At 43.5% G+C, this 246,172-nt stretch overlaps 3 protein-coding genes, 2 long non-coding RNA genes, 1 other non-coding gene and 2 pseudogenes across 11 annotated transcripts; 3 read left to right on the forward strand and 5 right to left on the reverse strand.

The window, feature by feature from the left end:
- Positions 1 to 2,570: 2,570 nt before the first annotated feature.
- Positions 2,571 to 3,414, reverse strand: LOC121826284 (large ribosomal subunit protein eL15 pseudogene; annotated as a pseudogene).
- Positions 3,415 to 10,614: 7,200 nt separating this feature from the next.
- On the forward strand, positions 10,615 to 174,743 carry Gab2 (GRB2 associated binding protein 2). Of its 5 annotated transcripts, XM_076547434.1 has the most exons (11): positions 11,433 to 11,596; positions 23,931 to 24,156; positions 118,912 to 119,212; positions 147,045 to 147,288; positions 164,140 to 164,714; positions 165,726 to 165,793; positions 166,695 to 166,959; positions 167,964 to 168,054; positions 168,588 to 168,690; positions 169,863 to 169,988; positions 170,630 to 174,743. In XM_076547434.1, the coding sequence occupies exons 2-11, from the start codon at positions 24,133 to 24,135 to the stop codon at positions 170,771 to 170,773; spliced, it is 1,941 nt and encodes a 646-aa protein (XP_076403549.1). In that variant the 5' UTR covers positions 11,433 to 11,596; positions 23,931 to 24,132; the 3' UTR covers positions 170,774 to 174,743. The 5 variants fall into 5 exon arrangements, with proteins under 5 accessions (XP_076403546.1, XP_076403559.1, XP_076403549.1 ...); XM_076547431.1 differs by lacking the exons at positions 11,433 to 11,596; positions 23,931 to 24,156 and adding an exon at positions 10,615 to 10,799; XM_076547444.1 differs by lacking the exons at positions 11,433 to 11,596; positions 23,931 to 24,156 and adding an exon at positions 11,005 to 11,162.
- Positions 69,468 to 116,366, reverse strand: LOC143267786 (uncharacterized). Its single transcript, XR_013043271.1, has 3 exons — positions 116,282 to 116,366; positions 73,136 to 73,212; positions 69,468 to 69,913 (listed from the first exon to the last, which is right to left on the reverse strand). It is a non-coding gene; the product is annotated as an uncharacterized LOC143267786 (long non-coding RNA).
- Positions 152,841 to 153,348, reverse strand: LOC121824856 (cilia- and flagella-associated protein 68 pseudogene; annotated as a pseudogene).
- A 413-nt stretch (positions 174,744 to 175,156) lies between the features above and the next one.
- Positions 175,157 to 198,650, reverse strand: Usp35 (ubiquitin specific peptidase 35). The gene is made up of 11 exons (XM_076547427.1): positions 198,366 to 198,650; positions 191,287 to 192,068; positions 190,050 to 190,182; positions 187,938 to 188,067; positions 187,427 to 187,528; positions 185,943 to 186,101; positions 181,197 to 181,390; positions 179,626 to 179,719; positions 178,741 to 178,847; positions 177,033 to 178,296; positions 175,157 to 176,197 (listed from the first exon to the last, which is right to left on the reverse strand). Exons 2-11 carry the CDS (start codon positions 191,957 to 191,959, stop codon positions 176,036 to 176,038), a joined length of 3,018 nt encoding a protein of 1,005 aa, XP_076403542.1. The 5' UTR covers positions 191,960 to 192,068; positions 198,366 to 198,650; the 3' UTR covers positions 175,157 to 176,035.
- A 191-nt stretch (positions 198,651 to 198,841) lies between these two features.
- On the forward strand, positions 198,842 to 219,067 carry Kctd21 (potassium channel tetramerization domain containing 21). 2 transcript variants are annotated; one of them, XM_006979896.4, is made up of 2 exons: positions 198,842 to 198,909; positions 216,077 to 219,067. In XM_006979896.4, the coding sequence occupies exon 2, from the start codon at positions 216,106 to 216,108 to the stop codon at positions 216,886 to 216,888; it is 783 nt and encodes a 260-aa protein (XP_006979958.1). In that variant the 5' UTR covers positions 198,842 to 198,909; positions 216,077 to 216,105; the 3' UTR covers positions 216,889 to 219,067. The 2 variants fall into 2 exon arrangements, with proteins under 2 accessions (XP_006979958.1, XP_076403568.1); XM_076547453.1 differs by lacking the exon at positions 198,842 to 198,909 and adding an exon at positions 210,525 to 213,012.
- Positions 219,068 to 226,805: 7,738 nt separating this feature from the next.
- LOC121830479 (uncharacterized) lies at positions 226,806 to 242,013 on the forward strand. Its single transcript, XR_006073694.2, has 3 exons — positions 226,806 to 227,947; positions 228,527 to 228,682; positions 239,562 to 242,013. It is a non-coding gene; the product is annotated as an uncharacterized LOC121830479 (long non-coding RNA).
- Positions 242,014 to 243,034: 1,021 nt separating this feature from the next.
- Trnaa-agc (transfer RNA alanine (anticodon AGC)) lies at positions 243,035 to 243,116 on the reverse strand. Its single transcript has one exon. It is a non-coding gene; the product is annotated as a tRNA-Ala (tRNA).
- Between the last annotated feature and the right edge of the window lie 3,056 nt (positions 243,117 to 246,172).

Below are 246,172 nucleotides of genomic sequence, written 5' to 3' on the forward strand. Positions count from 1 at the left end.
TAATAAGATGCTGTAACAGGGTAAGTGTCTTCTTTGCTTTTTAGGATTCTTAATAACCTGAGTCACAAGAAATAAAACAACAAAAACAGAACAAGTACACGAGGCTTACTTACAGAGGAGGTTGGACAGGAATCAGGTATTCTGGAACTATCCATTGGATGAAAGAGGTCTTTAAGAACCAGGATGTTGTACAGATTTCCAAAGCATCTATCTTTAAATATTCTACCTTCAGGAAATATATATATATATATTTATGGTTTTTTCAAGACAGAGTTTCTCTGTGTAGTTTTGGTGCCTGTCCTGGATCTCTCTCTGTAGACCAGGCTGGCTTCGAATTCACAGAGATCTGCCTGCCTCTGCCTCCTGAGTGCTGGGATTAAAGGCATGTGCCACCGCCGCCCAACCTTCAGGAACTGTATTATGAGTTCCCTTGCGATAGGCCTTGCCTATGTATCAAGCTAGTCTAAACTAAAAACTGGAAGAGACTTAAACAAGTGTGTGTGCCTAGAGCAGCCCGGGATATGCTATTGACCTCATCATGAGCAATGATGACCAGGCCTACGAAAGTAAGAGAACAACCTCAGTCTTCAGAAACAAAGCCCAATGTTTTGTACACACATTTATCATCATCAGACAAGGTCTTGACATGTTGTCTTGGCCTGGAACTCACAGAAATCCACCTGCCCCTGCCGACTGAGTGCTAGGGTTAAAGCCATGTGCCATCACACTCTTTCAACCCTGGTGTGTGTGTGCCAGAGCATGCCCTCTCAAGCATTTTTAAAAACAATCATGGAAAACAGGAATTGTTAACTGCTAAGTTCATTGATTGGATCAGAGAAATTTCAGAGGAAAATCTTTGAGGTTTTTTTTCCCTAGAACATTATGAAAATATTACATTACAATTGCTGCCAACATATTTCTAACCACTCTAGGAAAAGAAAACAACAAATGAATTTCCAACTCTTGAGATATATAGACCCTAGATATGCTTGCATGTCATTGGACTTCAACTGCTTTCCTTTTTTAGTCAATTGTGTTTAATATGCTTTATATGTCTAATCCCCGTGGAGCTGTCGTTTAGAAGGGGGCTGAGCCGGAAGCTGTTTTAATTCTGGCTTTTGTTTCAGCCACTAAATGTAATGCTGCATGATTGTTGACCCAACAATAATCCAGTTTGAAAAAAAAAAGTCTCCAGGGTTACTATATCATCAAAATTAACCCTGATTACATCAAATTATGTCGAAACAGACCACAGATGTTTGCCCTGTTGCAGCAACTGCCTGAGGGCTCATCCAGAAGATGCATCTGGGTGTCAGGAAGATATGTTTGGGGTTTATTTTTGCTCCACAATACAAATGTGCGAGAGAAAACACACTGTTCTCTCTCCAACACACTGTTCTCTCTCCAATGCTTGGCGGGAGCTGAAAACTTTGTGGCTTGTCCAGAAGTTAAAAATCATCTCCATTCCCAAAGAGAAGGGACCCAAGACCTTTTTTTATTTTTTTAGAGATTTTATTTATTTATTTATTTATTTAATTTTATTTTTCAGAGCTGAGGACCGAACCCAGGGCCTTGCACTTGCTAGGCAAGTAAGTGCTCTACCACTGAGCTAAATCCCCAACCCCTATTTATTTATTTTATGTATATGAGTGCTCTATCTGCATGTGCACCTTTATGGTGGAAGAGGACATCAGATCCCACTATAGATGGTTGTGAGCCACCATGTGGTTGCTGGGAATTGAACTCAGGACCTCTGGAAGAGCAGCCAGTGCTCTCAACTGCTGAGCCATCTCTCTAGCCCCGACCCAAGACCTTTGATCTAATTTTCTGTAAGGGGAAAATTAGCATAAGAAGGAAAGTCAAACCCATTGAACACGCTCTTGTGAACAAAGACCTGACTAGAGAAAAGGTGGGGTTTTCCTTAGGTTGCAATCGGTGGTGTGCTAGAGCTGGCTCGGGCCAGGTGATGAGAATGGATTGTTCAGTCGTAGACTGTCTTATAAGCTGGTAGTTAAATAATATTTAAATTGCCGTAAAAAATGAAAAGTAAGTATTGGAGAAGATGTGGACAGGTTGGAACCCTGCTCATACATTGCAGGTAGGTATAGCTGCTATGGAAAATAATCCGGCAGTGCTTAAATAGTTGGACAGGGCACTGGAGAGAAAGCTCAGCAGATCAGAGCGCGTGCTTCTCTTACAGAGCATTGGGGTCTGTTTCCCAGCACCCACATGGTGACTCACAAAAGTTGTAACTTCAGTTCCAGGGGTCTGACACCATCTCTGGGCTCTGTAGGCTCCTGTGCACATACACTCATTCAAGAAAACAGTCATACATATAAAATATGAAAATAAATACTTTTTAAAAGTTGAAAAGACCAGATCCGCTGGGGCTACTATTATGGTTTGGATTTGAACTGTCCCTTACAGGCTCGGGTTCTGAATGCTTATTTCCCAGCTGGTGATGGTATTTGGAAGGCTGTGGAACCTTTAAGGGGTGGGGCCTAGCTGACAGAAGTAGGTCCTTAGGGCCAGGAGTTTGAAGACTATACCTGCCCCCATCCCCACCCCATTCCAGTTCTACTCTCCCTTCCTGGTTCTGTGCTGTGAAGAGTTTCTGCCACATGCTCTCACTGCCATCAACTTGCAATGCATGCCAGGTATGCTGGTGCATACCTTCAACCTCAGCAGTTGGCAGGCAGATCTCTCAGGAATTTGAGACTAGAATGCATAGCACCAAGCCAGTCAGGGCTACATAGTGAGACTCTGTCTTTCTCCCCCCCCCTCTTTTTTTCTGTCCTAAATTGTTTATTGGATATGAATTTTACAAACATTGTGTGTATTAGCGGTAATGGTGGAGCTGGGTAGTATTTCGCCTTCTGCAGGATGCAAGGCAGCCACCAATAGTGTAGTGGAACTTGCAGCACTTTTCTGAGGCCACGGTTCTTGCAGTCCACGGATGTCAGCCCACGCATCTCTCCGTGCTTGTGGGACAGGGTGTCAGGGTTCCTTGTATTACTTTTATGGAATGAATCAATGAGGATCACCTACAAGAATTTATATATGGAATTTTCACAAACCCAATTTCAGGACTCTCCAAGTGTCCAGCTCCAGCTCTCTCTTCAGCAACAGACTGATGGCTTCCAGCAAACCTGAGCTGGGTAACACTATGATGGAGAGGCTTGCCATAAGTTGCACCCTTAAAACTGGGCATTTGCAGCCACCACCTGGACACAAATCCTGTATATGACATGAACTTGTTTGGCCTTATATCCCAGCCTATGCACTTTATCTGGTCAGGCGGGGCTGTGAGGAACAGAGAGCGGGAGGTGTTGCCAGGGCAAACCCTCAGGAGGAAGCGCATCATGTCGAACTGCTTTACTTCCATAGCTCCTAGATGTATTTGTATGCACCCATGTTGGCTCACCTAATGGCTGCCACCATCATGGAAAGGAGACCCCGTCTTTAAAAAAAAAAAAAAACGGTAGTGGGGGAGTGGGGGAGGCTGGAAAGATTGCTCAGGAACTAAGAGTACTTACTCCTCTTTCAGAGGACCAGAGGACCAGAACTTAGTCCCTAGACCCCTCGTGGGGGCTCAAAACCATTCATTACTCCAGCTCTAGAAGATCCAATGCCCTCTCCTCTATGGGCACCAGACACATGTGATTCACACATATACATGCAGGCAAAACACACACACACATACATACACAAAATCTTTAAAAACATTTTTTAAAGCTCGAAAATACATGTTCATCACAGCTTTCATAATAGCCTAAAATACAAACAACTAAAGTATCTATCAGCTGATGAACAAGTAAGTAAAATTTGGTATATCCACTTAGTGGAATATAGTTCATCTGTTAAAAAAAAAAGAATGAAATTCTGAAAAGTGTTACAACAGTGAATGTGCCTTGGACACATACAAAGTGGTCAGGCATGGTGACAAATGCTTTTAATTCCAGCACTTGGGTAGCAGAGGCAGACAAATATCCTCGTGTTTAAGATGATAGAGCTACAGGGCCAGGGCTACATAAAGAGACCCTATCTCAAAAAGAAAACTTGTTTCTTTAAGAAATGGAGTCTCGAGCCAGGCGGTGGTGGCGCACGCCTTTAATCCCAGCACTCGGGACGCAGAGCCAGGCGGATCGCTGTGAGTTCGAGGCCAGCCTGGGCTACCAAGTGAGCTCCAAGAAAGGCGCAAAACTATACAGAGAAACCCTGTCTCGAAAAACCAAAAAAAAAAAAAGAAATGGAGTCTCAAAACACTGAGTTATATATGTCTGCTGTAGTGGGTAGCCATTCCAGCTTGGATCTGGAAGTTCCAACCCCCATTGAGACTCTGGCAACTGTCACGCCTACGAGGCGTAACTCACAAATTAAGTAATGGGTAGGTCGCAGGGTCTGGGGAAGGTGTAACGCAGTCCAGCGGTGTTCTCCGGAGCTCTGCACAGTCCACCTTTCACCGTTCAGCATTCAGCGTCCCGGCACTGAGAGAGCGCACAAAGAGAGCGCACACAGAGAGCGCTGGCCCATCCAGCTCTCCGGTCCCCAGGCCCCTCCCCTCGCCCCGCATGACAGTTGCCAGAGTCTCAATGGGGGTTGGAACTTCCAGATCCAAGCTGGAATGGCTACCCACTACATCTGCAATTAAATAATCTTAATAACAAATGGAATATTCTGGACAGGGTGGTAAACACATTTGTAATTCCAGCAGTGGAGGAAGGAGGTGCTGGAGACCAAGGTTATCCTCAACTAGAGTTCAAGGCCTTGGGTACATGACACCATGTATTTTATTTTATTTTTTATTTTTATTTATTTATTTATTTTGGTTTTTTGAGACAGGGTTTCTCTGTGTAGCTTTGCGCCTTTCCTGGAACTCACTTGGTAGCCCAGGCTGGCCTCGAACTCACAGAGATCCACCCAGCTACACCAGGTATTTTAATAAAGAGGCAGCAGAAGGATACATAATCCCTAAACCATCATTTGGATGTAGTGATATTTATGTTACATATCTTTATGCTGGAAATACTAAATAATGGTGTGTTAGTGTGCATCTCTTGACATTAAATTGATAGCCTGAAATGGTCCATAGGTGGGCAGGGGAGGAGTGTTTATTGGCAGATACTACAAAGCTATTTCCTCCCTACTGGAGAGTCAGTTTCTAAAACATTCCACAGCTCCTCATAAGGTTTGGACCAGTCATCTTGGGGACCTGGGAAGACATACCTGAGGCCTTTGAACCTCCTACAAAACCAAAGAGCAAATCTCCAACGTGCAGACCCACATCGTATGCAATGCAGCTTGGAAGGGCAAGTGGTTGTTTCCTTTGTAGGAGTAGGCAGAGGACTCCATAGTCCAGGCCAGCCTGGAATTTCTGCGTAAGTTAGGCCTCCAACCACAGCAGTCTTCTTCCCTTTGCTTCTTGAGTGCTGGGATTACAAGAATTGTCAACCCTCATGCCTAGCGGAAGGATTTCTGCTCATAGTCAATGGACCCACTTAGAATCAGGATGTGATTTCTCCTGCTTTTCTAGTGTTGTATGGGGAGAGAAGTGTAGTGCTAGAACTGCAGGACTGTCAGTCAAGCCAGAATCAAGATAACCAGAAAGATTCAGTGCTTAGTCCCAGAGAGGAAGAAATCAGGCGTCGACCAGACTGGCTGGATGTGGAAACCAAAGGTGAACAGAGTCAGCTCCCTGGAGCCTCAGGGTAGAAATCAAAAGGTCAAAGGAACCGAAGATTTCGAAATTCCCCAAGAGTTGCAGCTGTTAACTAGGCAAGCTCTCCAGCCCTAAGTAAGCGACACTCCCAACTCTATAGCCATCTTCAGGTGGACAACTTCAGGATTCCCTGAATCTGCCCAGCCTTTTGGCCTGGCCGGTGGCTGAGGTGGGATGACCCTTCTCTGGTGTTCTGGGTGTTCCAGTAGTCCACAGTTCTATTTGTCATTCTTTTAAGGATGGATTCTTTTGATCTCACAACAAATATAGAATGCCCATATATTGTGTATCTGACCTCAAAAAGTAAGATAGACTCCTGCCCTCAAGGAACTCGCAGCTCTGGCTAAGTATTTGCAGTAAAGAAAGTGTGGTAAGCTCTAGGGAAATGGGTCTTGACATGTATTAAAGGTCTAATTTGAGCTACTTCTCTGTGGAGTAGGTAAGGAGCTGCTCCTTGTTCATAGTACTCAGTATTTTCTAGGAGATGGTGACAACTGGATTTTCAGCAGGATCTGTGGAACAGAGAGATGTTGCTTTGACCACCATGGCAAGAGAAAGGATATCTAAAGAAACACAGATGTGTATCCCTTCCTCCAGCTATCAGACTACTAAAAAATGAAGAACACACACACACACACACACACACACACACACACACACACACACACACACACATTTTCTCCAGAGTTTTCATGCTGGAGGAAGGAGAAGGCTGAAGCCCTGTGCTAGTCAGAGAAAGGACTTGCTTCCTAGGAAGAGATTGCATACAGTTCTGACAATTCAGGGGACCAACTTCCAGGACAGACTGGAGCTAGGACAATGATGGGTCAGTGATAGACAGGACCACACCTTGACCAGAACTGCTGAGTTATGTATGTCTCTTGCCCTCTATTTAAGCCTAAGCCTTAAGTCAGCATTCCCCACACACAAGGATGAACTGGGGTCAGGGGCATGGGTCACTGACACTTTTTATTTCTCACTATGGCCACATTGGATAAATTTTCTTTCTCAGCTTTTCACTATTAAGTGTCTCTTTATTGGTATATAAGGACAGGTGACTGTAGCCTGCTGGGGTTGCCAGGGACTAGATCTTCAGCTTACGACTCTAGTAACATTGTCACGCCCACCACTATTGATGCCATGTCCTATGAGGCTAACTGTCACAGAACATATAGCACTAGTCTGTTGTTTGTGGTTTGTTTGGTTTTTGAGACAGGGGCTCACTATGTAGCTCTGGCTATCTTGGAACGCACTGTATAGACCAGGCTGGCTTTGAACTCACAGAGATCTGCCTGCCTCTGCCTCTCAGAGTGCTGATATTAAAGGCATGTACCACCATGTCTGGTTGGTTCTGGTTATTAACAAAGGTGAAATTGGAAAACTGTACTAGCTTAAACTTTTCAAAGAAGTTTATCAAACATCAATAGAGAGGAAGTCCAATTAGGTCTTAGTTACAGCCCAAGCCCTGAATCCTCAGCCTTAGGTAAGTAAGAGAGTAATTTAATGTGGGTAATAAAGTTGGCTCAAAGCAACCAGGAGCACATAATGTCCCCCAAAGGTGCGTGTCCTGAAAGTCGCCAGCTGAGACGGCTCATCTGCTCACACTGACTTTTTCACAGCAGCACTCAGCTCTGAAATTAACCTGTCATCTAAATTGAAGGGGAGAAAAGGCAGAAGGTCTAGGACACAATCATCCAACCCGACTAGCGGGCCAGTCACTGACGTCAGGCCCGAAGAGAATGATATTAATCATTCTAGCCTGGTGTGCAGTTGAGGACAGCTCTCTCCAGCTCTCCCAATCCATCCCGGGGGTCTTTCCACCAGCCATGCACCTGCTGCTGGCCACAAACCCTCAACTTTGAGACAGGCACGCATGCAGGCTGCCATCGATAGCATTTAAAGCCACACTGCACCCTTTAGTAGAGTCCAGGCTGTGTGGAGGAGAAAGGAAACAAGGCATAGGTAGTGTCTGGATCCCACCCCACCCCCACCCCCAAGATGTGTATGTCTTTAATCTCTGCAGGGTAATCTCCCCTAAAATGGTCATTTCCTGGGAACTTAATGAGAATATAGGATTAATGTCCCAAAGAGCTCTTGGGGCTGGCTATTAATTCCCCTTAGGAAATACCAGTGGTCTTTAATCAAAATTGCCTAAATTACAAGCTAGTGAAGCATGTCCTTACAGGGCTTAGGGGCAGCTGTTACACCAGCTATTTCCGATAGATGGCGCCCACTTTCATGTAAATAAATCATTCATATAATTTGTCTTCCTTTTTTTTCCCCACGGAGATGGTGGGCAGGGGACACCAGAGAGAGTGGAAAGGACTTAGTAAAGGTCCGGAAAGGACTTAGTAAAGGTCCAGACAGGAGCGTTCTGTCCAAGGGCTGGTTCCACACCTAACACACTTCTGAGACTCTGAAGACAGCCAGAGACCCCCCACACACAACAGTCCTGCTTGCTGTGTGCAGCTCATTCTGTGCAGCCAGTGATAAGAAAGGGAGGGTGAAAGTCAGGGCAGGAGAGCCGGAGCACTAGCCGGGCCCCTTTCTCTAAGCTTTGCGGAAGGATCCGGGTGTTCAGAAGACTTCCCAAAACCCATGCTCTGTAAGTGTTGTGTTTCAAGACCCTTCCTGCCTTTGATCACGAAACACCAGACTTCTGTTTGTTTCCATGAGGACTTACAAACAACAACCCAGGTCTTTGTTAAACAAAAGCAACCCAAACTAACAGCTGAAGAGTCTCCCAGCCTGTGTCTTGAATCCTATAATTCTCAGACAGGTATTCCTACACTCCTAGGAAAGGATCGGGCATATTTCTGCTTGACTTTCATCACAAACCCTGGAGGCAGCCAATCCTTGCAGATTTCTCAGGCTGCAATCCTGGAGACTTGGCACCATGACTCAGATAGGAATGGAGTCAGGGTTGCTCTATTTTGACTGGGAGACACTGCCTCCTGATTGATTTGGCAGACTAAGTATTTTGATATTTATGTCTCACAAAGAGTTTAAGGTCCTGGGAGTCAGAAGTTTAAAATGGCCATAATTCTACTGGTGTCTTAATCCCTAAATTAAAAAATCAAGGACGATATAGTCCCAGATATAGCCTAAGCATTCTGGCTTCATATTCCATCCAGCAGCACACTGGCTATTTGAAGGTCAGTGAAAAAATGAGAGCAAGGGGAGTGGTCTCTTCACTTCCCAGGGTGCCTAGCAAAGCTAAGCACATGGTAGGGACTAGTTTTCACAAACTGATTGAAATGGTTGAAGAATTCTCCAATCCAATCAAAATCTACTGGACTAAAGGATGTCCAACTATCTAAAACAACTAGCTTGGCTGCACCAAAACAGAGAATTGAACAAAATATCCAGACACTAAGGTTCTGCGAAGGCATTGCAAGATCCTGCTTCTCCAGCTCCTCCGTCAGCACTGATAAAGTGGGTTACTAAGCAACTTCCCAGAGAAACTAGAGTAGAGCCTACCTCTTAATGCTGTTTGTAAGGGTGCTTTGTGAGTTAAAAAAAGAACTCAAAGAGTTCTGGTTTGGGCTTTCTTTTTCCTACGCCTTCCCCCTGGAGCACTGGTGTTACTGTGTGCTTCCTTGTCCTTTATCTCAACACAAGGCGGTGAGAAAGAGATCGTTACGTTCATATTTATAAATGAGAGATCTCACTGCCTAAGCAAATGAGTAGAAACTCTGAAAGTTTGTTTTTTTTTTTTAATCGCAGTTTCTTATTCTTCTACACCGTCTTGCTTTCCAACTCACTATGAAATACATTGACTAATTTTTGCTTCCTCCATTCTGCAACTCTTAGAATTTCCTTTTACTGGATTCGGTTTTTCCAGAGGCAATATGGGAGAGAGCCACCTGGACTTTGTTTCCTAGCAATAAGCGCGCGCGCGCGCACACACACACACACACACACACACACACACACACACACACACACACCCTCCCCACGTCTGATCTGCAGACATTATAGCAAACTTATCACTCTGAAAAAACAGGTGAGACGATCGCCCTCCTGGCCTCCCAACACACCTGGATTAGAAATGGCTGCTTTGAGTCAGCTGTTGGACTTCAGGCTATCTGTAAAATGGGCATAATTACTGCCTACCCGATTTGTAGGTGAGTGACCACGATCACTGTGAACAACGAATGCAAAAGCTCCCAGCACACAGTAGGTCTGTTTCCTTCTCTGGCTTAGAACTGTGAGAGTTAACATGCAGGGAAGCAGGACGGACACTCCTTTCAGCCAGAATCAGACTTACTGAAACCTGAAACTGTGGGAATGGACAGGAAACTGCAGCAGCCCTTGGATCTCTTTCCCACACGACCCTAGGGGGGTGGGAGTGTGTGTGTGTGTGTGTGTGTGTGTGTGTGTGTGTGTGTGTGTGTGTGTGTGTGTGTGTGTGTTGCGGGGGGACAGGATCAGTGTTCCATCTAGGGTGGGCAGTCTCTATCCTTCCCTCGCCCTAGCACCAACACCAGCACCAGCCAGCAGCAGGTCTTCACGACCCCGCCTGCAGCTCGAGGCTTGGAGGGAAACAAAAAACAAAAAAAAAAACAGCTAAGATCCTGAGGGCGCACCGGCTGGCGACAGCTCTCACGTCCTCCCGGCCTTCATGCCCGTAGGGTCTGAAGCCTGGATGGGTGGCCCCTGCGCGGGCTGCCCTCAGGGACCCCGCGGGGCTGTGGGCGTGGCGAGCGCCCGCCTGCTGAGGCGCCCTGCTAGGGTTGGCCTTGTGTGTGTGTATGTGTGCGCGCGCGCGGGCGCGAGCGCGAGCGCGGTTGGTGGGGTGGGGTGGGGGGGCGACACCGAGCACGCGCAGGCAGCCGGGCCCGCGCGCCGCGCCGCCTCGTCCTCGCCCGGGGCTGCCCGGCCCCTCCCCTCCCCCGCGAGCTGCGCACCGGCAGCCGGCTGACCCAGCAGCCCGCGCCCGCGCCCTTGTCCGCGCGAGCCGGCGGCGGGCGGGCTCCACTCAGCCGGCGACATGAGCGGCGGCGGCGGCGGCGGCGACGACGTGGTGTGCACCGGCTGGCTGAGGAAATCGCCTCCCGAGAAGAAGTTGAGGCGCTATGTGAGTGAGGCGAGCAGCGGGCGCGGCCCGGCGGGCGGGCGGACGGGCGGACGAGGGGCGTCCCGCGCGGCCTCCGAGGTGGGGGGGGGTGCCGCTGAGAGAGGCCGGGCGCGGCGGGCCGGGGGCCCCCGCGGCCTCGGAGGGTGCGAGCGGCGGGGTGCGAGCGGGGCGCCGCACACCTGTCACAGGTGCGCCGCCGAGGGGCGGGGCGCAGGTCGGGGCTGCGGCTCCGCGGCTGCCGCTGCTCGGCGCGGGCCTCCCCGGGAACTCCAGGCTGTGCCGAAGTTTGTCGCGATTGTTCCGGGCGACCCGGAGAGTTGACGCCCCGGGGCTGAGGGGGGACGAGTCACCCCGAGCGGAAGGGTAGGCTGAGGGGGTGGGGGCGCGCGGCCCCCGGGGCCCACAAAGGGCGAGGCGCCGCGCCCCTCTCCGGGTCCCTTTCTCCGGCCGCCCCTCCCCGGTGGCTGGCGGCTTCCTTCCAGTCCGCGGCCGCTGCATCACCGGCAGCGTCAGCGGCATGTGCAGCGCTTGTATTAAGTGACTCATTTGTTTGTGTCCCCCCCCCTCCCCGTTCTTTCCCATTATTCCGTAGATCTCTCACAGCCCCCCCACCCCCACCCCCCAACTCCCCGCGCGGTCGTCCGCTCCACGGGGTGACACTGCAATTCGGTCCGCTATAACTGGCCCGAGTTATGTGTGGAGGTGTCTGGGGTCTGGAGAGATCATGGCTCTGACTTGCTAGGTGGTGCTGGCTGACAGTGTTTACTGAAATTGCTGGGACAAGCTGTCCCTTCTAGGTGAGAAACTGACAATTGGGGGGGAGGGAGGAAGCGCCCCCCTCCTCCTTGCCTAGCGAGGTCAAAGAACAAAGTGGTGCCGGGATCTGAGGCTGGGGTAGTCCGAGGAGTTTAGAAACGGAAAGTCCGTTAAAGGAGTGCAGGTTCTCCCGTCGTCGTCTCCCTCTTCCCCTTGCCAAGAACCGTCCTTGTTCCGCTGCCTGGGAGTGCTGGACTCGGAGCAATCACTCCCACAGCCTGGAAGCGAGCGAGCGGTTGCTTCCAGCTGCAGGGCATCAAGGGAGCTCCCAACAGACCCGGCCCTCTGTCAGCTGCACTAGTGGCTGGCCATGGGGGACAGAAGCTTACCAGAGTTTCCTGTCTCTGCTCCCCAGATCAGAATCAAGGGACTTCTGGCCTCTGGACTGAGGAAGTGACATTCTGTTTTTCAAAGGAAGTGTTGTTGTTGGGGAGTGCAAGTGTGTCAATGAAATCAGGCTCTGACTTAGGTCATTTGTGCGGGGGTGGGGGGAAATCTCAGGATTTAGTGCATAGCTTTTGAGCACGAACAAAGATTTGACGTATAGTAATATAATAGAGGCGTTTAAGCTTTAAAGCTCATATTGGGGGATTTTGATGTGGATAAAATATTTTAATTACTAAGAGGGAGTTTTGTTTTTGCTTGTTGCTGTAACCCAGGCCTGTAATTTCAGCACTTGCATTTGGGAGACAGGCACGGGGATCACAGGTTCAAAGCCCGCATAGTTCCAGCATTCTAGGCCAGCTTAAGCTATGTGAGATCCTGTCTCTCTTTCGAATACACATAACCCAGCCCCCCAACCCAACAAACAACACACACACACACACACACACACACACACACACACACGAACTCAAGATGGTTCAGTGGGTAAAAGTGCTTGTCCTTCAAGCGTGGTGACTTAAATTTGATCCCCTGGAAAGCATATAAAGATAGGTGAGTTCTGACTTCCATGTTCATGCTGTGGTGTGTACATACACTCACATACTCTCCCTCACATACACAATAATAATAATAATAAAGAGAATTAGGGAGGATTTCTTTTTTTGTCTTGGGGCGTGTGATTGTTCATGCCTATAATCCCAGCCCTTGGAAGGTAGAGGCAGGATAAAGAGTTCAAGACCATCCTTGACTGCATAGTGAGCTCAAGGCCAGTGGAATGCTACAAGACCAGCCAGTGGAATAGTGTCCTGTTTTTAAAAAAATGCAATTTTCTAATTAGAAGGGAATGTAACATAGTTGGTAGAATGCTTGCTTAGCATACAAGATGTCCTGGGTTTTTTCCCCCAGCACTGCATAAACAGGGCTGGGAGGCACAAGCCTGTAATACCAGCATTCCAAGGAGAAGGAAGGAGGATTAGAAGTCCAGGTCATCCTTGAATTGAAAGAAAAACAAAAACAATACTACTTTAGAAATCTTTGAAACTTTGTTTTTGAAACAGCTTGTAAAAAAGTTGATACTGTTGCACTTTGACTCATGGCTACATCAACCCTTACCATGTAGTCTCTTTATGACCTAGCTCTTGAGTGTTTTTTAGAACAGCTTTAGCTCAAAATAGCCAAGTTTGGAGGCTTGTGTCAACCCCAGGTTTTATCCATTTAAACTCCTCAGTGCTCTTGGCTTCTCTGATGACCTCAGCTTCCCCCTTCCACACATTCCCTTTGGCTCCAGCCCCCAAGGCATCTGACACAAGCTATAGCCTGGTGTGACTGGAAGCCTCTCCAGGGGTAGAAGTCCAATCCTCCTGCTTCCAGCCAATCTAAATAACCTATGCTTCCAGAGTGCAGCCTCCTTCATCCACTGAGTTTCTGGGAAAACATTTGGCTTTTACACACACATCCTCGTACTAGGGATTGAACTGAAGGTCTTGCCTGTGAACTCAAGGTCTTGCTGGTTCTGGGCAAATGGTCCATCACTGAATCCCCAACCCTTACATTTTACTTTTCCTTTTAAAATCTCTGCCAACTGTTTTAAGTTATAGCTCTGTTCTTGGTTTCTTAGAAGCTCAAATTAGTTAGACTCAAACTTAGAGATATTTCCCAGCCAGATTGCTGCATACATAACTCCTAAATAGTTGTTGTGACTGGTATACATAATAGTCATATTTGGTATTGTAGATTGACATGTCTCCATTTTAAGGGTGAATCAAGCATCGGAGATAAAGGAGAAAGTAGCATATTAAATACATGACGGTTTAAGGCTCTTTTGAAAACATAACTCCTGTGTGTGGGGAAAGGTAGGCAATAGGGAAAGAAGGGAAGAAGTTATGTTGTCAGAGATGTGTTGTGTTGTGTTGTTTTGTTTTGTGATAGGGTCTCATCCTCACACTGGCCTGAAACTCATTGTGTAACCCAGGCTAACCTTGAATTTGGGGTGGTCTCCTGGTTCTCTCAAGTGCTGGTATTGAAGGCATATACCAACACATCTGGCAATGGAGGTTTTGTTTTTAGAGAGTTTTTTTCCCTCATTGGGTTTTCTGATTGATTAACCATAAGAAAGAAGAAATGATCTAGAGCATTGGTTCTCAACATGTGGGTCGCTACACCTTTCACATTGGTCACATGTAAGATATCCTGCATATCAGACATTTACATTAGGATTCATAATTGTAGCAAAACTACAGTTATGAAGTAGCAACAAGACAATTTTATGTTTGGGGGTCACTGCAACATGTATTAAAGGGCTGCAGCATTAGGAAGGTTGCGAACCACTGAACTAGTGAGTATTTGTTGTGTGTCCTAAAGAAATTGGATGGGGAGGAGAAGGAATATACTGAGTGTTACTCCTGGTGCATCATGTGACAGCACCGAGGCTTGACAAAAGAAAGAGCATCATTCCCGTGTGTGGCTGAGTTCACACGTGCACGAGAATGCCGTTATATGTACTTAAATATCGAGCAGGATTTTGTGGAGGGAAAATTTACAACATTCAATGTATTATAGTCTGTTATAATTTCAAAGTGTTGCAGGATTTGAGGGAAAGAAGATTGGTCACAGCATTGCCCCCTGGTGGTTTATTTGAGGAAAGTTGTATTGTGTCTAATGAACAGCTGCAGGAAGCAAACAGTAACTATTTGTTCTTCTTTTATTATCGTTATTAAATATGTGTATTCCTGGCTTCGGATTAGTTGACTAACCCATCCCTTTAGTGTTTGCTGATGACCCTGCCTTCTCCTCTCAAAGAAGGTGGATCAGGGTATGGCCATCTGCACAAATCACAGTCAAATTTCCTAGTTTACTCAGTATTTACATGATTTCTTTCTTTTCTCCTCTTCTCAGAGTCCACGAGGCACCCCACTGTCAGAGCTAACTCTACTCCCCATGCTTCGGCTCATGTCCTCTCCTATCTCCTCAGACAATTCTTGCCCCTTTTGGCAATTTTTAATAGGTCTTTGAGAATTTTGTACAATGTATTTTGACCACAGTTATCCTTCCCCTAACTCTTCCCAGATCCAGTCCCTTCCTTACCCACCCAACTTTGTGTCCTCTTCTCACCCCAAACCCATCAAGTCTAATTTATGTTACCCATATGATGTGGGTGTGGCCTGGTACTGGAGCATGATCAACCCACCATGCGCCAGGATAAAGGGTGCCACCATGCCTACCTTATTGATAATTTTAAAGGACCAGTTGTTTATTTCACTGATTTTATCTATTGCTTTTCTGTTTAAAATTTCACTGGTTTCTGTTCTCTATTATAACCTTTTTTCTAGTAGCATTTGATTTATATTACTTTTCTAAGTTTTTATGTAATTTATTTTATTTAATTTCATGTGCACTGGTATGAGGTATTAGATCCCCTGGAATTGGAGCTATAGGCACTTGTGGGATGCCATGTGGGTGCTGGGAATTGAACCAGGATCCTCTGGGAGAGCAGCCAATGCTCCTAACCGCTGAGCCATCCCTCCAGCCCTAATGTGGGAGTTTAAATTACTGATTTGAGACTTTTCTTCTAGTACTAATATACACATTTAGTTCTATAAGTCCCCTTTGAAGATTGTGTTTGTTTATTCTAAAATTTTTCATAATTTGTATTTTCATTTAGCTCAGTTTTTTTTTTTACTTCTCTTGAGACTTACTTTGACTCATGGATTATTTAGATATATGTTGTTTAGTTTCCAAATGTTTAAAGATTTTCTTGTTATTTCTGTTTCCAATTCTTAGTCTGGCTCAATTGTGGGAATAAAATACATTCTGTATAATAACAATCATTTTAAGTTTGTTGAGATTTATTTTATGGCCCAAGATAAGATTGTTCTTCCTTTATGTTCCTTGACTACTTGAAATGATGTTTATTCTGCTATCATGAAGTAAGGTAGTCTACAAATGCCAATTAGACCAGGTGTGGTGGTACATGTGTGTAATAGCAGCACTTGAGGTGATAGGAGGGTTATGAGTTTGATAGCCAGAATTACATGGAGAGTTTGAGGTCAGCCTAGGGCTACATAGCAAGACTCTGTCTCCAAAATACAACAAAAATATCACTTCAAATCAGGACATTCTCCTGAGCTTCACATGTGTGTTTTGCATGCATGTTTGTATGTGTATCATGTGTGCCCTGGTGCCTGTGGAGGCCATCAGTGGGCATTGGATACCCTGGAACTGGAGTTACAGATGGTTGTAAACCACCATAAGAACTGGAAACAGAACCCAGGTCCTCTCTAGAAGAGCAACAGATTCTCTTACCTGCCAATTCATCTCTCCAGCCCCCTGAGTTTTACTATATTTTATTTTAGAGATAGGAGCTCATGTAGCCCATGATACTCTTGAATAACCTATGTAGTCCATGTTGAATCACCTTGAATCTCCTGAGCTTTTTTTCACTACTATTATATCCTATTTCCTCATGTAGAAGTAATTTACATGCTCATCAATGAATGAATGAATAAGAAAAATGTTATTTTTTGCATACAAAAGAATAGCCTTGCTGGGCAGTGGTGGCACACACCTTTAATCATAACACTCAGGAATAGAGGCAGGCAGATCTCTGTGAGTTCGAGGCCAGCCAGGTCTACCAAGTGATTTCCAGGGTAGTCACACTACACAAAGAAACCCTATCTTGTAAAAAACCAAAAAAAAAATAGCTTTAAAAAATGTTGACACATAGATATGTTATAAACTATATGAACTTTGATGATAGTATGATAAATAAGCTACTCACAAAGGACAAATAGTATATGACTATTTTCATAACTTATCTAGATTAGTGATGGAAAGAATGGTGATTTGGAAGGTCTGAGGATAGAAATTATAAGGAACTGTTTATTGTGCAGTGGATTCAAAGTTTCAGTGATACAAGTTGAAAGAGTTCTGAATAAGATGGTAATAATGGTGCCACAGCAATGTGAATGTCTTTAGTGCCAGCTCAGGGTATTTCGTTTACTTAAAAACAGTCAAGATGGTAGATTTTATATTTTGTGTACTTCACCACAATTAAAAATAAAACAACTTCTAGGGGGCTGGAGAGCTGGCTTCTGGGTTCAATTCCCAGGGACCACATGGTGGCTCACAACCATCTGTAAGTCCAGTTCCAAGGGATCTGATACCCTTTTCTGGCCTCTGTGGGCACCAGGTCATATACATGGTACATAACATACATGCAGACAAAACACCTGTATGCATACAATAATAAAATTTAATTTTAAAAAAATCTGCATTTGGTAGGGGTGAGGAATGTTGCTAGTGTTACTTTTCTTTATTGCTGATATTTCTAATTCAAGAAAAGACAAAAATGGACTCTCCATAGCCTTAACTCATCAACATCTGAGAACCAGAGGCAGTGGATGTACAAAGAGCTTGAAAGCACATCTGTTCGTTCACCAAATGAAACATCTCTGGCATTATTGTCTATCTCTGGCTGGTCTTTCTCTAGATCATGGGGAATAATGGAATATGATAACTTAGTGCTCCAGCAAAATGTGCAGAAGTGTAAAGCAGGCCTTTGCCAGCATCCAGAATAACTTTGACAACTGTAACTAGAGAATATATCACATTCTTTCCCTTCCTAAATGAATAAATCAGTACTTAACCATGCCTTCAAAGAATTTACAGACCAGGGAGACACATGAGAAGCAGAATGCTGGACTTATATGGATTTATATGATCCAGCAAAGGAACTGTAAAGGCAAGAGCTCTAGGTATAGAAGATAGCAGGAGTTTTGAGACAGAAGGGAACCTGAGTTGGACTCAGAAGTTTGTGGGCTAAAAAGGAGTATGATGTGTAGGATGACAGAGGCTGTGAATATGAGATTAGGAATCAGTAAATCCATCTAGAAAGAAGGAATCAAGTTCGTAGAAGAAAACCGAAAGAGTGTTGAGGAGGGATGTTCTCTAGAAGGCCCTCGATAGTAGAATGACATTTACTGGCGAAGAGCATCCCTCTTACTGAGTAAGTCTTTGCCTCACAGCTTGCTGTTTTTTTTCATTTGAAATGTTAGTGTGAGATGACAGTGTTTATCTTTAGAAGACCTGCCTCAGTGTTTGGGTTCTTGAGTGGATTAGTTCCTTCTCTGCTTCCTACTTTATTGCCTGTGAAACTGGAATGATGCTTCTTACTCCATGGAGTTTGAGAATTTGCCAGGATAATGTGGAAAAGAAATCTTGAGCACCATGTCTAGCATAGAGATGTGTGGAAGTATTTAGTATTGGAGGAAGTAGCAGAGTGGGACAATGCAAATTTATAATTATTAAACCTTTCGTAGGAAGTCTGACCATGAGCATGAGTGTCTTCACATCCATTTCACACTGGGGCCAGATTAGATGTGCAATGTAAGTGGAATTCTGAAGCTAGAATTGAGTGCTAAGGAGTTAGATTTTCCTGGAATGAACATCTCAAGGGTCTTCCAGTTTGGGGGTCTGGAAATTAAATTACAGTGATTTGCCTGAAGCTGTGACTTTGAGAAATGTGTGTGTACTGAGAGTGTAGAGATGCATGTGAGATTCTGGAACCCACAATTGAGAGTGGTCTAAAATTCATACACCTTCTAGGGAATGATATATTTGTTTTTGTTGCTCTGATAAAATATTATAACTAAAGGTAACTTAGAAAAGAAAGAGTTTGTTTTGGTCAATAGTTCCAGAGTATTTGAGTCCGTACTGGCAGGGAGGGTGCTGGAGCAGGAAGCTGGCTAATTGCATTTCATCTACACACCAGGAAACAGTGAACTGGGAGCTGACCCTCAGTGTCCTGCAAGGCGGTACCTCTTAAAGGCTCCATATCCTCCTCAAACAGCACCCACCAACTGGGAACTAAGTGTTCAAATATCGGAGTTTATGGGAGACATTTCTCATTCAAACTACTACCAGTAGTAATCCTTCAAACTTAACTCGGAGATCCTCTCCAAGTTTCTCCAAAGTGAGCCTTTTGCTGGACTTGTTTCTAAAATATGATTTTACCTCTAGCATTCTGATACTGGGCTAGATTCCTTTTGCACTTTACAGACAATGTAATGTCTCATTAAGCACAGGGTGTAAGTATGGTGCCGTTGTTGGACAACAGCTCAAAGCAAGGTACCGTCAGTCATTGTCATCAATGTATTGTAACTACTGTACTCTCAAGTTTATGCTTGCTGCTTTTACTGATTTACAAGTTGTTGGAATAATTTCCAACAACAATAAAGTACAGGGCTGGGAAGATATCTTAGTTAATAAAGCACTTTTCCACGAAAATGTGGTGGTCGGAGTTCAATCCCAGAACCCACACAAGGCCAGATGTGGTGGCACATGCTTGTTTTTCCAGTGCAGGGGAGGTAAAACAGGAAGATCTTTGGGGCTCCCTGGCCAATCAGCCTAACTTAATTTGTGAGCCCCAGGTTCCATATGATGCACCACGGGTAGATGGCTCCTGAGGAGTGACACCTGATATTGTCCTTTGGCCTCCATGAGCTCTTGTACACACATGCACAGAACACATAAGGAACAGTGAGCTGCTTCCATAATACCCCTCAAACAGATCAATTATGATATTTTTGAGATAGTATCTATATGTGTTACCAGGCTGATCTTGAACTTAGTATAAAGTCTTCCCACCCCAGCCTCCTGAGTAAATGGAACTACGGGCATACACTATAATCTGGCTCTCAGTGGTTTTTTTTATAATTATGGGCACACATACTTAAATATATTGAACATGCTGGGTGGTGGTGGTGCACACCTTTAATCCCAGCACTCAGGAGGCAGAGCCAGGCGAATCTCTATGATTTCGAGGCCAGCCTGGGCTACAGAGCGAGATCCAGGACAGAAACCAAAACTACATGGAGAAACCCTGTCTTGAAAAAACAACATATGTATGTATGTATGTATGTATAAAAACATATTTGGATCTATTATATTTGTTTTTGTTTCTGAAGTTCAGATTGTACTATCCTTAGCCTGTAGGACCCTATTCAACTTGGCTTCTGATATGATACTACTAGTTTAATGGTTTCTTTGCTACATGCTATGACAAGGTCTTCCAGGTTTATTTTGTACATATCTTAATCCAGATATGGAATTATCCAGTTCCTTAAAGGATCCTGATTCTTCATATGAAGAATGCTATATAGAAACTCACTATGGAAAGTAAAGAATGTTGTCATTATATTGGTTGCACAGTTGGTTTTTTACATGACAGTCAACTATCAGTGAGCTAGCATTTTGTATTCTGCTTCTCCCCATACACTGCAATTATGAATAGGTACATTTACTTTTGCATAATATTTGTCCAGTTTTGAATTATAAAAAATCTTGATTATATAGAAAAATAAAGCAAAATGTGAAAAGAATAAAGATTCATATGGTATTACATATTATCAAGACCACATTTGTTTCATCTATTCTTTTACAATTTCTTTTTTTTTTTTTAACTTATAGCACCTGGTATTCCCAGGTGGTTTCCCATCCAAATACTAACCAGGCCCATCCCTGCTTAGCTTCTGAGATCAGAAGAGGTTGGGTGTGGTCTCCTTTTAATATTTCTTTGCTTTAATATTATAAAATCCTAGAAGTGTATATAAATCTTAAAATTATCATCTTAGTAAAGATGCCATATATTACATATATATCTCCCCAGTTGGACATTCATGTTGTTTCCAGTTATTTACTATCATATGCAATGTATCTGTCATATAGGTGACACTCTTCTAAGAATTTCACTAAGCTCGTAACCATTGTTACACATATAGCATGTTATAACTACAATTCACATGGGAGATTTCCTGGAAAGAAAATCAGTATCTTTCCTTAGTCTGCCTTAAAAGAATGTGACAGTTGGAGCTCTGGTGGTTCGCACAGCCCAGTTCTTTGTTCTTTAAAGTTTTGAACAAACATTACATTAGGGTTGATGGCATTTCCTTGAATAAGAAAGAACTGGAGAGGGCTGGTGAGGTGACTGTATGGGCAAAAGCACTTGCTACCAAGCCTGATGTCTTGGGTGTGACCTCCAGAACCCACATGGTAGAAGGCAAGAGCCGACTCCCCCAAGTTACTCTTCACACATGGGCTGTGGCAGGCACATGTCCTCCTCCCCCTTGCACACAGGCAATTAACTGATTAATTAATTATGTTTTTAAAAAAGGAAACAACTCGAACAAGAACTGAGTTGAAAGCAACTATTTTAGCTACAGGTTTTGGAAACCTGCACAGGATACTGTTTTCATGCCATACATGGTGGCATATGCCTTCTAGTCCTAGTACTTGGCAGGCTGAGGTGGAACCCGGGCAACATAGTGAAATGCAATCTCAGAATCGAACAGGAGGAGGGACTCTCAAGGCCATCACTCCTCGCTGAGGGTCTGTAGGCAGTTAATGGTTGCTAGAGGAAGAGGGAACATTTTTTTCATCAGTGTAGCTGAAGATGCCCAGGTAAGATGCTCAGGCTTCTATTATCACCATGCTCCTGTAACCAGCTCTAATGAAATTCACTGGGACGGACACACACACACACACACACACACACACACACACACACACACACACACACACACACACACCGAAGTGAAAGGAGGTCTTCTTAGAAAGAGGAAGGAGATCAACAGGAATGGGATAGGGACAAGACAGGATAATAAGGGGAGTGAATATGGTCAAAATACATTGTAAACATGTATGAAAATGCATTTAAATCTATTTCATGTATAATATATGCTTAAAACATAAAAACAAAAATAGAATTTTAGTGACACTTGAATTTTACTTCTATAGTGTAGTTATTGTAAACACAGATAACAGAAAAGTAACAATATTAGCAGCACCTGCAACAAAGGGATACACAACATTTAAATGTATTTCTTTTGTCTATTTTTCCTTGTATTTGTATATTTGTACAGTTTACAAACTGTGAAAGACTGTTCACCCTGTGTATTACCTTAAGTTGGTATATTAAAAATATTCTGTGTCATAAAATAGTCTCCTAAGACATGGCTTGTTTGTTTGAGAGAGGGTTATATAGCCTTGGCTAGCACAGAACTCGCTATGTAGACTATGCTGGCCTCAAGCTCATAGAGATCCACCTGCCTCTGCCTCCTGATTGCTGTGTAATATTTGTTATATTTTGTAATATTTAATCCTGGGATTAAAGGTGTTCACCACCATACCTAGTAAGCTATGACTTTTTAATGACCATATAAGTAGAATGGCATTAACATGGAGCTTCTCAAGAAAGATCACTTTTATCCATTTCATGCTCCTTTTAAAAATGTGTATTTTTATTAATTTTTTGACAATTTTATATAACGTATTTTGATCATGTGTACCTCCCACGTAATTCCTACCTCCCTAACCCCTTGAACTTCTTGTCCTCTTTTGTCCTTTAAAAAACAAACCATGGAGTTCAGTTGTACTTTCCAATATACTCCTGGGTGAGAGGCCATCAGCTGGAGTATGGTTGACCTACTAGGAACAGCACGTTTATAGAAAACTGACTCTCCTTCCCCCAGAGCCATCACCCGTCCATACTTCTTTGGTTAAGGGTAGGGGCCTGTAAACCTTCCTCCTCCATGATAGAATGTTGACTGGCTTGATACAGGCATGCACAGCTACTTTGAGTTCATGAGTGCAACAGCATTTCATGTCCTTGGTGTTTACTTGTTTATTATAAACAATATATGTAACTGTAGATGTTTACCTGGATCTAGATTGCTGGGTATGACCCTTCTTCCACATGACCTTATGTTGGAGGTGCAGTGAAATGTTGATTTCTGTAACAGACACACTGGCTTTAATTGCTGTGGTCATATTAATTGCATACTGTCTCTCTTGTACTTTCTTTTTTTTTTTTTTTTTTTTTTTTTTTTTTTTGGTTTTTCGAGACAGGGTTTCTCTGTGTAGCTTTGTGCCTTTCCTGGAGCTTACTTGGTAGCCCAGGCTGGCCTCGAACTCACAGAGATCCGCCTGGCTCTGCCTCCCGAGTGCTGGGATTAAAGGTGTGCGCCACCAACGCCCGGCTCTCTTGTACTTTCTTATTAGGTTATTATTATTATTATTATTATTATTATTATTTAGGTTTTTGGAGACAGAGTTTCTATGTGTAACAGTTCTGGCTGTCCTGGAACTTGCTTTGTAGACCAGACTGGCCTCGACCTTACAGAGATCTACCTGCCTTTCTCTCACAAGTGCTGGGATTAAAGGCATGCACCGCCACCACCCAGCTTGAGGTTATTACTATATGAAAAGTGAAGAACTTAGCACTTTCTATCAGTTAAGTTTTAGAATGCTGTACTGGCTAGCAAGAAACAGCATTCATTGCTAAGATAATCATTCGACACTCAAGTCTATGCTTATATATTTTTAAAGTCACTCTTGAAATGAAAAATTCAAGACCAAAAAGCATTTATTGGTATATATTCTTCATACAGTGTTCAGTCTCATACAGACAATTTCTTTCAAGTATATCATATATACTGACCATGTTTACTCTTCCCCATTTCATCATTTTAGTTCCCCACTCTTTTTCTGTTTCCCAACTTGTCTTCTCCCTCCCATAATCTTTCTTATGCTTTCATGACATGAAATTATATTAAATGGTTTTATGTATCTATAAAAAATTCTAGGACCCTTAAAGAAAATGTGGCATTTGTTTTTCTGCATCTGACTTTTTCACTTAGTATAATAATCTCTTTTCATCTGTTTTTCAGCAAATATGATTTTATTATTATGTATGGCTGCGTATGAAAAAATTCAAGTGAATTTTCAGATGCCAAAGATACAATTACACAGATTCTATTTTGGGAAATCCTCAAATAACTGTAAAAAGCATGGTCTCTGAAGTTAGTCCTGGATTGAAGTCCAAACCTCCCATTGTTGTGTGGGATTGAGTAAATTTTTTTTTTTTTTGCCTTTCAGAGCTTTAATTTCCTATTCTGAGTGGGCCAGAAAGGAAACAAGACTGTCCTTGGGGAGTCTGTATAAAGGGAAGGATATCTAAAACACAGTCTTATTGTAGTATCTGAAGAGCTGCACACAGTGATGCCAGGTCTGGTGGGAAGACATTATCTCCTCCAGGAGAAAAAATCAAAGGGGGTGACATTTGAAATAGACCTCCAAAATGAATAGTCAAATGTCACATGAGGTAAGTCTACAGAGTCACAAATGGGAAGTCCTTAAAAGAGAACCACTAAATTAATGAGCACATCTGGTCAGATCACTCACTCATTCCTACTGAACTACAGGAAATTCTCTGCTCAAGTTATTTTTTCTCTTTTTGAGACAGGGCCATATGTATTCCAGATAGCTTTGAACTTGGTAAGTGTATGAGGATGGCTTTGAAATCCCAATCCTCCTTGTACCAACCATCTAAATGCTGAGATTATAAGCATGTGCTATCACATCTAGCTTCATGTTATTTTAAGTTTTCTTCTCTACAACACCCAAAGTCACTTCCTAACTACATTATCTATTTATATCAGAGTATCTAACATTTGAACAAGCAATTTCTTTAAAAATATGAGTTGATAATACATGAAAAGATATTCAAACTCAGTAGCAATCAAAGAAATCTAAATGAAATTGTCAAGAATTTAAAAAATTATGTCTACTATCAAAGATAAATCATGGAAACCAAAACTCTACCTATCCTTTCTGAAAGTCTATTTGTTACAGTGCATCCAAAAGCTTTATAAATAACTCTACCCTGTGAATTAGAAATTTCATTTATAGGAATTTATCCTAACTATAGACATCTTTGTTTTAAAGGGTCATAATATCATTTAAACTAGTCAAGATCTGGGAGGTATAAGTAGAGCATGTGCTTAGCATGAGTGAAGCCCTGGGTTCAATTTGTCAGCAAAACAAGCAAACATAATAGACCTTAGCCAAAAGACAAAGAAGCAATATAATAAATAGTAAAATACCTAGTGTCCAAGAACAGAAGAACCACATAAATTTATCACTGTATTAATTATGTTACTATTTATAGCACTTAAAATATTCCTGACATTATATTCAATATCTCAGCAACCTATAAAGTAACTGTATAAGAGAATGCCAAATAGGATTTTCTGTTACCATACAAATGGTAAATAGAATGCACAGCTGAACAGTGGAGGTAAGACCCCACAAGGGAGAGAGGGCAGTCAGTAAGCAGGGCAGACATAATTCTAAGACTTAAAGAAGTTATAGTGTGAGATATTCTAACCCAGTCATGGCGTGTGTCCCTGTACATCAACCTTTGCCACAATCCACAAGAGACTAGGGAGAAACTGTGGGCCCCCTGATCTAGTGGGTTCTAAGAGAAATCAACTACAGGAGTGAAGGGGAAAGAAAAGAAAAGGGGAGAGAGCCCATGCCTGGTGAATATTTGTTTAGGCAGGCACTTACATATCTGCCTGTTCCAATCCGGACAAAAAGGAAATGGAACGAATAGAGGCAGGAAGGTATCAACCCACCATTGGTATAGAGAGAAGTCTGATGGGTCTAGTGGGCTCATGGAAATTTCTGGTGTTAAGCCCACTCCATCCAAGAGGGCTCAGGGTAGTAGAGGAGAGCGGAGAATCATCTGACAGAGAATAATAGAGCTGAATACTGTTCTTTAGGTCTGAAGACCAAACAGTGAAGAAACTCATCCTCCAAATGCATATCTAGGCAATGCTGGTTAAACAACTGGGAACTCTGTTCAGGAGAATCCAAAGCAGCCAGCAGTCCTTGTTCCTTATTCCCATACCCATACCTCATAGCAGAACAAGTAGAGTCTAGAAGGGCACGGGGAAGAAATATCAGAGATTGTGCACCTTCTCCATAGTAAGAAACAGCAGAGTCGGGGGAAAAATACAACAAATCTACCATTCTCATCTGCAGAACCACTGGAGTAGCCAGAGGTAGACCAGATACATGGAAATTTTTCAGTGGTAGATTTTGAATAATCCAGCATGGCCAGAAAGTTGTATGGGCTCTGCATGAGGTTCATGAAGGAGAAATGATTTGATAAGGTTTAAAAATAGAAACACTGGAGCCAGCTGTGATGGTGCGTGTCTTTAATCCCAGTATTCAGGAGGTAGAAGCAGATCTCTGTGGCTTTGAGGCCACTCTGATCTACTTAAGTGAGTTTCAGGCCAGCCAGGGCTACATAGTGAAAGTCTGAAAAAACAAAAAATGTGTGCGCATGCACACATGCGCACACACACAGGTGAAGGTTCTTGCCACCAAGCCTAACAACCTGAATGCAATCCCTAGAACCCACATGATAGAAGAACTCACTTCCAGAAGTGGCATGTGCTCTGATCTCCACATGTATGTCATGGCATGCACACCCACCCCACAAACAAACAAAATCAAATAACTGTACTGTATTTTTGAGACAGGAGCTCACTATGTGTTGCTGACTGGCCTTGAACTCACAGAGCTCTACATGCTCCTGAGTGCTGATGTTTGACACTATACCCTACTGTAGTTAAAAAAAATTTTTTTTGAGATAGAGTCTCACTATGTAGCACTGGCTGACCTAGAACTCACTATGTAGACTCAGCTGGTCTTGAACTTACAGGGATCCACTTGCCTCTATTTCTTGAGTGCTGGGATTAAAGGTGTACATCACTATATCCAGCTATAAAAATTTTTAATAAAAATATAAATATTGATTTACTTTTATCATAAGTAAATCAGAGTCTGTAAGCGATAGAACTTGAGGTAAGTGTCATTCAAAAGTTCATAGGAATTTGCCTACCCACTGATTAAAAACCACACATAGAAAAAAAGGTACAAATGTCATGGTGTTCTGGAAATGAATCTTTTGGTGAGACTACCCAAGGTGGCTGTTAAGTTGGACTTGACTAATAGCACTGTTTACAGATTGCTGTTGTGGGCACTAATGTGTAAGATGTTTTCCAACTGCTTTTTAAACCAAGGAGAAAGATACTAAGCACTTCCTTATTTGTACGAACTTCCATCTCAAAGTTTTCTATTAACTGGAGTTGTGGTTGATGAGATTTATGCCAGAAAATATTATGCTTTTTTGTCACTATGTGTGTTGTATGTGTTGTTAATGCACAGTGTACCTCTAAAGATGCCTACCCTATAAACTGTTGAATTTGTGTGATAACAAGTACAACAGGGTTTAGAGCATCCTCAAAATTACAAAGCCAATATTAGTTAACAAATAACTAAAATGCCTGTCTGTACATGAAAGTAACAACACTAGTTTGCATTGTGAGAGATAAAAATATTCCATTGAGAAGTCACACTAAATTGGTAACAGTAAGGACTTAGAAGGGAGAGATGGCCAAACTTCAACTTTTTAGCCTTCTTCCCCATTTATGTTCAGGCTGACCCCAAACTCCTGGGCTTAAGGTGATCATTTTTGTGACTGAATAATATCCTATTATATATTAATCTGAATATCATGCTTTATTTATGTATTCTCATTAGTTGATGAGCAGTTTGGTTGTTTTTACTCCTTGCCTATTATGAATAATGCCATTATTGTGGGAGCCCGTTCCGGGGTTCCTCGTGGCTTTACCCAGCAGGTCCGAATAGAGGATGATCAGGACCACGGGCCTGAGTGCAGGTGTCTGAGATGGTCTGCACTTGGCTGTGCTGGGGGAGGAGGTCTTTTGCTCCACCCCTTGGCGTCTCTATAAAAACCCTGGACCAGAGACAGTCGGGGCCCGTTGGAATAGGTTCCAGGCCCTCTCGAGGCTATCCTTTATTTTCTATCTGTTTATCTCCGCAACATTCTCCGCTATAAATCCTTCTATCTAATATTTCCTGCTGCTCGCACTCAAGAAAACTCTGGGAAGCTGTGGGGGTGGTGGGTAAACGCCCCACAGAATGGCGCCGCGAACAGGGACTAAAGAAAAAAAGGGACTAAAGAAAAAAAGGGACTAAAAAAAGGGGGAAAAAGGGACTAAAGAAAGGGGAAAAAAGGGACTAAAGAAAAAAGGGACAAAAAAAGGGGGGACTAAAGACAAATGAACAGGGACTTAAGACAAAGTAATAGGGACTAAAGATAAAGGAAAATAATAGTTTTATTACAGAGTTTTTGGTGAAAGTGCTGAGTTAGCCCTGCCAGTGGAAAGGCATGCCGGTGTTATGGAATATATATATTTTTATATATATATATTTTTGGTGAGGCGGGGGTTTTATCCTCGAGAGAAAAGGAAAGCGGACTGGAAGGATGTCCGATGCTGCAGCGAAATTCTCTTCTGTCAAAATTTTCTATCTTCTATCCCTTTCTCAATTTCTATCTGTGATAAGTATAAGATATAGGGTAGTAATATAGTTAGGAAAAACTTAGAAGTGTAAGATTGTGTAGGAAAAAATAAGTAAGGCAACTAGACAGAAAAACTCAATTTTCTAACTTTGGGGGCTTTGAAAGCAAACTGGGGAAAAAAATCTTTCTTTGGGCTTTACGGGTAGTAAAAAAGCTCTTCTCTGAGCTTATGGGGAAGAAAAAGTTTCCTATGGAAGCTTTTGACCTGGGGACAGCTGAAATGCCAAATCCAAGCGGCAGGAGAAAGTAATTTCTCCCTGAGGCAAAAATGGGGGTGTAAGAAGTCAAAGTTTAAAGTTGGGAAGTTATGGGAAAAGTTGGTCTTTCTCCTGGGAAAAAAAAAATCTTTCTCTTAAACTCTAAAGCTTTTCTTGAAAAATTTGGGGGGAAAAAACTCCCTAAAAAGCCTTAATCTTAAAAGCTCTCTTAACTTAAAAACTAAATTTGTCCTTCTAGGAGATGACAAAAATTAGAGACAAAAATTAGAATCACCTGAAGATATTAGTAGGGGGACCACCTGTGATTAGCTCTAAGAAAACAACAAACCTCTTAAGACAGCAAAACCTCTAAGTTCTCTTTCAAGCTTTAAAAATCCTCCCTGCAATGCAGGAGGCAGGGACAAGTTTCTAAAAACCTCTTCTAAGCTCTGTCTCTTCAAGCTAGTAAAAGACAGTGGGTCAGAGTACCCTGAGGGAAATGCTTGGGGAGAGCAAGGGTGAACAGCTACAGAGAGCCCAAAAGGGCCAGAAACTTTACCTGAGAAAAGCAAAAAGCCAAGCTTTTCGGTTACAGCCGAGCTGAGGCAGCAAAGGTTCTGAGTGAGCGTTTCAGAATGAAAAGGTGCTCCTAATCGTCCTATGCAAAGATTCCCTGAAACTGTTAGCATTGTATCCTCGCTTCTGAGCAAAAACCCAGAGGCGACTGGCCAGCGTCTCTGAGTTGGGGTGCATTTCGGGGATACTAGGGTTCCTGCAGTTGTAAACTTCCTGGAGTGCACAGCTGAGGCAGGAAGGTGCAGGACCCAGGGGAAGATTGCTAATGAACAAACAAAGCTAAAGCCTGTGGGAACGGCACAGTTGTCCACTTTCCTACAAGTCCCGGGTTGATAGGTCCACAACTGCAAAAAGAAATCTGAGAAAAGCTTTCCTATCAGAGTAAGGACCTTTCTGGGAAAACAGTAAAGCTGAACTGTGTCTGAAGCAGTCGTGCTGCCGAGTCAGAACACTGTCTGGGGAAAGAGCCCAGCCAGGGCAGAACAGAACAGAACTATCCAGGAGTAAAGCTTTCTTTTCTATCAGAGAAAGCACCTCTTTGAGAAAAGCTTTGTGTCAACTGACTGCCTGAGATGAGGGAGTGTAGCCCTGAGGGGCGATTACCTCTGGCATAAGCTCTGTCCTTGAGCACCCAGACAAGCAAACACAACCCACTGGGGGACTGGGCCAGCTGAAGGCCTGATGATGCAAAGCACCTGTCCTAATGGGAGTTTAGAAATGGCAAAAACCTCCCTTGTTAAATTTTTTAGTCTGTACGCAAACCACACAGACCCTGAAAATAGAAACGGACAAAAGCCCCTACCTTTAATAGCAAGGAAAGCCGTCGCTCTAGTGTCGGAAACCGTTTCTGGGGTAGAGGGGATGAACTGAGACCAAACTGGAAACTGTCTGGGAGAAAGACTCAGAAGAAACAGAGGGGACAGATTCCTCCCCAGAAAATGCATGACCTAACAAAGCTGCTAGAATTTGAGGCAGATTCAGGGGGAGAAAAAGAAAGCCCCTACCTCCAAAGGCAGCTAGCAGAGGTACAGAGCCGCAGATAGCTGAAGCTCTGCATCTGGGGAAGGAAGGAGCAAGCAAAATGAGATAAATCAGTGGGAGAAAATCTCTGAAGGAGCTATGGAAAAGCTGTTGTAAATGATCTTGTTTTTCACTGACTGGCTAAGGCAAGCACAAGCCCCGAGGAAAGTTGCTATCAGAAATGCCAGCCTCAATGCATGCTAACGAGGCAGGTGTGGTTCTGATTGGGGCCAGTGTCAAATGAAGGAGAGACACCTGTTGAAGCCAGCTGAGGAGAATAGAAACCTCCCAATGTGCCATAGCTGAAAATGTAAAATGCTTGTTCAAATCTCCCGTTGCAAAAGCAAGAGACTTTGTTCAAACCTCCCGGGCAAGAATTTGTAAACAAGTCTGGTAAAAGAGAACCAGTTGACTCTCAAACCCAAAAAGAAATATGGGAAATGATATAAGGGACTGAAATAAGGGACTGATATGGGACTGATGTTATTATGGACTGATATAAGGGAAATGCATTCTGGGAAAGGTAGTTTTTCCGCTAAAGATGGTGACATTGCCCTGAAACACTTTTGTCAGCTCAAAAATACGTTCATGTAAACTTAAAATACAGCCTTTAAAAAGAATAAGGAGGAAAATCATCTAAGAGTTTAAGTGTCAGTTCCAATGAAAAATTGAAAGGATACGGAACTAGGCGCTTTGCGGTTTGGGGCTCCATTGGTAAAATGCGTTATTTACCCTAATAGCTGTGCAAAGTTTTTACGGTAGTTGGATGACAAAAAGCTACCTATAAGAGCAAACAAGTCACTTTAAAATCCTTAAAATACCACATAATAGCTGTGCAGTTTTTGGCGAAGAGCTTTACAGCAGCTAAATATGATAACTTTGCCCTCAGCGTCAAGTTTTTCAGTAGAACAAACCAAAAGTACTGCTGTGATAGAAACGTTTGTTTGAATTGAAGTTCTTAGGGGAGCTATTATGAATTTGGGTGAAGGGACAGCCTCTAGTTAAAAACCGTTTACCGCTGACAGTGCATCTCTGCCGGTTCGAAAAGGCCCACTCGCAACTTTGGGGTGTGGCTTCGTCCTGAGAATGTTACAATCCCCTAGCAACAAGTATCACAACTCTATAATGACAACACTCACTAAATCCCAGTGCTTTATAACAAAGCTAACTATAAACTGTAAACTTTAGAAATGATGTACGTACTTCCTGTCTAGTTAAGAGAATCTTTCTGATAGAGATGGTGATAATAATTAAGAGTAAGAAGTAGAGAGATGAATATAAGATATGTGAGTTTGTAAAATTCTGTCTTGTTAGATCTGTGTTAAGAAATCTTTAGGTGTTTGCTAAGTTAGATATATGCTAATGGTAGCCTATATAAGTTTGTAAAATAGATCAATAGAGTTCCTTTAAGAATATAAGCTTGTAAGAAGTATCTAAGGTAGTCTTAAGACATGTAGTAATAAGCTTGTAAGATGCTAGTTGTAAATGTAAGTTTAAATAAGAAATAAGATAAGTATATAAGAATTAATAGGAAATATATTTGCTAAAGTAGTTCTATAAAGTATAAATAAGTAGATGTTAATATGTTGTATGTGAGTTTGTAAAAACGTGTAAATGTTGAATGAGTCTAAATGCTTTGCAAGGCAAAAAAATGTTATATGTGAGTTTGTGAAAAAGTGTAAATGTTAAGTGTGAGTCTATTCTTAATGTATATGGTGAAAACACCTGAGACACAGGAGAATAGTGTCCTAGTAGACTGCAAAGTAGGCAGTCTGAATGGTTTCAAAAGCTCCAGAAGCCGCTAAGAAGCTAAGAATGGCGGACGCCAGAACCAGCACAAGGCATCCGCAGCTGAGATCCGTGGAATATCAATGCAGCACAGAAAAACCTGAGCTAACAGCAAAAATGGTGCGGTTTAAAATATTACTATACTAAAAAGGTCTGTCTTTGAGAACAAAAGTTGCAGAGACGCTTGTTTGAACAAAAATTAACTGCAAAAAGTTTTGGTTGAAAAACGTCTCTTCATATTTGGAAGTGAAAGCCTGATACCAGAATTTATTTCTTGTTTGAACTTTTTGAACTTAAAATGAGATAAAATTACAAAAACATTTTGGTTATGGATTTCTTCAAATTTGGAAGGCTAGTACCAATATTTATCATTTGAATTTTGGTACTTAAATGAAATGAACAATAGAGATTTCATTGCAATGGGACAATTTTGAGCTTACTTATAGTAATGACCTAGGAACAGTTTTCTGGAATTGGGTTACAAATGGAACTGTTTAAACAGAAAAGTTTGGGTTTTCTAACTAGGCTTGAGACTTTGTTTAAAAAATTATAAAGAAAAGGAGGAGTTATGAGATTGAATTATGTTCGCAGAAACCTATTGATATTAATGCACCCTGGTTTTGTGGAGTTAAGGAAATATTTAAGTTTGATGTGAATACATCGAAGTTTTTCCTATGTTCTGTTAACAAGAAAATTCAAATGATTGAGTTAAAGTTGTAAGACAGAGAAAATTGTTAACTAGATATAGTACCATATATGCTAATTCTAATGGTTCTGTTAAGAGTTTGTCTTGAGTTGTAAGATTGAGAGAATTGTGACTATGTATAGCAATATTTATGTTAACCTGTTAATGGTAATGATGAAGCTAAGGGATTCTTTAAGTTTGTAATCGCCTTAAGAGTTTTGGTTTAGAAAGGGCTTGAGGCAGCTAAGACTGCTGTAGTCACCTTGGACCTAATTCAAAAGAGAAATGCCATCTATATCATCCTCTACTCCCATACTGGGAGGTGTAACAGCTATGGAGATTGCTGTAAGCTACTAATAGTTATTTTTTTATATATTAAGAAGGGGGGACCTGTGGGAGCCCGTTCCGGGGTTCCTCGTGGCTTTACCCAGCAGGTCCGAATAGAGGATGATCAGGACCACGGGCCTGAGTGCAGGTGTCTGAGATGGTCTGCACTTGGCTGTGCTGGGGGAGGAGGTCTTTTGCTCCACCCCTTGGCGTCTCTATAAAAACCCTGGACCAGAGACAGTCGGGGCCCGTTGGAATAGGTTCCAGGCCCTCTCGAGGCTATCCTTTATTTTCTATCTGTTTATCTCCGCAACATTCTCCGCTATAAATCCTTCTATCTAATATTTCCTGCTGCTCGCACTCAAGAAAACTCTGGGAAGCTGTGGGGGTGGTGGGTAAACGCCCCACACATTATGACCATTCATGTGTTAGTTTTTGAATGGATATGTTTTTAGTTCTCTTGGTCATATACCTAAAAGAATTTTTTGGTCATATAGCATGTTTAACTCAGTAAGATCAAAACTGTTCTCAGAGTTGATCCTATTTGAGGTCCTTATTGTTCATAGACACAAATGAGTGTTTTCTATTCCCAAACTTTCAAGGAAATTATTGGAGTTGGGGGAACAGTATTTTTCAGTGTTTTGCGTGTTTAGGGAAATAGACTTTATTATGGCTAAGTCTAAAGGGCTTCTAATTGTAATTGGCTTTGAAAAAGAGAAACCAAACATTTTCCATGCATAGCGATTTAACTTTGTATTGAAGACTCTGCAATACACACAGACTTACATAATTGCTACTTTTTGGAAGGTTCATTAGATATAAATCTTCCCTTTTGAGAATCCAAAGAAGCTTTCTTTTGAAAAACTGTGGCCCAGAAGAGGAGCACTAAGAAAATACAGACTACTCATTGCAAGCAGGGTGCCTCTCTCTGAAGATGTCAATTATATGCTCTTTGGCCTTCAGAAGTCTAGAGTAGAATCAATTAATGGGTAACAGTCAGAGAACCACTGAGAACATGCTATAATGTTGACATAAAGTACTGTGAGAGCACAGAAGAAGGAGAGTTAATGGATAGGATGATCAGAGAAGGTTTTGATGAGATGTAATGTAAACTAGGTCTTAGAAGGACCAGTAAGAGTTGGGCTAGCAGAAGAGAAGAACTTCATAAGAGAATATACCTTATGAGACTGGCTGCAGCATGCTGAATGATTGGAATGAAGCTGACAAATGGGAGAAAAAGTGGGATTTGCAAGCTAAATATTAGATGTTTTGAGACTCTGTATGTACATAAGTACATTGAAGGCTCTTAAATGGTAAATCCATTTAATTTGCTTAATGTGGTCAAATGTATTCAAATACATGTCTTTTGCTTTTTAGTAGTATATTTATGGCCTATGAAAACAAGGAAAGGAAGAGGAGTGGGGGAACGTTTATAGGGAAATTAGACAAGAAGCTTGCTCACCAATCTGCCAATATAAGTCAGGGCTCAGGGATGTTTCTTAATCCCATAGGCAGCCCCTGTACTCCAGGTAAGGAAGTTGATGTTAATTGAACTTTGTGCCTTGGCCAGTTCACTACTTATTGAGACTCATCCTCAAGAAATAGACAGTACTGCTTGACCACAAGGTAGCTGGATTCTATGCTAAGAACAGCATGCATTTGCTCATTAAGTAACGTTTCAGAGATAAGAAAATTGAGGAATAGAAAGACTAAAGAAAATACTGAGGGTTACATTCTAGTAAATGAGATGGATGGGATGGAATATGTTCAGAAGAAATTAATTAAACGGACATAAATCTAATATTCAGGACACAAGAGGAAAGGGTAGGTATATATCAGGTTGTTGGAATGCTATGTTTTCTTTGTATTGTGTTCTGTAGCTACTAGGGAATCATCATCTAATTTTCAAATGAAACCTTAGAAATGTTCTCATTCAATGTTCATCAAATCTAGGATGAAATATATTTAAGCATACATCATTATTTTATGTACTACTACACAAGAAAAACCACAAAAAAGCCATTGTGGGGCTGGAAAGATGACTCAGTGGTTAAGGTCACTTACTGGTCTTGCAGAGGACCAACGTTTGGTTCTCAGCTACATCAGGCAGCTCACAACTGCCTATTATTACTATTATTACTCCAGTTCCATTTGGATCCAAAATGTCTGCTTCTTTGGATATCTGCACTCACATTTGCATACCTATGTGCTACAACACACATGTGCACACATAATTAAAATTTAAAAAAAAAAAACCTAAAAGAAAAACCATGGTTTCAGAATGTAGCCCAGACTGACCTGAAAATCACTCTATAGCCCTGACAGAACTCTTGAACCTTCTACCTCTTCCAGGTGCTGGGATTATAGGAATTTGTTGTCAAGTTCAGCTTTGAAAGAGCATTCTTAAACTTTACTGGACATAGATTTGTAGTCTGTCACATACGTACATTCACAATAAGGAAAAATACAAGTGAAAGCCTGGCTGCTAGACTTGGTAGCTCATATGTGTAAACCAGCAGTCAGTGGCTGAGGCAAGAGGACCATGAGTTGGAAACCAGCCTAGGCTACAGAGTGAAACCTGTTTCAAAACAAACTGGTAATACTGGTAATGTATTCCTAAAATGACTTCATATTCAATTCTGTCTCTCAATCACCTTTTGACTTATTGACCATATCCATCTATATAAATAACTGTCTTCTATGCTCTGAGGAGTATTGATTATATAACACTTCTTTAAAACATTTTGTGTATTTGTTTTGGGGCTGGGGAACATGCAGTAAGCATGTGGAAGTCAAAGAATAACTTGCAGGAGTTGGCTCTGTCCACTATTTGGGTTCTAGGGATCAAACTCAGGTTTTCAGGCTTTGCAGAGTTGTCTAACCAGGCAAAGTGACTCATGATAGTCTTCAAAAGTTTCCTCTAAGTTATTCACATATTCCACACATTTAATTGTATTTTAACACCTGTAGAGATTCATGCTTTCCCCCTGAAATGCCCTTAAATTATTTGTTCAGGGTTGTATTTGTGTAACTGCATTACCAGAAATGACAATCAATTATACCCATGTGCAGACAGTGACAGTTTGTATAACTGAAGCTTACGAGACACCATTGGCAGGAAGAAACATTCTAGTTTTGATATTAACTTTTCATTACTGAAATAGAGTATCCATTGGAGACCTCACAGTGGTGGGATTCTCAGGACCAGAACTTAAAAGTAAGGAATATAGATACTGGAACCAAACTGCTTACATTACATGCCCAGCTTTTTCATTTGTACGTTTTGTGACCTGGGGCAAGTTTCTTCACCTCTAGTTCCTCATCTGGAAGATTTGGATAATAGCACTTGTGTTATAGAATTGTTGAGAAGAATAACTACAAAGTGCTTACACTAGTTTCTGATACCTCTTAATGCTCTCTCCCCATCTTATCTATCTATCTATCTATCTATCTATCTATCTATCTATCTATCTATCTATCTATCTACCTACCTACATATATATATATATCTGTCTGTGTAGAATTACCATCTGTAGAGCATTTCAGTATATCTTCAGACCTATTGAATAGATAGTAACTTAGAACACAGAGATAATTCCCTCACAGCCTCATAGCTACTCCACAGCAGACCTGGAACGTGTGTGGCTTCCAGCTCTTTCCATTGTTTTATGTTGTCCCCACTTCTGCTGGTTCCGTCAGGAACATGGACAGAGGATTGTGGTTGCTGTTTCTTAGTGCTAGCCTACAGTTGGAATAAATACCGGTCTTCTCATTTTTGGCATGTCTTCATATTGGAGAGTGCTGGAATAATTCTGACCCTAGTACTGTCTATCAAAGATTGGACTTGATTTATGTTTTTTGACAATCACTAGTTTTCTGAACAGAGCTTAATATGCAGGCATTATTCACCTGAAGGGGGTGTTTTTACTCACTCATTTTAAAATATAGTAGGGAAGTTGTATGTAGTATTACCTATCAGACTGGGTAAACCCTGTGCACTGAAGTTTGGAGTATGACAAGGCCTGTCCCCTCTCTGAAAAAACCACTTCAACTTTCTCCTTGTCAAGCATGTCAAAACTCCTACATAACCTTTTCCCAGCTATGCCTCTAGCTGACTGTTCATATTTCTGCTTTCTTCCCCTGTAAGCAGAGTGGGGAGATGGAAGAGACCAGACTAACTTCCCTGGAGTGCAAGATATATATAAGAGGCCCTTTTCCCATTTTAACCCAGGCTCAGCTCTTGCAAGCTTTTCTGAATAAGTTGGGGTTTGTGACCATCTTCTCTTTCTTCTGTACCCTTGGAACACAGGGTATAATTAATTATCTGGGGTCATATCTCCCTTCATTTATTACACTCTTCATTGTCTCTTTTTATTAGAAGCCTTGCTAGAGAGATAGACGATACGTGCCAGCACAGGCACCAGGGCTCAACTGAGGCCCTGAAAGGAAACTTTCACAATGAACACATAGAACACGTAGACATGAGTCTAAAATAAAGATTCAGTTTCAGAGTTAAAAGGCCAGACAAAGATAAGAAGTAGACCAGAAACTCTGGCTTTGCTGGGACAAAGCCAACTACAGAGACAAGGTGGTCCTGTTTTGAGATCCCATAGCATATAACTTTTCTCTACAAACCACTTTCCTCAGTAAAATCTCTTAGACTCATAGGTGCAGTTTCTGTTTATAGCCAGATGTTTCGCTGACAAGATGATGGAGACTATTCTTGAACAAATGATTATATTTAGCTTGACTGGACATCTTCTGTGGTTGTAGCCAAAGCTTTTGGAGTCAGACACACCTGGTTTGAATTTGGTTGCTCTACAACTGTATTCTAGGCAAATATATTTAGTGTCTGTTTCTCTTTTCCTCTCCCCTTCTGTTCCCCACTTTCTTCCTTCAACCTCCCTTACTCCCCCCACTACCTTAGAACAATGTAATCCTATCAATGAAGCGGGAGAAAAATGTACTTCCAGATACCTCAGTATGTAAGAAATACTGAGAAATATTTCAGGTTCCTTAAATCTGGGATCTGTGGCTTTTGTACTGTGTGCCTAGCACAATATCATGTCGACCTGCATTTGTTTTTCTTTTAAGTGTTCCTTGCATACTTGCTAGATGTAAGACATGGTATCAAAGGTTTTATTTGAGTTACTTCATGTCCTCAGACATCTTAATACCATAGGCATGCTATTGTTCTATTGAGGAAATATTTATATTTGTCATACTGTGTTTATGTTCTACCTCTGTTTAGGATATTTTGTATATTGATATATATTTAGGATTATTGTCATATTGCATATTGTACTATGTATACATTTCTACCTCTGTTAAAGCTATTTTGTGTATTGTCACAATCTTGAAGTCATTGTCCTTATAAGGTACATCTGCTTACAGACTGTTTATCTTGTTATGTGAGTTCTTAGTCCTTAAGTTATTTTAGTAGAGAAGACTTACTGAGTTATAATAACTCACAATTGTCATTTCTATAGTTATGTAAGGTTCTTCAGACTTACAGAAACATATGTCAGATGGATTGGTAGTCTTCAAACACTTCATAGACCTAAAGAATATTGTATTTAAATGTTTTGATAATTTAGAATTCAGTTGACATGAGACATGATTGCTCCTGACATCATCAATCTGATCCCGAGAGAATGCTGGGCTTCTGAGACATTTCCATTTGGAAGTTTGTCTTCTTCTTGGCACAAAAAATGGTCTATTGGGCAAAGGACTGACCCTGCCTAGACCGTTGACAGTACAAATACTGTCCCTTTGGTATGAGCAGGACACAAGGAAAAACAGCTATTGAACTCTGCCAAGACAGGGTAGGATAATCTTTCAAAAAACCTGCTTCTAAAAATGGTCTGACAGATATTCTAGGCCTGTAGTCAATTTGAATGCACCAACAGTACTGAGAAATTCTAGGTGACTGTCCAGGCTGCCAGCTGTCTCTGTCTATTCTCACAAGACTCCTGAAAGTTGCTTGCATCCTTCTCCCATTTCTCAGGTATTATTATATTCCTTCTCGGGTCTTTGATGGTATTGGAGACTAACAGTTATAATTACAATCTCCTTATATCTTATCTAGAACATATTAAGTATTAGATTCAGGTTCTTCAATGTAGGACATCGTTTGTAATGATCTCTGTAACAGGTCATTTACCTATGTTCCAGATTCCTCTGGATTTTAGTATGTGTTTCTTGTTTGGTGGTGTTCTTGTTGGTATAGTTTCATCTTGTATAGGTCATTATTCCTTATTCCTCTGGGACAATATTTGGTAATTATCCCTATTGTAATAGTTTTGTATTAGGTTAGAATTTTCTTATTTAGACAAAATGGGGGAGATGTAGTGGGTAGCTGTTCCAGCTTTGACCTTGAAACACTGCGTCTAGAGTGACAGCAGGTAACTGGCACACCTGCCTATGACCTACCCCTGGGGCATGGCTGAGAGGGAGCCCTTTAAGACTCGAGGTGAGTATGTGTTTGACCCTTTTGGATACCTCGTGGTCCTGGAAGCTGGATGGGACATCAAGCCAGAGTTCCCCGCTGGATGGTACCTCATCTCTCCCAGACCTGTAACCAACCCCTATTGGCTGTAAATTATCCCAGAAATAAACCTCTCTTGATTACCAGATAAATTATGTGGAATTGCCTTATTAATTACAGTAATAGATTAGTACTGAGCTGTGTGCAACCCTTTCTAATTATCTTGATAAGCTTGCTCAGATTGACATGGTCAGGTACAAAGAAATTGGGTTTTTGTTTGGGATGATGTCTGCCTCTCACCCTGGTGTCATCCATTTTTGCCTATCACTGGAATGTTAGTGGAGTGAAGCCCTCTGAGACTCTTCTGCTCCTTCTGAGAAGGTGTGGTATTGCTCAAAGGTCTCAGCTCGTAGGTATGGGGTCAGTGGTTGCTGACTTCCCTTGTCTGTACTTCCCTGGTCTGTGCACTTCTATATAATGTTGGAATCACTAGAGGTTCTAACCAGAGTCAAAAGAAGTAAGGGTGAAGGAGGGAGGGAAAGAAGGAAGGCAGGCCATAGAAATAGTCTGTTCTAGTGAATACATGTGTGTATATAGTTCTTAGAACCCTTCTAGCTAAACATTTATCTAAAGCCTTTTATCATACAGTAAGTGTACCTCAGCTTTTTAAGAAGAGAAAAGACTTGTGTGATAATGTTTATACTACTGTTGTTTATAATACCCAAAACCTGGAAGCTCACTCAAATAGGTGCTATGTTCCACAATTGCACAATTCATAATCATTTCAGGTGTTCAAGTAATGCATGTGAATCACAGCCACCTTGTATTCAGTCTTTTTAAAAGTTTGTTTTATATTTTATTTATTCTCCATCTCTCTCTCTCTCTCTCTCTCTCTCTCTCTCTCTCTCTCTCTCTCTCTCTCTCTCTCTCTGTGTGTGTGTGAGTGTGTGTGAGTGTGTGTGTGTGTGTGTGTGTGTGTGTGTGTGTGTGTGTGTGTGTGTGGCAGCTGACAATTTGAAGGAATCAGTTCCCTCCTTCGCACCATGTAGATGTTAGGGATTGAACTCAGGTCATCAGATTTGGTGGCAAGTACCTTTACCACTGAGCAACCTTGCCAGTTCCTGTTTAATCTGCTTATCAGTCAGATGAGGTAGGTTATGGAACCCTTATTTTTATAAGTCAGGAAATGATGCTCATAGAAAGACCAGTCTTATTCAAGGTGAGAGGTTATCTATCACTACTCTGAAGGTAATGAGCAGCTGATGAATTGACAAACCAAGGTCTCCTGTGTCCTCATCCAGTGCTGGATAATGATATCATCCACTCATTGCAATAACAGAAGTCTCTATTTCAAAAAAAGAAAAAAGAAAACTCACTTGCTCAGTGTTAACAGTCCAACCAGAGAGAGAAATCTGTTGTGTTGGTGGTCAAAACCCTTTCCTAATGAGCTTTGCATTATTCTCCTGTGGTCTTGTGCTCACACTTAGTAAGGACAAAGCCAAGGCAAGGAGACAACAGGGACATTTTAATTAAGTCAAGGGGGGCTTGCTTTTAATCAGATCTTCATAGTTGCAGTTTCTAGAAAGTATCTTTAGATCTCTTGCTCTTGCCATATCAGCACTTCAGTTTGGTTCTCAGAATGAGTACTTAGAGAGTCAGTGATAAACTAGCTGACTTCCCTGTGGAGATACCTACTCCCTGGAGAACAATGGTCTTAAATTAGACTAAAGACATGCTAGCTTACAGCAGGAAGTGATGTGAACAGGAGGAGTTATTGATCAGATGATTCAGAAATCTAAACAGTCTGAAAAAATTGTTCATTCTAATTTTCCTCGTTGAATATGCAGTTAGCACTTACTGACTGCTTCCCCTGAAGTCATCCCTTTTTTCTCCTTGGTAGCACCTAGTTTCTCTTCAGCTGTCTGTGTGCTTCTTAAGAAACTGGCTACATCTACCCTGTATTTCAGTGTGGCTAGACAGCACATTCCATCCCCTGGCCTCCATAAGTATTCAACTAATTGTGCCCTAAGCAGGTACAGTCTTAATGTATTTTCATTGGTGGCATAGGTGGGTGTGAAGTCTGCATTCTGCTACCAATTTGGTTACTTTAAGAAGTGACAATCCTGAATTTGGGCTTACAGAGCAGTTCACATTGTTATGATATGCAGCATTGCCTTCCCATTAGGCCTGCTGTGAGGACTGAATAGGATCTTGATTATAAAGCACCTTACAGAAAGCCTAGCATAAAATGTAAATTTGGGTTTTATATATTTTTCTAAGCTACACAATGACAAAACCCAACTCAGAGAAACTTAAGAAAGAAAGAAATGTATTTGAGTGATAGTAAGGAAGCTTATAAAACTGGAAGAAGTATTTCAGATACCAGGGCAACTCTGATGGTCTTGGACATACAATCATACTTAGGTCTTCCAAAGTTCTTACTACATTTCTTACTGTTTGGTTATGGTTGGTTTGTTTTTTCTCTGTAGATGAGCTTTCCCCAGATGATAGGCAAGAAGTTTGCAATCAGCTCATGCTACCTCCTTCTCCCAGCTAGCCTATGTCTGAGACTCTTACAAAGTCTCTGTTCTTAGAACTCTAAATTGAAAGGCCTGGAATAGCCTAGGTCAGACTTCTACCTCTTGACTAATCACTGTGGCCAGGGATTGGAGAACCATGCCACTCAGCCCAGAGCCACATGTATTCCACCTGATTGCAATGATGGAGATGTCCTGTTTGTACTGTATACAGAGTAGTTTGCCCAAGGGAAATGGAATCATTGCTAATAATAAAGCCTATATCTACAGTTTGACTTTTTTGTCCTAAGTATGTTCATCCCTTTTATCTTTCTAATAGATTGGGGGAGGTGAAAGTTAAAAAGTGGGGGAGAATAAAATATATTATTGTGTGTTTATATGCAATAAGTAAATTCCATGCATTGTTTTACTATATTTATTTAATTTTTATTATTCTGTGAGGTAGATAATATACTCACTTCACCCAGAAACGAGCTCAAATTAAGGAACTTACCCCAGAGTGATAAAGTGATAAAGCCTAACACACTGGATCCACTTATCTCCAAAGCTTATTGGTCATTTCTGTACTGTGTTCTTCAAAATAAAGTGAGCTTGACATGCCCCACCATCTCTCTCGAATCTCAAACCCTGGTTAGAATTTGAAATGAGGGGTTGGAGAAATGGCTCAGGGGTTACAAGAACTGGCTCCTTTTTTGGAGGCCCTGTGTTCAATTCCCAAATGGCAATTTACAATCAGCTCTAAGTCCAGTTCCAGGGGATCTGACATCCTCTCCTGGCCTCTGAGGGCATTGCATGCATGTATGTGGTGCACACATGTAAGCAAAATACCCACATATAAAATAAAAATGAAATTTAAACATTTTAAAGAACTTGAAATGAAGGCTGGGGAGATGAATCAATCAAAGTACTTACCGCTTACAGGTGAGGACTTGAGCTTGTATCCCCAACACTGGCAAAGAAAGCCAGGAGCATCCTCGATGCGTTTATAATCCCAGTGCCAGCAAGAGAGGAACAGGAAGGCTCTGGAGCTCAATGACCAGCTAGCTTAGACACATAAGATGTAGAAGGCTAGAGAGATGGCTGGCTCAGCAGTTAAGAGCACTTGCTGCTCTTCCAGAGAGCTGGAGCTCACAGTTGCCTGTAACTCCAGTTTCAGAGGATCTAACACCCTCTTCCGGCCTCTTTGGGCACCTGCATGTATGTGCACGTACATATAACAAATAAAAATAAGTCATGTGAACACATGAACATGTACACACACATATACAACACACATTAATTAATTAATAGGAATAAATTGAATTGTAGGCTTTGCAGACATGTCATTCTTGTTCCATCCCACAGTAGAAAAAGGAAGTCTTCTTCTAAACAAAAATACTAGAATGGGGATATAGCTTAATGCTAGAGTGCTTGCTTGTCGTACACAAAGCCTCTGGTTCACTCCCCAGTACTGCAACAAAATTAAAACCAAACAAAAATTAAAAGGGAGTACTTTATATTATAATCATAAATTAAAAATGAAAAAATAATTTTAAAAAGGCCATGAATTTGAAAGAGAGCAAGGAGGGGTATATGGGAGGCTTTAGAGAGAGGAAAGGGAAGAAATGAATGCAATTATAATCTCAAAAATAAATGAAAAAAAGCAGTAGTACTGTGGTTGACCTCAACCTTGAGAACATATTTCTGAACATGGTCTTTTATTTTAAATGATGTTTAAAGTTATAACATGAGCAGGATTTCTGTATTTGAGCCCTACTGCTTACTAGGCAATGTATTCTGTGTCTTGGTTTACTCATCTTTAAAGTGAGGCTTGTGATAGAACTTAGCTCATTAGGCTTATTGTGAAATCTAGATGAGTCAATATATAAAATGCTGAGAACAGTGTCTAGTACACAACAAGTGTATATCAGCTGTCTCTATTGGGAGTATCATTGTTATTCATCATAATACCCTCCTCTGCTTAATGCAAAACAGATGGACCTTTGCTTAAGGAATCATTATTCTGCTACTTTGGTTCATGCCTGGGATATATGTGCTTAGCTCACAGAGGAACAAACCCACCTCACCATAATCTAAGGCAGAAATAAACTAATTGTTATCTGGATTGAACAGCACTAAGGGAGAAGCATTTTCCATGCCTTCTTGTCCTGTACATACATGTATATTCCTATCTGTATCACCTTATTATACTTACATACTGGTCTTTAAACAGGAAAGTTTAAATATTAAACTTCCTATGTCAGCCTATGGGGCATTTGATGAGTCTGATATGCAGAGTTACTGCCTTGCAGGCACTCAGGGTGATTTGACAGGATGGTATAAGAAGTATGATGGTCTGAGCTTATATGACAGAGGCCAGAAGCCATGGAAATTCCATGTATGTAGCATCTGAATGACTTGGAATGTGGCTTCCTTAGTAAGGACCTGGAACATTGTAGCTGAATTTCAGGATTGCAGAGGCTTCTCCAGCGAACCTGAGCATAATATATGATACACCAGCTGGTAAGGGTGTAGGAAATAGGAGATTTGTCACTATGTAAGCTTGATGAGTGTGCTAGTTGGGGTTCTCTACAAGAAAGAGAACTAATATAATGAACATACACACACAGAATTTATTATAGCAGCTTACAGTCGGTGGTCTGACTATTCCAACCAAAGCTGTCTCCCAACAGAAAGGCCAATAATTCAATAGCTGTTTGGTCTATGAGGCTTGATATCTCAGGTGGCCTTTTATATACACCAGAATCCTGAAGAAGTAGTCTCTAATGCAGAAATGAACTTGGCAGCAAGAGTGAGGGTAAGCAGGTAAATACCAAGAGTTTACTTCTTCCATGTCCTTTATATAGGCTGCCACTAGAAGGTGTGGTTCAGATTTAAGGTGATTCTTCCCACCTTGAAAGATCCAATCAAGAAAAAAATCCCTTATGGGTATACCCGGCAGCTTGGGTTTTAGCTAATTCCATATATAGTCAAGTTGGCAGCCAAGAACAGCCATCAGAATTATTATGGAGTGCTCTAGTTCTGTGCCTTTTTTTATACTTCTTCCTAGCTCAATCCAGATGAGGACCTGATGTTAAAATCTGAGCCTCATTAGTAGTTGACAAATCTCAAGATTTTTGCTTCTGCATCAATGGGCATATTGGAAACTATATCACTAAATATTAAGCTCTTTGGTAATTTCTGGTCTGATTATGGATCTGTTGGCACTGTAACCATATATTTGTTATACTGTTAAATTATTTTTCATATTAGACATTTTATAATGAATACTTCCATGAAGAAAACTATTTCAAGATGAAAGTGAGTTCTAGTCTTTGCTTTCAAAAATCTTGTAAAATGGACTGAGAATATTTTGTAGCAATAGGAGCTTAACTCAGTCACCTAAATATTGGAAAGTATGAAGTTTATAGTCATCCTTCTGTTGCAAGTTTTCATTACATGATGTAATTAAAAGAATATTTAAGCTATGTGTGATGATACACACATCTAACCCCAGCACTTAGCAGGTGGAGGCAAGAGTATCAGGAGCTTAAGGCCCTACTATATACCAGGTTTGAGGCCAATCTGGACTATGTGAAGCCCTGTCTTACTTCCTGCCCACCCCCCAAAACCCTCATATTATTTTAGTAAACTCTATGTTGTTAGTGATTGGAAATAACTAATTCTGATACTTGTTTTACTCTCCAGCCTCTGCCTTATTTTATACTTAGAATTAATAAATTACTAGCAGGTTCTCTCTTAATTCTTAGCTCCCTGGTGTATCTACCTACTAGAAAGAATAATGGATCTCACCTTTAAACTTTTTAGAACTCCGTGTATCCTTTTACTATAGTACTTCCCACACTTTATGCTTTCTAAGTCCAAAAGGATATCAGAACCTTTAGGATAGGGGTAGTTTTATTCACCTATGTATTTTTTAACATTCAATGTATTGCCTACTGCATAATAATTATTCAACAAATATTTGAGTGAGTCATTGAGACATTGAGAATCGATGATTAGTGCTGAGGGTATAGTAAAGTACTTGTCACACAAGTTTGAAGACCTGAGTTAATCCAAGACCCATTAAAGAAAGGAAGGAAGGGAGGGAGGGAGGAAGAGAGGGAGAGAGGGAGGGAGGGAGGGCGGGAGGAAGGAAAAGGAAACAGACATTTATACCTGCAATCCTAGCATTGAAGAAGTGGAGATAGGGAATTCCTGGGAGTCACTGCTAGCCAGCTTAGCCTTGGTACTCATTCAAGACCAGTAAGAAACCCTGTCTCAAAAAACAAAAACAGTAGACAGTGCAATGACACCTGAGGTTGTTGTCTGGCCTTCACACACACACACACACACACACACACACACACACACACACACACACACACACACACACATTCATACTTGTACACACAGACACATGTACACATACAAAATGATCAGTGAGGCAGAACAATTTGCCTAACTGTATCTAGGCAATAGCAGAATTAAGACTAGAGCCTAGGACTAGAAATATCTCTGTATTTCAGTGAAGTCTTCAATAGATACAGCGTTATATTTATAATGATTCCAGGTAAAGCATAGCAACCTGGGATAAATCCAAGATTATATGTATGCTGGGCCCTGGTGTGTGTGTGTGTGTGTGTGTGTGTGTGTGTGTCTGTGTGTGTGTGTGTGTCTGTGTGTGTCTGTGTGTGTGTGTCTGTGTGTAAGTCAGAGGCCAACACCAGACATCTTCTTCAATTACTCCCTTCCTTACATTTTGAGATTGAATTGTTCACTGAACCTGGATACTCCTGTCTCCACCTTCTTACTTCCTAGTGCTGGAATTAGGGGTGTGCACCACTGTGCTCAGATTTTTACATGGGTGCTAGGGTTCTGAACAGGGGTCTTCATGCTTGTATAGCAAGCACTTTTACCCTGGAGCCATCTCTCAGCTCTAGCCTGGATATTTTAAAGTTCTGCTTTTTCTTTGAGAGTTTCAGAGGAGGTCATAAGATTGGAGAGACACATGTAAGTAGTTAACTGCATGGGAAATGTTTATTGAGGAAGTGGTATTTTTGGAGTACAAAAATAAACCTTTATCAACTTGATTTTTTAAGGTGTTTATTGGAAGATGTGACTAGTTAGTCTGTTTATCGTGTATAATAATATGATGTAGGTTCAGGCAAATCTTCTGACTTGTCACATTCCTATGAAAAGTGAATCTCATGGAAGGTTAACCAGGACTTGGATTCTTTTAAATGTAGAAGTCTCAGGCCTTCAGAATAGAGCTGGAGGGACTTGTTTGCTTTTCAACAAGCTCTTGTCCATCGCAACCATATAACACTTCTCAGGGCAATGCTAGAGCAATCAAAAAAATTAAAAAAAAAAAAGCAAAAAGGTTCTGCTTCCCAGGAGAGTTATGAGGTAAACATTTCTTCCCAGATTTGAGTGAATTTTGGCATACATATGATATCTAATCACACAGAAGCTAAAAATGAAAAGAGTGTGGTCAGTAATAACAATTGCTATATCCACTCAGTACCAGGGCCAGGCAGTATAATAAGTATTTGATACATATTTTAGAACCTTGATCTTTTGTTTTGTGGTTTTTTGCTTATTTAATAAGAGGCATTGTAATCACCTGGTTTTGGAGCTGGCTATTTCTATATGTACATAACAGAGAAAGTGGAGATGGAGAGATGGCTCAATGGTTAAGAGTCCTTGCTGCTATCAGAGGACCCAAGTTCAGTTCCCAGATCCTACTTGGCAGCTTACAATCATCTGTAACTACATTTCCAGGGAATCAGAGCCCTCTTCCAACATCCATGAGCACCAGGCACACACATAGTACACATATATACATGCAGGCAAAACACTTATAAAACAAAAATAAATAGATCCTAAAAGCAAGAACAGAGAAAGCTAATTCACCTCATAATTGTATGTAGTTATTATTTGTATATAAATAATTTATATTAACAGTTCCCCTGTTTTTCAACCCTGGATTCTAAGGTGGAATGATTTTTTTCTATCCCTGCCCCCTAGTTGATCCCTTCTGTTCCCAATCCATCCACCCCCAGGCCACCCTCAAAATCTTTCTATTTCTCTTTACCAGGGAATCCTTGTTGTCCCGCGCCCCCCCCCCCCCCTTAAGCCCTCCTTGTTACTCAGCCTCTCTGGATCTGTGGACTGTAGCATGATTATCCTTTTTACAGCTAATATCCACTTATAAGTCAGTACATACCATGTTTATCTTTCTGGGTCTCTGGGTTACCTTACTCAGGATGATTTTTTTTTCAAGTTCCATCCATCTGAATGAATCTTGTTCTCTTCCAACACTCCACTTTTATATACTGGGCTGAAGAAAGTAAAAATACAAAGATCGAGAAGATACATGGTATTTCCATAAGGAAGAGTCAGCCGGGGGGCAGAGAGAGGGCTCAGTTGGTGAAGTGCACTGTAAGCATGGTGTTCTGAGTTCAGATTCCCAGAATCTGCGGAAAAAGCCAAGTGCAGCACCCCAAGCCAGCAGTCCATCCCAGTGTTGAGGAGGGAGAGCAGGTGGGTTCATGGAGCTTGCTGGGCAGCCAATCTAGTCAAATCATTGAGCTCTAGGTTTAGTGAGAGACCCCCATCTCAAAAAATAAGGTAGAGAATGACTAAGGAAGACACTGGAAGTCAATCTCTGGCTGCCATATGTACACTTTACATGTGAATATGCCCCACTTACACACACACACACACACACACACACACACACACACACACACACTCACACAGATGCATACACATAAGCATGCAAATCAGCCAACTATGGTGAGCAGGAGGAAGGAGCAGGAATAAGAACAGGACAGAGGGAAGAATTATTTTGAACCCTGGCACTTGTGAAGTCAGGAGGAGGAGGAGTTCAGGGCCATCCTCATCTGTATAGTTAGTCTGAGGCCCACCTTAGCTACATGAGAGCCTGTCTTGAAAAATTAGAATAAATAAAAATTTTAAACCCATGGGCGGATGTGAAATTACATTGCAAATCACAGAGGATGGAATTTTGAACATAGCCTGGTACAGAGCTGATAGCCAATGCAAATGTTTAGATGGGAAAAAAATGAGAGGTGGAGGAGAGAGAAGCAGATACCTCTGACTCATAACAGAAATCCTTCCTTTTTATTTTTCCCACCTTGGTCAATCTTAGTCAAGAGTTTGGTTTAGTGCCCTGCACCATGGATGGGATACTCAGAGGCAAGGCCAGGCCTGTCAGACCCCTGCCAGTTCTAATTTGTTTGTTTTTGAGACAGAGTTCCATTATGTAGCCCAGACTGGCCTTTAACTCACAGTGATTCTCCTGCCTCAGCCTCCTAAGTGCTAAGATTATTGTTGTCAGTTTTTAGCTTTTATTGTGTAATACTAGTCCCCAAAGCAGTGCTAAAAAACACACACCATTATTCCCATCTATGTTTAAAGTCCTTTATTAGTATTTTAGAGTTTATGTCACTTGATCAATTGTTACTGGGATTAACATACAAATCAGTCTTCAAAACCTTCGGTACCCCCCCCCCCCCCCCAGCACACACATCTGGTGTGCTGTCATACCACATCTAAGACATCTCATGAAGGGTAGACATAGTGGCTCAGACCTGTATTCTCAGCACTCAGGAGGATTTTAGACAGGAGGGTTGTCATAAAATTGAGGCCTGTCTGCTCTACATAATGAATTCCAGGCCAGCCAGCACTACAGAGTGAAACCCTGTCTCAAATTGAAGTCTCAAGAGTCCCTTGAGTGACTATAATGATCATATGACAAGTTGTCTCCTGAGTATTATTTGAAGTTCTCATTGCTTTCAGCAAACATGTTCAGCCTGAGCCATATGTGTGACTGTACTCTGCACCAAAGAATGCAATAATAATTCTCCACACATAGACCTCCCTGTATAGAGAGTACTCATAAATATAAATAATCCTGGGCAAAATAATGTTAGAAGTTGTTCTGGAAGAGCAGGGAGGAAAGACTGAATGAGGGAAGGGTCAGCATTTCTCATGAAAGAGACAGAGCCAGGCGTGTCTCTTCAGTCACCTTATTTCATTCAGACTTCATAGTAGTCATGATGTATTTTGATTATAGAGATGAGCAATGTACCCATAAAATTATTTTTGTTGCTACTTCATAACTGTAATTTTGTTAGTTATGAATCGTAATGTACCTGACTTGTAGGATATCTGATATGCAACCCCCTGTGGAAGGACTGTTTGATCCACCAAGGGGTGGAGATCCACTTCTCCAGCCCTGTTACACAGCTTATCATCTAGAAATACCATTCACGTTGTTCCCATCACTTTCACAGATATTTTTTAAAGTTTTTTTTTTTTGGCATCTCTGTAGTAATGTGTGAATAATTTGATTTAACCTGTATTCAAGTATCTTGGTGTGATTTTAGTGTTTCTGTAACATACCACCATATACTGTGTAACTCTTGAAGAAAATAAATTTATTTCTTATAATTCTAGAGACTGGGACATCCAAAGTCATGTAGCTGCCTCTAACAAAAGCCTTGTTATTAAGTGGTAAGAGGCATCAGCAGTGGTAGGAGAGAATCTCTTATAAAGCCACTAATCTCATTGTGGGGGCCCCCACTCTTATTACTTCACTTAACTCTAATTTCCTCAAAAAAACTTCTCACTTTCCAATACCATAAACATACAAGTTTAGGGTTTAAGTTTCCCAGCACTTGAACTTTGAACCTGGTCTAAATCATAATAATAAGCATTTACAATGTTTTCTTTATTTTTGAAATGCTGAAATGACTAACCTTATAAATGCCTTTGTGTTTCTGTAATTAGCTGGGAATGTATGTCTTGCTTTGAAAATTTTTATATAGATAATAGCATGTGTCAAATACAACTGTTTGCAGATGAAAGGCTCTGGACCAAGACAAAACTCAAACAAAATGATCTGCCCTGATATGACTTCTCTTTCAGAGTAAAGTAGAAACAGAAAGTAGAACAGAGATGCAAGTTTCACATCCTAGAGTTCAGTAACCAAAAGAAGCCATAGGCCACATAGCTGGTCAGAGGTTCATTTTTGAGGGACTCCATTACATTTTATGTATTATTTTGACTTTGACACAGTTTTATATAGTCCCACATGGCCTGTCACTTGATAAATAGTTGAGGATGACATTAACCTGATCCCTTTACTTAGGATTTTTTTTTTAAAGCAGAGTCTATCATGTAGTCCATGCTGGTCTTGGTCTTGAACTCATTGTTTATCTGAAGATAACTTTGAACTCCTGATCTTCTTTGCCTCCACCTCCCAAGGACTGGGATTATAGGCATACACTATCACCCATTACATTATAAATTTAGGTTTTGCTACCCTAAGTCATGGCTCAAATGTAGCAGAAGCACTGACTTAGGTTCAGTTCATAAACAATGAACTAACAGACTCATCTGGAGATCTCAAGGGATGAGGAATTTTCCTGACATTATGATTTACCTAAATTGGAAGATGTTTGCTCAGAGTCTGAGTTTGGAGGTTTAAACCTATACAATTTATTTTTGTCCCCTGTTCTTGAGCTTTGGATTATGCTATACAGTTATATAGATGATGTAGTCATTCACTGAAAGCCCACCCTTTTTATTAGAGTTCACTTTTCTTGTTATATATTAACTAGTGAAATTCTTGCTTTTTAGAGTATACTTTGTTTCAAGTTTTGTTACAGTATTTTTATTGTAACTATATAACAATTTCTGGAACTTTATTTCAAATTGTAGCTTGCTTCTTAATTGCCAGTGCTATATTTCAGTGACTTTGATGCAGACGTCATTTAGTTGCAGGAAATTTTTTGCTCAAAATAGTTTGGAAAATGTCCCTTCATTGAGAACTTGAGGTGACAGAACCTTCCTCAGAAATTTCCCAGATAGCAAGCCTATGACAGAGCAGATGGTAATTAATCACATTAATGAGCAGTGCTATCCTGTAAAACAGCCAGACAAACCGGCAAGACAGCTGCTTTAGTAGGATTGCTGTTTATAGACTTTTTGGTTGAGCAAAGTAGTTTTGTCATCCTTAGCAAGGTAGTCCCTAAGCAAGAAGTAGCACCACGGTGAGCCACAAGAATGATGAGAAATGAAAAAAATGAATAAAGAATTAGGAACTGGAAATGCTCTAAGATATGTTTTGTAGGAGGCTCAGGCTAAATGCCCTTGGCTGCTTGATGCTTATTCAATCCACCTCTGCTAGAAGTGGTGCCTCCTTGGCCGGGTAGTGGTGACACATGCCTTTAATCCCAGCACTTATGACTACACTTAACTCTAATTGCTTCAAAAAAAAAATCTCATCTTTGAATACCATCAACATACAAATTTGGGGATTAAGTTTCCCAGTGTGTGAACTTTGAACCAGGTCTAAATCATAACAATAAGCATAGCCATAAGCACAGTAGAGGCAGAAGGATCTCGGTGAGTTCAAGGCCAGCCTGGTCTACAAAACGAGTTCCAAGACAGCCAGGGCTAAACAGAGAAACCCTGTCTCAGAAAAACCAAACAAACAAACAAACAAGTGGTGCCTCCTCAAGTCAAGACACAGCACTGTGTCTACCAAGGACCTCTCTTGATCGTGTCCAAACCAGTGTCATGAAATATATTCTAACATGGCCTAAATGAACATCTTTAGCCACTATTCTACCCATGAAGTGTTTTTGCTTGGCCTGCAGAATTTTTTAAAGTTTTAATTTATTGTCAAGTATTAAAAACTGAGGTATTTGCATAAAATGTCTAGCTTCCAGATCTGAAAACATTGGACACCAATTTTTGCATAGCAACAGTTAGCTGACACTGGGTAGCAGCTGTCTGTTTTGGCCGTAACTTACTTTCCTGTAGGCTTGACTTCCTTCTCTCTCCCTCTCTCCCTCCCTCCCTTCCTCCCTCTCTCATCTCTCGTATATGTATACCTTTAGAACATAGACCATATGTCCCTTAAAGCAAGACTATTTTTTTTTTTTGGTTGTTTTTTGGGGATAGGGTTTCTCTGTGTAGCTTTGCGCCTTTCCTGGAACTCACTTGGTAGCCCAGGCTGGCCTCGAACTTACAGAGATCTGCCTGGCTCTGCCTCCCGAGTGCTGGGATTAAAGGCGTACACCACCACCGCCCGGCAAGACTGTCTATTTTGTTCATTGCTTTTCCTCATGACCAAAATATCTTCTGGCACATAATAGATGTGGTGGTGATGGGTGGTGGAGGAGGAGGTGGTGGTGGTGGTGGTGGTGGTGGTGATTAGTGATTAGTAAAAAAGAATGGATTTGTAACTTGGTTTAAGTTTGTGAGAGAGAGGAGGGATGAGATAGAACTTTTCAACTTTGATCCTTTCAGAGATGGGGTTTGGATTCTTCTTTACCCCCAAGAGGCTAATGTGACTTAGAATTATTTGTCTCTGTCTCTCTGTCTCTTCCTCTCTTTCTTGAGCTTGCGGACAATTTAATTAAAGTTAGAGAGAAAAATAACAGGGCAAGCAAACTGTTAATTCTGGCAGCCATGTGGGGGAGGGGGATATGGAGAGGAGAAAGAGAAAGTGTCATGCCTTTTCAGTTAGGTTGGCAGGGTAACAATGGAGGTCAGTAAGCAGCAGCAGAGCAGAATTCAGGTGAGGTGTCTTAGGGAACCAATGAGAAAGCTCAGAGTGCCTTGGAAAGAATGCTTCGGCTTTGGTCATTATCAGAGAGAAAATGAACGAAAGAAAGAAAGGAAAGAAAAAGTTATGTTCTTCTGAGAGACTCAAATAGGCAACCCATGCAGCAGAAGTACCTAGACCTTGCAAACGTCTGCCAGATTGTACTTTTCATATATGACGGTCTCAATTAGTAGATGGTAAATTTATTGGGTTCAGAGATCTGCTTGTTTGTTTGTTTTGTGTACGATATGTATGTTTGTTACTATGTGTGTAGAGGGGCAATGGTCATTGTCAAGTACGGCTTTCCTTGTATTTTTTGAGCCTGTAGCTTGCCCTTATGGCTAGACTGGCTGGCCATCAAATACCCCATACATACCACCAGATTGTGATCCACTTGCCTCTGCCCCCTAGTGCTGGGGTTATAGAAACACACCCAGCCTTTATGTGGATGCTAAGTTAGGTCTGGACTCAGGTTCTTATTCTTGTGCAACAAACACTTCACCCATGAGCCATCTCATCATCCCTCGACGGTCTGCTTTGTAATGTTTAGATGCTTAGTAATTCCTTGCACATAAAAGATGCTGCAATTTTTTCTTGAATGATTTCTCTTGAGGAAAACTTAAAAAGTCAAGAAGGCTCAATAGCAAAGAGCCCTTGCTACTCTTCCAGAGGAGCTGGGTTCTGTTGGTAACACCAACATAGTGGCTCACAACCATCCGTAATTCCAGGCCCATGGGATCCGATCACCTCTTCTGGCCTCCATGGGAACCAGGCATGATCATGGTACACATACATTCGTGTAGACAAAGTACTCATACACAGAAAATAAACCTTTTAAAAAAACTTGTAGGTGGAGGCAGGGAAATGTAAATCTATATGTTGTGGTGGGAGATCATAAAATGGCTCATATAGTTGTTTCCTCAACCATATTTTCCTTGTGTACACATTCTAATCATATTTGTTCATGGCAAGGCCATAGAAAGTTATCATCATCCCTACCCTTATTTTTCAGTAGCAGAGTAGATTAGCTCCTCCTCCTAAATTTTAGGCACCCTCTGTTTCAGTGCTCATTATATTATTTTGCAGTCTTATCTCCCAAACTTAGGCCATGATTGCCACATTAGTTACAACTGTATATGATTTGCTTTTTGTGTGTCTGAGAGCTAATATTTATGTTATATTCCATGCCAACTTTGTATAGGCACTCTTCTAGAGACTCAGTAATGGAATTTGATCAAGTTTGTATTTGGAGTTATGTTAAAGCTCTACACCATGTTGTTACTTATACAACATTTGTATAGTGATTGTTCATTGGATCTTGAAGTCCACTCTGAAGGCTGCAATTAGAAAGCCAAAATATAGAGAAAGTAGGCCAGAGTCACAGTGCAGGTGATTGAATGTCCACACTGAACTTCCACAGAACAGTGCTACCTATACAGAGAGCAACTGGAATACAGAGCGCTTGCCATTCTTGGCTGGGCAGTTTGGACTTGTATATATGAAAGCAAGAAGAGAAAGAGAAATTTTTTATGATGAGTTATTTTTGGATGGGGTTTTTCTTTTTTGCTGCCCAAGTCCTCATCCCTTCAATCAGGAGGACAATAGCATTCCTTAGGGGAGTGAGGATTGTGAGTAATATTTCACTTGTTTGCCTCACCCTGATTCCATTCCTACCTCCCAGAATTTCCTTGTTCCCACCCAGCTCTGCAACAACAATCAATCTGATCTGTGGCTGTACTTCCATTTCTTTTGGACCAAGTAATACCCCTCCTCTCTCTACTTCCTCCTTAGGGCCTTGAAAAGGAGCCCTTTAATTACTCTAGACTTAAAAAAAAAAATCTGAGACCAGCCCTTGCATACCAGGAATGCCAGTGGCTTTGTTAGCCTAGCAGGGCACTGAATTAGCACTGCCCCCTAAATCCCAGAGCAGGTGGAGGAAATCTAATTGGCATTCAGTATGCCAAGGTCCCTTGGGGGAATTTCTGATTTAAAATAAAAGGTCAGTGCAAAAGAAGGAACACTGATAGAAAGACTTCATTTTTTTTTCATGGTGGGAACTTCCTGAAATGGTCTGGGAATCAGATGAGCTGGCTTCTGGTCCCTGCTCTGCTCCACTCTGGCTCACTGACTACAAGTAAAAGCCATCTGCACAATTCAGATTTCCTTCTTTCTTGTCTGTGTCTAGGCCTTTGCTAGGCCCCACTTCCTAAAAAAATATTTGTTTTGTTAAGAGGGGAAGGGGCCTCAAATCACCCAAGCACTATCACCTGGTAAGCTTTTCCCAACATTCCCATGTCCAAGTCACACTTTGTACCTACTGAATCATAAGATCTATTCATTAGCTCTGTTGTAAATATGTAATTTGGAAAAGATTTTTCTGGGAAATTTTGATGAAATTCTCATGCTTTTAAAAGCTTAATTATAAAGCCGGGCGGTGGTGGCGCACACCTTTAATCCCAGCACTTGGGAGGCAGAGACAGGCGGATCTCTGTGAGTTCGAGGCCAGCCTGGGCTACCAAGTGAGTTCCAGGAAAGGCGCAAAGCTACACAGAGAAACCCTGTCTCAGAAAACCAAAAAAAATTAAAATAAAATAAAATAAAAAAATAAAAGCTTAATTATAGAGAGCTCAATAAAGCCTAACACCATGTTTGTTTGAACTGTTATGATTATTTAGTGTATGTGTGTGGTCTTTTCCTGAGTTAAGAAAGGACCTGGAGGGCCAAGAGAGATGGCTCAGTGCTTAAGAGCACTGGCTGCTCTGGCAGAAGACTCAGGTTTGATTCATAGCACCCACATGTCAGCTCACAACTATCTGTAACTCCAGTCCCAGGGGATATGATGCTCTCTTCTGGTCTCCTTGGGCATTAGACATACACACAGACATACATTCATGCAAAATATTCATATACACAAAATAAGTAAACTTATTAAAAGAAAAGACCTAGAGGTGAAATTCTAGCTGATTGTAACAATCACACAATAAATATTTTACACAGTGGGGCTTGAGAGTAATTAATAAGTAGTGAAGTCAATGGTAGTAAGTTGCTGCCATCCTTTTGATATCATCTGGGAATGCAGGAATGGGTTCTTTTTCTCTGTTGATTAAAAAATTATATTAGAATTTAAAAGAAAAAGGCCAGGACAGGTAAGCTGTAAGTTAATAACCAGCAGCTATCCAGAGGAGAGAAGGAGAAAAACCTATGCTACTGATGTTAATCTATCATGGAAGTCAGCCATGTAGTGACAGACAGCCACATGATGGGGAGTGGCTTTAGAGACAGTGAAGTCCAAAGTGGTAGGGAAGCAAGCATGCTTAGAAAAGAGGTAGAAAGAAGAGAAAGGTTATCACTTATGAATGCATGTCTGCTCTCTGTAAGAGACAAAAATCCTGGGAAGGAAAAGTACAGTATCTCATTATAGGGATAATTATTCTGCCTGTCTCTTCAGGATGGGTTAAGTGATCTGGCCTTTGTATGAGTGGTCTGTCTTCCAGAGGAGTGGTCTCTTGGCCCGGTGATTAACTAGTCCAACTGGATTAATTATGGAATAATTCATTTATATTTTGGGTATCTTGAAGTATTCGATCTCCACCCAGGTCAGAGATTTCATCCTCTTGACCAGAAGGAATTAGTTTTCCCTTAATAGGCCTTTGCTGTTGTCGTGTCAATTAAAAAAAAAAAAAATGAAGTAGATTTAAAATGGCATGCATTGTTTCCAACAAGGGTATTTGTAAAACTTTCAAGTTCAAGCTGGGCATAGTGGAACACTCCTTCAATCACAGCACTTGGGAGGCAGAGACAGATGGATCTATGAGTTTGAATCCAGCTTGGTCTACAGAGGGAGTTCCAGGACAGCCAGGGCTACATAAAGAGAGCCTGTCTCAATAATAAACAAACAAACTTTAAAGTTCCGTATGTTTCTAAATACTATGCTGCAATTTATATATCATTTGTTTAGTTTGTAGTCAATAGTCCTTGAGCTAAACAGGGCAAGTATTGAGTAAAGAGAGGTCTAGTAGGAAAAAGTGTTAATGGGCAATGTAGAGAAGATACTAGATGGTAAGTTGTGTTCTATGCCCAAGACTTTTGACTTTGAGCAATTACATTTTCTCCTAAGCCTTACATTCTTTCTTTTCACCTTGCATCTCCCCTGTGGACTTTACCTAACATATGCTTCTCAAGACTAACTTAAAGGCTTTAATAACTTCCTGATTCTGGCATTGATGGTACTTATTAAATGCATCATATACTTAGAACATTTCCTTCAAACATTCAGATCCTTTCTCTGAGCATCTTTACCTACTGCTCTGTTGATAGGTTGTGTTGTTTGGTGTTTTGTTTCGGGGGTTGCTTATTTTCTTCTACTTTAAAAACATTTGTTTTACTCCTAGATTATAAGCTTCTGGAGAGCAAACACCCTTATTCATCTGTATGTTCTCAGTACTTAATATCTAGTACAAGATAGGCACTTCAAAAGTTCTGGCATGAATATCTTTAAGGAGAGTACATAATGAATTAGTCAATAAAATGCTTGATGAACATTTACTGTGTATCGAGCATTGTGGTTGGTGTGGAGATAGGTCCAGATATGTATAAGAAAGCACTGTCATCTTCTGAGAACATTAAGAAGTGAAACCATAAGCACACAGGGTTGCTGACACAGACATCATGTTCACATGTAGCTGCCTGGTTGTTTATGCAGCTAATGTGTAAGTTCCCATTTCTGTTTTTGAATATTAGTCATTGGAACCAGACAGGAAGCATGTCTTTCCATCTTGATAAATTTTCTCAGGAATGTAGGAGCAAATCTTTTTTCTGACACAATGACTGAGCAGTTCTAAGAAAGGTTAATTGGAGGACAAAAGAGAAGTCTCACCCTTTTTATACCAAGTAGTAAGAGGTTTTGTAATATTTCCCATAATGATAATGTGATTGTTGGTTTCTACTTGCAGAGACAGCAGTTATTGCCTTAATATATTTTGTGGCTGTGCTTTTTAAGTGCACATACTTTTAGAATAATATATCTGGTTGGACTTTTAACCTTCTATCTTTGAAAATAAATCTCTTTACCTTTTAGCATTTTGCTGACTATTCACATAGGTATAGCAGCATTCTTTTGAAGAAATATATTATACGTAAGTTTTTCCTTCTCTTGGCTTTCAACCTTCATAGAGTGTTAAATTTTTATAGATACTTTTTGAAAACATTATACTAGTTACAAGATTGTGTTTTCATTTAGTCTGAGCCTCTCTTTTAACTTGTGAATTCACCTAATTCACATTTATTATGGTTAAGACAATAAGGTAATTGACTCTTAACTGAGTCTAACTGATCTACTCATTTGGACATTGTCTTCTGTGTACTTTATTAGTTTTCCTAGATATTTTATTATACATATTTGTTGTGGTTTGAAAGTGTATATCAAAGTTTCCTGTGTTGGAAACTTAATTCCTAGTGTAACAGTGTTGGTGAGTGGGACCTTTAAGAGGTGATTAAGTCATGGGTGCTCTGCTTTCCTGAAAGGATCAATGTTGCAATGAATATATGTTTGTTATATATGTGAGTTCAGCTCCTCCTTGCTTGTTTCTGCTTATCTTGCTCTTCTGCCTTCCATTAGAGGGTAATTCATTGAGAAGACCTTTGCCAGCTGCAAGCCCCTTGACCTTGAACTTTACCTGACTCAAGAACTGTAAAAACTAAATGACTTTATTCTTTATAAATTACTCATCTCAACATTGCTATTGCAGCCTGACATGTAAGAAAATGCTTACTAATTTTAAAAATTTTAATAGAAAATACATGCACATGGCTTAAACATAAATTACTTAAGAAATTACTCCCTTTGACCCTTCTGCCTCAATCTGCTCAATTCTAATCCTTTGGTAAACAAATCTATAATAATATATATTAACTTATACATTTTTTTTTGGTTTTTTTGAGACAGGGTTTCTCTGTGTAGCTTTGTGCCTTTTCTGGATCTTGCTCTGTAGACCAGGATGGCCTCGAACTCACAAAAATCTTCCTGCCTCTGCCTCCCAAGTACTGGGATTAAAGGCATGTGCCACCACCACCTGGCTTAACTTATACATTCTAATACAGATCACAATTATAAATACAAATATATACATATTCTGGTTAACTTATTTTTTGTGATACCACAAAGCACAACTTTATTTATGATTATTCACTTAACACATCTTAATTAATAGTCATTACATATTAATATGTTAAATTTTTCCTTCCCCATACTTTTCATTTAAGTATTTGAGTGTTATTACAAAAATTAGTGGAGTCATAACTAAATCTCAGTATCTATCTATCTTCCCCTTCCTACCCCTGACAGGGTCATTCAGAACTCCTGGACTCAAGAAATTTCGCTACCACAGCCTACTGAGTAACTGGGAATGTGATCCCTTGTCATGATGCCCATCCACTTAAATTTGTTTATAGACATTTCCATTGTTTTATATCTTATTTAAAAAAACTGTAAACTATGTGTATGTCATTTTATATACGTCCTTTCTCTAAGATTAATTTCTAGGAAGGAATTGCCTGATTAAAGAGAGAGAGAGAGAGAGAGAGAGAGAGAGAGAGAGAATGTGTGTGTGTGTGTGTATATATATATATATATGTATGTATGTATGTATGTATATATGTATATATAAGAAAAATACCTGCTTAGAGAATATATGCCCTATTATAATTCTGTTTGGCTTTATGTTACCCTCCAAAGAGATAATAGGACTTATTTTGGCAAAAGAATACCTGTTTTTCCACAGTCTTGCCAACATTATTGAGTTTCTGGATCTTTGCCTGTCTACTAGCAAAAGAGTATTTCAGAGTACTTTTAGTTTGCATTGCTTTGTAAGTGAGCACTGATTGTGTTTTCACTATGTTTAAATATCTGTCTATATCTTTGCTTATTTTTTATAGGTTTGCTGGTCTCATTGATAGTAGGTACTCTTTATATAAGAGATGAATCTTATATAACAGGAATTATGATGAACTAAGTGATCTTTAACAATTTGTAATTTGTTTATCTTGTAATTTGCTTAGACTTGTAAATTTTATAATCACTATTATGTTTTTTTGTTTGTTTGTTTGTATTTTGAGTCAGGGTTTTTCTGTGTAGTGCTGGATGTCCTGAAACTCACAGAGATCAGCTTGCCTCTACCTCCCGAGTGTTGGGATTAAAGGCATGAGCCACCACTGCCTGGCTATAATAATCTTTTTAATGGCTCTGGATATCAGATATAAGAAATATTTTCCCACTCTGTGCTTATAAAAAAATGTGCCACACTGTATTTTGTATGTCTTGTTTCTCCTTCCCTTCCTCCCTCTCTCTTGCTCCCTCTCTTCCTCCCTTTTCTCTCCTGTGTTACTCAGCAGCCTAGAATTTTCAGTCCTCCTACCTTAGATTCCAAATGTTGAGATCACAAGTGTGAGCCAGCATACCCAAATCTGTCCAGTCACTTGTATTTTGCATTACATTTAAATATCATCTCAAATCTTTTATTCATGGATCTGAGATCTCTACTCCTATCATAATCTAAGTATTGATGCATTAGTAACCATTAGTGGATTTAATTAAAATATTCAGTTCCATTGGTTGATCTATGTATATGGCAATCTACTTTGTTTTTATTAATAATACTTCAAGGTGTATTTTTTATCATGGTTGCAGTGGTCTCCCCTTTTAATGTTCTTGGGATTTTTTTCTATATAAACTTCAAAATTGCCTTCTAATTTTAATATATGTAAAATTAATAAATTATCTTGGAGAGTGTATTTGTTATTTTCTTGTGCTGTGATAAAACACCATGATTCAGGCAAGTTGTGGGAGGAAGAGTTTATTTGGGTTTACAGTTTCAGAGAGTCAGAGTCCATGATGGCAGAGCAGAGGCGGCAGCATCTGCAGGCATTAGCAACTGGAGCAGAAGCTAAAGACTCACTCACATCTTGAACCAAAAGCACACAGCAGAGGGAGCTAACTCAAAATGGCAGGAGTCTTTAAAACCTCTCAAAATCCATCTCCAGTGACATACTTTCTCTAACAAGGCCATTCTTCGTAAACTTCCCAAACAGCTCAATCAACTGGGGACCAAGTATTCAGATGTCAGAGAGTATGGGAGACATACACCATTCAAACCACCACAAAGAAAATGAGCACCTTACTAGTATATCTATTTTTTAATTTGGCATTAAGTAATACATTTACTCTCTGTTCTAATTTCCCATAGTTGCTGTAACAGGTTGCCATAAATGCCTTGGCTTAAGACAATGGAAATTTATTCTCTCACAGTTGCAGAAGTCTAAACTCCAAACTCAAGGTGCCCTAAGGCTAAGCTCCCCTATGCCTGTAGGGACAAATCACCTCCAGCTGTTGGTGGCTGCGGCATTCCAGTCTCTGCACCCATGGTTACGCTATTTCCTCCTCCTCTGTGTTTTCTCTGTGAATCTTTGTCTGTTCTTCCTGTCTCTTATGCCTCCTTCCAGGACCACACACACACACACACACACACACACACACACACACACACACACACACACAGCACACCTTCTGCCACCAATTAGTGTCCATAGTTTTCAGAGCGTAGGGTGTGAATGTGTCTTTGGAGGCATTACCAACTACCTCATTACACTCGTCTCCTGGATTGTTTCAAAATTAGGCTCTGATCACTTTTCCTAAATTGTCCAAATATACTTCTATCTTGTACATGTATAACCACACAAATTAGGTGTTGTTCTTATTTTACACTGGTGGTATTCATGTTTGTCACATGTTTAAAAATATTTTGTTGTTTTTAGGGTTTGTTTGTTTTTATCAGTCTTTCCACCTGGGATTTTTTTTTGTATGTGTGTGTGCAGTACATACTTTGGAATTGCCTCTAATAAGAGGATATCTATGGCAATTGCTCTGTTTGTCTGGAAATATTGTATCGTGTGTGTGTGTGTGTGTGTACACTCTCATCCCTATTTTACTTTCATATTGAAGGAGTTTTGTTGGCTATAAACATTGAAAATTCATTTTCCCCCATATTTAAAATGCCCTACAGCAGTCTCTAGATTTTAGTGTCACTGCTATGGAGTCTGCCATTTGTCTACTAGACATTGTTTCATTGGTGATCTGTTATTTTGTTTCAATATCTTTTTTGCCTTTGGTTCACCAACTTTATAGCAATATGTAGTTTTAGTTCTATTTATTCTGCTTGAGAATATTGAATTTCCTGATTTGATGTTTGATATTCTTTCAGTGACTCTGAAAATTCTTATTTGGAGGCAAAGAATAATGTCTCTATCCTCTTCTTTTAATCTTTGAATTTAAGTTCGAAGATTAGTTATATTTTAAATCCTCTTATTCTGTCATTCATGTCTCTAAAATTTTAATATACTTTTAAAAGATTTCCTTTTTTATTTTTACTTAATGTATATGAATGTTTTGCCTGCATGTATGTATATGCACTGCATGTGTGCCTGGTACCCACATAGGCCAGAAGAGGGCATTGGAACCTCTGGAACCAGATTTACAGATGGCTGTGAGCTGCCATGTCGATGCTGGGAATCAAACCAGGTCCTCTGCAAGAGCAGCAAGTGCTCTTAACCACTGAGCCCTTTCTCCAGCCTTATAATTTATTTCTTGATCTTATTTTCCTCCTCCTCTTTTCCTCCTCCTTCCCCTTTTCTCTCCCCACCCCCATCCCTTGATAAAAACTGAACCTAGGACATCCCAAGTATTCTACTACTGAACTCTATTTCCGGCTCTCTTGAAAATCTTTTTTTAAATTTTGAAAGTCCCACAAAGTTTCACTGGCTGGCCTTGAATTTGCAATATCCCTGACCTTAGCCTCTTGAGTAACAGGATTACAGGTGTGTGCCACTAGCCCCAGCTTCTGTGGAATATCTTTGGATCTCTCTGTCTCTCTCTCTCTCTCTCTCTCTCTCCCTCTCCCTCTCCCTCTCCCTCTCCCTCTCCCTCTCCCTCTCCCTCTCCCTCTCCCTCTCCCTCTCCCTCTCCCTCTCCCTCTCCCTCTCCCTCTCCCTCTCCCTCTCCCTCTCCCTCTCCCTCTCCCTCTCCCTCTCCCTCTCCCTCTCCCTCTCTCTCCCTCTCTCCCTCCCTCCCTCCCTCTCTCTCCCCATCTTACTATTTAGCTGTATCTTAAGCTTTATCTTATTTGCTGTTCACCTTGACCATTGACTTTTGTTTTTTGAGAGGGAGTCTCTTGTAGTCCATGTTGGCCTTAAACTCTCTTTGTAGTTTAAGATAACCTTGAACTCCTGATTCTCCTGTCTTTATACACCAGGTACTGGCTGGGATTACAGACCTGTGTTACCACACTTAGATGATGACATTGACTTTTTTCAATTTCAGTTATAATTCTACATTCTTTTGTTCTTTGCTTTTTTTTAAAGCTTCTCTTTTAAGTCTTAAAACATGGGATAGGGGATATAGTACAGTGGTAGACTATTGGCCTAGAATGTGCCAATAAAGGAGTCTTTGTAAGTCTGTCACTTATAGTGAATCTTGGGTTTCATAATTTGTTCCCCAGGCTCCATGGTTATCATAGTTGTCACTAGTGTATCTTATGTAGCCTTGGTGCCTACTCTCCTCCCAGGAGCTCTGCTTTCATGGAAGTGTTTTTACTGTAGTAAAATATTCATAATTTATACCATTTTGAACATTTTTACATGAACAGTCCAGTGATGTTAACATTCCCTATGTTGAGCAAACAGTGCTACCATCCACTTTCAGAACTTCTCATCTTGCAAAACTGAAACTCTGCACCCATTGAACAATAGCTATGCATTGCCCCATTGGCCTCAAACCTTGGTTCCCAATCTTCACTCTGCCTCTCAGAATCTGCCTACTCTAAGTTTGCCATATTAGTGCAGTCATGCAGTATTTCTCCTTTTGTGATGACTTGTTTCACTTTGCATATTTTCACATTCATTCATGTTGTAATTTGTGTCAGAAGTTCATTTCTTTTGGTGGCATAATATGAGAGAAAAAGAGAGAGAAAGTTATACATACCACATTATTTTAATTTGTGGTAATCCAGCCATTGTTAAATGACTTTTGGTTTGTATCCATGCTTTCATTTAATTTTTGTTCTCTACAGATAATATTTTGAAAGTTAACTTTTAACACTGTTTGATTTGTTAAATTGGTTTTCTTTGCACTAGAAAGGGAAGATTCTATGGCTCTGAGATATGGAACAGTTGATGTGTAGTTTTTGTATGTTTGATTCTTTGAGCTCTATTAGGTAATTTCCCCTTGCATATAAGAAAATCTTTTAAAGACAATAAGAAAAACAGCTCTATTTTGTATTTGGCATTGTTAATGCGTCATTTTGCCAATCTCCCACCTACCTTCAAGTGCCCTATGGAAGCGTTTGAAACTTGATTCACTGCTCTCTCCATTGGAGGAGACTGTGATTGTTTTGTATGTTCTGAGCTTGAGCTTTTGAAGGTGCTGAGGATGTTGCTGACAATGATCTGATGCTAATGTATGGGTGGAACAGAGGCAGGAATCCAAATAGAGTCAGCCTTCCCTGTTTTCCTTCACTCTGTCTCTCTTATTGAAGTCTTTTTATGTAATAGGATGGTAGAACTGAGAGTCGGCGGAGCAAGCTCCTGAGATCATTTGATCTGATATCAATTGCTTCCAGTGATGTTTTAGGATCTGCTACACTGGAACATTGCTGTTCTTTATAGATGAAGAAAATGAAACTTATGATCTGCAAGTTGTTTCCACACTATCACATATTCACAGCAAAGACTGAGCAAGACACAGACTTCTATTCCTTTTCCAGGGAGAATTGCCCTTAGACTAAAGTATTAAGTGATTGTGAAATATCCTAAGGACATTTTGTCTTTAAAAATAAGCTGGACCTTGGAGGGTTAATAAAAATGAAACAGTGAATGGGGAGTCCTTTTCTCCTCTCCTCAACTAAAGAGCTGCTGGGCTGTTTCACTTGCACCACATGTGTTCCATTACGGTATAATGATGTAATTACCAGTAATACTGCTTCTGCCTGAGTAGTGGTGGAGAGGCAGCATTAAGGAAAAGACTAGCCCAGTTCTCTCCTAAGAGCCCACTTCAGTCTATTAGATTGAAGATGCTGGAAGGCGAATGGCTTCAGCAGAGGAAAAGGTCAGATTTAAAAGCTTTTCTGGGCTTGGCATTTATTATTGCCTTTTTGACCTTCAGAAAAGTCCCTTGTGTGTTTGTCCTTGATTTTTGCCTTTTCCATTAATACTTGAAAGCTGCATTGCTGGCCAGACCCAGTCTCTGGCATAAATGGTTTCCTCCACAGTGTTATTGAAGAAGGCGTAGCCCCTATCCAGATCACCAGACCAGTTGTCTTTCCTGGCTTTATTCTAGTGTCAAGTCCTCACACACTTGAACATTTTAGTTTTCAACAACACACACACACACACACACACACACACACACACACACACACACACACACACACACCCCTCCACAGGCATGATTAGAATCAGGAAATAAAAGGAATAAGGTGGGATACCTTATGCAAATCACTTAACCTTCCTGTAAACTTCTTCAAAAGCATGACTCCTGCTACCTGATTGTGAGGAGGTATTAATGGTCTCTGGAACACAACAGACCTTCTAAATTGTTTCTCCTGTTAGAGAGTAGCTGTCATTCTTTTGGTAATATCAAGCACCTGTTGGGTCCAAGGCACAATCTATAGGAGAGCATGAGCAAGTTTTATTTATTTCAGTGCTTTTCAAAGTGCAAACCTGAGATTAGAAACACTCAGGTCATAGAAATGCAGGGTCTTAGGCTAAGCCTGGCCTACTGGTTCATAAATTCCAGAGATGGTAATCTTGTGTGTTTTACCATTCTCTCTAGAGATTCTGTTGCACACCAATGTTTTTCTACTTTAGTACCAGGAACTGTTTGATTATGGAAGATTCCTTATTTTAATTCAGACCTGGTCTCTCTAATATATAGGTCACTGACCATTAACATTTATTTAAATTTTAATAAAGGAAAACTAAATAAAATTAAAAATCTTTCTCAGTTGCACTAGCTACATTCCAAGAGCTATGTTGACATTTGTGTTTAGTTACAACTATACTAGATATCTCAAATAAAAAAATGCCATCACTGTAGAAAGTTCAGTTGAATAAAACCTGAGTTCAGAGCAATAGTCTTTAAACTTTAGCATGAATCAGTTCAGCTAGAGGACTTGATAAATTCTCAAATGGTGTGCCCCATTCCTGATATTTCTGATTCAGTTGATACAATGTAGGGCTAAAGACCTAGCCTTTAAGTGATATTCATGGTGATGGTCCAATTACCATATACTGAGAACCATTGGTCTTAAGTAAATATTCTTGTTGTTGTTGTTTCTGAGACTATAAAGCTCTCACTATGTAGCTCTGGCTGTCTTGGAACTCACAATGTAAACCAGGTTGGCCTCAAACTCACAGAGATCTGCTTGCCTCTGTCTCCCAAGTACTGGGATTAAAGATGTGCACCAACATGCCCAGCTTGAAGCCTCTTGATCTGAAGTCTGTGGGCCTCTCACACTTGAAGACCAAATAATACTTATCTCTGTGGGTTACAGGATATGAGACCCATGGTTTTAATCTAATTACTAAGCAATTCAACAGGTCAGGAAAACTCAGATACAGTTAACAAAATCTGACCAGTAGTGACTTAAATCATAAGGACATTGACATATGTTTCATATACTAAAATGTAACATGTTTCAGGTTTTTGTTTGTTGTTATTTTGTGGCTCAAGCATGTTGCTAGGAAAATTAGGTACGTTTTTGTCTTCCAGAAAAACCCTTATGTTTAGTTTTGAGAATCTTTTCTTTTTCTTCTCTCCTAGATCAGTCCCAGCTAAGGGGAACAGTATGTGCATAATTGCTTTAGACCACCTGTGTTTGGACTCATGTAACTAGAAGGGTCTACCTTCCCTTGGAAGAAAAGAACAAATCTGTAACCTTTTTGGGTTTTGGTTTTCACTTTTTGAGGCAGGGTCTCATGTGGCTCAGGCTAGCCTCTAGCTTGCTGTATAGCTGAGGCTTCCCTTGATACCCTAATCTTCCTGCTACCTCCAAAGTGGTACAGTGGTGCATTTATAGAAGTATACACCATGCCTGGCTTTATATCTATATTTTATTACAGGAAGAAAACTGGCTGATCCAAAAACAGAGGCATCTGCCTGCACCATTAATTAACTGGCTTACTTTATCATGCTAGGCAAGTTAGAGCCTAGACATACTATGCTGTGACCCCTTCAGGCCTTTGCCTTTCTACCTTACAGTGAATTCTGTAAAGCTGTTCTGCTAAGGTGAGAGAGGGTGGGACTTAAGAACCTGATCTAGGTCTTTGGGAATCAGTATCAGGTAAGTCTTAAGGCTTATTCCTCTATGTTGGAGCCCCCAGTTTCTAAAAAGTGTTCTTACTTGATACCTTTTGGTCAAGTCTTTGACAAAGTGCAAGTCCTTATATTTTGATTCCGTGGTCATTTTCTACCTTGGTCCACTATTCCTTTCTCTCACTATTCCTTTCTCTCACTATTCTTCTGAGAAATAGAAATCTGGCCCTAAAATTTCAGACTAAGCACTTGGATTCTGGTTCTAGACTTCTAGATCCCTGTCTACTTGTCATCATCCATGTTCATTTCCTCCTACCAGTGTACTTTAGATCCCTTCTTTGCTAAGTATGGAGATAAATTTTTAAAAGGTCTAATGTGAGAATCTTCCATATAGAAATGATAAATGAAACACTGGAAGTTATTGATGTCATCAGAAAGTTAAACGCATCTTAAGTCTTTAGAACCGCACTTAAGACTTGGCCATCTAGGTTTTATCCAGAGACTCTGTGGCACTATAAGCCTAAGACTGGGAATCAGCAGAATCAAGACCAAAATCCAGACTTTGTTGTTTTGTTTTGAGACAGGGTCTCACTGTGAAGCTCTGGCTGGCCTGGAGCTTGTTTTGTAGACCAGGTTGGCCTCAAACTCAGAGATCCATCTGCCTGTGCCTCCCAAGTGCTGGGACTAAAGGTGTACACTGAAAGGGGTGAGGCTGTGTCCCCTTCTGGCCAGAGTAGGACAGCTTGGACTTACAGCTTGTGGTTCTATGCAAAATATAGAAATATACAAAATAATGATATACAAAATACAATATATAGAAATATACAAAATACTATATATAGAAATATACAAAAACAATATATAGAAATATGCAAAATATAATATGTAGAAATATACAAAATACAAAATATGCAAAATACACAAAGGGGGAGAGAGTTCTGGGTGACAGAGAGGGGAGATATAGAAAAATAAACTGGCTAAATGATCTCTAAGAACCCTTCCAACACTGGCATCGAGCTCAAGGGTGACCGTGCAGAAACTGTAACAAGTGAAACAGAGTGTGGTACTCTCCTACTTTAGACGGAATCCTGACCTCCTGTTCTTGAGCTGGCAGTTGTCCTGCTAACAGCTGGATGCAGTATCCAGTTATTTGCTGCCTAAATCCTGCAGTCTCCTTCCTCTAACAACTGATCTCTGCAGCTCTCCTCCCCAGTCCTCACAGGACAGAAGTAGACTTGAAGGGGTGTGTTTTTCAGTTCTCTGCCTCCTGTGTGTCTCCCTCTCACATCCTTGTTCAAAACGTCTAGGGAATTTTTATTTTCCAAAGTTGCTTACCAGAAACAATTTAGCTGATACACTCTGGGGAGGAGGCTTTAGTCAAAGGAGCACAAAAGCATGTAACCCTGTGATGAATTCTTTGTGCATGGGAAAGGGAAGCAAAGGAGCTTTCGTAAAAGTGTAGCCCAGGCTAAATCAGGAATGGGAATGAGGAACAACTCAAAATACCACAATTTCCTTCTAAAGGGCTTCATCTCTGGCTCTCAGTAACACTCAGATTATGACAGAATTCAGAGGATGCTTGTACAGACTTTAATTTTTATTTGGTATTATAATTTATAATGAGACAGTGAAAAGCTGCCTATTTTTATAATACAGAATTCAGAAAGTGAAGCTTGGCTGCTGAGGAATAAACAGGCAGCAGAGTAGCTTTCACAGAGGAAGTGCATGAAAGTTTGAAGGCTTAGGGAAATTATATTTGGTTAGAAATGGAGGGCCTTTTAAAAAAGTTGAAAAACATGTTTCACTGAAAACCAGTACTCATGGGTTATAAGGTTAAAGGAGACATGGGCAAGTGGAAAGGCAATCCCAGAGCCCAGTCTCATCCTGGTCTCCAGTGTTGGTCTCCCTTAGAGCCAGCCCCCTTTTCCAGAGTTCTCCTTTCGGGGTACAAGTGTCAGCAGCTCCATCCATATTCTCCTTGATTTTTGGCCTGATTCCAGTGGATGTAGACTACAGCTGGTCTGAAATAGGAAGACAGTAAATTTATTTAAGCTTTCAGCATGACCTATTTGCCTTTTTCCACTGTGATGAATGAAAATCCAGACAACAGAATGTTTCACAAGACTGAGCGCGAAGAGAATAAGAATGAGAAGTGTGTGATATGTTTTGGCCTTAAAAAAAGAAACACAGCTCAGACTTTTTTTTTTTAAACCTCTGTCATCTGTGATCCATCACACTTTCAGCCAAGATATTTTGGCTTTTTGACTCTGGGAAACCAGTGGGTGGGTAATTTTGGAGAAGCTAAGAGCAAAATACCAGCAGATGCTAGAGCCAAACAAGAAAATTCTTTGCTCCACAAGCAGGGGTGTACCCCCACTTGCAACTCTTCAAGATTCCTTTGAAAAAGACTACGGAAACCTCGTAGCCGACTCCTATCTAGAGATGACAATCATTCCTGTCCTAGGCAGTCAGCAATGAGGACAATCTAAGCAGTGGAGGAAATATTACCACTGTCTTTGAAGCTATCTGACCTAAACCCAGATCTGTCACGAAATCCACATCTGCCCTTTTCTGTCTGGGTAAAGTTTTAAGGGTCCTTAAGCCTTCTGAGCCTTTTTCTCCATCTATACTAAACATAATAGTACTACTTTAGCAAATGTGCTAGACCTAAATGCCTGGCATAGTGCCAAATGCCTGATTGATACTCAAGAAACAGAGTGTTTCCCAGTACATTTCCCTGGCAGCAGCTTTCTACTACCTTCACAACTTTGGATGCAGTTTATTTCTCTTAGCATTATAAAGTTAGAAATGCATATTATAAATTTTGAGGATAATTTGCTGGCTACAGTGTGACTTGCATCATGCCACCAAGGCATTGGAACTTTGGTGTTTTTAGGTAAGGTGAGTATTGTTGAATAATTAGTTAGTTTAATGTAGACTCGCATTTATACCTAAAATTTGGCTCCTTCCATAACTGTGTAGAGAGTATTTTGACTCCAACAATTAAAATGAGGAAATCAGTTCCTATCTTAAGTGATAAACCATATGGGCCAACAATATTTATATTCACATTTATAGAATAAGTAGGTCTTAAATTTTGTATTCATATACCTTGTGTTCATTTTTTTTTCTTGGAGTTTCTAATGGCCTTTTTGTTTCATGATTGAAGAAATCAGTGTGTGACTTTACCTATTATTAAGATCATTTAGTGTCTTAATCATACCATTTGTATGTCAAAAATCTCCTCTTGATACATTTGTTAAATCCTCATAGTTTCTCCTCATTTCAAGACCTACAACCATGTATTTGAGGTTTTAAGTTAGATTACATTAGTTGCAAACCGTGCCATCCTCTCTATCTTTCTTATATCTGTTGTGTTGTGTGTGTGTGTCTATGTCTTTGTGTGTGTGTCTACATGCATGTATGTGCCTCACAGCATGTATGTGGAGATCAGAAGACAACTTTCAGGAGTCCATTTTCTCTTTCCACCATGTGGGTCAGTCACCACTCAGGTCATTAGGCTTCATGTCAAGTGCCTTTTATACACCAAACTATCTTGCTGGCCCTTATCCTTTCTTCATTTTTTGAATGTTGTATAGGCATCCTTGGTAATTTTTTTGGACAGAATACTTAGGAGGTAAACTCTCTTAGCCCATCTCAAACATTTTACTGCGCCTTTCTTAGGCCGTTCTTTCTTGGAGTCACCTTGATTTCTGCCCCTCTTCCTGTCTTGCTTTCCTTATCCTCTAATTTCTCTGTCCAATGTTGTTATCTCTAGCCATTTGTATCTCTTGAGTATTTGATATCTGGCTCATCTGAACTGATATTTGCTGTACGTATAACATACATAATGTATTTAGAAGACTTAGAACCATAAGCAGAAAACAAAATATCTCATTTTTTGTATTGATTATGTGTTGAAATGGTAATATTTTGGGTATATTGTGCTAAAAAATATCAAAGTTAACCTGTTTCTGTTTTACTTGTTAAATGTGGCTACTAGAAAACTGAAATCACATGCATTCTCTGTGTTAGGTTTCTCTTTAGCTATGCTGCCGTGTTCCTCAGCCGGATATATTTCTAGGCCCCAGACACAGGCAGCCTTTCCTCATTTTCCTCAGACTTGTTTCCTGCACTTGGGTTGATACATGGATGTTGTAGTAATCTATAGTTTTTGTTCCTATTAGTATAGCACCGTATATTTCAGTCTTCATAAAATGTTAAAAATTTCTAGTCTTTCCTTCTCTTGTTCTTCTGTCTACCCTCAACACAATAATTGCTTTATTTCTTCTTTTAGTATTTTTCCTTTTCTTTGAGATTTTAGAGGTAACTATATTTTTAATCTGTGAACTGGGAAACAGGTGATTTTACTATTTTTTCACTATTTTACACAGTAGTTTGGTGGTCATCCTCACGTATATAAGTCTGTCTATATCTCTAAATATTTCCCTAACATATATTTCTAGAAATAGAAATTTACTAAATTGGATTAACTTTTTAAATTCCTTTCATGTGTGTGCATATGAGTGTGCACAGGCCAGAGGACAACTTTGAGGAGCTGGTACTCACCATGATGTGGTTTCTGAGGATTGAACTTGGCTCATCAGGCTTGGCCAGCAAGAACTAACTAATCTTAGATTGATTCCTTAAGGCTCTTGATATAAATATTGACAGGCTGCTCCTCTATACCCCTCACCCCAGAGACTGGTCTGTTTTCAGTGGGCTGTTCAATAAAAGATAGGAACAGTTACCCAGGAAGAACACACTTCACAGCTGAACCCGTTAATGGACAGCATTAATGGACTTGTGTTTGGAAAAAATTTCTTTTCTGAATCACTGAGCAGGGCTGAGCTTTCATTTTCTTATTTTTAAAATTAGGAAAATGATGCCCTGAATAGCTTCACTAAGGTAACATTGTCAATAGTTCACATCAGTGAGGGTTTGAGAGCACTTTAGTTGAATCGAGTATGTGCGCTACTTTAAAAACTATGAAAAATGTCTCAATGACAGAGACCCTAGCCTTGAACTGTTTTTTTCTGAATGGAATAGAATAGGAGATGAGAAGCTGCTATACCATCTTTTTGTGATATGTGCTAAAAGATATAAACAAAGTATTGGAAAGATTAGATGAGGGAGAGTTTGCATTCTCCTTACAAAATCAAGGACGGTGTATCAACTGAGGGGATGGCATTTAAGGCAGGTCTTGAAGCATGAGTATAATGTTCACACAGTTAGGGAGTTACCTGGGGAGGGTGAGGTATGAAGATGAGCCTAAGCAGCCCCCAAGATGGTGCCAGTGCACTTCAACTGAGAGCATTCCCTAGAGTAATAAGCAAAGACAAGGAAAATTGTAATTAGACTTCTTGAGGAGAGTTATTTGGATGTGCTAGATGAGGGTAGTAGTCTCTCTATTTTTGCAATACTTCAATAGAGAAGGTAGAAAGAAATCATTTCCTCCATGTTTAGGTCTAGCCAGAATTTGTTAGGCAAATTCTTTAGGCAAATTCTCTAGGAACAAGAACAAGTTACACCTGGCCCTTTTCTCCCTTCACCAAGGTTGGGAGTAGGAATGGTGGAGGAAGTGTTGTGTTTCTAAGCCAATTTAGGTAGTCTAGTGCTATTTGACATTGTGCTGATCCAGTGAGATGACAACTTGAACGAGCAGTTTTGAGCAGTGCTTAGAGTTAGAAGATCTATGAAGAGAAGGATAATAAGTAGGTTGGTAAAGAAAAAATTGAGAAAGGTAGATCTTTGGTGTCGTCATATAAAGCCTAAGAGTTTTTATGAAAGCAATCTAAGGAGTCTGTTTTCCATCTATCCTTTGTCTCTTTACTTTTTGGAAATTCCTTGTCCTCTCACAATAGTTGTTTGTTAGTGTTCACCTTTCCTTCCTCAGTGCCAAGATTTTTTTCTTCTTAGCAGCATTCAGAAGTTCTCCCCCTCATTGCCTATAAAATGAAGTTAGATTCCCAGGTCTGGTATCTAAGATGGCCTCAGTCTAACTGGAGGCTCCAATGTGCATTTATCATCTTACTTTGCATTCGTATGCCATTACCTCTCATCCACTTCTAACATAAGCATCCAATTCATTTATTTATGTAACAAATACTTATTGAATGCCTATTATATGTCCTTTTTTTCCAGTAAACTCTTACTGTTGTAGTCTAGGTCTTAATTTAGAAACTGTGTAGAAAGAGAAGAAAGGCAATAGAGTTAATAAATGGAGAATGACTGTGAGATTCAGTTGCAGAATCAGCATAGCATTGAATACAGGTAAGGCAAGAAGCCGTCAAGTAGTCTCTTGGAATAACCTTGGGATATGCTAAAACGGGTAACCAGGACACACTGGGATCTAAGTGTTGTGACTCCATTCATATAAGCTGGCAGACAGATGTGATAAAAGAAACAACTGTAGTGATCCTCAACTAGGGTCATCAGCTGCAGGACTGATGATTGTTTCTTAAAAGGTATAATTTTATTCTAATTTTGATTCATGTGGGGAAAATGGCCACCACTTTCATTAGTTATGTCTCATGTCACTTTTGGGATCTGTCTCATGGAGCTCTTTTCTTTAAATGGTGACACAAAACAGAAACTTAAGATGTCCCACATCAGTTTCCATAGATAGGCTTGGTTCTTAATTCTTAAACAAGCTTTGTCCTTTTCTGCTTCCATCACCAGAGTGATAGGAAGAGAGATAATTTGAATTTAGATTTGAAATTAAAACCTAGCTTCACCTCTCATTCATTCTGTGAACTGGGGTAAATTTTATACACTGGTTAAAGGTCTTGGGAAAATAATAACAATGCCTATCTTTTCTAGAGTCATTTATGTTAAGGTATAGATGTGAATTTATGTAGAAGTACTTAGAGTGGTATCTGTCACGTGGCAAATACCCTTTTCCCCTTCCATGTACTCTTTCCCCAGTGTCTACTTATTAAAATCCTATCTGACCTTTATTTAGCTATTACATCACCCCTCAATAAAGCATTTCCAGTGTTTCCAGATGGGAAAGATACAGTATTTCCTTCATATGTGCATTTTTGTGGGATTATTTGAGACCTTTGAAGAAAGAGTTCTAAGTAGTAAGGGAAATGGCACAGAAAGTATAGAAACCTGAACAAACTAGCCCTATATTTGGAAGCGGGGAAACTAAATACTAGCAACAGACATGGAACAAATAGTATAAATAGAGGTGCTGTGTCACTCAGTGCAGGGTTATTGATTTTTCAGCTTGGTCACTCAGTTCATCTCAGTAGGCCAGAGACAAAGGTTGTCTCTAGCTTTTAGTATTAGCTATAGAAATGGGGCATTCACTGCTTATTCTGGGTGGTGGGGGTCTAGGAGACTAGGGACTAGCCACCAGTCTCTTAGACAGCCTGAGTTATTAGGATCAGTGCTGTGTTTGATTAGAGTGGGACCGTCATTCTACAGATGTTTCCAGCAAGACCTAGTTAGGTCAGCAATATAGAAAACACCAAGAATAACATCAGTGTGCTGAACTTCGAAGGGAACAGCCAGAGATGGTCAGCATAACTGCTTGCTCTTTTATTTACCATTTCACACCTGGTATATCCAGGAAGCTACATTTTTTTTTTTAAAAAAAAATCCTCTTTTTAAAAAATGTACGTATTCATTGTAAAGCTAGAAGGATTTGTTCATTGTAGCTGATTGTTCATGTTTGTAGAATTTTGTGTAGCTGGAGGGGCTTAAGAGTTGAGTGAGGTTGTCAAAGGGATACAGAAGGCTTTTGCTTTTCTGAATGAACTGAGTTCATTTAGAAGACAATTTTTTCTTGATCTTTGAGGGGTGATTTCAGGCAATTAGCTAATTGGCTGAGGGAGATGACCTATCAGTATTGCATAAGGGCTGTCTGCTCCTAGGGATCCACATAAAGAATCAATGCCAAGTTTTCCATGACAGCCAGAAGCAGCCCTACTGAACCTCCCATGTAATGGCCAGTCATAATCACAGAATTCATTTCCCTGGAGAATGAGGCCTGAACACCCCACCAGCTGCCACCAGCTGACCACTGCCACCATCAGATCAGCATTGTTCCTGCTGTGAAATATTTCCAAACAACCTTCCAATTTGTTCTATGGTAAGGGGTAAGTGACCCTCCAGAAATAGTCTGCTGTTTGTCTTAAGTGTATTATCAGATGCTTAGTATTTTGATGTGGCCCTTGTCTACTTAATAGACAGTAAGAGCAGGACTTGGACTCATATGTAACCATCTTGAATCTCCAAATGGATACAAAAAAGGAAAACTTCCCATAGGCAAATATTAAAAAATTCAAATGTGGAGAAAACTGTGACAAAAAGAAGGTCATAAATCAAGAAAAGAATCAGGAGATAACTATAAATAATAAGTTGAGTCCTTTTGCCCCAGTCTGAGAACCAGTGAAACTAGATTTCGTGCTATTGTTGATAATAATGTTATTATAATGTACCCAGGATGATGTAAAGGTCATAAGATGACTTGTCTGTCTAATCAAAACAACCACTGGCCATTAAGAGACAGCTTTGGTAGATAGTATATACACACTAACTACTTGTTAATGCAGTAGTTAAGTCAGGGCTTTGGATCTGTCAGACATGAGCTTGAAATCTGTTTCTGCCACCTCCTTACTTTATAACCCTGAGTAAACACATGATAAGCATTTATTTCAAGAATATTTTCAGTTTATGTAACAGAAAGGCTGATTAACAGTGGTTTAAACAAATAGCCCATTCTTTTCACATTATAAAAATTCTGTAACAAGCTGTTGCTATCTTAGGTTTACCAGCATTAGTCAAGGATGCCTAATCCATCCTCCTAAACCAGTATATTAGTTTTCAGCCTTATGGTACAAAGAAATCCAAACATTTCTCTTAGGAGATTTGTGCTAATAACTTATTAACCAGAACTATGACATGTTAACAGAGAGAATGGGAAAGTAAATATTCTCCCTTTCCAGACTCTATGAGGAAAGCAAAGTAGAAGATTGTATATTGTTATGTTATCCAGCCAACAGTTCAGAATCTGCTGCAACATTCAATTAATGTTAAACGCTTTTATGATGTTGAGGAAGACAACCCCCACTCATTGTGCTCTTTAGAAAATTGAAGTGATACCATATTTAACATTTTGTACTTTATGAAGTACTTTGATTTACCCATGTAAGTAGTTTTTTGGTAGTTATTGTTGTTATTGTATGTTTAAAAGTTCCCTGATGGTGGCTGTAAAGAAGAAAGTCACCCACGAAGAGGAGCAAAGCCCAGCCTTCATGTTGACTGGCCTGGCCCTAGGTCTGTTGCTTACACAGTTTTCTTAGACCACCCAGAATCACAGCAATTTCTCATTCCACTAAATTTCTGACATATATTATTTATTTCCTGATTTACATTTTAAAAATACACATGCTTTCCTAGGTAGGTTTGAAGAACCTTAATTGCCTGCTTTCTTTATAGTGCTGGGAGATCTCTAAATTAGAGGCCAGCCTTGTCTACATAGTGAGTTCCAGGACAACCAGGCTACACAGAGAAACCCTGTCTCAAAAAATTAAAATAAATAAATAAGTAATAAAAATAGAAGAGTAGTTGCTAATATTATGGTTCAATGTGTATCAGTCTCAAGTCATTAATCCAATTAATTTATTTTTATTATCTGTTTGCTTGTACACTAAGACTGCCATTATACATTTGGCTACTTAATTTTCTCATGCTTTTTATTTTTATTGATTTTTCACTGTTTGATGATGTTTGCTGTTTAAATTTAGCAAATGAAATGCCAATTGTGGTATTCATATTTCCAGGATTTAAAATAAATAATACATAGACATTGTGCTGGCTAGTTTTATGTCAACTGGGTACAAATTAGAGTCATTTTGGAAGAGAGAACCTCAACTGAGAAAATACCCCCACCAAAATGATCTGTGGTGCATCTTCTTGATTGATGATTAGTGTGAAAGAGCCTTGCTCACTGTGGGCAGTACTGTCCTTGGGCTGGTAGTCCTGGCCACTATAAGGAAAGCAGGCTGAACAAACCATGGTGATCAAGACAGTAAGCAGTACTTCTCCAGGGCCTCTGCATCAGTTCCTGCCTCCAGGTTCCTGCCTTAAGTTCCTGCCATGACTTCTGTGGATGATGAACTACAAGCTATAAGCTGAAACAAACGCTTTCTTCCCAGAGTTGCTTTTGGTCATGGTGTTTCATCACAGCAATAGAAACCCTAATTAAGACAGATATTCACCAGGCAGCGGTGGCACGTGCCTTTAATCCCAGCACTCGGCAGGCAGAGCCAGGCGGATCTCTGTGAGTTCAAGGTCAGCCTGGTCTACAGATCGAGATCCAAGACAGGCACCAAAAACTATATAGAGAAACCTTGTCTCAAAAATACAAAAAAAAAAAAAAAAAAAAAAAAAGATATTCATAGACAAAATGCAAAATTCTATTATTTATTTATATTGTAAAACGGTTTATCAGGACTTTGGGTACCAGTGAAGCAACTTTCTACTCTGACAAATTAAGGTGAGGATATTAACTTTACTCATGATTGCCCAGCAGGTTCTAAAGTGCAGTGTGGAGTTTAAGCCTAGAAGTGCACTGTACAAGGAAAACAATCTAGACCACTAAGAGTGTGAAGAGTAAGGCAAGTGGGAGCAAGGAGGAAATCTCAGGAACTGTAGACCTTGAAAGGACCCTGTGAAGACTGAGCACAAAGACGCAGAAAATTGTGATGTCACACAATTACCGGATTTAGAAGAAGCCTTTAGGAAAGAAGGAGTGCTCAGCTGCTTCAAATGCTGCCAAGAAGTGAGCAAAGAGCAGCAACAACAGTGTCCATGGGGTTCTACAGCAAGAGAAAGATCACCCACTGTGAAAACTCTGTGTTCTCCCTGCTCAGTCTCCCTAGACTAATCACACAGGACCACCTACATTTTGTTTACCAGCATGCCTTCACATCTGGCTCCTATTGGGTATAAAAAATATAACACTGAAAGATCTTTGCTCTCAAATTATTCATGTTAATCTTGGAAGAAGGACTTGCCATATGTATCTGTGTGTTTGCAGATTTGCAGGATGGTTAGTAGAAAAACTCCCTTTGTACCTGGGAACCAGAACTTCTGGGTGTACAGACTGCAAATACAAGATCAGGAATGTGCCTTTGGGCTGGGTTATTGGGTAGGTGAGTGCAGAGGGCTCCACAGTTCCTGGCTGACTCTGGAATGAAGTCCAGCATTAACAACCCTCCCCATCTGCCTTTTTAAATTGTGTATTGTAGGGAAAATACAGATAATGGAGTTCAGTAAACATTTAGCAAAAATTTTGAATTTTTTAGGTATAAGAGGAGGGGAAAGCCAGGCGGTGGTGTGTACGTACACCTTTAATCCCAGCACTCAGGAGGCAGAGCCAGGCAGATCTCTGTGAGTTCAAGGCCAGCCTGGTCTACAGAGTGAGATCCAGGACAGGCACCAAAACTACACAGAGAAGCCCTGTCTCGAGAAACCCTGTCTCGGAGGGGGGAAAAAAAGAGGAAGGGAAAACTCTGAAAATCAACTCTATCTTTAAATTTCTGCTCTGACCCTAGAGCATGAAAGAACTCCAAGTCAAGCATGTGCCTCTAATTACCCACACAAAGGTTCTTTCTCAAAATTTATAAATAATCACTTCTTAGCAGATCCCTTTTCTCCTCCTGATGTCACAGCTTAGTTTCCCTGTTGACACGGACCTCCAAGAGCCGACCCTTCTCTTCATTGTCCCATCTCTGTGGGTTTTCCATTGACTCCAGCCTGAGCTGCTTCAGAGGTGAGGCTCACCAGTTCAGAGCCCACATGCATGGACGGAGGCACCACTGGCCCTGCTGCTTCATGTTTCTCGTCATGTGAGTTGAACTGTGTGTGAGGACTGAGACTCCTCTCTGGGCTGTAGTGACTCCTATCAATAGCCTAAGACACATGGAGAGTTGATGAAGCCTCAGGTGGAGTTTAAACCACACTGGGCCCCCAGTCTGCTTACTGTAGGTGAGTAAGCCATGTTAAGTTGACCTCATGAGATGAGAGTGCAGGGAGGTCTGCTAACTTCCTGAGCCACTTCTTGAAATGTCAGGCCCTTGCCTCTTGTTTCCAGTGGCCTGTGTATTTTTAGTACTGCTTTTCATGTTAGCTTCCTGTTAACTGCTTGCAGGAAATCTTTTCTTGGACATAATCTACCCATTTCCTGACGTTTTCCTCTCCACATTGTGTCAGTTTGGGGATGAATCAAGTCAGCAGTTTTGGAGAAGGCTTGTTCTCTTCTCTGCCACAGCCTCCCTTCTTTGTGGAATACCAGAAAAGCTGCCTTTCTAGAGGGAGAGGGAGAGGCGGGTCCTCAGTGTGTGTCAGCCTCTGAGGCTCCCTGACACAAATGTGCTTTTGTGTGTGGAGGGGGCATGTGTATGTGTTTTCCCCTTCCCAATGGACACTTTCATTTATTAGGTCCGGATGGTGTCCTAGGAGCTGTAAACAATGGTGTGGAGATACAGAGCTGTCTCAGTGGGGAAGCTATGGTGGCAGCCACTAGATTTCCCTCTTTGCCACGGCCCCATCTCTTTGTCCATTGTGAGTCAGGTCTGCTTTAAAGTACCCTAGGACCCCATAGTCTCTTCAGAACTGCACATACCCTCCCTCCTTACCTCAGGGGACTTTACACATAGAAGAGAGGGTTTCTGTGACTGGCGTAACCGCTCCTTATGTTGGCTTGATGTCTAAACATGCTTTGGCGCAAAGGAGCCTTTATACAGTACTGGTAAAAATACAAACTAGTCCAGCCATTGTAGAAATCAGAATGAAGATTAAAAAAAAAAAAGAAGAAGAAGAAGAAGATAGATCTACCACAGGATCCAGCTATTCCACTGTGGGGTATTTACCCAAAGTCAACATATCACAAAGATACTTAACCCATTGTTTATTGCAACATTATTCACAATAGCTAAATTATGGAACCAACTTAGGCATCCAGTAACAGTGTAATGGGTAGTTAAAATATGGTGTGTGTGTGTGTGTGTAAATTTTTTCAGCCATAGAGAAGAATGAATTCATGTCATTTTCAGGAAAACGAATGCAGCTGAAGATAATCATATTAAGTGAATTAAATCCATCTTAGACAAATACATATGTTTTCTCTAATGTGGCTTCTAGATTTTTTTGTAGATACATAAATCATGTATATTAATATGACATGAAAGTAAAATATTAAGGTGAACAAAGAGGACTAGTGGGAAGAGGGAATGAAAGAAGGGAAGACAGAGGTCTGAGGGTAAATATGCTTAACACAAAGTATATACACGTACAAAAGCTTATTTATAAAAGTATGCACTGTCTCTTTAACTGAAATTCTGACTTTATTATCCCTTAAGAATGAACGATTTAGGTGAGAAATAAGTGTTTGAGTACTGGCCTACTATTTAACAACCGTGAGACCTCAGATATCAGGCAAGGTATGGGGGTAATTATAGTTCTTACTTTATAAGATGTTCCAAAATTTAAAAAGAAAATACATGCAAAGTGCCTGCCATATGGAAAGCACCCACATGTTACCCAGAAAGGGAGGGAAGGAAAAGGAGTGTGAATGAGATGGCATAAATGAATATGTTGTGCAGAAAATGGAAAGCACACTTACCAGGGACTGTTTGGTTTAAGACCTAAAGACAAGCCCTGTGCTTCTCTTCAAAGCTACCCTTTCAGCTGGTTTCTCCTTCTGACCACTCCTCCCTTTACAAACATGGCTACCTATCCTATCTCAAAGCAAAGTCAGACCTTTTCCCAGCACTTAGTACAAAGTAGGAGGATTCAGCACTTACTTGGTACATACTAGGGATTGGGAGTAAAAAGCCCCAAAATGTAACCCTTTGTGTACCCTTCTTTTTCCATCACCCAAACTTACTTCTTCATTTTTATATTCTAGGATAAGTGCAGGAAATGAAATTCACTGTAGATACTTTAAATAGGCAAGGGTTTAACACTAGAAATTCAATGCTTACTGAATGGTCAAAGAGCTAAAGCTGTGTTCTCTAGTCTAAAATCCCATGAAGGACTTCTCAGAATACCACTGGAATGATCAGGTCAACATCCTGCCAATTTCATAGCTTTGTTCTTGGGACTGGAAGCTACCAGTGACGATGCCCCATGGCATCGAAGACATGGATCACAAATCCAAAGCCAGGCTGAGTTATACTAGGAGACTCTGACTCAAAATCCAAAGGGGTGGCAAGGAGAGGGGGAGGGATGAGCTGGGGAGCTGGCTCTGTCAGTAAAGTTTGTACAAGGATCTGAGTTTAATCCCTAGCACCCAAGTAAAACTGGGCACAGCAGTACATGCTTGTAATTCCATCTTTTGGGAGGCAGAGAAGGATTCCTGAGGCTTGCTGGGCAACCACTCTAGCAAAATCAACAAGCTCCAGGTTCAATGGTAAACCTGTCTTTAAAAACAGGGAGTGGGGACTGGGGAGCTGTTGAAGAAGACACCTAACATTGACCTCTGGGCTCACACACACAAACATACACAAAACCACATCATAGGCTAGAAGTAATATGAAGTTGGTTATTCCTACAAGAAAGCCCTTCAAAATGCTTTCATGACTATAGTGTTAATTATTTGCTCTTCTATTAGCACATCTTTGATATACTTGCTTATTTCTCTTATTGACATGATCTCTAAATATTGTTTCCTTCTTTAAGGAAATCCATATAAATATTAAAATAAATCCTCTTAAACTATCGGGTGGTGGCTCACTTCTATAATCCCCGTTCTTGAGCACAAGAGGCAGGAAGATCAGAAGTTCAAGATCATCCTGAATTACATGCCAAGTTTGTCAGTGTGAGCTTACTTTGGCTTCTTGTTTGAATGATGTTTACTTCTGGTATCAAGTTGTGATACAACTTTAAATGAGACATTTATGTGACAATGAGGCTTTAACGCTCTATCTTCCATGAAAAGTAACAAATACGTTCTTTGGATACTGATATTGAATAACCCCCAAGACATTATTTAAATTGAAAAGAGCAAGATGCTTGTGATATACAATGGGAAGCATGATCTATATTTACTGTTATACCCATCAGATATCTCAAAATGAAACACAGGAAACTGATGGCAATGATTATCTCTACAAAACAGAACAGAATACTGGGGTTAAGGTGAGGGAAACTTGTCAATGTTTGCCATTCTATATATATCACTTTTTTTTCTTTTTGGTGGTTTTTTTGAGACAAGGTCTCACTATATAACCTATGAAAGCCTTGAATCCAAAATTCTCTTGTCCCATTCTCCTTAGTTCTGGGATTACAAGCATGTGCTCCCACATCCTGTTGCTTATTTCTATTGATTCATTTTTAAAAAGATTTATTTTTTTAAAGTGTGTGTGTGTGTGTGTGTGTGTGTGTGTGTGTGTGTGTGTGTACACATGCATGCTCACACTAGGTATTGCCTCCTCTAGAGTAGAAATTACAGGCAGCTGTGAGCTGCCCGACATGGGTGCTAGAACCTGAGCTCAGGTTCTTTGTAAGGACAGTATGCACTTTTAACTGCTAGGCCATCTCTACGCTACCACCCTCCACTGTTGATTTTTAAACATTTTTCCTCATAAAGCAATGTTTAGGAGTGGGGATGTGGTGCAGTTAATGGTACATTTGCCTAGCCTACAAGGTTAGATCCCCAGTGCCACATAAATTAGATATCGTGGCATATACCTATAATCTCAGCACTCCAGAGGTAAAGGCAGAAAGATCAGAAATTCAGAGTTATCCTCTGCTGTATGAGACTGTGTCTTTCTAAAAACTTGTATTTAAGCTAGATATGGTAGCCCACTCCAGTAGTCTCTGTTATTCAGGAGGCTGAGGCAGAAAGTGCTACTTTCCAGCAGTTTGAGGCCAACTTGGACCACATAGTGAGACCTTTATATAAAAATTGCTTTTCTTCTTCCAGGGGATCCTGGTTCAATTCCCAGCACACACAGTGGGTAGCTGGCAGCCATCTGCAGCTCTAAGTCCAGCACCCTCTTCTGGCTTTCTGCAGGCATACCTGCACATACTAACGTGTGTCCCCCACACACATGTGTTTAAATGAAAATAACAAATTTTAAAAAGAAAAAGAAATCAAGATGGCAAGCTGGGTCAATGGGTGAACACACTTGCCACCAAACTTGACAACCTGAGTTTGATTCATGGGAGTCACATGGAGTAGGAGAAAATTAACTCCTATAAATTGTCTTTTGACCTCCATGCAGTGACATGTGTGCATACCCTGACTTGTTTTTTAAATTTAGTAAAAATTTTTAAAGAAAGAAATGCTTTTAAGTGAACAAAATATGGTTTGGAGGTGGTATATTTCTAATAAATGTTATTAAATTTTCATTGTGTTTGAGTTGTTATTCATGGTTTTGTTAACATCATGTTTTCTGATGAAATCACCCTTCCAGTATAATCTCTGTATCTTGTGATTTAATCATGTACAATGCAATAGTTGCTAAGTTGTGTAAGATTCTTAGAAACTCCACACTTTAGGTTGCTAGTTGTTTCTGTAGTCAGGAGGAAGGCATGCCAGAGAGTAGACAGGAACACTGTGGGCTAAGAGCCAAAAGCGAATCCCATTTGCTTTGCACTGTATTTACATTCCCTTTGCAGCAGCATTCCTGCTTAGTGGTCATTAGCACATTAGAACTTCTTGATTCTGTTAAATGTGGTTAATAGGGATGCGAGCCACATCAAGGAGAGGTTCAACTCCATGGTCTCTGTGCTTCCCCAGCTCTCAACACCACTGGACTATGAGTCAAACTACTTCAACCTCAGCCCTACAACTAATTAACTCTGTGACTTCAGCAAAGTTACTTTCCCTCTGTGGGACTTTTTCTTCATCTCTCAAATTAGGATATGTTAGGGAATATAAGTACATGGCATAAGTGAAGACACTTTCTTTTCATCAGTTCTTGGTTTGGGACAATTTTGTTTTTCATTTTGTTGTTTTGAAACAGAGTCTCACTTAGTTGCCCATGCTGGCCTTGAACTCTTGACTCCTCCATATTAGCTTCTAAGTATTTAATTATGTGTGTATGTCATAAATAACATTTTGGTGTGTTCTTTATGAAAGATAACCACAAATGATGTCTCGGGAACCTTCTCAACAGTCTTCATCACAGCTAAAACCAACAGGTAGAACTTGACCAGTAAAACGGGAGTCATTCCTTTGCACCTCTAAGGCCATCAAAGAGTAGTGCACTGGTATTTATTTAGCAATAGGTTATCAGGGGAAATGGCAGCAGCAGCTCTCATTTGCAGCATTTACTAACTTTCATGGTGTCAATATTCCCACTGTGACTGATTGCACACTATCATTATGAAGTCCTCTGGGTTGCAAAAATCTTGAAAATTTATCAAGCAGTTTTCATTAAGTTAAGAGAAGACAATCTGGCTCATCATCATCAAATTGATAAGTTTGAATTAACCAATCACATCCATAGGTTAAAATGAAAAAGACCATTTTTTTCCTAGTAATTATATCCAGGAGTATAATTTTGATCCTGTATAATCTTTCAACTATGGAAATACTTGTTTTTTTTTATGAGACTTTGGTGAAATGATGTTACTTCCATGGATCTTGGTTATACTGCCTGGGAAATGGGAATAAGAAAATTTGCCTAAAATTGTAATAAATAATAAATGACTGTGGTAGTTTGAATGTAATTGCCCCCATAAGCTCATAGGGAGTGACACTATTAGGAAGTGTGGCTTTGTTGGAGTAGGTAAGGCCTTGTTGGAGTCACTGTAGGGGTGGGCTTTGAAGTCTCATATATGCTCAAGCCATGCCCATTGTCTCAGACTACTTCCTGTTACCTGTGGGTCAAGATGTAAAAACTCTCAGCTCCTTCTCATGTCTGCCTGCATGCTGCCTTACTTCCCACCATGACGATAATAGTCTGAACTGTAAGCATACCACCCCAATTAAATGTTTTCCTTTATAAGGTTTGCTGTGGTCATGGCGTCTCTTCACAACAATAGAAACCTAACTAAGACAAAAACTATGTTAGCATTTATCCCAGTACCCAGTATGTCACTTTGCCTTTACACTATTCCTTTTCTGTTAACAGAGTGGAAGATTGTCGGGTTGGACTGTGTCTTTCACCTTTCCAATACTCAAGAAAGACTAGCCATTGCTTCCTCTCCAATCCCTTTGTTTTCCTGTTACACTTCTCTGACATTCCCTTTTCATTTGCTTCTCTCCTCTGATGTACTTAATCTTCTGTCTGAGTGAAATATAAATAAATATTTAATCTTATGATTCTCTGATATTTAAATTTATTATTGATCCAGTCCTAGCTTAGTGCTGTCTGAAATTATCAGACCTATCTGGTGAACTATCCCCGTGAGGAAACACTAGTTAGTCCTCACTCTTGGAATAAAACTTACATGAAGGCTCTCACCAAAGAGAGCATCTCCTATGTAAACAGAGTAGGCTGCTGAGAATATCACATCTTCTAGGACATGCTCATGGCATAAGACCTGGCAACACACAGAAATAATGTTACATTTTTAAGAATACAGCTTTTAGGCTGGCAAGATGGCTTAGCTATAAGGGCACTTGCCACACAAACCTGGTAACCTGATTTAGTGCCCAGAATCCGTGATGAGAGAATTGTCCCCCAAAAGTTGTCCTTTAACTTCCATACATTCCATAGCATGCTTGTATGTAACATACACACACACTTGCACATACACACATGCACATATACAAATAGTAAAATATTTTTCAAATTAAACCTTTTTTTTTCTTATGCAAGTGAAGTAATTCTCAAAAGTTGTCCAAGTCTGGATTTTGGTTAAAACATACATGTAATCTCCCTCTTCCAGAATAATATTTGCAAAATGAAACTACTTTTAAAGGTTCTATAATCTGTGTTGCACCTCCTTAATACAGGCATCTACTCTCCAGATACTTAGTAAACTGAGCTCTATACACTGCTGTCGGTTAGCAGTAGTAAGATGCAGGACATGGTTCCCACCTGTAAGAAATTTACAATCTGAGAGGCAAGAGGTTTAAGTTAATCAGCAGTATAATATAGGGTGATAACACAAGCAGAAACATGAAGGCAGGAGGCTTAGTGGATCATAGATGAGAGTTGTTTCCATCAGCTAGGAATGGGAAGTTTATGGGAAAGCATCCTGTGCACAGTGACAAGGGAAAACTCTGTTCCCTTTCCTCCCTCTCTCATTACACTTGGTACTCTGCCAAGATTAGTAAATCCTTGTACAGAGGTGGAAGGTTCACTCTCGTTTTCAGGGCTACCTCCCTCCATGCTGATTGTATCTTCCCTCCTCTATGCGAACCACAGCTTATTTCAGCTAAAAAGCCTCTGGATTATTCTTTGCTTGTGTCATCCTCCACAGTCCAGTAATCTCTGAGAAATTGGCTGTGGCTGTTATCCCTTCATTATCTTCTCTCTCCTCTTGACATCACTGCAATCTAAGCCACATGGGTTTTCCCTAAGATCATAGTTGTCTCCCAGTTGATTTAATGAATCCTAGTCTTGCTCTTGAGCTTTTCTTACAACAGAATGATCTAACCAGAACACAAATCCAGCCACAGCATTCTTCTCTTACGTTATCCTTTTCTAACTCCTACATAGCATACCATTTTCCTCTTTATTACAATAAAGGCCATGCTTTATCATGATTATTTGTTTCTACTTGATATCTCTGCTAGAGAGAGCTCAGACCTTGTCTGTATTGGTTGCTGTTTTATCTTCAGCACACTGCCTAGAATTCTGAAGAATTCAGTAGAATACTGAATATGTGAGTTCATTTAAAATGCATCTTAATAATACTTCTAGACAAATTAGTATAAAATCTTTAACATAGGTCTCATAGGTCTTTCCTAAGTTCAGTTAAACATATAAGTAAATTATATGTATAGTACATCTTCTTTAGATTGGGTAAAAGTTTGTAATTTTTGTCATATCAGATTCTGTCAAGAGCCATAGAGATCAATATTATAATCTGTGTGTGTGTGTGTGTGTGTGAGAGAGAGAGAGAGAGAGAGAGAGAGAGAGAGAGAGAGGAGAGAGAAGTGTAGTATAGTGTTTGTATGTGTTTGTTTGGGTGTATGTGGAAGCCAGAAATCAATATTAGATATCTTCCCTCCAGCAGTTTGTTTGGTTTTTTTGTTTTGTTTTTTGTTTGTTTGTTTTTTGAGACAAAGTCTCTTAATGAACCTGGGGAATATCAGTTCAGCTAGTCTGGTTGGCCAGTGACCTCAGAGGATCTTCCTGCTGTGGGTTACAGACCTGTGCCACCACACCCCGCTTCTATATGGGTGTCAGAAATCTGAACTCAGATTTTCATGCTTATAGGACAAGCACTTTACTGACTGAGCCAACTCCTCGGCCCCTAAACATTCTAAAGCCTGATGAGGGTTAGAGGGGGATACCCAGGAGGGAGAAAGCACAAAGAACAGAAACTGCCACATTCTCTCCCTAAGTGTATGATAATAAGGATGTTTATGTATATGTCTTTTTCTTTCATTTGAATTACCTCCTTAAAATCAATTGTTGGAAATAAGAATTATTGACTAAAAGGAGAAATGAACATCTTTAAGGCTTTTGAAATAACTCCAGACTGTTTTCCAAGCACGTTGTGCCAACAAATAGCCTTGAGCGACATACAAGGATATCTTTTTAAATCTCACTTTGTACCCTGGAAGTCATTACAATCTTTTGCTGGTTGAGAAAAATTGTCCTTTCCATTCCTATTAGTTCATACTAGATCTTTCCCCATCTTATGTGCCTACAGCTCCTTCTGAAGGAGCATCCTGACCCTTGTAGGCTGTCAGAAGCTATAAGGGATCACAACTTCTGTGGCCCCTGGGGCATAGTGTCTCCCTTGTGTAGAGTAGAGAGGAGGGATGGAGGGAAGGCGTAACACAAACCATGCCATTGTTAGGGCATGGGGTTGCTGGGATAATGCTGTGAGAAGGGATGAAAAGAACGATTCTCCATTCTTGATTGTTATGATTTCCAAGAATGAGCCAACAGCTCCAGCCCAGAGAGGAATGGATCTTCCGTGCAGCCAGATGCTCCTTTTTCCAGTGCTGCCTCCCATTATTTCTGGAGGAGGGGTGGGGGATAGCACAGCAGCTGAGACAGATTAACTGCTATGCCAGTTTCCTCCCTTTGAGTAAAAGCCCTGGATGTGAGGCATTCAGAGTTAGTCAAAAACTCTTCAGAAACAAGAACGGAGCTTGAGGTCCACAGTGTGGAGGAGCCAACCTTCTGGAGTTTGCACTCTACTCCTGCCTTTGTCTGTGTGAGCCACTGAAGACAAAGAGCTTTCTTTCTCTCTGATTTCCCTGCTGCTGCTACCTTCCTTTGGTCTTCTTTCTGTTGTTTCTGAGCTATGGCAACAGATGCCTGCATCCTTTAATGTATCCTTCTCTGCACTCCTGCCAACATGGCCTTCCTACCATTCATCTTACCATTCTGCTGCCTGCCCCAAGTCTGTTGTCTTGGGCTTGTCTGCTCTCACTCCCCTACTGCTGCTGGGTTAGTTCCCACTCTTGTGACCACGAGCCTCTTAATTCATTTAACCACCATCCCTCTCATGGATTTCTTCCCTCTAAGACTTCATGGTTGGCATACAAGTTCACACATGCCATTTGGTACAGAAATGGGTGAAAAAAATGGGTAAATAATTTTTTCATCAGCATATACAAGATAGTCTTAATTTTAGGAATTAAAAAAATATATATTGTATGGTCTCTGCTTACCAGCAATTGCAGTGAAGTTGAAACAAGACACAATATTTTTATAAGCACTTGATATTTTAATTTTCTGCATATCATGTAATCCCTGACAACATTTGATGAGTGAAGAGAGAAACTTTGCTTATCTTCATTTTAGGACTAGGAGTATGTAGCCCAGAAAGATTGAGGGATTTGCTAGAGGCCATGTAGCTGAGATCAAAGTGGCATTTATACCTATGTGACTCACTTTAGGCAAGATGTTTAACTACTTTATCAACCAAATTAGTTCATCTGTAAAATAAAGGGCCATGAGCGTTAAAAACCAGTTCTGGAGAATGTAGTATGGTACTGACATGTCAATGAGGGTCTCAGATGCTGGTAGTTATCCTCACGTGTCATGGTTTTGTCACTGCTGTAACACACTTTCTGGGCATTAGGGGAGAAAGTCTAGCAAGTACCATCGCTGTGTTTCTGCCCTGGGTTGTTGTGATATTAGTGACTAAGCCTGCTTTACTTGCAAACCCTGTGTCAAGTGCCTTATGTGATACCAGCCTGATTCCGGACGGTCCTTTTTAACAGCCCCCCTTCAAGCTTGATCCTTTTGTAGGTGAACTGAAATCTTGAAGCTGAATGAGTCAGAAAATGCATGAGATAAAAATCAAAGGGTGGGGCTGGAGAGGTGGCTCAGAGGTTAAGAGCACTGACTGCTCTTCCAGAGGTCCTGAGTTCAATTCCCAGCAACCACATGGTGGCTCACAACCATCTAAGATCTGGTGTCCTCTTCTGACCTGTAGTCATACATGCTGTATACAAAATAAATAAATAAATCTTTTAAAAAAAAAATCAAAGGGTAAAAGATTTATTCTGGCTCACAGTTTCAGAGATTTTAGACCATAATCACTGTTGACTCTGGGCCTTGTGGTGAGACAAAACATTATAGCATGAAATGTCTGGTAGAGCAGAGCTGTTCACATCCTGGTGGCCAGAAAGTTAAGCAGAGAGAAGAAAGAGTGGAGACAAAATAACACCCTTCAGGTACACATCCTGAGTGACATGCCTCCTCCAATTAGGTCTCACCTCCTAAAGTGCCTACTACCTTTCAGCCGCTCATTAAGCTGGGAAAACGTAATGATTTAATCACCTCCCAAAGGGTACTATTTTTTTTAACACTGCTACACTGGACCAGCCTTCAACACTTGAACGTTTGAGGGATGTTTCAGATCTAAACCATAACCACTGATCCAGCTAGAAACAGAATTTAGAATTTCACAGTATGTTGGACCATGGTTCTTCACAATCTTCCCTGTGTTCTTAGTCACTTGAGGGTGGGGGCAGCAGGTAGGTAGATTTAGATTGGTGGGATCAGTGAAACATGCAAAAACTCTTCTATACTGATGTCTTGTTTTCACTTTGTAGTGGCCCCAGGGCACTTGTGTGATAAATGGTACTGTATAAATTAAAATGCAACTAAAGATCTCTTCAGTGTTTCTTAAATTAAGTTTATTATGTGTGATAATTTGCACCTAGAGGCTTTTGTTGTTATTTGTTGTAATGACTATGGCAGTAATGATCTGGCTCCCAGAAAAGCTTGGCACATGTTCCTCATTTGCATTTGGCAGGGCTCCATGGTATACACTGAGTAAAATGAATCAGCCTATTTGGGGTGTGGGGAAACTGAATCACTAGAAGGTTGTAGGTCACATGATCCCCAGCGATCCTCAGATAAGGGAATACCAGAGAATTCTGTATTCTGTCTCTAGCGATTCTTCTTTTGTCTCCTGACAGGAGTATCAAATCCTGTATATTTCAGTCATTCACAAAAGCACCAAGCCAGCAGGAGAAGTAAAGGGACCATTCATTCAGCATCTGAATCTGGCCAGCATCACATGAGGCACTTCACATGAGACAAAAATGTAAAGCAGACCTGGCCATTAATATTTACAACAGCCCAGGATTCTGATTCAGTGAATCACGTGCTTTATTTGTGTAGGTAGCACTGTCTATCTCACATCTGCATTAATCCAAACCATTTGAAGAACTTAAAAGGGGGAAGAGTGAAATAAAATTTCACAGAAATTCTAAAGCCTTTATACCAAGGTATATATATCTGATTGTTAGGACAACCTTTTAAAATAAACAGAGCATTATGTCAAAGAATTTGCAAGAGGTGGGGGATCATCCAATAAACCATGGGTTATAGATTAAACCCAAAAAACGGTGCTTGAATCACAAAATTTAACATAAAACTATTTATCAATGTAACCATTTATTATTTCTAGCTCCTTCTTCTGTTCTTTTTGGGGCTAGGGATTTCAGACCTAGAAAGTTACAATAATCTTTGAGAGATGTGTGATTTGTCTGAAGCAGGGTTCTGTTGGTCAGAGATCCGGATCTTAGTTAGCAAAAAACTTGTAAGGAGAAAGAAGTCGCTACTGTGACATCTCAGAACTATATATATCTACTGTTCAAATGGGATAATAGTAACTACTCAGTATAACTGTAAAGATGAAATGAGCAAATATTATGGAGTGATTACTATAGTTCCTGTGTGTCCATTGATACTGACAAGGTAAAGACCCCACAGCTAAGGAATCTCAAAAATCTCCCTCCTGCTTCCCTGTCAGTGCTTTCCTATTGAAGAACTATAGGGAAACAGTATAACCTTTTGGGTTTTGCTGTTGATGGTGATGATGTTGTTTTCTCTCAGTTCAGGCTGACTTAGTTTTCTGTAAACACCAGCAGGCATCCATCTTGCTGTGGCCTCAACTCAGGGCATCTTGTATGATGTTGTGCTTTGATATAATTCCTCCCCTTCCCAAATTGTTTCTAGGTCTAAAGCTGATAGGGAAATCAGTATTCTCAGTTATTGTAGCAAAGCATGAACTTGGATTTTCTATCAATAAATCCAGTATTGGACAGCATAATTCTTTTGGTAGAATTATCAAGAGAACTCTCCCATGCCTCCTTTCTGCCATGTACCACCCATTGCAGAGCTCTAGCCTCTGCTTGACCCAACCTTATTGAGCTGCTAGTTGACTTCTATTTAGGGGGCTACTGCCTCCTAAGTGATTGCCCTCCATGAGGCCCGTGGGCACAGGCTTAAGTGTGTAGCTCCTCTGGTAAATGTATTGTACCTTGGGTATTTATGGAAAGAATCAACAAACATATGAAGGTGATGTGAAAGCAATCCATTGAGCAATACTAATACCCATGCCTGGCCCAGGGCCTGGCACAATGCAGTAGTAGCTCAATGAGATTTTGTTGAATAAATTATCATTTTAGATATAATAGATTTACTATTGTAAGCATGAATTTGAAGCCCAGTTCAAATGCTGCCTACTTTGTTAAACTGTTCTTATATCAAATACAGTTTTTTTTCTTCTATACCAGGACAGTATAGGAAAGTTTATGTTATAGTCTTCATTATAGGCAAAGAAATAAAAAAAAAAACCTTTCATTTCCATTACCCAACTCTCACAATTGCCCTATTAGATTATCATCTTCATATTAAAATTGGAGAAACAGGCTTAGGTACATAAAGTTTAGAGACAATTCTTAAGCACCAAATTAGCTCCAGAACTTACTTTTGGCTGCTAAATTTTTCCTGGATCAATATATTATACAGATTTAGTTGTGTTCAGATTTTTATTTCCCCAACAAGAATGAAGCCCTTTTTATCTGAGAACAGTCTCCTACTATTGTACATGCGTTGTAGAGTACCATTTAAAATTAATACTGAAAGTAAATTATCAATTTTTGTATTCCATGCTAGAATTGAAGAAATGATCAATGGTAGAATTCCATACAAAGTAATTGGAGAGAGAAAAAGATTTAGATTGTACACAAGCCATTAATGTAGAGAGTTCCCTAACACTTGTTCTTAAGCTGGACTGTAGGACATAGCCCTGTGGGTCCTCTTTCTGCTGGCTTATGTGAGGCCCAGGTTTGTACCATTGGGTACAGCCCTTGCCCTTCCTGCATCTTTGAAGCTGCAACTCCAACATACAGCATAGACTCCAAGGCAAGGAAGGCAGAGCACTGCAGGCTTCAGGCCACCAATCTCCCTAGCTGACTGAGATTCATTGCTATAAATATCTCAAATTTCTATTAATACTCTCTTTTCAATGTGAGCTCATTTAAATCTGCTGTTCTCTAGGCTATTTTTAACCACACATTCTTGGGCACGGGCCTGGTTCTGGTTAAGAGATCATAACTTCCATTTTGGTTTTTACACTTGCAGGAATAATAGGATCTCAGCCTTTTTCATTTCTCTAAGGAGAAATGGGCTCTACCTGATGTTTGAGGGAGCCAAGTGACAATTCTTTGTTATGAAAGACTATTTATTCCATACAGATTTTGTTCATATACCTGCCCCTGACCACTGATGCTTATAGTGCTCCAGAGGGTACCATCACACACACAGTACATGTTTCCACCCACCCTGGGTAATACTCCTGCTGGTTGAAAGCCACTATATCCCGATAGCTTGACTCTTCATGTTGGAACTAGGTAAGTCTTGAGAAAGGATGCTTTTCAGGTGCAGTACAGCTCCTACCTTTGTAAAGCTAAGAAGCATTAAGGCACTGACATCATATCTCCTTGAGAATTGGGCTAGTGACACCAACTGAAAATCTCTATCACTCTGTCAAGACAGGTTTTAATCGCAAGGCTTTATTCTCTTCAGATTGTACGAGGACTGAGAGTGGAGGCGAGGTGTGAGAGAGGGTGACTGTAAATGAGAAGAGGGTTTCTTTGGGAATAGTGGAAGATACTGTGGAATTGATGGTGGGAATGGTGACACACCCTTGAAAGTATGCTAAAAGCCACCGACACATATACTGTTTTATGTGATTTCTCAATAACTTCTCGTGTGTGTGTAGGGATGTGTAGGGGTCGTGCACATGGTCAGAAGACAACTTGGAGTTGGTTTGTTCCTTCTACTGTGTGGTTTCTGAGGATTGAATTCTGTCTTGGCAGCAAGTGTTCTTACCTTGCGAGCCATTTCACTGCTCCACATTTATACATTTTATGGCATGTGGATCAGAAACTAATCTCTTTTAAATTTTAAAAGTCTGCTACTTTCAATATTTTCCCACTTATTTCAGTTTTCCAGGCTTAGAACTTAAAAGAGTTCTCAGTCACTTGCAGTTCCTCTTTCTCTCAGATTCCATTTCTAATATATCACTAAGACCGAATTCCTAAGTAATTTCAAATCCTCCCTTTCCCCTCTCTGCCCTGCCACTAACTTTACTGAAGTGCCATGCCCTTGCCCAATACTGTTATGACCTCTCTTAATTTCTCACTATTCCCAGTTTCTTCCAGCCCCCATGATATTTTCAATTATGTCCTCAACTTTTTAATGTGAAATATAATATGCATACAATGATTGTATAAAATACACTATGCCATAAAGGAAAGACCCATAACTGTTACCAGCAGCCAGGAAACCCTGTATGTCCCTTCTCAGTTAATTCTTACTATACCCCCATTCTTCTTCCATTCATTTATCATGATTTTATGGTCACTTGCTTGTTATTTATTTATTTATTTATTTATTTATTTATAGTTTTACTATAAGTGTAAATTTTTGAGCAATATTGTTAATTTTGATTTTGAACTATGTTTAAAATAAACCACATTTTTTCACTCCTGATTCCTTTTCTCTACTTCATGTTTTTGATATTCACTGTCTCTTTTGTGAATGACTTTGTTCACTTTTTAAAAACAGGATCTTAGCTGTTTCTTCTCGTCATGAAGATGCTAAGTTCAAATTCCTTGGTGTGTCACTATTCAAGGCACTGAGTGACCTTCTTTTATGGTTACTTCATTGCTTTGGTGTCTCTGTCACATTCTTTCCTGTAATGCATCGAAGAACTTGCCACTTCCAAAGAAGCCATGTGTTTCTATTGCTCCAGGTGCTTAAATTTTAGACTTTCTTCCATTCTTTCATTTTAGCATATCCTTGACTCCTCTCTCATGAAAGAATAGTTGAGTCTCTGTTCTATCTTCCATAATTGTTTGAAACCATTCTCTCCTTGGTTATTTTACTTTGCATTTCATTTATTTGATACACACATGTATGTAAAGGTCATAGGACAACTTACATGAAATCGATTCTCTCCTGCTGTGTGAGTCCCAGTGTCAAACTCAAGTTGTCAATCTTGATAGCAAGCTCCTTTATCCACTGAGCCACCTCATCAGCCCTTTTGCTTTGTTTTTGTTTGGTTGTTTTTAGTTTTTGATTTTTAAAAATTATTCCCATATTTTAAGGTTTTTTTTCTGTTCTCTCCTTCTTAACTTTCACAAGATATTTTGTATAAGAATAACAAATTGTTTATTGAGGTTGGCAAACCAGATTTGAGACTTAGATAAATATTAAGTAGAAGTTCAATACATTTTCTCTTTTACCCACTTAGCATACAGATACTCAGTCCTGTTGGTGAGGTCTTTAATGGTAGCATACTACTTTTAAAGCATCAGTGTAAAGGATGCAGACTATTTTGTCAGCCTCGACAGTCTCTGAAGCCTGTCTTGGTGATCGCAGTTTATCAGGTGTTCGGTGTTTCTAGGGGGCTATTATACTTGTAAAGAATATTGTCTACTTATGCTTTATTTCATGTTTCATTTCAAAACTTGGAAATGAAATCACAATCAAATGTTACTATAAATTTGTTTAAATTCTGTTAAACAGCATAATTGAGGCTTGCGCCTGATTCCCTTGAATAATTCACAGATTTTAAATAGTAAATATACAAATACAGCGATTGAAAATCTGTTATGTTTTATGCTTAATCTCATCCTAAAACAGCAATACCTGCATTATTTCTGTGCTTCTTTGTATGCTCTCTTAGGGTACTGTTACATTTATTGTAACATTGTTCCAGTACTTAAGTTATGTGGATTTGAGTTTCCCAAAGAAATGGCCAGAGAATAAAATAGCCCTACCTGAATAAAAAGTGAAAAGAATTTCTTCTCAATTGGCAAGGTCATGGGGTCAGGTAGTAAGCTGATTGATGTTTGGTAGAGGCATGGGTCTTGGCTGCCTTCTTATGATGATTGGAGCCTGTGCCATCGCTTATGACACGGAGCTTCTTCTCCAGTAAACTTCTCTTGCTATATTAATGTGACTCATGTTCTTCTTTTGTACTCTAGTTTCTTGCCTTCAGATGAAGAATGCCTTTGGTCTCTTAGTTGGCCAGAATAATAAAACACTGTCCAGTCATGGTGGTATTGTGACCCGAATGTCAATGTTAATGCCTCAACACTTGAATGACAGAGACTTCAAAACATGATCTAGGCAGGGTGTGGTGGTGCATACCTTTAATCCCAGCATTCAGGAGGCAGAGGTAGTTCCAGGACAGCCATGGCTACACAGAGATACCCTATCTCGAAAAACCAAACCAACCAACCAAACAAACAAACAAACAAACAAAAAACATGATCTAGAACTGGTAGCAGCAACATCTAAAAACTTACTAGAAAATGAAAAGTCTAGGCTGGTGAGATGGGAAAGGCACTTGCAACCGAGCCTAATAACCTGATCCCCAGCAGGAGACTAGAATTGACTCCTGTAAGTTATCCTCTGGCTTCCACACACATGATGTGGTACACAGTGTATAAGCATGCACACATTCATACATTCACACAAAATAAATAAAATGTTAACAAATTAATTAAAAAAGAGAACTGTATAAATTCTCAGTTTCTTCTAAATACCAGACCTTCTAAATCAGAAATGCTTGGAATGGGGCCCAGAAATCTGTGTTGGAAAAAGGACTGTAGGTAATTCTGATGGATGCTAAAATTTGATGAATCCATCTGGAAAATAAGAGAATGGTTCATTAATTTAGCCTACCTTGCAGGCTAAAGTGTTACCCTGAAACACAGTGTTGAACTCAGCCTTCTTGATCAATGTACATGAATACTAGTGCTCTTAACTGTTGGACTACTATTTTATTGGCTGTTGTGGTGGTTTGAAAGAAAATGGCCCTCAAAGGGAATGGCACTGTTAGGAGGTGTGACCTTGTTGGAGCAGGTGTGATCTTGTTGGAGGAAGTGTGTCACTGTGGAGGCAGGCTTTGAGGCCTCATATATGCTCAAGCCACTCCCAGTGAGACAGACCACTTTCTGTTGCCTGTGGAAGATATAGAACTCTGAGGTCTCTCCATCACCATGTCTGCCTACATGCTGCCTTGCTTTCTGCCATGACAATAATGGACTAAACCTCTGAACTGTAAACAAGCCACCCCAATTAAATGAATGTTTTCCTTTATAAGAGTTGCCCTGGTCATGGTGTCTCTTCACATCAATAGAAACCTGAACTAAGACAGCTATTATATATGATCTTAGTACTGGCAAGTATTTTATCCTTATGTGTAGCCTCCTTTATTGAGTCTGTCTCTGAACATATAGATAGAAGTAGGTACATATCCATATTGTTTACCAGCCTTGTTGCTTACTAGGAGAGAGTATCCAGTGTATTGATTCATTTTCCTCATAAAAATCTATTGAAAACCTGAAATAATTATTTGCATTAGTATGGATTCTTCAGAGAAATGAATTAAAAAGTTGGATGACAAGGTCATGTGGATAGGAAAGACAGGACTAACTATAGGAATTGATTCATGGAGGTCAAGAAGTCCCATGACATGTCATCTATAATCTGGAGAACCGGGGAAACTGATGGCATAGTTCATTCATAGTTACAATGCTTAAGGACACAGAGGGAATCCTATATCTCAGAATCAGAATTCCAAGAAATGAAATACTGTCAAAAAACTAAATTTAGACTCTGATACTTATTCAGCCACAGTGTTCAGTCACATATAACCAGAGAAAGATAGCTTGAAGTAAAGATTTCTTGAGATGAAAATGCCCCAATGCTATATTTCCTGAAGTTATCAGCATCTTCCTTTGTGTACAGACAACTATGAACCAGTGAGGTGGCCAATAGTAGACTGCAAAATTAGAAGGAATGCTTCAACTGGGCTAGACAGATGGCTCAGCAGTTAAGAGCAGTGACTGCTTTTCCAGAGGTCCTAGGTTGGAGTCCCAGCACCCACATGGCAGCTAGCAACCATTTGTAAGTTCAGTTCCAAGGATTTCCATGCCCTCCTCTGAACTCTGCATGCACATGATACATAGACATACAGGCAGGCAAAACATCCATACACATCAGATTTTAAAAAGAAGACAGCAAAGGCTTTGGGGCAACCACAATTCTCCCTTCATCAGTGGAATACTATCTTTCCCTGCCTAAAAACTCAGAATTCACTTCTGTCTAAAATCCTGTTCTTCAATTTGCTACCAATCTTATAACTTAAAGTTGATATACGTTATATAGAACACTATTAGGAATTTTTTACTTTTTATTTTTGTAATTTAAATGGCAAGTCTGACTGGGTATGATGACTGACACCTGTAATCTTATCATGTAGGAGGTTGAGACAAGAGGATTGTTGTGAGTAGAAAGCCAACCTGGGATACAAAATGAGACCTTGTCTCAAAAGTGGTGTGGAGGGCTGGGGAATGTGGGGCAGCTCTTCTCTCTCTCTCTCTCTCTCTCTCTCTCTCTCTCTCTCTCTCTCTCTCTCTCTCTCTCTCTCTCTCTCAAAACACAATGTCATGGTCTCGTAAAAGAAGACTTGAGTTCTTGTCTCAGCTCTACCATGCATGTCCATCCAGGTGGATACTCTTTTCTGGTCTATGATCTGCAAGATGATGAAGATATTCCCTTTACTGTCTCTGACATAAAGCAATTTTAAAAGTACAAGTAAGAACTGATATTCTGAGAGGTCATCAGAGCTGAGCATTCCACTTGCATTAACTTGGTACCTTTTTGTGTATGGGGAAGGAAAGGCTCACTCCCCACCTTTCCTCTGAGAATAAGGAAAAGTACTAGACATTTGAGTAGACTCTTGGAGGATTAATAGGATTCTGACAGATATCATCCCAAAGACACAAAATTGCAGGGCTTATTTTACAAAGCTATTTGGTTTGCCTGTAGTCTAGAATGTTTAAAAACAGACTGAGAAAAGACAGAAAACCACCCCAGGAAGCATTTTGCAGCCAATTGAAAGGAGGCCCTGGAGTGCTGAGCAGCTGAGGCTTGGTGCTGTAGGTTAGTGCCTCCCAGACGTTGCATCATATTGCACCAGGAAAATAATATTTTATTGTCAGCTGCAGGTACCAGGTGGCCAGAGGGGACTGACCCTACAGCACTAAAGGAATAAAAAGCATTTAATAGCTTGGCACATTGTCAGTGAACAGTTCTGTGCAGCAACAAGGTTAACAAACTTTATGGAAAAGTTTTCTCCTTTCCTCTCTCCAGAGCCTCAGAGTATGTGTGACAGACTCGAGCTCTTTGGATTTTGCACTGGGAGTTGCAGAATAGGTCAGCTCATCACAGCAATATCATGTGGACACTAAAAGGGCAATGGATGAGTAGTTTCTAGTGACTAGGAGAAGGGGGTTGGAGAGTGATTAGTCATTCACGGGTTTTTTTTTGGGGGGGGTGATAAAATATTCTGGAATTAAATGATAGAGATATTTATGTAACATTGTGAATATTCAACAAAATTGTGAATTATATACATTAATTTTATGGTATATGAAGTAAATTTTATGGTATATGAGTTGTATGTCACTTTGTAAATAATAGGAAAATGTTATTTATAACTTTACCTAAGTAAGTTTGGTTATGTATGAGATTAATAAGTTCTGTGGAGGATGTATTAAATAAACTGATACCATCAGGTATGGTGATATGTCTCTAATTAGGAGGACTGAAGTTTAAGGCCAGTTTGGAATACATAGGGAGAAACTATCTCAAAAAACAAATGGTGACTCACTGGATAAAAGCACCTGCCACCAAGACTGGCGAACTGAGTTCTACCCCTGAGACCCTCATGGTAGAAGGAGATAATTGATTCTTGTATGTTGTCCTGAGACTTCTGCATATGCACTGTGGCACACATGCATCCCCATCTACCCGCCCCACTCCACCCCCATGCAATCATGGGCACATAAACACATAATACATGTTTTTAATGTTAAAAATACCAAAAGAGAATAAAACTCTGAATAGCCTTATTTAAAAATCTGAATAGCACTATTTAAAATCATTTAATGCCAATTTTAAAACTTCCATTAAGAAAACTCCAGGCATGTATAGCTTCTCTGAATTCTAGCCAGCACCTGAGAAAGAAATCATTCCCAAAATAATGGAAATAAATGCAAAGGATCTAGAATAACCAAGCAACTTTTTAAAAAGAGGAAAGCTGGAAGACCCAACATTCCCATTTTAAAGGCTTGCTATAAAATTTCAGTAAGATATTGTGGTACTGGTATAAGTATATACTTGTGGTACAAGTATAAATAGAGAGAAAGATCAATTGAACAGTAGAGTCTTGAAATAGATGTACATACATTTCATCAATGAATTTTCAACAAAATGCAAAGGTAATTTGATAAAGAAGATAATTTCTTTCCAACAAATTGTTCTGGAACAGCTGGATATGGGGGGGCAGGCAAAGAACACGATTCTTTAGATTATATACAAATGTGCATCAGATAAATATAAAAGGTAAAATTGTAAGATATATAAAAAAATAAGGCAGGAAGGCTTTGACTTTGAGGTCAGAAAAGGTTCTTAGATAAGACAAATAAGACAGATAAAACCTTGAAGTCTTTTTTTAAAATGCTAAATTAGTCTTCACCCAGCATTCAGGAGACTGAGGCAAGGAGAATTATAGTGAGTTTTAAACCAGCCTTGACTATAGAATGAGATCCTGTCTGAAAGATGGGGTAGTGGGGAGAAGGAGCCAGGAGAAGAGGAAAGGAAAGAAAGGGTGCTTAATCAAAGTCAAAGACATTTTTCTTTAAACAATATCAATGGCAAAATGAATATAGGCATTTATTGTCAGTTAAAATTTTTAAAAACTAATTAGAAGACCAAAAGGCAAGCCAAGGTTGAAATAAAACATTAGTCCCCTTTAAACACACACACACACACACACACACACACACACACACACACACACACACACACCCTGTGCAGTTTTTGTTAATTCTAAGGATAGACTCTATACAAAACATGTAAAAACAAACTTTTTAAGGCTGACTTTATGTGAATGAGTGTTTTTCCTGCCTGTATGTTTTGCCTGTGTGTATGCATGTGCATCATGGGCATGCTGGTACCTACAGAAGTCAGAGGAGGATGTTGGGTCCCATGGTAGTTACAGATGATTATGAGTCACCATGTGGATACTGAGAATCAAACCCAGGCCTTCTGTAAGACTGTGTAGTCTCTTAGCACTGATCCATCTCTCTAGCCCCTAGAAATCTTGTATAATTCATTAATATGACAAAACATAGAAAGGAATCTGAACTCTTAAGATGGCTGAATTTGAGATGGCTCAGTGGTTAAGAGCACTGGCTGCTCTTCCAGAAGTCCTGAGTTCAATTCCCAGCAACCACATGGTGGCTCACAACCATCAATAGTGAGATCTGGTGCCCTCTTCTGACACACAGGCATACTGTATACATAATAAATAAATAGATAGATAGATAGATAGATAGATAGATAAATAAATAAATAAATAAATCTTTAAAAAAAAAAGAAAGAAAGAAAGCCAGCAACCATATGATGGCTCTCAAAAAAAATAAAAATAAAAATAAAACCAGGAAAGGAAGGATGAGCCTGGGGCTATTCTAATTCTGTGTACAGGCCTCCCCTTATATACTAAACGAAAGTCTTCAGTTGCTCTCAGAAGTCTGTAGAATAGCCTGGATGGGAATATTTTTTAACTATGTATACACTCCAACAGTCAGAGTACAGTAAATTGGGGTTGCACAGAGTCAGGTCATTTACTTGATTACCTGACTTAATCACCTGGAATTAAGTTCAGTCCCTCCTTCCATCTTTTGAATGACTACCTCCATTTTCACCAATGTGGCCAGCAAAGAAAAGCAGACACCTGAAGAGCTCCATGCCCAGGTCATTTGTACCTTGGAAGCACTTTTTATACCTGCTCATGACCAGCACATTCCATTGTGTATTGTATTCAGGTGGGCAATACAAAGATTCCAGAAAACATTGGATTGTGTGATATGTTCATGTATATGCAGTCTAGACACCTTAAGAGACTATCCAGAAGCTCTCCCTTACGTAATTCAACCCTTGTCTTTACTTGTAGTCTTACAGTGTCAGAAGTTAAACAGGCCAAACATGGGTTTTACATAGATGAGAAAACAAAGGCCAGAGCAGGAAACTGTTTTCCTTCCCAGGTTCATATACTAGGAACAAAGCTAGAGTGTAACCCAAACCTCCAATCCCCTGACCACATTCTCAGAACCACATCCCAGCAGTCATCACTAACAACTTTAGTGTAAGTTTCTGACAACAGTCCTTGGATATTCTGTACTAGATTCTTTGAGTTTTGTATTCATGGACTCCAGAACTGCCAGGACTGAGAATTCAGTGTACCTACTTGCATTTTGGATAGGTCTCTGATCCTGATTCACATCAAATTTTAAATACCACTATTGCAGACAGTGCACTAGTGAGAGGATTATGACAAGGCTAGAACACAATCAGATATACTTAAAATACAGAGTCTGATTTGGGGGTGGGGTTTGATGCAAGAAGTCTCTGTTCCCAAGGGAACTATTTAGCTGTATTTATGGGCATTATTTGTCTACTTTTCACTTAACTTTGCCCAGTTTTTCCTGGTAACCTTTTCTTAACTCAGTTTTTAATATATGACTTAAATCAGACCATTAAAGGACACAACAGTGGTGTCCCTCAACGCAATGACCTTTGTTTCCTCCAAAACTCAAATGACTGGCAACAGCTTATGTGTTGCTTTGTTAATGGGAGAGGTAATTCCATTAGTGGGTTTTGAGTCCTGTGAAGGAAGGTTGACCTGGTCTTTCAAAAATCAATCTCCTAGAATGCAATGTAATTACTGACAGAAGGTTCTTTGGCTTCCCAGATATGATCTGCTCCCCTTCATATGTGTTCAATTCACCTGGACTCTCTGTCTTTGATGTGGTGTTATAATAGCCTTGTCTCAGAAAGTTAGCTAGGATTCTCTTCCTGTCTGAATGTAGCTCGCCGAGTCATTCAAGCTGGAAACCATGGAGTTTTCTGTATTCTTCTGTAGCCCTCCTATTCAGTTCACTACCAGGATTGGGCATTGCAGTCTCTGAAATCTATCCTGGATTCTGTACATTTTGCCCCTGTCCTGGTACAAACTGCCATTATTTCCTCAGTAGTAGTCTAGCTAAGCATATTTACATTCTGTTGCTACTTCAGTTGCTCCAGGCCAGAGTGACCTTTCACAGTTGTAGATAGGAAAACATTGAAAATCATTCTGGTCTCATAATGTATGAATTTTTAAGTATATGTATTAATATGTGAAAATTCCCTTATACCTTTTGTCTTATATTCCTCTCAATGGAAACTATTAGTAATTAGTTTAGAGTGCTTTTTTAAGTATTTGTAAGTTGTGTGTATGTGTTATATACACATACATATGTGTCTATGTGCATATAAATATGAGTATTTATTATAAACAAGAACTGTACTTACTGCATTGTTCTCAAGCCTGCATCTTTAGTTGTTAACATATCGATTTATGAATTACTAATCCCTGTTGAGGAATTGTGTTCTGTCAAGTTTAAGTCTAAACTTCATGAAGTGCGTACAAGGCCTGCACCTTCCTTTCCTTTCCTCCTGGGCCTCTCCCTTTGCTTACTGTGCTCCTGCCGTGACCCCTATGGGCTTCTCCCTGGGCCAAGCTTGCTTCTCTCCAGTGCCTTTGCACAAGCTGTTCCCTTCTGCCTAGGCTGCTCCCCACTATGTGACACTAATTCCCATGAAGTGGGCTAGTATGTCCTGGGTCCTTCACAACACACATACTCTATCATACCAAGCATCTTATAGACTGTTTTCCATGAATTTTTTACTCCCCCCACAAAATATGTGGTTATGCTGATTAATAAAATAATTGGGTTAATTATTATTAACGACTCATAGTAGCTTTTCTTAGTTATTAGCAAACACTAAAAAGTATATTGTTCTGTAGAAGAAATCTCATATTTTACTGCATAGTAATATTTGGCACTGAGAACAATTGAGCCAGCATATAAGACCCTTTTTTAAATTTCCCTGAACTACCTTTCTAGCTTTACTTTCAATGATTTCCTTTCCCCATCAATTTCACCAAACCTGGTTTTATGCTTTGAACAGACCAGACTTTTAAATATGCATTCATTCTCATATTCATATATTTTAGATTCTGTGTTCACTAATTATACTACTCACTAAATTTTTGAATCCCTCAAATCAATCTGTACCATGTGCCTGATTATTTGTGCCCCTTGAAAATTCATTTATGGAAATCTAATCCCTAGTATATTAGTGTTAAGAGATGGGCCCTTGGACAGTGATTGAGTAGGTCAGAAGACAAAGCAGTCACAAATGGTAGCCATGCCGTTATACAAAGGCTTGAGAGAGTTTACTGAGTCCCTTTTACATTGAAAGTACTATCTATTATGAACAGGCCCACAACACCCAAACTATTGATATCTTGATCTTGGACTGCCAAGCCTGCAAAACTGTGAGCAATAAATTTGTGCTACAGTCACAGGTATTATGTTATATCAGTGCAAGTGGAGTAAGACACTGCTTTCACAGTCAATCCTAGACTACAAGCACATGTCTAGAGCAGTGGAAAATTAGAGCTAACTGATATGCATTTTCCCTCCTGATATGGAACAAGACAATACCCTGCTTTGTTATTTAACTCTCATACTGCAAATAAATATTTCTTCATGGTCCATTTAGTACAATGTGTGTGTGTGTGTGTGTGTGTGTGTGTGTGTGTGTGTGTGTGTGTGTGTGTGTGTGTGCGTGTTGTTAGTGATTCTTATGCTTTTTGTTAGTGATTCTATTAAATACTTCCAATGCTGAGGTGTTATGTTATATGTGTCTAAGCAGAAGACTGGGATGTGTTTTACTGAGAAAAGAATTATGTTCAATAAGCTTTGCTCATGCTGTTGACCCTGAGTTTTGTGCTAATAAATCAACAATATATATTAAATAAGGTGTCTATGAACAGAAACACCGAGAACAAGGATTATTTTTTTAAAAGTTAAAGAGCTGGTACTTGCCTTTAATCCTAGGACTTGGGAGGCAGAGGCAGGCCAATCTCTGAGTGCCAGGCCAGCCTGGTCTACATAGGAATCCCCAGGACAACCAAGGCTTCATAGTAAAACCCTGTCTCAAAAACAAACAAACAAGAAGTGTAAGTACAGACTCACAGAAGCATAATCTTATATTTCCCCTAGAGTAATGATTCAGTAGTCACTAGTTCATTGCACTGACTTTACTAACCATAACTTCCCAGAGTATCGAGTCAATTTGATTCATTCTCTTTGCTTGAAAATTTCTCCCTGTAACATTTTTCTTTCTTTAACTGGTAGAACGTTCCATCTTTTAAGGTCCAACCCAAATATCATCTCTATTGTAAGTTTCCCTGACTCTTCCCAGGCAGAATAGGCTCTGAGAACCCACAAATTTTGTTCATGTCACTGATCCAGCACCAACCTGTATTTAATGAGTTACACTACAGATTGCACCTGCCTGTCCTTTCTGAAGACCATAAGATCTTAAAAAGCCCGACCTAGAAGATTTGATAGATGTGGTGAACTGTTGGAAGAAAGGGAGAGGAAGTTTTTGTAGGTGAGAGAAGTTTAAATGAGAATCTAGCTACCTAAGCCAACAGACCCAAGGAGAGACTTGGCTCAAGAGTGAATTTGATTTAAGACACAAATTTCATCAGGAGTCATTTCTGTCCTACTGGCCCCCTCCTATCTCTACCTCCATCCCTATGTAACTTAGACTAACCGAACTTTTGATTATCCTCTTTCCTACTTCTTTACCATACCTGGCACAGGATTCACCATAGAACTCTGCTCTCTCTGGGTTAACTATTCCTAGGTTGCAAATAGCAATCCCTGAATTCCAAGCCCAAATCACCATAGCTCCCTGTGCATTGATAGAGAGAACTTGTGTTAACATATAAAATGGTGCTGGAGTTGGATCTTAATACCACTGAACTAACTTGGTTGTGTGCTGATTGCCAAGCTAACCACTATGGCTCATTGGAAGTTCTTCCCATACATTATGGTCTACCCACTATAACCTATAGTTATTGTTGTTTCAAATATAGAACATGAGCTTTTCCTGGATGTCCATTGTGTTTCTGATGTCTGTGAAATACTACCTCATCCAGGGTAGGCATGACATTATATTAACAGATTAACTGTCTGAGAGCTTTGGCTTTATTCACTTTTCCTGTTTTTACCAACAGAAAAGCAAACAGATATTCTTTCCTTTTGCTCCTTAATTATGACTATCACTGTTATCTAGTACACTATGAATTCTAAGTACTGTGCTAAATACTGAGATAAAAAGAGCCCTGACCTCAATGTAACAGTCTCGTGATTAGATAAAGCTAATTCTTGGTTCATCTGGAGCCTGAGAGAACCTTTATAACAAATAAGTCAGGATTAAGTAACTATACTGCCTTCTCCTAGGGGTTCATGTGCCAGTTAACTTTGTACTGAGAGCTAACACCTGAATTCTAGTCCTGCTATTGTCTTCTATAATCATCAATTAACTATAAACTTGAATATTCTCCAAAACTCTCTCGCCAGTGTTTCTCAAAGTTTATCAGAAGTTTGTCTCTATCTCCTCAAGCTCTTTTCTGGGCTCTCACTAGACCTCTGGGATAAGAAGATCTGAGGCTGTGATGTTTGTTGGTTGTATAGTATCTGAGCTTTTTTTTCCAATTTATGAAAAGGGAAGTATATTTACTATCCCTTGGTGGTTTAATAATTAAATATTATAAGGGACAGAAAGTACATGGCATGTTGCAGGAGCTCAGGAAATGCTTTCTTTGATTACCTCAAAGTATGATGTCCCTGAAGTCCAGAGCACTTGAAAGATTCCTAGAAGAACATAGCTCCAGAGCCGTTCTGCTCCCGGGAAGAATTCCTCCAGGAATGTATTCTCTCCATGCTTATACTGGGTATAATAAGACAGAAGACTAGCCTGATGTACTTTACACTAAAATAAATTAGTATATAATTGTATTCATAAGTCTGATCAAATCTGCTGTGTCTATGATTGCTTAAAGTAGAATTCCAAACCCTGTCGTTACTTGGAAGTCTGGTGGGGGTAGATTTAGAGTTAGTTATGGTGATTTTTTTTTTAAGGAAAGCAAGGAGATTTTTAAAGATAAAATATTTTGAGTTATATGTATTATAGTTGATGTATTGAGGTGTGGTAGCCTCTGTTAGGTTTTGATGGACTGTAATCCTAACTTGACAGGCACCTCTTGGCTTATTGGCAGTTTTTGGTTTTACCTTCATCAGAAAGAGGGAAGTTAAAAGGACACACCCATTTCTAGAAGTTATGCAAAACTCTCTTCCAAGAAATGCCTTGCCCTTCTACAAGTTTAGCCACAGGATCTGGAGAAAGATGATTGGAGGCACTGAGAAAATTGTAGTCATCAGCGAAGAGTTCTGTTATCTGGGGTATAGTACCTAAGGCAAGGCAGTAGATTGTGGAGTTTAAGAAATATTTTCAACTGCCAGGGAAGAAAGTACTAGAAGGTTCTGCCTAGCTTGGCTATTCAGAAAAACACAGCTCTTGCTTCCAAGAATCTGCGTAATATGGTTAAATAAGGTGTTGTGATATCAGATTGTCTTAGTGAACACCATAAGAGGCTGTCCAGGATGGAACAGACTTCAATCTCTCACCCATTTGTTAAGCACATCCTCCTAGAACACCTTCTACTTCTCTTCCTATCCCTTCTACTTTACCCTAATCCAGGGCTTAGCAAACAGCCCTGTACCACTCTTTGGGAATAGTTTTGTGAATACACGCTAGATCTGTTTGCTTGTAAATTGCTGTGTTCATGCTACTGTAGATTTGAGTAGCTGTACCAAAGACTAAATGCCCTGTAGTCTTCCCTTTATGGGAAACTTTGTTGATCACTACCCTAGGCTGTCTCTTTTTCAGAATTCCACTATTAAACATTCTCTAATTTTCAGAGAGGTCTAAGAAAATCCTTAGTACTTCAAGAAGAGTTCTGTTTTCTTTAATATATTACTTAAGGAAGAATAGAAGAGTCTGGAGTTTTAGAAGTAGCCTGAACTGGCCATCTCCTGTGACCAGATTGGTGCCTAACCTAATTGTCATCAGAGAGGCTTCATCCACCAACTGGGTCACCTTATTAAGCCTTAATACAAGGGGAGGTTCTTAGTCTCACTGAAACTTGATATGCCATGTTTTGTTGATATCCATGGGAAGCTTGCCCTTTTCTGAATAGAAATGGAGGAGGAATGGATGGGGAGGGGTGCCGAGGGGAGGTGGGGGGAAAGGGCTGGGAGGAGAGGAGGGAGGGGAAACTGCAGCTGGCATGTAAAATGAATAAATAACTAAATTTATTTTAAAAAACAAAAAAAAAAAATTTCAGGGCTGAAGCTAAAAGGGCCTTTAGGAAGTTCTTCCTTACAACAAAAGACAACTCCCCTGCAGGAACTAGCCTAGTTCAACTTTAATGTGTGAAATAACCTAAAAACCAATCAAGTTCATGTTTCATGTGTAAAGCAGAACACTCATGGGTGATTCCAGGGAATCTTCATTGGAGGCTGATATACTAGGATTTTTATTTTTTATTTTTTAGATCCTTCACCATCAACAGAATACTTAAAATGTGATCTAGCCATCCTAAGTCTCAACTGGGGCCTATTTTAATTTTCTAGTTGCCAAAGAGCAATAGGAGGAAGTCATGACCTCGCTCTGCACATTTACAGACATAACCCAAAGGACAGACAGGATCACATGACATGCACTCTGCTCAACGGCCGGAGTGATGCAACTTCCAGGTCATGTGTACCCACGTTTGTGTCTCTGTGGTCTGGGGAATTGTGAAATGCTTTGTTTTCTGACTAGATTTGGGCACAAAAGGAAAACAGTCACTTCTGTTTCATCAGAGCAAGTGGTGATATCTACTTGATTGTAGACACAAATTCTAACTTTATTTTTTTTGACAGTATATCTATCTTATGTACTTCTCTAACTAAGCATTATCTCTTCCTCTCTGTCTTGAATATTACTATTCTATTTATTTATTTCATATACTCATTTTGGTGGTTTTTGAGTTTGGCTTTTCTGTTTTTGTTTGTTTGTTTGCTTGTTTGTTTGTTTTGAGGCAAGGTCTCGACTGTGTTGACCAAGCTAATGACCCTAGTGTCACATTATCCTCATTTAGATTGCCATTTTCTCTGACCATGGAAAGCTATAGCAACTTCCAAAATAGATTGGGTTTTGTTGTTGTTGGGTTTCTTGGTTCTTTTTTTCTCTTCTTTCTTTTTTTCTCTGGTTCACCTTCCTTGAGCTGGATGAGCACTATTTGACATTTGAACAAGTAAGTACAGAACACTATTTGACCTTTGAACAAGTAGGTACAGAGCACTATTTAACATTTCTTGCTGCTGTGCACTTGGAGGTGGCCCCCAATACCGATAAAGATGGGGCTTCTTAGGGTGGCTCTGAAGGCCTTTCAGGGCCTCCAAGCCCTTCCTTTCCCCCTTTCTACAGTTAAGAGACTCACCGAATTTTCCAAACCTGTCTTATCTTTTTTTCCCATGCCCAGGCCTTGTTTGTACTGTGTGATCTTTTAAAGAAAAGACTTTCTCCTTTCTCTACAGCCTTCCTGGTTGTTTATAGTCATTCATTTCTCTGTCCTCTGTGTCCCTCCCTTTCCCCCCTTTCTCTCCCTTCCCCCCTCTCTGCCTCTGTCTCCAGAAGTTTGAGTTTCTGTTTCAGTGATCTGCTAGGACATTGTGTCTCTTTTTGTGATACTTTAAAAATGCTGCTTCTTCTTTTAGGGCTGTACATTAATGCCTTATCTTCCTGAAACTTGATAAATATTTTAAGTCACTTAAAAGGAATGTTTGTGTCTTGCCTCTCTTCTTTATCCCACATAGCATAGACCACAGTTCATCTTTGTTTTCCTGACTACTTAAAAACAACAACAAAAAACTTGTTGATTCGTCATAAGACAAAAATTTCCACATATTTACATTTTTTAAAGGTTTATTTTTTTATTTGGAGGGAGATCTGTGTATGTGTTCATGCACACGTGCACAAAAGTGCCCACAGGGGTCAGGGTCAGATCCCCTGGAGCTGGAGTTACAGGGGACTATGTGGCACCTTGTGTGTGCTGAGAACCTAACTCCTGTCCTCTGGGAAAGTGACAAACACCCTTAACTGCTGAGCCATCCCGTTCTTTATTTACTTTTTAAATATTTTGTAGCTTTGACATTTTACTTTCAAATCCATGATTCATCTTTTGTTACTGTTTTGTTAGCCTATTTGCTTTTCATGGGAGGTCTCCCTGTGTGGGCCAAGTTGGCCCAGAACTCATAATCCTACTTCAGCCTTCTCCTGAGTATTTGGTATTATGGGCATGTACTACCACTCCTTCCCCAGGCCCTTTTTATATGGATTCTTGGTTTCTCCAGCACCATTTGTTGGAAAGGCTGTCTGTCTTCCATTGAATTTCTTTTACACCTCTATCAAAATCAGTGGGGCCAGTAAGATATTTCAGTGGATAAAGATGTTTTTACTAACAAACCTGGCAACCCAAATTTTATCTCCAGGCCCGTGATGGAAGGAGAAAACCAACTCCTACAAGTTGTCCTCTGACCTCTACACTTGCATTGTGGCACACATGCCCCCCCCCAACAAATAAATGTAATATAGAAGTAAATAAAAATCAGTGGGTATGTCATGTGGTTCTAGTTCTCGGTTCTCTGTCTTGTTTCCTTGTTCTGTATGTTTGTAGCTCTCTTCCAGTACATATAGTCTTGATTGTTAGAGCTATAGAACATTTAAAATATATGCACTGTGCTGGAGAGATGACTTAGTGGTTCATAACACCGCCTGCTCTTTCAGAGGACCCAGTTTCAATTCGCAGCATCAACATGGTAGTTCAAAACCATCCACAACTCCAGCCAAGGGCACCATACACATATACACACATGGTACACAGACTAAAAGCACTCATAAAATAAATTTTTAAAATATAGTGCCCTGAGTCTATCCATTTTAATCTTCTTTTCCAAAATTGTCCTATCTATTTTTATCTTCTTTTCTTTCCATGTATACTATAAAATAAGCTTGTCTATATGAACAAAACTTTCCATTGGGATTTTTATAATTATTGTGGTAAACGTGTGTGTGTGTGTGTGTGTGTGTGTGTGTGTGTGTGTGTGTGTTGGACTATGTACTGTATTGATTCTTCTAATGTATGGTATATCTGTTGAAACATTTAGGACTACTTTGACTAATTTTATCAACATTATGTAGTTTGTAACATATATGTTCTGCATGTACAATGTTTTGTTAGATTTATACTTTTCATTTTTTTAAAAAAGTGATTATAAATGATCCTGTGTTGTTGCTTTTTTTTCTTTTTTCCTTGTTTTTGGTGCTGAAGGTTGGACCCAGGGTCTTATTCATGGTAAACAAGCACTCTACCATTGAGGTATCCACCCAGCTCCAATGTATATTTTTTTATTGTCTATGCTAACATTCATTGCTAGACTAGAGAATAAGTAGTCTAAAAGTAAATAGATTTTTTTTTACTTATCTTGTATCCTGTGACCACCATGTTCTCAGAATTATTTTGCAATTATTTGTGGATTTTCAGCATAAATAATCATGTCATCTGAAAATAGGACAGTGGTTTTCTTTTCTTTTGTCTTTATCCTTTTTCTGGTCTGTGTGTTTCTTATATCTGTTTCCTCCTTTGTCACATGACTAGAACTTCCAGCACGGTGTTAGAAGTGATTGTCTTTGTCTTGCTTCCAATTTTGTTAGTCTTTCAGAATTCACTGTAACCTATAACATTAGATACTGGTCTTTTTATGCAATTTATCAGATTCAACAAATTCAGCTATATTCTTATCTTCTGAGTTTTAAAAATGAATGCATATTCTTTTCTGCATTGATGCAACATTGTTTTCAGCTTTAGCCTTTCTATATGGTGGGTTATGTTGGTTAATTTCAAATATGTCTTACATGTACAAATCAGCTCTACCTCCTCATACTAAGCCCCACTTAGTTACCTAGCTCTTTGGATTACTGAATTGCATTTAAGTCCGTAATCCACTTTAATTTTTTTTTCAAGATTTTATGTATATGACAACAGTCCTGGAAAACTTTCTTTTTACAGAATATTCAGGACTTGTGTTTCCATGTTGTCTTTGCATTATGTGTTAGTAATCCAAGAGTAATTTTTCATATCTGTGTCGTGGGCACTTTCAGCTAAAGCTCCCAAACCCCTTCATAAATATTTATTATGTGCCTGCTCAGGATGAAAGGGCAGAGCTAAAGAACTCAAATCCTGGAGATTCCAACACATACTTTTATCTTGTTCTCTTTTCTGTGATCCTCTTGTGTGCCTTTCTTATTTTCTGCTATAAAAAGTTATTTTTAAATTACACCTAGTAAAATGAATAAATTATGTACTCATTGAATGAAAAAATGCCAATACATTTTTTATATTATACAGTGTATAATATAAAGTGTACAAATACTATGGTACATTGAAAAGTAGGTTTAATAGGTCAGCTGCTGCTTGAGTTAAGTATTCCCTTCAGTGCCTGTCTCTCTGGAAAGGGCTGTCCCTAAATCATTGATGTTCAGGTGCAAGTCTGAACAAATACACAGAGACATCTCAAAAAGAAGAATGATGTTTGCTATAGGTACTTTAAGAGCTTCCCAGGTTCTCCTTCCAAGGAAGTAGTATAGGCCAATAAACAACTGCTTACAAAATGCTGATGTATTCATATATGTACACACACACACACAGTATATATATATATATATATATATATATATATATATATATATATATATATATAGCTGTATACAGCACCTACTGGGTACATCTATACAAGTATACAGAGTTTCACAAACAATGGCCAGGACAAGATTTTATGTGACTGTAATTAAATGCCTGTTATTTTTATTTTTCCTCAACTTTATTATATATGGTAATACCTCAATTTTAATTTAATCTAAGGCTTATCAGACCTCATGTATAGTCCCCTTGACCAATTAAGTGCCATAAGGACTTTATGCTAGAAAGCAATCAAGTAATGAACATATTTATTGATTGCTATTTAGGTGCTAAGCAGTATTCTAAATACTGTGAGTATAGCATGGCAGTAAGGAGGTGCATTGGTTACTTTTGTATTGCTGATTAAAAAAAACACCTTGTCCAAGGCAGTTATAGAAGAGTTTGTTTGGGCCTATGATTCAAGAGGGATAAAAGTCCATCATGGGGGAAACATGGCAGCGAGTGACAGACGTGTTAGCAGGAGCAGACAGCTGAATGCTTATCTCTTCAGACACAAGCAGAGAGATCAGACTGGGGCTGGGGCAAAGCTGTAATCTCTCAGAGCCCACCCCCACTGACACACTTCCCCCAGCAAAGGTACCTCCTAAACCTCCCAGACAGCACCACTAACTATTTCTGAGCCTATGGAGATACTTCCCATTCAAAACCCCACAGAAGGGAAAAGAAATGAGAATGAAAGGGTCCCTGTGCTGGTGGCAGTTCCATTGCAGGAAGTGAGTGCAGACAGTCCACAGAAATGGTGTGAGTGCTTATAAGACCAGTGACACCAGTGAAACCCGACAAGGAGAAAGAAGAATGTGAGTGCTTGCTAGGAGAGGAGGTGGGGAGCAGCTTCTCAACAATGTGACATGTGGATACACACTTGAATAAAGAATAAGGAATGGCAACACTGGGAGAAGGCACGTGTGTCCAGAAAGAACAACTAAAATTAAGAGCCTGAGGCAGGTATGTGCCTGGCCGTGTTTAAAGCCAGTGTGACAACAAAATGGACAAGATTGAAGTGTGATAATGACAGGAGGTTCAGGAATACCAGGCTATGTTTGTGAATAAGGGAAAAGAGAACACCAGCCCTCGGTCCAACCCTCAGCACCATGAAGAGAGAAAAAACAAGAGGGGAAAAGCGACTTATTTAGGATCACAGTTTAGAGGTTTCAGTTGGTCCTGTTGTTTTAAGCTATAGTAAGGAAGTACCTTATGACAGAGACACATGTTAGAGCAAGCTGCTATCTTTGGCCAGGAAGCAAACAGAGAAGAGAGTCCTGTAGTCCCTTCAAAGTCATGTCACCAGTGACCTAAGTTCTCTCTCTTGGCCTTATTTCTTAAGAATTCTACAACCTCCCAAGTAGCATTACAACCTAAGACCAAAGCTTTGGAATTATCCAAGAACCAAATTGTAACTTAGGCTAAGGGGCCATCATAAAGGAAATTGGTTTTTACTCTGAGTGGGTAGACAGTGATTTCATGCAGAGAAGTACAGCCTACCTTGATTTACATCCTATCCTGCTTTCTGACCTCACTTTTGTGAATAGATTGTTGAATGGAATCATAAAGGGTATAAAAATCAATGCAATTATGGGATAGTGAGATGGTGTATTTGCTGCCAAGCCCAGTGACCTGAGGTCAATTCTTAATAGGAACATAGTAGAAGGGGAAAATTGACCCCAGCAAGTTGTTCTCAGACACACACACACACACACACAGTAACATGCACACAGTTCATACATACAGACACATAAATACACAATGAAATTAGAGAACACCAGGGAAGATAAGGAACAGATATTTTGAACTCTTTCACTGACAGAATTTGCCGATAGATTAAATATTGAATCTGAGAATAGTTGCCTTTGACATAGGAAGGATGTTATAGCCATAATTAAGATGGGAAAGATTGTAGGAAAAAATGAGTCTGAGGAATATTAGAAGGCCAAATTTTGGAGGTAGATAAGAGTTGAGACAGAGTCTCATCTTGTATACTAGGCTGGCCTGGTAGTCACTGTGTCAAACTGGCAACAATCCTGTCTTAGTCAAATGCTGAGATGACAGATGCAAGCCACTATGGCTGGCTGGAAGTTCCATTTTTAACATACTAGGTTTGAAATGCTTAATAATGGAGAGTTGGGCATAGGACTTGGGTTCCTCAGATAGGGTTAGGCTGGGGGCTGACATTTGGAAATTGCAGCAAGTAGATGGCTTTGATCCAATGGTGGATGTAGAAACAGTCTATCTGAGAACTGAGCATTGGAACATTCTAGGGCTTAGAGAATAGGGAAAAAAACAGCAATGGAATCTGGAAAAGCAATACCAAGTGGGAAATTGAGAGTGAATGCCAAAGCCTATCAAGAAAGTGTGTCAATGAAGGTGACACAATGAAGGTGTGCCAATAATAGACCACTGTAAAATGTTCCTGAGAGATCACAGTAAGGCTGAAGAAGTAGGTAGCAGCACTGGAGTCTTCACAGCCTTTGATACAGTATCCCAGAAGTAGTGGGGAGCAGCCCGATGAAAGTACCTTCATATGGGAAAAGACAAAACCAATAAGCACAGTGCTATAGAAACTGAAGCTTAACTGAAGAGGAATTGAAAAGCTGAGCCCTAGTCAAAGATGAAGATGGAATCATGACACCTTTTACCTTTTTCCTGAGATGGTGGAAATGATTCTCGCAGGGAAGGATGAAACCACTTCTGTGGAGAGGGCACAGTTGTTGAAGCAATGTTCCAGGTGGGTAAAAGGGTGTGTGCCTAGAGAAGAAGGCTGCTATAAATTATTAAGAGAACTGCCTGTACTCTCCAGTACCAGAGAATGTGGCTGTGGAGGCAGGTGCATTGGTAAATGTGGCACCGGATCTCTTTCGATTGTATTTCCTCATGAAGTTTTGGAGATTTAAAGAGAGATCAGAGATTGTTGACAAAGAGCACGAGAAAGTCCTGGACTAGGTCAATAAGATGGTTGGGCATTGTGAGTGGCCTGTGTGAAGGCCCAGGAAAGGCGATCTGCAGCTTTCCCTCTACCTTGCATAGCTATTATCACGTGAGGACAGGTAGAGTAGGCAGAACACTAGACTTAGCTGGAGGTTGTGGTTTTGCCAAGTAAACAAGAGAAATGGAAAGAGAAGCAAAGAAATTATAAGGAGGGATCAAGAGCGTTGATTACTGAAGAGATTGAGGACAAGGATAAAAGGGGAGTGTGAAGTATTGGTAGAATTAATATAGCTCCCTGAAGGTTGAAGGAATTGTGATGATGATAATAATAAATTATTGACATTTATAGTACTCTGGTTCATTTGCATTAAAAAAAACCCTCTCAGGGCTGGAGAGATGGCTCAGAGGTGAAGAACACTGACTGCTCTTCCAGAGGTCCTGAGTTCAATTCCCAGCACCCACATGGTGGCTCACAACCATCTGTAATGAGATCTGGCACCCTCTTCTGTATCCATAATAAATAAATAAATCTTTTTAAAAAAAACCCTCTCATAAATAGGGTAGATGGTGATAGTGATGGTTATGATTCTCATTTTGTAAATAAGGAAAGATCCAAAGAAATAAGTAACTTAGTTGAAAAATCATGCAATGAGTCTGTAGTAGAGCTCAGACTCAACCCAAAGCTCTGTAACTGTATTTAGTTTTTGGTTGTTTAGGGGTTTATTTTTTTATCACTGTGTATCAATTCTGCTCAGAGTTTATTTAGTCATGTTGAAGAGATACAGTGTAGAAGACAGCATAAGAACATATGTAGTCAAGTTTTAAATTCCATAATATGGGATAATATAAGACATTTTTTCATTCAGTAATATAACACACTTGACATGAGCAAGTAACTCCCACGAGTCTTAGGAAAACTATGTCAGTAAATAGGACTGAAGGGGAGAGGGAAGGCCCTAAAGGTAGATACTCAGAGAATTCCCACAAAGATTTCTCAGCAGTGATTTTTCAATGACATCATGGTTTGGTAACAGGCATACTGTAGGAAATTAGGAAATTTATTTTTTTGCTACCTTGGTATAACATTGTTGCTTTAACTCACAGTTCCTTAATCTGTAAGCTGAGATTTTTATAGCTTTGCAAGTGCTCCCTAGCCTGACGTTTTATGAGTATGTATCTAGTCTAAAGGAGTAGTTGCACTACTCCTGTACTAACATGTTCTAAACCCATCTTCCATTATTGAGCTGAGGAATCTGAAAGGGAAATGTAGGCCATGAGTACCTGAAGGGTCCAGCAGTCCCTAGGTTAATAGGCATGAGTCCAGGGGGCACCAACTGAGATTTCCGGGCTCTTGTGTCCCAGAATAAAGAACTGGACTAGCAACACAAGGATAGTGATAGAAATAGAGACAGTTTATTAAGAAAAGAAAGGCACACTGAGAATGAAGTGGGCTAGAGAGCTGGCACAGGTCCCAGGCCCTCTGGCCTTGACAGTCTGGATTCTTTATAGGTAACATATAACACTCTCCTTCTTCCTCATTTAGAGAGCTTGAGGTTTAGGCATTTGTTTTTTGTTTTTCTTGTTAGGAAACGCTCTTGTTTTATTACATGTAGCCGATGGCCAGAGGTTCCCAGTTTTCCTTTGTCAACGGGCTTCTTTTATATGGTAATCTTTTTTTTTTTTTTTAAGATTTATTTATTTATTATGTATACAGCATGTATGACTGCAGGCCAGAAGAGGGCACCAGATCTCATTACAGATGGTTGTAAGCCACCATGTGGTTGCTGGGAATTGAACTCAGGACCTCTGGAGGAGCAATCAGTGCTCTTAACCTCTGAGCCATCTCTCCAGCCCCATACTGGATATTTTTTTTTTTTTTTTTGGTTTTTGGAGACAGGGTTTCTCTGTGTAGTTTTGCACCTTTCCTGGAACTCACTTGGTAGACCAGGCTGGCCTCGAACTCACAGAGATCCGCCTGCCTCTGCCTCCCGAGTGCTGGGATTAAAGGCGTGCGCCACCACCGCCCGGCTTGGTAATCTTAATTATTTAATTACATATTTATTTGCTGGAGCACAAATACTATGATGCGTATGTGGAGGTCAAATGATAACGTTCATACCTTGTGGGTTTTAGGGATTGAACTCAGATCATTAGGCGTGGTGGCAGGTACCTTTATCCACTGAGCAATCTGGTGGGTCCCTCACATGATGATCTTGGAGCCTTTCTCTCCAGGCCTTACCCTGTCATACCCATCCTCAATCGATGGTATGTGAGGACCTGCTAAAAGCTTTAAGATAACTAATGGCATTTTCTCCTTCTTTCTGTGTCTCTGGTGATTTAGGCCTGGAAGAAACGCTGGTTTATACTGCGGAGCGGCCGGATGAGTGGCGACCCAGATGTTTTGGAATACTACAAGAACGAGCACTCCAAGAAACCCCTGCGGATCATCAACCTGAACTTGTGTGAGCAGGTGGATGCAGGCCTGACCTTCAACAAGAAAGAGCTGCAGGACAGTTTTGTGTTCGATATCAAGACCAGTGAGCGTACTTTTTACCTGGTGGCTGAGACAGAGGCCGACATGAATAAGTGGGTCCAGAGCATCTGCCAGATCTGCGGCTTCAATCAGGCTGAGGAGAGCACAGGTATGAGAGCAAGTACAGCTCTTTCCCAGAGGACTCTACCAAGACCTCAGGTTCCTCCAGATAGGAAAGCTGGCCCTAGTTAAGATTTTTTTTTTTTTTTTTTTTTGGCACAAGTGATTGGCAAATGGGGAGAGTATAACAGAGTTGACCTGATATAGAGAGACCTCCTGGTTCTAATACTGCTCAAATGGAGAATCAAGAAAGGTGAGGGTCACGATGATGCTAATGATGTTTCAGCATCATGTTTCAAGTCATGATGATGTCTTGATGCTTCCAGCATTTGTCAGCTCACAACCATTTCTCCCACTCCCTGTTTAACACACCTTGCCACCTGTCAGCCATGCCATAGGAAAGATCTTCCTTGGATCACACCTCTGGACCATTTCTATCTGTTCTGCTCCATCTATTTCAGACCATCTTACAGTTTACTTGCTTGTTTCTTAGGCATCCTTTGTGGTTATTGATACATAGTCTCGTGTTCCTTTATATACACTTGAGGACAGATAAAAGGATGAAATGCTGAATTTATGTTTGAGTTTTGATAGCCCTTTGTTAAAAAGTACCTCAACTTGTGTATCTATGTTTTATGTGTGGGAGGAATGTGAATACACATCCATGCACATTTAGCAGCCAAAGGAGCATTGGGTATCTTCTTCTATCACCCTCTGCCTTATTCATTGATGTGTAAATATATTTTCTTCTTAAAAAAAAATCTTCCCACTAATTTCAGAACTTGCTAGTATCTCATATTTGTAAGTCATAACTGTGACTTTTTAATTACAAAAGTTTTATGACCACTATAACAACATCCCTAAGCACAGTCTCTTTTTTTGTAGTTTTTTAATTATTAAGAGATTTTCTATTCATTTTACATACCAACCACAGATTCCCCTCTCCTCCCTCCTCCCTCCTCCCACCCCTCAGCATTCCCCTCAACCCACCCCCATTCCCACTTCCTCCAAGGCAAAGTCTCCCATAGGGAGTCAGCAGAGCCTAGTACATTCAGTTGAGGCAGGTCCAAGCCCCTCCTCCCTGCACCAAGGCTGCAAAAAGTGTCCCAACCATAGGTACTAGGCTCCAAAAAGCCAGTTCATTCACCATAGATGGTTCTGATCCCACTGCCTGGGGGCCCCCTAAACAGTTCAAGCTAAACAACTGTCTCGCCTATCCTGAGGGCCTAGTCCAGTACCATGGGGGCTCCTCAGCTATTGGTCCATAGTTCATGCGTTTCCACTAGTTTGGCTGGTTGTCTCTGTATATTTTCCCATCATGATCTCGATGTCCCTTGCTCATAGAATCCTTCCTCTCATCGGTTGGACCCCTGGAGCTCGGCCTGGCACCTGGCTGTGGATCTCTGCATTTGCTTCCATCTGTCACTGGATGAGAGCTCTATGATGACAGTTAGGGTATTCAGCCATCTGATCACCAGAGTAGGCCACTAATCTTCCCACTAATTTCAGAACTTGCTAGTATCTCATATTTGTAAGTCACAACTGTGACTTTTTAATTACAAAAGTTTTATGACCACTATAATAACATCCCTAAGCACAGTCTCTTAATAAAATGCAGCAAGTATCTGCATGCATGTAATATTTTTAGCATTAAACGGTGTGGTTGCCTCAGTAGCAAAATAGAAAAGGAGATTGACCCAGATTACCTTGAATGACTTACGATCTAGGAAAGTAGGACAGAATGCATATCTTGTCAGAAGCAGTGTGTTGGGCTCACAAGAAAGAGCCTCGGGTAAGGATCTGCTGCACAAGCCTGACAGCCTGGACTCTGTCTCAGAGACTCACAGGAAGAAAGAACTAGCTCACAGGAATGTCCTCTAACCTCAAACCCACTGTGGCATTCATAATAACAGTAATTATTAGTTGGTTATCATTTTGTGGTGTTGGAAACTACACACAAAGCCTTTGTGTCTAGGTCAGAACTACTACTCAGCCGTAGCCCCAGCCCTTATCATTTTTTTCTACAAAGTAAGTGTAATTTACACAGATCTAGAAATAATTCAAAGGTTCTTATTCTTCATGTTAAATTCTATCATGCAAAAGGATAGCTTAATTCTTTAAGTAAATGATACACAGGTGATAATTCAAGATTATAACTCATAAATCACAGAAAGACACTTTAATTCCTTCTACTATAACCGATTCAAAAAGATATGAGGTTATGTTTACATCACTGAGCTGGCTAGTAGTGAACATTTTACTAGTTTATTTTATAGTTCCAAACCATTACCATGCAATTTGAAATGTTAACAATTTAAATGTCTAAATATTCTAAATAGCAAACACCTGTTAGCAGTGTGCACTAAAACATTCGTGGTTATCAAAAACAGTGACTGTTCATACCAAATAATTAAATGTAAAATATCATACCAGGTCCTCTCAGAGAAACACAGAAATAATGCTGAAGGTCTCACTGTTGTTGCTGTTAATTTATAATTTGGAAGAATGAAATAAAAGCCAGAAGTCAGAAATGCATGACTAGATAGTTACAGTACAGTGCAGTTAGTGACAGAAAACTGGAAAACAGCTCCCAGAGCAAACAGCCAAGGGTCTGGGAAGAGGAGGAGATGGTTCAGTCGGTCAAGTATTTGCTTCACAAGCGTGAGGACCTGCGTTCAGTGCACCACGTAAGGAGCTGATGGGGCAGCAGTGCTGCAGAGAGGGAAGGGAGAGCCCTGAAGCCTGCCGGCAGGCTAACCAGCCTGGCCAAATCAGTGAGAGGCCCTGTCTCAAAAATGAGGGAGACGGTGACCAAAGAAGACACCTAACAGCAACCTCTGCTCTCCACGTGTATAATGTGCACACCCATTTACATGGATGCACGTGCAAACACACACACACACACACACACACACACACACATATTTGGGCATGGTGGCTCATGACTTTAATCTGAGCACTCAAGAAATCAAGGCAGAAGGATTGCATAAGTTTGAGGTCAGCTTGGGTAACAAGAGTTAGACTTGTCTCAAAAATCAAAAAGAGGCTAGGGACAAAGCTCAGTGAGTCAGTCCTGATGACCTGAATTCAATCCCCAGAACCCAAGCTGGATATGACATTGAGTATCTATAATCATAGCACACCTATAGGAAATGGGACCCAGAGATAGGAGAGTCATTTGGAAGTGAACAGCTTGCTAGCCTAGCATATGAACCTCTGAAATGGCAGAGTGAGAGGAGGCAAATTCACACACACATACACACGCACTCTCAAAACAAGTTTTGCCTCAAGAAACAATCCCTCTACCCAAGGCTCAGGAACATCACAGAAGAGGTGGGGTAGAAAGATTGCAAGAGCCAGAAACCAGAACATCTACTTCAAGATAGTGTCTTCTCTATATGTAAGGAAAGCTGCAGCCATGAATTCTCAACAATATGGTCACCTAAACAAGGCCTGCATAGTGATAGCACATGGCTGACATGCCAGCAGGGATCGGGGAAACCTCACAAAGCCCCAACCCTAAATGAAAACTACAGTTAAATAATGACCACAGCAAAAAGAAGAATCAGTCTTCCCCAGGAATGAGCTCCCTAGTTGGTTATCTATTATAAAGTGGTCAGCCCTAAAAATATATGCATATGAGTAACACTAAATGGACTCAGCAAGTTGTATTTATATTTATACACACACCCGTAACAATAATTAAAGAGAAGGGGGTTATAAATTTGAGAGAAGGGGTAGAGAGTCACACGGGAAGAGTTGGAGGGAGAAAGGGGGGAAATGATATATCAACTGGGGCTGGGCACCCCCAGTCCGTTGTTCTCTTCACTTTGAAAAGTTGTAGCTTTCTACAGTGTTCTCTGTTTACTACAAAAAAACAAAAAGTTCTTTAAATGAGCACTATACTTATCTGTGGGTAAAAGGATAAGTACTTAGAATGCAGTTAAATTTATGCTACTTTGGCTGGTCAGTGGTGGTGCACACCTTTAATCCCAGCACTCGGGAGGCAGAGGCAGGCAGATCTCTGTGAGTTCAAGGTCAGCCTGGTTTAGAAAGTGTGTTCCAGGACAGCCAGGACTATACAGAGAAACCCTGTCTCAAAAAAAAAAAATACATTCACACACGCACACACACACACACACACACACACACACACACACACACACACACACTAGTTTGGAAAAGTGGCAGTATTAAGTTCTCTAGGTTCTGTGGCCTCACCAGCCATTTGTAGTTGACTAGGCTCACAGTACCAAGCATGAATTCCCTCTTAATGAGTGGGCTTTATGTCCAGTTAGACAGCTGTTGATTGCCCTCAAGATATAAGTGCCACTATTGAACCTTTGGGGATACCTTACCTGTCATATCTAGGTAGGACTGTGGTCTTAGCCAGGGTTTCGGTTGCTGTGAAGAGACACCATGATCATGGCAACTCTTTTTTTTTTTCTTCTTTAAATAAATTTATTTATTTATTTATTTTACATTCTGGCTGCAGTTTCCCTCCTCTCCTTCTAGTCCCTCCCATCCCTCTGTTCCAAACCCCCAATGCACTCCTCCTCCACTTCTGTTTAGGAGAGGGCAGGTCTCTCATGATATCAATAAAACATGGCATAGCAAGTTTCAGTAAGGCTGAGCACCTCCCCATGTATTAAGGCTGGGCGAGGTGACCCAGTATCAGGAGTAGGGTCCCCAAAGCCTGTAAAAGAGTGGGAGACAGCCCCTGTTCCTATTGTTAGGAGTCCCACAAGAGGACCAACCTACACAACTGTCACATGTATACAGAGTGCCTGGGTCAGTCCCATGCAGGCTCCCTGGTTGTCTGTTCTGTCTCTGCGAGCCCCTATGAGCCCAGGCTAGTTGATTCTGTGGGTTTTCTTGTGGTGTATTTCACCCCTCTGGCTCCTACACTCCTTCCTCCCCATCTTCTGCAGGATTCCCAAACTCCACCTACTGTTTGGCTGTGGGTCTGCATCATTCATCAGTTGGTGGATGAAGGCTCTCTGATGACAATTAGGTTAGGCACCAATCTGGTCACAGGAGATGGCCAGTTTAGGCTACACATCCACTATTGCTAGGAGCCATAGCTGGGGTGATCCTTATAGATTCCTGGGAAAGTCCCTTGAGCCAGATTTTTTACCTGACCCTGAAATATCCCCCCTTTCTAGTAGTCTCTTTCAGTACTCTCCCCCTCCATCCCTCCCACAACCTGATTGCTCGTGTTCCCCATCTGCCCTCAGTCCACTCAGGAAATCTCTTCTTTTTCTCCTTCTCAGGGAGATCTAGGTGTTCCCCCCATGAACCTTCCTTGTTACCTAGCCTCTGGGGGGGAGGGGGGCTGTGGATTGTAGCATGGTTATCCTTTATTTTACAGCTAATATCCACTTATGAATGAGTACAACCATGTTTGTCTTTCTCAGTCTGGGTTATCTCACTCAGGATTAAGTTTCAGAGGTTTAGTCCATTATCATCATGGCAGGGAGCATGGCAGCGAACAGGCAGACATGGTGCTGGCTACATCTTGATCAGAAGGCAACAGGAAATGGTCTCAGACAATGGTCATTATCTTGAGCATAAGAAACCTCATAGCCTGCACCCACTGTGGCACACTTCCTCCAACAAGGCCACACCTACTCCAACCGCACCTCCCAACAGTGCCACCCTATGGACTTATGGGGTCAGTTGCATTCAAACTGCTACAACTATCCATTGTTTCCCCCTTGGCAGCTTGCATAGCACCTTCTGGCACTATAAAAGCTAGTCCTTGGGCAGGAGGCTGCCAGGCCTTCTCTGGCTCAATTCTAAGTCCTATGTCTAAAGTATGTGGAGTCTTAAGAAATAAGGGCTTATCTTTAAATTCTGGGAGGTAACCAAGGGCAATGGCAGTAGCCTATGTTGTTTGATGAGTTTCTTGGACTCCCCTGAACAACAACTCAAAACAAGGTTTCTTATGCTCAGTACTAAGGTCTTTATTAAATAGGCTATGGTTCTTGAGGGAATGCAGTATCACCCTAAGTGGCATAACTTTATTTAATGTATACACACATGAACACATATATTATATCATATATGTAATTTTAGGTAAACATAAAATAACATGATTTTCAGGACTGGAGAGACGGCTCAGTAGTTAAGAGCACTGGTTGCTCTTCCAGAGAACTTGGGTTTCATTTCAAGCATGCACATGGCCACTAACCAACAGTCTAACTCAAGACCCTCTTCTGGTCTCCATAGGCATTGCATGTTGCACAGACATACATGCAGACAAAACACCCATACAGTCCTGAGATGATAGACATGTATCACTGCACCCAGCTTTTTAAATGGGTGCAGTCAACCCAAACTCAGGTTCTCATACTCATACTTGCAAAACAAACACTTTACTGAATGAGCCCTCTCACTCGTCCTGTTTTCTCTCACTCTTAGGTTATTCGTTTTGGTCACTGTTCCCACTACTGTACAGAAGCATTTTAGTTATTACATTTGAAGTAAAAGTCAAGTCACAGTCTTCTGTCTGTGAACAGCCAGTCCCCAGTATCAGTTACTGAGGAAGCTGTCCTTTCTCTAGTAGATGTTGTTGGTGCCTTTGCTGCCAATTAGGTGGATGAAGATGTGAGTTTGGTTCTGGGATCTCTAGTCTATTCCATTGGTCTGTGCATCTGTTTTTATGCCAGTATCATGTTGTTTGGGTTACTATGGCTCTGTAGTATGACTGGTGTTGTAATGTCTCCATTTGTTCTTTTTTTTTCAAGATGGCTTTGACTATTTAAGATTCTTTTTCTAGTTCTGTAAAGAATGCCATTGATATTTTGATGGGAATTTCATTGGATCTATAAATTGTTTTAGGTAGTATGAATATTTTAACTATTAATTTATCCAAGCTTTGAATATGTGCTCATGTATTTGTATTTTTGTGTGTACTCATTAATTTCTTCTTTGGTGTTCTTTAAATTTTCATTTAAGATGTCCTAGGGTTTTTTTTTTTTTTTTTTTTTTTTTGGTTTTTCGAGACAGGATTTCTCTGCGTAGCTTTGCGCCTTTCCTGGAGCTCACTTGGTAGCCCAGCCTGGCCTCGAACTCACAGAGATCCACCTGGCTCTGCCTCCCGAGTGCTGGGATTAAAGGCGTGCGCCACCACCGCCTGGCCTTTTTTTTTTTTTTTTTTTTTTGGAGTCTTTGGAGCTGTTTTGTATGATTAGTAGTGATCATGAATGAGATTGCTTTTATACCTTTGGGGTGACCTTAATTCATAATAACATGTTAGATATTTTACAGATAACTAGAAGGGGGGATAATTAAAGGTTCCAAACATAAAGGAATGATAAATAGATGGGACTATTAATTATCCCAATTTTGTTAGTAAGTAAGGAATGAGAATGGGCAATGTTTAGAGGGTGACAGATAAGTGACTATTTTGTCAGAGTTAAGTGTTTGTTTATTATTAATAATAATTAATTCCCTTAACAGCAGGCATAATGGTCCAAGACTGTAATCCTAGCCCCTGGGAGGCAGAGGCAGGAAGACTGAGTTAAAGGCCAGCCTGGGCTATATAGTGAATTCAAGTTCTCATAGGCTATACAAAGCAAGACTGTCTCAAAAAGAGAATAAAAATGAAAAGTAAAATAAAAGATATATTCCCTTAAGCCTTGAGGTTTTTTTTGTTGTTGTTGTTTTGTTTGAAACAGGATCTCAAGAGTGGCCTAAGTTAGCCTTGAATCTACTATACAGCCCAGGCTGGCCAACCTTCAACTCTCAGACCTTACTGCCTCAACTCTCAAGTGTTAGGATTAGGCAGGTGCCACCATGCTCAACTTTAGCTTCTAATCATCATCATTATTATTATTATTTTAATACAGGTCTTTACTCTGTCACCATAACTGGCCTCAGCCTTCCAAGTGCTGGGATGGCAGACATGTGCTGCCACACCTTCATTCAGCTTCTTTTTGAAGGTAGATGATTTTATTAGATGTCTAGTGGTTTTATTTATTTATTTATTTTTTTTTTTTGGTTTTTCGAGACAGGGTTTCTCTGTGTAGCTTTGCGCCTTTCCTGGAGCTCACTTGGTAGCCCAGGCTGGCCTCGAACTCACAGAGATCCGCCTGCCTCTGCCTCCCGAGTGCTGGGATTAAAGGCGTGCGCCACCAACGCCCGGCGATGTCTAGTGGTTTTATTACCAGAGCAGAATCATAGTTGTCTCTGATAGAATTGGGGTTCTTTTTGTGATCTTTCTAAGAAGAACAAGAGGCTTCTCTTCCTTCTCACGAGAGACTCTAGTATGCTACAAGATCAAGTTACATAGTGAGTTATATTTTAATTAAGTAGCTGTTTCTTCTTAATTTATTATGATTATTATGGGGGAGGACATGTGCCAACTTTGTGAAGTTGATTCTCTCCTTCCACCTCTCCATGGATTCTAGGACTCATGTCATTGGGCTTGCATGACAAGCACTCTCACCTGCTAAGCCATCTCACCAACCCTTCAGTAGTTAAGTGGATTATAGCTATCAAACCCAGGAAGTGCCCATAGATGACAGCTGGAGGCTGGGGGGAAGCAGGAAGTTATCATCTGACCAGGAAGTGCCCATAGATGACAGCTGGGGCTGAGGGGAAGCAGGAAGTTATCATCTGACCAGGAAGTGCCCATAGATGAGAGCTGGAGGCTGAGGGGAAGCAGGAAGTTATCATCTGACCAGGAAGTGCCCATAGATGACAGCTAGGGCTGAGGGGAAGGAGGAAGTTATCATCTGACCAGGAAGTGCCCATAGATGAGAGCTGGGGCTGAGGGGAAGCAGGAAGTTATCATCTGACCAGGAAGTGCCCATAGATGACAGCTGGGGCTGAGGGGAAGCAGGAAGTTATCATCTGACCAGGAAGTGCCCATTGATGAGAGCTGGGGGCTGATTATCATCTATTTTTGCTCAAGCCTGTATCATTTAATCACTCTATTTCTATTGACTTCCTTCTTTCATCTTTCCCTCCCTGCCTTCCTCTCTATCTTTCTCCCTCAATTTCTTTCATTTTTCCTCCCTCTAACCCTATCTTCCTGTTTCCTTCCTTCCCTCTTTTCCTGTCTTTCTCTCTTGTGATCGTGCTTTGTAGACCAGGCTGGCCTTGAACTTACAATCCTTTCTGCCTCAGCCTCCCAAGTGGTAGGATTACAGTTGTGCATCACCACACCTAGCTCTGTTTTCAAATAAGCACAGTGAGTAATCTGTCCTCCCTGTGTAGTACTTTCAGATCAACAGCACTTAAACATTGTTTCTGTTCACCCACTCCTGACCTGGGCTCAGTACAGTGAGCCGCCCAACTAGCATCAGTCCTTGAGACTTCTTTCACATGGCTCAGCTCTCCTGCTGGACCTGTGTCCTGGCATCAACACCCACCTTAGGTATAGAGCACCCTGAACTGCCTCAACCTAACCTTCAGCAGCCATGAAAAGAAATAATCGATGCCAAATATGCTCTGAATATAGAGACTTTAAATAAATCTCTACTAAAAATGAATAGTAATCCTTATAGGTAGCAATAATTTCAACCCACGGTCACACAGCTAGAAAATGACACATCCAGGATTCAAGTTTCAGCTAGGGTTGACACCACATTATAAATGATATTCTGTCTCTTTGTCCCTGAACTCCTGGAGTAGGAATATCTGGCAGAACTGAACAGTTTTTCCCCAGTTGGCACTGTATAAGAGACTATAGGCACTGCTGATCCCTCCATGTGGGGTCCTACAGCTGGCTCAGGTGTCGCTCCTTGCCACCTCAAATTGTCCATCTGTGGGCTAGAATATATGACCTCTAGGACTTCAGTCCAGTGTAGCTGGAGTTATCTCCAGTTCTGCCAGGGCCGCAGCTGCTCAGATCCAAATAAACACACAGAGATTTATATTTCTTATAAACTGTATGGCCGTGGCAGGCTTCTTTTTATCTAGTTCTTATATCTTAAATTAACCCATTTCTATAAATCTATACCTTGCCATGTAGCTCGTGGCTTACCAGTATCTTACATCTTGCTTCTCATGGCGGTGGTGGCTGGCAGTGTCTCCTGACTCAATCTTCCACCTCCCAGAATTCTCCTCTCTCTTTATTCTGCTTATACTATACCTCCTGCCTGGCTACTAGCCAATCAGCATTTTATTTATCAACCAGTCAGAGCAGCAGATTCACAGTATACAGAGCCATATCCACAGCAGTCCAGTCCTCGGATTTCCTTGATATGTCTGTAGGCTGCAGTAAGACTCACTGGTTCAGATCTCTCCTCGGGAGCTTTGTAAGCGATTGTTGCTTGATGCCAAGTCTTAGTCTCCTGTTCTTGCCAGTGCTTCTGCTTCTCTGTGGGTTCCTGAGGCAAACCATGGGTCTCTGGCAGCACTCCATCTGCATGTTCCCCAGGACTGTGCACACTGTTCTCCATGTCTGGGTCACCTACTTGCTGCCTGACCCTCCACTGGAGAGTCCTCCACATGGGAGCCTCCTTCAAGCAGACACTCCTTTTCCTTTATCTGCACCCCCACACACACTTCCCCATGAGGGGTGTGATGGGATCCACTGAGCACTTCTGTTTTTTACTTTCAGCTGGAAGAGCTTCTGTAACAGATGGAGTCTGTCTTTTTTTCTCTCCAACTTTCTTGCCACCCCCAGATTCTTCTTTCTACTGCTACCCTGCAATTCCTCACTTTCTCCAGCCAAAAATGTCTAGTATAAAACCTGAGGGATCAAGCCAGACCAGGAGAGAAACTGAGTCTAAATATTCACATAAGCTGAAGAAGGCATCAGCCTGACAAAGAGCTCCTTTTAAAAGAAAACCCGGGCTAATGCTCCAGAAAGAAAATAACAATGCCCAAAAGATTTCATACTGTGTATGTAGGGTCCACTTTTGTTTTGTGTATATATACAAAATTAAAGCCCTCCCTCCCTAGGAATCAAAATTACCTTCAAAACTAACATAAGGAAGCAGATAGCTACTCTGAGCTTTGTTTACCAGTAGTCTAGTCTGGATCCTCACATTGGTGGCCAGTCGTGGGCAGCTGTCCCCGACCAGATGTACCACATACAAAAAGAACCAGCTTTCAGCAGAAAGCTTTGATGAATTATTCATGTGCTGAGGAGTCAGCCAATGTTAGGAAAGAAAGCTCTCACCCCTCTCCCCTTTGAATCCTGAAAGCTGAGGACTGCCTTCATGTATCCCCTTCCTCCTTGACGTATGTCTGTCTCAGTTGCTGCCCACAGAGCCACTATGGAATCCGGCAGGTCAGCTGTGCTGGAACCCAGGGCTTATGTTTATTTGCTATTTGACATTAAATACATAACTTTACCTCTTAAGGTTTTATCATCTGGAAAATGGAAATGATGCATCACAGGGTTGTTGGGAAGGTTACGCCAGATATAGGAAACATCAGGAAAACGTGTATGAACAGTAGCTGCCAAGCATTGCTTCCCATATAGTGAGGACGATGACAATAAAGTAAAGATGTGTTTTATATCTATAGAACAAGATAAACAGAGTGTTACTTAAACAGCCACCATTTTTAGAGAGCATTCCTCCTGTCAGCAAACCCTTCTGTAGTCTCATTTGAGACAAAGCCAGATAGACAGGGGCAGCTGGCATTATTCCTATTGCATGAGTGGGGATGGGAGCGTTCGGAACACTGAGTGGCCTGGCCTGAAAGCAGAGGTGCTGGGGCTGAGCTCCAGGGCTTTTGTGCATCCTAGGCCATGTTTGCTAACTCCTTCTCATTTCTAAACTCTTCACAGACAGGTCTGGCATAGCTGCGTTTAAGTCACAAAACAGGCATCCAGAAAGAGGAGCAGCAGGACGTTTATAAGTCACTGGGAGCTGATTACTTTCCTAGTGTAGTACTATTATACATTAACAGTGGCCTCTGACAGCTAAATTAGCAGACTAACATGCTGTCTCAGAGTAGCCAGCAAGCCACTATAAATGAATTTGAGCTCAGGGAGTTTAACTCACCAAAGCCCCATTCTGTAACTGGTAAAGATTTTGAAATGAAGCCAAAGCCTCTTCCATATCCTCTCCACGGAATTAGCTTTTCCCTTCTTTACTCCTTGGCAAGAGTTTTGTGGCAGCAGTTAGCCTAATTCCGTGGGATGAATCCCCAGTGTTCTAGCTGCTTTTTATCTCTTCCCTACCTTTCTTCTACTACAAAATTGATGAGGCTGTCCCCCAAAATGTTTTATAAATATTTAAACCTTTAGTAATACTTGAGTTTCCCAACTACCCGGCAGAATAGCTCAAGTCTTAGTTTCCATCTGGGGTCAGACAACACTCACAGGAATGCTTGGGGAAAATATCCAGCATCCTGTAGAAGAATGTCTTCAGACTAAGGGGTCTTCAAACAGCTCGTTCCTCACTAGAACCCCCGTTCCTACTGGACAGCAGAGAGAGCTGTGGGAGAGCTGCTGTCCATTCAGATGCCTTCTCACAACCCTGTCCTCCCCTGCCACCCCATGCTGAAAGTGGGTGGGAGAGTGGAGAGTTGGGAGTGGAGTAGGGTGGGGCCTCCCTTATCCCCGGGAGGCTTTTTCTGCCCTGTTCCCCACCACTACCACCACCACCTTTTGGTGGTGTTTCTCTGAGCTCAGACTTCCAGCTTCTCTTGGGACCCTTCTTGGAAGCTGAGAGCCAGTGTGGGAGGTGAGAAGCAGCATCTCCCCAGACAGCAACCAGCTGTTGAGCAAAGCAAAGAGCAGGGTGGAGACTGACCCAGGCCCCAGCCCAGAGGCGGAGGCTGCTGTCTCAATCACCCACCCTTTTTTTCCACTCAGACAATGAGGAAAATAAACATCCAGACCAGTTTCCAGCCAGATTTGAAGTCCCTGTGTCTTTTTTTTTTTAAGTGTTGTTCTAAGTAGTTCTGAAGTATCACATCTCCTTTGTAAGTCTTTCGCTTATTTTTTTTGTTTGTTTACAACTGGGTCTAGTCACCCAAAGAACAGGTCTTGAGTTGAAAATAAACTCCATAAATCTTCATAGAACTTACTGCATTGTCCTGGAACAGGCCCCAGCCCTGACCTTCAGGGAAGTCCAGACTCTGGAGGAGGAAAAGGTGACTGGGAAAAACATGACCCCTTTCTCCATTCTAAGCCTTGATCCTTCTTCCTGCTCTGTCTATTTATACGAGACACTTCCCCTCACCCCCTAGCCAGCCAGCATAGATTAAGTCTAGGGTTACCTGCCAAAACCCACAGACTAAGAGGTAGGAGCAGTCTGGTCCCAAATTCTCAACCCCAGCAGCTTTGGATAGCTCCCAACTATAACTTGATATTCCCTGCTCCCACATCTCCTTTTTATTGTTATTCGTGGAGGACTTCTGATTCTCCATAATGAAGGAAAGCAATAATGATTGTTGAATTGCCAGAGTAGATTCCAAAGTTCTGTCTAACTTTAATTTTGGACCAGCCATAGAACTAGATTTTTGTATTTAGTGGTAAGTGGTGTTTGCATTAAGTTCTCATCTTGGATCCTTGAAAATCTTGAGTCTGATTAAACATTCAGTTATAGATAGTTATTCTTAGGATTCTGAATGCTACAAAGCCCATAGATATGGTCATTTCTCCAGGATCTAAATTGGGAGTCAAAGTCTCAATGTTAGATTCCAATTTTGTTACTGATTCAATGTGTAGATCTCATGTTTTTCAACAGCAAACTGGAAGTAATTTTAAACACTATTTTGAGCATTGCTTTTTAACCATATCCTACATGGAACACAACACCTGAAAAGGAAGAATAGGAATCGACTTGAGTATTCCAAGGGAGACAGTCAATGGCTACAAGTTGAGCAGGACCTAGTGCTCTTCTCCCATGCTTTCCTGCAAAGGCTAAACACAGTGTGAAAATACTAGCTTTGGTAGATATCCCAAAACACAGACCTTTAGGTCAGTACTAAGTTAAGAACAATTTTTATCAGTCAACAACAAAATGAAAAGCAGGAGGAGGAAGATACAGTTGATTTTACAAAACTAAATGTGATCAGATTTTAGAACTTCACTTTATTTAGAGCCTCTCTGTGTATGTACATGTGTTTAACATGTTCTTATGTGAATGTAAAAATCACAGCCCTACTAGATAATACTTTCCCCATAGTTGACACCATTAAAAAGTGGCAGCCCCTGCCGGGTAGTGGTGCAACACACCTTTAATCTCAGCAGATCTCTGTGAGTTCAAGTCCAGCCTGGTCTACAGGGCAAGTTCCAGGACAGCCAGGACTGTTACACAGAGAAACCCTGTCTCGAAAAAAGTGGCAACCCCAACTTGATATACCATAGCTGACTGATATTCATAGGAGGTCTGCCCTTTTCTGAAGAGAAATGGAGGAGGAGGAGGAGAAGGAGGAGATGTGGATGGTCTACTGGGAAGGAAAGGAAGGAAGTAAAACTTCAGTCAGGATGTAAAACCAAAAGTAAATACAAAAAGAAAATATTAAATCAAATCCAACAAAGAGAGAGAGACAGAGAGAGACAGAGACAGAGAGAGTGAGAGAGGGAGAGGGAGAGACAGGAAAGGAGCAAGGAAGGAAGGAAGGAAGGAAGGAAGGAAGGAAGGAAGGAAGGAAGGAAGGAAGGAAGGAAGGAAGGAAGGAAGGAAGGAAGAGAAAGAGGCAGCCCCAATTTTAAATAGCCATTTCTAAAAGCACACAGTTAAAAAAACAGAGGCTGCGCCTAAACTCATCAGTAGAATGCGGAAGCAGTGCTTTAAAGATGCTGCTAAGTGTCAAGATGACCCGGTCCCCACCTCTGCTTCTGCGCTCATGCCCAGGCCGCTGAACATCACCATCAAGTTCAGTGCGTGCTTGCGCGCGTGCACACATGCACACACACACACACACACACACACCGCTCCAGCATCATACCCATGCTCTTGGGGAGCCTTCGTCCCCTTGGCTAGGTTCTGGCCCGAGGTCTGTTCTAGTTAGAATCAACCCTGAGATTTTTGCCTTATTTTCTTTGCCCTTTAACCTTTTTGCAGTCTTCAGTCTCACTTAGGATAGACCTGTCCTGTTTTTAATTTAGTTCTTCTCACAGGTCAGAGTCTTCCCAGACGTTAAGTCATTGCCCACAGACTCACTGCCCACTGGAAGATGTGTTTCCAGTGGTCTGAGCACCTGAATTTCTGAAGAAAATCTGCTTCTGCTTCCCCACACATGTTTCCTCTTCCTCTTGGACTCTGCAGCCCACAGCTTTAAGTGATACCTCAGTTTCTGTTCTGTTTACTCGTTCAGCCTGTACCATGGAGTACCTGCTTTTTTTCCCTCTCAGCCAAACTTCCTTTGTAAACCAATTCTTTGTTTGGGTTTGAGAAGCATGTACCTGAGGCTGGTCTTGAACTCAGATTGACTGCCTCAGCTTTTCAAGTGCTGGGATTATAGTCCACACTTGGCTTGGACTCTTCTTGATGACTCTACCTCCTTTTTAGCAAGATTACATACTACTAATTCAACAATGGCTAACTCTGTGCCAAATTATACCTTTTTTAAATTAGGTTAATATAAAATGTGAACATTTCATTTTTCAAATTATGTTTCTGAATTTAGCTTCAGTATCAAGCCCCATGTAGCCACCAGTAGAAACAGATATTTTGATACAGTTCACTTAAATTATTTAGCTTCAGTGTTTGGCTATAACTTTGAAAATTGTTATGTACCCTACTTTGTTTTAACACTTCTAATTCATTTCCGAATGTTGTTTTGAGAAATGCACTGTTGGAATAGGAAAGGAGCATTAAAATTTCTAACTTCAGGACTGGAGAGGTGGCTCAGCAGTCAAGAGCACTGGCTGCTCTTCCAGAGGACCTGGGTTCAATTCCCAGCACCCACATGGTAGCTCACAACTGTCTGTAACTCCAGTTCCAGGGCATCTGATGTCCTCTTCTGATCTCCATAGGCACCAGGCATGCATGTGGTACATATACAAATATGCAGGCAACACCCATATACACGTTTTTAAAAAAGAAATTCTAACATTATTCATAGGAGTGAGACCAAAATAACTGAAATTCTAAATATTAAAACAATGATATGAAAGCAAAATTTTTAAAAAACAGAGGAAACCTTAATTTTATTTAATATATGTACCATTTCTTTACTGTTTTCTTATTTACCACCTCCTCACCCCTTTTCTGGATGAGGACAATGAACATAATTCTTATGGCTAATTGGTTAAACCCATTTATCCAGAACATCGAGCCAAGACAAAAGGGAATAAGTAGGATAGGATGTGAGATTTCTGGAGTAGGAGATCCTGAAAGGTCCTAAGAGAGTGCTTAGTTCTGACTCTTCAAATGACAGCACATCCAGAGGTCGGGGGGGTGGGGGGGGGGTGGGGGGGGGCGGCGCGCAGCCGCGGCAGGTTTGTTCAAGGTCATGCTGCTGACTAGCAAGGCTAGAATGAAAATGCAGGGGTCTTCCTGTCAGTCAACGTTCCAAATAATGCTGATGATGACAGCACCCTGCACTTTCATTACCTGTGTGTAAGCACCACATGGTGGCACAGGAGGATCCTAGTTTTAGGCCAGCCTGTGCTACGCAGGAGGACCCCGTCTCAGAAACAAAAGATAGTGTATATACATGTATGCATTAACATAGATTTTTTTATGGTTCTGAGTATCAAACCCAAGATACTGTTACATGCTAGGCAAGTACTCTACCTCTGAGCTATATCCCCAGCCCTTAGAAAGCCTACTTCATACATAGTATCATAGAATCATGTTGGTAGGTTCAGTCTTAACATGTCAGTTAAGTTGGTTTACTTCTGTGCCTCAATTTTGATCTTCATCAGTAAAATAAACAAAAAACTCTTTGCAAGATTATTATGAAGACTAAGAATCTCCTTAAAATGGAGTATAGATAATATTAATACATAATAATCACATATTAAATACCTGTTGTATGTATGGCTAGTACATTTCTGCTGTCTTCTCTATGGTCTTCATATAGCTTTTGTGGGTTTTTGTTTGCTGCTGTTCATGTGATTTTATTTTATTTTATTTTATTCTGGTTTCTTTGTTGTTTTTGTAGTTATATTTTGTCTTTGTTTTTGAGACAGGGTCTTACTATGTTGCCCAGGCTGGTCTCCAAACTCCTGGGCTCAAGTAATCCTACCCACCTCAGCATATTCCAAGAATCTAAGACTACAAGTGCTCACCAACAGCCTAGCTCACTACAGCCCTTTGAATACCATGCTACTTTTGAAATCTGTAGTAGCTGCCTAAATAACTCTTGTCTCTCTTTTGTTCAAACTTAAGACAATTGTTGTTGCATATGATGAGTTTGTTTAACAAATAAAGACTACTAACATTCTTGATTTGAAGTACATTTTACTTTTGAGTTATTGGGTGTCTGTTTTTATGTTTTAGCAGTCCTTGGGTTCAAACCCAGAGCCTTCCCCATGTTAGGCAAGTGTCTCTTTAAATGCATTACTACTAACAGTGAAAACAACAAATTGCTAGAGTTTACTGTATAACAGGCAGTGTTCTAAGCATCTTCCAGATTGTAATTCTTACAATCCTTAAATTAGATAATTTTTATTACTGTCACTCCCATTTTATAAATAAGGAAATAGAGGCACAGAGATGGGAAATAATTTTCTCTAGTTCACACAACTGAAAACAAAGGAGCTGAAATTCACATCCCAATTATTTGGCCCTAGAACATGTGCTACTAACTATTTTTTATTTTATTTATTTATGTCTTTTTTTTTTTAGATATGAGTGCTCTGTTTGCATGTATGCCTGGGTGCTAGAAGAGAAAATCAGATCCCATTAAATTCTGGACACAGGTCCTTGACTTAAATGTCACAATGCCCGTCTGGAGGCTTCAGCAGACAGACAGAGACTTGGAAGAGAGTTATTACTATCTCCATTCTTTTTCTTTTTTTTTTTTTTTTTTGAGACAGGGTTTCTTTATGTAGCCTGGCTGTCCTGGAACTAGCTCTGTTGACCAGGTTGGCCTCAAACTCTCAGAGATCCACCTGCCTCTGCCTCCTGAGTGCTGAGATTAAAGGCATGCACCACCCCTGCCTGGCTATTATCTCCATTCTTTAGTGAAGACTAATCTCCCTTTATTCCTTCAAGACATCCCAGAGAATTCTAGAGACCTGTAATTTCAACTTGATCTACCTTTTGTCTTTGACCTAAGCAGTACCTTCAGTTTCTTCAGACTCAGGACAGATGTCTTCATACCTTCAAGAGTCCGTGTTAGTATCAACACAGTTGGATGTCTAGCTGGGAAACTTGGCCATGGGTAGATAAGAAGCAATCATTTGGTCATCAAACATCATTTTGTCTACTCAGTGTTTATAAACGTTTAGCTATCCTGAAAGATTACTAGATGAGTTACTGTGAGGAGTCCAGGAAGAGAGCAAGAAGAAGCTGGGAACACCCAAGAATAGATTGCTGGCCTCACACCTGTAAAGAAGAGAAGGCAAGAAAAAGGACTGGGCTGCAATGTAGGGCTAAGACAACCTCAGCCCGTCAGTGCAGGTTCTCCAGCCAAAGGCTTCTGTTAAACAAGTCCCATGTCTCATAGAAATAGGCCTATCTTGGTATGATGAGAACAGTTCACAGGTGCAGCCCCCATGTGAACATGGGAGGAAGATATACAGAAGACTGGCTAGCCAGATTGTCCATCAGCTGTGCTGTCCACATTAGGAGCCAGGGTCTTGCTACTGTATATCTCTGGCTAGTCTGGGACTCAGTATATAGACCAGGCTAGCCTCAAACTCAAGAGATCTGCTTGTGTTCTGGGATTAAAGGCATGTGCCACTATGCCAGTTCAAAAGCATGTTTTTATGGCCACCACATTGTGGCATCAGAAGTGATCAGGACATGTAGGGTCCAAACCTCTAAAGGAGCTTTTATAGTCTATTAGAAAGAAACCATGAGCCGGGCAGTGGTGGCGCACGCCTTTAATCCCAGCACTCAGGAGGCAGAGCCAGGCGGATCTCAGTGAGTTCGAGGCCAGCCTGGTCTCCAAAGCGAGTTCCAGGAAAAGGTGCAAAGCTACACAGAGAAATCCTGTCTCGAAAAAACAAAACAAAAAAAACAAAAAGAAAAAAAAAGAAAGAGACAAAAAACAAAGTGAGTAAATGATAGCAATAAGTGCTTTGGTGAATAAGACCTGGTAATAAGGACTGACTAAAAACCTGGTTAAGTCTGGTGGGGGGAAAGGCCTCTTTGCTGTAGTTTGATTAGTCATATGAAAATAGCTGTGCTTTTAATTCTGCTGGCTATCTCTGCAGCTCTTTGTGATTTATATAGCATGTGCCTCTCATCTCTTCTCCCTAACAGTTACACATCTAACAGTGTAATGGAACTAGCATTCCAGAAGCCATGACAGGCCTTTGTAGTACATATGATATTAATGTGTTTGCCCTCCCAGTCATATTAAAAATATAGCTCTCCTTTTTTGGACACGAGTGGAAAAAAGGTAGAGATGCTAGAACATGAAGAGAAGACTTGAGGGGTGAGTGGGAGGCTAGAGCAGTAGCAGCAGAAGATGACTGTGGCCGCAGAATAGAGGCAGTGGCTAGGGAAGAGCTGCCAGCTGCACACTGGGTCCTGCCAAGCTCTCGTGCCTGCAGTCCTGGACTTGTCACACAAAGGCCAGTTGACTACATTTACACCCCAGGACAGGTCCTGTCTAGTCAAGCACTGAAAGTTTGGGAACAAGAAGTTCAAGATATCCTTCCATACCAGATTCCTCCTACAATGAGATACTGAGAGATTTTAGAGCACCTATGTGCAGGGGCTATAGGTGTTTCTTTCTAGAAAACTTTAGCAGTCTTTACAAACTTTACAAATTAAGTTAGGCTCACTCAGTTTCATAGCAAGCACACCAAGATTCAGGCTCCAAATCTCAAGTACCTTCCCCAACATCACACTGCCTCTCCTGAAGCCAGTGTTTCCCTTCAGATGCTTTTGCATGCTTCCTAGTTCCCTAGGGCAAGTAGGGCTCTTAGATTCCCAACCCCACATCCAAACTGATCAGTTTAAGCTGTTGTTCAATTATCCCACTGCTAATGACTCTTAGTGAGCTCCCACAATTATGGCTGACACTGGAGTTTACACCAGTTGCCAAACTGTCTTAGTGAGAGTCACTGTGAAAGGAGCAAACACTCCCCTTTACAAAGTTGATTAGCTTTAAGTATTGCTAATTTTTTTTATATTTTTGTGGAAAGTTTTCAAGGTTCAAAATGCATCCCTAAAATCTGAATTTATGGTACCCAATGGATAGATTGATTCCCCCTAGGAATACTAATGGGTTCCCAGAGTTCCTTAGGGGGAGGCTGGAAGTACTCCTGTGAATATAAATGAGCTCTCTGCTTCTGTGGTGTGAGCTCATAAATCAAGGATAAGATCCACCCTTTGAGACTGACCTGTGATTTCTAGTATAGTGCCTACAGTAAATGCTCAAGCGCTGGGCGGTGGTGGCGCACGCCTTTAATCCCAGCACTCGGGAGGCAGAGCCAGGTGGATCTCTGTGAGTTCGAGGCCAGCCTGGACTACCAAGTAAGTCCCAGGAAAGGCGCAAAGCTACACAGAGAAACCCTGTCTTGAAAAAGAAAATGCTCATGACTCCCAAAAATGATAAGTGTTTCATTCTAGTGGCTGCAAACACACATGGCCTGGGGTTCCATGCCCAGCACTCTTTCCCCTACCCTACCCCCCAAAACAGTTTTATTTCAAGTATGAGGGAACACTTTGGGGGAACTACCTTCCAACAGGGACCCCTAACCAACCCAAGCCCCCAAGAAAGGAACAGGAGAAAGGTAGGTAGGTGTGCTTAGTCAGGTGAGAGCAAAGCTTGTTAACCCGACCACTCTCAATTGAGCAGGACAGTGCCTAGTTAAATGAAACTTACAGCCCAGAACACTTCACACAGTGAAAACAGTTGCTTCCAGCCAGAGAGAATTTGGAACCTAGGGCTGCTCTTTCATTCTCCTGATCCAGGGAGGAAAAAAATCTGACAACGGATTTCTTATCCAAATCCAAGCTTTTGTTAGGCCTGGAACACTGTGCTAAGCATTGTCCGAGAAACAATGATCTAGAGCCTGATTTCTAAAGCTTGTAGTCTTGTTTTATGGCAGATTTGTGAATTCCCAACTAACATACACACCGAAAGTAAGTGCTGTGAAAGATGGGAAGAAGGCCTGAGTAATTCCAAACAGAGGCCCGATGCAAGGCATTTGTGTCTCTAAGGGGGTATTGTGGGCAAAGAGTTCTCTAAGGATATGTAACCAGTGCCACGGCACTAAGCTACAGCCACTCTCTGCCTTTCCCTGTGCATTTTACAGAATCAATTTCTGCTAATATATACCTCAGGATCATTATGCGCCAAGGTCAGGATGTTCTGACTTGGCTGTCCTAAGCACTGAGATGTTCTTTCTCAGATTTTTCCTTAGAGGGGGTTAGAGAATTGTAGTCACAGAAAGGTCTCCTGGGAGCTCATGTTTCTGTCGGTCTCTGCCACCTCTTTCAACTTCCTCTGCTTTGTGGTGATTATAAACACTAGAAAACATTTTTGAACTTGGGAGAATTATTTATAGTAGTCTTTAAGTTTGATCTAACAGATGTTTACTTACTGCGCAAATATGAGGAATTTCATCAACTTAAAACAAAACAACCCTCCAGCCAGCCAGTGTTCTGGTGGTCAGATCTTATGACTTCTTATAAATATACACACTATGGAGAATACCACCTCATCCATAGTGATACAACTTTTTTTGGAATCAAGAGATTTGAATTCTAATTCCACAGTTTGTTTCTGATCTCACTGTAGAGCCTTGGACAAGTAGTTTCCCTTCTCTGAGCCACCATTCCTTGGATTGTAAATGAAAGATTTGGGGAAGACTAGCAGTGGTAAATGAGGAGTTGGACTCCAGAGAATCTTCTGTTTGCCACTTACTAAGGTTATCTATTCAGTGGAGCCCTTATAGTTAGGAATTACTTCCCTAATTATGGTATGTATCAAAAGGCTCTGAGAATTATGCCTTTGTAAATAATTTCAAGCTTGTGGTTCTGAGTCCATCCAGTCTTGCCCTTCACACTTGTCAGTGGTCCTGAATCTTTTTAGTTCTCTACCCATCTGGTTTTCTAGTTAGCTTTATAATAGGAATACTCACTACTTAGGATCCTCTACAGTTCTGTTTTCAAAACTCTTTCATCAACCATTTTCTCTTGTTAGACCTTTAGAAGTTCACCTCTACCATCCCACTTCTTGGAATAAAAACCAAGAGCAATTTATTGAGAATTAAATAATTGCTTTTCATTGACTGGGTGGCATAGCTGAGTGGTAGAGGACTCACCTAGCATGTATCAGGCTCTGGGTTTGATCCTCAGCAGCGCACAAAACAATATAAAACAAATATGCTGAGGCCTGCATTTCCTCTCACTGAATCCTTCAGAGAATTCCGCAGAGCCTTCTTGGCATTTGACGTGACAGTGAGGGAAATGAGGCATATCAAGATATTGAAAGTTTTGCCCAGAACAAAAGGGAAGTGATTTTAGAACTTAGATCCGTGTCTTTAGAGTCTCTTTCAGTGTTCTTTCTGTTACATGTTGTTGCTCGGGAATTAGTTGTGAGTGCTTGTTATGAGGAACCAGTCAGACATGGATGGCTTTCAGTTTACAGTTCTGGTGATACAAAGAGAAGGTTTGGAAGTATTTGTTCCTTCTGAGTTCTGTAGCTTGAACATGTGTGTAGGTATATGACTACAGGTGCTTAAAGAGACCAGAGATGTCAAATCAGCCTGGAATTGGAATTATGTGCCGTTGTAAACTGCCCAATGTGGTGCTGAGAACCAAACTCATGTCCTCTACAAAAAGCAGTAAGAGCACTTCCTCACAGGGTAGCTAGAAATACTTGGTAAGTGCTTAGTAAATAGTAGCTGTAACTTATGGTCACTGTTACTCTCTCTGTTCTTATTAGTTCCCCAGGTAGCATCTAGGGTAGTTGACTAGAACAATGACAGTTGTCATCTTGCTGCCCATGGATCCAACTCGTCCTTCTTGGCGCTCTCAAGGTCTCACAGTAAGAAGGGATGAGTACTGTGCTAAATGCTTTCTATAGAGTGATCTCTAACCCTTCTATGTCCAAGCCACAGAGCTCAGAGTTAGGAGAGACAAGCTTTGGGGCCAGCCTAGGCTCCAGTATTTTGGTCTCCCTGTGTCTGGATTCTGAGACCCACTGAGACTTTTAGGGACGCAGATTATTTGGAGAGAAGGGATATAGATAAAAAGGGCATTCAGATAAGGGAACTGGTCATTATATGGCCAATCATCTTTTCCAGAAATCCCTGCCAGCTCTCCTTTCCTGCTCCTGTTATCACTAGGCTGTTGATGGCTGCACTGGCCTGGGCAGAGCTCTTACACTAAACCCTCTGAGCTTTCCTACACTGCAGTTTTGTAAGGAGGTGGGAGGAGTACTTGCCTGTTGGGCAGGCTTCCCAGGGGTGGTTGTGGAAAGGAAGGGGAGTGATTTTGTAGATCCCTAAAAGGAAGCCAGGAAGAAAAGGAAAAACATAAAACCCTGCTTAAAAGAAAACAAATTGACTCAGACATTTGCAGCCGTTATCTTTAGTCTAGACTTAGAGATAGAAGCCAGGCCAGGAGTCTGGAAACCTCCCTTTTCTTCTTGCTGTGTTACTGACCTTCCTAACCACCCAGGACACATCATTGCAACAGCATGTCCATCTCATACCAAAAACATCCCAGCCATACATCGTCTAATGTTTTCCTTTATTTGTACCATATTTTCTTCTCTTCAAAGGTTCCAGGCAATAAAAACAAATCTTATTAACATTTTATGTATGTGCATGATCTGCTTTCACACTCTGACCTCGACTCTGAAAACAGCCACATAACGTAGGGATTGTAGGCCAAGTATTATCCTGCCAATTCTGAAGCCAGGAACTAAAGCTCCAAACTGGGTGTGATCTCAGTCTGATGATGGCAGAGCCAGACTTGGGGTCTGGGTGAACTGACTCTTGTCCAGACATGAGGGGCACTGTCTAGAAAGGATTTTCCAACTCACTGGGGTCCCCAAGTCATATTGCCCTGCTCTAATTATAGGGTGAAGGGGGTAAAGGAAGGAATATGGGATGATGAAAATAGAAAAGAGGGAAATGTCTCTTACTCAAGTATATAATACTCTAGTGAAGACTGTTTACCAAGTGCTCAGTTTTCACTTCAGAAAGGAAATAAGGAAAAATAAAGGTCAGATGAGCTTTGTGCTTTATTTTGAGGCAGGTTCTCACTGTGCAATCCTGACTGGCCTGGAACTTGCTGTGTAGACCAGGCTGGCGTCAAACATACCATGATTTTTCTGCTTTCTACTCCTTAGTGCCTGGATTAAAGGGGTATGCCACCATGACTGGCCTTATTTTTTTGAGACAGGGTCTCATATATCCTTGACCAACCTAGAATCCACTACATAGCCCACACTAGCCTGAACACTGTCGTTTTCCTGCCTTAGCCTCCCAAGTGCTGGGAATAGAGACATGAGCTACTGTGCCTGACAGTTATATTAGACTGCTGTTAATCTCTGCCCACACTTCATAGTTTGCTAGGGATGTGTGTGTGGGGGGGGTATTATTTTGTTTTCTGTTGTTTTGTTCTAATGTTTGAGACATAATCTCACTGCTTAGCCAAACATGACCTTGAACTCCTGGAATTCCAAGGTATGTGTTACCATACCCAGACATGTGTGGTCTTTTATAACCCACTTGAAGTTACAAGTTATACAGTCATTATGACAATCTAGTTTCTGATTTGGGGCTAGTATGATAGCTCCGAGGGTAAAGCTTGATCCTGGCAGTGAAATCCAGGTTGCGGGACTGGCAACAAGCATCTTTACTCACTGACCTATTTCACTGGCCCTGGACATATTTCAGTACAAGTTCATTTTATAAACATAATTTTACATTTCTCTAGGACATATACCTACATGTGAGACTGCTGAGTCATATAGATTTAACTTTTTAGAGGGCATAGGTGTATTTAGCTTGTTGAGAAATTATCAAACTGTATGTTTAAATCTTTAATGACATTTATTTCACATACTATTAAATTCACCTATTAAACATACAGTTCACTGGGTTTTAGTGTATTTATATGGATGTGCAGCCATCTCCACAGCCTTAATTTTAGAAATGTTTCATTGTTCTGAAAGCAACCTCATAGTCATTAGCAGCCACTCTCCCTTTTGACTGCCCCCCCACCCCTACCCCATGCTCAGTCTTAAGCATTTATTGCACCTGCTTTCTCTGTCAGTGGATTTGTCTGTTCCAAACATTGCACATAAATTATACTGTCTAGTCTTTATCTTTTACAACTGGCTTCCTTTACAAAGTACATTGTTTTGAAGGTTCATCAAAATAGTGTGTATCAGTATTTCATTCATTTGTATGTCTAATAGTCTACTGTGTGGACTGTCGTATTTTATTTAGCCACTCATTAGTTAGTGGGCAATTTGGGATGTTTCTTCCTAAGTTTTACATCTTATATGTTTATGTGAGTGGCTGCATATAAATATGTGCACTGTATAAACCTCCTCTCATCCACCATTAGAGAGTTCATTTTGCAAATCTAATGGAATAATAAATGCATTGATTCTGTTAACAAACACCCAGGTCACTATGAGACCTGTTACAGGAATTCATTTTGGAGATCAATACAGCTGTCGTAGAGCAGTTTTCCCCAGAGGCTCCTTGACTTTCTCTTTTCTGCCCTGACAGAAGATGCCCTTTCCAGTATTCAGAGTGACTAGAGAGTAATTAGTACTGTAGAGCATTAATGAGCTGGTGATCCTGCCTTGGGCCATTTGGGTGGTACAGCCTGAAATAGGTCAGCAAATGGAGAGTAGCTAAAAAACCTGCTCTTCTGATAGAATTTGAATAACTCTAGAAAGCTATCATCCCCAAAATATTCCTCCCTACCTAACACATCACCTGAAATTATTTATATCTTTATACCTTTATTTCTTAAGAACATAAGTTTGACTGTTGGAATTTTTAAATACCAAATGTTTTTCTTATATAATCATGGACTGAGAACCTTCTATATAGGACTTTATTAGGTAAATGCTGGGACTGTATAAGCAATAACCTCACTGACACACTTCTCAGAAACCAAGAGCAAGAAAGCAGAGTGACCACACATCTAAAGGAAGCATGAGCTGAAACCTGGCAGCACCCAGAAAAAAAAAAGCATTCAGGAGGTCTTTGTGGGAATGTAGCATCTACACAGGATCTTAAGTCTTCATATAAGCTTGCTAGAAGTGTAGAGATGAAACCCAGGATGAAGGAGCGGCATACGGGGAAACAAAGAACCACAAAAGAGGCTGCTGTGCTCACAGACTGAGGATGCTTCCATCTGCTTTGCTTTGTGTGGAGAGAAAGCAGGAAGTAGGTCAGACTTAGGAAACTGAACTAAGCTTAAAGAGCCAGCCCAATGAATAATGCTTGGAGTATAGTACTCTAAGCCTTTATCTGTCCTATATACTTCACTTCCTTTCTAATATAACAGAGGAGAGTTTGAGATAAGAAGAAACAAAGAAGGACCAGTGGAAAGAGAAAATCGGGGAACAGAGAACAAAGCTGTCTTTGGAAGACATGGAAGAGTACCAGGATGAGCAGAGGTCTAGTCTGAAGGGACAGTTCATTTGTGTTTTTATCATGATTGCAGAAAGGCACAGTTCTGGACCTTACTCAGTGGGTCTTAGGTAAGCAATGTCTCATTTAGCAAAGCCAGAAGTTTTGCGGGGGGTAATAACAGCAGGAACCTGTCATGTCCTCCACAGCTTGATGCTAGAAACCTTGACTGGGGTGACATGAGGATGAAGAAGGGCTAGCCAGTCAGACATGGTGACACACAACCTTAGTCCCAGCACTCAGGAGTCCAAGGCAGGCAGATCTCTCTGAGTTAGAAACTAGCCTATCACATAATAAGTTGCAGGCCAACCAGCCATACAGAAAGCTGGGATCTGGTGGGTTGTGCTCATTCTGATGGACACCTACAAACCAGAAACTCAGCCCTGTCTATTATGTACAATACAGGAGGTGAAGTTAGTCTAGGTAGGAGGTCTCTGTAGGGAAGCGGTCTTGGGGTGCAGTCATCCAGGAGGAGGAAGCTGAGGTTGTGAGTTTTTTTCACACATTGGCCAGTTTTGCACACACTGGTTAGTTATTCATAAACACTGTTACTTAGACCACAGGAAAGTTTTGCCATGCCTCTGAGCCTCACCTGAAGAAGGCTTTGCCATTCTTATGGGTCAGTCATTGGGGTCCATGTCAACAATATGCATTCCCTCCAGACTTCATCTGCTCCCCACAGGAGCAGGAAGCATAGTACTCGCCCATCCAGAGTCTAATCTTTTTAATGGCAGCATTACTCTCCTGGAGGTGAATAGGTAAACCCCTCTGGGGTAGACCCAGGACTGGGTCATGACAGCCTGGCCTTCAGGCTACTCCTAAGCAGTTCAGATGTATAATTCATCTCCCATTCAGCCAAGATAGCCAGGCGGCCCAACCTGTCTCTCTGGCAAGATGGAGTGAGTATATGAAGAAGAAAATGGAGCAGCCATATTGCTGTCTCTTTTCAGCATACTTTCTCTTCCTCTGACTATTGTCTTTAGGATAAGGACACTTTCCTTTCCTTGTTTTGTTTGTTCAATTTTATTGTTGTTGTTATTTTATTTTTTTGTTTTTTGTTTTTGTTTTTTTTTGGACAGGGTTTCTTTGTGTAGCTCTGGCTGTCCTTGAAGTCACAGAGGTCTGCCTGCCTCTGCCTCCCAAGTGCTGGAATTAAAGCATGCACCACCACCACCTGGCTCCCTTATTTCACTCACAGAGCTCTTTCTTCTTTTCACAGACTCCCTGAGAAACCTTTCTTCAGCCAGTCATGGTTCCCGCTCTTCTCCAGCTGAGTTCAGCGGCTCCACTCAGCACCTGCTCCGAGAAAGGAAGTCCTCTGCCCCTTCACACTCTAGCCAGCCCACTCTGTTCACGTTTGAGCCCCCTGTGTCAGGCCACATCCAGCCTGCCTTGTCCACCAGTGCACCTCAGGAGTATCTCTACTTGCACCAGTGCATAAGCCGAAGGACAGAAAATGCGAGGTAGGAGATAGCCATGACCTCCATGGGGGATGTGATCACTCTGGTTCTATTTTCAGTTCCTGAATTTCAGTTTTAAAGATAAGGGAGTAAAAATTTTTACCTTTTTTAGGCAAAGAAACACATAAATAACAGAATATTTTATTGTTTGTGTAATCTTCATAATTTTTAGTTTAACCTGTGTTGCTACAAAGTCATCACTGAATTCCAGCAAAATTATTAATCTCATTATTAGCAATCATGTTATTTAAAAAAATATGTTTGCTTTGGGGATAAGAAGCATTAGTGAAGTCAGGTGGTGGTGGTGCACACCTTTAATCCCAGCACTCAGGAGGCAGAGGCAGGAGGATCTCTGAGTGTTCAAAGCCAGCCTGGTCTAGAGAGCAAGTTCCAGAATAGCCAGAGGTTACACAAAGAAACCCTGTCTCGAAAGAAGATACATTAGGGGATAAAGTTTCAGAACTACACCATAACAATCAATTTCTTGCTGGCTTTAAGAGTTCAGCTAGAAAACCTTAACCCTGCTGACCAACTCACTGTCTCTCAGCTCTAGGTGGTACTGTTCCTTACAACTACCACTCAGACATGTCCATGTAACCTTAAATTATCCAAATGAGATACATTTTAAAATTCAATTGCTCTGTTATGTCTGTATTAATTACTTTTCTCCTACCTGATAAGAATCGACTTACAGGAGGAAGGGTCTGTTCTGGCTCACAGTGACAAGAGCATGTAGCAGCTGGTTTTATTGCATCCAAATCAGGATGTAGAGATAAAGACTGATGCTTAGCCTGCTCTCTCTGTTTGATTGACCCCAGGACTCCAGCACACAGAAAGGTCCCCCTTAAACACAGGTTGAGTCTCCCCTCTTCAGTTTGACCTTCCTAGAAACACCCTAATAGACAACAACATAAGAGGTATATCGCCACGGTGATTCTAGACGTAGTCACAGCCAGCTATACATCAAGTGCCCATTACTCTTGTGTGACATGTGGCCATGACTAGACAGCAGGGATAGAAAATGTATCCATCATCTTAGGACATTCTAGGACACATTCTAGGTGTAGAACTTAAACCAATTTTTATTAGCTTTTTTCTCATTGTTAGAAGGATTAAGCCCAGAGCTTTGCCAAAATAAATTCTCAGTTGTAACCATATCCAGATTATAAATCATATTTCTAAATTAATTTAGTAATGTATAATTCCTGTTTTTAAAACTAAGACAAAGGACAGCAAGATGGCTCAGTAGGTAGAGTCACTTCAATCTCTAGATCCCACAAGGTATCAGGGCAGAACCAACTTCCAAGAGTTATTCTCTGACCTCCATACATGTGCTGTGGCACACACTCACCTGCACATGCACACACATATATACTATGGTGGTTTAAATGAAAATGGCCCCCATAGGTTCATAAGTTTTAATGTTTGGTCCCCAGTTAGTGGAACTGTTTAGGAAGGATTAGGAGGTTTGGCTTCATTGGAGGAGGTGTATCATTGGAGGTGGGTTTTGAGTTTTCAAAAGCCCATGCCAGGTCCAGCCTCTTTCTCTGCCGGCTGTCTGTGAATCAGGATGTAAAGCACTCAGCTACTGTTCCAGCATCATGCCTATCTGCTTCCCACCATGATGGTCATGGACTAACCCTCTAAAACTGTAAGCAAGTCCCCAATCAAATTCTTTCTTTTATAAGAGTTGCCTTTGCCATGGTGTCTCTTCACAGAAAAAAAAGTCATTAAGACACATACATTCAAACAAAAGTATTAATATAACAATTCTTACGTGTGGAAATGTTTTTATGATATCACTTGAACCAGTAAAATACACTGAGAGACAGCCAATGTAGGTGACTTACCTCTGTCTTATTGTGACAAAACAGAGGCATACAATTAATATATAGCAGGAGGAGGGTAGACTCTGATTGTCTCTGTTCTGTAACCTTTTCTACACCATGACACTCTGCTGCTGTTTTCCTAAGTCACCACCACACACAAGAGAGGCTCCCAACACTTAAGTCATTAGTGAACATTTACTAGTTTGTCCTCTACCAACTTAAAGATGAAAGCTAAGTTCTACAAAGATGGAGTGAAGTAGCTCAGTCCACTGAACTAACGACGGATAGACCTATAATTACCACTTGCTTCTCCTGAATCACAGGTGAGAGATAGGCCAGGTGATATAATGAAAAGAATGTTTTGGGCTTCAGAATCAGCCACATACAGCTCATATTCAGATCTACTGCTTCTTTTGTGATCTTAGGCCACCTGTTTAACCATATTCACCATCAATTCCCTTTTCTGCAGAATAAGAATAACTAATGCAGAAGTTCACTAATGATCATAAAGGACAAAATATCTAGTATTTAGCCACTCAGTTGTCTGTGGGATGTATCTATAGCATGTATGATTGCTTGGGAGCCCAGAATGAGAGATCACAAATTGCTAATTCCAGTAAAGACTTAAGTACCTACTATTCAAATTTTGAAATATGTGTAGGTCTTATTGAGATTGTCTTTCTGGATCAGTATACCTAGTCTGGGTCCTAAGAGTCTGCCTCTCTGATAAACACCAGAGACTTGCCAGTGCAGCTTATCTGCAGGCCACACTTTAAGTAGAAGACTTTATAAAATATTAACGTTTCCCCCAACCTCTACTCCCATGAACTGCTAAAGCATCCAAGAACAAATGCATAAATATCTCTGCTGGAATTAGCTGCTAGAGTGTTCCTGTCCCATCCACTGCCTCCTCTGGAAGCCTGTTAGTCTTCCTGGACAGAATTCATTTCTTCCATTACTATTGTAGTTTATTTTTAATTTTCTGTCTCTCATATCATTTGGAACTTTTTGCCTCAGACCATGCATTTTTAAATCAATGTGTTACTGCTCTTTGAAGTTATAGGCCAAATCATAGATGGAAAATAAACACTTGAACAAGCTGGGCATGGTAACACTGCCTGTACTGCCAACATTCAGGAGGCTGAGACAGGAAGATCAAGGCCACCCTGCGCTTCGTGGCAAATTTTAGATCGGTCTGTACTACATAACAAACCCTATTGCAGATTATCTAATGATAACAGCAATAAGAAGAAGAAATCTAAAAGAATATTAAACTGTAAAAAAAAGAGATTCAATGTCTCTGACATTACCTATGAAGTCCCTATAACATGTGACCCAAGATGTTCACCATGTAGTTAGAAATGCCTAGACTTGGGAACAAGCTATAAAAATGTTGACCCATAGCTAAGAAAATTCAGAATATAGGAACAAAATCAATGTATATTTGGGAGATATCCTTAAAGGGCTTTAAATGTTTTGATAATGGTTTTAAAAATGCATACTAGAGGAAGTAATGTGAGTTTTAGAAGCAGTGTAGGATCTTTGAAGGACATTTTAGGAATTCCAGTTCCACTGAGAGCATAAGCCATGTCAAACTATGCCTCTATGAATACAACTCACAATTATGGACAAAGTCTCAAATATAAAATATAAAACCCCAGAGCTCTGAGAAGTTCTAAGGATATGATCTATGATGGCAGGGAAGGCGTGGCAGGGCAGCCCTGTCCTTAGCTGTGGAAGTTATATCGCATAACTTGTTATTCACATCTCAGTGGGTCAGGAGACAGGCAGACAGAGCCAGAAGTCAATTTGACCACACTCAAGGCCTGCCCCCACACCACTAATTTACTTCTTCTAGTTAGGACCACACTCTTCCAAAACAGAACGACCATTTGGGGACCAAGTATTAAACACAAAAGCCTATAGAGCCATTTCACTCCAGACTGTAACACAGAATAAAGGAAAAAAGCCACAGAAGATCATGAAATAAAGAATTGGGTTTTGAAAAGCTAAATAAAACTATACAGTCCTTTAGGTAGACTAACCAAGGAGAAAAAAGAAAAGATGCAAACAAAATTAAATTTGAGCCTAGTCTACAAAACAAGTTCCAGGGCTACACTGAGAAGCCCCATCTTGGGGAAAAAAAAAATTAGAGTTGAAATGGAAGCTTTTATAATCAATACCATACAAGTAGAGGGAAAAAAAAAAACCTAGGACCAGATGGATTCACTCTTGAATTTTGTGAAACCTTTAAATAAGAATTAATGCTGATTCTTCTCCACTTATTCAAAGGATCATAAAGTAAGGGACTCTTCTACATTTATTCTATGAGCCCAGAATTGCCCTGTTACCAAAACCAAACATGACCAGGAAAGAAAAAGAAATAAAGCTGTGGATCAATGTCTTATGAACTTAATATAAAACTTCTCCACAGAATACCAGCAAATCAAATTCAATAGCACATCAAAAAATCATTCCCTCCCCCTACACACACACACACACACACACACACACACACACACACACACACACACATTATTCTCTGTCTTTCAAAGTTTTTTTTTTCAAGAGATAGTAATATACCTTAGCAGGTAAAGGTATTTGCTGCCAAACCTGACAAGTTTAATCCCTGGGTTCCATGTGGTAGAAAGAGAAAATCAACTCCTGCAGATTGTCTTCTGACCTCCACAAACATGTTATGGAATAACTGTGTCAAAACACACACACACACACACACACACACACACACACACACACACACACACACTTACACCACGTAAGTAGTTGAATGAGTGTAATAATTTTTTAAAAAGAGATTATTCGCCATGATCAAAATTATCTCGTCCCAAGGATGCAGATGCAATGATGGTTTACAAAACAATAAACATAATACACAATGTCAGCAAAATGGAAGGTAAAACCATGTTATTGCAATAGATTCATGAAAGATTGGATGAAATTCAGAAACTTATGATAAAAAGCTTTAACAAATTAAAAACAGAAGGCTTATATATGATAATATTTTAAAAGCTACTTATGGGCTGCAGAGATGGCTTAGAGGTTAAGAGCACCGACTGCTCTTCCAGAGGTCCTGAGTTCAATTCCCAGCACCCACATGGTGGCTCACAACCATCTGTAATGAGATCTGGCACCCTCTTCTATATATGTAATAAATAAATAAATCTTTAAAAAAAAGCAATAGCTCAATCAATTAAAAAAAAAGCTACTTATGACAGACTCATAGCCAACATTATGCTGATTGGGAGAAAGCTGAAAAAATTACTCTTAAGTTCAAGAATATGACAAGTGTCCACTCTGACTAGGATTGCTTTGAGGGTATATGGGTATATATGTGGGTGTTTCCATATGAATTTTAGAATTGTGTTTCTAGTTCTTTAAAGAATATCATTTCAATTTTGATGGGAATTGCATTAAATCTGTAGATGTAGCCATTTTCATTTCATTTATTCTGCTAATTCATGAGCATGAAATGTCTTCCCATTTTCAGGTGTTGTCTTCAATTTCATTCTCCATTAAAGTTTTTAGTGCAGAGGTCTTTGATTTCTTCAGTTACATTTATTTATTTATTTATTTATTTTTATCTTATTGTGTATGCGTTCTGATTTGCTTATTCAGAAAGGACGCATTTTTAGTGAACTAAGTTTCAGTTCTGTTTAGAATGTATTCCTTTCCACACACTATTCCAGAAAATGAAGTTTCTTTTTCTCAGATTCCTGGACTCTGGAGTTGGTTTGGATCATATGCACACCCAGAGTAATGCCTTATTTGAGACTTTGAATTATTATTCATATAAGTTGACTTTTCTATGGCTCCTCTGTGAAGAGGATCCAGCTCAGAATAATGTCTAGGGAACCAATGAGGCTTCCACATAAATCTACGAATTGGAGGACATTTTTTGCTGTTGTACCTTGTATTATATGTTGTTTTGAAGTACTATTCAAGCTGGGAAGGCAAGAGTGAAGGTTTTGCAGTGTTCTTTAGGATGTGTTGTTCCTGGTTCCAGTTGCCCATCAGGGTACCATTCAAATATGAATTCTCATTGGTGGTGCATCACCATCTGTCCTGAAAGAGCTTGGACATGGCATCCCAATCTGTCCGCACTTTACCATGACCATCTGCATAAATAAGACTGCTATGGTGGGTTTCGGAGGAAACAAGCAAGGTTTTGTCTCTGGGGAAAGGTTGAGCAGCTGAGACAATGGGAAGTCACCATTTCAGAGGAGATGGTGCAATTACAAAATCCTGTGCCTCTGGAACATGCAGGACACAGTCCAGCCTCTCCTAGGCTTCAGTCCCCATCCCACTTTTCACTCAAGACTCCCCTCCTCTGTTAGTGACTGTGACTTCAAGCAGGTATGACCAAGATGCTCAAAACTGTCCTTGAACTAAAAAGCAAATCATCTTCCTGAGGGGTGGGAAGATGAGGAGACAAGGCGGGTATCTCCATTTCACATTCATGTTTGTCTGCCCTTAGGAATGGCTATAAGGGTTTGTCAAGGCAACCATGCACTATTGCTGCTACCCTGGTTACATTTATTCCTGGGTTTGTTTCTTTGGTCAGTTGTGTTTTTTCCTGATTACATTCTTAAAAGTTCATTTTAGTATATAGGAAAGGTACTGAATTTTGAATGATTTTTGTATCCTGGTCTTTGCTGAAAGTGTTTACCAGATCTAATTAGCTGGTAGAATCATTAGAGTCTTTTAGGGTATAGGGTCTTACCATCTGCAAATAGAGATAATTTTATTTCTTCCTTTTCTGTTTGTTTCCCTTTTACTTCTTTCTCTGGCCTTATTGATCCAGCTAAGCCTTCAAGAATGATACTGAGTAAGAGCTGAGACAATGAGCACACTTGTCCTACTCCTGATTTTTAAAGGATACTTTTTTTTTTCCCCTTTAGTATATATAATGCTAGCTGTAGGTTTGTCATATATAATCTTTATTATGTTAGCATGTTCATTTTATTTTTAATGTCTTCAGGGCGTTATCCTCAAGGGCTGATGAACTTTGTCTAAGGCCTTTCCTGTACCCATTGAGATTATCATGTGATTTATATGTGCTATATGAAATTTATTGATTTGGGTATGTTGGGCCATCCTTGTATCTTTGAAATGAAACCAACTTGGTCATGATCATTTCAATATGGTGCTGAAATTGATGTGCAAATTCTCTATTGATAATGTTTGCATCTGTGTTCATCAGAGAAACCAGTCAATAGGTTTTTGTTATTTTCTTTTCTGGCTTTGTATCATCTTTAATACACACTTCATAGAATGAGCTTGGTTATGCCCCTTCTCCTTCTGTTTCATAGACTAACTCAAGGAGCACTGGTGTTAGAACGTCTTTAAAGATCTGGTAGAACTAGCTTTGCTTTTGTTGAGAGACTGTTTATCACTGCTCCCATCTGATTACTTGTCACAGATTGGCTTAAACTGTCTATATCCTCTTCATTTTATTTTGGTAAGTCATCTATGTCTAAACATTTATCTATTTCTTGCAGATTTTCTCAGTTTTAGAATAAATATTTTGTTTGATTTGTTTTTCAGAGATCAATGTCTCATGTGTACCAGACAGACCTCAACCTTGCTATGTAGCCAAAACAGGCCTCCACCTCTGAACTGTAGGATTACAAGAATGAGTCACCACGCCCATGCCCAGCCAAATGTATAGATTTTCCTTTATTGACTTTTTTGTCTTATTTTAAGACAGGCTATCACTGTGTAGCCTGGGCTAGCATGAAACTTGCTAAGTAGACCAGACTGGCCTCAAATTCTTAAGGAATCTGCCTGTCTCTGCCTCCTAGAATCCAGATTTTCAAACTGTTCCTGATGAGGCTCTGTATTTCATTAGTACCTTGTTTAAATGTCTCCTTTCTTGCCTCTAATTTTATTAAATTGGGGCTTCTCTATTTCTTTTGGTTGATAAGACTAATGGCTTGTCAATATTGTGTTTTGTTTTGTTTTCTGAGAACCAACTTTGTTTCATTAATGTTTTGTGTTGCTCTTTTGGTAATTCCTGCCCTGATCTTTATTATCTCTTCATGTCTACTGCTTCTGAGTTTGGATTGTTCTGGTTTTCATAGGACCATGAGGTACAACACTAGATTGTTTACTTAAGACCTTTTAAATGTTTTAATGAAACACTCCTAGCTATAAGCTTCCCTCTTAGAAATACTTTTTCTATGTCCTTAAGGCTCTGGTAAGGTATGTTTTCATTTTCATTTGATTCTAGGAACTTTTAAATTTCTTCCCTGATTTTTTTCAATAACTCACAGGTCATTCACAAATATTGTGTTGAATCTTTGTGTTTTTATAGTTTTTTTCTAAATTTCTCTTGCTGTTAATATCTAGTTTATATGTGTCAGTGCAGGCACATGTATGTTTCAGGAGAGTGTATGTGTGTGCACACAAGTGTGTGTAGGTCACAGGACAACTTTGGGTGTATATCTCTCCTTACACTTTATTTGGCATAGTTTCTTCTTGGTATTATAGATTGATGTTACTGTGTCCAGTTTTATGTGGGTTCTGGAGATCTAAGTCAAGTTCTCATGTTTGTGCAGCAACAACTTTACCCACTGAGCTGTCTACCCAGCCCTGGGTGTTGTTTTAATCTAGGCAGCTAGTGTGTGTCTTTTAATTGCAGAATTAGGCCATTTACATTGTTATTAAGAGGGGCCCTATACCATCTTACAAGGACTCCAATTTGCAATAAGGCTCGTTAAGGAAGGGAATGGCTCAGTTGCCTTTAGCCTACTGGCTATGGGTGGGATAGGACCTCTGTTGGTCTTTTCTGTATCGAACACACAGATTGCAAGCCCAGTGCCACTTTGAGATCTTTGGCAGCAGTTAACTCTGCAGCTCACACACAATTGAGCCTGTATGATAATGAGTATTCATAGATGGGTAATGCCTGGGGGGCGCTCACCAACCTAAGACAGAGCGCCTGTGTGGCCTGGGCAGGTGTCTCCATGACGGGTAAGGTGACCTGCTGACGTCCCACGCAACCAAAGTCAGAAGCTCATTTTTTAGTAAAAGGGGGACCTGTAGGGCCCTGGCCCCTGTTTTGGGTAACTGTTGCTTTGCTTGCTGACCTTGACCTTGATATCCTCCCTATGCTAATTCCCTGCCGGGTTCAACCCTCCTGAATGCTTAAGGGAAGTTCCTTGTCTGTGTATCCTGCATAATGGGTGTTAACAGCTTAGATGCAAGATTATAAAACATCAGTAGCGAACTTCTGCCCTCCAGGGTTCTCGCATTGTGCTATATGCCTGTATTTAAGACTTCTTCCTTCCTTCAATAAACAGCATTCAGCATTTTAAAAAAAAATCAAGCACAAGTTAAAAAAAAAAAAAAAGAATAAAATTTGGAAACGGAAAAAAAAAAAAAAAAGAGGGGCCCTACAATTTTGTTCCTTGTTTTCCTGATTGGTTGGCTGGATTATTGTTTGTTCTTTTCTTTCTCCCATTTGTGCTAGGGTTTGACGGGTTTGTTGAGTGAGACATAGCTCTTTCCTAGCTTGCCTTTGTCCCTCTGTTCTTCTCGTGAATTTTGTTCTTTCATATGGTCTCATAGATGAGACTGTCTTTCTTCTCCCTCCGTGTTTAAGACACTTTCAGTTGTCTTCTACAGTAATAGCCCAGCGGTCGTGAATTGCTTTAGTTTGAGGTTGTCTTTAACTGCCTTGATTTCTCTGTGGATTTTAAAGTTAAACTATGCTGGATATAGCAATTTCGGTTGAGTTATTTACTTTCAAGGCTTGAAATACATCATTCCATGCTTTCCTGGCTGTTTAGGGATTCTGTTCAAAAGTCTAATGTTGTTCTTACATGTTTGCTTTTGTGAGCTGGTGTTTTCTTCATACAGCTTTTAATAGTGCTTCTTTGTTTTGCATATTTTGCTTTGTGGCTAGATGCACTGGGAGGATTTCATCTCTGGATAGATCTATTTGGGGCTCTAAATGACTCTTATGCTTAGATGTCCATTTCTTTCCATAAATTTGTAAATTTTTCAGCTATAATTTCATTGAATAGGCTTTCTGTACCTTAGTTTTTCTTCAATTCCCCCACAGAGTCTTAGATGTGATCTCCTGATCACATCTCAGAGTTCTTGGACATTGCTTATTTATGTATTTATTTATTCTATAGTAATCCTGAGTGTTGTATTTCTTTGATCATCTCCTCTATCTCCTACTTCTCTCTTCTGTTTGGTTAAGTTTCTTGGTGATGCTTGTTACTGATTGTCTATATATACACATTTACCCCTCCTGCTCCAGTCTACATTTCTTGCTAAATCCTTCTGCCTCAGCCTCAGCATGTGCCACCATACCCAACACAACTCATTTTTCCTGATGAGCAAGGATTTGCACAGGTATACTTCATTTTAAAAATAATACATATTTTTAGGAAAGGCCAATAAATACACAAACAGATGTACAATCATTTAGGAAATGCAAATTAATGTCTCAGTGCCCCCAGGCATTGTGGTATATACCTATGATTCTAGGATTTAGGGAGCTGAGGCATGGAGATTAAAAGTTGCAGGCCAGCCTCAGCTACATAACAAAACCCTGTCTCCAAGGGAAAAAAAAAATTAGTTCTGCTTGATCTCCAGATGTCTAACTCTGTAGAATGCTGGTCAGGATGTGAACAGACTTTGATCCTGCTGTAGTTAGGGCACATAACTAGTGTGGTATGACACACTAGCTGCTCCAGAAGGAGGAATGATGTTTGCTGTTTAAAGAGCGCTTTTACATTACTTGGCTTGCATGATCACTAAAATTCTTAATCCTTAAAGTTATTTTTGAGTCAGGACTATGAAAAGAGAATAATAAATAAATCACTAAGTTAGTAATGCCAGCTTTGTATCAATGCCCTTTTTTTTAAAAAAAAATTGTGAGGTCCCCTGTCATAAAGCTATGATAAGTTTGGCATCTCCTGGAAATAAAAGTATGCATTATTTATCACTCTTTACTGTAGTAATAGCTTCTATCCTTCTGTCAACTACTAGGCAATATATATTTCTGCTGAAATAGCAAGTTTTCAAAATCTAGGTCTTCCTCTGAGCTAAAATAAGTAACCATCCAGAACAGCATCTATTGCCAAGGAAACACTTTTGAACTGGCTGTGTTAAAACAGAACTCTTTTGTCTTTGCAGACAAACTGGTTTCCCTGAATTTATTTTTGCCCACTAGTCTTGGGGGCATTACTACAGATTCTAGCTGGTGTCTATCTTCTGTTTCAAAGATGCTGTTAAGGCCTGCAAGAGGTGATACATTGAGGCAGATCACATAACCACAAGAGGCCATAATTCTGTTGAAAGTGAAGTGGTAAATCTCAAGTGATAAGATTCCAATATCACTGGCCCAGCAGCAGAATGTGAGAGAGAAATGGGGGGTAAAAGGTAAAGTCGACATGCTGGTGAGTTCCCAAGATCTTTTCCAAGGCATCCTTGACTCCTTCAGCCAGTTGTTTTGATTAACCAAAGGCATCATACATAATCATACATACATCATAAATAATTCATTTAGCTTCACAAGTGCAACGTTGCTTTCTCATTTTAGAGAAAATCTGTGCTCAAAATTGTAGCCAGAAGGGTTCCAGATACAAAGATAGATTGTTTGATTGATTAATTGATCTTCCCACTTTCTTTTTCTTCCTTCCTTTCTCCCCGTCTCAGCAAGATCTCATATCCCAAGCTGCCCTTAAATTTACGATGTAGCTAGGGATTAGCTTCAACTCCTGATCTTTCAGCCTCCACCTGATGAATGCAGAGTACAGGCATTCATGGGAAACAAGTACTCTACCAGCTGAGCTGTATCTCCTCCCCAAAGATCATCTCATTTTTCACAGATCGTGACACAGTTTTCTTTCCTCATAGAAGGGGCTCATTTGGGATTGGTACTGAAAGATGGTCTAAGTAACTTCTTAAAATTACCAGTGATGCATGAACTGTGGACCAATAGCTGAGGAGCCCCCATGGTACTGGACTAGGCCCTCTGAATAAGTGAGACAGTTGTTTAGCTTGAACTGTTTGGGGGGCTCCCAGCAGTGGGATCAGGACCTGTCCCTAGTGCATGAGCCAGTTTTTGGAGCCTAGGGCCTATGGTGAAACACTTTGCACACCCTTGGCGCAGGGAGGAGGGGCTTGGACCTGCCTCAGCTGAATGTACCAGGCTCTACTGACTCCCCATGGGAGACCTTGCCTTGGAGGAGGTGGGAATGCGGGGTGGGTTGGGGGGCCTGAGGGGTGGGAAGAGGGGAGGACAGGGGAATCTTTGACTGATAGGTAGGATGAATGGAAAATTTCTTAATTTAAAAAAAAAATAGAAGTCAGGCAAAAAAAAAAAATTGCCAGTGATGAACAATCATAAAATGCTAAATGGCAGTTAATCTTTTTACAAGCACTTACATAATTAATTTACATAATTAAGTTTCCTTTAAATGAGAAATATACTCAAACCAGGCATGGAGGCGCACACCTTTAATCTCAGCACTCAGGAGGCAGAGGCAGGCAGATCACTGAGTTCATGGCCAGCCTGGTCTACAAAGCAAGTTCTAAGACAACCATGGCTACATAGAGGAAAAAAAAAGAGAGAAATTTATTAAAAATCAAATTGGTCCCTCTATCATTAATATACTTAGAGTCTAGTAGAGTAGAAAAAAAAAAAGGAAAATCATAGGACAGTATGAGTCATAAGATTATTTGAAAATGTATAAAAGGAATGTGAATTATGTGGCTAGAAAAATTAAGAAACCATTTCTAAAAGTCAAAGAGATATTAAGACCAAAGCATAAATGCAAGAAGGGTATGGTAGCCCCATTTGCCATTTAGCGCCTGCAGCAGTCAGCAGTCAGGAATGAGCAGAAGAGGCTCTCACCAAACCTACCAGTCCCAGGGCTCCATCTACAGAAGCATCTTAAGATTTACATGAAAGTAGGAAAAGCTCTAGGGGTTCTGAGTACTTGTATTTCTTCCTGTTGATCCTCTCATCGTTTGAGTAGGGATACAGAACAAGGGGGTTAGTTTATTCAACTCCTTTTGCCTGGATGTTGAAGCAATGAATGATCCCCTCACCCTGCTACAGTATTATCTGCAATCCACCAGGCCAGTGCCTTCAGTAGTGCATGGTTTGGCAGAAGGACACGGGCACAGATAATGGACACATGGCAATGTAAGTTAAGTGTTATGATAGAAGCCCAGAGTACTGGCGAAGCGGAAGAAGGGCTCCCAGGAAAAGCAGAAGCTGGGAAGCATCTTTGCTTTTGTAAAGAGAATGATTCTGTTGTATTAGAGACCATTCCCAAGAGACATGAGTAATACAAGACCAGGGCAGGAATACAGACAAGGGGCTGTGTTTGGGAGTGAATGAGTCATTCTATGCACTATAGAGAAGAATTCTGGGGCAGAGGAAACCTGGAGCATAACTTAATGGATTCTAAAGAGAAGGGTTTTGGCCAGGGATATAGCTCAGAGTAGGACATTTGCCTAACTAACATGTACAAGGCCCTAGTTTGGTCTTCTGCACTATTTAAAAAAAAAAATGAGAGAAAAAAAAAAAAGCTAAGCCAGGTGGTGGTAGCACATACCTTTAATCCCAGCACTAGGGAGGCAGGTGGATCTCTGTGAGTTCAAGGCCAGGCTGGTCTACAGAACTAGTTCCAGGAAAACCAAGGTGGATCTAGTTAGGGAAAAGCATGGCAGTACCACAGTTTCTTTACTCACAAGTTGATGTAATCCTGCACCTGCTCTTCATCCATTTACTTCATTCATTAGTTTCTATGTGACAAATGGTAATCTGGATACAGAGGAAATAATTATGACACACTTTTTTCAAGGAAGTCACAGTCTGGTAGAAGGGACAAGCAACAATAAGGCATAATACCAATAATATCGTATCTGCCCCAAGAACAGTACTAAGCAAGTGATGATTATACTCAGAAGTATAGAAATGGCTTTAAGGAGTAAGTCATCTGTGCCAATTTTGAGGAACCTTTACTTGCCAGGTTGAAGTTAGAAGCTTTCCAGTCTGGTATGAAGATATATATGCAATCATGTAGTCACATATATAATCACAACACCCAGAAGACTGGGACAGGAAGATCATGAATTAGAGGCTAGTACAGACTACAGAGTAAGAACCTGTCTTATAAGAAGAAAAGGTCAGCTGAGCATGGTGGCACTTGCCTATAATCCCAGCACTTAGGAGGCAGAGGCAGGTGGGGTCTAGTATATATAGTAAATTTGACTAGTGCATTCCAGAGTACCAGAGAAAAGCTGAAATAAACCTAAAGTCCTAAGTCATTAAGACTATACTGATGGCATTTGGATGGGAAGTCTGGGAAAGTATCAGCAGGATGCAGATAACCAGAGGGTTCTGGGAGGTAAGGAAGGAGATCGGTTGTTAGCCCTCTCATTGATCAGGGAAGAAAAATCAGAAGGAACTGAATTGGAGTGGATTGCATAAAACCTTAGAAATCAGTATGGGTGACTCCTCAGTTCTGGTTTCCCAAGACCGAAGAGTCAATGCAGAGAGAGATTTGAAGAAGGAAGGTGACGAGCCCATTCTGGAATATGTTCATTGTTACTGCAGTGATGTTCTGCCGCTGCTTCAGAGTCTTCCTGGGCTGTCAGATATAGATGGATAGATAGATAGATAGATAGATAGATAGATAGATAGATAGATAGATAGATAGATAGATAGATAGGTAGATAGATAGGTAGATAGATAGGTAGATAGGGAGATAGATAGATAGATAGATAGATAGATAGATAGATAGATAGATAGATAGATAGATAGATAGATAGATAGATAGATAGATATAGAGATATAGAGATATAGAGATATATAGCTAAACCAAACTTTTTAAATTGACAGATACCATTGTGTCATTTTATTGTGTATAATGATGGCCACCCTGCTTCTCTAAGATAAGTGATTTGGATTCCATTCCAGTGAGATCATGCAGTATCTTCTGTCTGCCTTACCTACTGCATGCTTTCTCCAGCCTGAGCAGCATGTAGGTCCTTAAAACTTGCCAAGTTGTGTCAGACATGTTTGGCCTCAAACTGGAATGCCTTTATTTTGTCTTGCTGCTTTTCTTTCCAGCTTCACTCAGATGTGATGTCTGTGAAAAAGCCTTCCTGACACTCCACCCCACCACCGGGCAGACTCAAACTTGATTTGAGTAGTGATTTGCAGGGGTGGCACCTCCTGTGATTTCCAAGCACACAGCAGGCAGCATCCCTTTGTCCATTGTGTCTGGCCTAGACAGGAAGGAGGACGTCGGCAAGTGTTTGTCAAATGAGCAAATCAATGAGGACATCTGGCAGAGGGTTGGAAATTCAAAAACAATAATAAAATAAAAAGCACCAAAGACAAATATGAACACACTCTGTATCTGCCCTTGATTCTCTTGCCTCAGCTGTGATGTTCATCTATCCTGGGCCCTGCTGTTGGCTGGGTTATATGTTTGGAATGGATTGGAACGGGAGAAAGAACACAGAATCCTAGGGAGAAAGGCTGGTAAATATTTGGGGACTGAAACAGTACCTCTAGCCACCAATGGCCCAAGTTAAGGGGAACCTGGCCGGCACATCTGGTTCCCTTCATCTTTCTAAACTTCTGGGTGCTATTTTCTACCACCACCTGGTGGCCACATCTCTAACAAGTTCCCAGCGAGGGAGCTAAGGGAAAGCAGTTGGTCCACCAGTGACCCATGAGAATGCACAGGTCTGAGTATGTACCTGTACCTTATTCTGAGAAGAGCTCCCAGAGCTTGTCACTAGGTTTTTAAAGATGCCTCTGATATACAAAAGACTAAGAATTAGTGCTGAAGGGGTTGATCCCTTTTTCTCTCCACTCAGGATCATCCTAGAGATAGAAAAGCAGATCTGGCTCCCCGCTGTCAAACTGCACCCTCCAGTTTACCAAAGTACTTCTGCAGAACCCAGTTTAACAACCACTCTTATGAAGTGAAAGGCTTATAGAGCCTCTGATCCAAAGTGGACCCTCAGACATCATTGAGACCTACTAGGTCACACCTGGGAGAACATCGTGATGATGTTCACAGGGTGTGTCAGTAGCAATGCTAGGACCTAACATAAACTGCCCTCTTAATCATTCCTTTCTTTACTGCCTACCTTTTTTCCCACAACCATCACTTAAAATAATAAAAAATAATACCATTTTCTATCCTGAATATAGTTCCCAAATAGAACTCATTTTACCTACATATTTTTAGATGTCTGGAAAGAACCAGATTCCTCTCAACAAACCATGATTCCTGGTAGATAAGCCTATTTAAATTAATTAAATTTAAATTAATTCTTTAAAATGCAAGCATCAGTGCCCATAATCTGACTTCACTTTAAAAAGAAAAAACTATAGCCGGGCGGCGGTGGTGCATGCCTTTAATCCCAGCACTCGGGAAGCAGAGGCAGGCGGATCTTTGTGAGGTCGAGGCCAGCCTGGTCTCCAAAGTGAGTTCCAGGAAAGGTGCAAAGCTACACAGAGAAACCCTGTCTTGAAAAAAAAAAAAAAAAGAAAGAAAGAAAGAAAGAAAAAACTAAAACTCAGAGAGTAAATGACTTGCTGTTTTCTCCCACAACTTGCCACTGTCTCATAGCTTTTGTACTTATGTGTGTTCTGTGGTAGATCAAACAGTGAGCAGATTGGCAGTATGACTGGGTTAGTTATGTCTCTGGGGCCCAGGAATGACCCTGTTCCCTGCTAAGGACAGCCACAGGAGTCAGGAGGTTCACAAAGGCTAACATTGCTAGAGCTAGATACACTAGAGTTGACTTCCTAAATAATCTTCATAGTATGGGTTTAATCACTGTTTTGGAGATGCCAAAAGTAGCAATCTCAAGATCACACGTTAACATGTGGTAGGAACTACGTAAACCTTGGGGCCATCCGACTCCTCAGGGTTCCCGCACCAACTAGCTGCATAAAGCTTTGAACAGCCTCTGTCCTCTTCTCACTGTCCGCTTCTCTTCTCTCTTTTAGGAGTGCCAGCTTCTCTCAGGGCACCCGGCAGAAGAGTGATACAGCCATGCAAAAACTTGCCCAGGGCAATGGACACTGTGTCAATGGAGTCAGCGGTCAAGTCCATGGCTTCTATAGCCTTCCCAAGCCAAGCCGACACAATACAGAATTCAAAGACAGTACTTACGACCTCCCCCGTAGCCTGGCTTCACACGGCCACACCAAGGGCAGCCTCACAGGGTCCGAGACAGATAATGAGGATGTGTACACCTTCAAGACACCCAGCAACACCCTGTGCCGGGAGTTTGGAGACCTCCTAGTGGACAATATGGATGTTCCAACCACCCCTCTCTCAGCCTACCAGATCCCTAGAACATTCACACTGGACAAAAACCACAATGCCATGACAATGGCCACTCCTGGAGACTCAGCCATAGCTCCCCCACCCCGCCCCCCCAAGCCAAGTCAGGCAGAAACACCTCGGTGGGGCAGCCCTCAACAAAGACCTCCAATCAGCGAACATAGTAGATCTGTAGCTGCTACTATCCCCAGACGCAATACTCTCCCCGCAATGGACAACAGCCGACTCCACCGAGGTCAGTGTAATCCCTGGATGAGACCAGAGGGCCAGGGAGGTGGCCCAGACATTCTCAATGTATTGTGAGCCCTTGGTCACCCCAGGCCAAGATCAACCTAAGGACCACTCAGTTCAGTGACACACGCTAAGACATCTTCTATGCATCTCCTAAGCAGCTGATCCTCTGCCCAGCTGTCAGTATGAGACCCACCGTGGCAGAAGTGTAGCAGACTCTGCCTTAGAGTTGCTGATATTTTGGTTTTGGAGGTTCAAATAAAACTATTGTGATTATTTAAAACTAAAGCCAAAGATGTAAAAACAAGTTTAGAAGATTGGCAGACTTTTGGAGCCAAACCTATGTGTACTCAAAGAAAATAATACGAAATTATCTTCAGGGTATTTTCATGTCATAGCAGAACCTCTGGCTGTAGTCTGAACTTCGACTTGAGGCCCCTAAGTTCTGTCCTCACGTGTTGTGAATTAATTCTAACTCTGCACATGCCCTCTGCTTAGTGAGCTCTCATTAGAGCTTGCACAGCCTTCTCATCCCCCTGCTGTGACAGCAGCGCAGATGAGCCTCAAGCCTCTGGGGCCGGGCCCCCCCTTTCCAACTCTGCAGTCAGTCAGGCTAGCTGAGCAGTCACCCTGTGCTTTGGAACTGTGTAACACATACACAACACGCCCCTGCCTTTCAAAGCTCACTTCCTATTGGAAGAAGAAAACGAACATATGTAATTAGCCTAAGTGCCATTCCTAAAGTATTCCCAGAGGTGAGAGAGGGCCTAGTGGGAGGTACGAGAAGAACCAAGGGCTGAGGTCAGGAGACCCTCTGCAGATACCCACACTGCAACAGATCTGAGAATTAAGCAGAGCTTGTGATCAAGCGGGGTGAGTAGCAAGCAATACCCTGTCCCTCGAAGACACAGCAGTACCATTGGGACTATCAGCAGAATGGCCACACTGGGCAGGGACAGGGAGCGTCAACGTGGGAACAGTATGAGTATAAACCATCTTCCTTCCTTCATCACAGCTTCTTCCTGTGAGACCTATGAGTACCCAACTCGAGGCGGAGAGAGTGCCAGTTGGTCTGCTGAATCTGTGAGTGAGAGTGTTAATCCTTTCCTGGGAGGTGGGATTTGATCAGGGCCCCCTGGCCTAGTCAGGGTAGAGAAGAAGCCACACCCCATGTAACTCAAAGCACAACACCCAAAGAACGATGGCATTTCCCTCAGGATCTGCCTACTTGTCAAAGTCCAACATCCTAGGGAGGTGTTTTTGGTAAGTGAAAATGGTACCCTCATCTGATCCGAAGACAGACTGGAATACAGTGCAGCAGACACACTCCCAAGTAGAGAGTCCTCTAAGGCAACAGCCCTGCTCACTGTATGCCGCATAGGAACACAGCAGATGACAGCTTCCATGAGGATCCCAGGCTGCCTTTGGAATGGGTTGTCCAGGTTGAAAGAGAGCTGATGAGGGCTTAGGTGCAAGCCCACTGGAGAGACAGTGAAGAAGAGAGCTGGAGAATGGCTGTAGTTAGGGCTGCTGCCTATTCATACAGGCCTGTGACTGCTCTACCTACAACTTGCTATGACCTAGGTGCCTGGGATGATAGACAGGGCAAGTGTAGCTAGCAAACCTCACCTTTGAGAGCCCTGGTGAGGGTCTAGATTGACTTACCAGTGGTGAATCCTGAGCTGTCTCTGGCCTGGACTACCTTCTGCCTTAGCCAGGCATCTCCTAGCCATAAGCCATGGGCTTGAGTAGCCACAGAGTTTTGTACTTAAGTCTTATCACAAGTCATAGATGGCTCCCAAGAAGTCGTGAAAACAAGAAGGAACTTGCGGAGCTCATTTCTCCCCCATTCCCACTATACTTCCTTATTTGGTCTTCCCAAGGTCGTTCTTGTTGCTTCAACGAGCTTGTGCAGAGTCTCACCTTACTTCTTTTCACTAGTTACAAGCAGGTCTTTTATTCTTTTTTTTTTCTTTTCTTTTAGCCAGGGAAGACTATCGTGGGTCGATCAGACAGTGCCAGCTCTGATGACAACTATGTGCCCATGAACCCAGGTTCTTCTACCCTGCTGGCTATGGAACGAGCAGGGGACAATTCCCAAAGTGTCTACATCCCCATGAGCCCAGGGCCCCATCACTTTGACCCGCTTGGCTACCCATCCACAGCCCTTCCTATCCATAGAGGTCCCAGCCGAGGAAGTGAGATCCAGCCACCCCCGGTCAATCGCAACCTCAAGCCTGACCGGAAAGGTGAGTCCACTCTTGGCCCCATTCTGTCTCTAGAAAGCATTTGCTTAGAGATCTGGTGTATAGTAGACTTAGAGGTGTGTGACTGTGTACAAACAATGCAAATCCAGACTTCAGATTTGTTCAAAAGGAAAGCATCTAGAATGTGTCATGTAGTCTACATGTGTGTAGACTACAGTTGTGCAGTAGTAGATCCATGACCTGCATGAAGGTCAGGAAAATGTCCAAACTAGATTTCTGCTGGCCTTAGCCAAGCAGCAGGTATTCAAAGGGAAGAGATGGAAGTTGGGCAGAGATGTAGCCCATGGGTCTGGCTGACTAGGACTCTGAACGTGTGAAGTTGAGGCTTACAGATCCTACGCTAGTTACTCATCACTGACTTTCACGACAGTGTCTAAAATCAACCATAGTAGTCACAGCAACTGCTCTGTTCTGAATACAGTCTCTGATTTTATAAGAAGTCACAAACCTGGGGAGAATCCCTGTTCTTAAACCTATTGAGTCCCATTTTGGATTCTGCAAGTCTGATTCCTATAGATACAGTGGAAAGGACACATGATGAAACTCTGCATCACCAAGTGTGGGAGAAAGTTGCTTATCAGGGACCTGCAAACTGAGGCTGGGCCTTCCAGGAGAGACGGTACCTAAGAATTGCCTTGAGCCTCTCTGAAGGGAGGCAGCCAGGCACATGGGTAGTCAGAAAACATCCCTGGGAGCTGGAGAGAAGGCTCAGTGGTTAAGAGCCTCTTCCAGAGGACCTGGGTTCAATTCCCAGCACCCACATGGCAGCTCATAACTGTAACCCCAATTCCAGGAGATCTTACACCCTCACATGCTTTAGAATGTGAAGATGTGGACTGGAGTATCTGGAGTGTGATATCTCTGGGAATCCTGAAACCAGATCCCCTGTATAAAACTGATGGCCTTTGAAAATGTGCTTGTGTGATACATATAGTATGTGTCTATGTAGTGTAGCCACTGATTCCTGAACTCTGTTCCAACTGTAGCAAAGCCAACACCCCTGGACCTGAGAAACAACACTGTCATCGATGAGCTCCCCTTCAAGTCACCTGTCACCAAGTCTTGGTCCAGGGTCAAGTGAGTGTGTGTAGAAGCAGGATCTTGGTGTCAGAATTGGGTGATAGCTGGCCTGGGGGTCGGGACACCAGGATTTTGATGCTCATGCATATTAGGGGCTTTGTTCGGTTTCTGAGTTTTGTTACAAAACATGGCGTGTAAACAATTCAAGAGGGGGAGAGATTTATTTTGGTTCGTGGTTTTAATCTATGGTCATTTGGCTCATCTGAGGCCTGTGGCAAAGCAGAATCATCATAGCAGAGAGGAGGGCATGACAGCCCGAAAGAAAAAGCATGCCTGTCCTGCCTGGCTGCTCCTAGTTGGCTGGCACTCCACACAGTTAGGGTGGGTCTTTCCAGATGCCAACCATCTTCTGCTTTATTAATCTGCCTCAATCTATTGGGATTGTTTTCCTGATCTGTGAAGGAGAAATGATTTAAAATCTCCCTATATTAGATCTCAGTCTGAAAATGGAAGTGGGAAGCTCTGGTGGCCCAGGTCTGGGGTTTAAGAACTGTCGATCCTCCAGGTTCACTCTGTTCTCTGTCCAACAGCCACACCTCTAACTCCAGCTCCTCCCAGTACTGCCGCCCCATCTCCACACAAAGCATCACCAGCACAGACTCGGGAGACAGCGAGGAGAACTACGTCCCTATGGTGAGTCCTCAAGCACTCACTGGCCAGCCTCCCAGTTCTTCCCTGCTCAGGCCATGGCCGCCTTGCACTGGATGAAGTCAGCCTCCTGCTGCAGAACCTTCCGGGACAGATGAATGTCAAACAACAGTTGTTTTCTGCCATTAGAAAGACACAGCTTTGTCCCCATGGAGGTCTGTCTCTTAAAGACCCTTGGTGGTCTGTCTCTCACTGCCGTAATTCAGATGACATCATGATTGGTGCCCTTGGAGAGACGTGCAGGTGTATAACTCCCGTGGTGGTGGCAGTAGTAGAAATACACACACACAGCATACTACGGTTCCTCTCTGAGGTCACTGACAAGGGCACGGGTGCAAGGCTAGAGATTCGGAGAACAGATCAATCATTAAAATGGGACTGTCACTTCTTACTGCAATCAGACCTTAGGCACGGTTCAGACATAAACAGCCTAGAACCCCTCACATGAAGAATGGATGAAGAAATGAGGGCCTGTCACCCAGAAACAAGGTGACTCGTTCAGGTCCCTGTAGAGCAGAGGGCTCCAGCTGCTTGTGGCCAGATGTGATAGGAAAACTCTGCATCACCAAGTGTGGGAGAAAGTTGCTTATCAGGGACCTCCAAACTGAGGCTGGGCCTTGAGGAGAGACGGTACCTAAGAACTGCCTTGAGCCTCCCTAAAGGGAGGCAGCCAAGTACATGGGTAGTCAGAAAACATCCCTGGGAGCTGGAGAGATGGCTCCATGGTTAAGAGCCTCTTCCAGAGGACCTGGGTTCAATTCCCAGCACCCACATGGCAGCTCATAACTGTAACCCTAATTTCAGGGGATCTGACACCCTCACACAGAAATACATGCAGGCAAAATATCAATGCACAAAAAAAGTTTTTTGTTTTTTTTTTAAATCATCTTTTAAAGAAAAAAATCACTAGCTCCCATCACACACCGGCTGTGCAAGCATAGGTGACTCGATGTACTTCCTGAACCTTCGTTTTTAGCCTTTAGTGATTTGAACAGTAGTGATCTCCACCTCCCCGACTGCAGTGTAGACTTACATGAGACTGTGAAAAGTCACATGCGTGACTCAATGCAGGACACAGTAAAGAGCTCTTGTTCCCATAGGTTTTCAAGGTGATGGTTTGGGCTGTTAAACTTACCCAGTTTTACTCTCTGTTGTAGCAAAACCCAGTGTCTGCATCCCCTGTTCCCAGTGGCACCAACAGCCCAGCTCCAAAGAAGAGTACTGGCAGTGTGGACTACCTAGCCCTGGACTTCCAGCCAGGCTCCCCGAGCCCTCACCGCAAGGTACCTGGGGGCTGGGGACTAGGAGACCCATTCCAGAGACGTTGTATATGACTTGCTGCACTTTAACTGGGGTTGCCGGGCACCAGTCCCCACAGTCTAGTGACTGTCATCAGTCTACCCATCAGTCTCCTTGCTCAGGATTACAAAGAGATTCGGTGAGCAATCCAAGACGTGGAGCTCCTGTCTCCCTAGCCTTAAAAACAAAAACAAAACCAACGACAAACACTGGATGAGCCCTGATGACGACACAATATCCCTTGGAAGGGACTTCCAGGCCTGGGAACGCCTGGCCAAGAACTACTCTCAGCCTCCCAGAGAGCAAGGAGGAAGTCCGCCTCAACACAGTCCCCTCAGCATGTTGTGAGGGCTCTAAGGCCTGGTGCTTCTCCCTTTTCATGGGAATCCTTTCCCTGCAAGTGTGGCCAAAGGAAGATGGGAGGAAGCATTAGTGAAGGCCTGAACCAGGAGCAAGGCCCAGCTGTGGTGGGGTTATCCTGAAAGCTGGGAAGCAGGGTGCCAGCAGGCTTAGCGCCCCCACATATGATTTCACTTTGAAGTTCACATTCAGCACAGACAAGACCTTGAGGTCATTCAGAGTGACAGCCTTATAGGTAACTTGGTCATTCCTTTTGTCCCCTCAGCCATCCACATCATCTGTCACATCGGATGAGAAGGTAGACTATGTCCAAGTGGATAAAGAGAAGACCCAGGCCCTGCAGAACACCATGCAGGAGTGGACAGATGTGCGGCAGTCCTCAGAACCTTCCAAGGGTGCCAAGCTGTGATAAAGGGGCCGCCAAGGCAGCTCAAGGGCCATGAGGCAGCTGCTCAGAGCTGGCTCTTCTTTGTCACCTTCTCCATCCCTCCCCACCCCTCCTCTCCTCTGTACCACTTTCAGCCTTTAAAGCACTCAACATCAGGGACCCTGACCCTTCCCCTTGGAGGCAAGGCCCTGATGGAGACACTCCTCAGCCACGTGGGGTCCACCCATGACTTCTGTCAATACTACTAGCTGTGCCTCCACCACCTTAGTTAGGAGCTGTTGCCAAAAAAGCCTCCTGCTTTGGACCCATGTGTCTGCTGCTTGGACTCTTAGAGGGAGGGCTGAGGCTCTGAGCCAGGCTCATGCCTCATGTCTGCTCACCGCTCTCTACCCTCTACCTCAGGGCTGCTTCTCCATCCCTCGAGGATGATAACCCAGGAAGCGGAGGACCAGCAGACTAAAGTAGACAGGGGCTTTCGCACCCCTGCTGTTATGGGCAAGGGAAAGGCAAGGTGCCACAAGAAGAAAGGTTGATAATGAAGGTCAGAAGTTGCTTCGAGTGACAAAGAAATTAGGTTCCCAGGAACAGAAGGGTAGCTGGTCACCTGCAAGGTGATACCCAATTATCAGGCCATGGGGACCCGCTGCTGTAGACTGGGAAGCAAAGGATGAAGGGCAGCAGGAAGGAAAACTGGTAAAGACAGGCAACCAGGAACAACAAGGAACAGGGCTTGAGGTGACAAACCCCGGGGATAGAGGAGTCTGCCACCTGGAACAGGCAGTGCTCTTCCCCGGCCCTGATGGAGAGATGAGACAGAGCTGGAAAGAGTAGGGGTGATGCAGGGGCTGGGAGGCAGGGGGACCCTGGGACAGGAGGAGGGTGCTAGGCACGGAGCAGCACGGGCTATGGCGGCGATGGCACAGGACGCAGGTTTCTAGGAGGTAAGAGGTACAGAGATGCCTTAAGGGCTGGGAGGCAGGTTGTAGCAGGTGCAGAGGTGTGCAGAGGGCCTGATGGAGAGCCCAAGGCCACGTGCAGGAGTGCAGCAGGAAGCAGAAGGGGGAGGAGCCATACTTGATCAAATCTAGGCAACACATGAGGATCTGGGTAACGGCTTGTGCCTGATAGAGACACCCTTGACCGAGGGCCAGGCCAGGTCTTTTTCTCAGCTCTTCTCTCTGCTGTCCTCAGCCGCAGGAGAGATTATCCCTCTCCTCCCATGGCGTCAGAGACAGCAAGCAGACATCACCTAAGGCTAAGACACGGCAGGGAGATCGGAATGTGTTGTGTGGAAAGTTGTTAACCAATCTTCAAGCATTTCAGAGAAAATAGGGCAAACCAGCATTTCATTTTGTCTTAGATGAACAGACCATTTGTCCTCTAAAACTAGGACCTTTCGGCAACTAAAGGCACACCTCACCTCTCTCCTCTCGCGATAGTCCTAACTAGGAGTCCCTCAGTAATAGACCCTCTTCTCACATTAGGATGGATCATTTAATTAAGTAATGGTTGCCAAGCTCTGTGCTACAGATGAATCATACCTTGTCCCTAACTGGAGGTCGCAATCAGTGAGAAAAGTGGGAGCTAAAGACTACTTACAAGTACAGAGGAAGGGGAGGTGCTAAGGGAGACTGGGCCACAGGGAGGGGAGGCATCAGGGAGGGAGCAGACTAAGTTAGGCAGGAAAGGTAGGCAGGGCTGGGTCCCTGGAGGAGCAGGGTGGGGGAAGCCTGAGCTTTGAGAACGGAAGATGTTTGAAGGTATGAAGCCAGCCTCAGAGGTGTGTGCTGTCACCTGGAGTGAAATGGGGCTGTGGTTGGTTGCACTGAACAGGGTTACAGGGTACTTGGCTGGCTTTGCCCATCCTTGTGGTGCCCTTTAAGACTCTTGAGTCCCGGGGCTCCCATGTGGCTAAGCTTTTGACTGGTACTGCTGGGTTCATAGCAGGTCCAGGTATCATGGTCTCAGCAGCCACCCGAGAGTGCATTCTTTGAGTATGCCATGTGGGTAGAACTGGCCGCCATTTATCAACACTGAGGTGTTCAAGTCTAGTTAGTCTTGCTCTGGTTCCAACCTTTGGAAAGCTGAACTCTGACTCAAAATTCCCAGACTCTTAACCCATCCTCCAACCCCCAAATAGGAAAAGCCAATTCCATTTAAAAAAAAAAATCCTTTGGCCTACCAAAGGTCAAAATTCACACACACACACACACACACACACACACACACACACACACGGTGGCTGTCAAGGAATGAGACCCCAGAACACTCATCACCTCTTTGCTAGCATAGCTCCCACAAGCACCTGTCCTGCAGCGACTCCTCCAGATCCACCCTGCAAGGTTAAAGTGGAGGAGGAACAGTTTAGAAAGGAGATGGCATCTCCTTGAGACTTGTCAGTCTGTGAAATGGGATGGTCACAGTGATGCTCTGTTGCTGTAAGGAGACCCTGTGGGATCCTTTGAAGGTCTGGGTCACTGGGGACAGGCAGCACACAGAACATTAGCTAGTCAACTCCATCCTTCTCTATCTGTATTTTTCTGATAGCTCTATTTGACTCCACGAAAATCAGCCCCATTCCCAGAACAGAAGCACAACCATTCTGAAGTTACCAGAATGTGGGTTTGTGTCCAGTCTGCCTTTGGGCCCTCTATCTTCCAGTGGCTAGAGTCCCAGCCACAGCTCCCTCCCTCCCTACAACAGAGTTTTACAGGCCATGAGGGGAAGTAGCTCCTCCCTTCCAGTTGGGCCTTTGGCTGTAAGTATGGGGAAGCAGGCTAACCTTAGAGGGCCATCTTTCTGGGCTTGCCAGATTTGGGGCCTGGGCCCAGCAGGAGAGCCAGACTTGACAGGGCACCTGGTGGTGATTCGTGCCGTCATGGTGTCTGGTGGTGTGTGTTCTTGTGTAATCTGTTGGTTACTTGTGTCTTGAAACTTAGAATCATTTCACACAGTATTGTCACTATTTGTTGGGAAGAGAAAAAATGAAGTAGAAGCAGCCTAGTCTTACATTCGTGTCTTGTTACCATTTAAGATTGACATTTAATTTTTCAAATCATTGTTGGTGCCTAATCACTTAAGTTATTAATTTATTCTGTTTTCAAAAAAAAATTTGTAACATGTATTTATCTTGTGAGGTCTGGGGGTGGGGCGGGAAATGTGTTCAAGTGAGTCATGTTTTTGCAGTGGTGACAAATGGTACAGGCCTGGAGCTTGCAGGTCCCTTTTTATTATGGTGTAGAAGCAGGGCAATAAAGTCCTTTAGAAATGCAACCCAGAGTGGGCTGCTGGAGACTGTCTTTAGGGGCGTGGAAACTTCCTCTCGTCCCATCCCGGGCAGCCTTGAGACTGATGCTGTCATACAGCTGCACCTTCTCTGACAGACTCATTTCAGAGAGAATGAGCCCGGGAGCTGGTGTGCCCAGTTCCGGTCCAACTTGATGGGCCGGAATTGGGCACTTTTCCAGGCCAGGAACAGGAATGAACCCTCTTTTCTTAGACCAGCTCTGGCATGAGCAGTGGTGCATGCCTGTAACCCCAGAAGCTGAAGCAGGGGCAGGACAGTCCGTTTCCCTGACAGCTCCAGAGTCTGGCATTTGGACCAAAACCTCTACCACAGCCCTTAAAACCCCTTGTCACAGCACCATTATAACCTTCCAGCTGCTTTGTTCTCAAGAGGATGAGTAGGCGTGGAAAGAAGGGGACTGGGGTGCAGGCCAGTCCCAGACCCTCCCTGTATTCACAGCCACCCATGTCCCTCTTTGGCTTCAAGATTGGGACTATAACCTGAGGAAAGAGCTGGGTGGTGGCACCGGAGAGATGGCTCAGCTGTTTGGTTCCCAACACCCACTTTAGGTGGCTCACAACAGCCTGTACCTCCAGTTCCAGGGGATCTGGTGCCCTCTACTGGCCTCCTCACATACATGGTACACAGACACTCAAAGACACACATTCATACAATAAAAATAAATAAATCTTTTTAAAAGAGCTAGATGTTGACTCTGGAATGTTGGAGAACTGCTTCCCAGCTTGTCCCAGCCCACACCTTGTCTAGCCAGGAACAGGCTAGGACCCCCTTCCCAGAGGAGTGAAAAAGGCAGGCAGTGATGGCAGATGTTTCAACGCAGCTCAGAATTCCTGGAATCTGCAAAGCCACTCTTGGGTTTCTGTGCTCACCTGGCAAACCCATGAAGCATCCTCAGCCACACCTTTGGCAGCTCTGGAGCCTCCAGGGCCTAGCACCAAGCACCTCCTTGCTACATCTAAAGTCCCCAGGACAGGGGCACATCCTCATCTTACCTACCAGGAGCCCGAGTAACTGTCAAGACTGCTTAGACACAAGTGAGCATTCCAGAGGACGCAGACACCACAGCTCAAGCTGGAAGAAGAGCACCCTGCACAGGCTTCCGAGAAGCAAGTTTTATTCCTATTTAAGAACACGGGTTTCTTCTCTCCGCTGAGAAGGGGCTATAGTAGTCTCAGGGCACAGTGAGGCTGTGCGCATTACACAGTTCATACCTACCCAGCCCTCACATTCTACCAGAGGAGCCAAGCCAGCTAGCTTCCTCAAACGACAATGGCTTTCTGACAGACGACTGTCTTCAGTAAAATAAGGACCCGGACCCTAACTAGACAGGGATGCCATGGCAGCATCTCAGGCACTGAGGCAGGCTAGGGAGGGGAGGGGAGGGGCAGGTAAGAGTCTCACCTCTGGTCCTGTGCTGTGCTGCCTTCCCTATATGCCTCAAACACACAGCGGGTGCGGGCACCCACACACCTTGTTCTAAGAACCCCCTGAAGAAACGAGGCGGGCAGAGGGAACAGCCCCCTTCTGGGTGCAAGGGCCTGACTTCAGCTGTGCTTTTCTCCTATGGAGGAGGGGCTGGGTGAAGGAACTAGAGAAAAAGAAGTGCTACCGGATACAGGACACCAAACTGACACCTGAGCTGGCTGGGCTTTCCAGGATGGGGCCTGCAGGGAGGCAAAGCCCAGGGTGGCCTCATCCGAGTTGCTCCCAGCTAGTCAGGACACTTAACCATAGCATCGTAGTATGATGACTGCTTAAGGAGCTTTGGGTTTCAGCTTCTCTGTGCCCTTCAGGCTGTAGACTGACATCCCAGGTGGTCCCTCTCCATCCTCCTTGCCCTCAAAGGGACCTGCTTCACCTTGGGCTTGCCTCCACAGCTCCTACGACCCCAGATGGCAGAGTGTTCTGCCTGGGCCCCGAGCCCCGCCTGGCCCACTCTGAGGTTGGCTGTGACTCCCCACAGGTGGGAGTTCCCCTTAGAAGACCAGTCTGTGGAAGTCACCACTGCCACCAGCCGGATTGCAGCCCCCTGGGGAGCCTTCATCTTCGTCTTTGTCTTCATCGAAGCCCCTACCCCAGTGTGGAGCAGGGAGTGTGGAGATATAAGCTGCCCTGCTCCGGGCCTCCTTCTCCTGCTCCTAGAAACAGATGAGGACAGGAAGTAGCTTAGCACAACACTGCCAGCATTTCCAGACCACCCCCCATCACCACCACCACCACACACACACACACACACACACACGCCGCCGCCTGAGGAGCAGGATGGAGGACTTCAGGTCTAAGAATCTAACTACACTTTCCTCTCAATAATCACTCAAGCCTCTTGGAGAAGAACTTGTTCATACTAGATGACTAGCTGACAAGTGCCTAGGACCTCAAGAAAACCTCTCCAGGCTTCCTGGCCTCAGCTGAGGTCCATCTTCTGCCCATGTAGCAAGTTCTTCCCTGCTAAAATAAGAGCAGCCTCTCAGACTTCACCAAGCCGTATCTCAGCGTCAGGGCCTGATCAATGTAGAAGCGGGCTGGTGTCCCATGCCCTCACGTTCCTCACAGGAAACTCCAACTCCAGGTGCAGGAAACACAGAGCCCTGGTGGGGCCACCCCATGGCTGAATATTTTGATTCTGCTCTTGACTCTGCTGAGGGAGCCCAAGGCAGTGACAAAGGAGGACATGGGGACATGAAGGCCACTGAAGAAGTGGCCCCTCTGAGAGCCCCAGAAGCAGTCCCTGCCCATTAATTCCACAACTCTCTCTTTGAGCATCATCAGTTTGTGCTATTATTCAGGGTCCATTCCTCTGAGCTTAAGGGATGTGCCTTTCCAGCCTCCAACATACCCCTACTAAGTGCTGAGTGGATGGATTTTAAACTGAGGACAACTCCGAAGAACAGATAACTGGTCTGTGTGTGTGGCTGTGCTGGGCCAAGTCCTCACCCAGGAGTGGCATCTACTGACCCTCAGCAGGGGACTCACCTGCAGGTAGAGGACATTGTCTTTGGAAATGGCCTCCATCAGGTCCTTGTGGAGGGTGGGCTCTGCTCGGACTCTGGGAGAGCCAGGCTCAGCCTCAGGCCCTTCCCTGGGCCGCTGGCGGTAGAAGAGCACATAGGCAGTGTCCTTAGGGAAAAAGGAGGTGACGTTGCTGACCGACTCGAAGGACGAGAAGGACACCCGGGTGTCGTTGAACAGGTACCACTGGTTCTCAGGCTCAGGCCTGTCTGTGGATCCCAGGACAGGGGTCGGCCGGGCAGCACCCTCACGGGCGTAGCAGTAATAGTGGCCACTCTCTGAGGACACTCCAGAGTGCACCACCACACTACAGAGGTCATAAGCCTGTCCCTGCCCCCCGGCCAGTGGCAGGCGCAGCAAGAGGGGGATGGTGACATCGTCCAGGATCTTGCGGCGCCGCATGGTACGCAGGTCGAAGGAGAAGCGCAGTAGTGTGAGGATGAGGTAGCGTGGACCCTGGCTCAGCTCCACCACCTTCTCTGCATCCTGCAGGGAGGCGCATGACTCACAGTAGTAACGGTTCTCGGCTGTCAGCCTCTCAGGGGACAGGAAGTAGTTGACCAGGTCTAGCACAGAGCGGGAGCCCTCGGGACCACAGACCTGCTCCCTGGGTGGGACGGCAGCATCCCTAGGGGTCCCTGGTCCCAAGCTGTCGCCATCCTCCTTGCCATTCTCAGCTTCCTTTTCCTTTTCATCCTCCTTCTTCTTCTCTTCCCCCTCCTCCTTCTCCTCTTCCCTTGCTCCTTCCTCCTCCTTCTCCTCCTCCTCTGCTGCCTCCTTCTCCTTCCCGGCCTGCTCCCTCTCCAGCTTCTCCTCCTGCCCACTCTGTCCACCAGTGCTGATGATGCCCAGACCCTCTATGTCTAGTCCAGTGCAGGGAGCATCTCCTGTGATGCAGTGCTTCCTCTGCCTCGGTGCCCCTGGAGCTCTGGGAGCCGGTGCCAGCTCCTGGGCTCGCACATCCTCTGTTGGGAGCATCACGGAGCCCAGGCGGCGGTGGCGACATCGCTCGGGAGGAGGGAAGGCCAGAGAGAGGTCTGTGAAGGCCTCCTCCCGGGAGGAAACGTTGAGGCAGTGGAGACAGCATATCCGAGTCACGATCTTGCCTCCGAACATTTTTTCCACAGATGTTGCGCTGGAGCTAGGGAGTTCTTCCGGTGGGGAGGGCAAGCTGGACTGCTTGAGCTTCTGGCAGATCCTCGTCCCGGTTTTTTCCTCTTCATGAAGCCTAGAACAAGCAGGGAGAGCAGGTGTACATACCTACAAACAGGCCTGCCTCCAGCACACTGCCCACCATACTTCTGACACACATAAGAGCCTGGCAAGACAATTCCCATCGCTGTATGAAGTGGCATGCTGACACACTTCTGTGTTGACACACTCACCTAGCACGTGCCTACATAAAGATGGACCTAGAGCTGTGTGATGAGGATTAGCACGCTCGGGCAGCACAGTGGATACACATGCACACACTGACAGGCCCCCCGCCCAGGCTTCACTTGTACTTCAGCATCTTTGGACACCTATGGTCCACACCTTCCTCTGCCTTTCAGAAGAGCAAGGAAATGTTCCTATTTCCAAAAACATCCAACCCAGCTCAGAGGGACAAGCTGTCTTCCCAGAATGTTGTTGGGGCCCACACACCCCCCCCCAACCCACCAGCCTTTCTCACCGATCCAGCAGGTACTTCAGATACTCTGAACAGTCCTGCTGGGTCCCAGGGCTGAACCATGGTGTCCAGGACGCAGAGAGGAAGTTCTCAGGAGAGATGGCTGGCCTCTAGGACAAGGCAGGTGAAAGATGGGGTGAGGAGATCAAGCCCCATGCCCAGCAGCAGGCAGTGCTATGTTCCAAAGATGCCAGCCTCCTAACCTACAGCCTTCCCCCTTCCAAACTGGCCCTGACTCACATCCCATCCCACAGTCCATGCAGCCCCGGAGTGGGGTGTCATCATCTTGGTGTAACTCTAGCAATGTGCCCTGCCCTCACAGACCACGGTAAGTCTCTCCAGGCCTTTGTTCATTATTTTCTCTGCCTAAAACATCCCTCATTCTCACCAAAATGAGTCCCCCAGGTTACCGAGGCCTCTTCCATGACACCTTCCCAAAGCCTTGCCTCCTCCACTTCCTCCTCACAGGTTGTCCCCTCTGCTGTGTGCTGTCAAAGCCCCCAGCCTGTTCTGTTTCCCCTTTCAAGCACCAGACAGAGGCCCTCCCACACCCCTGGCCGCGGCTCTGGGTTCTGTAAGGACAGAGTAGAGACCCAGGTAACTGAGGTGCCTACAATCGGCAGATGGGGTGCATTAGTGCCCGGGACTGAACGCTGAAGGGGAGCTGGAGTGGCACCCCAGGAAGAGGCTCCAGGTGCACGCCCTGCCATAAGGACACTGAATGGGCCTGGAAGTCTGGCTATGAACTGGTGCCAGCAGGGGCTGGGGCTCAGCAGCTCAATCCACAGAGCGGGAGCTTCTAGCTAGGTTGTGGCAGGTCTCGGAGACATGAACAGCGTCAGAGCAGGACCTGGCATTACCTCCCTGCCCCACTGTACCAGCACGCACCTGACTGTGCTCCAGGAAAGCAAAGAGCCACTGCAGCTTGGTCATCAAGGGCTGTGAGTTGTTCTCAGTCAGGCGGAGCACGCAGTGTCGAAAGCTTCGAATGAAACGAGCCCAGGGTGAGCCAAGGCCCCAGGGAGCTGCTACTCCCCCATATCAGGCCCCCCAAGTCTCTGGCATTTGCTCCAGAGGAGGCCAGAGACCAGGGAGAAGATGGCAAACAACTGGCCTGGTGTGGCTGGGGTCATGAGTTCTGTAATGGCCTTGGTATGACAACAAATGGGACAAGGCGACCCTTGCCTTCTCTTCCAGCTGACACCCCATGACTCTAGGACTCAAGCATGCCCACTTCAAAGGTGGGAACACTGGTGGACCAGGGTCTCTGCTAACATCACCCCAGGCACTGGCACACTCCGCATGATAACTTGCAAGGACTGCCATTCACTCCCAACCTTGGCCCTCCAACCCATTCCTGTGGCCCCTGCTCAGGGCCCTGGCCCAGAGCCACACCGAGCTAAGTAATAAGCCCCTGCCCTCAAACCAGGTAGGTTCCAAAAGAGGACTTCCATGGCACAAGAGGACACTGCAAGGAGACGGCCCCGGGGATGTGTGTGATCCTGTGGGGTCAGGGTGTCCTCCTAAAACCCACTGTCCCTGAAGCACACTGCCTTCTCAGCAGCAGGTCAGTCCCACATTGTCCACCCAGAGCAATACAGCACTCAGTGCTCTGTGGCAGGTCTCAGACAAGGTTCAATGCAGACGCTGAGCTCCACAAAGGACTGTAACATCTCAACATCACATGACCACACACAGGCCCAAGGGATTTTTCCAGCAAATAAATCCTTTTGTTGTATTTCATAGAAGTAACGGTCTGAGCGTTCCAGAAATCAGAACAACACAAAGTTCACCCCTCAGCAGGCAGTGAGGACAGCAGCAGTCTAACACACCTCAGACACCAGCGCCTGCTTCTGTAGCTTTGAGAAAACTGACTTATGGCCAGAGGCACATCAGAATGAGTGCTTCCTCACAGAGCCAAAGATGGAGCCCTGATGGATTCTGAAGCAAGCCACAAGGTGTACCAGGAGCCACGGGTGATCGAGTGACTTTGTACTTTCTTATGGCACAAAAGGAGGTGTGGCAGCCACACCCATATCAGCCCTGGAGGCTGAGGCAGGTTCAAAGCTTGAATGGGTTACAGAGTAAGAACCTGTCTCAAACTGGAGGGAAGGAGAGAGAGAGGGAGGGAGGAAGGGAGGGAGGAAGGTAAGGAGAGAGGGAGGGAGGGATGGAGAGAGGGAGGGATGGAGAGAGGGAGGGAGGAAGGAAGAGAGGGAGGGAGGAAGGAAGGGAGGGAGGGAGGAAGGGAGGAAGAAAGGAAGGAAGGAAGGAAGGAAGGAAGGAAGGAAGGAAGGAAGGAAGGAAGGAAGGAAGCAAGGAAGGAAGCAAGGAAGGAAGCAAGGAAGGAAGCAAGGAAGGAAGCAAGGAAGGAAGCAAGGAAGGAAGCAAGGAAGGAAGGAAGGAAGGAAGGAAGGGTGGAAGATGAAACAGAGGAAGCAATACAGAACAGCACCTACTCGGAAGCCATGAATAAGGCCTGAAGGACACTGTTCACGTAGCATGTGTTACCCAAGTTGATTAAGCCAATCTTGCCCGTGTCAGACTTGGCCATGAGCCGAGGATAGAAGCCAGCCAGTTCGCTCTTCTGTGAGGTCCAGGCATCCTGCCCCAGCAGCTGCTTAATTCGGTCCTCATTGGGAATGTGGAGGTCCTGAGGAGGGAACAGTAGACACCAGTGGTAGCTTTAGAGCGGACTTCCTCCAGGAAATCTTCCCAGAACCCACTCCCCCACTCCCTCCCAAGCACACACTCAGAAGAGTCTAGAAAAGGTGTCTGCAGCCCCTGCTTACAACTCACTCTAGGGTCTCATTCTGATACGTGGGCCTTCTATGTGATCTTTCAGGTGACATCTGAAGGAGTAATTCCCATCTCAGAGACCAAAAAAAAAACTAGGATTTTCCAGGCGGTGCTGGCACACGCCTTTAATCACAGCACTGGGAGGCAGAGACAGGTGGATCTCTAAGTTCAAGGCCAGCCTGGTCTATAGAATAGAGCCTGTCTCAAGGGGAAAAAAAAAAAAAAACAACTAGGATTCAGCAGAACATTGAACTGTGTAGTAGCATAAACAGTAAGTGACAAAACACGTTTGCTCTGGGCAGAGCTCAGGGGCGACACTCTAAGCCGTGACAACACTGGCTATCCAGATCTAGCGATGCTGAGACCTCAGTTCCAGCCCTCACTCTTGCCTCGGTAGATGTGAGTGCTTAGTAAGTCTCTCTGATTCAGTCTGGTGACCTTCAGTCTCCTGGGCTGCCGAGAGAAGACACCCTTCTCCCATCGGTCGGTCACTCTATGCTGTCACAGTGATGACCTCACTCTGACTCCCAGTTTGAGATTACAGAGCCAGCTTTCAGGCAAATCAGTCACTCCCTGGCACTGGTCCTGCGACCTCGGTAAGAGGGTCGGAGGCTCTGAGGTCGTCCTTTGTCACAGGCCCAAGGCTCGGCATGCCTACCCCGGCTATCTCTGTCACACTCCATAGCTGCACCAAGAGGTGTCTGGCCCCAGTTCTAACGACAGCAGAGACAAACATCTACGCACAGCACCCTGCTCTAGCGTGGATGTCAAGGCATTCCCAACCGTTCCCCTAACTGCAGCCATCCGTGCGAGGCAGGCTTCCTATAGCTGTAACGAAACACCGTGACCAAAAGCAACTTGGGGAAGAAATGGTTTATTTGGCTCACACCTCATAGTGGCTTACACATCATAGTCCATCACTGAAGGAAGTCAGGACAGGAACTCAAGCAGGGCAGGAACCTGAAGGCAGGAGATGATGCAGAGGCCATGGAGGAGTGCTGCTTACTGGCTTGCTCCCCATGGCTTGCTCAGCCTGCTTTCTTATAGAACCCAGAACCACCAGCCCAGGGATGGCCCCACCCACAATGGGATGGGCCCTCCCACATCAATCACTAATTAAGAAAATGCCCTACAGGTTTGCCTACAGCTGGATCCTCTGAAGATATTTTCTCAATTGAGGTTCCTTCCTCTCTGATGGCATGTTGTCTTAGAGTTTTATTGCTGTAAAGAGACATCATGACCATGGCAACTCTGATAAAGGAAAACATTCAGCTGGAGCCTGCTTACAGTTTCAGAGGTTTAGTCCATTATCATCATGGTGAAAAACATGGTGGGAAGTATGTAGGCAGACATGGTGCTGGAGAGGTAGCTGAGAGTTCTAGATCTGCAGACAGCAGCAGGAGAGACTGCTATATGGGGCGTGGCTTGAGCATGTATTGACAACTCACAGGCTGCCTTTGCAGTGACACACTTCCTCCAAAAAGGCCCTACCTACTCCAACAAGGCCACACCTACTCCAACAAGGCTACACCTCCTAATAGTGCCACTCCCTCTGGGCCAAGCACTCAAACACATGAGTCTATGGGGGCCATGCCTATTCAAACCACCACACTTGGGTCAAGTTGACATGAAATGAGCCAGCACATCCTTCCAGCTCCCAAGCACAAAGCCCTAGATCAGTCAAAGGCAACAGAGCTTTGCATTAGCTCACACTTTAGCAATGGCAACGAGTCTTTGACCACACTGTGCCTAACTCTTGCTTGGTCCTTTCCCAGGATCATTTTTCTGGTACACCAGTTACCTCTCACATATGATAGTTTTTAAACAGAAAAAGTTTGTTGGGCGGTGGTGGCACAGGCCTTTAATCCCAGCACTCAGGAGGTAGAGGCAGGCAGATCTCTGTGAGTTCGAGGCCAGCCTGGTCTCCAAAGCGAGTTCCAGAAAAGACACAAAGCTACACAGAGAAACCCTGTCTCCAAAAACCAAAAAAAAAAAAAAAGAAGAAGAAGAAGAAGAAGTGAGCAGTCCACAGTCTCTTATTCTCTGCATGGAACCCAGTGGGGCTCATCTACTGCAAGAAGGAGCTTCTGTGATGGAGTTGAGGGTGCACTAATTAATGGGTATAGCAATAAATTGTTACTGTTAATTGTCGGGGTTGGGGATTTAGCTCAGTGGTAGAGCTCTTGCCTAGCACAAGGCCCTGGGTTCAGGCCTCAGCTCCGGAAAAAAAAATAAAAATTTAAAAAAAAAAAAGAAAGAAAAAGCTTCCTGTCATCCCAGCCACATGGGTAGTTGCTGAAGGAAGACTACAAGTTCAAAGCTAGCCTGGACAACTCAGATCTACTGAACAAAGAGTGACTCTGCCTGGATTCAAGCCTTTCTGATGTCCCCTGCACACCACTGACATATTGCCAAACTAGACTCCCCTTCCCCACCTGTGTGCCCGTCCCATGACCTAATGGTCAAGGTCAAACGCCTATCCTCCACTCTAGCAGGCTTTTCAGGAAGTTCCCACCACCCACTACCACTGTTGTATATACCTCTGCCTTAATTGCACATGGCCTTTTAGAGAGGCTAGCATATATAAGTTATGTAAGATTAGGGGCGGGACTCTACGTATATGGCCTTGAAGAGAGGCTAGAGTATACAGGTTATGTAAGATGGGGGGGGGAGCTCTACCTATATGGCCACGGGGAAGCCCTCATCCCTGCTGGGTAAAGACTTTCCTGGTAGAGCCTACAGGAGGCAGAGGATCACCCACGCCCTGTCAGTCGCCCTCACCTATGCCCTGTAAGGAGGCCTATAAACTCACTGGTTCCCAGGTGTGAACTTGGCAGAACGGGACCTGGGTTTGTCAATAGCTTTTGGCTCCTGGGAAGGATGTTTACCACACTAATTTCTAAATAAACTCATCTACAATACAACCTTATAGTTCTGGCTTGTTTTGTGTCTACCAGACAACCCTTGGGTACTATGAGTTTACAAATACTTTTAAAATCAATAACTGCACTGAGAGCAATACCCCCCACCACCACCACCTGGTCTAAATTTCAACCCCTAAACCTGGTGATTACAAATTCCTTTTTTTCCCCCCTAGTCTAGAGTCTACATCAAGCCAGAAAAATTTTCCCAATTTCTGTTTTGGACCACATGTGTATTTTTTTTCTAGACCATTCTTTTTTATCAACACTAAAGCCTTTTTGTTGGCTTTCAAGGGGCTTCACAGTACCACTCCATGGTGGGGATTCATCATGGCTTGTCAACACCAGTCCAAGCTTCTCTGTGTGTGAAGTTGGCCGTGTTACTGAGCTTCCTACCCTGCCCTCAAGGCATCATCCTCGGCCCCCTCACCATTTGGGAACTCAGTTTTCTCTTCCTTTGGGGCTCCCTGGAGATTTCCCCTCACTTTTTTGCAAGATCAGCTCTGTACTTTAAAGGATGTCTGCTATGGGGCTGGAGAGATGACTCACCAGTTAAAAGCACTAGCTGCTCTTGCAAGGGCTGAAAGCAGTTCCCACATTCACAGCAGGACATGGCTCACAACTACCTGTCATTCCAGCTCCAGGGGATCTGATGCCCTCTTCTGGCCTCTTTATACACACACACACACACACACACACACACACACACACACACACACACACAGTTTAAAAGTAAATCCTTTTAAAAGACGTCTCTCTGTCTCAACACACATGCCCAGATGTTCTGTAGAGAAGTGGCCCAGGCATCAGGTCTGCTGTGCTGTGGGAGTGAAGCATCACATCAGAGGCTCTGAAAGAGGCCTTCACCTCCACTTGGACCCTCTCCCTGTATCAGTGGTCCTTAGATGAGACTTCCTGTAAGCAGATCTATTGCCCCAAAGGGCTTCAAAAGCTCCTCCAGGAAGACATCCTGGTTTGCTTTGTGCCTGGGTCCCCAGAGCCCAACCTCAGCTTGGCTGAGGGCAGGACACCAGCCTGGTCCTGTTAGCCAGGCATCTGGAGTGCTCAGGAGCCACCGAGAGGCCCTGGGGAGCCCTGCTGAGCCCTGGGGAAGGAAGGGAGGTGGACACTGACAGCCAGGGAAGGCTCACTGAAAGCAGTCTTCAAGACCACATTCAATGGTAGGTGCTGTGACCCATTATCTTGCCTGCTAACTAAAAACAAGAAAATTCAAATAAGATAAAGCAGGAGCTATGGCTCCGGTGGAGGAAGGGGTTAACAGAGGGACCAGCCCACACAAAGGCCCGGGGCACACATGAGAAAAGACCCCAGTGGGAGCCGTGGAGACCTCCATGCTCCTGAGGCACACAATGGCCCCAGAGAGGAAACAGCAGGGGTTCAGATGGTGGAGGCTGCTACCAAGCCAAGGTAGAGCCTCAAAGGCGGCCCAAACGGGCTCACTGGTCAAAGAGGCCGTCCACTCACCTTAATGGCTTCCATGACAGGCTCATACAGGTCTGGGAAGCCTGGGAACCGAAACACCATGCAGTGCACCAGCTCTGCCAGCTGCTCCAGACAGCTGGTCCCAGAGTTCGAGTCCTCCTTCACCAGAGAGGCCACCATGGGAGGAATGTGAGGGAGAAGCTACAAGAGAGAAGGAGGGTTAGCTCGTGGGCCAGGCTACCCAGCTGAGGCCTGGGCTGAAAAGAGGAGCTTCTGCGGATTGAAGGTACACTCATGTGACCAACGTCCTCCTCCACTAGGTAGAGCTGAGTTCCATGGGAAGTAATTTTCCTTATAAGACCTATGATCTAAGACTCGCTGCCTCAGTCTCTTTATCTGCAAAGCAAGATATATAATTCCTTCCTCACAGCTGTGAGGTGGCCAGCTGTTCAGCCTCACCCAACCAACCTTCCCTAAGAGCCACAGGCCTCTCTGGCTCGCAGCAGATGCTCAGGCTGGGTCAGCCATCTGGGTGAGCTGAGCAGCATGAGCACCTTGTTTGTGTTTATATGGCGTGCGGGGGGTGGGGGGGCTGGGGGGGGCTGATGGTGCTGGAGACAGTACCCAGGGCCCAGTGTGTGCCAGGCAAGAGTGCCACCACTGAGCTACACCCCCTGGCCCAGATAAGCTGTGTAACCTGTCAGGATTTCATGGTGGGTTTCAGAAGGTGGTGTCTGAATCAGGTCCATCTCAGTCCAAAGCCCATTCAGTTCCCCAGCATTAGGGAGTTTCAATCAAACCCCTTAGGGTATTATATCCCAATGTCATAATGGATAGCTGGGCCACAGGAGCACAGGACACTGGTCACATGTTTATATATGGCAGGCTCTAAACACGCATCACCTCATTCCTCTCCCATCCTTGGGGTTTACTGCCATTCCAAATTAAGGTCGCCACAGTGACACTTGTCCCGTTCTGATCTTTTTTCATTTCAACAAACTGGAAAGCACAGGGTTAACTGCTGTGTCCAATGTGAGGGCCTCAGAGAAGGGGCCCCTCCCTGAAGAGAGCCTGGAGGACAGGAAGAGGAGCTAGAGGCCAGGCCAATGAGTGCTGGTGGGTAACAAGAGGGACAGGTGCTTGGGAGTCAGACCCACTCGGCCGCGGGAACCTCCCTGTCCACCTCCTGTGGGGACCAGTGACTTGCTAACCCTCTCCCCCATGCCGTTTCTTTATCTCCAGAAGGAAGGCCTGTCTGGACACCAGGTGAGTGAGCATCTGTAGCACCATGCCTGACACCTGACCCTGAAGAGCTGTAGCTGTCCCTGAGCCAGGCTCTGTCATTCTACAGTGTGCTCGTGGGAGTCACACGTCCTCTGGCTTCTTCCATCTCCCATCTCTACCACAGGGCTTAAGCCTCCCGTGCTAAGAAAGATGGAGATTTTGCTTCAAAAGCCCCAGCTCCCTGACTCCCCGCAGAAAACCGTGTTGGGTCTCGGGCAGGTCAGAGAGAGCGGGGCCCTTACCAGGTGGAAGGCCTCGTGGGAGTGCTGGAAAGTCAGGAGCATGTACTTGAGGACAGACAGGGCGGCCCCCCGAACGATGGGGTACAGGAGCTTAGAGAAGACCTGAAAAAGAGTTCACGTCAGGGGCCCCCAGACCTGAGCCACTCCCCAAAGCCCAGCGCGGCCACCGTGGTCCCTGAAAGGGAAGCGGAGACACAGAGCAGTGGAAGCAGCGGGCTGACGATGAAGCAAGAGCAGAGACAGAGACGGGCCTCGCGGCTGGATGGAGCAGCACGTGACAGACCGGGCAGCCGGGGTTAGTGAGTGACAGGTGGGTGGGCAGACACCTGCCCTGGAAGAAGGGTCAGAGTAATGGAGCTGGAATCTGAGGCCCGGAGAAGAGCAGTGAATTAGCCCCGTCACACGGGGAGCTTGGTTGGGACCCCAGGCCCCTGCATCCCACACCTGCACTGCTCCCAGAAGAGACCAGTGGGAAGGGCCACAGGCCCGGGTTCGGACAGGGGCCACCAACCTTCTCAATTTTGGCGAGCGAAACCTCGATCAAGATGCTGAACTTCTTAACGGCAGCCAGACCCTTGAGAAGGGCAATGATCCACTTGTCAATGTTCTTCCCCAGGGGCCAGGACACCCAGTCGATCATCCTGGTGAGGGCAGTGACCGTGACACAGGGACAAGGGAGGCCCCGAAGCCAGAGAAGGGCAGCCCAGGGGCTGGCCATGAAGTCCTGACTCACACCTGCAGGGGCACTTGGGTCTTGGGACTAACAGGACACTCCTTCAAACGCAAATGAGCCCAGAGACACACCCAGCAGAAGCGGCTCACAGTCCTCCAGCGGGAAGGCAGGCCCTTCTCCCACTGTACCAATTACAGGACTTCAGGCTATCCTGGCAAAGAGCTCCACCCTGGGGCTGAGACCTCTGGCTCCATCAAGTCCCTGCTGGGGACCAGGGCAAAGCGCTTCCCCTCTCTGAGCCTGGACTTCATCTGCAAATGGAGACAGCCCCCCCTCCTGAGAACTATCACATTAAGAGGGCAGTGTCCACCAACACCAGGCCCGTGTGGATTGCGCATGGGGCGGGTATGTGGTAATGCTCAGGAAAAGAGCACCACTCAAATACCGAACTGACTGGGCCACAAGGAGGAGAATAATAGTACTTAGGAAAGTTCCCATGGTGCTGTCCTACACCTCACATGGCGGCTCACTTTCACCTACTCCCCAACATATTCTCTGATGGGCCCAATGGCGACCACTTTAGAGCTGAGGAGACTATATGGCTATTAGGAGACTTGCCCCTCCTGCCTACACCCTTACCCACCCTATCCCCCCCCCCCCCCCGCCTACATCCCCCCCCCTCCACAGGGTTTCCCCGTGTAGTTTCGATGCCGGTCCTGGATCTCGCTCTGTAGACCAGGCTGGCCTCGAACTCACAGAGATCTGCCTGGCTCTGCCTCCTGAGTGCTGGGATTAAAGGCATGCGGCGCCACCCGCCTGCCCACCCGCCCCCAGCCCCAGCCTACACTCTTACCCACCCCCCTCCTGCCTACACCCTTACCCACCCCCTCCCTGCCTACATCCTTACCCACCCCCTCCCTGCCTACACCCTTACCCACCCCCTCCCTGCCTACATCCTTACCCACCCCCTCCCTGCCTACACCCTTACCCACCCCCTCCCTGCCTACATCCTTACCCACCCCCTCCTGCCTACACTCTCACCCACTAAAGAGAAGGGATCCAGGAAAGCCCTCTGGAGAGGGTGCTCTGTGCATGGGTGCAGGAAGAACGGCGGAGGGAGGCATGCCAGGTAGATGGCATCTGCACAGGCCCAGGCCTGAAGAGAGGAATGCGGGCAGCCTAGCCAGGGTCACAAGGCAGGCAGGTCAAGCTAGTCCACGGGGTGACAACATTCAAGTGAGTAAGGGGATGTACGCAGATTCAGTGAGTGGAAAAGCACCCAAACTCTGCTTCTAGGCTTTTCCAGACTCACAAAGCACACCAGAAACTACCTTCACCGTGTGTGTGTGTGTGTGTGTGTGTGTGTGTGTGTGTGTGTGTGTGTGTGTGTCTGAGTCTTTATGCGTGTGTGCACGCGCTCTCACACACCTACAGAATGGAATCTAATGGACAGCAGGTGTTCTCTGTTATCACTCATCTTAAGGGTCTCCCACTGATCCTGAAGCTGACTGGCCGTCGAATCCCAAGGATCTGCCCATCTCTGCCTCCTCAACACAAAAGTCATCACTAAAGTCACGTGTATGCATGGCCATGCCAGGTGGTGGGTACTGTACTCAGGTCCTCAGGGGCAAGTATTCTTAGCCACTGAGCCATCTCCTCAGCCCGTTTTTACCTTCTCATACTACCAGGCACATCTATTTCTCACAGAGAGGGAAACTGAGGCCAAGGGTTCAGAGTCACCCGCTAGTACCTAGTCTGGTGTTATCACTGGAGCCGGACTGTGTCCTTTACATCCAAGCCAAGGCCAAGCAGAGAAGTACTGCAGAACTCACAGATGAGTCAACAGGCATGGCCTCTGACCACCGATAGCCTGGGTCCCCACCCAGAGTCAAGAGCTTCAGAGAAAAGTGAGGGAAAGCCCACCCCCCACCCACTACCCTCAGCACCCACCTGCTAATGGCAGTCAGCATCTGGGAATCTGTCACACTGTCATCATTGCTGAGGTTGCGGACCACCCCATCCATGAGCTCCAGTGGGAGGTGCTGGACCACACTGGCCAAGGCGCTGGACGGCGGCTCCTCCTCTGGAACAGGGCTAGACTGAGCTCATGGCACCACTACTTAGGCTGGGCCTCTGCAAGTGACACATGGGGCCACCCCCCCTCCCGCTACAGCATCAAAGTCTCTGATCCCATCGTAACGCATTCATTCAAAAACCCTTCGCTGGCACATGCTGACACCAGGAGGAAGCACTAAGGCCCAAATGTGCATGTAAAGAAAAGCCCTTCAGCCGGGCAGAGGCAGGCAGGTCTCTGTGAGTTCAAGGCCAGCCTGGGCTACAGAGTGAGTTCCAGGAAAGGCGCAAAGCTACACAGAGAAACCCTGTCTCAAAAAAACAAAAATAGAAAAAAGTCCTTCAGAAAAGTTAATGCTGGAGCTAGCCTAGGGAGGAAAGGACATTCCAGGTGCAGCTACACAAAGGTGGAGATGTGAGAAGGCACATTTAATGCCAAACTCCTTTGCAATTGTTTAGGAGACAGGCTCCCGTACACAGGCTGCCCTTGGCTCTTCCCTCCTTCCCCCTGCCCAGCCCTACGATCAGGGAAATCACAGACCTCAGATCACTCATCCACACTAGAATCTAAGATCCACTTCTGCTGGCAACTGGATGTCAAGATTCCAGAGTTCAGGGGCTGGAGAAACGGCTCAGTGGCTAAAAACTCTTGCTGTTCTTGCAGAGGACGGAGTTCGGTCCCCAGCATCCACATGGTGGCTCACAACTGTCCTTAAACTCCAGTTCCAGGGGTCAGTGCCCTATTCTGACCTCAGCGGGCACCAGACACACAGGTAGAACACTCATACACATGAAATAAAAATAAAAAATTTTAAAGATACACTCTGAGTTTAGGTATCGCCTGCAAGCTCCCCTGCTGCCTGATGCTAATATCTCCAGAGGAGCCTTCCTGACCCAAAGCCCAGGACCCACCATTCTGCCCTGCCAAACTGATCTCATCCTCCGCCCCACATGGTGTGTTCCCGGCATTTCCAGCCCCATCATGGGATGACACCCACAGCAAAGGCCCAAGGTAGATCTGCTCACTAAAAATGAGCATTGCCAGTCCGCCGGTTTGTGCAACCCGCATCAGGGCCAGCCCGAGTTCCCGCCCCAGCCTGGGCTGCCCACGCACCTGTGCAGGAGATGACCGCGAACAGCTCCTTGAGGCAGGGCAGGATGGCGGCGGGCTGGGCTCGCCAGAGCTGAGCTAGGAGCCCGCTAACCTGCTGGGCCTGCTCCAGGAACTCCACGGCGCCCTCCTCGCCCTCGGCTGGGCAGCGGAAGCGGCCCAGGCAGCGCACCAGCTGCTGGCAGAAGAGCAGGCGGTGCGCGCCGTCGGGTACGCAGCGCGGGTGGCGCGCCAGCAACCGGGCGACCTGCGCGCAGGTGGCGGGCCCGGGACGCTCGCACACGGTGCGCAGCACCTCGCGCCGCAGCAGCGCGAACACCTCGTCGGCCGCGGGCCCGTCTGGCAGCAGCTGCAGCCCCAGCTGTACGCAAGCCAGCGCGCGCGCCCCCGGGGGCCCCGCGCCGCCCTGCAGCAGGCGCAGCACGCGGCGCGCGCTGAAGAACTCGGCGAAGACGTCGGGGTGGTGGCGCCCCGCCACGTGCAGCAGCTGGCAGCCCACGCGGCGCGGCAGCTCCTCCGCGCCACCCACATAGAGGCGCGCGCCCAGGGCCAGCAGCGCCAGGCACTGCTCCCGCTCCAGGGGCTGCCGCGCCGCCTCCAGCACGCGCCGCACCAGCCCTTGCTTCACGCTCGCAGGGTAGGACGAAGTCACCACGGCCTCCAGGATCTTGTCCATGACGACGGCCACACGCTGCTGGAGGCAGGGAGCAGGGCAGCGCTCTGACACACACCCGGTCCAGGTCCCTGGGTGCTCACGCTGCAGAAGGGCCTCGGTTTGCTTGCCTCTAAAATGGAACACGAATATCTTTATCACAAAGAAGTAGTACAGAATGGCACCTGCCCAGCCCCTGGGAGTCCCAGCTCTGGCTGCTGGGCGCCTTCCCCCCGCCTCCCTGGTGACTACAGACACTCTTGAAATAGGTGAGTGTTGGCTCTGGAGCAGCAGTAAGTAGTCTTGGGTAAGCCACACGGGACCGGGAGGGCAGGGGGAGGGCAGGGGACTGGGCCCCGCCCGAGACCCTTTTCTCAGATCACCTACAAGTTTGCAAAGTTCTCCTCTTGGTGAGCGCTGTGCCATTTGCCTGATTCATCCCGTCTCTAAGCCCTTGTCACTAACAGTCACCGGGCAAACTTCTTTTCCTAAAAGCCTACAACACCTGTCCGAGGTGAACCCACGCCCGGTCTGCAATAGCATCCTTGTGGGGGGTGGAATTATCAATTTGATAGGACCTAGAATCAATCACCTGCGAGACAAGCTTCTGGGCACACCAATGAGGGATTTCTGCCTCTGGTCAACTGTGGGGGATTATCCCGATTGGTTTGAGGTGGAAGACCCACCCACTAGTCTCTGGGTTGGGATCCTTAACTGTGTAAGGGGGAGAAAGTGACCTGAGTAACGGTCCTCGTTGCTGTCATCGTCTTGGGTGTGCAGCGACGACCAGCTGCTTCAAGTTCTGCCCCATCACCACCCCACCCTGATGCCGTAGACCTCTGAGGGGAGTCACCAGAAATCCTTTCACCCTTAGGCTGTATTTTACCACAGCAACTGGAAGACATTAGGATTAAGCCTGGGTCCCTTCTCATGGCTGCCAACACTTAATGCTAGGGTCATCCCGATGCCCTTCACTGACCCTCCCACCCAGCCTGGCTCCACAGCCCTTCACCCCCCAGGGCCCTACCTGCTTCTCCAGCCTCAGCCCCTGCTCCCTGTCCACCCCCTTCCTCTCCCTGCTTGGTGTGGTGGTTTGGATGAGAATGGCCCCCATAGGCTCACGGTGGAATATGTAGTCCCCATAGGAAGAACTGTTTAGGAAGAGGTAGGAGGCGCGGTCTTGTTGGGGGTGGTGCATCACTGGGAGGTTTCACAAGTTAGCTTTCTCTGCCTCCTGCTTGCTGAACAAGATGTGATGCCTTTGCTTACCCATCAGGGACTCGAACACTCTGAAACCATAAGTCCGAATTAAACACTTTGTCTTGTTTTGTTTTGCAGAGCTGAGGACCGAACCCAGGGCCTTGTGCTTGCTAGGCAAGCGCTCTACCACTGAGCTAAATCTCCAAACCCTAAACACTTGGTTTTGTGAGTTGCCTTGGTCATGGTGTTTTATCACAGTAATAGAAAAGTCAGACACTTGGCTGGCACTCCAAAAAAGCCTCACCCGCCCTTCCTACCTGCTTCAGACCTCCTGGTTAAACACTCAGAACATCCTACCCAGCTCCTGTACAGCACTTGGCTGGTATCAGCCTCCCCACCACATTAAAAATGGTTCCTGAAGTCAAGTTTTGATTATCAGTCTCCCCAGCACCTGGCAAGTGGCTAGCACACAGTAGGCATGTGTTGGGTGAGAAAGGTCCTTACCACCCTGTGGCATAAAAGCCCTCCACCTGGGCTGTTCTCCGGACTCCTCCACACTGACCCATTCTAACCCCGGAGTCCCAGGCTGAGTTTCATAGTACAGCTGGCTCACTTCTTATCTAGCTCTCACCTAAGAGAAGGCAGGGCCCTTTCTCTGCATAATCCTACTCTAGGCAAAGCCCAACATATAGTAGATGCTTCATGTACTTCCCCAAAATTACTGAAGCTTCCTTCACATTGCAGCTGGGTGAAGACAGTGGAGCATTTCCTGGACAATGGGCCAGAAACCTGATGCAGAACCTGAGCCGTTCTGGAGCTGTCTCTGGAGATGCACACTTCTGGGTCCTACCTCTGAACTGTGTCCCACCAGTACTGCATGTCTCTTTCCAGGGGCCCCTCTGTTTACGTCTGTCTCAGGGTGTGAGCTCCCTGGTACAGGGACCAAGCTTACGTCTCAGTGGCTGGCATCTCCCACACCAAGTTCGAATCTTTGGCGGTCAGTGGTTGGAGGGTCCATCACAGCCCAGGTCAGTGGCCCCCAAATGCTAGCCTGGCTGCCTCAGAGTCAGCAAGCCTCCAGCACAAGTGTGCTTAGCACCTCACTGTGGAGCTTCATTTGTTTGATGGTGCTGGAACTGAACCGAGGGCCTCACGCACCCTGGGAAGCACCAATATTAGCCTAAGCGGCACTGCTCAGCTGCCGTTTCCATTCTGCCCCTCGCTCCTCCTGCCTTTTATATTTTGCTGTTGTTTGAAATGTAAATTTAAGTTGCTTGATATTTTTGTTTTCAGACAGAGTCTTGTGTCTCGGGCTGGCCTAAAACTCACTAAATAGCTATAGACGATATTGAACTCCTGACCTTCCTGCTTTCACCTTTCAAGTGCTCAAATTACAGGCATGAATTACCCTGCCTGGCTTCTTGGGGGTTTGTTTGTTTGTTTGTTTGTTTGTTTGTTTGTTTGTAGATGGGGTTTTACTCTGCAGCCCAGGTGAACCTGAGTCTCATTACTCTGCCCCTTGAGCCTCCCACTGGTTGGAAGGGGCTATGAAAAGGAACAAGACACCCTTAGCATGGTGCTGGATGTGAGGAAACTCTCAAGAGACATCAATTCCCACTGCCTCGGAAGCAAAGTCTGGGGGTCCTTAAGGAGGCTGAGCCTAGTGGAGGAAGCAGATGTGGAGAGAGAGCAACAGGCAGCGTAAAGGGCGATTCGCGGGCCTTGAAAGACTCGCCTTGAGGTTGGGGTGCCACGAGCTGGATCCCCAGCACCACACAAAGAATTAACAAGAAACAGAATGGCACCCCCACCACCACCATGTCACCCTGGGCCCTCTTTCTTAGGCAGGACCTAGGACAAGGCAGTTTCTGTCTCCAACCTCCTCCGCCGTGTAGACTAGTAGGTGGGTCATGCTTTTTAACCTAGGCTGCCAAGAAAGCCCAGCATGCACACTGCTAAGAAGAAACCTTAATCAATGAGATTTTGGCATCATGTATAGAGGGCAAGGGCATAGGGCAGGCACAAATGGAATTCTGGAGCCAGAGAAGGTTCTAGAAGACGATTTAAAATATTAAAGTAGAAATGGAGACCTGCACTGTGTGACCTTGAGTAAGGCATTATATATATGGGCTGCTTTTCTCGTTTTAAAAATGGGGATAGATGGCATGAGATTAAACCACAGAAACCGAACGATCAAAGCCCTGCAGCAGTTCCCTGCCAGTTTCCCTGACACTACATCGGGTGGGCTGCACGTGGCAGCGGGAAGCCCCGCCCATCAGGACCACCCAAAGTTCCAATCACCAAAGCCAGCCTTCCTCAGTCTTCGGCCTCTCCACAAAGCACAGGGCTTTGCTACCTGCGCCAACGCCTACGCAAGCAGTCGGGTCAGCTGTCACCATGGTTACCAGTAAACCCACTCGGCGATATCTTGGATGCATTCACGCACAAGAGCTTCAGAGGTTTTGACTTCACCTGACGCCAATCGCAGGCCAGAGAAGGAGGGCAGGAGTAGGGGGGTAGTGGGGACACATTTCCACGACACAGCGGAATCAGCTGTCATTCTTCCCCTCCCGGAAGAAGCTGTTGGACACCTCTCTCTCGGAAGAGGAGGAGGAGGAGGCCGGGTTACCCAGAAGGGGCGGCTGGTCCACACCGGCTCTGAGTCCAGCCAGCTGTTCCACACCTAGTCCAGCAGCCCTCCTCCCTTCCGCTCAGAACCACAGGCTCACCTGGGGCAAGCTCCTTCTAGCACCTCAGCTTTCTCGCTGGAAAATGGGAATTGTTCTGCATCTGCCACTCCTAGGGTTGGGCCAGTGTTTAAAAAATAAAGATGGTGGCTTGGGCAGACATGAGTCTCTTATTGGCCCTCTGTCGTGGAGGGAGCACACACATACTGTGAGGGGAAGGAGGCGAGCACTCACTGCCAGCTGCCTCCAGGAATTCCCTCAATTCAACTGTTTCCACCCTTCCCCCAGCATCAGCTCCTCTTCATCCCCTGCCTGGACGAGGGCAGTGTAGTTTTCTAAACCTCATCCCCTCATTTGATCCATCCTCCACGAAAGGCACAAGTCCTGGAGGACGTCAGTCCAGGTTTTCATTTAGCCCGACACAGCCACCATGATGGCCTTGGTTATAGAGGAATCGACTCCTTCACCTCCCAGCCTCTGAGACCCAGATGGAAGATGACTGGCCACTTACTTCTTGGCCTTTCCCAGCCAGGGCTGATGCCCTTGCCCAAGCCCTGGGCTTGTGCCCTCACACTGCCAGCCTGTCAACCTGGGTGTCCAGGCACTTTCTGTATGTATGCTCCAGGGCCACCTGGGAGAAGCCACACCCCTCCCAGGAGGCCCCGAGCCTTCATCTGTCCCTTGAACAACCCTTGGCTTTCCAGCTGTGTGCTGACAGTTCCCTGCTTCTGCTTGGGGGAACCTGGCTCTTCTCTATTATCACCTGGGGGGTCTGTGGAGAGGGAGAAAGAGTCTGCGACCTCTAGTGATCAGCTCAGCCTTCAGCACCTCCTCAGCCTCTCTTTGGCCCCAACTCTCTCAGCAATGCCCTCATATTAACCTCATGGCTGGAAAGTTCCCTCTTGCCTGGCTACTCAGAACCTCGAGGCCACTAGCCCCCTCCGACAAAGCCCACGCTCGGAAGCCTGGCATTGGGGCTGTCTTCAAGACATGACACTGACAGGGGTCATCGATGGGACTTTGAGAAGGATGTGTGTTTTATTGGTTTTTTTTCCCCCCTGGCGTCCTCTCTGTGGGAAAGGGTTTGCCTCCTCTTCTCTCCTGGCTCGTTCTGACTCATCCAGCAATGCCCAGCTTGCAGGCTGTCCCTTGTCCCTCCACAGAGCGAGTCTCTGAGCCCTGGCTCCACGGCCGCCTTGGCTCCTTCATCCTCTGCAGTCCTGACCGGCTCCAGCACTCTCTCACCCACCTGGCTAGGGTCTGATGCTGTAGGAAGTAGATCCAATCCTGTTCTGTACGCAGTGCCCGCCCAGGATGGGAGTGTGCCCAAGCACAGAGGTGGCCATGAAGGTGTGCCTAGCTACTGATGAGAGAGACCTGTGACACCAATACGAGGTAAAATCCAGGATGTGAGCAGAAAAGTAGCTTCCAGAGACAGGCTTAACCTTGACTACAGCCCCTGGCCCTCCTCTGCCTGGGCCTGGTCTCTAATATCCACAACCCTTGAACCTCTGTGAGACACCCCACAGAGGCCTCCTTAGCCACTCGTGAAATGATCCACACAAGCAAGGCAGAGAAGCAGAATAAAAACCCTGTTCCTGGTTAGCCCTAGGTCAGCTGTTCCCAGATCTCCTCAAAAGGGGGAGGGAGGGTCTGTAGGTCCCTGCCCTGTGGGTTTGTGGGGGGGAGGGTGGGATTCATCTTCTCTCAGTCCCTCACATTCACCCCCCACACCTTGACTCCCATGGGTGCCAGGGCTTCCAGGGGGCACCGTTTGTCCCTGGGGTCTCTGAGCTGCAGAATGTCAGCTTTTTTAACTTAGTGTCTGACTACGGCAGATCCAGGGGCACCCTTCCCTCTGGGAGGCCTTGTCTGGCCCCCGAGCAGGGTCCTGAGCGGGGGTTTTGCTGTGCCCTATTATTGAAGAGGAATGAGAGGAAGGGAAGGTGACAGGACCATTGTTCCGCCTCTGGGACTGGCCACACTCACCCCTGCCTACAGAACTACCCCTCACTAACCTCTGCTGACCCAGCCCCCACTCCCAACCCAGACTTTCTGGGAGGGAAGACTCGAGCTTAAGCTTCGGCTCTCCAATCTGCAAGGGTTGTCAAGGGTCCCAGATTCCGGGAAGCTAAGACCACCAGACAGCCTCTGGATCCTCGGTTTGTGCTCCCGGTGGACCCTCCCTCTCCCTTCCTTATGCCTCTGCACCCCTGCCCAGCCCAGAGTGGGACTGGGGTTTCTCCACAAAAACATTACCAGGCTTCGTGGTACTAGGTATGTGAGCTCTCAGTACTGAGTGGGGCAGGCGCTGGACCACCTCTACTACATTCAGTTGATGAAGATGGTTAAGGCTCAGAGAGGGGCAGTACTAGCCCAAGGTCACACAGCAAGGCCCAGAAGAACCTAGACCTCCCACCTCCCAATCTCAGAACCTCGTAGGTAAGTATGGGGTCCTTGAAACAGTCTCTGTCCCCCCCACCCCCTGCCACCAGCACTCACACCCAGGGCCCCCTTACCTCATGGACTTCAGCGGGCCTTACCTCAGAACCCACTCCTGGGCGGGGCGCTTGGGCCAGGCTTGACTAGGCAGGGCCAGGCTAGGTCAGGGCGGGTCCTCCGCTCCCCTACAGAGGGGTCCCAGACCTGAGGGATGCTGCTGCCACAGTGATGTCCAACTCCACCCACCCCGCTCCGCATAACCCTAGATGGACCTGGGCAGGGAAACTCTGCTGCGCGGTCGCTGGGCTGCGGGACGGAGCGGGGTGGGGGGGGAGGGGCGAGGTGCGGGAAACTGGGCGGAGCCAGAGCGGGGGCTACCCCGCGAGCTGCCAGTCCGGCCGCGTCCCCTTTAAGGCCAGCTGGCCCGAGTGCGGGTGGGGCGGGCCAGTAGCGGGCTGGCTTTCTGCGTTGACTCCTGGGAGATGGAGTCCGGGCGGGGCGCCCGGCGCGGCGGGGCTCAACAAGGAGACTACAAGTCCCGGCGGCCAGCGCGCGGCCCGGGACGCCCCGCCCCTGCCCCCGCCCGGCCCGCCCCCTGGCGAAGCTGCGCTGGCTGGAGGGGAGGCTGCGGAGCGAGGGCTGGAGGTGGGTGCGGTGCGCCGGGGCGAGGGGGAGCTCGGGACCCAGCAGATGCATAATGGGGCCCTCGGGGCACCTGTCCTGCCGTGAAATGTCATCTGTCGCAGCCTCGCTGTTCTCGTCAGTGAAGTGGGGTAGCCCCGCCCTTGGCCGCGGGGGAGGGGCGCGTTTCGAGGTGGGGGGGTGGACAGAGCTACCAGAGAGGCGGGGCTGGGGAGGGGTGCGCTGTGGGAGGAGCCTTCGGTGGATGGGAAGAGGAGCCGGGTCTCTAGATGAGAAGGGGCATCTTGCCTGATCAGAGGGGTCGTGTTCCTGAGCTGAGGAATGGGTGCTGGGTTAGGTGGAGGGGCGCAGGGCGAACCACAGGGATGGCAGGGACCCCCTCCCAGCTCTGGCGATCCCAGGGCGTGTAGTTGAGCCGTGGGCCAGGGCCTGTGGATGGACACAGGACCGTTCTTTCCATATGACTAGAAATAAAGAGCCCATCCTTGGAGCTCAGTGCGTCACACACAAAACTCCTTCTCCTCTTGCATCCTGCAAAGGCCTCACCATATTTGTTTCCAGTTGAGGAACACGGGTGATAAGTAACTTGCCACAAACGCCTTCAAAGACCCTGCTTTTTTTCTCCGCAGCCGGGGAAACGGGTTTGGTCCGGGGTAGTGTAGAGAAGAAATAAATATTCTGATACCCTACCCTTCCAAAGTTGTGCTTCAGGACCAGTTCCCTCAGCGACTCTAACTACCAAGCTATAAGGCAACCCCGCTATGGTATCTTCAGGCTGGAGGGACTTGAAAGCCCTTTGTTTATCATTATCACTGATAGGAGGCGTGGGGGGATCACAGGAAGAGAACGCTTGAAAGGAAGTGGTGACTGGACCAACCAGGAGAGTTAGCCAAGATGGCTAAGGAAGGTTCTGCAGGAGGATGAGTGTGGTGGTTGGAGTCTGCACCATCTTTGACAAAGCATTTCTGTGCACGCAGGGAAATTGCATCTGGCTGGGTGGTGTCTTCTTCCAGCCTCACTTTCCCCACCCTCTGCCCTGTTGGTCACAAATACCAGGGTCCCCTGTGTGAACTGAGTCTAGAAAATACCTTGACTCTCTTGCTAAGTTGGTCCTGTGGAGCAGCCTGTGGGCCTCTTAGAGGTAGGACAGGGCAGGAGGGACTAAAGAGCAGCTCTTGGGGGTGAGGGGTGAAGGTGAAGTCCGCAGGGCTCCGAGCCAGACTCCTTATCCTGGTGATCTAACAGGGTTAGGTGGGGAAGTTGCTGGTTGATAGGAAGGCATTGCTCACTTTGAAATTTACCCAGTGCTCCTCCCGCTCCCCTACGAAGTGGAAACCTTTATTGCCTTTACAGCCCAGCAGTCAGTGAGACCTTGTCTTAGGACTTTGATGCCCAATTGAAAATTCAAGTCTTTCCAAATGAAATGTTTTAGAGTGTTTATCTCCAGGACAGGGAAATAAATATTCCTATTGGAAAATAAGTCTGTCGGGAAGGTGAAAATGGTTCAAACTAAATAAGGTTTTTTAAAATAAAAATGTCTCTCCCGCCCCCTGCCCAGCCTGTTTCTGGGGACAGAGAGGGGTTTCCCAGCCCCAACAGGGAGACCAGGCACCTATCTAATAGCTTAGGTTAGGTGTGCCAATGAATGAGCATAAAATGCTAGGAGTCAAAGAAGAGGAAGCTAGGAATTCCACATGTGAGGCCTGGCAGCTAAGTTCCTGGCATAGGGGATGACAGAAGCCAAGTTGCAGAGGAAGAAAATGGCCTGCCTTGGCTGGTCTATAGAGCAGAGCTACAAGAGTATCTATTTCTCCAGGCAGGGGTGGTGCATGCCTTTAACCCCAGCATTCAGGAGGCAGAGGCAGGTGGATCTCTTGAGTTCCAGGACAGATGGGGCTACACAGAGAAACTCTGTCTTTAAAAAAAAAAGAAAAAGAAAAAAAGACAGAGGATGTGCCTGCTTCCCCTATGAGATTAGTAGAGATTAGCATGTTGAATAGCTAGCCCAGTTGGAACCGCTGAGTCAGCTGTAACCCTTATTATTACTATTAATGGTTTTCATGACCACCATCATCTTCCCTGGGAATTGGCCACAGCTAGTATAGGGCAGAGCCTACAGCAAACACTGACCAAAACCATATACTTAGCCCCAGAAAGCCCCACTGGTTCTTTCCACCTCTGCTCAGCACACCTTGGCTGTAGAGGTAGCTCTCATATGAACCAGCAGGAGTTTCCTTCCTGCTACCTAACAGCAGCAGATTCTAGGCTCAGGAGGAAGAGGCAGAAACAAGGCCCAGGCAGCCATATCTCAAAGCCTGGATCCCAGTGTGGAAGATAGGCCGGCTGTTCCCATGGGACATCTCCCACAGGTCCATCTAGAAGGACCTCCCACTCAAAAACTTCCCCAACTCTAGACCTAGTTGACCATCTTAGCCTCCAAATGCCAAGCCTATATTAAATTCCAGGTCAGCCTGCGTTCACCTCTTCAGGCTTGGCCACATCTGTCTTCACACAGACATGTACACCTATCTCCCAGCTACTTTAACTTACAAGCCAGGCTTGGTGGTTTGTCCCTATAGTCCAAGCTACTCAGGAGACGGAGGCAAGAGCATCACTTGAACCTGGGAGCTCCAGACCAGCTAAGGCAGGGCAGTATTAGGAAGACCTGCCACACAAAAGGAGAGAGACATGGAAAGAGTGAGTGAGAGGAAGAGAATGTGGCTGTCATAGCCAGGCATGGTGGCACATGCCTGTGACCCCAGTATTTGGGACACTGAGCAGGAACATTGCTTCTAGACCAACATGAATTCTTTTCTAGACCTTGTCTAGAAAAAAAGAAAGTTTTCCTAAACTCTCTCTCTCTCTCTCTCTCTCTCTCTCTCTCTCTCTCTCTCTCTCTCTCCATATATATATATATATATATATATATATATATATATATATATATATACATACACACACACACACACACACACACACACACACACACACACACATACACACACATACCCTAATAGTGGCATTCTCCTACATAATAGTTACCAAATTAGCACTTGGTATTAGATTTTTTCCAGATTACTTTTCACCAAAAATCTCTAGTTGCATCTCTTTGAGCAAATTATGTAATCTGAAAAGAGCTGTCTTACCTTTTATGTATATTTGATTAGGCCATTAATGATTAGATCCTGGCTATTTTTTTTTCTGGCTTTTTGGTAATGTGTACTTCTGACTCCATCACTCTAGAAGGCAGGTACCAGAGGCCTCCATGAAGCTTTTGGTTAGTAGTTAATATGACAGCATGATGTCTCCATGATAACAGGGAAAATGTCCGTAACAATTCCCTAGACCAGGGGTTCTCAGTTGTGGGTCTCGACCCCTTTAGGGTCAAATGACCCTTTCACGGGGTCACCTAAGACCATTGGAAAACACATATTTACATTATGGTTCATAACAGTAGCAAAATTACAGTTATGAAGTAGCAATAAAAATAATTTTATGGTTGGGGGTCACCACAAATGAGGAACTGTATTAAAGGGTCACAGCACTAGGATAGCTGAGACCCACTGCTCTAGACAATGTGTTCCTTCCATGCCACATCCATTGATGATCTTTGCCTGAATGGTAACATTGAAGGCTGCAAAATGGTATTTTTCTAATTCTACCATTCCTTCTATATTAGTTGGTGTTCATTTTGGGTGAAAAAGTAGGTTGAGACAGGGTCTCCTGTAGACCAGGCTGGCCTTGAACTCCTGCTCTTCCTCCTTCTCCCTCCCAAATACTGGGAAAACAGGCCTGTACCACTGTGATAGTGGTAATTGTCCACTTGACAGAATCTAGAATCACCTGGGAGGTGTGCTTCTGGGCATGCCATGGGTATTTTAAAAATGGCACATGACAGTCATGGCAGATGGGAGCTGCAGAGAGAGAGATACACCATACAGACCACATTCACATGGAGAGTTTTGTTGGTGGAGGGAGAGAAGGGAGCTGAGGAGAGAAGAGGAAGAAGAGAAAAAGAGACAGGAAAGGGAGGAGAGAGGAAGTGCAGATGTGACCTCATAGGGATAGAGAGAAAGGGGATGGTTCCCACCCCCTTATGACGGGAAGTCACACATGCACAGAGAGACCCCATAGCAATGAGTACATGAGACTTGTCAGGATCCCGAGTAGGCCAAGGTATTGCCTGAGTATTGGCTAGGCCCCCAAGGGGCGGGTCTAAATGTTAACAATGGGAGATTATCTTGATTATTTTAATTGTGACCAAGGCAACTTAAAGAAGAATTTGTTTGAGCTTATCCAGAGGGATGAGTCCATCTTGGCATTAGGAACAGCTGAGAGCTCACATCTTGAACAGACTGAGGATGGCACATGGCTCTTAAAACCTCAAAGTCCGCCCCCAGTGACATACTTCCTCCAGCAAGGCCACACCTCCTAAACCTACCCGAACACCACCACCAACTGGAGACCAAGCATTCAAGGACCTGAGTCTGTTGAGCCACCACAAGACCCATCTTTTAGTTTTTTCAAGATAGGGTCTCACTACGTAGCCCTGGCTGTCCTGGAACTCACTCTGTAGACCAGGCTGACCTGGAACTCAGAGATCTGGCTGCCTCTGCCTCCCAAGTGCCACTACATCCAGCCACAAAACCCATCTTAATAGTGGGTGGGACCGTTCCCTTACTGTACAAATGGAGGAAGGCTGTGGGTGCAGTGTGACCACACGTTGTGCGGCAAGCCCCTGCTGCCCTAGGCTCCCCACGTGCCAGGCTGCACCTTGAACCATGATCTGGAATAAGCTCCTCCGTTGGTTCTTTCGGTCAGGACACTTTATCACAGCAACAGGAAGAGAAACTAAGACTGGCGCCTGGCCCGTCCACCCACCTGCTAGTCCTTCCTTTAGAAAAACGTTTCCTTCTTTCTCACTCCCTGTTCCCTCCTCACCCCTTTTTCTCTTTTTGCAGTAATATTATGGACCCATTAAAAAATTCAGTGTGCTAAAATCTATTATTGTTATGATTTTGATACTCAAATTATCCTAAACTTGTCCTTGAGGCCAGCTCCTGTATTCTTCTGACATGGACTTACTAGTCTTTGTTCTTTGTTATCTGGCCAAAGAAGTTCCAGACTCACTTGGAACTTCCCTTAAAAAAATCCTGGAACTTTCTCCAGGAAGCCCTTGTTTCTTGTAGGAACTATCTGAAAAGACCCATGCAGGTGTCCTCATAGATTATAGATCATTTCTAGGCTCTCTGAGTGAATGAAGCAGAGAAGGGAAAGGGATTATTACTTAGTAATAGTAATAATAAATAAATAGATTTATGGTTGTTACAACAGTTGGTCCTCACTGATAGCACATAAAAGGTCCCACATCTCTAGCCCTTATTATTCTTTTAGGACAGCCGTAATGTCTTTTGTTTGGGGCTCAGTATCTCAGTGGTACAGCACTTGCCCACCACTGACAGGGTCCTGGTTTGATCTCTAGCACCAGTCGGTCTTTTGTTTTCCTCTCAGAAGCATCGCAAGCCTTATTCAAATTCTGTCTCTGGTCCTTACTGAAATGCTGTGGCTTCTGGTATGGGCCAGGGCACAGGCTCATGAGTCCTCATTTGGAGATCTGGCCCAGCCTCCTCTCAGTATGGGGTCTTAAGTAGCTAGCTGTCTTCACTATTCTGGGCTTTGCTTTTATAATTCTAGAACCAGGATGATAATCATACTGCCGTTGTGCCATTTTAATGAAATAATCTTCAGGAAAATGCCTCACATGGCTCTGAGCATGTCATAGTTCCCTCAGGAAATAGTCACTCTCTGGCCTCTGGCATACGGATCAGAATCGAGTTGAGGTGTTGATGTGGTAGACATGGCAAAGGCCTTCACTCCCAAAGGCTGCAGCGTGCACACCCTGCTGACAAAGTGGCCTCGACACACAGCCTGCCACTGCTTTGGGCAGGTTATCTAATCTCCTGAGCCTCAGTTTCCCCCTTTGTAAAGTGGAGGGAATGCTTTCCCTTGATGTAGTGTTTTGGAGCTTAAAGAGACTGCTCTCTTTAACACACCTACCCTCCTGGAGCCTGCAAGGACTGAGGATTGCAGGCCACAGCTCTTATGGAACATCTCAAAGATTTCTATTTCAGGGGTCTTAATTAAAGGTTGCAGATGATGATTTTCAGGCCTTGGACTAAAATTGCCCCTTCCCACAGAGCCAGGTGGGGCACCCTGGCCCAACTGCCCTGTCAAGTGGATCAAGGAGCTACCATCTCCTGGTTTGGTGCCTGTGATTTACCCAGAGAGGGAGAGAGGCTGGTTGTTTTTTTGTTTGTTTGTTTGTTTGTTTGTTTGTTTGTTTGTTCCTGTGTTTTAAGAGGCTGGGGATACCTTCATGAGAGAACTGTTCATTCACACACACGGGCTGTGGCTTGGAACTTGTATTTCCTGATTCAGTTTGCATCCTCATTTACCTTGTGAATCTGGCCTTTAAAGACCTAGTTTTTGCACATTGCTTTTTCAGTCCTGGCTTGCTGTAGAGAGGTTTTGATTGTTCAGTGGATCTGCACTGTGCGGGAGCTGTTTGTCATCCTGGGGTTTTGTTCCCCTGTCCTCGGGTGTGAGTGGGCAGAGCTCCAAGCTGGTGTACACAGAGCACGATGATGTGGGCATCTCTTGCTTTCCTTGCACACTGGGGTCCCATGACAGAAGGAAATGAGCAGAGGTGTAAGATTGGGCATTGGATTCAGGTCTCAGCTTCTCCACTGACTGGTTATGTGACCTTGAGCATCTCTTGCCCTCTCTGAGCCTCAGTTTCCCTCATGTACAAACTGGAGAGGGTAATAGTAGGAAAGAAAAGTAGGTAGTTGATGCCTAGGAGAGCTAAAGCAGAACAGGAGGAAGCCCATTTTGGTTAGTGTGTACACATTTGGTAGTCCACAGTTATGAGGCTCAAAGAATTTGTGATTAAGTTTATACAGCATCCTGGGCTAGAGGAAGGAAGAAGAGCTTGAGCTTCTGACAGTGGTGGGAAATTGTGGGAGAGCGGGGGGGACGGAAGTGTGTAGTGAATATGGGTTATCTTCTTATACAGATGATACAGATGAAAGTCTCAGGTGACAGCAGCCGGCTCCGAGGAGCTCTCTTCCTAATGCGTTTCCTTTGTGATTGCAAGTTCTCTTCCTCCAAGTGCATCTGTCCAGAGCTGCTCCTATGTCTGCACTTTCTCAAAATAACTAAACAATCAATGTACCAAAGGGGACGTGGCGTATTCTGGCTTCATGTGGTCGTATCTGAAGGCAAGGTGTGCTTGTAAAGGTGCGGAGGAAAGCACTGAAACACAGACCCATTACTTCTGCTCTTCTATATAGCATTATTAAAGTAGGATACAGCACAGTAGTGAGGCTCTCTCACATTCCCACAGTCATGGGTTTTATCTCCCACAATACAAAACTAAATACATAAGCCAGGCAGTGGTGGCACACGCCTTTAATCCCAGCACTTGGAAGGGAGGAGGATCTCTGTGAGTTCAAGGCCAGCCTGGTCTACAGAGTGAGTTCCAAGACGACTAGTGCTACACAGAGAAACACTGTCTCAAATAAACAAATAAAACAAAACAAAACAGAAAATATATAATATAAATGCTGGGGATGTAGCTCAGTGATAGAGTGCATGCCTAACATGCATGGGATCCTAGATTGATCCCCACCAACAACAACGAAAGCAGTTAATTAAATGAGTAAAGAGCTACCGAGTGTTAAGTGAGACCCAACAACAGCTGGCAGCCTCTGGCTTGCCACGCAGGCTGCAGAGCAGTATTTGAACAAGATGCTTCAAGAGGTTTCAGACTTTTTGAGGCTGTTAACACCTTCTGTTGCTTAGGGCTCTCCTTACCAGTTTTGTCTATCTGTAGTGCTAGGCATGGAAACCAGGCCTGCATGTATTTGGGAGATGCTCCTGAGCTGTACAACTCAGCCCTTAAGCACCACTTTCTGAACCCAGGGCCTCATATGCCAGGCAAGTACTCTACCACTGAGTTACATCCCTACCTCCATCTTAGTCACTATTCTGCTGCTATGAAGAGGAACCATGACCAAGGTAACATCTATCTATCTGTCTGTCTATCTATGTCTGTCTGTCTGTCTATCTATCTATCTATCATCCATCCATCCATATCTATCTACTGGTTTTTCAAGACAGGGTTTTTCTGTGTAGCCCTGGCTGTCATCCTGGAACTCACTCTGTAAGAATGGCCTGCAAAATTCATGAAGACAGTCTGCTTAGTAGATTCTTAGCTTGTTGTAGAAGGATAATTCAGAAGAGGCCAGAGGAAGAAGTGCATATGGCCGGGTACGGAGAAAAGGCCAGCAGCTTCATTCCCACCAGGTGCCCGTTCACCTGGTAACTCCTTGGGTTCACCGACTCCAGATCCTGTTGTTGGGTGTTTGTGGGGGGTCTCAGTATGTGAACATGCTGATTAAATCATTTGGCCTTGGTGAGTGTCACTCTCCAGTCCCTGCTGGAAGGTGAGGGTGAAAGTTCAGCCCTCTAATAGCTGGTTTTTCTGGCAACCAGCCGCTGTCCTTAAGGGCTGCCCAGATGTCAACTGTTGACATAAACCCACTGTGGCGGCAGGGCTTGTTAGGATTAACGGAAGATGCCCCTTTGGTGTGCATTTCAGGAGCGGGGCAAGATCAGTAATACACCAAAAGGAAATGATGAGCATTTTAGAACTCTGGCCTAGACTGAGAGACAGGCCAGGATGCATAGTTCTTACTATATCATATATATACTGCTGTGCGCTAGAAAGTGACTATGTAGACATGAGTCCTGTCATTCTCAAAGGGATAGGGGGCTCAGAAAACGATTCCCCAGAGTGTGACATGGCATGCTGAGTGCTTTGAATAAAAGAAGACCAAAGTCTCTGTGACCCCCTGCCCTCTGGCTCTTAGCTCTTCTTCCAGGTGCAGGAAGGGGCTTTCTCTGAAGGTTCCTTACACAACCAAGAATTGCCTTGAATAGCTCCCTAGCTGTTGGCTCCTCAACCTGAAAGATGAATCACAGAATAGACGAAGAAATACCATACCCAGTGCCCAAACTAACTTTATCACAGGTTGTCGCCCATTCTTCTGGGGATAGCTCTAGACAGCTTTTGTTACCTGAGATAATCATTATTTACCATCTACGCATCTTCCCACACACACAGCTTGTGTGGCAAGTCCTCAGCCCTTGTTCTTGTCTGTTACTCTGGGTACTATGTAGACTTCAGTAATCTGACCCTTCTTTGGGGTCTGTTTGTGGTACCTGAATTTACATGTTTTTCCTCCTATGAACCTCTCTACTGACAGTTTATTTCAGAGATTCAGTTCTCACCTTCAAAGAGCTTTTTCTTTTATCTTCCCTACCATAATTCTGGTTTTAATTAAAGCACCCGGCATGCCAGTGTCTCACTTTGGGGAATCATTTTATGATCAAGTGCACACACATAACTGAAACAGAAATCTCAGCAATAGATGTAACTGGTCACAGCCCACTTACTGTATTGATTTCATGACTCATTAATATGCTATAACATTCTCTGTTCCAGTTTATAGAGATGATTTATACACAGTGAAACACATTCTTCTTAAGTTATAATTATTTAAGTTTTGACCACCATGACATCGAGATATGCAGAATTTCTATGACTCCAAAATATTCGCTCGTGCCTCTTCATAGCCCATGCCTTGTCCCTGGCCTGGCCACTAGCAGATCTCTGTCTCTAGTTTTCCTTCTCAGAATATTATACAAATAGAATCATGCACATGCACATTTCTGAGGCTGGCTTCTTTCACTTGTGGTAATTCTTTTCATCTATATTCATCTATATGGCAAACAGGTGTGTAAGAGTTATATATAATGTATATTTCTGAGTCACAGTCCATTATATGACTGTAGCATAACTTGTTTATATTTTAGTAGTTTCTGGATTTGAGCCATCATGAACAAAGCTGCATTAGACATTACCATACAGGACTCCATGGCATACAGCTTCCTCTCTCCAGGGGTGGAACCACTTGGTCACATGACAACAGGAGATTCATTCTTGCCTTCTTATCAGCAGTGTGTTGCCACTCTCCACTGCTGCATGCTCACCAACATTTGGAATTGCCAGTTTTTTTTCATGAGCACTTTTATTTTCATAGATTTACCATGGTATTCATGATTTTAATTCCATACTGCTAATAGGTAGTGATGCAATCCATATAGTTCATATATGCTTGAGGAGGGAGAGGCCTAGTGAACCTAGTCAGTTTCAGGGACTTCCTGGAGCTTTTGAATTATTTACCTTTTTGGCTTAACCTTCCCTATAGCCGGCCAGTGGTGATGCATACCTTTAATCCCAGTACTCAGGAGGCAGATGCAGGTGGATCCCTGTGAGTTTGAGGTCTGCCTGGTCTTCAAAGCGAGTTCTAGGATAGCCAGGGCTACACAGAGAAACTCTGTCTTGAAAAAAAAAAAAAAAAAAAAAAAAAAGCTTCCCTACAGGATAGAATGTTTCACCTCTACTTAGAACAGCATTTCTCAACCTGTGGTTAGCAACCCTTTCATAGGGGTTGCCTCAGGTTGTCAGAAAACACAGATATTTACATTACAATTTATAACAGAAACAAAATTACAGTTATGAAGTAACAAAGGAGATAATTTTATGGCTGGGGGTCACCACAGCATGGAGAACTGTATTAAAGGGTCACAGCATTTAGGAGCTTGAGAACCACTGACTCAGAACATCCTTTTGTTTTGCCTTACTTTTCATATCCTGCCTCTTAGTAAACTCCCCTCCAGTCTGGACCTTCCTTCAAAGAGGGACTGTTTTATCCCAGAGGAAATCACCATAGAACAGCTGGTATCAAGACAGTCAACCCTCCACTTCCCAACTGCTGGAATTGCAGGCATACCCCATCCTGTCTGGGCCTTGTCATGTGGTTTCTATTCCAAGACTGAGTATGTTCACCTCTCAGGAGCCAGTACTTGTGAGACAAGAACTTGGTGAGAAGGAAATCGGGTTTCTTCCAGGGCTGAAGCTCTGAGAAGGCATGATAGACCATCCTGGGAGCTCAGGCGGATGAAACGGCTTTTATAGACAGAGAAAAGAGGCGCAAAGAAACATGGGCAGGCAGGCCGCACGCTGAGCCAGGGTTTCTTCTCACCCAGGATGTGTCTTTTCTTCTTTGGCCTGAACATTGTAATTGGCTTCAGCCTCCTGGGATAATACCTGTAACTCCCTAGACAGACACACTGCTGCTCCAAATCGAGCATCATTTACACATCCTAATAAAATCTGTAGCTCATCAAATGTTCTGCAAAGCTAGAGAAAGGGTTAGATATGTTGGGGGCAAGAGACTTCATTTTTTCCAGTCCTGGGGATTGAACCGAGGTTTTCTGCATGCTAAGCACTCTTCTAATGAGGTATAGCCTGGCCCGTCTTAATTTTATTTTATTTTTTTTTTTTATTTATTTATTTATTTATTTTTTTTTTGGTTTTTCGAGACAGGGTTTCTCTTGTGTAGCTTTGCGCCATTCCTGGAACTCACTTGGTAGCCCAGGCTGGCCTCGAACTCACAGAGATCCGCCTGCCTCTGCCTCCCGAGCCGTCTTAATTTTAAGACAGGGACTTGCTAAGTTGGCCCTGCTAGCCTTGAACTTACAATTCTCCAGCTTCAACCTCTCAAGTAGCAAAGATTACAAGCTTGAACCACCAACTGAGCAGGATTGAAGCCCTCAGAAGAGAGTTTGTTTGTTTGTTTGTTTGTTTGTTTGTTTGGACAGGAACTCACTGAGTAACCCTGTATGGCCTGGACCTTGTTATACAGACTAGGCTGGCCTTGAACTCACAGAGATCCTCCTGTCTCTGCCTCCCTGAGTGCTAGAATTATAAGTATGAACCACCATGCCCAGTGAGAAGGAAGCTCTTAACATGGGAAATTTGGGTGGAGCCTTACAGATCCACTGGCTCCTACTTTAGGCCTTACAAGTTGACAGTAGAAAAGATGGAGGATGTGGTGGTTTGAAAGAAATGGTCCCCAAAGGGAGTAGCACTGTTAGGAGGTATGGCCTTGTTAGAGGAAGTGTGTCACTGTGGGGGCGGGCTTTGAGGTCTCTTTTGCCCAAGCTTCCCTCAGTGTGACTGTCAGTTGGACTTCTTGTTGCCTGCAAGATGTAGGACACTTGGCTCCTTCTCCAGTACCATGTCTGCCTGCATGCCACCATGCTCCCCACCATGACGTTAGTGGACTGAACCTCTGAAACTATGAGCCAGCCTCAATTAAATGTTTTCTTTGTAAGAGTTGCCGTGGTCATGTGGTCATGGTGTCTCTTCACAGCAATAGAAACCCTAAGATAGAAGTTGGTACCAGGAGTCAGGTATTGCTCTGAAGGCCCAACCATGGGTGTGTTTGGAGGAATTTGGACTTAGTTTAGAAAGCAGTGAAATGCCTTAAGCACTACTTAAAGGGCCGTACTAGTAGGAGCATGGAAGACAGAGGTACTAAGAGTAATTTGAACTGTTGGGGGCTGGCTCAAGAGGTTTCAGAGGAGTTTAGTATGTTGCCTACAGATCATTCTTGTGATATTTTGGTGAAGAAGGTGACTGTCTTTTGCCCTTGTGCAAAGAGTCTGCCTGAGGCCAAAGTGAAGAATTTTTAATTTAATTCCGTTGGCAGAGGAAATCTCAAAACAGCCTAGTATAGACTCTGTCTTTTTTTTTTTTTTTAATGGTAGCTTTAATGAAAAGGAGCAAGCTGAACAGGGTAAATTACAAAATGAACATTTTAAGGAGAAAAAGGGCACCAGGGAGTGGAATAGAGCTGAATTCTGTGTTCAAGGAGATAAACAGATTAAGAAAGATAAAGGGAGTAGTGACCTTAAGGCAAGATCCTACCCAGTTAAGTTTCCAGCTTGTGGAAAGAAACTAAAGAAAAGCTTAGAGCAGGGTATGATGGGGCACACCTTTATTCCCATCACTGGGAAGGCAGAGGCTGGTAGATCTCTGAGTTTGAGGCCAGTCTGAAGAGAAAGTTCAGGGACAGCCAAGCTTAGTCAGTGAAAGACAGAAATGTGGTGAGGATGCAATTGAATGAAGGACCATGTTCCAGCCCTAGCAAGCAGCAGAACTTGGCAGCTTCAGCCACATGGTTTTGGCTTTAGAGTTAAGGACAGAATAAAGAGTTATGGAATAAAGCTGCTAAGGCCAGGCATGTGTCAGGGGTATCCCTGAATGGAGGCCTAGTAAAGAGGCCATTGCATGAAGCTGTGGAGGTAAAGCCTGGATTGCCTTGGAGAACCCACGATGTTGGAGATGCCAGAGTCATGGGATACTTGCAAAGGAGAGCTACTAACTGGTAGTGGAACCAAGAGAAAAAGTGTGCTTCAGTCAACAAAGCTGAAAGGAGCCTTGACATCAAACATGGAGATGCCGAGTTTGGAGTTTGCCCAGCTGGTTTTCGGTCTTGCTTTGGTGCAGTATTTCCTCACCATGCTCCCTTCCCTGCATCTTGGGATGGTAATGTATCTTGTGCCATTATATGTTGGAAGTATATGATCTGCTTTGGTGCCTGTCCTGAATCTTGCTCTGTAGACCAGGCTGGCCTTGAACTCACAGAGATCCACCTGGCTCTGCCTCCCGGTGCTGGAATTAAAGCCATGTGCCACCACCACCCGGCATGATTTTTTATTTTTATAGGTCTTTACAATTAAGAGATTGCCATGCGTCTCAGAAGAGACTTTGAACTTTGAAATAAGTTTGAGACTGTTATAGACTATGAAGACTTTTCAAGTTGGACTGAATGCATTTTTGCATTATGATATGGTTTTAACCCTTTAGGGGCCGGGGAGTGGAATGTGGTGATTTGAAAGAAAATGGCCCCCATAGGGAGTGGCACTATTAGGAGGTATGGCCTTGTTGGAGCAAGTGTGTCACTGTAGGGGCAGGCTTTGAGGTCACCTTTGCTCAAGCTTCCCTCAGTGTCAATTCAACTTCCTGTTGCCTGCAAGATGTAAGACACTTGGCTATTTCTCTAGCACCATGCCTGCCTGCTCGCCGCCATGATCCCTACCGTGATGATAGTGGACTGAACCTCTGAAACTGTAAGCGAGCCCCCTCAATTAAATGTTTTCCCTATAAGAGTTGCTGTGGCCTGGCCGTGGTGTCTGTTCACAGCAATAAAAACCCTAACTAAGACAGAGGCAGAAAGAGTATGAACAGCAGACAAGGCGGGTGTGAGGGTGAGTACCAGAGCCCAGAATGTATAGCGAGGTGGGGTTTGGGGTGAGAGCAGGAGGACAAAGTGGTTTGGATGGGGACTAGTGCTTCAGGAGAATCTGGTCTGAGACCAGAATAGAGAACGGACAGAAGACAGCCAAGGGGAGATGGAGGATGTAGACTAGAGCACTGGGGTGAGGCCTGCAGTACCTGTAGAAAGCGGTTCAAGACGCATGGTAGTGCTCAAGATCCCAGGGCTTGTTTTCAGCAGCCGGTGGCCAAGAAGAGTTCCCAGTGGCTCTGGTGCAGAGGAATTCTGCCGAGCTCTGATACCGGGTGAATATCTATCTGGTAGAGATGGCCAAGAGGCAGCTGGGCACCCGAGAGGCGGTAGCTCAGTGGTATTAGTTCCTCTCTACTGCAACTATCTCCCTTGTGAAACCTTTGGCCCTCTAGAGGTGCCATTTCCTGCCCCTTGTGTCACGTTAGTGTGCCTTTCACACCAGAGTCTGTGAGCTTGTTATGGTGGACGCTGTGACCCGCTGACTGTGGGGCCTTAGAAGACTGCCGTATGACTCGGTGGGTCTGGAGCAGACCCCATAGAAGGTTCCCTAGGTTAGGGCAGGAGGCCTGCTTTCTTAGCCTACCTCTGTTCCTACCAGCTGAAACTGTTGCCGTCCTCAGACAAAGGCCTGAGAGCCCTGAAACCATTCTGTGCTGCTTTGTGCAAGCAGAGAAAGAGTGTTCAGGCACCACCCTAGATCTCCGGGAATGCTTTGTGGCTCCACCCCTCTCCACCCCAGCACTCTGCCCTGACACCTGCAGGGGATGAGATACAGAGTCTTTGGACCACAGAACTGTCTAGAAATACAGCTCAGCCCTTCTGATCCCTACGACTGTGGAGCTGAACTACTTCGCAGAGCAGTTTGGGCTTGAAGTGCAGTGATGGAGAAACGCAGGGGTGGGGAGTGACATTTCTCAAGGACAGGAAAACTAAAATACGCAGGGTGTTGTCTAAAAGAAAAAGGGGACCAGAGTCCGGGAGTGGGAAAGGAGAAAGAGAAAGAAGATTCTGGATTAGTTCATCTAATCCTGAGTAAGGGTGACCCCCTCCTGGGTTCTGCTTGTGCCTGACTCAGCTGTGAGCCCCAAGCCCCCTTCCCAGCTGCTGTACCCAGTGCTGGCCTCCACCCCTTTCCACAGCTGCTTGCACCCAGCTCTGTTGGACCTCCCCAGTGTCTCACAGCCCATCTGCTCCATGTTCCTGCCAAGAGTTTTGTAACTTCATCGTGGGCTGGTTCCTCTTCAGACACTCCAGATGGTTGATGCTTTTCTGCGATATCAAAATGCCCCATTAGACTGGGAAGGAAGGACTTGCAAGTCCTTCGAGCCAGCCGGACAAAACAGCTGGACATCTTTGCCCACCAGAAAGGGGGTCTCAATGTAGACACACTCTTCAAATGACCAGCACACAGAGAAGTGTTTGCTGCCTCTGCTGACCCCACCCCCATGGATCTGTGTGCACAGCATGCTGTACCCGGATTCATCTCCCCCAGCTCCTCATGCCCCTGTCTTGTCGTACACCTTCACTGACTGTTGTCTGCCCTCCCCCACACTCCCGCCAGCATAGGTCCCTGTGTAGGGCAGCACTACAGTTTATTTCTCCTGGTCTCCCCACCTCCACTCTCTCGGTAACACTGTTCAATCCATTCTATATGTTTGCTATAGAAGCTGAGAGGGTAGAGCGCATGCTCTCAAGAACCTTAAAAAGATGTTAGATCCAGGGCTTACAGTTAGAGGAGGCTCATGCTCTAGATGCTGGAGGCTGGGAGGCAGTGAGGGAATGTTTTTATTGTCTTTCAAAATTATTTCACTTGTTTTTATTTGATATGTATGAATAGTCTGCCTGCGTGTATGTCTGTGCCCCACATGCATGCAGTGCCCTCAGAGGCCAGAAGAGGGCATCAGATTCTCTGGAACTGGAGTGACAGGTAGTTAGCCGCCTTGTGAGTGCTAAGAATTGAGCCCCAGTCCTCTGCAAGAGCAGCGAATGCTCTAAGAGCTGGACCATCTGCAGCCAAGGGTGTTTTTAAAGAGTGGGTAAGGCATCTTCAGGAGCAACGCTGCTCTGCAGTCAGCTTCAGATGGTTAAGGAATGAAAAGAGCATCTTCCTGGCAGAGTAGATTGGTATGGGGGGGGGGGGGGGGGTCCAAAAAGGATTATCGTTTGGAGGCCAGAAACTGATCCATAGTAGTTCTGGTAGATGGATGAAAATGGCACTAGTTACAATTATTTGTAAATTGAAAGAGAAAAATAATTCATTTTGGATCAGTACTGGTTCAGTGAGAGTTCTGAGCCCGATCACAAAGCGTTTGTTAAGTACTTCAAAGGATAACATTCTCTAGCTAGTAATCATTCACACATTTTTCTTTCACATGAAAGGAACTTGAGTTTGAATCCTGCCAAAGCACTCATTTCCCTAGGCCAGGAATAAGTCTCAGCCCAGCCGTCCTTGTCTGCAGCAGGGATGAATGATGAGACTGTCTGGGCCAATAGATGACAGGATTGTTATGTATGCAAGTTAATATTCATAAAAGTATTCAGGGAGCCTCTAGCCCGGGCACGTTTTCCTTTCTTCCACAGATCAGTGGCTCTCTAGCCTCACTGAACATTTGAATCACCAAGGAGACTTTTCAAAAAATTCCTACGAGTACTAGAACACAGGTGTGTGTGTGTGTGTGTGTGTGTGTGTGTGTGTGTGTGTGTGTGTGTGTGTGTGTACACGCACATGCACATGCTTGTCTTCCCGTGTGAGTCTAATGTATAGCAGTTATCAGCCATTCATCAGGCATAAATACATTTCACCCTCAATGTCGGCTCGACCTGTAATCAGGAGTGACTACACAGCTGTGCTGGATAATGACCCTTTTCTCGTTCTACCCATCTAGAACTATTTCCAGGCACCTGGCCTCCTACCATGTCTGACCCCATTACACTGAACGTTGGGGGGAAGCTCTACACAACCTCCCTGGCAACTCTGACCAGCTTCCCTGACTCCATGCTGGGCGCCATGTTCAGTGGGAAGATGCCCACCAAGAGGGACAGCCAAGGGAACTGTTTCATTGACCGTGATGGCAAAGTGTTCCGCTACATCCTCAACTTCCTGCGGACGTCCCACCTGGACCTGCCGGAGGACTTCCAGGAGATGGGCCTGCTCCGCAGGGAAGCTGACTTCTACCAGGTCCAGCCCCTGATTGAGGCCCTGCAGGAGAAGGAGGTAGAACTCTCCAAGGCAGAGAAGAATGCCATGCTCAACATCACGCTGAAGCAGCGTGTGCAGACAGTCCACTTCACCGTGCGGGAGGCGCCACAGATCTACAGCCTGTCTTCCTCCAGCATGGAGGTGTTCAACGCCAACATCTTCAGCACGTCCTGCCTCTTCCTCAAGCTCCTTGGCTCTAAGCTCTTCTACTGTTCCAATGGCAATCTCTCCTCCATCACCAGCCACTCGCAGGACCCCAACCACCTGACTCTTGACTGGGTGGCTAATGTGGAAGGCCTTCCAGAGGAAGAGTACACGAAGCAGAACCTCAAAAGGCTGTGGGTGGTGCCCGCCAACAAGCAGATCAACAGCTTCCAGGTCTTTGTGGAGGAGGTACTGAAAATCGCTCTGAGTGACGGATTCTGCATCGATTCTTCCCATCCACACGCTCTGGACTTCATGAACAACAAGATCATTCGGTTAATACGGTACAGGTAAAAAGACCCTAGCCACACTGGGGAAGGAATCCCCAAGAAGCTCATGTCAGCCAAGGCTTTGAGGAGAGTGTCTCACCGGTGGCGCGAGGCAGGGAGCTATACTAATCTGTATTAATTGCACAGCAGGCCTTGATTCCGCACAATGAAGTCCACCTTCTGGAATCCACATGTCCTCTAAACAGAACCACCTTTTCTTGCCATTTTGAGCTGGTGATGGGTAGTTTATTATGACAAGTTAAAAGTCATCTGACACATCCAGGAGGAGCCCACAGGAGGACTCTGGCTGGGACAAAGGAGGGGCAGTTTTCTCATGGGTAATCACCGACCCCTAGTCAGTGCCTCACTTACCCATCTCCAGAGAGAGCCCTGGCCGCCAAGGGGTAGGGTGGGAACAAGAGGCTTCTGTGAGTTCCCTAGGACATAACATGTACAGCAAATGCAATCCCATCACGCCTGCTCTTCGCTCTGGAGGATGGGTCCAGGTACCAGGACACCTTTGCCCAAAGGCAACCATGGTTGGGTGTTGGAATGCAATATGTTCCCAGAACCCTTTGCCACTCCACTCAGGGAGAAAGTTGAGCTGTCCCGTGGCCTTCAGGAGTGAGTGTCTAGGCTTCAGCAGGAAGGGGTGACCCTCCTGAAGAGGCTAGATTGAAGGATTCTTGGCTTCAGAAATTGGTGGTTTTCCCTGCAGAGATGTGATGGTATTGGAGCCAAGATGATGAAAGACACTTCATGACCCAGCCCGTCTCTTGACTTTCATGATCCTTTTCCCATGAATTGGAAGCATCACCAAAACCAGTCGGTTTAAACCAATATGTTATGAACTCTCAGGGTTGGAAAATAATCCAGTAGTTTTTAGTTCTTCCCCTTCTTCTAGGACACCCCAGGACATTTGGGGATGAGTGCCTCTCCTTGAGTACCTCCAAGGGAAAACTTACGCCACCTTGAATACCCCCAGGTGACAGAAAGCTCACTATTCTCAGGGCAGCTCTTGCCAAGGTTGAGCCATGCTGGTTGTTAGAAAGTCCTTTCAGTATTGACCCACAGTCTGTCCTCTGGGTCCATGTGCTAGGTTTTCCTTTTCACTCAGATGTGTGTCCTTGCTTTGAATAGACACTTTAGCAATATCATTACCCAGAACTCAGATTCCCTTTCCCATTTGTCTTTAGCAAGATTAGCTCCTTTCTCTCCTAAGCCAACCCTCTTTTATATGGCTTTGCCTTGTTCATGGCCCCCAGTTCATCAACCTTCCCCCCCACCATGGCTCAGCATGCCTGATTATGTCTGGCTGGGAGAAGACCGCGGACTGAGGAGATCCAGGGTTTTGAAAAACGGCCTTCGTCAAGGAGTACAGGATGGTCTGTACTCCCACAGTGCCCCTGGAGCAGATTTCCAGCCCTAACACTTCCCTTAAGAAAGCAGCCTTCCCCATCACGGTGTCTGGTCCTAACTACCTATGGGCCGCCCTGGGATACATTAAGGGCAAGAAACCCCAGACCACAACTCCCCAACAGGCGAGGTACCTTATGGACCTCTAAACTGCACATTGTGACTCGTCCCCGGATGGACTATAGCTTCTTCGAGAGTCCCAGAATCTCCCCCACTGCAGACGAACTCCAGACACAGCCAGGGGAGCCTGGAACAGGACCCGTGGGTGGACAGAGCAAAGGGCTTCCACCATTATACCCTGTGAATGAGGAGTTTCCATAGGCCTAGGCAAAACCTGGTCCTGAGGCACTAAAGGCCTTTCTCTCCCTACAGCAGGACCCAGAAGTCTCTCTGTGGCTGTCTTGAGCCACCATATCAGTAGTACTCTGGAAAGTTCTTCAGAGAACCAATCAGGACAACAGAAGCTGTGATCATAGCCAAATAAGTCAAGGGGGGAAAAAAAAACCACCTCAGAAATAAACACTGCCCCCCCTCTTTTCTCCATAAAACTGCTTTCTCCATCTTTTTGGTGCTTCCTAATTCTATAGTTTGACCTTAGAGCAAGTACAGAACCTGTGAAGCCACTAACGTACTATGTGACTATAAGAGTCATTCGCCTCTCTGAGCCACCTCCATTTCTTCATCTGCGAAATGGGCATATAGTAATACATAACCCTACCTACCTCACAGGACTGTTGTGAGGATCAAACAAAATAATGTATGTGAGAATAAACGACAAATGACAGTTACTTTGTGTCTGCTTCCAGAGGGGGAAATCCCCAGTCTTAAATCAGATGGACCAGGTATGGATTGGCTCCGGTGCGTACTGGTAGATCCTTGACCATGTCACTGAGCTTCTGCGATTGTTTCCTCACTGGTTAACACCCCTGCCCCAGGCACCTTCAAGGAGTTGGTGGGGATTCCAGCTGGTCCTGGAACACAGCTCAGTGGATGCGCTCTCAGTGGGTAGTTATGGTGGGCCACTGTGTGGGCAGAGTTAGCCAGCGAGCCTAGAAATGGGCTCCTCACACATGCTGTGGGCATGTGGGAAAGCGGTCAGTTCTTCCCACAAAGAACTTGGTGGATGGTGGAAAGCGGGTCGGCCATGGACGGAGGGAACATGCACGGAATGCGCTGAGTGCAGGAGAGGTGTGAGGGCAGGGGGGGGGGGGGGGGACGGGACGGACACGGGACACCTCCCAACAGCCACTGCTCACGTCACAGGTGAGTTCAGCCAGCCGCCCAGCAGAGATGGGAGGGAGGAGGAGGAGCCCAGAGCCGTGTGGCTGGTGCCGCTGCAGTGGCCGCTGCAGTGGGTCAGGAGCAGGGGTGGGCTGTTCTGAGCCCCACCCTCCCAGAGGGAGCTCACCATAGTCAGCTTAGCTTCACCACTGCCAGGCTTCATCCCTGTCCGCTCTCGGCTCTCTGTTCCCACACGTGCAGCATGTGGTCAGAAAAGGTGCCATCGGGAACTCCAGAGCACCTTGATGACCACAGCGTGAGTCCCTGCATGCTTGAAGGCCAGCCATGGCTGCCTCCTTAGGTACCGTTCTGTGACCTGACACCCTCAGGACCACCAGATGATCCCTCCATTTCTAAGAAAGCCAAGCCTCGTGACCCTGTCCCGCCGTCGGGTCCGTGCTCCCTGTGTAGAAGTGGCCATGGAGTCCCCTGCCTACACCACAGTGTTCCACCTCAGTGCAGCCCAGATGCAGCCACCCCCACCATGTTTTTCATTAGTCACGATGTGGCCTGAATCAGAGCATTTATTAGAATTTACCCAATTCCAGCTTGCTTTTATGAATTGTTCCCAACAGGCTCTGTCAGGGAGGGGGTTAGCCAAGGTCTGCTTGTGGCCAGAGCACCACCCATCCCTTTTCTGGACTGCAGTCTCTTCACACTGACCATCTGTGTCTGCCTAGGTGTCCTGGGGCTCAGGCCTGCTGGCAGTGGTTGGCAGGGAAACAAGGCCCTGTGATCATTTCCCAGAGCAAAAGGAAAAAAAAAAAAAAGCCTAATAACAGGCCTAGCAAAGGGAAAGACCAGGCTGGTTTCTAGGTCCTAAAGACCCTAGCTTTAACAGCTCCGTCTGCCCAGACAGCTGGGTGCCCTCAGCCTCCTTCAGAATCTCTGGGTCAGTGTAGCATGGGCCGAGCAGTAGCCTGGTGACGCTGGAGCAGTCCGGAGACCCTGAGGAAAGAGGTTGGGCAGTGGAAGCCAGAGGATCTCTGAGCACCCACAGCTCCCAGGTCCCACCGGAACCAAAGGGTGACCCAACGGGCTTGGAGAATGGTGCTGCCAGCCGGTCTCATGGCTCATGATCTGAACCTTGAGTGTCCGACCCTCGCCCCTGCCCCCGATCCCCAGAGCCTTTCTAAGCCTCTGCTGCCGTTTTCCAGTTAGCTGGTAGCCTAGGGCACTCCAAACCACTCTCTTGTTATACCAGGCCCCCCTCGGCCTGCCAAGGTCTAGGTTCCCTTATACTGAGCTGGGTAAAGACCCAGTTAAGCCCCATTTGAAAACCTCTGGGGATCGATCCAGCTAAAGAACAAAGGGTCCTCTCTCCCTAACCCCAGTGTTGTATTGAATTTGTGCAATAACTGCCCTTTAATAACTCCTAGGCTACCCAGCTCCTTCGTATCCAGTTCCCTTTCCAGAAGCCTAGGATATGTTGTGCTATTTCCCACTTCTGTCTGGGCTGCCCCCTCACCACATGAGCTCCACTTTCTTGACTCCACCAGGCAGATGAGTCCCAACCCCCTTGAGCCGCCCTCTACCTCAGGGAGGTGTTTATCATCAGTTGTTCACCCACAGTGTGGCACTGCTAAGTAGCCACCTCTCTGAGGCCTTCCCCAGTTCCCATGGCACAAGTGTGCTCAGGTGGTTGATTTCAAGCCACCCATGTGGGGTCACTGATAAGCTGGGAAGAGAGGTGCACAGAGTTCTGGAGCCCAGAGTGAGATGTCGCCATCTCGGCCACTCGTTTGAAAAGTGAAGGTGCTCTCTGCCTTGCTCTTTAAGTCAAAAGTCTGCTCCAACTTTTTTCTGCAGCATAAAAACAAAAACAAGGGGCTAGAGAGATGGCTCAGAGGTTAAGAGCACTGGCTGCTCTTCCAGAGGTCCTGAGTTCAATTCCCAGCACCCACATGGTGGCTCACAACCATCTGTAATGAGATCTGGTGCCCTCTTCTGACATGCAGGCAGAACACTGTATACATAATAAATAAATAAACCTTAAAAAAAAAAAAAAAAAACAAGTCACTATCGCTATGCTGGCAGGTTTTGTAACAACTTGACACAAGCTAGAGTTATCTAAGAGGAGGGAACCTCAATTAAGAAAATGCCTCCATAAGACTGAGCTGTAGGGCATTTTCTTAATTAGTGATTGATATGGGAGGGCCCAGGCCATTGTGGGTGGTGTCATCCCTGGGCTGGTGGTCCTGGATCTAGAAGAAAGGCTGAGCAAGCCATGATGAGCAAGCTAGTAAGCAGCACCCCTCCATGGCCTCTACATCGCCTCCTACCCCCAGGTTCCTGCTGTTTGAGTTCCTGTCCTGACTTCCTTTGATGATGAACAGTGATATGAAAGTGTAAGCCAAATAAAGCCTTTCCTCTCCAAGTTGCTTTGTTTATGGTGTTTTATGGCAGCAACAGTAACCCTGATTAAGACAAGCTCTTTGCAGGCAGGCATCAGCTTTCTAAGGGAAGACCTTTGAAAAGTATTCCAGTTGAAGGTAGAAACTCATATTGGATCAGGAAACTGTACAGGATGCCCTTGCCCTTTCTACCACATGAGAGCACAGTGAAAAGATGGTCATGTATGAGCCATGGAATGAGCTGCTAGCTATACCTTGAATGATAAATGTTTACCAAAGGTCCATGAATAAAGCCTTGCTTCCCAAGATGGAGCCTTTAAGAGATGAGTGGTGGGAGATCCTTAGCTCACTGAAAATAAGTGTGGGTCTATTTCTCTATATCTGTCGATCTATCTGTCTATCTTAGTTAGGGTTTCTATTGCTGTGACCATTTCTATTACATTATGACCATTGCAATTCTTATAAAGGAAAACAATGAATTGGGGCTGGCTTATAATTCAGAAGTTTAGTCCATTATCATCATGGTAGGAAGCATGGTTGTATGTAAGCAGACATGGTGCTGAAGAAGGAGCTGAGAGTTCTACATCTGAATCCACAGGCAGCAGGAAAAGACAGTGAGCCACTAGGCCTGGCTTGAGCTTCTGAAACCTCAAAGCCCACCGCCAGTGACACACTTCTTCTAACAAGGCCACACCTACTCCAACAAGGTCATACCTCCAAATAGTGTCACTCTCTGTGAACATATGAAGACCAATTTCATTCAAACCTTCACACTATCTTCACTTTCTTCCTGACTTGGGGTGTAACTGCCTGCTCTGACATGTACTCCTCCCATGATATATAACACTCACCACAGGCCCCACCCAAAAGGAAACCTTTTTTGAGACAAGAACTTGCTATGAAGCCCAGGTCAGTCTCTAATTCAATAGAAGCCTAGACTTTCCTCCAAGTGACAATCCTCCTGCCTTACCATCCTAAGTGCCAGGATTATACAACTGTACCATCACACCCAGTAAAGAAACTCTATTATTGCTGGAGATCGAACCAGGGCTTTGAACATGCTGACGAACGCTCTACCACTAGGCTGTATCCCTGACTACAAAATCAAATCTCCCTTCGTAAGAACCTATAGCAGATACTCTTATCAGCATGGACAGCTGATTTAATAATGCATAGTGTCTCAATAAGTACTTAATGTGCTGTACCTTGTTCTTGGACTTAGCAGCCTCTAAAACTATGAGAAATCAATTTCTCTCATTTAGGGACTGTCTCGGGGTACTTATCAAGTACACACAAAGCCCCAGATTATATCCTCAGCAGCAAAAATGTTTTTTTTCTACTATTTATAAACTATTCTGTTTATTATATTCTCCCAACAAAAACTATGACATTTGTAAGCTCTGGTAAACAATATACCAGTCCCAGAGATGTGCTCTGTGAAATATAAAGTCCACATATCCATCCTCTGGGAAGGCTGCTGGGAAAGAGACACAGGTGAACAAGTATGGTGGCCGGTGCTGCAGTGGATCCAGGTAGCATGGACCTCATAGACAGGATGGCCAACTTAGTGACGCCCCTCAGTGGATCTATCGCTTCACTGTTTACAAGGCGCTTTCCTTCTTTTTCCTCACTTAAATCCCAAGAGAGGATGCACCAAAAGTGCTTCATTCATAGCTGAGGAAACTGAGGTACAGGACAGTAAAGCGACTTGCCTGTGGTCCTATTGTAAGTAGCGCTAGTGCCCTGCACATAATGTGCCCTTAGGTAAGATTAAATTTAATCCAATCCCATTTCATTGAAGCGGCCAAGTTGGGGCACAAATCTTCCTGGAAATTGGTCTGACACACTGAATCCTCCTTCAAGGTTATGTCCATTCAACTGTGAGGCCCAGAACAGAACAGGCTTCCAATGCCAGGACTCAGATCCAGGCCTTTCCACTGGTGTTCCAAAGAACTCTGAGCGAATTTTGTCACTATCCGAGGCCCGAAAGCTTCCTCAGTAAAGTGTAACATAACAGGAATCTGCTTTTCCAGCAAAACGTCTCTTCTAGCCAGAGCTGGATGGAAACGGAAACATTCTGGCAGAGCCCAGAAAAATCCATGTTTAGTCCCGTGGAGAACTGTCAGGCAGGAGACTGGCCTCTTGTGTGATGAGCCACCCTGTCCTCTTGCGGCATGTACCTGTAACCAGATGTAATCAGATGCTCAGCTGAGGGGGCCATCGCATGGCTGTATTTTACACTATTTCCCAGTGTGACATGCTGGGCTGCGTTAAGTGCTGCTAGGGATAAGTGGCCAGGCAAAATGGAGGTGGCTGGTGGGAGGTCACACCATGAACCCTCCCACGACTATAGTCAGGAAGCCTTTGTGAGGGTGTGGTTCAGTCTACTGGAACATGATGCCCCTTGCCTTTTTAACAGGAAGCCAGCACAGACAAGCAAAGCTCCCTGACCCCTGACCACCCTTTCCTGAGCAAAACAGGTTCATTCTTATTTGACTAATGACAGAAGGGAACCTACAGGAAATTACCAGAATGTGACATTTGTTGGCTATTTTTGCACAAAAGAAAAAAAACATTATGTCGAAAGCAAACTTGTGACAGGCCACTTAGGATGGAGAGGAATGAGAGCTGGCTTTAAGCCAAACAGAGGAAGTGTGGACCCTGGTTCTGCCACACACACCCTGATCCAGCAGCACGTGTTCAGTCTCGATGCCTGTGTGTAGCAAACGTGAACAAAAATCCCTGTGGTCAGGAGGCTGAGGCAGGAAGATCATGAGTCTGAGGCCAGCCTGTGCTATATAGTAAGAACTCAAAAAGAAAAAAGAAAGAGGAAAAAAACCTTTGTCTTATCTACTTCAGACAGTGATGCTAGACCTAGAGGAGAAAGTGCCCTCTTTAGTCTCCTCTCCACAATGGGCAGAACTTTCTTGAAACCGAGGCATCTCTAGCCCCACAACTCAGCATGCTGCCCCCCGCTGTGGGAGGTCCTCAGCCCACATTGGTTGAATGAGTGAATAAATTCCACGGCCTGATCCATGAGAACTTGCCCAGTTCACAGCCAGGGAAGAGGGAGCTAAGGCCATGCTCCGTGTCCCTCCACACACACCCACTCCCCGCTCCCGAACACTATGTGTGCATGCAAAACCCTCTTCACACTTGGAAACCTTTTTCTTTTCAACCCCTTGGTCAGTGAGTAGCAGCTTTGAAACAAGAACTCAAACAAGCCGTGGTTCATTTCACAGGGCCCACTGAAACCCCAGTGGGACTGAAGCAGTGTTTTTTCTTTCTTTCCCAGCCACAGATTTGGGTAGGTCTGCCAGTGATTATCTTCAGTAAACCTGACCCTTTCCCACTCTACTCCTCTGCTGAAACCTAATATTGAATAGCATCAGAATCTTAGGCTCCAGCCAAATATCCCAACCTGCTCTCTCCAGTAGATCTTGCTGCCAAGACCCAGAAAACTGGATATATTATCTTTCATCAATACTAATACATATATTTTTTTTCAAATGCCAGCATCAGTAAAATCAGAATAAAACTTCGCCATTAATAGCCTAATTGTCAGTTTCTATCTTTTTATTTTGTTTTGTTTTTGTTTTACAAGACCGTGTTTCTCTGTGTAGCTTTGCACCTTTCCTGGATCTCGCTCTGTAAACCAGGCTGGCCTCGAACTCACAAAGATCAGCCTGCCTCTGCCTCCCGAGTGCTAGGATTAAAGGCGTGCGCCACCACCGCCCAGCCCAGTTTCTATTCTTATATGGTAGAACATAAAATAAACGTGTGCCTTGAAGTTACTGCAGATGAAGTGAAATCCAGCATGGGCTAGCTGGAACACAGTCACTACAAGTCTGTGCACAGTTTCCCTAGTGGTTTAGGCTTACTTCCTTCTGAATTCACTGTGCCTTACTACTTCCTTGTGAATTCACTCTCCCACCTGGGCCATGAAGCTGACTGACTGTGAGCCATGCAGAGGCCTTCAGGAAAAACCAGCTCTGCTGATACCTTATTTGAGGGCTCCAAGGCTGGAGAAAAGTAAGAAAATTGCCTGCTCTTTTTTCAGCCACCCAGCCTTAACTACCTTGTCATAGAAGCCCTGTAAGCAGAGAGTGAAGGAGGGAAGAGGCTGAGGTAGAATCGTGCACCCCAGTTGTCTATGTTATAAACCAGACCCAGGACCCAGGACCCAGGACCCAGGACCCAGGACCCAGGACCCAGGACCAGCAAGGCAGAGCCAAAGAAGACACACCCAGAGCTTCTGTTACTACTCCAGAGCCTGATAAAATCTGTCCTGCTTTTTACTTTGCTTTAGAGATTTTCTTGCTGGGCATTGGTGGTGCACGTCTTTAGTTCCAGCACTTGGGAGGCAGAGGCAGGCAGATCCCTATGAGTTTGAGGCCAGCCTGGTCTACAGAGTGAGCTCCAGGATGGCCAGAGCTACACAGAGAGGCTCTGTCTTAATTTTTCTTTCCTTTAAATCCAGACAAACCAGAAAACACTTCCTCTCCAAAGGAAAAAGGAAGGAGAATCTGTTTGGTGAATTTTGTCCAAGTTGACTCAGTGCCCTGCTGGCCCGATCCCCAGCTTGAGTCTGGAGTGTTTTATTCTTGTGTTTTTGCGGACTGGGTCAGCAAAATACATCTCAGGATTGTTGGTCTGTTTTTCCCTGTTGCCTCATGACTCCAGACAAGATTGCCAAAGCTCATTCTCCCACCAGCACTCTCCAAGAAGTCCTCTTGGGGATAAAATGCCAAGATTAATTTAGAGGCTCAAAGATGCTCCTAGGCTTTTCCGAATGGCCCGTACCCATGAGGCGGTATGAACAACAGGAGTCCCAGGGTCTGGCCTTGGCTCTCTCTCACTGACTGTGTGTGTGTAATGTGGATCTGTTGTTTTGCCTCTCTGGACTTGTTTCTGTCGGGGAAGCAATGGAGTCAGTCATTCATGCAAAAATCTAAACTGGCCCCTCCCCATTCAAGCCCTGTGCTGAGTGCTGGGGAGACTGAGGCATGAGCCTAGTAGATTGTCTGTTTCAGAAAAATTCTAGACCAAGGTTGAGAGCAACCAGTAAAGGAAACAAGGCAGAGAGAAGAGCAACCCCCGTTTCCTGGCTGGAGAGCTAGGTGGGGTCAGGAGGGCCGTACCTGAACTGAACTTTAAGGGGAGAGGGGAGCTTGCTAGAGCCAGAAATTGAGGGAAGACATTCCAGGAGGGAGAGGCTCTTGAAAGAAGAACAAAGCCAAGTTTCCAACAGTTAATGGGAGAGCAGAGAGAGTGGACAGGGGTCCGGGCAGACCACCTGCTTCTAGACCATCCTCACAGAGTCTCGTTACCCTAGAATACCCCGTGGGAAGACTTCCTGCCTACCCTGTGCCATGTGTGGGTCAAAAGCATCGTCCACCCTCACCCAAAACTCCAGAAAGAGGCCCAGAGACCCAGCTAGTCTTCCACTGGCCTCCCTCCCTCAGGCATATATTTCCCATTGACGTTCTCTCTTGGGCTCTCAGAATCATCCCACAGAATCACCACCACCTCCTCTTAAAGGGAAGCCTCGTCCGCCCACAAGGAAGTGACCTTACCTTCTGGCCTCATATATGCAGGCCTTTTGGATAATACATGGTACACTACCATGATCTATTTTTCCTGCCTTTTAAATTTTTATTCTTTGACAACTTTATACACGTATCTCCCCATGGCCCTCTCGCAGCCCTCTCCATTGGAACCCTTCCTCTTCCCAACAAGCCCCTCCTCCCTTGATGCATTTAGTTGTTTTGGACCCACTAAGTTTAACCCTGGTTGCCTGCATGAGCATGAATGGGGCTTATTTACTGGAATTGGGGCAACACCACTAAGGAAAATAACAGCCCCTCCCCACCTAACTTCTTTCAGTATTAGCACAAACTTTAACAAGCTAGTTGACCACACTCTCCCCAAAAACATACATGCATTTATATTTATCATATTCCTTTGCTTCCTTAGAGCATCTATGGTCATGTGACTGAAGAACGACGTGGAGCTTTCAAGGTGGTTCAGCAGGTGAAGGCATCTGCTGCCAAGCCCAATGATCTGAGTTCTATTCCTGAGAAGAGAACTGACTCCAGCCAGTTGTCCACTGATCTCCACATGTGTGCCATAGCATCTACTATGCGGGGCCATCCCACCCCCGCTCTCCCCCAGAGTACTCTTAAGTAGGAGCAGCAGGAAATATTAGATAGAAGGATAAAGGGGAGAGAAACAGAAAATACAGGATAGCCTCAGGAGGGCCTGGATCCTCATCCATGGGGCCCTGACTGTCTCTGCCCAAGGGTTTTTAAAGGAATGCCAAGGGTTGGAGCAGAAGACCTCCCCCCAGCACAGCCAAGTGCACACCATCTCAGAAGCCTGGCACTCAGGCCCTTGATCCAGTCATCCTCTTTATGCAGACCTGCTGGGTAAAGCCACGAGGAACCTCAATGGGCTCCAACAATACACACACACACACACACACACACACACACACACACACACACACGATCAATACATACATACATAGATGATAGATGTCAAACTTTTCTGAGAAATGTCCCTACTCACAGAATATGACTCTCTTCATCCCTCCCTTCTTTCTGCTACCAGAATGTCAGGTGTGTGGCAGGACCAGTCACCAGAGACCACAATATGAAAAATGCATACTCGGGATGGTGAAGAGGAATCTGTGTTGTTGACATCATGGCATGCTGGACCATTCTACATCTACACATTCTTCAATGAGAGAGTATAAATCCTGTCTTGGTAAGTTTGGGCTGCTATAATAAAAATAGCGTAGATTAAGTAACTTAAGCAATGCCTGCTTATTTCTCATCGTTCTGAAGGTTGAGAAGTCTAAGATCTGGGTGCTGACAGATGTGTGGTACCTGGTGAGGCCTCACTTTGGGTCTGCATACACCACCCATCCAGTAATCTCAACATGCAGGTTCCACTCTCACTACCTAACTACATCCCAAAGGCCTCATTTCCAAATACAATGACCATGTAAATTAAGTCTTAACATAGGAATTTTGGCCTAGGGTGCAAACTTTCAGTCCATGGCTTCATGGTAGTGAAGGGGTGGACCTTGGAATAGTGTGTCATCTTGCAATACAAGACTGGAGAGGGGATATTTGAGACATAGACAGTTTTATTAAAATTGCAGCAAAGGGCTGAAGCAGGAGGAGGCCATTATGTGCTTCAGTAGTGACTCCCAGCCTAGCCTGAGCTACAAAGTGAAACCCTGTCACAAATAATAATAGTAATAGTAATAAATAATACGATGATGGCGATAGAGAAGGGGAGGAAGGAGAGAAGATGATGATCCCACCAAGCTCAGCAGGAGATGTCCAGTGTTTGCTCCTCTGTTCCATAAAGTGTGAAATCTAGAACCAAGTACAATACATGGCTCCTCCTTAGAATATTCTAAAGACTCCAGGTCCAAGGCTTCTCAAAAGAGACTCCTATGGAGGAAAATGTTTCCATTGCACAGAATTGCTGTTGTACCCAACCCTACACTTCAATGTCACCATAAGTGCCAGTGCCATTGTTGACACCATTCAAGCCAGGACTAAGTCGTGCTTCACAGCGGGATAACTTCCTGCTCTTACCCCTGACTCTTTTCTACCTTGTGGGCCCCAAGGCCCCAGCGCTTTCTGTTAGCTGGGCCCAGAAAAGTGTAAGACCTTTGTACATTAACTTCATTCATTCCAATGTGTCAAATCATCCTGATTCTTCAAGATCTAGTTCAGATAGTCAGTCCCTCCTCCCAACACTATTTTCCCTTGCATTTCTCACTGGGCCCTCTTGTTATTATTAATGATATTAATAACAATAATTCATTAGGCCATTGTAAATAGACAGGTATCATGCTAAGATATATATGAACATAATCATTCAATTGACTCTTTTTTTTAAGATTTATTTATTTATTATGTACACAGAAGAGGGCACCGGATCTCATTATAGATGGTTGTGAGCCACCATGTGGGTGCTGGGAATTGAACTCAGGACCTCTGGAAGAGTAGTCAGTGCTCTTAACCTCTGAGCCATCTCTCCAGCCCCTCAACTGACTCTTAGAATGACCTTCTAAGACAGGTGTTAACACAAGCAATCTATGGCTGAGAAAGTTGAAGCAAGGAGGGGATATTTGAGATGTAGACAGATTCATTAAAATATATCACACCCCAAGGTCAGAGAGCTGGCGAGTACCTGAGTCAGGATTTGAGCCCAGGTACAGCCTAGCATTATCCATGGCCAGTGAGCACTCAGGTCCTGACACTCTGAGGCTCCCTCCTGGAAGGACTCTGAGTGTGGAATCCACTCTAGCTCCAGCCTTCTAGTGTCCTGGGATCATCAGCAATGGCAAAGGGCCACGGCTTCTCTCTGGCTCTCTAGGAAGTACCACCAAGACCTTTGCTGCTGACTTCTTTTCTAAAAGCAAGTCCTCCCCCACCCCAGATCTTTATGCATCTTTAGAATTCCTGGACTTGGCTTCTGAGTATTCTTTGCTGGAGCAAGTCAGCAATTTGTGGTTTCCCGGCAATGGCTCTGTGCTCTATTATAGAACTTGGCTTGTTTGCATTTCCATTATGAGGCAGGGCACCAGCCTGGGTCTCAATTACCCAGGTGACCTGAAGCTATTCTGGTTGAGTCCTGTGGTTAGGTCACCTGCTCCAAGCCCTCAGAGTACGACCCACAGGATAGAACAGAAGATCCAGCCCCTCTATTAGATGGATAAAACCAAACAAATCTGTAATTCTTACCCAGAAAAAAATAACTGTTATGATGGGGAGTTTTATGTGTTCTTCTGGTAGTTCGAAGGAGAACAAGCAGGTTTAAATACAAAGTGTCAGTGTGATGGGGTGAAGCAAGCGCTGTGGGCAGGTAGCAAACCAATGCCATCTCTTGGAAAGACGAATGGGTCTATTTATTGACTTTCCAGATGTGCAGACCCTTTAATGCAACACTTGCACTTAAGATAAATTTATCTTATAGATATCCTTGTGCATTGTGATGTATGCACAAATATATTTGTTCTATTAGTTTTGTTACTTGTGTGTGCATACATGAACTTGTGTGTATACATGTTGTATGTGTGGGGGCCAGAGGTCGACATTGGCTATCTCCCTCAGTGGCTTCTTCACATTTATTTGTTTCTTATCTGCTTAATTTTATTTGAGGGTGGGGAAATGGCTTAGTCATCAACCAGGAAACTTGATAACCTGAGTTTGAACCTCAGAACCCACAGGAAAGAAGGAGAAAACTGAATCCCACGGGTTGACTTCTGACCACCATACATGCACCTTGGCATAACCATGCACACACACATATTAATTAACTAACTAATTAATCAATGTGAAAATATTAATTACTTTTATCTTTTATCCCTAGCCCACTCCTGGTGTGTGTGTGTGTGTGTGTGTGTGTGTGTGTGTGTGTGAAAGACAGACAGACAGACAGAGACAGAGAACATGTAGATAAGAGGAAACAATGATTACTTCTCAGGACAAAGTCTGAACTGAGAAGATTAACTTATCGTTAACTACCATCTAGAACTAGTTTGGCTTATATTATGTTAATTTTCTAGACATGGTACACGTATAGCTACTGAGGATGCAGAAGCAGGAAGACTGTTTCAGCTCAAGGACTTGAGCTAGCCTGGACAACATGAAAAGCTCCCATATCTTAAAAATACAGGCAGCAGGCCAGGGACATGCTTAGCAGGTAAAAGTGCTAGGAGAATAGGCCTGACAATCTGAGTTCAGATCTCTGGAACCCGTGTGAAAAAAACCAGATGCAGTAGTACACGTCTGTAACCCAGCAATCCCATGAAAAGAAAACTGGGGCTAACTCCTAAGATGGTTCTCTGAATCCACGCACACTCCAGCACATGCATATGCGAGCGCGCGCGCGCGCCCGCCCACCCCCCCACCCCCCCACACACACACACAAAAAAAAAACAATGAAATTAATTAATTATTATCTTTAAACATTTATAAGGGCTCAGCGGGTAAAGCCATTTGTCACACAAACCTGGTGACCTAAGTTCAATCTACAGACTCACGTAAAGGTGGAAGAAGAGAGGGGATTCCACAGAGTTGTCATCTGTCCTCTATCACACACTGTGACACATATGTCCACATACGATTATCATGCACACCCACAATAATGATCATTGTTTGTTGTACGAATCCTAAGTGGTCTTATAATAAAATCCCAGAGCCAGATATTGGGGTAAATGCTGAAAGATCAGAGGAAACAAGCCACAGACACTTCTCACCTCGCCAACTCCTCAGCCGAAAAGGAAAGTTCCCGTCTCCACGAATCCTCAGACTGATTGACTCTGAGTGCTCAGCAGAAAGGGCCTAATTCCTGCCTCCTCCCGCCTCATGTTCCTTTCTCTGCCCAGCTATGTCACTTCCTGTCTCAACCTTCCTAGCGCTGGGATTAGAGATGTGTGATCCCAAGTGCTAGGATTAAAGGTATGTGCCACCACTGCCGGACCTCTGAGGCTAACTCTGTGGCTGTCTCTGTACTTTGATCTTCAGGCACGTTTTATTAGAGTACAACAAAATATCACCACAATTATTAGAATAAATTATAATAAAAATACAGGAGCATCTCTGAGTAAAAGTGCTTGCTGTAAGCCTGATGACTCCGACCCTCTGAAACACACAGTGAAATGGAAGGGAAGAACTGTGAGAAGTTCTCCTCCGATCTTCACAGGATGCTGGGCTGTGTGTGTTCACGCATGTACATACACAGAAATAGTAATTATTTTCCTAAATACTGTCTCAGGTCGAGTTTCTATTGCTGTGATAAAAACACCATCGACCGAAATCAACTTGGGGAAGAAAGAGTCACCTTCCAGTGTGTAGTACGTCAGTCAGGGAGGTCAGGTCAGGAGCCTGGAAGCAGGAGCAGATGCAGAGGCCGCAGAGGAGTGCTGCTCTCCATGGCTTGCTCTCCATGGCTTGCTCAGCCTGCTTTCTTACACACCCCAGGGCCATATGCCCAGGAATGGCACCACCCACAATGGGCTGGGTCCTCCCATATCAATCATCAATTAAGATAATGCACTACCGATTCGCCTGTATCTGAAGAGAAAGAGTGGAGGAGGAAGGAATGGGGAGGGGCTGGGAAGAGGGGAGGGAGGGGAAGCTTTGGTTAGGTTGTAAAAACAAGAAAATAAATGAAACTCACATACAAAAACACTACCACCCGGGACTATAGCTCAATCGATAGCATGCCTGCCTAACATTCTGGAAGCCCTGGGTTCAATCTCTGGCACCAAATAAAGCGGGCATGGCGGTACACACCTTAAATCCTAGCACTTGGGAGGTAGAGGCAGGAGATTCTGAAGTTTAAGACTGAATTGATTCATATAAAAAAAAAAAAACGTTCAGCACAGTGCACAGAGTAAGTGTAAAGGAAACATTTTTTGTTTGGTTTGGTTTTTTATTTTGGTTTTTTTTTTTTTTTTGAAACAGGATTTTACTCTGAAGTCCAGGCTGGTCTAGAATTTACTATGTAGCCTAGGTGTGCCTTGGACTCGTGGCAATCCTCCTGCCTCAGCCTCCTAAGTGCCAGGATTACAGCTATGCGTCACCATGCCTGGCAAGTTAAACATTTATATGACTATGTTTTCAAAAAATGTTGCTGTCTAACTTGGAAGCAGAAAGCTAAACAGAAATCTAGTAAGAATTATATTTTGGATATGAAGAGGAGAAATGAGGGATTAAAGAATGGAGTGAGAGAACGACAGCTGGAGATGCTGAGGAAACACTAGGCTAACAAGAATTCTGAGCAAGAGAGCTTGCCAATAATAACAGCAATAATAGCTAACAGTTACATGTGCTTACTATATGCCGGGGGATCCTGGATGTTCCTGTCTGTTTACACATTTCACAACACAGCACTGAGAGATACATACTGACTTTTTCCACCTTATAAAGAAACAGAATTATGAAGATGCTAAACTATTTGCCCAACATCTGACAACTGCTTATGGAGCCAAGTCTTCCTTTTTAAATATTTTTTAGATTTACTTATTTTATGAGTGATTGCCTGCACACACACATACATACACATACACACACACACACACACACACACACACACACACACACACACACGTCCATGTACATGACTGATGTTCTTGGAGGTCAAAAGAAGGTGTTGGATCTCCTGGAACTGCAGTTATGATGGTTGTGAGTCACCATGTAGGTGCTGAGAACTGAACCTGGGTCTTCTGTAGAGCAAAAAGCACTCTTAACCTCTGAGCCATCTCTCCACACACACACCCCGGTCTTCTGTTGTATGATATTTTGGTTGCATTCTGACAATAAAGTTTGTTTTGAATCAGAGTGCAGGGCTAGCCACTAGCGAACCAAAATTAACCATAAATGTTTTTGGGGGGCTGAGGAAGGGCTTAGAGAGGATCTCGACCCTTACAGAAGAGGAAGTGGCTGGTGGCTTCTCTGTTTCTCTTATCATTCAGGCTTTTACCCTGATATCAGACTCCTGATTTTTTATTGATGAAGAATAGTTGGATAAACACTTCTGTCTTCGTTTTTGATAACTATGCTGTATTGTGAAAGACAATCTGGGGGAGGAAAACCCCTCAAGTGTTAAGGAAAACACTCCAAGGGGAGTCAGGATGTCTGCAGAAAGACAGGCCAGCAGGTTTTGCTTTTGAACACCCACACTATGCCGAGAGCTGCTTGCTGTTAGTGCTTATAGATATCATTTAATGCTTAGAGTTATCAAACTCTAAGCAACAAGGACCTTCAACTAGATGATGAATTTGGATTACAGAAGCCAAATGATGAAAGGACTTCTAGCCCAAGTCCATTTCACAATGGTTCAACATGTTCTCGACCCTCCCTGCAGCTAGTCCTTCAGTTTCTGAGAGGAAAGATTGGTGGAGATACATTTAGCAGACACCAGAACCTTCACATTGGCTTCCTGACCTGAGAAGTTACAACCTTTTATTGTAGAAAAGGTCAAGTGTAAACCTTGATGCTCCATAACCCCACAGAAGCCAAGACAGTACATTAGAAGCAATACCACGTTTCAGAGGGAACACCATCAAACATAATTTCTGTGTCTCTCCATGAAATCTAGACACTACAGAAACCAGACTTGGGAAAATTATGGTGAGCTACCATAAAATTAACTGAGTTGTAACCATGACTATAACTACCATGCTGGGTGGAGATTTTTAATACATCCTCTGGCACTTGAGATGTGGTTACTGATCTGACAGATGTGTTGTAGCTCTCCATCAGTAAAGAGGATCTAACAAAAGCAGCTGACTTTTCTCTAGAAGGAATCCCTCTCTTTCTCTTTCTCTCTTTCTCCTTCTCCCTCTTTCCTATGGGACCTTTATCTTCTTTGGACTCCAGAGAATATCAGTGTTTGCCTATTAGAAAGATAGGGAGCTGGCAGAACTCAGGAGACAGAGGCAGGCAAATCTTTGTGAGTTTGAGGTCAGCCTGGTCTACAAAGCGAGTTCCAGGACAGCCAGGGCTACCTGGAGAAATCCAGTCTCGAAACCCCTCCCCCTGCCAAAAAAAGAATGAAAGATAGGGGATATGGTAGTGGTCCCGGCAAATAGGAAAGAGTAAGTTCAAATAATGACTGAATATTCCAGTGAATAGGAGAAAATTTCCATGACCATCTAGAGGTTTGCCACATGGTAGAAAATTCTAGGACTTGAGTAGTCTAGAACACACAGAACACCCCTCCTAAGGTGAAGGGCACGTTGTGCATTGGCATTGCAATCGCGGGGGGAGGAACAGTGCTTGGTGGATTCTCAAGACTGGATAGAAGAGATGGACTTGATCCAGCCATCTAATGACTTGAAAGGCTGTCAGGTTTGAGACTCAGTGAAAGTTCAGTCTGTACTATGAAGGACACTCGGGCACACGACCCAGAGCTGTGGGACAAAAGGATGCTGTACAACATCTCTAGAGAACTGTGAAAGGAGAGCAGCAGCCTTGTAAGTTCTAGAACAAGATCTGGCCTCTGTGTGAGAGACTAACTCAGCAGCTGAAAGCAGATGTTAGAATACCACAGGGTTCTGGTGGAGAGTGACGGCTTGACCACAACCATGTCTAATAGGCTTTTACCTACCAAAAATATATCCAAGAAGACACCCATGTTCTAAATCTCCTAGTGTCTAGAAATGTTCCGTTATGTAGCAAAGATATTTTACAGCTGTGATCAAGTAATAGAATTTGTCTGTGCTCCACCACACACATCCCCAGAGCTGAGGTTTACAGATGTGTTCCTGGTGCTGGGATTACAGGTGAACACCAAAGCAGTGGTTAAGCTATAGATCTAAAAATGGAAAATTTTTACTGGATTATTCTCATGAGTCCTAAATGTAATCTTGTGTATCATTTTTAAATTTTGCCTTATTATATAGCCCAAATTGAGCACAAAAATCACTTTTTAGCACAAGCTGGCCTCCAATGTGTGATCCTCCTGCCTCAACCTCCCAAGTGCTGGGATTACAAGTATGTGTCAGCCGGGCGGTGGTGGCACCTGCCTTTAATCCCAGTACTTGGGAGGCAGAGCCAGGCGGATCTCTGTGAGTTCGAGGCCAGCCTGGGCTACCAAGTGAGTTCCAGGAAAAGTGCAAAGCTACACAGAAAAACCCTGTCTCGAAAAAAACCAAAAAAAAAAAAAAAAAACAAAACAAAACAAACAAACAAAAAAACAAGTGTGTGCCACCATACCTAGCTTATACATAAGAAAAGCTGCAGGAGATTTAACACATGTAAAAGGGAAGACAAAGTGAGTGTGGTGGTTTGAATGAGCATGTACTCCATAGACTCAGGTGCATGAACATGTAGTCCCCAGCTGGTGGCACTGTTTGGGTGGGTTTAGGAGTTGCTGAGGGACGTATGTATGTCACTGTGTGCCGGCTTTGTGGTTTCAAAGTCTGGTGCCGTTCCCAAGGCATTGTTTCTCCTTCCAGCTTCCAGTTCCAAAGGGGAGCTCTTAGCTTCTGTTCCTGTCACCATGCCTGCCACTTGTTGTCATCATGGACTCTTAAATCCTCTAGAACTGTAATCCTAAATAAATTCTTCCTTCTATAAGTTGCTTTGGTCACGGTCCTAACACAGGAATACGGCGACCTTGAAACAGAGATTGGAGTGACGCAGCCCCAAGCCAAGGAACACTGGCAGCCACCAGGAGCCAGAAAAGGCAGAAACAGATTCTCCTCTACGAGCTTTCAGGGGGAATGTAGCCCTAGTGACACCTTGATTTCAGCCCAGTTGTAATGAGTTTAAACTCTGACTCCCAGAACAAGGAGATCATGTTGCAGTGTTTCAACTCACCCAAGTTGTGGTAATTTGTTCTAGAAACCATTAATCAACTATACATGGAGTTAGTACACACCTGTACCTACCCATTATGGGTATTTTATCAGTTCTACCAAGCCATGAAGACAACAACAACAATCTACTGTATGGTGGAAACAGGACATTTGAGACTGAACATAAACAGGTACATAAAGCACCAAGATACAAACATTTGACCTAGAAGACTCCCCTGTTACCCACTTCCGCTGCACTGAGACCCTCTTCCTCCACTCATACCTATGGCCTAGCGGGGGGAGATGGAGACTATCCAATAAAAACTACTATTAAAGAAGAAAAAAAAGTCTGCCCAGTGAGATTGCTTAGCAGATAAAATGGCTTGTTGCACAAGCCTGATGATAGGACTTCAATCTAGAGAAGTCACAACGTGGAAAGAGAGAACCAAATCCTGAAAGTTGTCCTCTGACCTCCACATGCACGCCATGGAATGACTGTGTGCCTACACACCCATCAAACACACACACACACACCCCAAAAAACTTTTCTTAGTAAGAAGAGAAAGCTCAAATCTACTTCACAGATAGGGTGCTGCAATTTTAGGTATTAATCAAAAATGGAGGTGCTGGAGCTACCCCACAGTAGACTGCTTGCCTATATGCACAATCCCTGGGTTCAATCTCCATCACGGCATAAAATTGGACATATAGTGGCACAAGCCTGTAATCCCAGTGCTTACAAGGTTAAGACAGGAGGGTCAAAAGTTCAAGGTCATTCTCAGTTATATTGCAAGTTTGAGGTCAGGCCCTGACACATGAAACCCTGTCTCAAAACAAAATAAAATCATCAAAAAGTAGACAGCTGCTTCCTGACTCCATATCTTTAAAAGATAACAGATAAGCGAAATCTTTGCAATGAATGCAGCTACAGTGAGAGCTCTTGGCTAGTTCCTCCACAAGGGAAGAAAAGCAGCTTGGAGTTCATACACAGTCTCTTGAGCAATAGTGAATGCCTGGCAGGCTTTTCAGTCGAGACTGAAAAGAAGCAGCAGAGATCAGTGGTGAAGGTCTACAATCCCAGCCACTCAGGTAGCTGAGGCAGGAGAATCGCAAGCTTCAGACCTGCCTGAACTATGGAATGTGTCCCAGGCCCACCTGGGAAGTCTAGTGAAACTTGGAACACTCCGGGTATAGCTCAGTGGTGAAACACTTGCCTGGCATCTGTGAGGCCCCAGACCGCAGCACCACAAAAGCAAAATATAAAAAGCCCACTAATGTCGGAAGATTGAACCAAAGAGATCCAGACTAGAGGGGTCTCGATCTGGGTCGGCTGCTACGTGGGTCCTACTAGCCCAGGTCAACACCCACGAGAAAGTGTTTGCCATAGAGGAGACACTCACGAACCAGAAGATGATTCATCCTGATGGTCAGTCAGCCAGTGTCCTTAGCTACCCCAGAGCTGACACAACAGACCCAGGAGCTGAGTGGCTGTGGTTGCCAGATGAGCTCAACAAGATGGGCTTCCTCTTACACAAGCTGGCCAGCAGAAAGTGCCAGTTGTCAGGGAAACGAGTCACCTCTTTAAGAGCAGGCTGATTACACGAGAGCCCCTCAGTTTGGAGGAAGCAGTGAAATGATGCTGATTCTGGAGATAAGTCCTCCTTCCTAGCCCTTGGTTGTTTAATCCACTATGGTGATGCCAAGAAATAGGAACTTAAGGGAGAGAGACTGAAACAGGGTGAGCAAACACAGGATAAGCTAGCTATGTATCATCCACCACAAAGAAGAGATGGCTGTGCAAGCATGTTAGCAAGGATACCGAAGCTGAAGCCCTGGTACCAAAAGAACGTGCAGGAAAGGAATTGAAAAACAACTTTTGTCACTCAAAGTGCTTCCCCCCCCCCCTCTCTCTCTCTCTGTGTGTGTGTGTGTGTGTGTGTGTGTGTGTGTGTGTGTGTGTGTGTGTGTGTGTGTGGTGAGACTCACCTAATAGCCCAGGCTGGACTAGAACACTTGGTGATCCCTTTTCTTCCTCCCCAGTGCTGGGGAGTTACTACACCACAAATATTTTTTATATAGGCCAGGCTGACTGAATTCTCAGTCCTCCTGCCGTGGCCTACTCAGCGTTAGGCTCACAGGTGTGGACCATCTTGGCTAGTTCCAAACTCAAATTCGAGTCATTGGCACAGTGGCTTAGTCATAACATGAGCTGGGGATGAGCGAAAGGAGATGAGCTGGACCTTGCACAATCTTGCCCCTTTGGACTCAAGGTGTACCCTGCATTACTTACTTTTCTTGTTGTTATTGTTGTAGGGTAGCCGCCAGAGAAGACTACTTGGACAAGGGTTGAGGCCAATAGAAAGTCTTTATTAGCTGGCTGGCGACTGGAATACCGATGTAGCCTGAGCCTTTCTCAGGGTGTACTTTTAAGCACAAAAACCATATCTTCTATTGACATGGCAAGAACCATTAGCCAGAAGCAGAATTACAGAAGCCAAAAAGCAAAGTAAGTACATTTAGAGACTTTCCCAGAACTGTGGACTTTGATGAATTAGGTCTTTGTTTTCATTTTGGCCGGTGGTGCTGTCTGTGTGCCAATTTTTATGGCCTGAATGGTACTTCCACCATGGAAGTACCAAGTTAAGCTGTGCTAAGGTATGGGGGACTACTGAGACGTGGGGGCTGTTATAGCTGTGACCAAATGCCTGGCAAGAGGCAACCTAAGGAAGGAAAAGCTTACTTTGGATCAGTTTGAGGGCACACAGTCCATCGTGGTAAGGAAGGCATGGCAGCAGGTATTCAAGGTAGCTGGCCAAGTTCATCCACAGCCAGGAAACAGAAAAAGATAAATGCTGGTGTTCAGCACTTTCTCTTTCTAATTCAGTCTGGACTCAGTGAATGGTGCTGCCTAATTCAGGGTATTTTTCCTCCTCAGTTAACCTCTGTGGAAAAGCCTTGATAGATAGGCCTAGAGCTATATCTCCTAGGTAATTCTAAATCCTGCCAAACTGACAGTAATGATTAATCATCACAGACCCTGGCAATGCAGCTATGACTAAAGCCCTGCCAAAAACGCATCGTGGTGGCCCTGCTTTGCTGTGGGACGGTCTGTATGTCAAATTGCTCTGATTGGTCAATAAATAAAACACTGGTTGGCCAGTGGCCAGGCAGGAAGTAGGTGGGGCAAGGAGAGAGGAGAATTCTGGGAAGTAGAAGGCTGAGGAGGAGAGACACTGCAGCCGCCGCCATGACCAGCAGCATGTGAAGACGCCGGTAAGCCACCAGCCACGTGGCAAGGTATAGATTTATGGAAATGGATTAATTTAAGCTATAAGAACAGTTAGCAAGAAGCCTGCCACGGCCATACAGTTTGTAAGCAATATAAGTCTCTGTGTTTGCTTGGTTGGGTCTGAGCGGCTGTGGGACTGGCGGGTGACAAAGATTTGTCCTGAGTGTGGGCAAGGCAGGAAAACTCTAGCTACAAATGGCGCCCAACGTGTTGGCAAGAGTTTCTACCTAAAACCTGAGAAAAGATTGTAAAATGGAGCTAAAAACAGCTTCCTAATTGTCTCTCTCAAATGAGCAGCAGCTGCCGGTTTGAGTTACTGGCAGGTTCCTGGCGTGTGCGCTCGATCTGCAGTATGGCGGGAATGAGGCCTCTGCAAGTGGCACATTAAGCTGCATGGTGGATTTAGCCTTTGCTAGTACAAAACAAAAAGAGATTTCTGGGCTACACGCTGCTTTGATAAGAAGCATAGACCCACTATTTCTGAGAGTTGATGGCTCCCAGAGCTGGCGGAAAACGTACCACCGCCATGTTGGAAAGCTGAAGTGGGCGGAGCCAGCCGCCACAGCGCCGTTTCAGGCTTAAAAGGCTGCAGTTTAAGCAATAGGCTCAAGGTAATATAAAAAATAAGCCACATAAAGATGGCTACCACACAGAGAATCTGGATTATGTTCTCTTTGATATTCGTAACTGAAGAAAAACATTTGATTGCAAAAGCTGTTGAGTTATGCCAAAATGTGTATTTTAAAGGTACCTTGACTTCAAAATTTGGCTATAAGGATATGTTGCTTTGGAAAAGAGGCTCTGCTTTTGTTTCTACAGAAAGCCAGAGGCTATGGATTTGTTCCAGATTAAGATACATCAGGTTTGACCAGCCAAGACCACCTGAAAGGTCTCCGATGACACCATGGCCCAGATGATCCAAAATCCAGAATCGTTTCAAGGCAACTGGCTCAGACGATACGGTCTCACGGACTACTCCATGATCCTAAAATTTTCTTTGCATCCCCATAAGATACAGCGCCCCCCTCCAGCAGGAAGTAGTAAGAGAAGCTACGCCCAAATTCCCAAATATACTAAGCTGACTTTGGAGATGTGTAAAAGTTAAAACCTTCCTTTTAAAAAAAAAGAAAGGGGAAGTGCTGTGGGACGGTCTGTATGTCAAATTGCTCTGATTGGTCAATAAATAAAACACTGGTTGGCCAGTGGCCAGGCAGGAAGTAGGTGGGGCAAGGAGAGGAGAATTCTGGGAAGTAGAAGGCTGAGGAGGAGAGACACTGCAGCCGCCGCCATGACCAGCAGCATGTGAAGACGCCGGTAAGCCACCAGCCACGTGGCAAGGTATAGATTTATGGAAATGGATTAATTTAAGCTATAAGAACAGTTAGCAAGAAGCCTGCCATGGCCATACAGTTTGTAAGCAATATAAGTCTCTGTGTTTGCTTGGTTGGGTCTGAGCGGCTGTGGGACTGGCGGGTGACAAAGATTTGTCCTGAGTGTGGGCAAGGCAGGAAAACTCTAGCTACACTGCTTCCTATAGAAAGCCTCAGAGAAATGGGACCGTCATTCAGTGATAGAACATTTAATAGGTATGCCAAGGACCTGAACTCTAACACAATACCACAAAAATGCACACTCGTACAAGTAAGCGTGCATTGTGCACACACAAGATTCAAAATTTCAGATACATCTGAGTGTAATTGGCACACCTTTGTAATGCCAGCACTCAGGAAGCTAAGGCAGCTTTGGCTACATAGTGAGATCCTTCCTCCAAAACAAACAAAAAGAAATGGAGGGATGAAGGAGGAAGGGAGTGAGGGAAAGAATAAATAAATAAACAATAAAGACAATAAACCTAGTTAAGGAAGTGGGTTTGAATATGCAATAGACACATACACACACAAGACACATATATTTTCCTACATGAAAACTGTCTTAGTTTGGGGTTACTATTGCTATGATAAAACACCATCACCCAAACAACTTAGGGAGGAAACAGTTTATTCAGCTTACACTTCCACATTGGACATAGTCCATCACTGAAGGAAGTCAGGACAGGACCTTAAGCAGAACAGGAACCTGGATGCAGGAGCTGCTGCAGAGGTGGTGGAGAGGTGCTGCTTACTGGCTTGCTTTCAGCTTTCGTGTAGAATCTAGGACCACTGGCTGGGGGATGGCCCCACCCACAATGGAACACAAACATCAATCACTAATTAAGAAAATGCCCTACAGGTTTGTCTATGACCCTATCTTATGGAGGCATTTCGCATTTCCTTATTCTTTTCTTTCTGTCTTTCTTTCTTTCTTTCTTTCTATTTTTTTTTTTATTTTTGATTTTTTTAGAGACAGGGTTTCTTTGTATAGCCTTGACTGTCCTGGAACTTGCTCTGTAAACCAGGCTGGTCTCAAACTCACAGAGATCTGCCTGCCTCTGCCTCCTGAATGCTGGGATTAAAGACGAGTGCCACCACCAGCTGTGGAGGCATTTTCTTTTTCTTTTTTCCGGAGCTGAGGACCGAACCCAGGGCCTCGTGCTTGCTAGGCAAGTGCTCTACCACTGAGCTAAATCCCCAAGCCCTGGAGGCATTTTCTTAATTAAGGTTCCTCCCTCTCTGATGACTGTAGCCTGTGTCAAGTTGGCATAAAGCTATTTAACACAAGGACTGAACATAGAAAAAGTGGTAAGGGTCCCCCCCAGTGCTAGGGAGCAAACACAGGACCTTGTGTGCTAGGCTAGCACTCCACCACTGAGCCACATCACTGGTCCATACTGATGAGATTTCATGCATAAACCAGAGAAGATGAAAAGGAATTAATTCACTATTCAGGTTCTAAGGAATTAAAGAAGGGTCAGGAAAAGTCAGGTGTTCTTGAATTAAAATCTTGAGCTAAGGGGACAGAGAGATGACTCAGTGGTTAAGAGCACTGGTTGCTCTTCCAGAGGACCCAGGTTAGATTCCCAGCATGCACATAACAGTTTACAATCATCTATAATTCCAGTTCCAGGGGATCCGACACCTTCTTGTAGTCTCTGTGGGCAGTACATACATGTGCTGCACACACATACAGGCAGGCAAAACATCCATACACATAAAATTTAAAAACTATACATCTTTTTTAAAAAAGTGAGTTATCCTGCTATGGCAGTAATGCTTTTGGGGAGGCAGAGGCAGGAGGATTGCTGTGACTGTGAGGTCAGCTTGACCTACAAGGTAGTTCCAGATGGCAAGTTCCAGACTAGCAGAGGCTTTATAGTAAGACTCTGCCTTGAAAGAAAAGAGGAGAAGGAGGTGGAGGAGGAGGAGGAGGAGGAGGAGGAGGAGGAGGAGAGGGGGATAGAATGAGCCATTTTGGTGACTCACACAATTGTAATCAAAGTTCAGGAGGCTGAGGGAAGAAGATGGGAAGTTCAAGGCTAACCTAGGTAATATCCCTATTTCAAAACACAGAAACAAAAAGAACCAGGAACTAGAATCCCGTTTGCTCTTCTTTGAAATTATTTCTTTTTTGTTTGTTTTTCAAGACAGGGTTTCTCTGTGTAGCTTTGTGCCTTTCCTGGAACTCACTTTGGAGACCAGGCTGGCCTCGAACTCAAAGAGATCCGCCTGCCTCTGGGATTAAAGGTGTGTGCCACCACTGCCCGGCTGAAATTATTTCTTAATCAGGTAGGTAGATTGTAGCAGTAAGCTACTTAGAGGCCAAGCGGACCCCACAATGAAGCATCAGATTGCCAGTGGGGATTAGAATGAAGTGTGTTTGGTAGAACAGCAGGACAGAGGATCACTTGAGCCCAGGAGTCTGAGACCAACCTGGGCAACACAGAGAGACCCCTCTCAAAAAGAAAAACACTATCACAGTGAGTGACATATCATTGAACAGGTGTGGGGAGAAGGTAAACCTGGATATTTGATGTCTTTCTCTAAGTGGATAATATTGAAAAATCATGAATTCAGTTTTGGATATAATAAGTGTGAGGTATGTAGTAAACTAGATAACACCTTCCAAAGATATCCATGTCCTAACCCCTAGAGCCTGGGAACATCATTTACTGGGTAAACTAAGGCAGGAGGATTGAAAGTTCAAGGACAGTCTGGGCTCCAGAGTGAGTTCGAGGCTTCTTGGGCTATAACATATTGAGTTCCTGCCTCAAAATAAATAAACAAATATTTAAAATGTATATAAATTCAGGGATGTAGTTCATTAACAGAGCATTTAACTAGCTGTGTGGAGCCCTGAGAATTCAATCTCCAACACCAGGAAAGATGTAAAAGAAGAGAGAAGAAGAGGGAGAGGAGAAAGGGGAGGGAAGGGAGGGAGAGGAGAGAAAGAAAAGAGGGGAGGGGAGGGGAAGAAAAGGAGGAGATCGGAGAGGAAAGGAGAGAAGAGGAGAGGAGGCTGGGAAGGAACCCACCCAAGAGATGTCAGGTAGACAGTTGGAAATAAGCATCTGGGGGTGAGAGAAGATAGCTGTGTTTGAGGTATAAAATTGAGCATCATACACATAGAGGTGGTATATGAAGCTGTGAATGAGGCATAAATTCATATTAATACTTTGCCATAACATCTTCAGTAAGGCATTTAATTTCTCTGACCCATTACTGGGTGCTTATTCTTTTCTGGCACCATTTTAAGCAACTTGTGTTCTCTCTCTCTCTCTCTCTCTCTCTCTCTCTCTCTCTCTCTCTCTCTCTCTCTCTCTGTGTGTGTGTGTGTGTGTGTGTGTGTGTGTGTTTGTGAAGCCCTGGCTGTCCTGGAACTTGCTCTGTAGACCAGGATCCGCCACCACAATGAATGCCTTGTATTCATTCTCTTAATCTTAATAATTTGAGATAAAGCTGGGCGATGGTGGCGCACGCCTTTAATCCCAGCACTCGGGAGGCAGAGCCAGGCGGATCTCTGTGAGTTCGAGGCCAGCCTGGGCTACCAAGTGAGTCCCAGGAAAGGCGCAAAGCTACACAGAGAAACCCTGTCTCGAAAAACCAAATAATAATAATAATAATTTGAGATAAAATACTTTATCCTTATAAAGCAGGAGGAGGAGAAGGAGGAGGGAAGAAAGGAAGGAGGGAGGGAGGGAGGGAGGGAGGGAGCCAAAGTGTAATTTGACCAAGACCCTGTAGTACAAGAGACTAGAACAATGTCTCTGCATATGCCTCAGCCCTTGTGAGCCTGCAGCACTGGACATCCCACTGAATCGCAATGTCAGTTTTCACAAGCTACCCAGATTATTTGCAATTAAATGTGAGAAGTAACCAGGCATGGTCATGCATGCCTTTAGTCTTTAGTCCCAGAGGCAGAGGCACAAAGATTACTGTGAGTCCCAGGCCAGCCAGAGCTACATTGTGAATGAACTAACCACCACACAAAAAATGTGGCAAGTGCTAGACTTTGGCCTCTTCTGCTTGGGGCAGGTGCTGCATTGAGAGCCTAGGTCAGCGCTGCTCGAATCAGAATGGTCTTCAGCTCTGTATCTCTCTCTGCTCAGACCATTCTGTACCCAGACTTAACTTCCGGTTCCGAAAGGCCTTTGGTATTCTTACTCTCAACAACTTTCATCCATGTAGTAATGGATAACAACTGTCCCCACGACCACTTTGAACATGTCTGGGGGGTTTCTCACGTAGGTATCCCAAACTAA

The sequence above is a fragment of the Peromyscus maniculatus genome, chromosome 1, assembly GCF_049852395.1.
Source record: "Peromyscus maniculatus bairdii isolate BWxNUB_F1_BW_parent chromosome 1, HU_Pman_BW_mat_3.1, whole genome shotgun sequence".
NCBI classification, from domain to species: Eukaryota; Metazoa; Chordata; class Mammalia; order Rodentia; family Cricetidae; genus Peromyscus; species Peromyscus maniculatus.

Excerpts from the sequence above, each read along its gene's own strand:
- Kctd21 (XM_006979896.4), top strand. The coding sequence starts at position 216,106 with ATGTCTGACCCCATTACACTGAACGTTGGGGGGAAGCTCTACACAACC.
- Usp35 (XM_076547427.1), bottom strand. The coding sequence starts at position 191,959 with ATGGACAAGATCCTGGAGGCCGTGGTGACTTCGTCCTACCCTGCGAGC. Across the intron at positions 178,848-179,625 it reads CTTTCCTGGAGCACAGTCAG|AGGCCAGCCATCTCTCCTGA; the intron begins GTGCGTGCTGGT and ends GCCTTGTCCTAG. Across the intron at positions 178,297-178,740 it reads CTGAAGTACCTGCTGGATCG|GCTTCATGAAGAGGAAAAAA; the intron begins GTGAGAAAGGCT and ends TGCTTGTTCTAG.
- Gab2 (XM_076547431.1), top strand. The coding sequence starts at position 10,713 with ATGAGCGGCGGCGGCGGCGGCGGCGACGACGTGGTGTGCACCGGCTGG. Across the intron at positions 119,213-147,044 it reads TCAGGCTGAGGAGAGCACAG|ACTCCCTGAGAAACCTTTCT; the intron begins GTATGAGAGCAA and ends TTCTTTTCACAG. Across the intron at positions 166,960-167,963 it reads CCTCAAGCCTGACCGGAAAG|CAAAGCCAACACCCCTGGAC; the intron begins GTGAGTCCACTC and ends TTCCAACTGTAG.